Below are 285,178 nucleotides of genomic sequence, written 5' to 3'. Positions count from 1 at the left end.
GCAGCGCCACCCCCAGGAGTGCAGAGCATTCATGGCCCTGCCCCAGGCACCCAGCGCATGCACGTCCCCACCTCCGCCTGGTCCGACAGCCCCACGTGGTGCCCCCTACAATGGGGCGCCCTGGGCGGTAGCCCAGTCAGCCCGTAGCTTGTGCCGGCTTTGGCCTACCATATTTGCTTTTCTTACTGCGCATTGGGATGGTTTGTTCCTGTGCCTTTAATAAGGCTTCTTTAAAATGCAGCCAGCTCTCCTGGACTCCTTTCCCCTTCATGTTAGCATCCCAAGGGATCCCTGAGGGAGTCAAAGGCTGCTTTTCTGAAGACCAGGCTGTGGATTTTGCTGCTTTCCCAGAGCTGGCCTTACCATGAGGCAAACTGAGGCAGCCGCCTCAGGTGCCAGACAGTGGGGGGAGGGGGGGCACTAGGACCCAGAGTGTAGAAAATTGTGTCTGCTGCTGGTGCCTAAGTAGGTAGCAGAGAAGTCCTATGAGAGGAGGAGAACAGGAAGAAGGCAGATTTGAGACTTTTCAAAGTTTTGGCCCAAGCGAGGGGGCGTCATTTGAGCTCCCCGCCTCAGGTGCCAAAATTTTGTGGGCAGGCCCTGTGCTCTCCTTGCTTCTCTCCCTCCCTCCCCCCAACTAATGGCCTCCATCTAATTCCTAGTTCTCAGCCGAATGCATCATAAAAGCCACCCCCACCGCCTCATTGGCATCCTCTCTGCAGGTGCGTCCATATGTCCAGCTGGTAATGGAATTCCCAGCCCAAGGAGACGTTCCGGCACCAGGTAACTGAGAGTGTAGCCACGGTGGCACAAGGTGGTAAGATTTAGGGCAAGATTTAGGGGGTTTAAAAATGTTCGCTGAGGATAGGTTAGACCTCCCTCATCTGGCACCCTCGGGACCTAACTGGTCCTGGATGAGGGATTTTTCCAGGATCAGGGGGATGGGCATAAAAAGCTGTCCTATAGGCTGACCTTGGCTGGGCACTCTTTGGAAGACTAAGTGCCAAGAGCAAAACCAAATTAACGCACAAACAACCCCCTGCCGTAAGCCATGAAAATTCACCGGGAAGATTTCCCCTGGCGGGTAACTCAGCACAGCTGCTCGGGGCTGGCTAAGAATGTGGCCCAAACTCCTGTTGCAAAACATCCCCTTTTGAAAGGGGAGAGTGGGGGGAGCACACAAGACTGCCTGAAAGGCCAGGGATGTTGTTACACGCGGAGCTCCCAGCCAAAGCGTTGTGTCCCGGCAGCGGCCCTGGAAGCAGGCGCTGAGAAATGCGGGAACATAATAAAATGAGGAATGTCTGGCTCCAAAAAAAATGAATTAAATACAGCAGGGGGGGGGAAGGGTGTGGGGAAGTCTTTTGATGTGGAAATAGCAGGAACACGCCAGTGCTAGCAGAAGGATCGGAGCATTTAATTAAGAGCAGCGAAATAAAAAAGGAAGCCTGATGCGTTCCGTTTTTCACCAGGGCCTTTAACCCTCGGGCTGTATCTCCGTGGCTGGCTCAGTCCGGTGCTGAGCTGATGCCACATGAAGCCAATGGGAGACTTTCCATCCCCTTCTGTGGACACCCACTCAAGATCAGCTCTTCTGCGTTAACGAAGGGGGGAGGTCACAGGCATCAGAAGCCTGGATCAGTTCAGTAGAAGCACCCTATGGCCCGTCTCGACCTCGAGTCCAGCTTCACCCCAGTGTAATCCCGTTAGCTTCAGTTCAGTTCCTTCGAGGTCAACGTGGCGAGCGCTGTGATGGGGCCACGGGCCTACAAGATAAAGCTCAGGGTTCGGTTTCTCATGGAGGGATTTTGTTTTCCCCGGCTCTTAATCTGGCAGCTCTCCAGGGTTATTGGCATGGTGCCTCCCGTCCTGTTTCGGCGACCCCGTCTGTCTGCTGTTTCTTTCTTTCTCCTCCCAGGTTAAGGATTGGTCCTGGCAGTGGCGGATTTAGGGCAGGGCGAGCAGGGCGGCTGCCCCGGGCCCCACGCTTCCCGAGACCCCGCGCATGCGCTGTGTCAAAGGAAGGGCCCCACGAAATTTCGCTGCCCGGGGCCCTGCGGCACTCTCGTCCATCCCTGGGTCCTGGCACACAGTGCTCCCTCCAATTTTTCCATCCAAGTGCAGATTTTTTCCCATCCAGGGGCGGAATAATTTTTTTCAGTGTGCACCAAAGGCACATGTGAATGCGCCTCACCCCTGGAAACACAAAACCTAGCCGTGGGCGATCTGCTAATCAGCTGGGCGGCATTTGAATGTCTCCTGAGTGGCCCCACAAGGACACAGCTTACAGGGAACACGGGTCCTCAGATCTTTCCTTTCAGCTCACCAATTCCAGCCAATGAGCAAGCCATTGGGTGTGACCTGTTGGGGGTTTCCGCTCAGCATCCCCTTCCTAGATCCCATATTTTAAATTCCCTTCTCTCTCTCTCTCTTTTTGTACTTATCTGGCCCCCATTCCTCTAGTACTGAGCCTCTGCTACAGGGGCACTAAACGCCAGTAGCACCCCCTGCTGGCCATCCTGGGGAGTAGCTCTGCTAGGCTTGGTGCCCTCCCCGTGCTGGGCCTTTCCTGTCATCCTCCCAACTTGTACTCTCCTTACTTAAGAAACCACAATCGGTCCTTCATAACTAGGCGGGTGGGGAAGCACTGGGATGGGTTCCCTAGGGAGGGGGTGGAATCTCCATCCCTAGAGGTAAAATAAATAATAATGTAACCCCCAAGGAGATGACTTAGATTCCCGGGGCTCTGTCTGCTGGCAGCTCAGGGAGAGGCTCTGAGTTTGCCTTGGCTCCCCCTCCCTACCAGTCTGCCCAGCAACCCATAGGGAGTGAGATGCCCCTCCCAGGGGGAAGGAGAGACCATGGTTGGAGGAGTCTGGAGCCAGCCAGGGCAAGGGGAGGGCTGGCTGTGTGGGAGCGAGTAAGCCCCAGGCCTGCATGCAGGGTTCCCCCTGAGAACTAGCCTCTAGGGACCTGACGGGAGGATCCCTCCGCTGGGTTTTATGTCTCCACTGTTGATTCCCAGTTTGTGGAGTTTGCTGGGAGGCTTCCCCAGCCAAGCTGAGTTGACTCTCTGGCTCCCTGGGTGAGACCAGTCACCGCATGGTCAGCTCGGCTCTAGTGGCGAGTTCAGGGCTGCTGCCTGCTGTGTGGGTCTGAATGCTGGGCTAGGAGGTTATAGTTTGAATTTTGGTGCAGTTGTGTGGCCTGCACCTTGAGCCCTGCACCCCTTCACGGTGAGGGGAAATTCTGGGACCGAAACAGCCTGATTCCTGGCTGAAGAGGATCCCTGCGAGAAGAGAGTGATCAACGGCTCAAGGTAGTGATCAACGGCTCGATGTCAGGATGGCGGTCGGTTTCTAGCGGAGTGCCCCAAGGTTCGGTTCTGGGACCGGTTTTGTTCAATATCTTTATTAATGACCTGGATGAGGGGATGGATTGCACCCTCAGCACGTTTGTGGACAACACTAAGCTAGGGGGAGAAGTAGATATGCTGGAGGACAGAGATAGGGTACAGAATGACTTAGACAAATTGGAGGATTGGGCCACAAGAAATCTGATGAGGTTCAACAAGGACAAATGTAGAGTCCTGCACTTGGGACGGAAGAATCCCCAAGCGTTGTTACAAGCTGGGGACCAACCAGTTAAGTAGTAGTTCTGCAGAAAAGGACCTGGGGGTTACAGTGGATGAGAAGCTGGATATGAATCAACAGTGTGCCCTTGTATCCAAGAAGGCTAATGGCCTATTAGGTTGCATTAAGAGGAGCATTGCCAGCAGATCCAGAGATGTCATTATTCCCCTTTATTCGGCTCTGGTGAGGCCACATCTGGAGTATTGTGTCCAGTTCTGGGCCCCCCACTACAAAAAGGATGCGGATGCATTGGAGAAGGTCCAGCGGAGGGCAACCAAAATGATGAGGGGGCTGGAGCATATGACTTATGAGGAGAGGCTGAGGAACTTGGGTCTGTTTAGTCTGCAGAAGCGAAGAGTGAGGGGGGATTTGATAGCAGCCTTCAACTTCCTGAAGGGAGGTTCCAAAGAGGATGGAGAGAGGCTGTTCTCAGTAGTGACGGATGGCAGAACAAGGAACATTGGTCTCCAGTTGTGGTGGGAGAGGTCCAGGTTGGATATTAGGAAAAACTATTTCCCTAGGAGGGTGGTGAAGTACTGGAATGGGTTACCTAGGGAAGTAGTGGAGTCTCCATCCCTAGAGGTGTTTAAGTCTCGGCTTGACAAAGCCCTGGCTGGGTTGATTTAGTTGGAATTGGTCCTACCTAGAGCAGGGGGCTGGACTTGACGACCTTCTGAGATCTCTTCCAGTTCTATGATTCTATGATAAGGGGATGGGTTGATGAGATAATATGATCTTGGTAACTAATTGATCATTCATTTTCAGTGGGAAATATGTCAATGGAGGGATGATAGGAGTTACTATAGAGAATTTCTGGGTGTCTGGCTGGTGAGTCTTGCCCACATGCTCAGGGTTTAGCTGATCGCCATATTTGGGGTCGTGAAGGAATTTTCCTCCAGGGTAGATTGGCAGAGGCCCTGGAGGTTTTTCGCCTTCCTCTGTAGCATGGGGCACAGATCACAGCTGGAGGATTCTCTGCATCTTGGGACCTTCAAAGTATTTGAAGGCTTCAATATCGTAGATATAGGTGAGAGGATTATTCTAGGATGGGTGGGTGAGATTCTGTGGCCTGCACTGTGCAGGGGGTCAGACTAGATGATCATAATGGTCCCTTCTGACCTTAAAGTCTATGAGTCTATGAGAGCAGCCCCTCTGCAGTGACTGAGTCATCTCTGAACCTGAGGCTCATTCATGGAGTGTGTGAGTGCACCAATTTTTAGTTAGTAAGTCAGGGAATTTGTTTGGGGATTTTATTACCTGAAGCATATTAAACCTGTGGAGGGATTTACCATCTTCTCCCACTTGTGAGTCCTTTGGGCTGTACTGGACCTAGTCAGCCCCACTGCTAAACCACTGCAGAGAAGTATTTTGTGGTCAACAGTCATCAAGGGCCCCGCCAAAGTCCGTGTACCAACAGGACACTGATCTTACAGTTGCTGGGCACTGGTGACCCTAAAAATATCGTTTTACCCTGTTCTGTTCTATTTATCTCCTGTTTAATATAATTGTGTTTATTATAGTGTATGTGTTTGTGCTATTTTCTGGGAGTCTCCGACTATCTGGCAAATACGTGGGGATTCCCCTGGGCTAGAATTTTCCTCCCAAGCTGCCCTGGTGACCCTGCCAGGAAGGAGTGAGGGGGGTGGAGGCACCGCCAAATAAATCAATCAGAAAGAATAAAGTTTAGTGGGTGGCAGGATCCAGAAGAACCCAGACCTCTCCATCCAAACCTGTAAGGAGATTGGCTTTAAAGAAGGTACCCAGGTGGAAAGGGTGCACTACAATAACATATGGAGATATACCTATCTCATAAAGCTGGAAGGGACCTTGAGAGGTCATTGAGTCCAGTCCCCTGCCCTCACGGCAGGACCAAATACCATCCCTGACAGATTTGCCCCAGATTCCTAAACAGCCCTACCTAGGATTGAACTCACAATCCTCCATTTAGCAAGCCAGCACTGAAAGCACTGAGTTATCCTCACACACAGGTAAAGCTTTGGCTGGGATGATTGAGTTGGGCTTGGTCCTGTTTTGGGCCGGGGGCTGGACTTGATGACCCCCTTATGCCTCTTCCAGCCCCGGGGTTCTATGATTCTGCGACTCAGCTCCCCGGCCAGGACACGACATGGTCCCCTGCCCTGTGGTGGGAGGAGTGACAAAGTCTTTCCAAAACAAATTGTCCCAGGCAGTCCCGGTCTGTGCCCTGCTCCTCGTGGCTGGCAGGAGCTTGCCTTGGGCAGGGGGCTGGATGTGATGACAGCTCTAGGGCTCTATGAGAACCCAGGCCCACCATCGACTCGATGGTCCAGCTCAGGGCCCCTCCAGCCAACCGTCAAGCCTGGAGCACCTATTCCTTGCTCCTCTTCCCCTGAGCTTTCTCCTACTTTCTCCCCAGCGCTGCTTTGGGCTTGCCAGCCTCCCAGCTCCCTCCTCTCCGCGAGTACCTGTGGCTGCCCGCTGTATTTCCAACAGACCCAGGGAAGGACTGCCGCCTCCCTCCCAGCAGCCCCCTTGCTGCTCTGGGCTCCTGGGTTTTATACAAGCCCCTTCTCTTCCTTTTGCAGCTAAACCTGCTTCTTATTAATGGTGCTTTTACAGCCTAAATCTCTGCCCAGTTCATTGCTTACTTGGTTGAAAGGACCCGCCTGGCCTAACTCAACTCTTCCAGGTCCAGTATGGGGCACCCATCCCTCACAGCCCCTCACGATTTATCCTCATCCCTGGTAGAGGTCTATCCCCGAGATAGACCTCTACCAGGAATGATCTATCTGGTGCTTGGTCCTGCCGTGAGGGCAGGGGACTGCACTGGATGACCTCTCAAGATCCCCTCTAGTTTGAGTGTTCTGTGATTCTGAGTCTCACAACAGTCTTTTGAAGTCAGGCAGCGCTATTATCTCCTGAGGGGAAACTGAGGCACGCAACAATGTGGTGACTTGCCCAAGGTCTCGAAGGAAGCCAGGGAAGCAAAGCTGGGTTCCAGGCTAGTACCTCACCAGAGGACCAGCCTTCCTCCCCATCACCCTGCTCCTGTCCCTATTTTTTTTTCTTTGTCTTACAGAGTTTAGTTGATCCTTCTATTTTTGTGTGTGGCCTCTACCTTTTGATGAAGGGGACACCTTTTTTTGTCTTGTTGGGAGCCTTCCACACACAAGGATTAAGCAGGGCCCTCCTGGGAGCATGAAGTTGTTTGCTCTGTGCCCTGCCTGCCCCACGGTCTTCCCTATTTTTACTTTGGCTGCAGCTTTTGATTTTAGTTGTCCCCAGTCAGTTGTGAGAGGAGACGGTATTTTTTTCTTCTTGGGAGGTGAGGCCTTTTTTCTGGAGAGATGAGGGAGATCCGTCCTATTTCCTTCCTCTGAAATTAAATAGGTCGGCACCTTTGACCCACACCAAAAGAAAATCACGAGACTGTTCTTGGTAGGAAACCCCAATTTGTGGCTGGTATAACTTCATGGGTGTCCATGGACTCATGCCAGCAGAGAATTCATTTCCATGGAGAATTAAGGGTGGAAGGGTTTCTTAGCCATCTTTAGAGGACTCAAAATGGGAGGTAGCTTCCCCAAATTCCCCCTGCCATGCCAGGTTTGATGGCGATTGTCCGCCAGTTCTCAAGGATGTTGAATACTGATGATTAACTTCCCCCTGAAATGATCCAAGAAGACATGTCCTCCTTTGTTATAACCGAAGCACAAACAGTAGCGGGGTTTGGCGGGCGATGGATGTGCCCATCATTTCAGGCTGTTTACATCTAAATTTATAGGCAATTACACACCGGGACGCTGTGATTAGAGGGCTCACATTGACGCCTCTGTGGTCTCCTTGCAGATGGGGAACAGTTGCGTAAATAAAAGACGCGCCGCTGGTGTGTGGGATTTCGTGGGGGATTTCAAATCTTGAATGCGGCTTCTTGGCCAGCCACAATGCAGCTCAGGAAAGGGCGTTATTAAAGACGATTGCTGGCAGCTGTGGTCTTAGTAATGAAGGATTCTTTACAAGGCTCCCCGCTAGGTTGGAGAGAAAGGACTGGGTTTGATTTCTAGGGGAGGCCTGGATTTTGGCAGCATCAAGTCAGCAAAATAGGCCTTGTCAGCAAACCAGACCAGATTATTCACAGAAGAGCCAGGGAACCAATTTGAAGGGGGCAAGGTCTGGTTCAGATGGGGTTTCCAAAGATCTTAAGGGAGATGAGTGTCCGGGTCCCCATGAAAAACAATGGACAGAGGGTGGTTGATTCCTGTAGCCTCATATAAAAAAGCACTGACCCAAAAACATACAGGGTATGGCTACATTGTGTGTGTGTGTGGGGGGGGGGCGTGTTTCCAAAGAAGGTATGCAAATTGTGCTCACATTTGCATATCTTCTTCCGGAAGACGATTTTCCAATATTTGGCTCATCTCTACACAGCCAAATGTCGGGAAAAAAATCCTCTTTCGGAAGCCCCCTTATTTCTCATAAAACGAGGTGTACAGGAGGCTTCTGAAAGATGGGTTTTTTCTGACATTTGGCCCCGTGTAGACGGGCCAAATATCAGAAAATCCTCTTCTGGAAAAAAAATCTGAAGAATATATGCAAGTGCGAGTGCAATTTGCATACCTTCTTCAAACCCCCCCGCCTCCCCACAATGTATCCATACCGACATACATGGCTAAGATACCATCACAATAGCCAATTGTGATTGTGGTGATAGAGACTCTGGTAACACCAACACACATTTCAAGGAAAGGAGTGAAATTAGCACAAAGACCGTTCTGATCAGTAAAGTAATTGGTGCGGAGCAATTCGGGAAGTGGGGAGGGGGTGTGTATGGAGTGGGACATACCAAGTCCTGCAAAGAGGGGAAGGTGAACTTGCCTCCTGCCAGATAGTACGGGCCCAAATGTATGCAATGGATTACATATCGGCTGATGCTACATGAGCTAATGTATCAGCAATATACTCGTAGCCTAGTGTTTAGTTCAGTTAATAAGACCTTTGAATAACCTTTTCGGGAAGGAGTGGAAACACAGGTTACCTGGCTAACGAGCTATCATGATATTCGGTGTTTAGAATGTCCCTGAATGTCCCGGACTTGGGTACACGACAATGAAAACACAATCAGGCAAAACCGGGAAAGTTCAGGTCTTAGAGAAGATTAATCGTATTTTTTATTGCTGATGCGTAAAACATGTTGTATCCTCTAGTGTGCGATGCAGAAATCCATATTTGATCACAGGAGAGGGATCAAGACTTGAACAGGGTTCAAAAAAAGAGCTAGATAAATTCACGGAGGATCGGTCCGTCAATACTAATTAGCCAGGATGGGTAGGAATGGTGTCCCTAGGCTATGTTTGTCAGAGGCTGGAAACAGATGACAGAGGAGGGATCACGTGAGGATTCCCTGTTCTGTTCCCTCCCTCTGGGGCACCTGGTATTGGCTGCAGTCAGCAGACAGAACCCTGGGCTAGATGGACCTTTGGTCTGACCCGGTCTGGCCGCTCTGATGTTCTTCTGAATGTGAACTCCACGTTAGCATGCTTTGTCTGCTATAGCAAGCAGTCTGTCTGCTTTGCCAGCCTTGTCGGGTAAGCTGGGGCCTGGCTGATGATCCTAATGCATCCTAGCTCTTCTCCATCCCTAGCATCTGTGGTTTCATGGTTTAATAAAAAGGGGCGAACCAGGGAGACGACCGCTGTTCCACACTTCAAACCCTGATCAAATGCTTGCTGGTGCCAATGGAAATCTTTGCCTTGGCTTCTGGGGGTATTACATTTGGCCTAGAAAGCCCAGCTCCGCCTTTGGAATCCTATCCCGCCGCCCATGGAAGGAGAGGGTTGTCGATATTAGCGCTCAGCCAAACGGCTAGGGGGCAGCCCTGCGTCCAATGCTTCTAAACGGCGGTGAGGCCGGGACCACGCATCGCCGCTGCTCGAGGAAGCTTGATCGGCTCCATCTGTGGGTCCGTGCACAGGGCGGGACAAGTTTCCCAATCCTGGAATCGTTAATGGCAGTCAGATGTCTGGCATTCACACGGTGCTCATAAAAGCGCCACTGTGTTGGTCTGGGCACGTCGTTCAGGTGGCCAACTCGAGAACGCCCGAGGCCTTGTTTTATGATCAGCCAAAGCCAGCCCCTTCCATACCGTGTGCCTGGGGGCCAGGACAAACAGCACAAAGACACCCTGAAGTCAAACTTGAAAGCGTGTCAGGCTAACCCCAGAAAGGGGGAAGTCCCAGCCCAAAGCCGAACAATATGGCAGCAGACACCTCGTGTGTCCATGAATCATTTTGAAGCCAGACCCGTGAACACCTCATGCAAAAAATGTCAGCAAGGCAAAGTAAAGTTGCAGTGGTCCTAGGCCAGTCTTTCTTAAACTTTTTAAGACTGAGGAACACCAAACAATAATTTTTTTTGATGGGGAACACCAAGGATTTTTTGTTGAGCAAAAAAAAAAAGGTCACCTGCCCCTTTAAAGACAGCCATTTTGAATTTTGTTGTTCTCCATGGCACACCTCCGACTGCCTCATGGCACACCGGTGTGCCGCGGAACATAGTTTAAGAAACACTGTCCTAGATAATCTTCTCTGTCCACATGTGGCTGTATTTGCAATTCTCTTATTAATCCACTCTGGCCCCTATCGTGTTGACCCACAGAGTTTGCCGAATCCTGCTTCATCAATATTGACCTAAGATTCTATCAAACCCCAACCCAGCAAAGCACTTAAAGTCACTGGGTTACTCACAACAGAAGTCTTGATGTTTAAAGCCAAGTTTCCTCCTCTGTCCTCAGAAAGGAGCATTTCTCCAACATCTCCTTTCAACCTCTATGATGTTTTGTTTTTTTTAACACTAGAAAGGGTTCACTCTCCAGAGCCCAGCCAGACAGCTCTCAGGAGTCGAGGGAGCTGTTGCAGATGCCAGGAGATTCAAGAATCCAGCCAGTGAAAGACACCAAGTAGCATCGGACAGCCTTCGAGTGCAACCCATCATGCCGTACCATTTCAAGCTGTTTATGGTGAACATGAGAATACAGGGCCAGATAATTGGGCATCCCAGTTATGTACAAGATGCTCATTGCCATCTACAATCCATCAACAGCATTATTCTCATATAAAATTTGGACAGGAACGGACCCTGCTTTCTGAGATGCCTGATTTCAGAGGGTCCTACTTGGCCGGCCAGATCCTTACATACCATGCCTTAGGTGGATTCATGCTTCATTATGCCAGCTGAGGATTTGGTCCTCTCTGTATAATTTGTTCTTCAACTTCAGAAAGAGAAATCTGGTTAGTCCAATCCCACTACTGCCACCAGCCCTTCCAGCTCTCTCTCTCTCTCTCTCTCATTCTTTCCCACACATATACACACAGAGACGCCCCATGTTCAAGAATCAGACTTGATTCTCTTTTGTCTCTACTCTTTCACACACAGTAATAAATGTTTTTTTTTTAAGTTACCTCTTTTTTTGTTAAAAACATTAGGTCAAATTCAGTTCTAGTGTAAAAAGGTGCACCTCCACTGACAGAAATGGAATTACCCCCACTTATCCCAGATATGCACATGAACCATCATATGTAATTAATATGGACTATGGGTTGGAAACTAAAAGCTATAAGGACCATGAATTTATAAAGAGCTAGGGCCTGATGCGAATGAAATGCTTCCACTCTGAGGGCATGTCTACACGTCAAAGTTTTGTCGGAAAAACAGTTGTTTTTCCGACAAAACTTGAGGAACATCCACACTGCAGTTGTGTTCTTCTGCAAGAAAATCGAAAGAACAGAGGAGTTTTCCGGCATTAGTAATCTCATTCTACGAGGAAGAAGTATTTTTGTGAAAGAGCTCTTTCTCAAAAAGGTGCGTGTGGATGGGGAAGAGGGAGTTCTTTCGGAAGAAGAGGAAAGAGAAAAAGCACAGGTGCCCTGGTGGCCACTCCATCCATAGCAATCACAGAGGTGGAAACAAGGGCAACAAGTGACAATCCAATGCAAAAGTCAGGTGAAGGGTGTGTCCTGGGAACTGGGAATAAAAAGACCCCCAAGAGAGAACAAATGTAATGCGCCTTCTAATGTGGGCTATTCAATCTGGACGCTCTCTTTCAAAAAAGCAGATCCATTTTTCGATGCACTTTTGCAGCCTGGGCGCTCTGTTTCGGAAGAAGTTTTTTTCGGGAGATCTCTTCCGAAAAAAGCTTCCAAAAGAAGCCTGCAGTCTAGATGTAGCCTTAATTGTGGTGTTTTGTACTCACTTTGCACTCCAGTAAGTGTCTGGGGAAGTCCAAGGTGACAGAAAGAATTGGGCTCTTCTGGCCATTATACTAGAATGACTAAATTAAAGTGAATGTGGTGGACATAAACTATTTGGACGCTAGTAAAGCAAGTGAGAACATGTCTTTCGCAACATTAAAATCTGTCTAGCTAAGAGAGCCCTGTGCCCTGAACATTAACTGGAGCTCTGCGAACAAACAGAAGAGGGTGATGAATCATACACAGCATTACAAAACTGTGGAAAGGTGGCCAGTAGAGTTTAGTGTGGAGTTCAGCCTTATTTAATATCCTCATTAATGGACCGCAAGGGGAAATGAAAATCACATGAATAAACATTCCCGGATTGTACCAAGGCGAGAAGTGCTGCAAACATCAGTGAGGACAGAGGCCAAGCACAACGGGGTCTGGAGAGGTGGAAACAAGGGCAACAAGTGACAATCCAATGCAAAAGTCAGGGGAAGGGTGTGCCCTGGGAACTGGGAACAAAAAAGACCCCCGAGAAAGAACAAATGTAATGCGCCTTCTAATGTGGCATGGCTCACAGTGACGCTGTGAGTGGCATGTGCAGAAGCATAACTCAATAGAGAAGCACTAGCGTTTTGCCCAAACTGTGGTACATTGAAGAAGATGGAAGAAAGCACTTGGGTTTGTGGAAATATTGAGGTAGCTAAAGAAGGGAAGGGGGTACGGATGTTCACTGCCTCTGCTCTGCGGTTCAGTCTTTGGACAGCTGGAGCTGGGCTGTTGGGGGCTTCCCCAAATACCCCTAGCGAGGTCAAGGAGGGGACTGCCCAACGTAGATGGGAAACCTCAGGGGGTTGGCAGAGGAGGAGAATGGCCTGTTTGCCTACAGCAGCCTCCTGGAGAGGCTTCTGCAGGACGGGGAAAGAGGAAGAGTGAGCATGCGGCAAAGGTGGCATTCTCTTCTGCTGCAGGGGAAGGCTCCCACCTGCATACGAACGTGGGAGATTTGTAGAGTCCTCTGAGCTTCTATCTGGAATGTTGCCTTTTGGGTGGCCCTGCAAAGCTGTCGGCAAAGCAGAGGGAGTGTAAAGCAGAGCAACATGAACCTTTGAAGGAGGGGGAAGATTGACAGTGGAGACGTACATTTCTTAGGCTAAAGAGAGCGAAGAAGAGCTAGAAGTCCTCTTGGGACTTGGCTATTTCGGATCTGCGTGGACAGTGCTCCAGTGCTATCCTGATGGGCAGAAGCACAAACCCTGCGTCAACAGATCGATCGACAGACAGTGAAGAGGACAGACTGAGATAGGATCCTAGGGCTGGCAGAGACCTCAGAAGGTCATCGATTCCAACCCCCTGCCCAAAGCAGGACCAACCCAACTCAATCATCCCAGCCAGGGCTTGGTCAAGCCGGGACTTCAACACCTCTAGGGATGGAGATTCCACCCCCTCCCTGGGAACTGGGAACAAAAAGACCCCCAAGAGAGAACAAATGTAATGCGCCTTCTAATGTGGCATGGCTCACAGTGAAGCTGTGGGTTCCCTAGGGAACCCATCCCAGTGCTTCACCACCTGCCTAGGGAAATAGTTTTTCCTAATATCCAACCTAGATCTCCCCCACTGCAACCTGCCACCACTGAGAACAGCCTCTTTCCAGCCTCTTTAGAACCTCCTTTCAGGAAGTTGAAGGCTGCTCTCAAATCCCCCCTCGCTCTTCTCTTCTGCAGACTAAACAAACCCAAATCCCTCAGCCTCTCCTCATAGGTCATGTTCTCCAGCCCCCTCATCATTTTGGTCACCCTCTGCTGGACCCTCTCCAATGTGTCCACCACATTTCAAGTCATGGGGAGCCCAGAACTGGATGCAATACTCCAGATGTGGCTTCCCCAGAGGCAAATAAATGGGAATAATTGCTTCCCTAGATCTGCTGGCAATGCTCCTCTTAAGGCAATGTGCCTTCTTGGCTACAAGGGCACACTGTTGACTCCTATCCAGCTTCTCATCCACTGCCATCCCCAGGTCCGTATCCGACGAACTGCTGCTTAGTCACTTGGTCCCCAGCCTGTAACAATGCTTGGGATTCTTCTGTCCCAAGTGCAGGACTCTGCTCTCATCCTTGTTGAAACCTCATCAGATTTCTTTTGGCCCAATCCTAGATGGCTGAGAGTGAGTTGGAGAAGAAAGAAGACAAGAGAGTGGACGGAAAGAAGCAGGAAGACTGAGGAGAAGGGAAATCAGACCGAGAGTGACAGCAGAGGAAGCAAAGAGTTATTCCATCAGCGTCTTCTCAGACTCACTTTTGAATGCAACCATTTCAGCCAAGACCATAGGCAAGGACAATGAAATGTCAGCTGCTTTCATACGAGAGTAGCTGGAAAGCCCTTTGCTGCTGTCGCGGGGGCTTCAGAGGGGTCCCTCCTGATTCACACCGTTGTAACCGAGCTCAGAGTCAGGCCTGGCCCCTGAGCTAGTGAACTGCATTTCACAATTGCAAAAAACTCCACCCCAAAATCGGAACAAAAAACCAGCACATTTTCGGGCAAGATTTTCCAAACTGGCGAGTGATTTTTTTCTGTATGTGGAAAGGGGTGCAAGAGGCGTCAATTTTCAGGGCCCAATTGGAAATACCATAAAGGGACCTGCATTTTATACAGTGCTAAGCACCGGGTTCTCTGAAAATCAAAGGCCCCTTAACGTATCTGACAGTGGGCACTTAGACATTGAGACACACCAAGTCGTGACACACCAATGTTGCAAACTGCATCGGTTCACAAATCATAGGTCGACACTCCTTGGGGATCATGAGATTTGCTTAAGAATTGCAATATGTACTAAAATAAATACATTTGGGGTGGGGACGTTGTTTGACTTCTGTATTGGGAAGCTTTCGGCAGAAAATACAGATCCCCAAAAGCAGGGGCAGATGACCGTTTTGCGGGGCCCCGGGCAGCATAATTCCGCGGGGCCCCCCCCTTTGTCATGGTGCATGCGCAGTGACGCCATGCGCATGCGCAGTGGCGCCACGGCGCATGCACTGGACTTTCTGAAGCGCGGGGCCCAGGGCGACCGCCCCGTTCGCCCTGCCGTATATCTGCCCCTGCCCAAAAGCCTGGTTTATACTAGATCAGGCAGGTTGGCTTAAGGTACTCCATCTTGTGTAGCCGTATTTGGTTTACCTTAAACTGAGCCACCATGGTGTCCAAACTGCAGGAGGCCGATGGCAGCACACGCTCCCATCAGCTACCCTTACTCCTCGCAGAGCCAGGAGTACCAGACGCCGGCGGGGGCTGCCCTCAGCATTTGATTTATCAGGTCTACATTAGACCCACTAAATCAAACAGTAGAAGATCGACCTCTGGAGTGGTGATCTTCTCTGTAGTGTAGACATGCCCAAAGTGTGCAAGATTTTAAGAGGCAAAATCTGGCCATCAAATGTTCTGTGGAGGGATGTACAATAACAATTACAATGAGGTTGTGATCTTGGTTTAGGTATCTAGGCATGACAGCGATACAAATAATGTTGGTTATCTGTTGATCAAAAACCCCCTCGTTGAGAGCCATTAACCTTGTTCAGCATAACAACAATAGCACGGCTTATGACCTTTTCTCCTGTATCTTCTGCTTCTAGTTCTAGCCAGAAGGGTGGAAAAACAGCTCATAGAGAAGTAAAATTCACTTTTTTTCCTGCTTCATCAAAGGTCACATTTGGGGTGAAAATTCATGGGATCCCAATTCGATTTCAACAAGTCCTCACGGATAGTCAGCGTTTTTGTCAAAAAGTTTCCACAGGAATTTCTACTCCCCATTTTTTGACTGGCCCAAATCAAAACTCCTTTCAGTTAGGTGAAAAGGGTTGACTCAGTCTGTAGAGTCATATCCCCGAGTGAATCTTGCTTATTTCCTTGGCATGCTGTCACTTTTTTTTTTTTTTTTTTTTTAGTTTGCCTCCAAACCCGAGCCTCCTGTTCCAAATTCTCTCATTATAAAATTACAGGCTACACGCTGGTCTTGTTTGTCCAACCTGACTGAATGCTATTCCTTCCCCCCCAAACAGCCAAGTATACAACCCCTCTTTCCCACAGACACACATGGACACTCATTACTTTCCAGGACACTATTTTAAATGTTAATAAAAGTCCGTGGCTGATTTTGTTTGCCTTTCTGGTCAACCGGCTCCACAGCTCCACCTCCTCATCCCTTTTTCCAGGAAGACGATTTTATTTTACCCCACAATTAAATCCCAGACAGCCCGTCAGTTCATGCTCACAGCAGTGGGAGAGAGCTTCGAAGATTTAATCTCTTATGAAATGGACGAAAAATAACAACCCTGCTTCCTTCCAAGGTGAATAATCTAGATTTGACCACCCAAACACTTCTGTCCACAAAGCCATGTTCTTTCCAGTAATAGATGGGCGTTTCAGACAGTGTGGGAGCCTCTTTTTTTGGAAATCCAAAGAGACTTTGCAAACCAAAACCAGAGGGGTTCAACCCAATATATGAACACAGAAAGGGCGTGTATGGATTTGGGCTGTTCATACGCTCCCACCTGATCCCAACTGCCTTGTTTATATTTGAACTAAATATGGAGTGTAGAATCTCTCGCTGGAGATTAACTTGTAAATTTGGATGTCTATTTTGGGCAAACTAAACTTGGATTTGCTTGAGGTACAACTGTTCTACTGTCTCGTTTTTTTCAGGGCCTGCCTTACCCTCCTTCAGACTGGATTCTGAGCCCTGTTACTGCCCCTTTGCATTATTTTGGTGATGCCAAGGGTGCATAACACTGACATATTGCTGAGGATTCTCTCTGGGGCTGCGTCTAGACTGCAGGCTTCTTTCGGAAGAAGCTTTTCCAGAAGAGATCTTCCGAAAAAACTTCTTCCGAAAGAGAGCATCCACACTGCCCAAGTGCATTGAAAAAATAATCTGCTTTTTCGAAAGAGAGCGTCCACACTGAATGGACGCTATCTCGCATTTCGGCTGTGATTGCTATGGACGGAGTGGCCACCAGGGCACCTGTGCTTTTTCCTCTTTCCTCTTCCTTTGAAAGAACTCCCTCTTCCCCATCCACACACGCCTTTTTGTGAAAGAGCTCTTTTGGAAAAAGGCTTCTTCCTCGTAGAAAGAGGTTTACCAATGTTAGACCCCACCCCCATTCTTTTGATTTTTTTTTCAAAAGAACGTGATTGCAGTGTGGACATAAATGACGTTTTTTCAGAAAAACTCTGTAGTGTAGACATACCCTAGGTTAGAGGGGTAGTGTTGGTGTAGCTACTCCTACAACACATCCACTACTGGCCCATGGGCATCACTGGACGACAGCAGATATGACCAGGGTATCTTTTATATTCCAGCAATCCACAGAGGGCTGAATCAGTCTCTCTCTTACGCTATTTTAGGGGAAGTACAACTGCATTTTTGTCCTGAACTCTGGGAATCTCAGATAGTCATCATTTAGCCCAGTATAGGACAAGATTAAGAAAGCTTGCTAAAAGCTGATACACAAAGACGGCTATTTGCAATATGCCACAAGTTTTATCCGTCCTGACAAAATCTAGGATCGATGCTATCTATTTTTGAGTGCCATCTACTTAATTATCAATGACTGCATTTTGACATCAAAAGCGAAGAATAAAACACTTGCAGCCCACTTAATTGGCCTCGTTAGCACTGGTCCTAAAATTGACAGTTACTTTTCTTTTTTTTCTGTTAGAAATATCTTGGTTTCTGTTATTTCCACTCCAGCTCATCTGATGAAGTGAGTTTTACCCACAAAGGCTCATGATACTATCTATATTTATTAGTCTACACTAGGGAGCGATTTCAAAATAATCCCCCTTATTTCAAAATAATAAGCGGAGCGTCCACACAACTAATCCTGTTATTTGGAAATAACGAGCCAGTTATTTTGAAATCTGTACTCCTGCTTTCCGTGAGAAATAACAGTAATTTCAAAAGAGTTATTGAATATCTTACTGCCCCTGTATAAAACTATGGTACACCCACATCTTGAATACTGTGTACAGAAGTGGTCTCCTCACCTTAAAAAAGATATTTTGGCCTTGGAAAGGGTTCAGAAAAGGGCAACTAAAATGATTAGGGGGTTGGAACAGGTCCCATATGAGGAGAGTTTAAAGCGACTGGGACTTTTCAGTTTAGAAAAGAGGAGACTGAGGGGGGATATGATAGAGGTCTATAAAATCATGCGTGGTGTGGAGAGGGAGGATAAAGAAAAGTTATTTATTAGTTCCCATAATAGAAGAACTAGAGGACACCAAATGAAATTAATGGGTAGCAGGTTTAAAACTAATAAAAGAAAGTTCTTCTTCACACAGCATGTAGTCAACCTGTGGAACTCCTTGCTAGAGGAGGTTGTGAAGGCTAGGACTATAAAAGAGTTTAAAGAGAAGCTAGATAATTTCCTGGAGGTTAGGTCCAGAAAAGGCTATTATCCAGGGGATAGAATTGGTGTCCCTGGCCTCTGTTTGTCAGAGGCTGGAGAGGGATGGCAGGAGACAAATCGCTTGATCATTGTCTTCAGTCCACCCTATCTGGGGCACCTGGCGCTGGACTTTTGTCAACAAAATGATACCTGCGTATACACTACTGCCGCGTTCTGTCGACAGAAGTCGACAGAACGAGGCAGTTTTGTCGATGGCTGTAAACCTCATTCTACAAGGAATAACACCTTTTGTCGACAGAGTTCTGTCAAAAAAAGGTGCTATTGCATCCACACTGTGCTTTCAAAAGAGAGCGCCTACACTCGCTTTCGAAAAAGCAGCTTGCTTTTTCAACAGAACTGGTTGTAGTCTAAACACTCTTTTTCGACAGAGGCTTTGTTGACAGTATCTGTCGACAAAGTCTCTGTCGACAAAAGCCTGTAGTCTAGACGTACCCGTAGTATTAATTAACATAAGGCAAATATTCATTCAAATGATCAAGGCATTCCATTATGGCATAGATAATTTAAGCTAAAGGCAATGTAAGTCATATTATTTTCTTCGGTATCTTTCATCTTTGATCTGAAGGTTTACTGAAACTTCTGTATGCATAATATAATGTACTTAAGACATGTAAGGGAATTAGCATCCACAAGCAACTCTAGTTATATTAACATCTAACAAACACTGACAAATATAATTAGTGCTTAACTTTCATTCTCTAACAATGCAGAACTCTCATCCATTATCATGGCTCTGACAACTATCTATGAGGAATGGCCGTATTTATGACTTTAATAGGTCTTAAAGATTGATTTTGGGTTTCTTAGCCTACTGGTTGTTTAACCTTTTCTGGCTCAGAGTCACCGGAATATTTTAACTGCTTTGCCAACTCAAAGACAGATCTTTCAGCCATCTTTTTATAATTTTTGGATCTCAAATGCCCATCACTATTTGCTTATTGTATCTGTGAGTTTACCATAATTACATGTTTGGTTTAATACTTTCAGGTAAAGCATATCTGAACAATCAGTCTGAGAACATAAAGAATGGGAAGTGACTGTCTAGGAAGGAGCACTGCAGAAAGGAATCTAGGGGTCATAATAGACCACAAACTAAATATCAGTCAACAGTATGATATGGTTGCAAAAAAAAAGAAAAAAAAAGCAAGCATGATTCTTGGGCTGCATTGGCAAGGTAGTTAGCAAGACATGAGACGTCATTCTTCTGCTGTACTCTGCACTAATGAGGCCCCAGCTGATATATTGTGTCCAGTTCTGAGCACAACATTCTAGGAGTGATGCAGACAAATTGGAGAAGGTCCAGAGAAGAGCAACAAAAAGGATTCAAGGTCTAGAAAACATGAGCTATGAGGGAAGATTGAAAGAATTGGGTTTGTTTAGTCAAGAAAAGAGAAGACTGAGAGGGGACACGTTAACAACTTTCAAGTGCCAGGGTGTTATAAAGAGGAGGAAGATGAATTATTCTCCTTAACCTTGCATGATAAGTTACAAAGCCATGGGCTTAAATTGCAACAAGGGAGGTTTAGGTTGGACATTCGGAAAAACTTCCTACCTATCAGGGTGGTTAAACACTGGAATAAATTGCCTACAGGGAATCTGTGGAATCTCCATTGCTGGAGATATTTAAGAGCAGGTTGGCTAGACATCTATCAGGGATGATCAAGACGGTGCTTGGTCCCGCCCTGAGAGCAGAGGACTGGACTTAAAGACTTCCTGGGGTCCTTTCCAGTTCTAGTCTTCTATGATTCTATGATAAATCCTTCAAACGACTCCCCTTCTCTCTTTGGTCTCGTGGGCCATTTATATTTTTTTCAAAAGTGTCATCATGTGTCTGGGGTGTACAGGTAGCTTCTTGTGTGCTTGTTCTGCTAGACTTAAGTGCACAGTGTTATAAGCCTCTAATGCAGCTGACTATGCAATACTAAACAAGAATAGTCACCTGCCGCTTATTTTCTTTTTCAGCACAGCCACTCGCTTGCATGTACAGGATGGGTCTCTGTTGGATCTCTTCTGCTTATCTGCTGCCTTGCCAGATCATGTCAACCTCAGTAGAGGACAAGTGCACAGGCAGTTGGGTTAGTGCTGTGGTTCTCAACTGGTGGTCCATGGTGACTTTTTCGGTGGTTCACAGGAACATTGTCCAAAGTCACACGGTGTGGGCAGGCACCAAAAATCTGCTGGGAAGAAATAAATTTGAAACCAAAATGTTCGTTGTCTGCTCTTTTTGATCATGTCTCAAAAAGGAGGTGGTCCACGAAAATTTTTTGATTGGCCTAGTGGTCCGTGGACTGAAACGAGTTGAGAACCACTGGGTTAGTGGGTCCCTGTTCCCTGCGTAGGCTGACAGGGACAGCTGCCCAGCAACTAAGACAGGCGGGCACCTGAGACTCATTAAGAACTGACCTGCAGCAGCAGGACACCTGCAGGCAGGTAAAGCTGGCTGGGCCCCTATAACAGGCCTCCCCTCAGGTAAGGAGGGGGAAGGAGAAGAGGGACGGACGGAGGGGAGGAAGTGCAGAGTGGAGGTTACAAGCGGCAGAGACTTCTCCAAGATGCCAGGGAGGAGGGGCCGTGGGAGCAGTTGGGGGAGAGGCTGCATTTCTGTGGAGATAAGGACAAGAGCCCCACTAGTGGCTGCTACTTGGGGCCCTGGGCCAGAACTTGGAGTAAGTGGACAGAACCGGGTCCCCCACCAATTCTCCTCATGCCTATTGGGCCACCACCGGGCAAAAAGGGAGTCTAGGGCCACGGAAGTGTTTTCCCCCAAGCTAGTGATCAGCTTAAGTTGAAAATGGCTCATTAAGTGGGCACCCTCACCTCTGAGAGAGACAAGCGACGGCGGGAGGGTCACCGTGAGCCTCTGAGGGGCACTAAAAATCCAACAGGAAGGGCAGGACCAAGGGGGTGCAACCGGAGCTCCACCACAGTGTGTCTACACTGGAAGTGAAAGGGTAACTTCCAGTGCAGGTAGAGACGCCTGTATGAAAAACGACAGCGTAGACATGGCTCCGAAGACAACAGGACAGGTTAGCCTTCCTGAGTACATCCCTAGTGCCTCATAGAATCCTAGAGCTGGAAGATACCTCAGGAGGTCATCAAGTCCAGGCATCTGCTCTAGGCAGGACCAACCCCAACTAAATCAACCCGGCCAGGGCTTTGTCAAGCCGAGACTTAAACATCTCTAGGGATGGAGATTCCAACACCTCCCTAGGGAACCCATCCCAGTGCGTCACCACCCTCCTAGGGAAATAGTTTGTCGTAATGTCCAAGCTAGACCTCTCCCACTGTAACTTGAGACCATTGCTCCTCGTTCTGCCATCCGTCACTTCTGAGAACAGCCTCTCTCCATCCTCTTGGGAACCTCCCTTCAGGAAGTTGAAGGCTGCTCTCAAATCCCCCCTCACTCTTCTCTTCTGCAGACTAAACAAGCCCAAGTCTCGTAGTCACTCCTCAAAGGTCATGCACTCCAGCCTCTGAATCATTTTAGTCGCCCTCTGCTGGACCCTCTCCAATGTGTCCACATCCTTTCTCCAGTGGGACTGTCCTCAGGTTGGCTAGTTCATCCCGCCACTCCTGCGGATGGGAGCGCAATTCTATTTCAGCTGGATCAGATCTGGCATGGATACTTCTGAGTTGCAAATCGCCCTCTCCCCAGCTCCAGCGTCGACATACCGGCTGTGTCTAGACTGGCAAGTTTTACCGCAAAAGCAGCTGCTTTTGCGGAAAAACTTGCCAGCTGTCTACACTGGCCGCTTGAATTTCCGCGAGAACACTGACGATCTCATGTAAGAAATCAGTGCTTCTTGCGGAAATACTATGCTGCTCCCGTTCGAGCAAAAGTCCTTTTGTGCAAAAGCTTTTGCGCAAAAGGGCCAGTGTAGACAGCTCAGATTTGTTTTGCGCAAAAAAGCCCCGATGGCGAAAATGACGATCGGGGCTATTTTGCGCAAAAGCGCGTCTAGATTGGCACGGACACTTTTCCGCAAAAAGTGCTTTTGCGGAAAAGCATCCGTGCCAATCTAGACGCTCTTTTCCGCAAATGCTTTCAACGGAAAAGTTTTCCGTTAAAAGCATTTGCAGAAAATCATGCCAGTCTAGATGTAGCCATCCTGTGTTGGGGGCCATGTTTAAAATCACGTCTTCCCGACATGGAAGATGTCACAGCATAGAGGGTCCGGAGACGTCATGAACTCCAGCTGAGCTTTGACCCCCTGTCCCAGAGCAGGGTTGATGCCACAGAACATTTGCCGGTTTCTAAGCATCATCCAAGAAAGCTGACAAAACACAGTGGTTTTAAGGAAAAGGACATCCACGAGCCACAGCCAAAGGCTGACACAGACTTCTGTGGGCTTGAAACCCCTGAGATGTGTGCAGTTCTGGTTTGGCTTCTAGTTGTCCGGCGTAGAAGTCCTTAGAGAGAGGGGATTAGCCGGGGTCACCTGTCTGCTGGGTCAGAGGGGACCGAGGAAATGTATGCCTTCCTCCAGCTGGAAGGAGATGCCTGAGGTACTGCCAGGCTTGGATAAACTCATCCTTCCTTTGGTCTTCATTGTGGTCTTGAAAATGGGCTCCAAAAAGAACTAGACAAACAAAAATAAATCAAAATAAAACCTTGTCTGACCTCCACAACAAACATTGCCTTCAACCTAAGGGGAATTATTCTGAAATAAAGCCCTAGTGTAGACCAGAGCTTACGAGAGAGAATGAATTTCCTCTACAGCCTTTGCTGGCAGCCAGCTGGCTTTTAGCTAATAAAATAAAGGGAGATATACCATCATCTCATAGAGCTGGAAGGGACCTTGAGAAGTCATCAAGTCCACACCCCTGACCTAACAGCAGGACCAAGTATCATCCCTGACAGATTTGCCCCAGATGCTTAACTGGTCTTCTCAAGGATTGAACTCTCAGCTTTGTGATTAGCAGGTCCAGGGCTCAAATCTCTGAGGGTATGTCTACACTACCCCGCTAGTTTGAACTAGCGGGGTAATATAGGCATACCACACTTGCAAATGAAGCCCGGGATTTGAATTTCCCGGGCTTCATTTGCATAAACCGGGCGCCGCCATTTTTAAATCCCAGCTAGTTCGAACCCCGTGCCGCGCGGCTACACGTGGCACGGAGTAGCTAGTTCGGATTAGGCTTCCTAATCCGAACTAGCTGTACTCCTCATTCCACGAGGAGTACAGCTAGTTCGGATTAGAAGCCTAATCCAAACTAGCTACTCCTTGCCGCGTGTAGCCGCGCGGCACGGGGTTCGAACTAGCCGGGATTTAAAAATGGTGGCGCCCGGCTTATGCAAATGAAGCCCGGGAAATTCAAATCCCGGGCTTCATTTGCAAGTGCGGTATGCCTACATTACCCTCCTAGTTCGAATTAGGAGGGTAGTGTAGACATACCCTGAGCTCTCCTTCAGCTCAGGCTATAGAGACTGCTGCTCTAAGCGCCAGAGGTCCCCGGTTTGGCTTCCCCTGTCAGTGTTACACTGTGCTAATTTAGAATAATAAAATACTAGAACTGGAAGGCATCTCGAGAGGTCATCGAGTCCAGTCCCCCCATGGCAGGACCAAATACTGTCTAGACCATCCCTGATAGACATTTATCGAACCTACTCTTAACTATCTCCAGAGATGGGGATTCCACAACCTCCCTGGGCAATTTATTCCAGTGTCTGACCACCCTGACAGGCAGGAACTTTTTCCTAATGTCCAACCTAAACCTCCCTTGCTGCAGTTTAAGCCCATTGCTTCTAGTTCTATCCTCAGAGGCCAAGATGAACAAGTTTTCTCCCTCCTCCTTATGACACCCTTTTAGATACCGTAAAATCGCGAGTATAATGCGCACTTTTTTCCTGTTTTTTTAAGCGCCAAGGTTGGGGTGCGCATTATCCATAGGAGGGTTTTTTTTAAAAAAAGTTTTAAACTCACCCTCGGCAGGCAAAATCTGGGCGGGGGGAGGGAGGACAGGCATGAACTGCGTGGGAGGGGGGCCAGCAGGCACGAGCTCAGCGCGCCAGCAGTTGGGTGGGGAAGGCCCCCTGGCAGGTGCGAGCTCAGCGCGCAGGCATCTGAGCAGAGGAGGCCCCCCCGGCAGGCGTGAGCTCGGTGTGCGGGCAGCTGGGCGGGGGGCAGGTTTTCTTCCCGTTCCTTCCCTCCCGTTCTCCTGTATAATGGGTGCGCATTATACATAGGAGTTTGGTTTTTTCATGATTTTAAGAGTCTAAACTTGGGGTGCGCACTATACATAGGTGCTCATTATACTCGAGATCTTACAGTACCTGAAAACTGCTATCATGTCCCCCCTCAATCTTCTCTTTTCTAAACCAATTCTCTCAGCCTTCCCTCATAGCTCATGTTCTCTAGACCTTTCATCATTCTTGTTGCTCTTCTCTGGACCCTCTCCAGTTTCTCCACATCTTTCTTGAAATGTGGTGCCCAGAACTGGACACAATACGCCAACGGAGGTCTAACCAGCTGAGAGTAGAGCGGAAGAATGACTTCTCGTGTCTTGCTCTCAACACACCAAATTTACACTTTGTTCCACTGACATCAATGCATCCAGGACGTTAACGTCAGATGAGGATTCACCCTTGATCCAGGAAATAACCAGGATGACCGGGGTGAGAGATGACCTCAGGTGGAACAGTACCCTAAAGCAAGCAAGGAAGTGGCAAGCCCAGGAAAGCACTTAAGCATTTGCTTAACTTTAAGCACATGCTTAAATCTGATTGGCTTTAATGGGAGATAAACTAAGTTGAAGTTATTTTCCTCAGTAGGGATGCTTTCTGAATGAGGGTCCGGAAAGGACTGATCCTTAGAGCTTGGTGAAGGGGGCCTGGTTGGGATTTGGACAAGGCTAAGGATCAGATTTTGGGTTCAGATTCAGCATTGTGAATATCAGTGGGGAAATTTCCCCTTTCTGGGTTCCTGCAATCTAGGGGCTGTATCCTACTATTCTCATTTACTAATCTTATCTATCTAGGGGCACGGCTATACAACAGGGCTAACGCCGAAATAAGCGACGCTACTTCAGCTATGTCAATAGCTTATGTCGAAATAGTTTATTTTGGCTTTTGGCACTGTCTACATAGCAGAAAGTCTGAGGTAGAACACTCTTCCTCCAACTTTCCTTACTCCCTGTACAATGAAGGTTACAGGAGTCAGAATAAGAAGTCCTCCAACTCGACATTATTTTGACTTTGTGTCGAGATAACAGTTTGCTGTATAGACTCGCACTATGTAGTTTGTTATATCGTCAGCTATTCCGAAATCATAGACTTATAGAACACTAGAACTGGAAGGGGCCTTGAGAGTCATCAGATCCAATCCCCTCCCCTCCTGGCAGGACCAAGCACTGTCTAGCACCGAAATAATGCTGCTGTGTAGACATAGCCCAAGTATTTATATCACATCCACTATTCTAATATATGAACACAGTCAGATTCACCTGAACTTCATAGGGATTTGGAATTGACATTCCTGTTTTGACTTGCTTCTGCTTCTAAGCCAAGTGACATCAAAAGTATCATGAGATTTAAAATGCCTCTTCTTTCAGGTACTGCGTCTGTAAGTGACAGAACATTTTTTCCTTGGATTTATTATACGTTCCAGCAAAGTGGTTTTGATGCGCCGCTCCTGCCTCTCGCTTCAAAGGGGTGAGCAAGCAATCTGCAGTCACACCGATGAAAGCTGTGCTATGAAAAGTTTGAAAAAACTGAACACACAGAGACGCGGCTAATGAGAATCAGGAATCAGAATTTATTTTGCTCCGCTGTTATCATGGAAACACTTGGGGGAGAGAATGGAACATTTGAATGTGCCTTCATCAAATACACATTGTTGACAAATGCACAATATGAATATTTATACAGGCCTGATCCAAAGCCCACTGACGTCAGTGGAATGATTTTAACGGATTGTAATTCGGTTTGGATCAGGCCCAGGCCCAAATTATCTACTTATGTAAAAAGTCCATTAAAAAAAAACAGATCACTTTCTGGGTGTTGCAGACAAACAGGGTAATGATTGTGCATTTGTATAGCCCCTTTCACTCAAATTGCTCCCAAAGGGTGCGTCTACACTATACCATAATTCAAAATAAGCTACGCAATTTGAGCTACGCAAATTGCGCATCTTATTTCGATGCTATTTCGAACTAGCTTATTTCATCATTTGGTGCTGTTTACACGGCACTTATTTTGAAATAAAGTGCTACTCCGAAATGTCCCTTACTTCTCATAGAATGAGGTTTACAGGGATGTTAGAATAAACCCGAAATAACGGGCTTGCTGTGAAGTCATGGGATAACTATTTCGGGATACTCTGGTATCCTGAAATAGAGGCTATGTCTGCACTGCAGTTCTTTTTTGGAAAAAGGTATGCAAATTGCAAAATGCAGTTTGCATACCTTTTTCCGATTCTTTTTTCGGAAGAGGCTTTTCTGACATTTGGCCCACCTACACGGGGCCAAATGTGGGAAAAACCTCCTCTTTTGGAAGAGCCCTTATTCCTCATAAAATGAGGAATACAGGGCTTCTGAAAGAACACGCCCGCTTTTTCAAAAACTGATGCGAAAAAGCGGACGCATTCTGTAGCGTAGATACAGCCAGAGTTGCAGTACAGATGCACCCAAAGTTCTTGGGGAACTTTGTTAACTGTTCATACAGATTGTATACAAGTCTATAACTGAAAGGCAGCTACTGATGGGGGAAAATGCAGCAGCTGTTTAACTTACCTTCCTTGTCCTGTGACCGCAGAGGTGATAATCGCTCATTTCATTTCTTGTGGTCTCTGGCATCATATCCTAAATGATCTGTCCCATCTGGCCCAGCAGAACCTATTTTAGCCTTCGCCAGCTTCTCTGTATTAACCAAACAGTCAGGGCATGCACAGGACTTTGGGAAATGGCACCTCCGTGGCAACTCTTCCGTAACCAGTGAGTGTTTTCAGCCTCGCAATGACCTCGCGAGAATGTGTAGTAAGACCATTGGGCGCTAGAGAATATTAAAAACACCCAACAAAGGGAGAGTCGCTGGCAGGGTTCCCCCTAAGATTTTCCACCAATGAGTGGAGGGAGTTTTGTCTTGTGCACCAGTATTGAGGTCATGGACGCTTGTTCGGATGGGTGCCCCTGTGGCACCCACGTTATAAACCTCTCCCTTTTCCCTTCTACTGCCATGTCTCCCACCCTCCCCTCACCCCATTTGCTCCCCTGGTGCCTGCTTCTGCCCCCCACCCTCCTCTGCTGTCATGGCTCCTGCCCTTCCCACTTCCCTCAGACTTTTGGGGACCTGCCCTCCTCCCCATCCTCCTTGACCCCAGCACCTGCTCTTCTCTTCCCCCTGTTCCCACCCCTCCTCTAGCTCCCATCCCCTCTCCTAACACCTCTCCCTACCCACCTGCCCTGCCTCTCTCCTCTGGTGCCCGTTCCTCCCTTCCATGTGTCTGCCCTTCTGCTTCACCCCCACAATTCCCTGGCACCTGCACCTTCCTGGTGCCTCCCCTTCCCTCACTGCCCTGCCCTGCTTGCCCTCTTCCTCCCTGGTGCCCACCCCCTCACCACCCTCTGCCCCGGTTCTCCTCACGCCCCTCTGTGCCCTCACACATGACTTGCTCCATCCCCTGCCTTCCTCATGCTCATCCCTCCTTTCAACCCCTCTTCTCCCAGCACCCACTCCTCCCCTCTCCTCTTTCCCCATTGTCCGTCCCTTCTCCTCTCCCAGCATCGCCTTGTCATTGTCTCCTCTTGGTCTCCTGGCATTTGTATCTTCTCCACCCTGCCCCTTGGTGCCTTCCCCTTTCTTCTCCTGCCCTGTCCTCCCCCTCAGAACAAGCCCTTTTCTCTCCTCACCCCTATATTCCCCTTAGTTCTCCCCCTGTCACTTCCCTCACTTTCTACCTGGAAAGCAGTTTGCGGGGGCTGGAGCAGGGGCCACTGTGCTAATTTTAGTACTGCACTCCAGGTCCCAGAAGCCGCCATAGCCTCATCCCCAGCTGCTCCTGGAGCAGGACCAGGTGGAGAAGAGGCCACCTGTGGTGCTATTTTTAGTACCACAGTCCTGGTTACTGCAGGTGGCCCAGCTCCAGCTGGAGTCAAGCGGCAGCTGCACGAGGCCCATTCCAGCTGCAGCAGCCTTACCTGAACAGCCTCAGGTGTGTCCCGGCTCCAGGCAGAGCAAAAGGGAAGCCACTCACCGCCAGGAACCTTCCAGGCCACCAGCTACCGCTGCCACTCATAAGACCATAAGACCGGCCATGCTAGGTCAGACCAAAGGTCCATCTAGCCCAGTGTCCTGTCTGCCAACAGTGGCCAATACCAAATGCCCAAGAGGGAGGGAACACAACAGGTAACCCTCACGTGGTCCCTGTCCTGTCATCCTGGCATTCAATATTCAAGCAGTGGGCAGATCTTATTCGCCGTCCCTTTTTTAATGATTCCCCACTTTCTGTTGTAACTGCATCCATACTCTATGGGACTGGTTGTGGGCCTGCATAACTCTGACTGTCTAAGCATTACTTACTGGTTGGCTGGAGGGCTGGTCTATATAGAGAGTTACTGGGGTGTTTTCAAGTGGGCTGAGTTCAATGGTTGCAAACTTTTGCTTGCACACACTTCAATAATTTTCAACCTGTCTTGCTGACTTTGACTACAGGTTGAACCTTTCCAGTCTAGCACCCTCGGGATCAGACCAGTGCCCAAACAGAGAATTTGCCAGATCACGGGAGGTCAATATCATCTAGCAGCTTTACCAACATTTCCACTACTTACCAGGCTCTTAGAAGACATTTTGGGGTAAATTACAGCAACATCACAGCCAAGAACACAGAGCCAGGACTGGTGGCTGTAAACAAACTTTATGGGACTGTGGGAAACTTGGCCACACCCATGGAAAGTGGATACCCAACTATCTAAAATCATGCTGGATTACGGATGTTGCTGGACCATTGAGTGCCGGATAAGAGAGGTTTAACCTGTACTATCAAGCTAACGTCTCTGGTTTGGATAGAAAGAACCTATGCAAGGATGTTGCCCCTGTCTATCTTAATCCATTTAGAAACCAATGTGATCACCGTGGGGAAGAGTCTATTTCTAAGTAAGTCTAGTCTTGGAGAGAGGGAAAACAATGAGAAACTAGGTCCCGATCCTGCAAATGTAGCCCACTGCTGAGTAAGTGTCATAGAATGATAGAGCTGGAAGAGACCTCAGGAGGTCATCAAGTCCAGCCCCCTGCCCAAGGCAGGACCAATCCCAACTAAATTAACCCAGCCAGGGCTATGTCAAGCCGGGACTTAAAAACCTCTAGGGATGGAGATTCCACCCCCTCCCTAGGTAACCCATTCCAGTGCTTCACCACCCTCCTAGTGAAATAGTTTTTCCTAATATCCAACCTAGACCTCCCCCACTGCAACTTGAGACCATTGCTCCTTGTTCTGCCATCTGTCACCACTGAGAACAGCCTCTCTCCAGCCTCTTTGGAACCTCCCTTCAGGAAGTTGAAGGCTGCTCTCAAATCCCCCCTCACTCTTCTCTTCTGCAGACTAAACAAACCCAAATCTCTCAGTCTCTCCTCATAAGTCAAGCGCTCCAGCCCCCTCATCATTTTGGTTGCCGTCCACTGGACCTTCTCCAATGCGTCCGTATCCTTTCTATAGTGGGGAGGGGGGGCAGAACTGGACACAATAGTCCAGATGTGGCCTCACCAAAGCCGAATAAAGGGGAATAATCGCTACTCTGAATCTGTTGGCAACACTCCTCCTAATGCACCCAAATATGCCATTACCCTCTTGGCTTCCAAGGCACACTGTTGACTCCTATCCAGCTTCTCATCCACTGTCATCCCCAGGTCCTTTTCTACTGAACTGCTACTTAGCCAGTCGGTGCCCAGCCTGTAACAATGCTTGGGATTCTTCTGTTCCAAGACTCTACACTTGTCCTTGTTGAACCTCATCAGATTTCTTTTGGCCCAATCCTCTAATCTGTCCATGTCACTCTGGACCCTATCCCTGCCCTCCAGCGTATCTACCTCTCCCCCTACCTTAGTGTCATCTGCAAACTTGCTGAGGAGGCACCTCATCCAGCTCATTAATAAAGATGTTGAACAAAACTGGTCCTAGAATAGATCCTTGGGGTACTCCTGTGACGTAGTGGGGGTACTTGCTGGGCTGTGGTGACCCCTGCTGTCTGGAGCAAGACCCAGCAGGGAAAACCTCGCTAGGCAGAGGTAATGCCAAACTTGTTGAACCAGTGGCCAGACACCCCCCATGGAGAGGAACAAAGGAAGGTGGATGCTGCCCTGGCTGGGGGGCAGGGCTGCAAGGGAATTTAGTTAGTTACTGTGGGAGAGCAGGGAGGAGAGCCTAGGAGAAGGGGCTGGAGTTTAGGGGCCCAGTCTCCCCCATCTCAAGGGGGCCTGAGGCATCCTAGCCCAGCTCTGTGACCAGATTACATCTGTGCTGTGCTGTATCCTGGAGAGGCAATAAACTTCCTCTATTCCACCGGCTGGTGAAGTCTGTTTGTGCCATTTCGGGGTGCAGGAGACGGGGAACCCCCAACGCGCCGTCACAACTCCACTAGAAACCGACCGCCATCCTGACATCGAGCCATTGATCACTACCCGTTGGGCCTGACAGTCTAGCCAGCTTTCTATCCATTTATCCAATCCACATTCCCTTAACTTGTTGGCAAGAATATTGTGGGAGACCGTATCAAAACTTTGCTAAAGTCAAGGTATATCACATCCACTGACTTTCCCATGTCCACAGAGCCAGTTACCTCATCATAGAATCATAGAATCATAGGACAGGAAGGGACCTCGAGAGGTCATCGAGTCCAGCCCCCCGCCCTCAAGGCAGGACCAAGCTCCGTCTACACCATCCCTGACAGATGTCTATCTAACCTGTTCTTAAATATCTCCAGAGAGGGAGATTCCACCACCTCCCTTGGCAATTTATTCCAATATTTGACCACCCTGACAGTTAGGAATTTTTTCCTAATGTCCAATCTAAACCTCCCCTGCTGCACTTTAAGCCCATTACTCCTTGTCCTGTCCTCAGAAACCAAGAGGAACAAATTTTCTCCTTCCTCCTTGTGACACCCTTTTCGATATTTGAAAACCGCTATCATGTCCCCCCTTAATCTTCTTTTTTCCAAACTAAACAAGCCCAGTTCATGAAGCCTGGCTTCATAGGTCATGTTCTCTAGACCTTTAATCATTCTTGTCGCTCTTCTCTGCACCCTTTCCAATTTCTCCACATCTTTCTTGAAATGTGGCGCCCAGAACTGGACACAGTACTCCAGCTGAGGCCTAACTAGTGCAGAGTAGAGTGGCAGAATGACTTCACGAGTTTTGCTTACAACAAATCAGATTGGTCAGGCAAGTCGTGCCCTTCATGAATCCATGTTGACTATTCCTGATCACTTTCCCCTCTTCCAAGTGCTTCAAAATGGATTCCTTGAGGATCCCCTCCATGATTTTTCTGGGGACTGAGGTAAGGCTGACTGGTCTGTAGTTCCTTGAGAGGTCCTTGCCAAAGAATCCTCCACCGCAGTGCCTGTGGAGAGAGCCTGAAAGTGGTTACTTCCCTCTACATGAATGGGGGATACCTGAGTTAGCCTCCTTCTTCTAGAGGTTACCTGCTTCCAGTTTTCTTCTTTGTCCTGTACTGCCTTGACTGGCTTTTTTGCCTGCTGTGCCTGAAGGAGTAAACACTGCTTTCTATCGAGTAAGTCTTCATCCTCTCTGATGGAACGTAGGGTCGATACTTGGGCCTCATGTCCTCTAATTTTTTCTTCCAAAATGGCGACCAGCTTGCACTTAGTGCAGATGAAATCCTTTCTTTCGTCTGGGAGGAAGACAAACGTGGTACATGACGTGCAGGTAACCGCAGACCTATCACTATTCATACCTGTCACAGCTTCTGCCTTCTGCTTAATTCTCTGAGGCTATGAATCCGGTACAGCTCCAATTAGAGGGTTTGAGCTTAAGAAGGAGAAACTTGTGCTGTTACCCTGGAGGGCCCCTACCTCTGCGCGACAGCTACTACGCGAACACTTATGGACCAGCATAATGTGAAGCACGCAGGCCATGTTGCCCAAGTCACAGCTCGACCTTAATCTGCAAGCTTGCACATAACTGACAAGTGTAGCCTGCCCCGTGAATTCGTCTGGAAGGGCTCAATTAATGAATAGTGCTTGGAATCCATCATGTCACACTTCTTGAGCACAGCCTGCCTCGGGGGCAGTAGCTTTTGGCAATTATGTAAAGTAGGTCCATTAAAAAAACCCCACAATTGTTCAGCCTTGTGAAATATGCCAGTGGTGGGCGTGTAGTTCAATTTATTTTAGATCCAAGGAAAACCAGGACACTTCAAGGCTTCTTAACCACTTTCTGATTTATTGCAAGCTTTAAGCAGTTAATACAGTTGTTTAAGTTTACAAGCCTTAAAAACAATGACTATACAATTTATACCTTAAGTACTATACATTCTAAAGCAATTAATACAGTGCAAAAGCAATTATTAAAAGATCTACTATATACAATAATAAAACCTAATTCACTTGTGTGTCTAAGCTACATGGCTCCATCGATGGAGCCATGTAGATTAGGCTGATCGGCAAAGGGAAATGAAGCCGCGATTTAAATAATCGCGACTTCATTTAAATTTACATGGCTGCCGCGCTGAGCTGACAAACAGCTGATCAGCTGTTTGTCAGCTCAGCGCGCTAGTCCGGATGCTCCCACGCTGACCTGAAAGCCCTTTATCGACCTCCCTGTTATGCCTCCTAGGATGAGGTTTACCGGGGAGGTCGATAAAGGGCTTTCATGTCGGCGGGGGAGCGTCCAGACTAGCGCGCTGAGCCAACAAACAGCTGATCAGCTGTTTGTCAGCAGAGCGGGGCAGCCATTTAAATGTAAATGAAGCCACGATTATTTAAATCGCGTCCCATGCTTAATCTGCATTGTTATGCAAAACCATTCCTGACTCTTGGGCCTTGCCTGCGTGTTTTGTTGCACCAGACTTGAAAGAGGCCAGAAATCTGCACTTTGGACTAGGCAGACATCACCAGTTATAGCCAAGGCAGGGTAGTGCAGGCTCCCCCACGGTGGTGGACGTGAAAAGGGAAAACAATATTTATATAGTTGCATCTTGATTATCATAATAAGGAAACAACAATCTGGATAGAAAAATTAACTAGACAATCTAATGAGGTATAAGAATTTAGCAGCACAAAAATTGAATCGTTACTATAGTTGGGGCTCATGAGGGATAGATAAGATTAGGCAAAATATTGGAAGCCACTGGGCAAGCTTTTGGATGTCTTACCCGAAGATAAGAGGGGCCAGACTGGGTCAGACCAAAGGTCCATCTAGCCTAGCGTCCTGTCTTCTGAGAGTGGCCAATAGTAGGTGCACCGGGAGGGAATGAACAGAACAGGGAAACATCAAGTGATCCCACAATATACGAACTAGAGATCACCAAAGGAAATTAACAGGCAGCAGGTTTAAAAGAAACAAAAGGAAGTTTTTTCTTCACTCAGCGCTCAGTCAACCTGTGGAACTCCTTGCCAGGGGATGTTGTGAAGACCAGGACTTTAATAGGGTTCAAAAAAAGAACTACATAAATTCATGGAGGTTAGGTCCATCAATGACTATTAGCCATGATGAGTAGGGATGGTGTCCCTACACTCTGTTTGCCAGAGGGTGGAAATGGGTGACAGAAGAGGGATCACATGATGATTCCCTATTCTGTTCACTCCCTCCGGGGCACCTGACATGGCCACTGTCGGCAGACAGGACACTGGGTGAGGTGGACCTTTGGTCTGACCAGTCTGGCTGCTGTTTTGTTTCATTTCTTGTGAGACTGGTGTTAATACTTGCCTTCTCCACAGAGGTCAGGCTGACTCATTATAATTCTTGGCTTTTCCCCCCCTTTTGAAGAAGGGCATGATGTTGGCCCTTCTCCAATCTTGCAGGACCTCTCCTGCCATCCATGAGTTTACCAATACAATTGGCAGCTGCTCTGAGATTTCTTCAACCAATTCCTTCAGCACCCTAGTGTGAATAGCATCCAGCCCCACTGAATTAAAATCATTTCAATTCCTCAGAAGGTGCTGGACATCTTCTGGGACCACCGGCGCCTGCTCCATCCCCACCTGCTATGTTTTGATGTTCAGCTGGAAGTTGACCCCCTTTTGTGCAAGTTGAGCATGGGATGAGCACTTGCCGTAGATTCACAGGCTGCAGGGTGAGAGAACATTCCCAAAACAGATCCGTAATGCAACCTCAGGGCAGCCCCGGGCTTTTGGGTTTCATCCTGCTACTCATGCCAGCCGAACTTTTAGGTGTTCGTCAGCTTGTCATCTGCCTTAGCCAGTTCCAGAAAGGTGCTTTCCCTTTCCCATATCCGATGGTGAGTCACCGGAAGGCTTAGAAGAACTAGTCTTTACTCTCGGCTCCGCCACTTACTCCCTGGATAGCCTTGCACAAATCACTTAACCTCAGTCGCATCATTGCCTCTTTAAACGGAGGCGTTTCATCCGCTCCTTTAAAGTTGAGAAAAACAGATGAAAGGCATTAGAAAGGCCAATTTCTGTGAAGTCACCTGGGCTTCACGGAGTCTAAATTAAGTCAGAATGTGGTGCTATTAATAAAAAAATAATGTTCCCATTTAAGACCAGACCTGCACTAATTCATAAAGAGTCATTAAAATAATTAGAGCTGACTTCCTGCTACATGACTCTGAAACGACTGTTGGGCAAAGAACAGCCAAGTGGCACCCAAATGCACACATTGAAAGCAGGGTAATTTTCTAATTAAGCCTGAGTGTGAATAATGAGGACTAGGAAAGCTGGCAGCCGGGGCAGATCTCAGTTGGCATTCACAGGAAGGAGTGTTAAAAGCTTTTCAGCTGCAGCTGTGGAGAGAGGCCTGTCACACTCAGAGGCTTCGAAATGAAAATCAGCATCTAGGTCACAGCCTCCGAAGATTTTCAACGGACTCGGAGTATGCGGTCCCAATTGAAAACCTCCGACAGAGCGCAACAGACTCTTGGGCTGTGTCTAGACTGGCAAGTTTTTCCGCAAAAGCAGTTGCTTTTACGGAAAAACTTGCCAGCTGTCTACACTGGCCGCTTGAATTTCTGCAAGAACACTGACGATCTCATGTAAGAAATCAGTGCTTCTTGCGGAAATACTATGCTGCTCCTGTTTGGGCAAAAGTGCCTTTTGCGCAAAGCTTTTGCGCAAAAGGACCAGTGTAGACAGCTCAGATTTGTTCTGCGCAAAAAAGCCCCAATCGCGAAAATGGTGATCAGGGCTTTTTTGTGCAAAAGAGCATCTAGATTGGCATGGACGCTTTTCCGCAAAAAGTACTTTTGCGGAAAAGCATCCGTGCCAATCTAGATGTTCTTTTCCGCAAATGCTTTTAACGGAAAACTTTTCCATTAAAAGTATTTCCGGAAAATCATGCCAGTCTAGACGCTGCCTTGGTGTAAAGACTGAGGGTACTTCTACACGGCAGCATTATTTCGGAACAACTGACATTATTTCTCGCTAACCCAGAGCATGTCTACACAGCCCCATTATTTCAAAATACTGTTGAGCTAAAGGATTTCTTACTTGGACTTCTGTAACCCTCATTTCCCGAGGAGTAAGGAAAAGGAATAGGTTTCTCCCTTTGATGTCCTAGTGGAAAGATAAGGGATGTCCTGACAGTAATATACTGGGTGGATTCTGGAGGGTGGCTTAAGGATTCCCAAGGTTGTGGGTTTGAGTCCCACCCACCTAGGAACATCACTAGAAGCTATGTGGGTGTCAGCTATGCAGTTGACATAGAAGAAGCTGCTCATCTTATTTTGACTTTTGCCCTGCTGTGTAGATGTGCCTCGATAGAGCAAGATGGACATATAATATGTGAAGGGGTCTTTATTGAGCTGGTGTGTCAAGATTCTCAGGTATTTTACCTGAGTTGACAGGGTTAATTTAGACCCTGTAAAAATGACCAAGCAATTTTAAGTGTTTTCCTCCCATGTGCATTGCTGTGCATTCATCAGCCTGGAAAGTTATTTGTTGCCCATTCGCCCTAGCTCATTTTGACCTCTCTCCACGTCTTTACAGCTCTCACAAATGAAATTTTTCCCCATTTAAGTAATTCCAGAGAAAACAAAATTGTTCACTTAGGCTACGTCTAGACTGCATTGCTATGCTGGGATACCCGGAAAAGCAATGCCACATCCAAGGAACAAATCCGCTTTTCCCAAAAAAAATCGAAATAGCAGAGGTTCTCTTTCACCATCCCTGTAAACCTTGTTCTCTGAGGCATAAGGGATGTGTCAAAAGAACACTTTTTTCCAAAATTTGGTGCAAATTGCATATCTTTTTCTGATTTAACTCTGCAGTCTAGACATAGCCTTAGGGTATGTCTACACAGCAACAGTATTTGAAATATCTAGCGTTATTTCAAAATAACTTAGCCCGCATGCATCCACACAGCAGGCAGTTATTTCAAAATAATGTCGAAATCCTGTCAAGCTGGAGGACTTCTTACTCCAACTCTGGTAACCCTCATTGTACGAGGAGTAGGGGAAGCTGGAGGAAGACTACTCTATTTTGAAATAAGTGCGGTGTCAACTCTCCCAATTTCAAAATAAGCTATTTCGAAATAAGCTACGCAATTGATGTTGCTCAATTTGCGTAGCTTATTTCAAGGTATGCCCTGCTGCGTAGAAGCACCCTAGTTCTAATTGACATTTTCTGTTACACATTTTGAAAGCCCTAACACAAAACACATTTCAGTTCAACAGAAAAGAACAATTTTGGTTTTCTTCCATTTTTTTTTGTCTTCAAAAAAATATATCCCCTCACAAACATTGTGAATGAAATTAGTTTTGCTTTGTGAAAAGAAAGTTGGATTCTTCAACCAGTCATTTTGAAAAAAAAACAAACCAAGAAACAAAACCTCGGTTTCTAGTCTTATGTTGGCCTTTTTTTCCTCCCAGTTTGTTGGGATGTCGAGTTGATGAATGTAATAGGAAGACCGACAGAGGCGGATTTACCACATCGATACTCACAATCCCAACTGAAGACCACGAGTGTCTTTTTTGAAGAAGCCTGGCTCATTTGCTGTCTCTCCGTCTTCAACCTCGGTCTTGAAATAGCTCCATTCCAAGAAGCTGTCAAGGGATGTCATCCCAGATACACCGGAACGTTCTCCCTTTTGTTGGTAGCAGCCAGGGTAGAATAATAACGAGCTGTAATTGCACCACGCTCTGCCGTCCTTCACTTCGACATACGCCATTGTCTGAGGTTGTGATAACGACACCCTGTCTTCAAACTCTTGCCGAGTCATCCCGGTGATGTGCAGAGACTACACAAGCAATCGGCAGCCAAGGCTAGTGAGTGGCTGAGTGGCTCTCCTCTTCTCAGTGGCCCGCAGGATTGAAATCGGGCATGTGCACTAGCCATGGCCCCAAGGACGAGATTAAATACATTGCACGTGGTTCTCCTTCTGTGGCATCCCCTTTCCACACAAAGGGATCCGCCGGCAAAGGTAACACAAAGAAGGGGAGGGGGCACCCGGCTTTCCCAATGGGATGCGCCATCAGCATGCATCTGACGTGCCACTTCTCAGCCAGGGACTGCTTGACCCGCCCCTCTGCGGCAAGCCCCGCCCCCACGTCAACCCGCTAACTCCCACCCGGCATCTTCCCTGCCTCTGCCCCCGAGCATGCCCCGTCTCTTCTCCTTCCCCTCCCTCCCAGCATTTCCAGAGTGCTGTGCATCAGCTGATTCATGTCCCATCCCTGCCCCCTCCCTCCTTCCCAGAGGACAAACACCAGGAATCAGGTTATTTGTGCCCTGTCCCTCTTCCTCCCTCCCTCTCTCCTGGAGCTTGAAAGCTATGAATCAGCTGATTCCCACACTCAGGAAGTGCTGGGAGGGAGGGAGAGGGAGGTAACAGCAGGGGCCCCAGTGTGAGAGAGGTTCAGGGGGAGGGGATAGAGAAGGGTTGCAAGTAGAGCCCTGATGGGCTGCATATTAACCATGGGTGGCAAATTGCCCGCCCCGGACTAGACAGTAAATGAGGTGATCAGACTGAAATTCAAATGCATTCCCAGGGATCTGACTGGGTTATGTTCAATTGCTCCCGATCCGTTTTCCCCCCCTCTTATCTTAATGTGAAAGACGCGTTAGAACGTTCAGTGCTTGGGAGGAGAGGAGTTCAAATAACCCCCCTTTCAAACTCACAACTTTACTCATCCCTTTTGGCCATGTCTCCAGCTCCACAGACAGGAGGGATCCTCTCGGGATCACTATGGGACTGGGGACAAATGTGTGGATCGCACCGTGCCTCGGTTTCCCCAAAAGGAGCATAATCACGTTTCCTTTCTCCACTCCTTTTGTCTGTTTTGATGGTGAGCTCTTCAAAGCAAGGGCTGTCGCTTTCCATGTGTTTGTACAGCACCACGCACAATGGGGCCCTCCTGCCAGTCCCAAAGTCTCTAGGTGCTGCTGTAACACAAGCAACACATTATTATGTATTACCGTATTTTAGCGAATATATCCCACTCCCGAATATACTCCGCAGTTTTTCCAAGTTGAGTAAAAAAAAAATCTTGTATACCCCGTGCATGAGTATAACCCACAGGGTACACAAGACTGTTCTGTGCCGGGGAGTATATTCACTATTTTACGGTGCTGGGGGGGGGGCGAATTAGCCAGCCTAAGTCCCCCCGGTTCCTGCGGGCCCTCACTGCCCCAGTTCCTGCGCAACTGCCAGCCTCCAGGCTCCAGGCAGGCGAGCGCTCTTCCCCCTGGTTTAAATGCTTAGAAATGATGTTTGATAAGTGACGTCTGGCCTGGAGCACACAACAAACCTGGTTAATGGGAGTCCAGCAACAAAGTCATGAAAATGTGGAGTTGTAGTGAGTCAGCGTGCCCTCCAGCTGACCTGGATGAAAAAACTTTCCCCAAGGACCCGTTGGTGGGCGGTGCCAGAACCACCCAGCCCCACCCACAGGAAACAGGAAGTCAGGGCTGGGGATATAAGAAGAGGAGTTCCAAGCTCAGTTAGAGTTTGGATGGCGAGCAGGGCAGAGGCTCTTCCTCACCCCCAGCAGAGGAAGGCCCTGCCATGCTGCCCCCAGAGGGAGGATTGGGTTGGGCCGCCCGGGCTATTGTCGGGCCCTGAGCACAGGCCTAGCCTGCCACGGCCACCGCCGGACCCAGATAACTGGGCAAGGCTGCGGAAGTCGCTACCTGAACACACAGATTTACCTGGACCTGAGGCAGCCATGGCTGTCTGGGCCAGTGCTCAGGGTCCGGCAATGCCCCTTCGGCCCAACCCAATACTCCCTCTGAGGGAAGCGTGTCAGGGTCTTCCTCCACTGGGGTGGGGAAGAGCTACTGCCTGCTCAGAAGCTGAGCTTGAACTGAGTTTGGAGCTCCTCTTCTTATACCCCTAGCCCTGAGTCAGGCCTATTTCGAAATAAATTAGTCTGCATCTACACAGCAGGCAGTTATTTCGAAATACTGTCAAGCGGGAGGACTTCTTACTCCGACTCCTGTAACCCTCATTGTGTGAGGTGTAAGGGAAGTGGGAGGAAGAGTGCTCTGTTTTGAAATAAGTGCTGTGTCAACGCTCCCAATTTCGAATCAAGCTATGCAATGGATGTCACTCAATTTGCGTAGCTTATTTCGAGTTAAGTCCTGCTGTGTAGACACATCCTCAACGAAGGCAAGTGAGTGTGTAGTTTCCACGTGAGGTCCAGGAGGGACCATAAGGTATATCTCAGCCTCCACTCATACTAAAACTATGAGCTGGTTAGAAAATTAGAGCCACCTAGCTCCATTACTCAGGGATGTGAAAAATCCACAATCCAGAACAACATCAGTAAGCTGACATAAATTCCAGTGTAGATGGTGCTAGGTCAATGGAAGAATTTTTCTGCTCACTTAGCTATCGCCTCTCAGGAAGGTGGACTACCTCCCCGGATAGAACTTCTCCTGTTGGCGTAGAGCATTTTGTACTCTGGACCACCACAGATGCACAGCTGTGCCACTGTAATGTTTCAAGGGTAGACAAGATCTAAAACGGCCTTCCTCACTGGCCATCCTGATGAGCACACTCTCTGCTGTTATGTGGACCTGTCCAGCTGCCCATGCCGACGCCATGTGCTGGACGTACTCTGGGTTGGGCCAGACGAGAGATATTGAATCTCCTGGACCTATGGGACGAGGAGGCTGTGCGAACACAGTGGTGGAGCAGACATAGGAACATGGACATCTAGGAGCAGGTTGCACAGCGGATGAGGAGATGAAGGAGGACAGGGACCAGCAGCAGTGCCACGTGAAAACAAAGAAACACCAGCAAGTGTAACCCACACACCTAGGGTACGTCTAAACTACATGGCTCCGTCGACGGAGCCATGTAGATCTGTTTGTTTGGCAAAGGGAAATGAAGCCACGATTTAAATAATCGCGGCTTCATTTAAATTTACATGGCTGCCACGCTGAGCCGACAAACAGCTGATCAGCTGTTTGTCGGCTCAGCGCGCTAGTCTGGACGCTCCCCTGCCGACATGAAAGCCCTTTATCGACCTCCCCAGTAAACCTCATCCAACGAGGCATAACGGGGAGGTTGATAAAGAGCTTTCAGGTCGGCGTGGGAGCGTCCAGTCTAGCGCGCTGAGCCGACAAACAGCTGATCAGCTGTTTGTCGGCTCAGCGTGGCAGCCATGTAAATTTAAATGAAGCCGCGATTATTTAAATCATGGCTTCATTTCCCTTTGCCGATCAGCCTAATCTACATGGCTCCATTGATGGAGCCATGTAGTTTAGACACACCCGTAGTGTGGTTCACTGTCCCACATAGTGGCACTTACACCACTTACAGCGAGAGCTAAGAACACGGGAGCTCTACAGCTTCAGCTGAGATCCAGCTGGTTTTATAGCTCAAGCTGTAAAGGCTCCTATACCGAGAATATGTCTACACTACAGCGTTATTTCGAAATATCTAATTTCGAAATAGTTATTTCAAAATATCTTATTTTGAAATAACATGTCTACACACAAAATGCATTTCAAAATAGCTTTTCACTGTTTCGAAACAGCGCGTCTGCACTGATTGGACGCTGAATCACATTTAAGGCCAGCCGGAACTGGTTCAGACAGGGCATCAGGTCAGAAGTTACCTTGAGGCCAGGGCGGCCAGTAGGGCACCCTGCGAAGGGCTGGAGGCCCCCTATTTTGAAATAAGCATCGACACAGCGCTTATTTCGAAATAGCAATTTTGAAATTGGTGCTATTTTTCGTGGAATGAGATTTACCAATTTCGAAATAAGCCTTCTGCTATTTTGAATTAATTTCAAAATAGCAGTTGGCTTGTGTAGACGCTAGGAAAGTTATTTCGAAATAACGGCTGTTATTTGGAAATAGCTTTGCTGTGTAGACATACCCTGTGCTCTGGAGGTCCCAGGTTCAAATCTGCCCCTTGGTGGTTACATTAGCAAGGGTCCATTAATGTTTGGTTAGCGAAAGTGAGTGTGACTGCTCCTTCCCCTTCTTTAATTCTCTTCCAGACATTTGTTAAGGTCTTAATGCACTTCCTTTTAACGTGCACAGCATTTGTAAGTGTTTTCGTTACTCAGTAGAACTGGATGGTCTGAAAAATAATTCATCTTTATTTGTGTCCAAGATATATTGCAGAATGCCCAGCAGTAGAGAAAGCAGCCTCTGACTTTTTGCCATACCCTGTGACATAACTCGTAGGATCAGGGACAAACACATTGTAATGATCATAAATCTGCAGCAAGCATTACATAATTAATAGGGGCACCGGCCGCTTTATATTCATAAAGGTGCACCAGGCACCATGCCATTCCTAACAGGCCCCTGCATTGCAGGTCCTGGTAGAGAACTATTGTGGCACACTGTTCGAGGGCTCTTTCAACCATATAGCTCTGTATTGAGCTCTTCTGCTAGTCCTTGTGTCTGGCACTTTAAATTCAACAGTCCTATTCCAGCACATCCCATTGTCCTGGCACAACCAAACTCTGGCCTTGCTTTAAGTGATGATAAAGGGAAGCTGTGTACCAAATGTAGTGATCCGAGTTCTTACCGTTTAGGAGGAGTTCTTGAACAAACAGCTGGATAGACAGAAGACTCTCTCAAATATATAGTAGATAATACATATCACATACCCCTCCCCCCATATGTAATAAACCAGTAAATATATTAATGTACCCAGAAGCCTCCTGCTACGGGACAAGCCCAAGAAAGAAACCAACAGAACACCACTGGCCATCACCTACTGTCCCCAGCTAAAACCTCTCCAACGCATCATTAGTGATCTTCAACCCATCCTGGACAATGATCCCTCGCTTTCACAGGCCTTGGGAGGTAGGCCGGTCCTTGCCCACAGACAACCCGCCAACCTGAAGCATATTCTCACCAGCAACTACACACCGCACCATAATAACTCGAACTCAGGAACCAATCCTTGCAACAAACCTTGGTGCCAACTCTGCCCACATATATACACCAGCAACACCATCACAGGACCTAACCAGATCAGCCATACTGTCACTGGTACATTCTCCTGCACATCCACCAACGTAATATATGCCATCATGTGCCAACAATGCCCCACTGCTATATACATCAGCCAAACAGGACAGTCCCTACGTAAAAGAATCAATGGACACAAGTCTGATATTAGGAATGGCAACATACAAAAACCTGTAGGGGAACACTTCAATCTTCCTGGACACACAATTGCAGATCTAAAAGTAGCCATCCTGCAGCAAAAAAACTTCAGGACCAGACTTCAAAGAGAAACTGCTGAGCTACAGTTCATCTTTAAGTTTGACACAATCAACTCTGGATTAAACAAAGACTGTGAATGGCTTGCTAACTACAAAAGCAGCTTCTATTCTCTTGGAATTCACACCTCCAGATCAGCTGCTAGAAGTGGGCCTCATCCTCCTTGATTGGATCCACCTCGTCATCCCCAGCCTGATCCTGGCCTGCATATTTATTCCTGCCTCTGGAAATTTCCACTACATGCATCTGATGAAGTGGGTCTTTGCCCATGAAAGCTTATGCTCCTACACTTCAGTTAGTCTATAAGGTGCCACAGGACTCCTCGTCGCTTTTATATTAATGCTGTTATATAAATCCATGGTATGCCCACACCTTGGCTACTGCATGCAGTAGCAGCTGACTCATTTAAAGAAGGATATATTAGAAGTGGAAAAGATGCAGAGAAGGACAACAAACATAATTATGGGAACAACTTCCTTCTGAGTGGAGATTAAAATGACTGGGACCGTTCAGTCTGAAAATGAGACCACGAAGGGGGAGATATGGTTGAAATCTGTAAAATCAAGACCGGTGTGGAGAAAGGGTACGTCTACACAGCAAGCTTATTTCAAAATAAATAGCACATCTACATTACTGGGAAGCCTCAAAATGAGTCCGAGGCATGCTCCCCTAATGTGGATGTGCTACATTGATTTAGAGCCCCAGGAAGCAGCGGGAGTAATGACTTTGAATGGCCCTGGAGAGGCGCTATTTCAAAATAGCAGCAGTGGAGCGGCCACACTACAGCTATTTCGAAATAGTGCATCTATATGACCAGGAAGCCTCAAAATGAGTCCAAGGCAGGCTCCCCTAATGTGGATGCACTGGGGAGGACTTTTCATGCATGAACAAAATCATTGGCTAAATTCTTACTGCAGAATATTTGAGCATGGGAAGCACAAAATGATACAGCATGAGATTTGGATCCCATGTTAAAGTCTGAAGCTCTGGAAATTAGAGGAACAGAATACATTTCATCTTCTGAACCAGGTGGGTATGATCCCCAACACTACTGAGAGAAGAAGATACATCTCATTTATGCAGAGGATGTTTCTGGCGAATGCCTACGCTTTAAGGCAAAAGAGTTTTGTAATGTCAAGGTCTTCACCGTAATGTCAAGGTCCTTTCTCTGCATCTGTGAATGGCTGATGAAACTGGGAGGAAGGGTTTGGAAGCTAGAATTCATATGTCCTCCGTGAGCAGTGACATTTATGACTATTTTCCTCCTTTAAATGTTGCATGAGAACACTGTTGTTAAGGAGCAAAGGTGGCTTTTCCTAACGTCTGGCACGTCACTTACGTAAAGAGCAACTTTTGGAGAGTCTTGGAAGGGAATCTGCCCTATTGCTACATTCAAGGCTGGGAATTGAAAGTGAATCTCTGGCAATAATCTGGATTCTTTGTGCAGTTTTCTTAGGCTGTGTCCACACTGAGCCACTTATTCCGGAAAAGCAGCCGCTTTTCCGGAATAAGCTGTGAGCTGTCTACACTGGCCTCTTGCTTTTCCGGAAAAGCAATGACGATCTACTGTAAAATTGTCAGTGTTTTTCCAGAAAAACTATGCTGCTCCCGTTCGGGCAAAAGTCCTTTTCCGGAAAAACTGTTCCGGAAAAGGGCCAGTGTAGACAGCACAGTAGTCTTTTCTGCAAAAAAGCCCCGATCGCGAAAATGACGATCGGGGCTTTTTTCCGGAAAAGCGCGCGTCTACATTGGCCCCGGACGCTTTTCCGGAAAAAGTGCTTTTCCGGAAAAGCATCCTGCCAATGTAGACGCGCTTTTTCCGGAAATACTTATAACAGAAAACTGTTCCGTTTTAAGCATTTCCGGAAAAGGGTGCCAGTGTAGACGTAGCCTTAGTGTTTATAAGCTGCCTTATCTGCTTTACTTCACGTTCTTGGCAAAGCCGAATGACAGAAGGAAACAGCAGGTTTGAAGTCTATTGATTCCTGTTTCCGGCCCTGGTGGCAGCAGGGGATTAGGTGCAACACACCTGTCTTCTCTAAATCCAATGCTTCAGAAGCAAGCAAATCCTCAACGCTGCTACCAACGTGCTCTAGGGGAAGGTTCCTTCCTAAATATCCAATTTCTTTGCTCACTAGTAACAGCTGGGCTTTAAGCAGTCTGGCTACTGCCTCAGTTTCTCCGTCTTGCCCTGTTAACCAAACTCCTTTTCACAGGGTGGCACTGACCTCACATCTGGCTGAGTGTAGGTTCCTGCGTTGGTTAGCTGAACACGTCTTCGGCAACTCAGCCCTCTAGCTGAATCACTCTTCCATGGTACACCTCTAGCGGGTCCATCCCGGTGCTCTCTGTCTGCTGCCCCACCCTGGATGAGAGTGGTGCCTCCAGGCCTTCCCCTCCTCGAGACAACTCCTTTGCCCTTACCTCAGGGGCTTTACCTTCCGGTCCACAGTTTCTCTGCACCTCTCCCCTGGGAGCTGTCCATTGTGCTACTGCTGCCTCAGCCACCCAGTTTCCCTTGGTCTTCTCCCCTTCAGGACCCCACAGCAACTGACTGCTGCTGAGCTTTGCAGTGTCTTTTGTAGGCCTCCCTGACTCCTGATCGGCCAACTTCTTCTGTCACTCTAGATTCTTGGAGGACTTCTCTATGGCCCTTGCTGGGCTTTGTCCGTCTCTTCACACCTCCCCATCTGGGACTGTGGGTTATGAACATGACGTTCAAAAGGCCATGAGATTTTTCCAACCAAGCGTCCTACCTGGCTCACCGTCTTTGATGCAAGGATCCAGTCCCAAATGGGGCTTTGCATCCTTCTTGTCTAGCCAACCATAACTGGCTCCTGACTCCCTGTAATCCTCTTCCCCAGCCTTTTACCCTGGAGCTTTCGAAGGTTACTCGGTTTTACCTTCTCCGATAGCCTGATTGTTTGGCACACATGCCTGGGAAGCTAGCTGACCCCTGCCACGCAAACTCCCCTCTATCATCCTCTTCCAGTGCACTCAGCCAGGCCTCCTGACTATCCTTTCCCTGGCTTTTCTCCCAGCCCTTTAATGAAGCACTCACTCCTAGGCCTGCTGTCCCTGGTCAGCTTCCCTTATTTAACACAGGCAGCCCTTATATCTCTTAGTAAGACTGATTCCCAGGGTATGTTTTCACTGCCGAGTTAGCCTTGTGCTGTGGGAGGGGGTCAGCACACGAAGCCTCTTTCCTCTCCCCAGGGCTCACGACTGTTCAAACAGAATCCTTCGATGGCTGCTTACCTCAGATTCTGTCTAAGGCTCCCTGCTGCATCCGCAGGCTGGATCTGGCGGCTTGGCAGACTGGATCTGGCCCACGGAGGGTATTGTGCCCAGGCCTGGGTTAGCCACAGCCAGTCCTGTGTGTGGGCAGGGGTTACATTAGAGCAGTGTTTCCCAATTGGTGCCCCGCAGAACCTTGGGGTTCCGTGAAGCGAAAGTAAGGGTTCCGTGAGAACGCAGCACTTCCCCACCCCCTCTTAAAGAGACAGTCTATTTTGCATTTTTTTTACCACCAATTCTAGCAGGGCTTTTTTGGGTGGTGGGGGTGGGGCTTGAAAATTTTGGTGGGATTTTTTTTATTTTCTTACAAAATTTTACCCTGGGAGGTCCTTGAAAATCTTCTAAGCTGAAAAGGGTTCCATGGCCAAATAAAATTGGGAAACACTGCATTAGAGGACCCTTGTGGTGCTCCTAACCTTATGATTTTGTGATTCCCTTCAAAAGGGCCACCTAACCATGAGGCACTGGGGTGCAATCACGATTAGCCAGCGGCATCATCCGGCTTTGTTTTAATTCTTCAATTTGCCATTGAAGCTGAGCAAAATTCTCCCAATTACTTGTCAGTGAACACAATTTGCACATCCTCCCGGGAATCCATCTTCATCGGCAGATCATTTGTAAACAATTTGCTGCGAGGAGACATTGGCTAGTTACCTAAGCCATGGTATTGATTCTGATGGGGGCAACTTCTGTAACTAACCAGAACAACCCTGACAGCAAATATTTCAAGCAAGTGCACAGCTGCAAATTTGCTTTTGGACTTACAGCTCTCTTCCCACCAGCGCACTCGCTAAACTCAAGCATCTAGTTCTCTGGCTTATTTATTTGACACAGATAAAAGCCCAATTCTGTGGCTTCTTGACACACAGGACTCCTGTTGATTCGAGATGGACAAGAGGGTTGGAGGACAGGCCTTAATGATGCATGGATTTTCTGCTTTCCTAATAAAGGTTTTATTGGTCTGAGACTTTCCTGGAATTTCCTGAAGTTAGACAGATAAACATCATAATTAGGCACTACCAGGTCTCCAGAGAGGGAGACCTAGCAATCAGCTGATTAAATAGCATTAGAATGTAGGTACCTCATTCCATTGGTAAAGCAGAAAATCCAGTTCCCTGTTAACAGGCTGTCCTCCTGTGCAAACATAAACCAAAACCCTATTTAAGGTGGTTTTGCAGTACATTCCCTCCACTTCACCGGCTCAGAGAAAGTCTTATGAGATGTGTGGTCAGATCCTGAGCTGATGTACATCAGCATAGCTCCGTGAAACGATCATTTGTGTGAGCCAAAGTTCAACTCCCTGCAGCACTGCCGCTCTGTGCTGACCTTCACATATCAAGCGTAAGAAAAAATTCTCCTTATGGAATCTGCTCTATGGATAAGGAGGGGCTATTCACCAGGCTGGTGAATTTGGCATCTATGGCTACATCTAAACTACCTGCAGCTTCTGAAAGAAGATATGCAAATTAGGTCTTGTTCTTCTTCTGATCCCTTTTTGCATATCTTCTTCCGACCCCTTTTTTGAAAGAGTTTTTTTTTAAAAGCAGTTTAGATGGGGTTTTTCATGAAAAACCCCTCTTTTTCGAAAGAACCCGTCTTCCTAAAAAACCCGAGGTGTGCAGGGTTCTTTCGAAAAAGGGGGTTTGTGCACGAAAACCCCAATCTAGACTGCTTTTTTTTGAAAAAAAAAAAAACTCATCTGAAAAAGGGATCGGAAGAAGATATGCAAATTCACACCTAATTTGCATATCTTATTTTGGTAGTCTAGACGTAGCCAATATGGCTACCTGTTCATCCTAAGGCAAAAGCTTTCATCAAGGTATCTTGGTATCTAATTCCGGTTGAACCTCTCTAGTCCGGCACTCTCTGGTGTGGCAACCTCCGTGGTCCAGCATGATTTGAGTGAGCCCGATGTCCACTTATCATGGGTGATTCCAAGTTTCCCGCAGTCCCATATAGTTTGCTTACAGCCACCAGTCCTGGCTCTCGGTGTTCTGTGCCGTTATTTAGCTCGGATTTACCCCCAAATGTCCTCTCACAGCCCAATAAGCAGTGGAAGTGTTGGTAATGCTGCTAGACAATATTGACTTCCTATGGTTTGACAAATTTGGCACTTGTCAGGTCCTGAGGGTCCCAGACTAGAGAGGTTCAACTTGTACCGGTAATAAATGTATACATTAGGGCTACGGCTAGACTGGCATGATTTTCCGGAAATGCTTTTAACGGAAAAGTTTTCCGTTAAAAGCATTTGTGGAAAAGAGCGTCTAGATTGGCAGGACTCTTTTCCACAAAAGCACTTTTTGCAGAAAAGCATCCGTGCCAGTCTAGACACGGTTTTGCACAAGAAAGCCCCGATCGCCATTTTCGCAATCGGGGCTTTTTTGCACAAAACAAATCTGAGCTGTCTACGCTGGCCCTTTTGCCCAAACGGGAGCAGTATAGTATTTCCACAAGAAGCACTGATTTCTTACATGAGATTGTCAGTGTTCTTGGAGAAATTCAAGCGGCCAGTGTAGACAGCTGGCAAGTTTTTTCACAACTTGCCAGTCTAGACACAGCCATAGACTTTAAGGGCAGAAGGTACCATTATGATCATCTAGTCTGACCCCCTGCACAACACAGGCCACAGAATCTCACCCACCCACTCCTGGAATAATCCTTTCACCTATATCTCAGATATTGAAATCCTCAAATGATGGTTTGAAGACCCCAAGATGCAGAGAATCCTCCAGCAAGTGATCCATGCCCCATGCTACAGAGGAAGGCAAAAAACCTGATCGGTTGCGTGATGCTTTGTAGAGAAGCAAATAACAAACGCTGAAAGACTACTCGAGAATAGTGGATGGAAAGCACACATTGTTAATAGCGAGGGTGATTAAGCACAGACGCACACTACTCAGGAAAGTGGGGGATTCGCCCACCAGAAGCCATCAAATCAAAACTAGCCTCCTTTCTGGAAGACATGCTTTACTCACACACAAATTCTTGGGGTGCATACAGGAATAAGTGGGTGACTTTCACTGGACTGTGTTATGCTGGAAGCAAGAATAGACGATCTCATGGTGCCCCCTGGTGTTAATACCTATACATCTGGGAATTATGTTGAACACATGTTCTTGTGGGAGATTGCTGGGGGCGCCTACCCATGGTCAAGGGAGGAGTAGGACGCTTCGGGACCCTGCTAAGGCAGTCTGTGGTTGGGGGAACGTGCTGGGGGGAGTGGGAGGCGCTGGAGAGGGGGGCCAAGTGAGTGGTCTGGATGTGCAGTGGGGACCCCCTCTGGGGAGAGGATCCAGGGCCCTCAATTTCGTGTCTCACAGCCCTTTGAGATAGGCAAGGGAGATACACACACAAAATACATTTGTTCTTCCCCCCATCCCCAAACACTGGATTTTCAGCCCATTTCATGGGTTTTCAGGGGAGCTGAGTCCGGATTTTTGAATGCTGGGGACCAGAACCAGCCTTGAACAGATACCGGGTGAGGGGAAAGCAATTCAGCCAGGTACTACATGTGTGTCCGCAAAGGGAAACTGACTTCCAGGAAAGTGGAGAAAGGGATTTATGATTAGGCATGGGGTGGGGGGAGCTGCTGCCTAGACAAGTTTTCAGCCTCTAGGATCACCCCCAGAACCTGTTTCACTTTCCTTTCACAAGCGTCAACTAAACCAGCTGCCAGCTGTGTCTTGTCTACACTGGAGACTTTTCTGGGCCCGTAACTGCGACTTCTGAGTTTTGCACAGGATTTAATGCATCTGTTCCCACAAGCCTGCTGCCTGGCATGGCAGTGCTATTTCCCTGTTACAGGTGGGAAACTGAGGCACAGAAGTTAAGTGACTTGACCAAGGATCCATAAGAATCTCAATGTTGGTAATGTTGGTAAATTCATAGCAATGCAGATGGGAAAACATAATCCCAACTACAGACATTTGGGCTTCGTCTACACTGCGGCTTTTGCCACAAAAGCCTATGCAAATGAAATGCAAATTAGCATATCACCATGCATCATTTGCATAATTTATTCAAGCCATTTTTGCTCAAGGGGTTTTTGTGCAAAAACAAGCAGTGTGGACATTTCTTTGTTGCACAGAAACCCTATTTTGTGCAAAATCGGTGTACCTCCTTTTTTGAGGCATAAGGATCTTGCACAAAAGAGGTTTTTTGCACAAAAAGGAAACATCCACATTGCTTGTTTTTGTGCAAAAACCCCTTGCACAAAAACAGATCGGAAGAGATTATGCAAATAAAGTGTGAGAAAATGCTAATCCATGCTTCATTCGCATTGCCTCTTCCGGCAAAACTCATAGTGTAGACATAGAAAATGATGTGGATTAAATTAGCTATTAGCACTTAAGAGAGAGACCTTGGAGTCACTGTGGATTGTTCTCCGAAAACATCCACTCAATGTACAGCATCAGTCAAAAAAGAAAACAGAATGCAGATTTTGTTAGAAATCATTAACAAAGGGCTAGAGAATCAGACAGAGACTATTGTATTGCCTCTATATAAATTTATTATATGCCCACATCTTGAATACTGAATGCAGATGTGGTCACCTCATCTCAAAAAATTATTTCTTGGCATTGGAAAAAGTTCACAAAAGGGCAACAAAATGATTAGGGGTTTGGAACGGCTGCCATATGAAGAGAGATTAAAAAGACTCCGACTTTTCAGCTTGGAAAAGAGATGACTATGGGGGAATATGATAAAAGTCCATAAAATCATGACTAGTGTGGAGAAAGTGAATACGGAAGAGTCATTTACTCCTTCCCATATCACAAAAACTAGGAACTTCAGGGGGTAGCCGAGTTAATCTGTTACAGAAAAAAACAACAAATGGTCTGGTAGCACTTTATAGACTAACAAAACATGTAGATGGTATCATGTGATGTCTCTTATGTCTATCATAGAATCATAGAATCATAGGACTGGAAGGGACCTCGAGAGGTCATCGAGTCCAGCCCCCCGCCCTCAAGGCAGGACCAAGCTCCGTCTACACCATCCCTGACAGATGTCTATCTAACCTGTTCTTAAATATCTCCAGAGAGGGAGATTCCACCACCTCCCTTGGCAATTTATTCCAATATTTGACCACCCTGACAGTTAGGAATTTTTTCCTAATGTCCAATCTAAACCTCCCCTGTTGCACTTTAAGCCCATTACTCCTTGTCCTGTCCTCAGAAACCAGAAGCCAGAACTTGACCCCCTATTTTTGAAGTCCTAGGCTTAGCCCTTACCCATTGAACTACCCCCCTGGCAGAATGGTCTGCTACATTTTGAATTTCTGAGTTTGCAGCATGATCACAGTTTTGGGGCTTGTCTCTGTATCCAGAAGGGCACTGGTTGAATTTCTGATGTGATTTGAACACATGCAAAACATTGTATGGACTCTCATTTCAGGTTAGCTTAAAGCTGATCCTAATCGATGCAAAGAAAACCCAATGAAGAGTGTCTATGCAGCCTTTTGCATCTGGAACAAATGTATAACCTCCAGCTTTGTGAATGGGATGGCTTCTTGGGAGAAGAGAGAGAGTTTGTTGTGGGGGATTAGAATGGACTGACAGTTGGAGCGTGGGCAGTTGCACACATGAAAGCAGAATCTGCACAGGTTATGTATATTTTAGCAAACGCAGTTGCTGTCTCCTGTTTTTATTATGAATCTCAAGGTGTCCTCTTGTTTTTCTTAAAGCTACAGCGCTGAGAACTGACAATCTCATCTTTCACTTAAAAAAAGTTTCAAGCCTTCCTGGTTGAGAGGAAATGCCTGAAAACACAAAGCTCTCGGAAAGCTCAGAAAGCATAAAGTCAAAGATAACCCCATCCTCTCCAGCTTTCATGTGTTTATGATTTTTCGACTAATTGCATAGCTTTGGAGGATCTGCCTTGGGATTTTTAGACACAGAGGCCATGCCTACACTACAAAGCTTCTGCAGAAAAACAGCTTGTTTTCCGCAAACACTCGCAGAGCATCCACACCTCAAGCATGTTTTTGTGCAAAAAAAAATCAAAAGAGCAGAGGGATTTTTGTGCAATAGGGATTCCTCTTTCTACAAGGAATAACTCCTTTTTGCGCAAGAGCACTTGTGCAAAAAAGTGTGTGTGGACAGGGAACAGGGGGGTTTTGCACAAAAAGAGGCAATCGAAAAAAGCAGAGGTATCTTGGGTGGCCATTCTGTGAATAGCAATCAGAGTGTCCTTTCGAGAGAGCGTCCATGCAGTCTGGACACTCTCTTACCCAAAAGCGCATCGCTTTTTCAATGCGTTTTTGCAGTGTAGACGCGCTTTTGCGCAAGATGTTTTTGCGGAAGATCTCTCCTGCAAAAAGCTTCTTGCGCAAGAAGCCTAGACATAGCCAGAGTGTGCGGGCACGTCTGGTAACACGCATTCCTTTGCTGTGTGTGTGTTTGCTCACCTAGGTCTGAATCGGGCATCTGACTTACTGGGTTTTCCAAGCGCTCAAGGTGAACTCTGCATGGAACAAGCCCTTTCGCACCAGCATTCAAGTCTCTTTTGTGTTTACACAACAGCCCACAAATAATTTCCAACTGCTCTGTCTCAGTCAAACTGCCGCATGATCTATCAAACCCCGGAGAAAATTAGTGGCGAGCGTGAAACTGACTTAAAATGCAGCGGAGGCCACAGAACTAAATAAAATTGAGCTTATTTTGTTTTCAAATCTCCTTTAACCCCTCTGAGAGATTAATTGTGGTTTGTCCTTCCTATGCTCCCACGTGCTGGTCTCAAAGCACACAGAGATCAAGCGCCCTTTTAGTGGAATAAAACCAACAGTCGCTAGGGGTTTTCCAGGGCTAGGATGGGATGGGGAGGGTAAAGCAATACAATACAGCTTGGGGGATTTCTCTGACATGATACAGTGACTTGTTGGAAGGGTAAAAGTGTGTGAGTGGATGAGATATGATGTGGTGCTTCTGGCAGGGCTGGGTTTTGGGGTGTCCTATCCCTACACAAAATAGATTTTCGTGTATTTGATATAGTGACAAGCTTCTCCACTCTCTTTGGTCTGTAATGATGAGGCGCAGAACGGTTTTCAGTTATTCATTCTCCCTTAGCCCTCCGCACCCGTCACTTATGAACTTCTGTCTCAGTTTCTCAGAACCACAATGCCTAATGTTTAGGGGGGCAAAGGGTGGGGGTGATTCAAAGAGGCCCGTGGCTCCAGGACACCACTGCTGTGACTACGGTAGCAGCCGGAGTCCTGGCCCCTTTAAATCACCACTGAAGCTCTGTGTGACATGAGGGTAGGGGGCAGGCGGCGCCACCCTGTGGGCGGAGTTTAGGGCTGTCTGGCCTGGCCCCGCCCCTTCCATCTGAGGCCCCACCCCACCCTGCGGGCCAAAGGGCAGGGCTTCAGGTGGAAGGGGCGGGGCCAGGCCAGACAGCCCTAAGCTCCACCCAGAGGGTCGGTTCTGTTGGAGCTGCCAATCAGAGGGGTGCATGCTAAGCCCCACCCTCGTGTTCAGCAGCGATTGCTGACTGTGATCCCGGACTGGGGGAAGGTAGATATTCGGTTGCCTACATTGCATGCAGGATCCCAGCCTGTAGGCCGGGGAGGGGTTAGCAGCCTTTTCATCGCTTTTCGCCTAGTGGCTAGTGCACCCACACAAGAGGAGGAAGATCCCTCATTTGTCCTGTTGTGAACTGATGAGGAGACACAATGTGCTATCTCCCCACCAGAGCTCTAACCACTAGGCTGCAGAGTCATCCCAGCTCTTTCTCTGGCTTAATTAATATTTAAATTCGTGCAAATGGAACAACTCCAATAGGAGCAATGAATATCAGAATATTCCCTCACCTAGTGGGTAGCAGGGAGCTGGCAGCCCCCTCTACGGAGCCTTACTGGTGAATTTACCCTTCTCGGAGCCCCGCTGTTACCTAGCACCCAAGACTTAACTTTACTGAACCATTGACGTCCACAACCTTGTCTTATCCGGTGAGCTGTTAAGCCAGGAGACGTGTCGCAGTGAAGGGGCCAGATCTTCAACTAGTGTAAACTGGAATCTGGAGAGTTACTCTAGTTCACATCAGTTGAGGACCAGGCTGAGAGGTTTGGGAGTTGCCACATCACTTTACAGCGCTTAGGTTCAAGCTGCTCTCCGAGGGCCACATTGTGGCCCATTGGAGTTTGAGGTCCCCCCCCCCCGCCCTCTCTCACGCTTGGGGCCCTGAGCTTAATTTCTCCTCCCTATCCCTCTTAGAACTTCTGGAGCACGGGGACGGGATGTAAATCAGCTAACTCATCGCCCTCTGGAAATGCTGGGAGGGAGGGGAAGGAGAAGGGACGGGGCGCGCTCAGGGCGGAGGCAGGGAAGAGGCCGGGTGAGGGTTAGCGGGAAGGGTTGGCGTGAGGGCGGGGCTTGCGGCAGAGGGGAGGGTCAAGCAGACCCTGGTGGAGAAGTGGCACGTAAGACGCACGCTGATGGTGCACCCCATTGGGAGAGCCGGGTGCCCCCTCCCCTTCTTTGTGTTACCTTTGCCGGCAATTTCCTTTGCCCCTCGCAACGGATCCCTTTGTGTGGAAAGGGGATGCCACAGAAGGAGAACCACATGCAACCACGTGTCCTTGGGGGGCCATGGCTAGTACACATGCCCGATTTCAATCCTGCGGCCCACTGAGATGAAGGCAGGCCACTCCACCTTGGCTGCCCACCCTGCTCAGGACTCTGCAACATTCGCCGTGATCAAAGCCTCCAGCCCCTGAGAAACGTGACTGTATTGGGCTCCATAGCCCTGTGGTTTTGGATCCCAAGGGGTGATTTGGAAACATGGCCTCAAAGCCAAACGCCTGAACTTTGGCACCGCTGAAATCCAGCGACCTGCTTTGTCGAGGGGGCCTGTCTCTAGCGCTTTGGGCCGTTTGGCTAACGAGGTCTGATCTTCATTAGTGACAGCCTTCTCAGCCCACCAGCCATTTCCTTGAAATAAAGAGCTGCCAAGTGCTTGCTGCGGGCGTGGGTCACAGTGCATTCAGATTATCGATGTAATGAGTTTACTTTACCGGCCTGCAGATATTCCCTGACTGTGTTATCGCACGGCGGTGTGTCTTAGCAACAGCAGCGTTTCCACGAGGGCATTTTTTTTCTATCATTTTAAGCATCCCCGGAGGCTTTATTAGTGTTTCCTGTAAGAGGACGGGGAGTCTACTACGGTGAAACACGAGCTTAGAATTTCACATACACTGCTTGGCTTTATAGAGGAAACACACTCGCACCCCGCAGCCCATAAAACAGGCCCTGGGATAAATGGCCCATGTGTCCATAAACAGAGACGAATCGTTTCATTTCTATGGCTTTCTGTCCGATGAGTCAGAGCGCTGGGAAAGACAGGACCTCTGTGTAGGGCCCAACGCTCCTGGCGTGTGCAGCAACGGGAGGGGCCCCGGGGATAGCCCCATGGGAGATGCACTAAGGCCTGCTTGTGTTGTGGATTTCTGGTTATGACTAGACGGGCTGAACGCACATTTGGCCCTTTTCATTGTCGCTCGGAGCCGGCCGCGGGAAAGCTGGGGCTGGCGGGCCACCGTTACCGCGGCAACGGGCCTGTTGGAGCAAAGCCAGCCAGAGGCCGTATGGCCTGTTGGTGGTGTCAGCCTCGGGAAATGTCTCCTGGGGGAACCTGCCTCCTCCGCCCACAAGGAAACAAACTCATTCAGGGAGGGGAGGCCAACAAGCACACCCTGGAGACACACCTAAGGGAACAAGAAGCATCCTTGAATTTTAGGGGGAGGCCAGGAGGTAGCCTCCTAAGCCAATCTGTCTCCATCCCCAGCGTCTCCTGGGAGACCTGCCTCCGTCTCCATGACTACGGACCGATGGAGGAAGCAAGCAGTCTTGGAGCATCGGGTGCTGTCAGGAAGAACTGCCCACAGGGCTAGGCAAATGCCCGGAGAGGGATGGTCACCAGGGACTGACAGAGGCAGGAAAAGGGGAAAACATGCGACGGCTCCTAGATGCATGCGCCAGGCCAGAAGCACCCATGAAAAAAAAAAGTCGGTGCTGAGAACCCACCGGCAGGTCCCACCGATTAGCTCCTCCCCTCGGTTCCCTCGGAACCTCTGGCCTGCTGCTAATCAGCTGTTCTGTGGCAGGCAGAAGGCCACTAGAGGGGAGAGGGAGGCGCTTGGACGGGGAGAGGTGGAGCAAGGGCGGGGTATGCTCAGGGAGACGAAGCAGGACAGAAAGAGGAAGGACAGGGGTGGGAAAGGACTTGGGGGCCAGAACAGGGGCTGAGAACATGCAGGGAAATCATAAAGCCAGCACCTGTGCTACTGCTGCAAAGAAGGGAACTGCCTTGCGGTCACAGAGTCAGGCGGGAGTCTGGGACCAGTATCCTCCTCAAGAGGCATCGCCTACCGGTGCTCCTCATCCCCAGATCTGACAGCCACCGTTGCCCCCCAAAACATCAGGCTGGCTCCCTGGCCCCCACTCCACCAGGTGCCCCGGTGCAGGCCTTAAGAGCTCACCTGGGTTTCATCCTCCCGGCAGGTGACCAGGTACAACCGCTCCCAAGGGTAAAGATGTGGTTTCCACCATGGACCAGGATAGATTGGAGATGCAGGCTCAGGTCAGAGAACAGAAGCAGGGAGTGGAGGCCAACATGCACCCCCTGGAGAAACACCTGAGGGAACAAGGAGCAATCCTGAATTTTAGAGGGAGGCCAGGCGGTCGATTCCTAACCCAGTCTGTCCCCTGCCTCAGATGAGGGTGGAGGGCAGGAACTAGCCAGCTTTGGAGGAGAACAGGGGGAGCTTTAATAGACCCAAGGGAGACATTTCCCCCTTCACATTTGCTTATTTGAAACTAAAAGTGAGTTGCTCGATGCTGTTCCGAGTTAATCGCCACGTTCAGACTGTTTCTCTGCCATGGCTTACTCACGCGAGAGCTTAAAGAAGCACAGCCTGAGTCAAATTCCTCATGGTAAATCAGCTTCTGTGCTGCACTTCGGAAACTGTTTTTTAAAACAGCAAAGGGGAAATATTACCCGTCACTCCCACTGTTGAGTTGGGGGGGTTCCTAGGACCCACCCAAGGGAGGATCCAAAGACACCCCAGCACACACGACCAATCCGGGCCTCCTCTCGGCTGCAGCTTCCACAGGGAAACCGGCGCCAGACCAGACGGGGGAGAGAGTCTCCAATAAATCTCACAGCCGAGCTTTTTCTGCGCCGAAGAGCACCCAAGTGCTGGTTTCACAGTATTTACTGGGAAAGGGTAGGGAGATGGATTGGCTCACACAACTCTTTCCATCCCCCGAGGAGATCTAATGTGCAGAATGGTTGAATCGTGGCACCCTAGAACTGGAAGAGACCTCAAGAGGGCATCACGTCTAGCCCCCGTCGGCCTGAAAAACCCCTCGACAGTCTCCTCTTCCTCTCCAGCTCTGGCCCTGAGGTCTCCCACCAGGCTACAGGTGATGTCCTCTGTCAGGGTGCCCTTCTGGGGAAGCCAGTGTCTTCATTGGTGCACAAAAGCTTCATCCACACACCCCACGGAGAGATGGGTGCTCCTGGGGGTGTCTGGAGCCCCTCTGATGCCAGTAACGAAGAGGGTGGACTGTAGCCACCAGCAATGTCCTTCCACCATCCTCTCCATTGCAGAGCAGCGCCCTGCCCTCATAGAGGAGGGCAGAAACAACATGGCCCAGTCCGAAGACCTCCAGGCTATGTGAACAGAACTGAGGCTCTTGCCCACGGTCCCCAGGATGGTACTTTCTTCCCGTTGTCATGGCCCGGTTGCTGTGGTCCGTCTCCAGGAGGGAAACCAGCAGGGATTCCAGCCACTATGGCACCCAAGGTGTTTTGGAAGCAGAGTACACCTGTTCCCTGAGCGAAGGGAAGCCACGGGGCTTTTGAACTGGGCGGGGGGTTGTTGTGCTGGTGTCAACAACTCCATCTTCCTGATGGCTTGGAGATGGCCATTTCCTGGGAAAGCCTCCAGATTCTCTGTCTCTTAACTGCTGGAAGAGGGTCTGCACATGCCATAGAACTATATATCCCAGGGCGGGCAAAGACCTCAGGAGTCATTGAGTTCAACCCCCTGGCCAAAGCAGGACCAACCCCAACTCAATCATCCCAGCCAGGGCTTGCTCAAGCCGGGACTTAAACACCTCTAGAGATGGAGATTCCACCCCCACCCCAGGGAACCCATCTCAGGGCTTCCCCACCCACCTAGGGAAAAGTTTTTCCTAATATCCAATCTAGACCTCCCCCACCGCAACTTGAGACCATTGCTCCTCGTTCTGTCATCCGCCCCCACTGAGAACAGCCTCTCTCCACCCTCTTTGGAACCCCCCTTCAGGGAGTTGAAGGCTGCTCTCAAATCCCCCCTCACTCTTCGCTTCTGCAGACTAAACAAACTCAACTCCCTCAGCCTCTCCTCATAGGTCATGTGCTCCAGCCCCCTCATCATTTTGCATCCACCGGACCCTCTCCAATGCGTCCGCATCCTTTCTGTAATGAGCCACATCAGTTGCACTCCCCTGTCAACATGGGGTGAGAGAGCCTGAGCAAAATGGTGGGGAACCAGGCCCCATGCTCCCGGAAGGGCAGGGCCTCAGATGGAAGGGGCAGGGATGGGGCAGCAAGTGTGCAATGCCAGACCCCCCATCTTTAGCACCACCTGGTGGGCGGAGCCCCCTCCTCCCCCTGCCTTAGAGCCACCCCAGCAGGCACAGAACCATAGAGCTAGAAGAGAGCTCAGGAGGTCATCAAGTCCAGCCCCCTGCCCAAGGCAGGACCAATCAGAAGGGAATGACGTGGCGTATCGCTGCATCCTCCCTGCCAGCCATCTCGGTGGCCTCATCACAGTATTGATCCACGAAGGGCCAGTGGGAGGGTGACGACGGAGGCTGTGCGATGGCACTGCAGCTTTTTCCGGCGCCTCAATGAGGGAGCTCCACCCGGTCCCCTCTAGGCCTGGCAATGGGACAACAGCCCGCAGCTCTTGGGCATGGGATGTGCTGGACGGGACCGGCTCACCGAGCCACGGAGCCTCCTGGGTGTCGAGAACTCTTCTGCCTTCTGATGGTGAACCCAGCAGCAGCAAACTCAGCAAAGAGAGTGTGGGGCTTTCACTGTTCCTCCAGGACAGCCCATGCTGGGTCCAAAACATTCCCAGACTGACGCTTGTCAAGCTGTCCTGCTCATGACTCCGGACCTCAGGGCAGACTGTTAAGAACCAGGGTCCACACCCCAATGGGCGGTGAGATCTCTACTTAGATCGCACCGAGTTTCAACTCTCAGGCACTGGACAGGTATGTCTACACAGCGGCGTTATTTCAGAGTAACGGATGGTATTCTGAAATAACAGAGTGCACGTCTACACGGCAAGCCGTTATTTTGAAATACTATCGAGTGGGAGGACTTCTTCCTCCGACTCCTGAAACCATCATTTCACATGGAGTAAAGGAAGTCGACGGAAGAGTGTTCTCCCTTCCACTTCCTGCGGTGTAAACAGTGCCGAAAGCCGAGTTAAGAGATTTCGGCTTCAGCTACAGAATGGACATAGCTGAAGTTTCGTGTCTTAATTCGACTTTTCCCCTGCTGCGTAGACGTGCCCTTACAATTGAACCAGAATGTCACCCATAATCACATTAGCGGCAAGGAGTCCTGTGGCACCTTATTGACTAACTGAAGTGTAGGAGCATAAGCTTTTGTGGGCAAAGACCCACTTTGTCAGATGCATATGCTCCAAACCCTCAGACAGAGACCTACACCTACAAGATCTTCAACAAGCATTCTGTAAACTGCGATACCCACATGAGGAAGTGAGGAGACAGATTGACAGAGCCAGACGTGGACCCAGAAGCCTCCTGCTACGGGACAAGCCCAAGAAAGAAACCAACAGAACACCACTGGCCATCACTTACAGTCCTCAGCTAAAACCTCTCCAACGCATCATTAGTGATCTACAACCCATCCTGGACAATGATCCCTCACTTTCACAGGCCTTGGGAGGTAGGCCAGGCCTTGCCCACAGACAACCCACCAACCTGAAGCATATTCTCACCAGCAACTACACACCGCACCATAATAACTCGAACTCAGGAACCAATCCTTGCAACAAACCTCGGTGCCAACTCTGCCCACACATATACACCAGCAACACCATCACAGGACCTAACCAGATCAGCCATACTGTCACTGGTACGTTCTCCTGCACATCTACCAATGTAATATATGCCATCATGTGCCAACAATGCCCCACTGCTATATACATCGGCCAAACTGGACAGTCCCTACGTAAAAGAATCAATGGACACAAATCTGATATTAGGAATGGCAACATACAAAAACCTGTAGGGGAACACTTCAGTCTCCCTGGACACACAATTGCATATCTAAAAGTAGCCATCCTGCAGCAAAAAAACTTCAGGACCAGACTTCAAAGAGAAACTGCTGAGCTACAGTTCATCTTCAAGTTTGACACAATCAACTCAGGGTTAAACAAAGACTGTGAATGGCTTGCTAACTACAAAAGCAGCTTCTGCTCTCTTGGAATTCACACCTCCAGATCAGCTACTAGAAGTGGGCCTCATCCTCCCTGATTGGATCCACCTCGTCATCTCCAGCCTGATCCTGGCCTGCATATTTATACCTGCCTCTGGAAATTTCCACTACATGCATCTGACAAAGTGGGTCTTTGCCCACGAAAGCTTATGCTCCAACACTTCAGTTAGTCTATAAGGTGCCACAGGACTCCTCGCCGCTTTTGCAGATTCAGACTAACACGGCTACCCCTCTGATACTTGACATAATCACATTGTGTACTTGAATCTCTCTTGGGGAATGTCTAGACTACATGGCTCTGTCGCCAGAGCCATGTAGATTAGTTTACTAGACATACCCAAATGATTTAATTTAAATTAAAATGGCCACTGCGCTGAGCCGATCAGCTGTTTGTCGGCTCAGTGCGCTAGTCTGGATGCTCCGCGTTCGACATCAAAGCCATTTGTCGACCGGGGATGAGGTTTACCGGGGCAGTCGACAAATGCCTTTTATGTCAACCATGGAGTGTCCAGACTAGTGCGCTGAGCCGACAAACAGCTGATCAGCTCAGAGCAACAGCCATTTTTATTTAAATGAAGCGGCAATTATTTAAATCGCCGCTTCATTTGGGTATGTCTCGTAAACTAATCTACATGGCTCTGGCGACAGAGCCATGTAGTCTAGACATACCCTGGGCATCCAGGGGAGCGTTACGCCAAGTATCAGCTACGTTCAGGTTACTTCCAGTCCCGAAAGACCAGTCACTTACCCTAGGTCAGCAACACTCTAGTTCCACACCAAAGACAACACTTGTAGTTAGTCCTGTAAAAACGATCGAAAGATTTATTAACTAAGCCCTGGTCTACACTGGGGAGTTATTTCAAAATAACCCCCCTTATTTTAAAATAGCAAGAGGAGCGTTCACTCTTCCAAGCCTGTTATTTTGAAATAACAAGCTGGTTATTCTGAAATAATAACTCCTGCTGGTTGGGGTCTGTTTGCTTTTGAGACTGCCGCTGTACACTGAGTGGATGTTTTCAGAAAACTATCCACAGTGACTCCAAGATCTCTCTCTGAAGTGGTTATAGTTAAATTAGACCCCATCATTTTGTATGTCTAGCTGGGATTTTTTTTCCCCAATGTGCATTCATTTACATTTATCAGCATTAAATTTCATTTGCCCTTTTGTTGCGCCATCACTTAGTTTGGTGAGATCTTTTTGGAGCGCTTCCCTCTCTGCTTTGGTCTGCATGACCTTGAGCAGTTTGGTATCATCTGCAAATTTTGCCCCCTCACTGTTCACCCCTTTGGGAAGACAAGGCTAAATGTGTGTGGCTACGTCTACACTGGCATGATTTTCGGGAAATGCTTTTAACGGAAAAGTTTTCCGTTAAAAGCATTTTCGGAAAAGCGCGTCTAGCTTGGCAGGATGCTTTTCCGGAAAAGCACTTTTTGCAGAAAAGCGTCTGTGGCCAATCTAGATGCGCTTTTCCGCAAAAAAGCCCCGATCGCCATTTTCGCCATCGGGGCTTTTTTGCGGAAAACAAATCTCTGCTGTCTACACTGGCCCTTTTGCGCAAAAGTCTTTCAGAAAAAGACTTTTGCCCGAACGGGAGCAGCATAGTATTTCCTCAAGAACACTGATGATCTTACATGAGATTGTCAGTGCTTTTGCGGAAATTCAAGCGGCCAGTGTAGAAAGCTGGCAAGTTTTTCCGCAAAATCAGATGATTTCGCGGAAAAACTTGCCAGTCTAGACACAGCCTGTATGTGTGTGGTTGTGTGTACATGTTTGGAATACAAGGATAAATGTGCGTGTGTGTGTACATGCTGAGAAGCTATGTTAACTTCCCAACTCACGTGCTTCCCACAATCTTTTTCGGCCATGCAGGCGCCATCAAGCCTTCACCAAGCCGGCCCCAGACCAGAGGAAACAGGTCAAAGTGATGATGCAGGACTACTTTGCCCCTAGTTCATGTCGGGGGCACTTCCCTGCTTCATGTCCCCTCAGGAATGTAGTGCGCCACATGAGATTGGGGGAAGGGCAGGGAGAAACCCAGGAGAAAGCTGGCACAAACCGGCGGGTGAAACTCCAACTTGACGTGACAAAGAGGAAGCTCTTCACTGTAAAAACCCCAGAGTGTAACTAGAACGACAGTCCAGCCCCACACTCCAAAACTGGACTGCACCAAATGGCCAGAAGCTGAGAATCGGTGTTTACAGAGTCTCGAAAAGGGTTACGTAATTGATCCTGCTGTGAAGGGAAATCTTTCCCAATCAATAGGCATTTAGGCTACATCTACACGACAGGGTTTTTGCGCAAAAACCCGCAGAGCGTCCATACCTCAAGCACGTTTTTGCACAAGTAAATTTACAATGAATCAACAGAAGGGGTTTTGTGCAATAGGGATTCCTCTTTCTACGAGGAGTAACTCCTTTTTGTGCAAGAGCTCTTGCTCAAAAAGGTGTTTGTGGACGGGGAAGTGGGGCGGGGGGGGGGTTGCACAAAAACAGGAAAGAGGAAAAAGTAGAGGTGCCCTGGTGGCCATTCTGTGGTTAGCAATCAGCGCTTTCTTGCAAGAGAGCGCCCATGAAGTCTGGACGCTCTCTTGCACAAATGCGTATCGCTTTTCCAATGCGCTTTTGCAGCATGGACGCTTTCTTGAGCAAGAAGGTTTTACAGACGATCTCTTCCGCAAAAAGCTTCTTCCGCAAGAAGCCTGCAGTGTAGATGTAGCCTTAGTTCCACAAATGGAACTTGTGTGATTAGCTACAACCCCCCACCCCCAACGTTTTCAAGGAGGTAAGAACCATTCAGGATGTACTGCTGGCTTGTAGGCCGTGCATTGGGCTGAGTGTGGTGAGTGGGTCTCTTGAATGTTCTTAGCAGTGAGCCCAAAGGGAGACAGACAATTGGCTTCGCTTTGGAGTCGAGACTTGGAGACTTCTTCCCAAGCCAGAAGATAAACCGGGAAAGGAAACTGAGTCGCTACCTCGGCCTACCAGCAAGCAGCAGGCCCTGAAGTCCTCCGCACGAGGGCTGTTTTAGCTTGAGTCAATGTCCATGACAGTCAATGGGAGTCGTGCCTTGGGTCTGTCCCTTTAACATCCCTTTGAGCTTACTGCACCGTACCAGTAAGAGACCGGCTGGCTGGGGGCGGGGCTTGTCCTTGCATCTTGGGTGACACGGCTACAATGCACCCAGACACCAGCTCTAGGATCTGCTGGCTGAGCAGCATGGTTATCACAACCCTAGCCAGCCCTGGGGATCCACCGGCCAGGAAATGGGGTGTCCATGCTCCCAGCCCTGAACTTCCCTCCACCCTCCAATTCTCTCTCCTGAGGCCTCCTGCCTTGACTCCTGCACAACCCCCTGCCCTGTCTCCTGCACCCCCCACATGCACACCTCCTGCCCTGAACCCACCCTCCGCCCTGATTTCCCCCTCATCCACACTCTCTAACTCCCTGCCACAGGACACCTCCCGCCACGAGCACTCCATCCCACAATTAAATGTCTAACGGATACTGTCCTATCACCCCCCAACCCTTTGCCCCAGGCGCCCCCCCCCCATCATTGCAATAAGACGGGATCTGTAAGAAATTTAAGCTAGTTTCACCCCAGCTTATAAGACCCAGTGTGTTCAGCGGGTTAACCTTCCCTCCAGCAAATAGGACTGAGGAGGAACAAGAGACCCTCGAGTGGTCAACTGTGGAATAACATGCTTCCAAATTCCCATCAGTTAAGGAGGCTAGTGCAGTGTAGTGGTGTGTATACTCCTTTGAGGTTTATATTCAGCCCCATCCAATCAAGCCTTAGATGTTTCCATTATCTGCACAGGTGTCTGATCCTTTTGAGTTAAATCCTACTAAACTCTTGCCCTTTTCGGCTTAGAAAAGAGGAGATTAAGGGGGGGATAGGAGAGAGGTCCAAAAAAGCATGATGGATGTGGGAAAAGTGAATAAGGAAAATTATTTACTTGTCCCCTTAATATGAGAACTAGGGGTCACCAAATGAAATGAATAGGTAGCAGGTGTGAAACAAGCCAGAGGAAGTTTTACTTCAATCAATCTGTGGAACTCCTTGCCAGAGGATGTTGTGAAGGCCAGGATGTTAACAGGGTACAAAAAAGAACTAGATAAATTCATGGAGGATAGGTCTATAAATAGCCAGGATGGGTAGGAATGGTGTCCCTAGCCTCTGTTTGTCTGTAAATGGGTGACAGGAGAGGGATCACATAAGGATTCCCTGTTGTGTTCCCTCTGTCTGGAGTATCTGGCATTGGCTACTGTTGGAAGACAGGATACTGAGCTCGAAGGACCTTTGGTCTGACCCAGTATGGCCATTCTTATGCCCTTAGCATCTTGGAGGGAATTGATGTTTTAATTTTCATATAATTAAATGTCTATGATCATTTTTAATGTAATGGTCATTTTTGCAAAGCGGAGTTTTTGTGCATTTTTACATAATCTTGTGTTGATGGTCAGGGATGGATCTTGAATTGTTGTAAATGAGCAAAGTCATAGGCTGTGTCTAGACAGGCAAGTTTTTCCGCAAAAGCAGCTGCTTTTGCGGAAAAACTTGCCAGCTGTCTACGCTGGCCGCTTGAATTTCCACAAGAACACTGACTTCCTACAGTCTGAAATCAGTGCTTCTTGTGGAAATACTATGCTGCTCCCGTTCGGGCAAAAGTCCTTTTGCGCAAAGCTTTTGCGCAAAAGGGCCAGTGTAGACAGCTCAGATTTGATTTGTGCTAAAAAGCCCCGATGGCGAAAATGGCGATCGGGGCTTTTTTGCGGAAAAGCGCGTCTAGATTGGCCATGGACGCTTTTCTGCAAAAAGTGCTTTTGCAGAAAAGCGTCCGTGCCAATCTAGACGCTCTTTTCTGCAAATGCTTTTAAAGGAAAACTTTTCCGTTAAAAACATTTGCGGAAAATCACGCCAGTCTAGATGTAGCCACAGAGCAAGGCTATTTTGCTGTTTGAATTCTGTCCCTCCAGACCTAGGCAGTGGGCATGGTACAAATAAATGCGTGTTATGTCAGACAGACCGATGGAGTGCTATATAGTTAATGGACTCTACCTTTGATTTCGTGCCCCTTTCAGACTGATTTTAGAAACGAGTTTTTTAAAGTTAATGAAAAATTTCATGAGCAGCAGGCTTCATTCGGATCTGAGAACCTCTCTGCACCACACACATCAATCCACCCACACCTGCTCACTGGCACTAACAAGAGAGAGGCTGATGGAGGGAATGAAATGTTCTGGGATGCATCCCAGCTCCTGGTTCGGTCCTTTCCAAGGAGAGCCATCACTTTGAAATTAACATCACAGCTGATTGGTGTTGCGCTGGAGAGGAAACAAAATGAATGTGCTCTAACAAGTCTCGTCTGGAGTGTGTGTGCCTTCTATGCTTGTCCTAAATGAATGGCTACATATTTCAAAATCTTGGGAGTACGCCCAAGCCCCCGTAGTCCTTGGGATTTTTGGTTTTTTAAAAGAGGGTGTCAGGGCTGATCCCCACTCCAAGGCTGTGTCTAGCCTGGCAAGTTTTTCCGCAAAATCATCTGCTTTTGCAGAAAAACTTGCCAGCTGTCTACACTGGCCGCTTGAATTTCCGCAAAAGCACTGACGATCTCATGTAAGATCGTCAGTGCTTTTGCGGAAATACTATGCTGCTCCCATTCGGGCAAAAGTCTTTTTCCGGAAAACTTTTGCACAAAAGGGCCAGTGTAGACAGCAGAGATTTGTTTTCCGCAAAAAAGCCCCGATCACGAAAATGGCGATCGGGGCTTTTTTGCGGAAAAGCACGTCTAGATTGGCCACGGATGCATTTCCGGAAAATCATGCCAGTGTAGACATAGCCCAAGTGAAGAAGATGGGGGCCCACAAGAGACCTTAAAAATACCTTGCTTCTACAGGCTCTGCTTACAGAAACTCCCCAGAATCACAGATTTACTGACTTTTGTGTGGGTAGCTGCCACCCTCAAGTGATTTAGTCTAAAAACCAGGGGGGCACTTGAATCCCCTCAAAGGTACTGTAAGCTCTTTTACCACAAGAGATCTTGAAAAACAAGAGAAGAGAAAAACAAACTGCAATCTCTGGTAGCTGACTGCTCAGACTAGGCAAGCAGACACGCACACACACACACAGAGACCTCCTCTACTTTCCAGGACATAAGAATCAAATCATCACCTTCAAAAAGTGAGTTTGATTAACAAAACAAAGGAGCTACTTGATACTCAGACTTGAATGCAAGGGGCTACAGAGCAACTAAGTAAAACAAATTAAAACACAGAGAAAATCTCTGGGAACAAGTCTTAGAAGGTGAATGGGGGAGGAGAAGCAGAGATTCACACAGAGCAGTTCAAACGAAACCACAAAAAGAAAGAAAAATACTCTGATCATGACTAGATACATTTTTTTCCCTTTATTTACTCACGGTTCCTTCTGGGTTCAGTTCATTTCCATGCCATGAATTCCTTGGAGGCATGGTAATCCTGCCTGGGTTTGACTCATTGGCTATGTCTAGACTACAAGCCTCTTTCGAAAGAGGTGTTTTCAAAAGATACTTTCGAAAAAGCCTCTTTCGAAAAAGAGCGTCTAGACTGCAAGCAGTACTTTCGAAAAAGCAAGCCGCTTTTTCGAAAGAAAGCACCCAGGCAGTCTGGATGCTCTCTTTCGGAAAAGCCCTGTTTGCATTCAAGAATGCCTTTTTTCGAAAGAGCACTTTCGAAAAAAGGCGTTCTTCCTCGTGAAATGAGGAGTACCGCCGTCGAAAGAAAAGCCGCGTTCTTTTGATTTACTTTCGAAAGAACGCGGCTGTAGTCTAGACGCAGGTGACGTTTTTTCAAAAAAAGGCTACTTTTTTCGAAAAAACCCTGCAGTCTAGACGTGGCCATTCTGTGATTCTGTGTCTTAACTCTCCCACACAAAGAAAACAGGCAAGGCATCTTATATAATTCAAATTTCAGCATTGTAGTCCCATTGGTTTTTCTGGCTCCCTGCCAACCCCTTGCTAGCTACCTCAGTTTAACCCGTTAGTCACCGGGTGCTGGCCAGCAATCCTTCTATCCATCACAGAAGGAAATATATTCTGAGGGATGCTTCGTGATACCCACACTTCATCTTCATCTTCATCGCCTCAACCTCTGGGAAGAAGGCGCTTGAAGAATTCCACTAGGATTTCAACAATTTCCACCCCACCATCAATCTCAGCCTGAAACAATCCACAAAGGAGATCCACTTCCTGAACACTACAGTACAAATAACCGATAGCCACAGAAATACCACTCTAAACTGGAAATCTATTGACTGTGATACTTACATGCCTCCACTTAATCCAGAACACATTGCATGATCCATTGTCTACAGCCAAGCCTAAAGATACCACCACTTTTGCCCCATTCCCTTCGATAGGGTGTGTCTAGACAACAGGGTTTTTTCGTAAAAAGTGGCCTTTTTTCGAAAAAACTTCCCCTGCATCTAGACTGCTGCCGCGTTCTTTCGAAAGTCAATCGAAAGAACGTGGCAGTTTTTTCGACTGCAGAAAACCTTGTTTTACGAGGAAGACCGCCTTTTTTCGAAAGTGCTCTTTCGAAAAAAGGCGCTGTGTAATGCAAACTTTGCTTTTTCCAAAGAGAGCATCCAGACTGCCTGGGTACTCTCTTTCGAAAAAGCGGCTTGTTTTTTCGAAAGTACTTGTTGTAATATAGATGCTCTTTTTCAAAGGAGGCTTGCTGTCTAGAGTAGTCACAAAGAGGCACAGCTACAGGATCTCTGTCACGCATTCGACAACTACAAGAAGCAACGGGCTTAAATTTCAGGGTGGTTGAGGTTGGACATTAGGAAAAACTTTCTTACTGTCAGGGTGGTGAAAAACTGGAATAAATTGCCCAGGGAGGTTGTGGAATCTCCATCTCTGGAGATATTTAAGAGCAGGTTGGACAGACACCTGTCAGGGAAGGTCTAGACAGTGCGGGGTCCTGCCATGAGGGCAGGGGACTGGACTTGATGACCTCTCAAGGTCCCTTCCAGTTCTAATGTTCTATGTTTCCTCTCTGATTTAATTAGCACAGGTGTCACAGCCCCCTCTCTGAATCCTTTTTTTTTCTTTGCTTCCAAGCATCGGAAGAAATGTCTTGTAGTTGATGCCCTAATAAATCCATGGGGGTATGTCTACACTAGAGCGCTAATTCGAACTAACTTAATTCGAATTAGTTAATTTGAACTAAGCTAATTCGAACTAGTGCATCGAGAACTAAAAACTTGTTCGAATTAGCGTTTTGCTAATTCGAACTAGCATGTCCACATTGAGTGGACCCTGAACCAAGGTTAAGGCTGGCCGGAAGCAGTGCCGGCAGGGCATCAGAGTAGGACTTAGAGCGTGGAGATGCTGTCTCAGGCTAGCCGAGGGCTGTGCTTAAAGGGACCTGACCCCCATCCCGGACAGACAGGTCTCAGAGGTTCCCCGCTTGCAAAGCAGTCCTGGCTTGGAGTGCCCTGAGTGCCCACACTGGGCACATCACAGCACTCGGCCATCAGCCCGGCTGCACTTGCCGCAGGCTGCCATCCAGGGAGGGTCAATTGGGGGGCTGCAGGAGAGCTTCCACCCCAAAAAGCCCTCAGAGCCACCCCAGTCTTCCCCATTGGGGGCTCATACCCCATTCCTCCCTCATCTTCTTCCAGGGTATGTCTACACTACCCTCCTAATTCGAACTAGGAGGGTAATGTAGGCATACCACACTTGCAAATGAAGCCTGGGATTTGAATTTCCTGGGCTTCATTTGCATAAGCCGGGCGCCGCCATTTTTAAATCCCAGCTAGTTCGAACCCGCGCGGCACGGAGTAGCTAGTTCGGATTAGGCTTCTAATCTGAACTAGCTGTACTCCTCGTGGAATGAGGAGTACAGCTAGTTTGGATTAGGAAGCCTAATCCGAACTAGCTACTCCATGCCGCGTGTAGCCGCGCGGCACGGGGTTCGAACTAGCCGGGATTTAAAAATGGCAGCGCCCGGTTTATGCAAATGAAGCCCGGGAAATTCAAATCCCGGGCTTCATTTGCAAGTGCGGTATGCCTACATTACCCCACTAGTTCGAACTAGCGGGGTAATGTAGACATACCGCCATTTACCCCTCCCTAGCCCGCCTTCCTGATGTTCAAAATAAAGGACACGTGTGTTAAAAAATAGAAACTCTCTTTATTGAACAAAACTCGAGGAGACTGGGAAAAGGAGGTGGGAGAGGGGAATAGAGAGGGTGGGAGAGGGGAGGGCAACTAAAATGATCAGGGGTTTGGAACAGGTCCCATATGAAGAGAGGCTAAAGAGACTGGGGCTTTTCAGCTTAGAAAAGAGGAGACTGAGGGGGGATATGATAGAGGTCTATAAAAGCATGAGTGTTGTGGAGAGGGTGCATAAAGAAAAGTTCTTCATTAGTTCCCATAATAGAAGGACTAGAGGACACCAAATGAAATGAATGGGTAGCAAGCTTCAAACTAATAACAGAAAGTTCTTCTTCACAAAGCAAATAGTCAACCTGTGGAACTCCTTGCTGCAGGAGGCTGTGAAGGCTAGAACTATGAGGGTATGTCTACACTACCCCCCTAGTTCGAACGAGGGGGGGTAATGTAGTCATACGGAGTTGCAAATGAAGCCCAGGATTTGAATTTCCCGGGCTACATTTGCATAAAGCTGGCCGGTGCCATTTTTAAATCCCGGCTAGTTCGGACCCCATGCCGCGCGGCTACACGTGGCACGGGGTCTGAACTAGCCGGCATTTAAAAATGGTGCTGGCCAGCTTTATGCAAATGAAGCCCGGGAAATTCAAATCCCGGGCTTCATTTGCAACTCCATATGACTACATTACCCCCCCTAGTTCGAACTAGGGGGGTTGGGTAGACATACCCTAACAGAGTTTCAAGAGAAGTGAGATAAATTCATGGAGGTTGGGTCCATGGAGTGGTATTAGCCAGGGGGTAGAAATGGTGTCCCTGGCCTCTGTTTGTGGAAGGCTGGAGATGGATGGCACGAGACAAATGGCTTGGTCATTGTCTTCAGTCCATCCCCTCCAAGGTATCTAGTGTTGGCCGCTGTCGGCAGACAGGCTACGGGATAGATGGACCTTTGGTCTTAACCAGTATGGCCATTCTTATGTTTTTATGTTCTAAGCTCAGGGTCGGGGGTCTTACTGGACCACCCTGATTTTCATGCAAACTTTCTCCTGGGTGGCCAGGCTGGCAGCTATCCTGCCCTGGACGGCCACTTTCCTGTGCCTAGTGCGGAGGTCGTGGATGAGGTCCACGAACTCCACACTAGACCAGGCGGGCGCCCACCTCTTGCGGCCCCGGGCAGGCTCCTGGGAGCCGCCAGCCTGGTCCCGGGAAGAGGTGGAGGACTGGGTGGCAGCAGGTGGCTGGTTCGTGCCATGCCAGGTGCAGGGTCTGCTGGCTGGGTGCTGGCAGGCTTGCACCTGGCACAGGCACCGTAGCCAGACCGTGCCCCTTTAAGGGCTCCGGGACTGGGAGGGGGGCATACGAGTTTCCCTGGTGGTGCCCAGAGTGGCCACCGGAAAGCTGGGGAGGGCTAGCCTCCCACTAGTTTGAATTAAGTGGCTACACAGCCCTTAATTAGAACTACTTAATTCGAACTAGGCGTTAGTCCTTGTAGAATGAGGTTTACCTAGTTCGAATTAAGCGCTCCGCTAGTTCGAATTAAGTTCAAACTAGCGGTTTGCCTGTGTAGCGCCTAGAAAAGTTAATTCGAACTAACGTCTGTTACTTTGAATTAACTTTGTAGTGTAGACATACCCTTGGTCTTTAAAGTGCCACCAGGCCTTGCTGTGGTTGCTGAAGCAGACTAACACAGCTACCCCTCTGAAATATACTTTATAATTCGCTCACAGCCAGATCTTCAGCTGGCGTACACTGAAGAAAGCTTCCATTGACCAGTTTACACCAGAGGTATGTCTACTCTACAGAGTTTTGTCAGAAAAACGGCCTTTTTTCCGACAAAACTTGAGGAACAGCCACACTGCAATCGCATTCTTCCGTAAGAAAATCGAAAGAACAGAGGAGGTTTTCCGACATTGGTAATCCTCATTCTTCGAGGAAGAAGCCTTTTTACGAAAGAGCTCTTTCGCAAAAAGGCACGTGTGGATGGAGAAGAGGGAAGAGGAAAAAGGACAGGTGCCCTGGTGGCCACTCCATCCATAATAATCACAGCTAAAATGCAAGATAGTATCCATTCAGTGTGGACGCAATCTTTGAAAAAGCAGATTGTTTTGTCAATGCACTTTGGCAGTGTGGACGCTCTCTTTTGGAAGAAGTTTTTTTGGGAGATCTCTTCCGAAAAAGCTTCTTCCAAAAGAAGTCTGCAATCTAGATGTAGCCCAAGTTGCCCTGAATCGGTGACCAAACTGGGAGCACAGTTGAAATATAGAAACAAGCCACCTGCCGCTGCATGTACGCTGGAAGCGGGTGTGTGTGTGAAATTTACCACTCCTCTGCATATCACTTAAGCCCTCAAAATGCACCATGGGCTGGATACACAAACCAGATATTCATTGGTGTAAATTGGTGTAGAGCCAATGGCGCTACCTCCATTCAGACCAGCTGAGGGTCTAGGTCTATGGAAGGGAGGTATGAAGGATCAGTCTGTAAAACTTTCGCTCACCTTTTTAATTTTCTTGGTCCCACTCACGGAGAGTGTTGGGGGTAGACTCCAGCTGCTGCTTCTTTATATTCACAATCAGGACTTCCCTGGAAAATGAAATCATTTCCTCTGACAACTACAGGAGTTAGGAACTGGGGCACGCTTAACCAAATTTGCAGTTAGTTTTGTAATAATTTTGGCATTTCATACTGATTCTATTAAAATTCTTTGTCTGATTTGAACTGCTTTAACTTGTCACCGGAGCATGAACGCTGGGGTTTGAAGTAGTTTTTAAAATGATTTTCATCTATGAAAATGTTCCCAGTTGGGGAAAATTATAGGTGGGATTCCAGTAATTATGTAATGACAGTAGAGGTGGAGATTCGAAATGTTAAAGCTTTATCACCATTAAAACACGAAGGATCAATGTCACCTGTCAAATTAAAAACAGATCCTCTAGTCAGTCCCCGTTGTCTGTACATTTCTTTTATTATCGAGGGAATTTTTTTTTCTTGTGCGTACAGTGAAATCAATATTTACTGACATTTCCTGAGACAAGTCGAAGGCTTCCCGTTATAGATTGCTTCCTAAACCAAACTGCTTTCTTTGCTGATGGAAGATGAGATTAACCCTGAGCGCTTTTGTTTTTTCTTCCGGGGATGATCCTGCTGTCGAGCACGGTATATAGGTGGGGTCACAGGGCCACACTTTTTAAAGTGAGATGAAATTCACCACGGGTGGGAGGCGTAAAGGAAAAAGTTGGGGAGTGTCTTGGGGGGAAGAGAGGGCATGGAAGAGGGACCTTAGGGAAAGAGGCAGCATGGCGATGGGGCCTTGAGGGAAGGGAAATGGGAGGGACACAGTTTGGGCGCTAGTGACACGCCTCCTTCCCACATGTTTAGAATACTTCTCCCCCTGCTGATTCAAGGAGGAATTTTTTAGGGCTCGACTCCCAAGCCAAGCTCTGCCCACTGGAGCTACCAAAATGAGACATGGCTCCTGCAGATGTTCAAAATATGCCCAGACTGGCTCTGCTCGGCTCCTCGGTTTTGGCTGGTGCCTCACTGATATGCCTCCCGGAAGGCCCCTGAACGGCCGCTTCCTCCCAAAACTCCTCCCTCTCCGTCTTATTGCACATCCTCAGTGAAAAAGTGGAAGGGAACAGCTCTACCTCTGAAGTGTGGGGGGTGCTGGGTGCCCCTGGCCTCACTGCTCCAACACCCCATCTTGCCTCCTAAAGAGGGATCCTCATTACACATCACCGAGGAGAGGAGAAGATTCTGCCCAGGTAGTGGTTTTAATTTCTCTCTTTGCCTTTGCATTTCTCGCGTTTGCATTTATGCCACCGGACACGTGGGCAGAAAGAAACTCGCTGCTTCATTTGCCTAACTCTCTAAGGAGGAAAACGTAAAAAACAACGAATAGTCTAGCAGCACCTTAAAGACTAACAAACACGCAGATGGTGTCATGAGCTTCTTCAGATGACTGGAGTTTTAGAAGTCTAGATTTGAGAATAAATAAGGGAAGGTGTTATTGGATGGCAGAACGAGGAGAAAGGGTCTCAAGTTACAGTGGGGGAGGTCTAGGTTGGAAATTAAGAAAACTATTTCACTAGGAGGGTGGGGAAGCTCTGGAATGGTTCTCTCGGGAGGTGGTGGAATCTCCATCCCTAGAGGTTTTTAAGTCTTGGCTTGACAAAGCCCTGGCAGGGTTGATTTAGTTGGGATTGGTCCTGCTGGACTTGATGACCTCCTGAGGTCTCCTCCAGTTCTATGGCTGTGTCTAGACTGGCAAGTTTTTCTGCAAAATCATGTGATTTTGCGGAAAAACTTGCCAGTTGTCTACACTGGCCGTTTGAATTTCCGCAAGAACACTGACGATCTCATGTAAGATTGTCAGTGTTCTTGCGGAAATACTATGCTGCTCCCGTACGGGCAAAAGCCCTCTTGCGCAAATCATTTGCGCAAGAGGGCCAATGTAAACAGTACAGTACTGTTTTGAGCAAAAAAGCCCCAATGGCTAAAATGGCGATCGGGGCTTTTTTGCGGAAAACCGCATCTAGATCGGCCACGGACGCTTTTCCGCAAAAAGTGCTTTTGCGGAAAAGCATCCTGCCAATCTAGACACGCTTTTCCGAAAATGCTTTTAACGGAAAACTTTTCCGTTAAAAGCATTTTCGGAAAATCATGCCAGTGTAGACGTAGCCTATGATTCTATGATTCTAAGGGAGGGATGGGAGGAGGAAAAAAAGAGAAAAAATAGTGAATTGGATTGTTCAAGTTACAAGAGGCTGATAAAAAGAATGTGCACCTCTATAAGTACCCCTTGGTTGGTTGGTTGGTTAAGTCAGTAGGCCGTGGAAGGTGGTGTGCAAGAGATACAGCCATTTTCTGTGTGGTGTCTGTTGCGTCTCCCCATTGGGCAGCAGACAGCGTTTTGTTTCTTTGCAAGCTCTCGTCATTCTCAGCCTGTGTTCTCCTCCTCTTGGAAGTTACGTGTGAAGTGTTGTACTTTGATAGCTTGCTTACGCCCCAAGGAGATATTAGCCTTCAATAGCTAGTTCTGCTTGGATTTCTTGGGTCAGTGATGGGATGAGAGGAATCTACAGACTTAACCTCCCCTGCAGGGATTGCTGCAGTTAAGTTCCAACTCATCTCTGGGGAAAACAGAGGTCAAGACTGAGTTTAAACTCCTGAAAGAATCTCCCCAGGAAATGTGAGGGACCGATGTACGTCTGGGTGCGCCATCTCTCCATCTGTTGCTTCGCTTCGGTGGACTCCTTGGGGAAATATGAAACTCCCACCAGGATGGTTTTGCTCCCATGGGACTTTGCCGCTTAACGCCATGCAACTCCCACCAGAATGGTTTTGCTCCCATGGGACTTTGCCGCTTAACGCCATGCCTGGTGAATCCCAGGGTAGTTCATTCACTATTTGTGGTCACAGTCCACATTTCTTGGTTAAGGCATAGTCAATGTCCAGATTCTAGAGAAAATCATAGCATCAGAATGATAAGTAAATAAAACCAGTTTGGGGGTCTAGTCACAAGCATCTGGAGATGTAGATTTGACCCATACTCTGCCAATTGGCTACCCTGGTGTAACCCATCTACAGGGCACTTTGTCGCCCTCTAGTGGTGGGTGGCTGGATCACACAGGTTATGCACACCTGCTGCAGCCACACCCTAACACAGGTGTGTCTTTAAGCTCAGGCAGCCCTGGGAATTCATAGAATCATAGAATCATAGAATAATAGGACTGGAAGGGACCTCGAGAGGTCATCGAGTCCAGCCCCCCGCCCTCAAGGCAGGACCAAGCTCCGTCTACACCATCCCTGACAGATGTCTATCTAACCTGTTCTTAAATATCTCCAGAGAGGGAGATTCCACCACCTCCCTTGGCAATTTATTCCAATATTTGACCACCCTGACAGTTAGGAATTTTTTCCTAATGTCCAATCTAAACCTCCCCTGCTGCACTTTAAGCCCATTACTCCTTGTCCTGTCCTCAGAAACCAAGAGGAACAAATTTTTGCCTTCCTCCTTGTGACACCCTTTTAGATATTTGAAAACCGCTAGCATGTCCCCCCTTCATCTTCTTTTTTCCAAACTAAACAAGCCCAGTTCATGAAGCCTGGCTTCATAGGTCATGTTCTCTAAACCTTTAATCATTCTTGTCGCTCTTCTCTGTACCCTTTCCAATTTCTCCACATCTTTCTTGAAATGTGGCGCCCAGAACTGGACACAGTACTCCAGCTGAGGCCTAACTAGTGCAGAGTAGAGCGGCAGAATGACTTCACGAGTTTTGCTTACAACACACCTGTTGATACAACCTAGAATCATATTTGCTTTTTTTGCAACAGCATCACACTGTTGACTCATATTCAACTTGTGGTCCACTATGACCCCTAGATCCCTTTCCGCCATGCTCCTTCCTAGACAGTCGCTTCCCATCTTGTATGTATGGAACTGATTGTTCCTTCCTAAGTGGAGCACTTTGCATTTCTCTTTATTAAACCTCATCCTGTTTACCTCTGACCATTTCTCTAACTTGCTAAGGTCATTTTGAATTATGTCCCTATCCTCCAAAGAAGTCGCAACCCCATCCAGTTTGGTATCATCTGCAAACTTAATAAGCGTACTCTCTATCCCAATATCTACGTCATTGATGAAGATATTGAACAGTACGGGTCCCAAAACAGACCCTTGAGGAACTCCACTTGTTATCCCTTTCCAGCAGGATTTAGCACCATTAACAACAACTCTCTGACTACAGTTATCCAGCCAATTATGCACCCACCTTATCGTGGCCCTATCTAAGTTATATTTGCCTAGTTTATCAATAAGAATATCATGCGAGACCGTATCAAATGCCTTACTAAAGTCTAGGTATATGACATCCACCGCTTCTCCCTTATCCACAAGGCTCGTTATCTTATCAAAGAAAGCTATCAGATTAGTTTGGCATGACTTGTTCTTCACAAACCCATGCTGGCTATTCCCTATCACTTTATTACCTTCCAAGTGTTTGCATATGATTTCCTTAATTACCTGCTCCATTATCTTCCCTGGGACAGACGTTAAACTGACCGGTCTATAGTTTCCTGGGTTGTTCTTATTCCCCTTTTTATAGATGGGTACAATATTTGCCCTTTTCCAGTCTTCTGGAATCTCCCCATCTGCCATGATTTTTCAAAGATCATAGCTAAAGGCTCAGATACCTCCTCTATCAGCTCCTTGAGTATCCTGGGATGCATTTCATCAGGACCTGGTGAAATTGTGTGTTTAGATGCCGTTACTCAGATTTGATCCCACAGTTTACAACCCACCTGCAGGCTGCGTTCCACTCCGCACCTGCTGGGTCCTCAACTCAGAAAGGAAAGGTATTTGCCTTCAATTTAATCCTTGCTCTGAGGGAGAGGTGGGGAGAAGAGGTTCAGGCTGCTGCCCCAGGGGGAGAGAGAGGACAAGCACCTCTCCATTGCTGCTGCTGCTGCCACTCCAGCAGGGGGAAGGATGGATCTAGATCTGTTTCTTCTACCACCCTATGCAGCATGAGGAATGCAGCAAACAGGGCACTTTCCAGAACAGCCAGCAATGTGCCCCATACTAATGGGGTGGGGGAGCTGAAGGCCTCCTCCCTACCATTAGGGGGGTGGATTGCTTGAGCAATCTCCCCCACAAGACAGACAGAGATGGTATGCCCCCCACTAGCCCCTTTACCTGCCTGGTAACTCTGTCTCTTTTCTCAATGGTTTTTATGTAGAGAGATATATCATCTCATAGAGCTGGAAGGAACCTTGCAAGGTCATCAAGTCCAGTCCTCTCCCCTCACGGCAAGACCAAGTACCATCCCTGACAGATTTGCCACAGATCTCTAAATGGCCCCCTCAAGGATTGAACTCACAACCCTGGGTTTAGCAGGCCAAGACTCAAATCACTGAGCTATCCCTCCCACTTTGCTGAGGCACCATCCCATTCCAGGCACAGCCCATTGTCCTGGCCCAACCAAACCCTGCCCTCGCTTTAAGTGATGAGAAGGAGGGGCTGTGTACCCAATTTGGGGGTCCACGCTCTTACCGTGTAGGAGGAGTTCTTGAGCAAACCACGGGACAGACAGACACATGGCCAGACAGACAAGCTCTCCCAAATAGATAGAAGATGTAAGACAGAGGGGGCCTGGCCAGCTAACAAATGGCCCTGAAGGTCAGGTCACCGTTTTTCAAACGAAAAGAGCTTTAACGAGAAAAAGGCGTTGTTTTCAAGGCTGACGTTTCTCATGCAACATTTGTTTATCCTCTTCTCAGACCGGTTCCTCTCCAAATGTTTTCACATTTTTTGGCTGATGCAAATACTGTAAAAGTTAGCACATATATTACTTAAAAATTTTCCACCACACATCTCGTTTTTCATGACCACCAATCGCCGTTTGGATTCACTTCGATATAAATATTAGGGAAAAACCCAAGTCCTCTCTCTCCCAAAAAATGGATTCGTTTCACTCCCTTTTAAATAAAAATAACATCATTTACAAAATTGTTGTGACTCTCATTTGCCATTTGCAGCCAGCATTAACCACAGGGCACTCTTCTTAGAAGCAAGGATGTCGGTTTAGGTTAGCATGTTTTGAAGTCCCGGCTTGACAAAGCCCTGGCTGATTGCGTTGGGTTGGTCCTGCTTTGGGCAGGGGGTTGGACTCGATGACTCCTGAGGTCTCTTCCAGCCCTGGGATCCTATGGTTATATGTGTTTATAAATAACTGCCATGCAGAGGGATTTGCAGCATTTAAGACCTGCAAAAAGGACCATGAGAAGCTTTTAATGACCACAAATGAACTTAGAGACAGGTCCTCCAACAGCCCCTTTCCATTGCAGGACTCTTAGTTCCCGTTATTTGCTAAGCTGTGTGGTCTGTGTAGTAGAAAAAACCTTTAACAATCAGAAATAAAGAACCCTTGATCAAGACAGAACTGAACCAATCAGAGTCTCTGAGGGTATGTCCAGACTGCATCCCTCTGTCGGCAGAGGGATGCAGATGAGGCAGGTCGACATTGCAAATGAGGCAGGGATTTAAATATCCCGAGCCTAATTTGCATAAAAATGGCCACCGTGTTTTGCTGACTCAGCATTTTGTCGGCAAAAAGCAGCAGTCTAGAGGGGGATCTGTTGAGAAAGAAAGCCTTTTTCGACAGGTCACTCATGCCTCCTGCAAGGAGGTTTACAGGATCTGTCGGAAAGGGCTTTCTTTCTCGACAGATCCCCCGCTAGACTGCCACTTTTTGCCGACAAAGTGCTGAGCTGGCAAAACATGGTGGCCATGTTTATGCAAATTAGGTATATTTAAATCCCTGCCTCATTTGCAATGTTGACCTGCCTAATCTGCATCCCTCTGCCGGAAGAGGGATGCAGTCTAGACATACCCTGAGAGTTTACAGCCTATAAGATGAACATAAGAACGTAAGAATAGCTATACTGGGTCAGACCAAAGGTCCATCTAGCTTAGTATTTTTGTCTTCTGACAGTGGCCAATGCTCCAGAGCTAGGGACGCCATCCCCGACCATCAGGGCTAACAGCCATAAATGGATCTATCCACCATGAATTTATTTAGCTCTTTTTTGAACACCACTAAAGTCTTGGCCCTCACAACATCCTCTGGCAAGGAGTTCCACAGGTTTACTGTGCATTCTGTGAAGAAATACTGCCGTTTTTTTTGTTTTAGATGTGCTGCCCGTTAATTTCATTTGGTGACCCCTCGTTCTTGCATTATGGGAAGGAGTAAATCACTCTTCTTTATTCACTTTCTCCCCCCGAATTATGATTTTATAGACCTCTATCAATTCTCTCCTTAGTCCTCTCTTTTCCAAGTTACAACGTACCCATCTCTCCTCATATTTTAGCGGTTCCATATGCAGAATCATTTTTGCTGCCTTTTTCTGAACCTTTTCCAATTCAAACCTACCAAGCAATGTGGCTTGCACTCGACAGCAGTGGGGGGAGAAGTATAGGCCCTAACTCACTCTGCTCGGCCAGACTGGGTCAGACCAAAGGTCCATCTAGCCCCGTATCCTGTCTGCCGACAGTGGACAGATGCCCCAGAGGGAGGGAACACAACTGGTAATCATCACATCATCCCTCTCCTGTCATCCATTTCCAAACAAACAGAGGCTAGGGACACCACTCCTACCCATCCTGGCTAATAGCCATTGATGGACCTAACCTCCATGAATTTATTTAGCTCTTTTTTGAACCTTAAAAATCCTAGTTAAAATCCTAGTTTTCACAATCTCCTCTGGCAAGGAGTTCCACAGATTGGCTGTGATCTGCATGAAGAAAAACTTCCTTTTGTTTGTTTTAAACATGCTACTTATTAATTTCATTTGGTGACCCTAGTTCTTATATTGTGGGACTAAGTAAATAACTTTTCCTTATTCACATTTTCCATATCAGTCATGATTTTATAGACCTCTCTCCTATCCCCCCCTTAGTCTCCTCTTTTCTAAGATGAAAAGTCCCAGAATTTTTAATCTCTCTTCATAGGGGACCAGTTCCAAACCCCTAATCAATTATGTTGCCCTTTTCTGAACTTTTTCCGATGCCAAGATATCTTTTTTGAAAGCAGGCAAGCATATCTGTATGCAGTATTCAAGATGAGGACGTACCAATATTTTTATATGGAGGCAATAATATATTCTCTGTCTTATTCTCTATCCCTTTTTTAATTATTCCTAATGAGAACCCATATACAAGCTTAATAAGAGTGTAATCACAAAGTTACAACTGGGCAAAACATTGGCTGCATATTTGGAATAGGCGGTTGGGTTCCTGGCATCATTTTGTCTCTTTCACAGAGAGTGGGTGAGCATCAGAGATAGTATGAGCTGTAAGCCCTTTTTATCTCATGTTAAGTAAGTGCCAATGGACTAAAATTAGCTAATGGGTGTTTCAATGCTGAGCCAGAAGTTCCACAAATACTTGTTTCAGGAAATAAACCATTTGTGGAGCATCTAGACAGGTGTTTACAAATGTGTCTGCTAAGAGGCAGGAACTGGTAATCAAGTCACTCAAATTCAAGCTGGAACACAAAACCACTCAGTAAGACAGAGAGAGCAAGATTCTGCTTGTGACACACAGCCTGGTCCCCTTAGATGTTCATCCCCCACTGAAAAGCGCTGAATTTATCCTAACTCCCTTGGACTTCAATGGGAGTTGGGCACAATTGTCACCTCCAGGCATTATAGAACAGAGTCCGTTGTAATGCTGTTTGGAATGGCTCATGGTTGTGAGTGCCTACCTCAGGGCAAACAGTCAGAATACAGTCAAACAATGCAAACTAGGGCTGTGCCTTATAATTAAATTACATTGTGATGAATAGGAGCTGCTAAGGACAGTCTGATTTACCTGGAGAGTGAGGACAGAGTTAAGCAACTAGGAGATGCACCCGAGGGAGGGGTCTTCAGGCCCCAATGAAATTCAGATAGGAATTTCAAACCAAGAGAGAGTTTTCTTCTCTCTTCCTTTGTTTTTAGATCAGAGCAGTTTTTCCCCAGGTAGTGGGAGAGATGGGCTTTCCCAGGAATGGACTCCTTGAAATGTGTAAGTGGGGAAAAATTTAGATTGTCCATTAGGTTTTATTGTTTTCCTCATTTGGGCATTTGGAAATCACGTCTGAGCTGGTTAATTGTTTTTCTCTTTTGTAACTAAGGATTAGAACCCAGGGATTCTCCCTGAGTCTACTTCTCTCCACGGCTTTTAACACCCAGTCATTTACTATGCTTGCAACAATAGTCTTGTTTTGATAATAAAAGTGTTTTCTTTTTGTTTTGATTAACCAATATTTTTGTGTCCTTAAACCTATGTGCATACATTTCCTGGGAGAAGCAGAGCCCCATTTTCTCTGCGGATTACCTCTGTTTTCCCAACTCCAAGCAAAATAGAGGTTGAAGTGAGGCAGGGGGGAGAGATTTGCCTCAGGGAGGGGGGTCCAAGCAACCTCTTCCCTGGAAAAGGGCTTAGTTTATATTTTTTATTTACACTTGATGGTGGCAGCAAACTAATAGTTTTTCTTTTGGCTCTCAGGGAAACTGAGACCGGACAAGTTTGTCTCCGGAAGTTACAGAGACAGGTTCTTATAGCGTTTATTCTGCTAGCCGGCTCCCATATCTACACTCCAAGGGTATGTCTACACTACCCTCCTAGTTCGAACTAGGAGGGTAATGTATGCATACCGCACTTGCTAATGAAGCCCGGGATTTGAATTTCCCGGGCTTCATTAGCATAAGCGGGGAGCCGCCATTTTTAAATCCCCGCTGCTTCGAACCCCGTGTAGCGCGGCTACACGGGGCTCGAACTAGGTAGTTCGGACTAGGGTGCCTATTCCGAACTACCGGTACACCTCGTGAAACGAGGTGTACCGGTAGTTCGGAATAGGCACCCTAGTCCGAACTACCTAGTTCGAGCCCCGTGTAGCCGCGCTACACGGGGTTCGAAGCAGCGGGGATTTAAAAATGGCGGCTCCCCGCTTATGCTAATGAAGCCCGGGAAATTCAAATCCCGGGCTTCATTAGCAAGTGCGGTATGCATACATTACCCTCCTAGTTCGAACTAGGAGGGTAGTGTAGACATACCCCAAGTGAAAGGTTGGGGAATTGAGCTGTGACATACACCACACCTGGGACAAAAAGCAACTGCTGGGTCACTTTACCAGTCACAGTCCCTTTAGAGTCTCCAGACACCCAGACAAACTAGACTTGGGGACAAATGGCCACTGATACCAAAAATCACATCACTTTGAGGTGGCTTCCTGTTCCAAGAAACCAGTCACTTACCACCAGCTCATGTGGTATGATGGATCTCATACCAGAGACAATGCTGGTGGCCAATTCTATAATAAATTAACTGGAGGTTAATTAGCTAAGCAAAGGAAGTCAAGCTGCTGAGAGGTAAAAGCACATACATAAGATATGCCCAGGGGAGTCACAAATGGGAATTCCATATGCTGGAAGAGATTTAATCAGTGATGCAATCAGAGGACATCTGATTCCCTGGAAAAACTTTTGAGAATCACTGTTTTGCATCTGGCTCACTTCCCTCTAAGAAAAACAAGTAGTCCTGTGGCAGGATATGTCTACACTAGCCCCCTAGTTCTGAACTAGGGAGGCTAATGTAGGCATTCGAAGTTGCAAATGAAGCCCGGGATTTAAACATCCCGGGCTTTATTTGCATCTTCCTGTCCGGGCGCCATTTTTAAATCCCCTTAGTCCGAACTAGCTGCCCGCGGCTACACGCGGCAGTCAAACGTTAACTCGAACAAAGTCCTTAGTTTGAGTTAACTGTTACACCTTGTGATGGGGAAGCCGATGCCCGCACTCAACCCAGCTGGCCGGCGGGTGCTGGCAGCTGGAGAGGCCCGGATACGGCCGCAGCGGGTGACCGGCAGCCTGCGGGCGAGCCCTGACCCGGGGGACACGAGACACGGGCGGCAGGCGGGGAAGGGGAGGTCAAAGCCCCTGCGACTGCCGGCAGCCCGGCGGCACCTGCCGGTGGGGAAAATGCTGCTGCCGCCTCGGGCAGCACGGGGCTGACTGCCTACGCAGCCGCAGGCAAGCAGGACACCAGGAAGTAGGGCACTAGGACCCAGGAAGGGCTCCCTGGCACGGCGAGCGTAGGAGGCCGGGAGGCCACCCGGGATGCTCAAAAGGGAGAACGCGGGAGCCAAAAGGGGGGAGGAGAGCAGGGGCTGGCTGTGCTCTCAACCCCCACAGGTGGAGACGGCGCGATTGGAGGACGGGGGGAGCCACAAGCAACGATTCCCCAGGACACCGAAGCTGACAACGGCGGAAGGCACGCCGGGGACGAACGGAGCAATTCGACGGCAAGCACCCAATCAGGCCGGGCTAGGAGCTGGCCGGTAATGGGCCAAGCAGCCAAACAGAGGGTGGCAGCATGACCGGCGACCTGAGATGGTGAGAGTGAGCCGAAGATTTATGGGGAGAGACTAAAAAAAGGGGGGGCCATAAGGCAGGACTGCATGGACCTCACCACACACCTCATGAGGTGTAACATGTTACAAGTGGGTGTAACAATTAACTGTTACACCTAATTCCATGAGGTGTAACAGTTAATTCGAACTAAGGACTTAGTTCGAGTTAATGTTTGACTGCCGCGTGTAGCCACAGGCAGTTAGTTCGGATTAAGGGGATTTAAAAATGGCACCCGGATGAGAAGATGCAAATAAAGCCCGGGATATTTAAATCCCGGGCTTCATTTGCAACTTCGAATGCCTACATTAGCTTCCCTAGTTCGAACTAGGGGGCTAGTGTAAATACCCTGAGGGTATGTCTACACTACAAAGTTAATTCGAACTAACAGACGTTAGTTCGAATTAACTTTGATAGGAGCTACACTAGCAAACCACTAGTTCGAACTTAATTCGAACTAGCGGAGCGCTTAATTCGAACTAGGTAAACCTCATTCCATGAGGACTAACGCCTAGTACGAATTAAGTAGTTTGAATTAAGTTAGTTCGAATTAGTACTGTAGTGTAGACATACCCTCAGAGACTAAATATATATTGTATCATGAGCTTTTGTGGGCAAAAGCAAGCTCATCTCATCTGAAGAAGTGGGTTTGGTCCACAAAAACTCATAATACTATATATGTCATGACAGAAAACTGTAAGACTAGGGCTTGTTCATTTAGAAAAGAGAGGACTAAAAGGAGACACTCTAGCAGCTTTCAAGTACCTAAAAGGGTGTTACAAGGAGGAGAGAGAAAAATTGTTTTCCTTGGCCTCTGATGACAGGACAAGAAGCAATGGGCTTAAACTGCAGCAAGGGAGGTTTAGGTTGGACATTAAGAAAAACTTTCTCACTGTCAGGGCAGTTAAACACTGGAATAAATTGCCTAGGGGGGTTGTGGAATCTCTATCACTAGAGATATTTAAGAGCAGGTTAGACAGACACCTATCAGGGATGATCTAGATGGTGATTGGTCCTGCCGTGAGGGCAGGGGACTGGACTCGATGACATCTCAAGGTGCTTTCCAGTTCTAGTGTTCTATGATTCTATATATTTTTGTTAGTTTCTAGGGTGCCACAGGACTACTCCTTGTTTTTAAAGATCTAGACCAAGAGTGGCCAACCCATAGCTTGTGAGCCGCAGACAGTGCAGCTCACGAAGTGTTACTCCTGGCTCACGAAGCCACCCCTGCGCCCCCAGCCCTCGGTTTCCTGTGATCACAGGGTGCTCCCTCTGCTGAGCCGTCCAGTGTGGCAAAGCAAAATTGTGCTGGCAAGATGGCTGATGGCTGAAGGGAACCTGAAGTGGCTAAAAAGCCAAACCAGAGTTTTCATTTAAAGGGGCGGTGTCTTTTTTTTTTTTTTTTTGGCTTGGCACCTGTCCGCCACTATTTTGGCTCTTTGCCTGTAATCACCCCTGATATAGACTGACATGACTACCCCTCTGAGATGTCCCTCTAAGAGTCCAAACAGTCCAGAGATGTAGGATCTCTCCTCGAATCCACTTCTGCCAGGGCTATTATCACGATGGAGAGTGAGGGATCCATTTGGAGTCTTTGACCTCCAGGCATCACACAGGATGCCACTTGCCTGGAAATTAGCCCTTTTCCCCATGAGAGTTCTTCATTTGCATTCCACCAGGCTTCTTTCTCGTGTGATGGGTTATTCAGTCACAGGGCTAAACACACTGTAAATAAATTATCGGGGAAACGGATAAGGGAAAACAATGCCAGTAACACCCCACTAGTATTGCATGAAGTTTAAACATTGGATAAAGGCTGATATAGTTAACAATCACTTTTGTCCATACAGGTTGAATCTCTCTAGTCCAGCTCTCTCTAGTCTGGCAACCTCCATGGTCCGGAATGATTTTTGTTAGCCAGATGTCCGTTTCTCATGGGTGTGGCCAAGTTTCCCACGGTCCCATAAAGTTTGTGTAAAGCCACCAGTCCTGGGGCTCAGTGTTCCGGTCTGTGATTTAGTGCTAATTTACCACTGAATGTCCTCTAACAGCCCAGGAAGTAGTGGAAGTGATGGTACTGCTGCTAGGCAATATTGACCTCCCATGGTCCGGAAAATTGTCTCCTTTGGAAGTGGATGGGTCCCCAGGGTGCCAGACTAGAGTGGTTCCACCTGTACTAACACACAAGCGAATTGGCTTGGGGCTCTGGCAGAAACTAGCACCTGATCTGCCAGTGTCACACTGGCAATGAGTGTGACTTGAAGAACTGAAGACAGTGTCACCAGCATGTCAAGGAAGACTGTTCCTTTAGTTTATATTTGGCATCCAGCTTTCTTTATGACACCTTTTGTAAACCCACAAAGGATCAGGGGGTTGGAAAGCGCATGTCCAAAAAGTACTTCTCCAAGACCCCTAGGAACACCAAACGGTTATAAAGAAATTCATGGGGAAGAAGAGCCTTTTCCCAAGACATCTCCAATAGAGCCATGGGCTAGAGAGCATCCTCTGCGTGGTGCCCTCCAGCAGCTATTCGGTGCCCTCTCTGGAATGCCACACATCTTCAAAGACTAGCAGAAGGCCTAGCGATTGCTCGTCAAGCATTGATCTCAGGTAGAATGGGCATCTCTCCAGGGTACCTTGGAGAGGTTCTCTAGCATATACCTGAGCTAGCTTTGGTCCTAGCTTTGGTGTCTAGTTTGGGCACCAAAAGCAGCGATGCCACAGGGGTTTGGGCAGCCGTCCTGGTTGTATGGACGCTGTTTCTGCCTGTGCCACTTTAGTTTCCCTGCTCTTGGGTCTAGAGCAGGCTAAATCAAAGATAACTTGGGTACAACTCTACGTGCGGCTGTCACACCTCTGGTTGCCATGTAGACACGCTCCTCATGTCTACATGCTCTGTGTTCCATGAGTCCCTCTGTGCTCCTGTTTCTCGATCCAGCCTGCCTGCTGGCACCAGTTCCTGATCACACGATCCTCCCAGTTCACGGGTAACTATCTGGCCCCCCAATGCAGGTTTTCCTTCGGCGGCAACATCACCTCTGTAGAAAGGGTGATTTCCCTTTTACGGAAATTAATCCAGGGGCTCCAAGTGGCCTCAGACTTTGAAGGATGTCATCTCCTCCCTGTTCCCACTACGCTCCCCATGCCAGCTTCATGGTATCTGGGCGTGGATTGCTAGGTCAGGTCTTCAGCGTTGCGTGTGGGCAAGGGAACGGGGCAGTGCTGCTGTTGGCCGGATCACTTCTTCTGCTGGGCTTTCCTGGCTGTGGACTTGGCGTTCCCCCCGGCTTTGCCACTAGCCTTGGCGCTGCCTCCTGCCTTAGCTCTCTCCGGCTCTTTCTGGTCCTTCCTCCCACCTCCTTGCTTCTTTTCAGCTGCCCCTTTTCCTCCTTCCTTCTTTCTGGTCCCATCTTTTCCCTCTTTCTTGGACCCTTCTTTCTGCTCCTTTTTGCCTTCTTTCTTCTTGGATCCCTTGGAACTGTCCTTCTTGCCTTGGGCTTTGTCTACTTTCCCTGAGACTGTGGGCACCTCCTCTTTCTTCTCTTCTGCCACATGAGCTGTAGGGATGAAAGTGGGGGAGAAAACAGAAAGTTACCTGGGGGTAAGAACATAAAAACAGCCACACTGGCTCAGACCGAATGTCCATCTAGCCCAGTGTCCTATCTTCCAACAGTGGCCAATGCCGGGTGCTCCAGAGGGAGGGAACAGAACAGGAAATCATCAAATGATCCCTCCCCTGTCACCATTTCTAGCCTCTGACAAACAGAAGCTAGGGACACCATTCCTACCCATCCTAGCTAATAGCCATTAATGGACATCTGTCAGGGATGGTGTAGGTGGAGCTTGATCCTGCCTTGAGGGCGGGGGGCTGGACTCGATGACCTCTTGAGGTCCCTTCCAGTCCTATTATTCTATGATTCTATGATTCTATGACCTATCCTCCATGAATTTATCTAGCTCTTTCTTGAACCCTGTTAAAGTCTTGGTCTTCACAATCTCCTCTGGCAAGGAGTTCCACAGGTTGACTGTGCACTGCATGAAGAAAAACTTCCTTTTTTTTTTTGCTTTAAACCTGCTACCTCCTAATTTCATCTGTTGACCCCTTGTTGTTATGTTATGAAAATAACGTTTCCTTGTTCACTTTGTCCACACCCCTCATGATTTTATAACATATTACACCATATGGGATAGGAGTTCTGCAGCCCACACTAAATCTAGGAGATCAGAAATCACTTGAGTCCAGCATTCCAACATCTTGCATATTTCCCTTTCGGCTGCCTAATTTAATGCATTTAAACATCTGTTTATTAACTTATAGGTGTATTTGGAGGAATGGAACAAAACTAATCATAATCCTGGCTTTACTGAAATCAGTGGCCAAAAAATAAAGTCCTGGTTGTTTGTTTGTATGGGACCAGGGTTGGACTCAAGGGGTACATCTAGACTACAGGGTTTTGTCGACAGAAGTTTTGTCGACAGATACTGTCGACAAAGCTTCTGTCGACAAAGAGCATCTAGACTACATTCAGTTCTGTCGACAAAGCAAGCTGCTTTGTCAACATAACAGTGTGGACGCAAAGGACAGTTTAGATGCAATAATGCCTTCTGTTGACAGAACTCTGTCGACAAAAGGCGTTATTCCTCGTAAAATGAGGTTTACCAGCGTCGACAAAACTGCTGAGTTCTGTCGACGTTATGTCGACAGAACTCAGCAGTAGTGTAGACGCAGGATTAGTTTTGTCGACAAAAGTCCACTTTTGTTGACAAAACCCTGTAGTCTAGACACACCCAAGATGACAAACAAGGAGCATTCCTTAAGATTTTTGTCCAGTATGGGACAGAGTCCCCAGAGAAGCAGCGGAACGTCCAGTGTTTGATTTGTTTTAAAACTGGACGGGGCTTTTTTCATGGGGAGTCACGTCCCTTCCGGAGGAGAAGAGAGTATCCTTAGTTGCTGTGAATGCCAGAAGCACCTACACTATGCTGAGGAGACAGTCTCAAAAATATCTCAGCCTGGATCTGGCCATCCCAGACCAAGGAACAAGACTGGCCCAGCATGGATAAGAGCTCATTTTGAGTTCTTTAGAAAAATCATTTAAATCGGGACATTTCTTTTCACCCCATGCCCCAAACGAAGGGTTTCCAGACTGTCGACAATTTTGGAACAGATTCTTTTGATTTTTGTTTGTTTGTTTCAGAGCCATTTTTTTAAATGGAATTCCCTATTTTTTCACATGAAACTTTTTTAAAGTTAAAAAATCAAAATCAGAACCCAATGTTTCCAGTTGATGAAAACAAAACATTTCAAGTGACATGCAATGACCATTTCAGATACTTGTTTCACAGGAAAGGTCACTTTTGATTGGTTACCTCTTGGGATACAATCACTATTTAATAGTACAGATTGAACCTCTCTAATACAGAATGCTCTCGTCCAGAAACATCCGTGGTCCGGAATGATTTTTGTTAGCGGGATGTCCATTTCTCACGGGTGTGGCCAAATTTCCCACAGTCCCATAAAGTTTGTTTCCAGCCCCCAGTCCTGACTCAGTGTTCTGTGATGTTGTTTAGCTTGAATTTAGCCCTAAATGTCCTCTCACAGCCCAATAAGTGGAAGTGTTGGTGATGCTGCTAGACAATATTGACCGCCCGTGGTCTGGCAAATTCTCTGGTTCGGTACTGGTCAGGTCCCGAGGGTGCCGGACCAGAGAGGTTCAACCTGTAGTAATAGTAAGATTTAAATCACAGAATTTCCCATAATCAGGTTCCTGCCCAGCTACATTGCTGACTCATAGAATCATAAAATCCTCAGGAGTCATCAAGTCCAACCCCCTGCCCAAAACAGGACCAACCCCAACTCAATCATCCCAGCCAGGGCTTGGTCAAGTTGGGACTTCAAAACCTCTAGGGATGGAGATGCCACCCCCTCCCTAGGGAACCCATCCCAGTGCTTCACCCCCCTCCTCTGGAAATAATTTTTCCTAATATCCAATCTCGACCTCCCCCACTGCAACTTGAGACCATTGCGCCTCGTTCTGCCATCTGTCATCACTAAGAACAGCCTCTCTCCATCCTCTTGGGAACCCCCCTTCAGGAAGCTAAAGGCTGCTACCAAATCCCCCCTCACTCTCCTCTTCTGCAGACTAAACAAGCCCAAATCCCTCAGCCTCTCCTAATACATCATGTGCTCCAGCCCCCTCATCGTTTTGGTTGCCTTCCGCTGGACCCTCTCCAATGCATCCACATCCTTTCTGTAATGGGGGGGGCCCAGAACTGGACACAGTACTCCAGATGTGGCCTCCCCAGTGCCGAATAAAGTGGAATAATCACCTCTCTAGTAATGCTCCCCGGTATCCCTTCTGCCCTTCAAACTAACAGTAACACTGAAACGTTCTTATTACTTCCCTGTCTCCTTAGTCGTTCTAAGCAATCTAGACAGAGAGATGTGTTAACTACCATTGTACAGACACACGCTTAGTTTGTGCCAGGGTGACCCAGGCATCTCCCAACTTGGCTCTTCATAGCCCTGGCACCTCTGGGCTTGCTGCATCCAGGAAAAATGTAAAACCACTGCTTCCCAGCATCTCTGTTGTTACAAATTCAGCATTCCCCAGATCTTCGTAAAAAGCTACCTTGAGTCAGCACCTCGACGGGTATAAATCAGCACACGTTGACTTCAATGGGACTAATGAAATTGACAGGGGCTGAAGATTTGGTGGATGGAGATCCAGGGAGGTCTTTGGTTAACACTTTGTGGGTACTGCTGTTTCAGCGTGCCAACTACAGAACAGAGTAAGAGCAGGAACGGCAAACTTCTGTCTTACACTTCTTACTGATTTACGCTCAAATGCTGAGACTTATTCATGTCAGGTCCTCGCCGCTTTTGCAGATTCAGACTAACACGGCTACCCCTCTGATTCATGTCAGGTAGAACCTTTGTATAAACAGGGAGGCAGTGTGGTTTATTGGAAAAGGCACTCGACTGGGATTAAAGAGACCTACCTACTCTGCCACTGATATATTCTGTAACCTTGGGCAAGTTACTTTACATCTCTAGGTCTGTTTAGACTATAAGATCTTTGAGGTAGGGACTGTTTCATGCTATGTTATATGATGTTTTCTATGATTCTATGACTCTGCGTTTGTACAGCACCTCCCACAATGTGGTTCTGATCTTGCCTGAAGAACGGAAATGGTACTAGAATATAGTAGGCTACTGTTCAACAGGAATAAGATTAGCACAGTCTCGCCTTTAAGTATTAGATGTGCCAACCCTTTATTAATTCTGGTTCCAGATTTAATAATGCACAATTTTCTTTCAAAGAAAATGGGGCTTTTTTTCCCCTCCCTTGGATTTTTGAGTAAAAAGTTTGACATTTAGATTTTCTATTTTAAAATTATGAAGCAACATTCCATCAAGAAGCTGATTCCTAGGGAGGAAAGAAATACAGGACTTTGCCAAACAGCATCATTGTTCAAAATGGTGACGAAGATCTACCAGAAATTTTTGCCATGACCCATCACTGCATCAGATAATTGCATGTGCAATTAGACAGAGGCATGTGTGCCCAAAACGTTTCTTGTGAGGCTCTAGTCCTACCCACGAGCTTACTCAGCACCAGGCCATACAGCTGGTTCAGAGGAAGTAACCAGTTTCCTAGTAGGTTTACATTTCCATACCTCCTCCAAGGCATGTCTACACCATGGAGAAGATAGACCCTCCGGAGGTCAATCCTCTAGTGTTCGATTTAGCGGGTGTAGTGTAGCCCCCGCAAAACAAATGCTGACAGCAGCTCCTGCAGGCATCTGGTGCATCTCATTCTGCGAGGAATAAGGGAAGCTGACGGGACCATGTGCTTCCATTGGCCTCCCGCTGTGTAGACGCCACAGTGAATCAGCTTAAGGTAATCTGAATCCAGCTACGCATTTTGCATAGCTGGATGACGTACCTTAAGCTAGTGTTTCTCAGCCAGTGGTACGAGTATCCTTAGGGGTATTTGAGAGAAGTCTTGAGGGTACATCAGTACAATTGAAATTTGGAGAAAACTGAATTTTTGTTTTAATTTTCAAAGCGTTTTATTATTCTTTTTGTACTTTTTACACCCCAAAATTTCATCGTCCACCCAGCGACAATTAAGTTGTTTAAACAAATGTGTTGCAACGGTAGAAAAAAAATGTGTGTATCTGAAAACTGTAAGTACTGGGAGTACTTATTTTTTTTTTTTTGTGAAAGGGGTACTTTACTCAAAAAAAGGTGGAGAAACACTGCCTAAAGCCAACCAGCGCAAGCTAGTTATGTATGGAGCTACACCAATTTGTCCCAGCTCAGTATGGGTACATCTAGACCACAAAGCTATTTCAGGATCCTGGAGGTATTCTGAAATAGCTACCCTGCATCCAAGGAACGCATCCGCTATTTTGAAATAATTTTCGAAAGAACGGACTCACTAGTTCAGCTATTTCGACATCCCTGTAAATCTCATTCCACAAGGAATAAGGGGTGTCTTGAAATAGTGCTTTATTTCAAAATTTGGCACCTATTTTGAAATAAAATTGAAATACGATGCGCATTTTGCATAGAGCAAATTGCGTATCTTATTTCGATTTGAGTGTGCAGTCTAGACATACCCTTTGTGGTCTGTCCTTATTACATTGCCTCCCCAAAGTAGCCTCCCCACATGTACCCAGAAACATAACCTCCTCTGGCCGGTAAGAAGATTGTGAAGAATGCATCGCAGTGTTAATGTATCTATGAATGGTTCGAAGGGATCTGCAGAGGACAGTGAAAATAATGTAGCCTCTTTCTGTTCATTGGAGGGAAATTCTGAAGCCTTGCAGGAAAGCTTGGGAAAGGCAAATCACTTCCTCCTTTATGTTTTCCAGGCAGGCCTGCCGATGGAGAGGGAAGGGGGTAACTGCCCCAAAGCCTGGCAACACAGACGGGCCTGGATGGGCCCAAAGCGTGGCAACACAGATGGGCCGGAGCTCCTGGATGGGGCTTTTTAAATTGCTGCTGAAGCACCAAGCCATGTGTTCTGGACAGCACTGAGGGGGAAGCATGGTTCTCTCTGAGCAGCACTGACAGCAGCCTAGTGCCAGCCCCACCCCTTCCACCTGAGGCCCCACCCCTTCCACTTGAGGCCCCGCCCCTTCTGCCTGATGCCACACCCCTTCTGCCTGAGGCCACGCCCCTTCCATCTGAGGCCCCGCCTGTTACAGAACCCAGTCCAGTTCCCAACCAAGTCACTGGAGACTTGCTGAGGCCCTTAGAACATCCCCAAGCAAGGACCAAACCCTGCTTCCATTGTTCACATGACTCAAGGAAGATGACACATGTCAAGGAGATTTGTAGGCACAATCCAACACCACCCCTTGTGCACAGCCAGAAGAGACATCGTTCCATGCTGGGCAACGCAAAAGTCATCAAAAGCCATTAGTGGGGTCTTTCCATGACAGTACTAACAGTGGGATGGAGAGGCTCAAATAACAACAATCAATAACCGCTAATAGTATTTAATGATCAATATATGATTGGCACTTAGCACCTAAGTAGCGATTTCCCGCTTCAAAACACTTTGTGGATCATTCATTAATTTAAAATTCTATTTTTTCTCTTATGTATCCACAGGACTAAATGCACCATCAAACCATATGGCAGAAGCTCATTTGGGATAAACTGGCCTGGCTCTTTTGATGTCTGTAGGGCTGTGCTAATAGACACCATTGGAGGATTTGTTCCTATATATTTCCGGGCTAATATTTGCTCTTAAATCAGTTTGAATCCTGATTAACCCCATAAGGTTTGACTGGCTCATAAACCTTGTTCAGGACTTCTGCACACAGAGAAATATGCAGGAAACCCTGTTAGGACCAGGTCCCCAGGCGGCGTATGTAAATCAGCATTGATCTCTGGCAGTGAGTGGTACAAATCTCCTATCCTCCAATTTGGTAGCTAAAAGGACCCTCTCTTTGAGGTCAATGGAGCTGCAGCAGTTTACAAAGAGAAGGAGCTGGACCAGAAACTGAAACGGACCAGACCAGGTCCTCTGGTAATTTGTGTGAAATGCAAAGACAATATGCACGGCATAAAAAAGTGGAAAACCAACCGGAGGGTCTGATTTCTCCCCGCCCTTCTGCTTGTGACACTGATTGCACAAAGCAGGGACTTGTCTTTTGGCTGTGTGTTTGCATAGTTCCTACCCTTGATCTATGTTTGGGGGCTACAGCAAGGCAAAACAATGAGACATTATACGTAATGAACGAAGAAATCGTGTCTACACAGGCAGATGAGGTGTAAAACACTGCAGAAGGAGCCTGGGAGAATTTTACGCTCTCAGAGCATAGCTCTATTGACTTCGGTGGATTTGGGATCAGGCCTCATGCTTAAAGTTAAACATGATCTTAGTATTATAATGGTTTGGAGCTGGAATTCCTTCACTTTCTCTATGCTCCTCCATATCCCGGTCCTGGTCTGTGATATGATAAGACCAAGAGTCTGAGACATATTCAGGCACTGAGGCTGTGTCTAGACTGCATCCCTTTTCCGTAAAAGGGATGCAAATTAGACACATCGCAATTGCAAATGAAGCGGGGATTTAAATCCCCCCCGCTTCATTTGCATAAACATGGCTGCTGCTTTTTTCCGGCTCGGGGCTTTGCCGGAAAAAAGCGCCAGTCTAGACGGGGATCTTTTGGAAAATAAAGCCTTTTCCGAAATAAGGAATAAGGGATCTTTCGGAAAAGGCTTTATTTTCCGAAAGATCCCTGTCTAGACTGGCGCTTTTTTCCGGCAAAGCCCTGAGCCAGAAAAAAGCGGCAGCCATTTTTATGCAAATGAAGTGGGGGGGATTTAAATCCCCGCTTCATTTGCAATTGCGATGTGTCTAATTTGCATCCCTTTTACGGAAAAGGGATGCAGTCTAGACACAGCCCTAATGTCTAATGTCCAGTGAAGTCAATGGAAGTGAAGCAGTTTTAATACCATCACAGGTCTGGGGTTTGAGGCAAGGAAGCTCCCAGCTCCCAGAGTTCATGTAATACAATGGTTCTCCATGTGTGCTCTGTGGACCACTAGTGATCTGCAATAGTCTTGCAGGTGGGGCAGTGGGCTCAGTGCCCACCGGCTTCCCCCTGCAGGGGGTGGAGGGAGGTGAGCCTCGCAGGCTGGATGCAGCTCATAGGTGGGGAGGTGGTTCCACACATTACCATGCCTCTGCCCCCTGCTGGGGGAACAGCAGCACAGGAAGCCACTCATCTGAGGCTTTCCCTGCAGCTCCCATTGGCCAGAATTGCAGCCAATGGGAGCAGCACCTGGGAGTGGAAGGAGGCACTGACCCAGCTAAGCATTCCTCATGCCCAGGTCCCCACACTCTCATCCCCCTCCTACCAAGACTAGATGTAACCACAACCAGGTGGATTTGAACCTGGGACCTCGGGAGCTTAGTATAAGAGCCTCTGCCCTTTGAACTAAAAGCCTCCTAGTGCTCAACCCATGCTGTAGAGCAGGAGTGGCCAACCTGTGGCTTGCGAGCCGCAGGCAGCTCTTCACCCCTGAAAGTGCAGCTCAGAAAGCCTCCCCCAAGGCTCACGAAGCTGCCCCATGCACCTCTACAAACAGCCCCCAGTTCCCTGTGCTCAGCAGGTGAAGGGGAGCCACCGTCTGGTGTGGCAAAATGGTGGCAGCTGGCAGGATCCTGATGTGGCCAAAAGCTTGTTTTTAAAGGGGCAGCATCTTTTTTTTTTTTTTTTTTTGCTCAACAAGTCTGGTGGAGCTCTTTGTATTTTTTCCACCACTGTTTCAGCTCTCTGCTGTAGAGGTCTCTTGGGCTTATCTGTTGCTGTGGTCTAGGTGCCATGGCATGAGACAGTAAACCACACTAGGTGTGTGGGTTACACCTGCACCCCCACCCCACTCCTGCCCCCAACCTTCCACCCCGACCCCTCACCCTCATCCCGCTCCTGCACCCTACCTCCCAGCCAGACTTCCCCCTACCCAACTCCCACCCTCTACTGCATCCATTTTGTGATCACGGTTGGTTGGTGGTCCGGGGGGAAGTCTGCATGGAGCGGGATGGGCCATGGGCCACAAAGTGCGCGAACCACCGCTCTACAGCTGAGCGACCATCTGCCATGGGTGCAGAGCAATGTTGACAAGGAACCCCGGGAGAAGACGATCAAGTGAAGGCGAAAGACGGGGAAGGAAAGGAGAACAATGAGCGCCGAGTCTGCATCCAACTCTGCCAAGCCACAGGAAGGAGACGCCAAAGAGACAGACAGACAGACAGATGGACCGGCAGACGGGCAGACATTCCTGCTAGTTCCCTTGCAGGGCCATTTCATCTTCTTCCTTCACCACGGGCAGAGAGTGGAGAGGTCTGGGCGGGAGGTGAGCAGAGAGAGTCGAGAGGCTTTCAGTGGAGCCTAGCGGATAGAAGTAGGAGCTGGTGAGTGGCAGGAAAGGAAGCCGGGACAAGATTCCAGAGGCAGAGTAGCCCTTGGCCGTCTGGGCTGGCAGACTGTGTAAGGGACACCGGGAGCGTGAATCACACAGCGCGAATCATTGGTTTTCCAGTTCAGAGGCCGAACCCTCCCCCTCCCCCTTCCTATTCATGTGGGACCCAAAGAAATTGGGGGTTTCATTGACCCCCCAAAGGAACTTTGGTCCAGTTGTGCTTTCTGTTTTGTGTCTTTCTTCTATGCCCTTTCCCCCTCCCCATTGTCATAAATTAAAAAGCAACATTTCCAGACAAAGCGCGCAAGGAAACGTTGAAACCGTTGGTTTTGAAGGGGCAGGAGGAAAAAAAACGTTTGGACCTTTTTTCCAAAAACTGTCTTCGGCTTTTTTTTTTGTGGAAGGGGGGACATTTGCCAAATTGGTCCTAACTTCACAAATTGTTTCCGGGACCTGAAAAAATGCAAGATGGCCCCCAGCTCATTTGCTATTCGCCGAGATGGGTTTGGCCCCCCCTTGAGTTAGCGACGCATTTGCTCCCCTCTGGTACCCCCTGGAACCTGGCCTTTCGAATGGACACACAGCGAGGCTGGAGGCTCAGTGGGTCGGAAGGTTTCCTTTCAGCATTGCTCTGCTCATGGGCATCAGCGGAGGGAGAGCCAACTGCCATGAATGGAGCTATGTGGACTGACACCAGCTACGGATCTGACCCTTGAATCTTAACACTGGGGCTTTCTGCCACAAAGAGCGTGTGCAAAGCCAGGGGGGGCTTTGTCCAGAAAACTAAGGGTCCAGGTCTTTTGTTGGTGCAATTGGCCATTAAATGCCCTGGAGGATCATAGAATCATACGTATGAAAGAGATCTCAAGAGGTCACCAAGTCCAGCCCCCTGCCCAAGGCAGGACCAATCCCAACTCAATCAACCCAGCCAGGGCTTTGTCAAACCGAGACTTAAAAACCTCTAGGGATGGAGATTTCTCCCTGCCCCTCCCTAGGGAACCCAGCCCAGGGCTTCCCCACCCTCCTAGGGAAATAGTTTTTCCTAATATCCTAACTACACCTCCCGCACTGCAACTTGAGACCATTGCTCCTTGTTCTGCCATCTTCTACCACTGAGAACAGCCTCTCTCCAGCCTCTTTGGAACCCCCCTTCAGGGAGTTGAAGGCTGCTCTCAAATCCCCCCTCACTCTTCTCTTCTGCAGAATAAAAAAACCCAAATCTCTCAGTCTCTCCTCATAGGTCAAGTGCTCCAGCCCCCTCATCATTTTCATTTCCCTCTGCTGGACCCTCTCCAATGTGTCCACATCCTTTCTGCAGTTGGGGAGGGGGGGCAGATCTGGACACAATACTCCAGATGTGGCCTCACTAGAGCTGAATAAAAGGGAATAATCACTTCTCTAGATCTGCTGGCAATGCTCCTCTTAATGCACCCTAATATGCCATTAGCCTTCTTGGCTACAAGTTGACTCTTATCCAGCTTCTCATGCACTGTTATCCCCAGGTCCTTTTCTGCTGAATGGCTAGTTAGCCAGCTGGTCCCCAGCCTGTAACAATGCTTGGGATTCTTCCGTCCCAAGTGCAGGACTCTACACTTGTCCTTGTTGAACCTCATCAGATTTCTTTTGGCCCAATCCTATAATCTGTCTAGGTTACTCTGGACCCTATCTCTGCCCTCCAGCCTATCTACCTCTTCCCCTACCTTACTGTCACCTGCGAACCTGCTGAGGGTGAAACCCATCCCCTCATTCAGATCATTATTAAAGATATTGAACAAAACCGGTCCAAGAACCGATCCTTGGGGCACTCTGCTTGAAACCAACCGCCAACCTGACATTGAGCCATCAGGATGGAGAGAGGCTGTTCTCAGTGGGGGCTGAATGAGGAGCAATGGGCTCAAGTTGTGGTGGGGGAGATCTAGGTTGGATGTCAGGAAAAAGTACATCCCTAGGAGGGTGGGGAAGCCCTGGGATGGGTTCCCTAGGGAGGGGGTGGAATCTGCATCCCTAGAGGTTTTGAAGTCCTGGCTTGACCAAGCCCTGGCTGGGATGATTGAGTTGGGGTTGGTCCTGCTTTGTGCAGGGGGTTGACTCAATGACTCCTGAGGTCTCTGCCAGCCGTAGGATTCTGTGTTTCCTTAAACACAGCTTTGTGCCTGTGGACAACCTAACGCTTCATGTCTGCCCCAAGAAACCCGGGAGAGGAAACAGGGAGGTGTGGACATACCTCCAGGGATCTCCGTCAGCTCGTTGAGCGGCGGCACCGTCTCCAGTTTGTCGGCATACGTCTTGGCTGCCTGCCGCTGTGCGTACCGGGCCTCGATCTCTTTCTTCGTCCGGGGAATCCGGCACTTGAAAATACAGCACAGGGTTATAACTGAGAGAGGGGAGAGAGTCGGCGTGAGTTAAAGTTTGCTAGAACAAGTCAAGGGTTCACCAAATCATAGCCAGCAGAGACAAGTGGGGGAAGGAGGATTTCAAGGGGAACCTGGCAGTTTTGACTTCATTAGGAAGGTCCCTCTAGGTTCCTTGTCTCCTCTTCATCATCCCAGAATCCAAGCTGGTCACAATGCTCCGCTCATCTTACCCTCCCAAGCTCCTGTGAATTAGGCTAGGAGCATCTCCATTCCACCACCAGGGACCACAGTAGATTAAGAGACTTGCCCAAAAACCAACAGAACAGCATCAGAACGGCCAAATTGGGTGCAACCAAAGCCCCATCTGTGACGTAGTGGGGGTACTTGGCTGGTTTCTATGCTGCTGGCTCTGGGGTAACCCCCACTGGCTGCAGTTGGTACCACGGCCCAGCAAAACAGGATGAGTCACTATGCAAAGGGATCTCTCAACCAGTATGGCCAGACACCCCCCATGGAGAGGAACAAAGGAAGGGGGAATGCTGACCTGGCTGGGGGGCAGGGCTGGAAGAGTGTGGGTTAGTTGCTGTCTGGGAGCATGGAGGAGACAGCCTAGGGACAGGGGCTGGAGTTTAGGGGCCCAGTCTCCCCCATCTCAAGGGGGCCTGAGGCATCCTAGCCCAGCTCTGTGACCAGATTACATCTGTGCTGTGCTGTATCCTGGAGAGGCAATAAACTTCCTCTATTCCACCGGCTGGTGCAGTCTATTTGTGCCATTTCGGGGTGCAGGAGACAGGGGACCCCCAACGCGCCGTCACACCATCTAGCCCAGTGTCCTGTCTGCCAACAGTGGCCAATGCCCGGTGCCCCAGAGGGAGTGAACTTGTAACCACCACCAGGTAGATTTGAACCTCCTCTGAGCTAAAAGCCAGCTGGCTCTTAGCCCATGCTGTCGGGGTCTCTTGGTCTTATCTGTTGCTGTGGTCTGAGTGACACTGTATGGGACAGTGAACCACACTTGGGGTGTGTCTAGACTACCGGTTTTTTTAATGGCCGTTTTTCAAAAAAACTTCCCCTGCATCTAAACTGCTACCGTGTTCTTTCAAAAGTAAATTGAAAGAACGCGGCAGGTTTTTCGACTGTGGAAAACCTCGTTTTACGAGGAATAATGCTTTTTTTCAAAAGTGCTCTTTCGAAAAAAGGTGCTATGTAATGCTAGCTGTGCTTTTTCGAAAGAGAGCATCCAGACGGCCTAGGTGCTCTCTTTCGAAAATGCGGCTTGCTTTTTCGAAAGTACTGGTTGTAGTCTAGACGCTCTGTTTCATTCATAACTCGGGGACCGCCTTTTACGACTGCGTAATGGGAGGTTTGGTCGTAAATGCGAACGGTCGTAAATCGACCATTTGCAACTCGGGGACTGGCCGTATCTAAAATGGTGTTACAAGGAGGAGGGAAAAAAATGGTTCTCCTTGGCCTAACATGACAGGACAAGAAGCAGTGGGCTTAAACTGCAGCAAGGGAGGTTGAGGTTGGACATTAGGAAAAACTTCAGGGTGGTTAAACACTGGAATAAATTGCCTCGGGAGGTTGTGGAATCTCCATCTCTGGAGATATTTAAGAGCAGGTTGGACAGACACCTGTCAGGGAGGGTCTAGATGGTGGTTGGTCCTGCCGTGAGGGCAGGGGACTGGACTTGATGACCTCTCGAGGTCCCTTCCCGTTCTAGGATACTATGAGTCTAAGAGGATTCTATATTTCTTCCTTGCCAATGGGAAGTCATAACATCTCCTGCGCGCCTCCTTTCACTTGAGACTCTTGTAATCAGTTTTCTGTTCTTAATAAGAGTGGGAGACGAGGCTGCTTCTTCAGAGGAGAATGGGGGCATTTCAGGGCAATTTCTGCTCTCGCTGGCATTTCTTTTATGGCTTCCCCACCTCAAGTACGTCTGAGGTAACTGCATTTCCTGCGTATGTGGCTGTTCCACGCTCCTACAAGGAATCCAAGCAAAGCCTCCTGGAATCCTCTAAATGCCAAAGTTAATGTCAGCTCGGGACTGAACGTTTCCAGCCTTTTGCATTGAGATGATTACCTGGAAATGTCAGTGTTCGTTAATGGGCCGCACAGAATTCTGCCTGGCTAGGAGACTGTATCATTCACCTCGGGGTGGGGAACTTAAGGCCTGGGGGATGGATTCAGCCCCCAAGGATAGTGGCTCCTGCTAACCGCACCAGCATCATCCAGACCCCAACCCTCAGTCTGCTCCTGCACCCCTCTCCCGCCCAGACCCCCACCCCCCACTTTGCTCCTACCTCCCACCCTGACTGTGCACCCCCACATGGCCCCTGCACTCCTGTCAGGCTCGTACCCCTCACCTCAAGCCCATCTCCCAGCCGACGTGGGTGTTTTAGATGCGGCTTGTAATGATTAGAACTGGGAGCACTGGTAGGGTTGCCAGGTAGACCCCGCCAAAAAACAGACACACTTGATCGTGGGCGGGGGGGGAGGGGAGAGAACCGGCCGGGAGCAGGATGGGGCTGGCCGGGGGGGGAGCAGGGCAGGAAGCAGAATTGGCGGGAGGCGGGGCAGGGGCCGTGGGGTTAGATGGGAGGAGGGGAGGCAGGAAGCAGAGTTGGCAGGGGGGGTCTCGGGGCTGGCTGGGAGGAGGGAGGGTGGGAAAAAGAGCTGGTGGGAGGAGGGGGCGCGGGAAGCAGAGCTGGCGGGTGGGGGGGTGTCCAGGGGCTGCAGGGCTGCCCGGGAGGAATAGGGGGTGGGAAGAAGAGCTGGCAGGTGGGGGGGGGAGTGTCCGGGGGCTGCAGGGATAGCCAGGAGGAAGGAGGGGCGGGAAGCAGAGCTGGCGGGAGGAGGACGGGTGGGAAGCAGAGCTGCTGAGAGGAGGGGAGCGGGAAGCAGAGCTGGTGGGTGGGGGAGGGAGTGTCCAGGGGCTGCAGGGCTGCCCAGGAGGAATGTGGGGGTGGGAAGCAGAGCTGACAGGCGGGGGTGGGGGTGTCCAGGGGCTGCAGGGATAGCCAGGAGGAAGGGGGGCGGGAAGCAGAGCTGGCGGGAGGAGGGGGGGTGGGAAGGAGAGCTTCTGAGAGGAGGGGGGCAGGAAGAAGAGCTGGTGGGTGGGGGAGGGGGTGTCCAGGGGCCGCAGGGCTGCCCAGGAGGAATGGGGGGAAGCAGAGCTGGCAGGCGGGGGTGGGGGTGTCCGGGGGCTGCAGGGATAGCCAGGAGGAAGGGGGGGCGGGAAGCTGAGCTGGCGGGAGGAGGGGGGGTGGGAAGCAGAGCTGGAGCGGTCTACTGGACAGAGGGCACAAATACTGGACTGTCTGGTAGACAACCGGACACCTGGCAACCCTAAGCACTGGCTGTTGGGAATCTGGAAGCATAGGAGCCAGGAAGGAGGGGGAGGAGATGGGCCAGGCCTGAGGGAGAGCTACAGAGGGGAGCAGCAGCAGCTTTGGAAAGAGGTTTCCCCTTTGGGAAATAAAGGCCTGTTGCCGTTTGTTACTACCTTGCTTTCATGATACAACACAGACCTCGCCCACACACTGGCCCCCTCATTTTCGGCCCCACACCAGAGCCAGGGGAGGGGCTCACACAATTAACTATCCCAGGGTATGTCTACACTACCCCGCTAGTTCGAACTAGCGGGGTAGTGTAGACATACCCCCCCTCCCCCAGGTTCTGGTGTGCAGCCTCCAACTGATTTACTGTGGGCGCGTGGCCCCCGAGCCAAAAAAGGTTCCCCAGCCCATATGCCTGATAAGCCTCTTTCTGTGCAAGGTTTTAGGCTCATTCCTCTTCTCACGTTTTGTGACTTTTGTTGTGTCTGTTCCCCGCACTGGGTAGGACTGACATGGGGCCACTTCACAGGGCCTTAGGGGCAGCGTTCCCTGTAAGCTTTTATAGCATGAAAAAGGTTGTGAATCCTCGGTTTGTCAGGTGTCGCAAACAGTGTCTGGCCGGCCGGGATCTGCTCAAAGCGCTTGTCTCAGGCTCCATGCAAACGTCGGCAGGCAAATGTTCACGGGTTGAAGATTTTCCTTCCCGTTCATAGGAGGGATGGACTGACTTAAAGAAAAGACAGCTGAAATTCTAGGGAATCAGATGGGCGTGTGAGTGAGGAAACCGTACAGCCCGCTGCTCTGTAAGTCAGTAAAGAACCACTATCAATGCTCCCTCTAAGTTGGTATGCGCATGTGCGGAATGAATATTATGTGCACCACTATGGAGCGGGCGTGTGATGTGGTGTGACATGGCACAGCACAGCACAAAACAACACAGCACAGCACAGGACCACAGTATTGGGGATGAGGGATAGCTCAATGGTTTGTGCACTGGTCTGTTAAATCCAGGGTTATGTGTTCAATCCTTCAGAAGGCCATTTAAAGATCTGGGGCAAATCTGTCAAGGACACTACTTGGTCCTGCTGTGAATACTGAGTACAGATGTGGTCTCTTTACCTCAAAAAACATATTTTGGCCTCAGAAGAGGGCAACTAAAATGATTAGGGGTTTGGAACAGGTCCCATAAGAAGAGAGGCTAAAGCGACTGGGACTTTTCAGTTTAGAAAAGAGGAGACTGAGGGGGATATGACAGAGGTCTATAAAATCATGAGTGGTGTGGAGAGGGTGAACAAAGAAAAGTTATTTATTAGTTTCCATAATAGAAGAACTAGAGGACACCAAATGAAGTTAATGGGTAGCAGGTTTAAAACTAATCAAAGAAAGTTCTTCACACATCGCATAGTCAACCTGTGGAACTCCTTGCCAGAGGAGGCTGTGAAGGCTAGGACTATAACAGAGTTTAAAGAGAAGCTAGACAATTTCATGGAGGTTAGATCCAGAAAAGGTTATTAGCCAGAGGGGTAGGAATGGTGTCGCTGGCCTTTGTTTGTCAGAAGCTGGAAATAGATGGCACGAGACAAATTGCTTGATCATTGTCTTCAGTCTACCTCCTCTGAGAGACCTGGTGTTGGCCACTGTCGGCAGACAGGCTACTGGGCTAGATGGACCTTTGGTCTGACCTAGTACTGCCATTCTTATGTGCTTATGTTCTTATGACTCACTGACTTTTCAAGGTCCATTCCAGTTCCAGGAGATAGGTATATCTCCATTATTTTTTCTTTTTTTTTTTCCTTATCACCTCCATAGTGGTGCACGTAATAACATTAATACGGCACCTGGACAATCTGGGTCATGGGTGGGGCCGAGGGATTCAGAGAGTGGGAGGGATGAAGGTTGGGGGTGCAGGCTCAGGGGTGGAGCTGGGGATGAGACATTTGGGGTGCAGGAGGGGACTCCAGGTTGAGGCCAAGGAGTCTGGAGGGCGGGAGTGGGCTTAGGGCAGGAGATTGGGGTTGGGGGGGGATCTGAGCAGGTGTTAGGGTGCTTAGAGATGGGTTGTGGGGTCTAGGAGGGAGCAAGGTGGTGGACTGGAGCTCTGGTTGGGAAACACGGTTGTAAATTACACGCCTTCTCCTCTCTTTGTGCAGGATACATCTCGGCTTTGTCTCTACCACGCCATGCAGCGGTCTGTGCACTCTTTGGCTTCGGAAAGCTGCCCTTGCCAGTCTCTTTTAAACCGAACATCAGCGCCGATGCCGCTTTTGATGTTTCTCTCTCTTCGTTCAGCTCTCAAACCATCCAAGTATTCAATCACTTCTCACAGCTGGAAGCCGGGGAATGCGGAGTGGAATTTTGTACGAGAAGGAAGCCAGATACTTTTTGGTCCTTTATTAGAGATGGATTTCAATGTAGACCCCCCAAATGCACACATTACAACAAAGGCACTGACATGGCTGGTGTTGCTTTCCTTTCCTTATCACATCCTTGGCGCCTGGGGCGTGGGAATTGATGGGATGTGCACGTACCTTTGTGCCTTCCTGAATCTTCACTTCTTGTGTTATTTCTAAAGGGGCAAAGACTTCAAAGGGGGAAGAATTGCTCAAAGCATGAGATGACTACTCATGGCAGGACCTGAGACCTGGCTCCACACCCAATGAAATAGTGCAACCTGATTTTTAAATTAAGGTTGGATTTCCCCCCTCCCTCCCTCCCCCCCAGAATCTGTGCCCTATTTCAAACAGGATTTATTTCAGGGACGAGATGGTCACAGTGGCCATAAGAACAGCCAGACTGGGTCAGAACAAAGGTCCATCTAGCCCAGGCTATGTCTACACTATAGAGTTTTGTCAGAAAAATGGCCGTTTTTCCAACAAAACTTGAGAAATATCCACACTACAATCGCGTTCTTCCGCAAGAAAATCGAAAGAACAGACGGTTTTTTTCCAGAATTGGTAATCCTCTTTCTGCCAGGAAGAAGCCTCTTTGCGGAAGAGATCTTTCGCAAAAAGGCGTGTGTGTACGGGGAAGAGGGAGTTCTTCTGGAAGAAGAGGAAAGAGGAAAAAGCACAGGTGCCGTCGGTGGCCACTGCATCCATAGTAATCATAGCTGAAATGCAAGAGAGAGTCCATTCAGTGTGGTGTCAAGTATCAAACGGGTAGCTGTGTTAGTCCGAATCAGTAAAAGCGGCGAGGAGTCCTGTGGCACCTTATAGACTATCCGAAGTGTTGGAGCACAAGCTTTCGTGGGCAAAGACCCACTTCGTCAGATGCATCTGACGAAGTGGGTCTTTGCCCACAAAAGCTTATGCTCCTACACTTCAGTTAGTCTATAAGGTGCCCCAAGACTCCTCACCGCTCAATCAGTGTGGACACTCTTTCAAAAAAGCAGATCATTTTTTTGGATATGCTTTTGCTGTGCAGACGCTCTCTTTTGGAAGAAGTTTTTTCGGAAGATCTCTTCCGAAAAAAGCTTCTTTCGAAAGAAGCCTGGAGTCTAAATGTAGCCCCTGTGTCCTGTCTTCCAACAGGAAGCAGCCAATGCGAGGTGCTCCAGAGGGAGTGAACAGAACAGGGAATCCTCAAATAATCCATCCCGTCACCCATTCCCAACTTCCAGCAAACAGAGGCTCTGGACAAAAGTTCCAGAGGGGGAGCCGGGTTAGTCTGTACCCGGAAAAACATCAAAAACAACCAATAGTCCTGCAGCACCTTAGAGACTAACAAAACATGTAGAAGGCATCATGAGCTTTCATGGGCACAACCCACTTCTTCAGCTGAATGGCGTTTAGCGGATCTAGTTTTCAAAAAACACAGAGATGGGGAGGGGGAGACAAGGAAAAAGGTTCATTGTGGGATCTTTTTTTCAGCCTTGTGGGTCGGAAGAACTAAAGTGGGGGGAGGGCAGATTCTGCTTGGTGGCGGATCTCCTGGGTGCCTAGGGGTGGGTGGGGCTGGGTCGCAGGGCTCGAGTGGCCTGGTGCACAGGAGGTCTTATGTTTAGAGGAAACAAGTCATATGGGGGGGGGGGGGTCACATGGGGAAGTCACTTGGTGGTTTTCATCCCCCGCTTCCTACTGGTGCCCCTCCCACTAGTTGCCCCCTGCTCCTGCCTGAGGAGCTAATGGGGCAGGGAAGCTTGGTGGGATGAGGGGCCAGGTGCTAGTAGGCATGGTGTCTCCCTCCCTTCGCTTTGGCCCCCTGGCTGCACACAGTCGAGCTCGGTGGGTTGGAAAGTGCTGTGGGGCAGGCAGGGGCAGGTGTGAGCTGCGGTGGGGCAGGCCAGGGTGGGGGCAGTAGCAGGGAAGGAGCAAACAGGTCCTGCCTGATTCTGTAGCTCTCAGCAAGAAAGCACCATCCACCCAGCATCTATCGGTCCAGCCTGCTAGTGGAGAACTGGTTTCTAGCGCCCCCTGCTGGAGTGAGAGAACTCTCCTAGGCCCACCACTCAGGAATCGCGCCGCATTTATCCCTGCAGTAACTGGTGAAGCCAGGGGGATTACCACCAATGATGAATTTGGCCCACGCCGTGTCTGTCCCAGTCTGACGGGGAAAGGGGGGAGGCTTTGTGTGCTGCCCTGCTCCATTTCTCAACTCTGATTGGCTGGAAAACGGCCCCTAGGAGCTGAGAAATTGTGCTGGGGGCTGGGACAGTGCCCAAAGTCTGTCCCTTCCTGCGCCCGGAGCAGAGAACCACAGGGAGCAGCCAGCCATTTTGTGCAGTCTGGGACTCTAGCAGGCATGGAGCCTGCCTCAGGGTCCTATAGGGCTGCTGGCCAGGAGCCACCTAGGTAAGCACCTCCCGGCCTTTGGCACTCAAATTCCTTCCTGAACCCCAATTCCCTGCCTCAGGTCATGACCCAAAGCCCTCTGCACCCCCAGACCCCAACTCCCTCTCAGACCCTGCAACCCCTCCAATACCCCTGACTACATTCCTCTCCTGCCCCCGTATCTCCTCGAGGATCCTGCACCCCAATCTCCTGGCCCAAATCACATTCCCTTCCTTCGCTCAAATTCCTCTCAGATCCCACATCCTCTCCTGTACCCCAGCCCCCTCCCCCGAGCTCCCTTCTGCACCCAACCTCCATTCTCTCCCCTCCATAGAAACGTGCAGCTCTTGACCACTTACCAAAACCTTGGAGTGCCCTGCCCCGCTCAGAAATGATGGCCCACCCCTGTATGACAGGGTGAAACCCTAGCAGAGACATGTCTGCCTACCTGCCTTCACACGGGAGCTACGGCTCACGAGGGCCTCCCCCCGCTTTCGGAATACCCAGGCTGAGATTTTCAGAACCACGTCACGATTTTTGTTGCCGCCGTTGGAGGCGCCCGGCTTCAGACACACGGAAATGTCTCACGTCCAAGAGCCAAGCACTAGCCACTTCTGAAGAGAGTGGCGTGCGGGTGTGTGCTCGCTGAGAGATTACGTTCGGGGGTCAGTCCGTGGCTGCTACTGAAGTGAATGGGGGTTTTGCCACAGTGGGACCGGGCTGTCCCAACGGGCGTAAACCAATCAACTTGTAATTTTCTCAGGGGTTGACAGGGTGAGGGCTTGAACCAGATCTGTGCTACAATGATAAATCTGACTCTGGTTGTTGTCGGTTCCCCCTGGCAGAAAGGTAACATTGGAAAGCTGGTCTCTCTCATAAGAACAGCCAGACTGGGTCAAACCAATGGTCCGTCCAGCCCAATGTCCTGTCTGCCGACAGTGGCCAAGGCCAGATGCCCCAGAGGGAGGGATCACAACATAATCCTCACATGATCCCTCCCCTGTCACCCACCTCCAGAGAAACAGAGGCTAGGGATACCATTCCTACCCATCCTGCGTAAAAGCCCTTGTTGGACCTAACCTCAGTGAATCTATCTAGATCTCTTAAAGCCCTGGCCTTCACCACATCCTCCGGCAAGGAGTTCCACAGTTTGACTGTGCGCTGAGTGAAGACAATCTTCCTTTTGTTTGTTTTAAACCTGCTGCCACTTCATTTCATTTGGTGACCCCCTAGATTTCACTTGGCTCTCCCCAAGATATTGCCTCACCCCCTTGTGTTTCTAATATCCTGGGACCTGTATAGTTACATCAACACTGCATCTCCCATTAGCACTCAGCTTGCTGTGGAGTAGTTAGAACTTGACAGAAACATTTAGGAGTTCTCCCAACATTTTATTATGAAGGAGCCTGACTCTCGATAGCCTTAGGTCAATAGGAAATAGGTTAATAGCCTTAGGAAATAGGTCAATGGAGGGATGATAGGAGTTACTATAACGAACTTTCTGGGTGTCTAGCTGATGAGTCTTGCCCACATGCTCAGGGTTTAGCTGATCGCCATATTTGAGGTCGGGAAGGAATTTTCCTCCAGGGTAGATTGGCAGAGACCCTGGAGGTTTTTCGCCTTCCTCTGTAGCATGGGGCACAGATCACAGCTGGAGGATTCTCTGCATCTTGGGGTCTTCAAAGTATTTGAAGGCTTCAATATCTGAGATATAGGTGAGAGGATTATTCTAGGAGGGGTGGGTGAGATTCTGTGGCCTGCACTGTGCAGGGGGTCAGACTAGATGATCATAATGGTCCCTTCTGACCTTAAAGTCTATGAGTCTATGAGCCTTGATGTCCATAGAAATTGATGGCTTGGGTGGGCCTGAGAGACAGGGAAGTGAAATGTTCTTCATTACCCATGGGAATTTAACACAGCTGTGTTGTTGGAATCCGTCTCCTCACTTTCCTCCTCTGAAATACATTTGTAATATACGTCTGCCACCTCCTGGTCACTGTGAAGAACACAGGCTAGAAACCAACACAGAGAATCAGAGAATCCTAGAGCTGGAGGAGACCTCAGGAGGTCATCAAGTCCTGCCCCCTTCCCAAAGCAGGACCAACCCAACTCAAGCATCCCAGCCGGGGCTTGGTCAAGCCGAAACTTAAAAAATTCTAGGGATGGAGATTCCTCCCCTTCCATAGGGAACCCATCCCAGTGCTTCCACACCCTCCTACTGAAAGAGAATTTCCCAATATCCAATCTAGACGTCCCCCACTGCAACTTGAGACCATTGCTCCTTGTTCTGTTATCTATCACCACTGAGAACAGCCTCTCTCCATCCTCTTTGGAACCTCCCTTCAGGACGTTGGAGGCTGCTCTCAAATCCCCCTCACTCTTCTCTCCGGCAAACTAAAGAAGCCCAAAATCTCTCAGCCTCGCCTGATAAGTCATGTGCTCCAGCCCCCTCATCATTTCCATTGTCCTCTGCTGGACTCTCTCCAATGCGTCCACATCCTTTTTATAGAGGGGGCCCCAGATCGGGACGCAGTACTCTAGATGCGGCCTCCCCAGTGCCGAATAAAGAGGAATAATCACTTCCCTAGATCTACTGGCAACACTCTTCCTAATGCAAATTGGACAAAAGGCAGAGCAAGAACAACTAAGGCTCCCCAATGTGCCATTAGCCTTCCTGGCTACAAGGTCACCCTGTTGGCTCATATCCAGCTTCTAGTCCATGCAATCCCCAGGTGCTTTTCTGCACAATTCCAGGAAGGACTAGCCCGGAAAACAGGGGCTTTAGGGGCTGCAGCCTTATTGCCCCTTTGTGAATCAGACCCTGTCCATGAGACAGATCAAAGCAAAACAGGGGCTGGATCCTGGCTGGCCCAAGAACCATAGTTCCTCACCCCTGAGCTAAGGAATCAGAAACATTCCCTGAATTGTCTTCTTGGATGAAAACAGTGAGCCCTCTGGAGCAAAACCAAGACCCAAAGAGCATGGGGTAGCCCTCAGACCCTACCAAAGCTTCCACACTAGATGGGACAGCACACCACCCCCAGTAGGTGCATAGCTTACACTAACAGCATGGGTGCAAGAGAGAATGGGACCCATGTACCTTTATGCCAGGGTCCAAATGCAAGGAGAAGATAAAATAGACACTGCCCGCCCTGCTGTAAATGAACCAGGCACAGTCCCTTTGCACCCATAGCTCCCTCGTCCCTCAAAACCCTGGATTTAGTAAAAGACGTAAATAAATACAATGAGAAATAACTTCTAGGCTACATCTACACAACGAGTTTTCGTGGCAAAAAAGATACTAAGGAGGGACTCATTTAGACTCATAGACTCATAGACTTTAAGGTCAGTAGGGACCATTATGATCATCTAGTCTGACCCCCTGCACAGTGCAAGCCACAAAATCTCACCCACCCCTCCTAGAATAATCCTCTCACCTATATCTCCGATATTGAAGCCTTCAAATACTTTGAAGACCCCAAGATGCAGAGAGTCCTCCAGCTGTGATCTGTACCCCATGCTACAGAGGAAGGCGAAAAACCTCCAGGGCCTCATTTGCATGAGTCATGATCTCATTTGCATATTTTCTGCAGATCTGTTTTCGCGCTGGGGTTTTTGAACAAAAACAAGCAGTGTGGATGTTTCCTTTTTGCGCAACAATCCCTTTTCCCGCAAGATCGGTACACCTCCTTTTTTGAGGCACAAGGATCGTGCAGAAAAAGGGGGTTTTGCACAAAAAGAAAACGTCCACACTGCTTGTTTTTGTACGAAAATCCCAGCGCAAAAACCCCAGCCCCAATAATCGATTTCTATTTTAAAGAGGGCAATGCTTTTTCCTCTGAAGAACTGAAAGCCTCCTTAGATAGGTTAACAAATGCTGGTAAGAGGATGAATATTTTTTGCGCACAAACCCCAGCGCAAAAACGGATCTGCAGAAAATATGCAAATGAAATGGCAACTCATGCAAAGGAGTCCCTCATTAGCATATTTTTTGCTGAGAAAACCCATCGTGTAGCCATAGCCCTCGTGTTATTCACTACACTTCTTCCTGAAAAAATAGAAGGGGGTTCCTAAAGAAATACCAAGATATGGCTTTAAAACAAATAATTGTCCTAGGTACCCCTGTTCATCCTCCCCCTGCATCTTCTCTTTTCTTTTTGACAGGGTTAGTCCTATAGAAAACTGGACCAAGTAGTCAAAGGAATATTGCTCTCTTGCTTTTATGTAAGACTTCGGCCTCCATAGAGAGCAACAAAATGGCTGCGTCTAGACTGGCATGATGTTCCGCAAATGCTTTTAACGGAAAAGTTTTTCCATTAAAAGCATTTGTGGAACAGAGCGTCTAGATTGGCACGGACGCTTTTGCGCAAAAGCACTTTTTGAGGAAAAGCGTCCGTGCCAATCTAGACGCGGTTTTGCACAAGAAAGCCCTGATCGCCATTTTCACCATCGGGGCTTTTTTGCACAAAACGGTTCTCAGTGCTCTACACTGGCCCTCTTGTGCAAAAGCATTTGCGCAAGAGGGCTTTTTCCCGAACGGGAGAGTCATTGTCTTTGCGGAGGAACACTTACAATCTTACATGAGATCGTCAGTGTTCTTGCGCAAATTCAAAGCGACCAGTGTAGACAGCTGGCAAGTTTTTCCGCAAAAGCATTTGCTTTTGCGGAAAAACTTGCCAGTCTAGACGCAGCCAAAGAGTATTTTGTGTGCGTCACTATGGTTTTATGCCTGTGGGGTGTGGAGAAGATAAAATATCCGATTTTTATTTTAAAGAGGGCAAAGCCTTTTCCTCTGAAGAACCAGAAGCCTTCTTATATGGGTTAACAAATGCCAGTAAGAGGTTGAATATTTTATAGCAGTCATTCCCAACTACCAGTCTGAAGCAGCGCTGAAGCTGGCTGCTGCGTGGTGGCCGAGAGGGCTGGGTACATAATTTGGTGGACAGGTAACATTTTATTTGCAAATACGCAAATACAATGTTACCAGGCCACTAGAAGTTTGCGACTGGGTTTGCCGGGCCGCAGAACAGTTGGGAACCGCTGTTTTATAGCGTTCCTAGAAGATTGATCTGAAGTTGCTCAGGTCCGTAATTCAATTCATTTTGGCTACGTCTACACTGGCCCCTTTTCTGGAAGGGGCATGTTAATTTCAGAGATCGCAATAGGGAAATCCGCGGGGGATTTAAATATCCCCCGCGGCATTTAAATAAAAATGTCCGCCGCTTTTTTCCGGCTTTTAGAAAAGCCGGAAAAGAGCGTCTACACTGGCCCCGATCCTCCAGAAAAAGCGCCCTTTTCCGGAGGATCTTATTCCTACTTTGATCGGCAGAGCGGGGCAGCCATTTAAATTTAAATGAAGCCGCGATTATTTAAATCGCGGCTTCATTTCCCTTTGCTGAACAAATCTACATGGCTCCATCGACGGAACCATGTAGTCTAGACGTACCCTTAGACTGGATGTATAGTACTGTAGTAAGTGAAACAATGAGTTCATACTACTATGGCTCTTTTGAGGATCCCTGATCTCTAATCTGCCTCCTGAACCACTGACATCTGCCTGTCGCTGATCTGTATCCAGCAGCTTAGCTCCCTGTTCACTCTTCCTCACAGAAGACAAGTTATGCTGCGTGTGAAGAACCGGGCACTCAGAAGTGACATTCCCAAAGCCGCCGGAAGAAGGGAAGTGCCCAGATCCCACTGAAATTCATGTGTTCCACCTCCCAATGACTAAAAGGACAAACACCAGGCACGCACGAGCACTTTGAACGCTCTCTGCCAACTGAAGAAGTGGGTGGTGCCCAAGCAAGCGCACGACCCCATCGACATGCTTGGTTAGTCTCTACGGTGCTGCAGGACTATTCGTTGTTTTTTAAAGCTTTTTTCCAAGGTACAGTACAGTCACCCGACTACCCCTCTGAAATTCATAGATCCATAAGGCCAGAGGGACCGTGGTTCTCCGGCCGGCTGACGACTGGCATGGCACACAGTGAACACCTAATGCCTTGTGAAATAGCGCCTGTGAAATATACAGCCCAAGCACCTGTTGCGAGCTGACACTGCAAAGTCCCAAGAAGAAGGGGACCCCCTGCAGCGCTGCTCTTGGCTGTGCAGGGAGCGGGAGGGGTCCCAGGTACAGGGGTGGAGGGCAGAGAACGGTGACTTACTGACTCCAAGGACAAAGATGGCAAAGATTCCAATCACCTGCCAGAGGCGTAGCCCCCAGAACACCACGGTCTCTGACGTGACAGGGTCCGGTTTCTTTTTCGGGGGTTCGGTGGTGGCCTGGAGGAGGGAAGAGAGCGGTTAATGCCAGGCAAATGTAACCCATACACCTAGGGTGTGTCTAAACTACATGGCTCCGTCGATGGAGCCATGTAGATTAGGGTGATCGGCAAAGGGAAATGAAGCCGCGATTTAAATAGTCGCGGCTTCATTTAAATTTAAATGGCTGCCACGCTGAGCCGACAAACAGCTGATCAGCTGTTTGTCGGCTCAGCGCGCTAGTCTGGACGCTCCCACGCCGACCTGAAAGCCCTTTATCGACCTCCCCGTTATGCCTCGTAGGATGAGGTACACCTGGGAGGTCGATAAAGGGCTTTCATGTCGGCAGGGAAGTGTCCAGACTAGTGCGCTGAGCCGACAAACAGCTGATCAGCTGTTTGTCGGCTCAGCGCAGCAGCCATTTAAATTTAAATGAAGCCGCGATTATTTAAATCGCGGCTTCATTTCTCTTTGCCGAACAAACAAATCTACATGGCTCCGTCAACAGAGCCATGTAGTTTAGACGTACCCTTAGTGTGGTTCACTGTCCCATGCAGTGGCACTTAGAGCACAGCAACAGATAACAAGAGACCTTTCAGCTCAGAGGGTAGCGGCTCCTATGCTAAGAGATCTCAGGTTTAAATCCATCCAGTGGCGATTACAAGTGGGGAGATCTTAACTGGGTCTTCAAAGCTCAGGGCGTGCTCCCTCTCTTAGGGGAAGCATGTAACCCACACACCTAGGCTAAGTGCATCAAAAAACAATCTGCTTTTTCGAAAGAGAGCGTCCAGACTGAATGGACGCTCTCTCGCATTTCAGTTGTGATTGCAATGGACAGAATGGCCACCAGGGCCCCTGTGCTTTTTCCTCTTTCCTCTTCTTCCGAAAGAACTCCCTCTTCCCCATCCACACACGCCTTTTGTGTGGCTTCTCGCAAAAAGGCTTCTTCCTCGTAGAATGAGGATTACCAATGCCAGAAAAACCCCTCTGTTCTTTTGATTTTCTTGCGGAAGAACGCAATTGCAGTGTGAATGTTCCTCAAGTTTTGTCGGAAAAACGGCTGTTTTTCCGACAAAACTCTGTAGTGTAGACATGTCCCTAGTGGGGTTCACTGTCCCATGGCATGGCACTTAGACCACAGCAAGAGATAAGACCAAGAGACCTCTACAGGGTGGGCTGAGAATTAGCAGGCTTTTAGCTCAGCGGGTAGAAGCTTCTATACTTAGCTCCCAAGGTCCCAGGTTCAAATCTGCTTGGTGGCGGTTACACAAACATCACCCTCAGGCAGCGCAAAGCTTTCTGGGTGGGTCTCCCTCGTGAGGCTGTGCAGCCCAGCGATGGAGGCCATCTTACAGCAATGAACTGAGGCCCAGTGCTATGGCTTCATTGAGCATGCTGCTGCCCGCTTGAACCATTTTACAGCCAGTCTCAGCATAGCATGTGGAGGGGGCATGTCTGAAAGCCCCGGCTCCTGGAGGCATGTGGTGATATGCTGAGGTTGGAGGCGTGTGGTGATACGTGCCCCCCAGAGCTGCTTTAAAATGCCAGTGAGGACTCCTTGGGGCAAAGCCCATGACTCTGATAAGGGAGTATGCAGGGGGCAAGAAGAGTTGCAGCCTCTGCCCCCAATCAGTAGGGACATAGGACTCCTCTGGGGCTGTGGAGAGGAGGCCAAGTTTCCTGGCCTCAGGCTGAGGGGAGAGACCACAGCTCCTCCAGCTGCTGGGGGTGGGCGAGCGGCCGCCATCTTTGTGGCCACAGCGGGAGAGAGGGACAGCCAGCTCTGCCCCACCTCGGGGCTGTGGGGGAGAGAGGCGTTTCCTCCCACCACAGGGGGAAGGGGAGAGGCACCTGTGTTGGTTGCAGAGGAGTGGGGAAGATTGCTCGTCCAACAGGAGCGGCGGGTCTCATAGGCAGGGGAAGGCATTGCCTCTCCAAACTGCCAGGGGTGGCCCTGCCCGCAGAGCACCTACTGCAGCACTCAACCCCCAGCACCCGCCCTCCTCATACTCCAGGGCCAGGAGACTGGGGCTGCGTGCCGCCTCCCTCCTCTTGGTGCTGGAGGGGCGGGGCCTGTGCAGAAGGGGCGGGGTTGGAGGCGGGGCTGAGGGCTTGCTTCCTTTCACTCCTCTCCCACGTCATGGTGGGCATAGATAGCCCGTCTCCAAAAGCTGCTGATTTTTTATTCCTGGCCATTCCCCTGTCATGCTTGTTGGGTACTTGACTATCCAGACCACTGAGCAAGTTGATGAGCAAGTCGGCATGGGATGGGTTTAGCACATGCCGAATTCCCAACATGCCTTCAGAGAAGAAACTGCCCTAGGCATGAAACAAGGGGCGAGGTCTCTGACAGCGGAGGGAAGTCTCTCCACTGGTTATTCCATAGTTTTGATCTGGAATCCAGCGGGAACAGACCCATCACATGACATCCACCTGCCCAAATTCCCATCGAAACTCTGCACCAGGACTGCAAGATCATGCAAACCGGATCAAGATGGGCATGCACCAAAAAAGAATCGAGGCAGCCCCCTCACATTAGACAGAACATTTTAATCAATGGCATGAAGTGCTGCCTCTAAGTTTCTTCCACATTTCTTCCATCAGGGATTTAGATAACGGCATAGCCAGAACCCTGCTGCAGTTTGCTCATGATGCCAAGCTGGGAGGGGTTGCAAGTGCCTTGAAGGAGAGGATGCAATTCAAACCGATCTGGGCAAACTGGAGCAACGGTCTGAAACAAATAGGATGAAATTCAATAAGGACAAATGCAGAGAACTCCATTTAGCAGCTATCAGTTGCATGTGTACCAAATTTGAAGAGGCCGTCTAGGAAGGAGAACTGCAGAAAGGGATCTAGGGGTCATAAGAACATAAGAACGGCCGTACTGGGTCAGACCAAAGGTCCATCTAGCCCAGTATTCTATCTGCCGACAGTGGCCAGCACCAGATGCCCCAGAGAGGGTGGACTGAAGACAATGATCAAGCGATTTGTCTCCTGCCATCCTTCTCCAGCCTCTGACAAACAGAGGCCAAGGACACCATTTTATCCCCTAAACCTAGTGAACCACAAGCTAAATATGTGTCATATTCATGTTTCATAGTGAACCACAAGCTAAATATGTGTCATATTCATGTTTCACAGTGAACCACAAACTAAATATGTGTCAACAGTGTGACACTGCTTCAAAAAAAGCCAACATCATTTTGGGTTGTATTAACAGGAGTGTTGTGAGCAAGACACGAGAAGTCATTCTTCCGCTCTACTCTGCACTGATTAGGCCTCAGTTGGAGTGCTGTGTTCTGGGCACCGCATTTCAAGAAAGATGTGGAGAAACTGGGGAAGGTCCAGAGAAGAGCCACAAAGATGATTCAAGGCCTAGAAAACATGAGCGATGAGGAAAGGCTGAAAGAACTGGGCTTGTTTCATTTGGAAGAGAGAAGACCAAGAAGGGACATGATAATCATTGAAAGGAGGAAGGAGAAAAATTGTTCTTCTTAACCTCTGAGGCTAGGACAAGAAGCAATGGGCTTAAACTGCAGCAAGGGAGGTTTAGGTATAGGAAAAACTTCCTACCTGTCAGGGTGGTTAAACACTGGAATAAATTGCCTACAGGGGTTGTGGCGTCTCCATCTTTGGAGATATTTAAGAGCAGGTTAGACTGACACCTGTCAGGGATGATCTAGAAGGTGCTCAGTTCTGTCTCGTGAGGGCACTGCCCAGACTTTGCCTAGCGTGGCTTACCGGTGGAATCTTAGCCCTGTAATTCACAACCTCCCTGGCACGGAGAGGCTAAATGTAATTCGGCCTCTAGCTGCAGGTCATGCTTAGAGGGTCACATGGCTCCGTTACAGATCACACTGCTACAGCCAGGGTGGTAACAGAAGGGAGCAGCAGATCATCAATAATTTGTGCTCAGAGATAACTGTGAGGATGCTTTTCAGCAGGAAGTTTCAAGATCTGACAGTGACTTACCCAGGGAGCATGGGGGCTGGGTGGTATAACTGCCTATTTGCCCCGGCCACCAGGGCGGGTCGGGGCCAGGCTGCAACATGTAAGCTTCAGCCCTCTAGGGCTACATCTAGACTGCAGGCTTCTTTGGAAGAAGCTTTTCCAGAAGAGATCTTTAGGAAAAAAAAATTCGAAAGAGAGTGTCTACACAGCCAAAGTGCGATGAAAAAGTGATCTGCTTTTTTGAAAAATAGCATCCACATTGGACATTATCTCGCATTTCACTTGCGATTCCTGTGGACGGAGTGGCCACCAGGGCACCTGACCTTTTTCCGGGAGGCCTCTTCTTTCAAAAAAGCACCCTCTGCTGCGTCCACACACACCTTTTTCCGAAAAAGCTTTTTCAGAAAAAGATTTCTTCCTCGTAGAAAAAGGTTTACCACTGTCAGAAAAACCCCTCTGGTCTTTCGACTTCCTGCTGAAAGAACGCAATAGCAATGTGGATGTAAGTGTCGTTTTTTCTGGAAAAATGGCCGTTTTCCTGAAAAAATTCTGCAGTGTAGACATAACCTGGATGGCCAGGAAGGATTGGGCTGGGGTGGGTGGGGCTTGATTCCAGGGGTGGGGCTTTGGTCAGAAGGGGCGGGGCTGGGGCTTGCCTTCCCCAGCTTGGCCTTCACCCACCACCCATGCCAGGGAGTCAAAAAGCCTATCAATTCTCTCCTCAGTGGCTTCTTACCGGAAACTGTGGGGAAGACTATACTATATTATACTACAGTGTGCAGTAGCCAGACACCTCACAGTGCTTACCCGGTGGGGTATCGTTACCCCCTTTTCACAGGCATGTGGGCAGGCTGACAGATCAGTGGAGCCACGCTGATTTACACCAGCTGCGGATCCAGGCCCTTGAGCCAGGATCAGGGCAGGAAATAGGAACCAGGTCTCTTAGTTCTTGCTCCAGCAAGATACGTCACTCGTGTCCACTGCTATATGCATGGGCCTGTTGCGTTTAAAGGTTGCTCACATACCTGAGATTAGGCCTGTGCTGAAGAAAGGCAGGGACCTAGACACTAGATGGCACTGTCTGTGCCCCTTAACGTAGACTGTACGTGTTCACAATCCTGCAAAGCTTCACTTAGAAAGATACAAGGGCTCCTAGAAGGTGCCGTTAAACCACTGACCAACAAAGGGCAAAACCAACTCCCTCCGGATACTCTTCACCATTAACAACCTCCTTCTAAACACCATCCTTGCCCCCACAGATGTCACCTCCCTATACAACAGCGTCCCCCCCGCCCTCCCTGCCCCAGCGATATCATATCTGCAACTAGAAGATTTGCCCAGATCTCTTCTGTTGGTGCAGTTAATCCACCTGCCTGAGAGACAGCAGCTAAGTCTGTGGGAGAAACTCTTCTGACAACGTGCTTTTTACATGGTGGGATTGGTTGGCACAACCATGGGTATGTCTACACTAGCCCTCTAGTTCGATCTAGGGGAGGCTAATGAGGGCGACCGAAATTGAAAATGAAGCCCGGGATTTAAATATCCCGCGCTTCGTTAGCATGTTCCTGGCCAGTCACCATTTTAGAAATTGACTAGCCCGAAGTAACTGCCCACAGCTACACGCGGCAGTGAAACGGGATTCCGAAATGAAGCCCTAAATCGAATTAGCTTTTAAACCTCATTCCAGAGGAGTTACTTCGGGTTCGTCAATTTCTGATACAGGTCTGTAGTGTAGACAAGCCCTGAGAGAATCATAGAACACTAGAACTGGAAGGGACCTTGAGAATCATCAAGTCCAGTCCCATGCCCTCATGGCAGAACCAAGCACCAGCTAGATCATCCTTGTTAGATGTCTGTCCAGGCTGCTCTTAAATATCTCCAGTGATGGAGACCCCACAACCGACCTAGGACAATTTATTCCAGTGTTTAACCTCCCTGACAGGTAGGAAGTTTTTCCTAATGTCCAACCTCAATCTCCCTTGCTGCAATTAAAGCCCATTCCTTCTCATCCTGTCCTCAGAGGTCAAGGAAAACAATGTTTCTCCTTCCTCCTTGTAACGCCCTTTTTAGATACTTGAAAACTGCTACCACAGCCCCTCTCCGTCTCCTCTTCTCTAAACTAAACAGCCTAGATGGCAGCTAGGCCAACAGAAGAATTTTTCTATTGACCTAATGCTGTCAACGCAAGGGGGTTAGCTCGGCCTAGCTGTATCTCACAGGGGGCTACGTCTACACTGGCACCTTTTTCCGGAAATGCTTAAAACGGAACAGTTTTCCGTTATAAGTATTTCCGGAAAAAGGCGTCTACATTGGCAGGATGCTTTTCCGGAAAAGCCCTTTTTCTGGAAAAGCGTCCGTGGCCAATGTAGATGCGTTTCTCCGGAAAAAAGCCCCAATTGTCATTTTCGCGATCGGGGCTTTTTTGCGGAAAAGACTACTGTGCTGTCTACACTGGCCCTTTTCTGGAACAGTTTTCCAGAAAATGGACTTTTGCCCGAGTGGGAGCAGCATAGTTTTTCCGGAAAAGCAGCTGATTTCTTACAGTAGATCGTCAGTGCTTTTCCGGAAATTCAAGGGGCCAGTGTAGACAGCTCGCAGTTTATTCTGGAAAAGCGGCTGCTTTTCCGGAATAAGTGGCCCATTGTAGACACAGCCAGGGGGTGTGCCTTTTTCACACTCCCCAGTGATGTAACTAAGCTGAGGTAAATTTTCACTGTAGCTCAGCCCTCAGGTCCATTAACCCTGCTCTGTCATGGGACAAATCGTAGCTTCAAAACTGTCTGGGAACTTTGGGGTGGCAGTAAAAGAAACACTTGTATTGCTGGACATTTCAAGTTGGGGCCAGTTTTGAATTGGCTGCGTTCTTTAAATGCACGCCGGAACGGCTTGGGCACTTGGAAGCGCGCAGTGTTTGATGCTGCAGAGGGCTTCTTCCTTCTCCGCACATGAAGCTACAGTTCTGCACAGCTGCAACGGACACAGAAGGGAGCGCTTAGGTTGGAGCCGCTCTCAAATTACGCCTCTCCTTGGGCAACAAAAACTGTATCTCAGCCCTTTCCTAATGAAGATGGCCAATTCAGAGCAATTCCCATCGCACTAGGGCTGCTACCTCTCAGGATAGGTAGTATTTCTTTTGGCTTCCGTCTCCTCAGAACCACATTCGGTGCTCACACTGAGCACAATAGAATCATAGAAACGCAGAGCTGGAAGAGACCTCAGGAGGTCATTGAGTCCAGCCCCCTGCTCAAACTGAGATGTAGGAGCCTAAATTCCTTTGTGGATCTGGCTGGGAGTGGACATTAGAACTTGCAAGAGTTCACTCCAAGAATGCCAGGGCACATCTCAAAACCACGCCACATAGACACTTTAGGGGGGTTGAAGGGACTTACCCAAACACTGAATACCAAACACTTGGGCTGTGTCTACACTGGCCACCTATTCCGGAAAATCAGCCACTTTTCCGGAATAACTTGCCAGCTGTCTGCACTGGCCCCTTGAATTTCCGGAAAAGCACTCACAATCTACTATAAAATTGTCAGTGTTTTTCCGGAAAAACTATGCTGCTCCCGTTCGGGCAAAAGTCCTTTTCCAGAAAACTGTTCCAGAAAAGGGCCAGTGTAGACAGCACAGATTTCTTTTCCGCAATAAAGCCCCAATCGTGAAAATGACGATCGGGGCTTTTTTGCGGAAAAGCGTGTCTACATTGGCATGGACACTTTTCCGGAAAAAGTGCTTTTCCGGAAAAGCATCCTGCCAATGTAGACGTGCTTTTTCCGGAAATACTTATAACGGAAAACTGTTCCGTTTTAAGCATTTCCGGAAAAGGGTGCCAGTGTAGACGTAGCCTTGGTGAACTGTCTAACTCTTTGCTGAGATGCAACACCTTCACCCAAGCCAGAGTGTTTCAGGAGGCCTTTCTTGATGCTTCTCTCCATTAGGCTTGAGTTAAACCCACTGTCCAACACTTCAAGCCAGCAATTGGTTTGATGACTCCAAATGTAACACCGACAGGCAGAACCCAAGCTGGGACCTCTGGAGCTTCGTGCATGAGCCTCTACAGGTTGAGCTAAAAGCCAGCTGCCTCTCAGTTAAGGATGCAGAGGAAACTCAATCCAGCTTTCTGTAAGTGGTCTAAGAACATAAGAAGAGTCATATTGGGTCAGACCAAAGGTCCATCTAGCCCAGTATCCTGTCTGCTAATAGTGGTCAATACCAGATGCCCCAGAGGGAGTGAACAAAACAGGGAATCATTGTGTAATCCCTTCCCTGTCACCCATTCCCAGCCTCTGACAAACAGAGGCTAGGGACACCTTTCCTACCCATCCTGGCTAACAGCCATTGCTGGACCTAACCTCCATGAATTTATCTAGTTCTTTTTTAACCCTGTTAAAGTCCTGGTCTTCACAACATCCTCTGGCAGGGAGTTCCACAGGTTGACTGTGCGCTGCATGAAGAAAACACGCCACTACGTGGGACAGCACACCACACTCAGCAGGTGCATGAGTTACATACTTTCCCTAGTTGAGAAAACACATTCAGAGCTTCAGAGACACCCTATTTGGAACCCCAGAAGAAAAAGGTCCAGGTCAGAAGCACAAAGGGAGGGACAAAGCCCTGGGCTGGGAGTGGTAAGGCAAATGTGCAAATTAGTGATGCACCCGCAGGCAAAACAGGCGTGATCAGGGAGACACAGGCAGACACAATCGGCTTTTGAGTAGGTGCAGTTGGTCCCAATAAGAGGGTCAGGTAGGGCCAGAGCTTTCTCCAGGCTTATCTGAAGCAAGGCCGTATGGGTTTTCTGTCCCCGTAATAGCTAGAATCTTTTCAAAGTTTACCTGTGGGTGGTCCGAAACCCCCCTGGGCATGGCCACCGTCCTGGTATAAATGTGGGCTGACTCCACTGATGTCTGAGAAGTGCCTCTGAAACTTTCACGTGGTTACATGATAGCGACAGTCGTTGAGGCTGGTGTAAATGAAGCTAATCAAGTCAGGGGAGATGTGTTTCATTCACAGCGGTTAATGTGGAGATGTGAATATCCAGAGAGGGGAAATTGCCTTTGTAGTGCATTAACTGGTCACACCTCCTCACAAAATGCTGTGACTTGATTAGTTTCATTTACACAAGCAAGGTCCTCCTTATAGATACCCCGGCTTCTGTAACATCCCCTCCGATACATCTGATGAAGTGGGTCTTATCCCCGAAAGCGTATGCCCTAATGGAGCTGTTCATCTCTAAGGGTGCCTCTACACAGCTGCGTTATTTCGTAATAACGTCCCTTATTCCAAAATAACTATGTGAGCATTTACACAGCTAGCCCGTTATTTCGAAATAATTTCAAAATAGCGGGCAGCTTATTTTGGCATTCGTTTGTAAACCTCATTCCACGAGGAATAACAACTCTTCCAAAATTGCTATTTCAGATTAGCATTAGTGTGGACGTGCCACTGCTGCTATTTTGAAATCGCTCCTCCCCCAGGCCATTCAAAGTAATTACTCCCCTGTGCTTCCTGGGGCTCTAAATCGAGGTAGTGCATCCACATTAGGGGTGTGTCTAAACTACATGCCTCCATCGACGGAGGCATGTAGATTAGATAGATCGGCAGAGGGAAATGAAGCCGCGATTAAAATAATCGCGGCTTCATTTAAATTTAAATGGCTGCCCCGCTCTGCCGATCAGCTGTTTGTCGGCAGATCGGGGCAGTCTGGACGCGCCGCGCCGACAAAGAAGCCTTTCTTGATTGGCACAGGTATGCCTCATGAAACCAGGTTTACCTGTGCCGATCAAGAAAGGCTTCTTTGTCGGCGCGTCGCGTCCAGACTGCCCCGATCTGCCGACAAACAGCTGATCGGCAGAACGGGGCAGCCATTTAAATTTAAATGAAGCCGCGATTATTTTAATCGCGGCTTCATTTCCCTCTGCCGATCTATCTAATCTACATGCCTCCGTCGACGGAGGCATGTAGTTTAGACACACCCTAGGAGAGCCGGCCTTGGACTCATTTCCAGACTTCCCTGTAGTGTAGATGTGCTACTTTGAAATAAGATGTTTTGAAGCATTTCCAAAGTAATCATGCCATGTAGATGTAGCCTAGAATCTTCGTTGTTTTTCCAGACACAGACTAACACGACCTCCCCGCTGAGGTTTTCCACTGGTCAATGAGCCTCTCTGCCCTGGTCTACACTGGGGATGTTAAAGGACTAGTTGACAAGTCGACTATCAGATAAACAAATGCTTATCAGATAGTTAGTCAACTAGTCAATTCCTCCCACCCTCCTACCCCCCACCCCCCCACTTGCTGCCTCTGAAATGCCGCACGGAGCCCGGGATCAGCTGGGGAATCCCCAGCTGACCCCGGCTCCATATGGCATTCCAAAGCGGCAGTGATGCATGGAGCCCGGGGTCAGTGGGGGACTCAGAGTCCCCCGCTGACCCCAGGCTCCATGCTGCACTGCCGCTTTGAAATGCACAAGACCCCCCCACTGGGGATTCTTGTACATTTCAAAGCTGACACCTGCATGCAGCCCAGAGTCAGCAGGACTTCCCCCTGGCCCTGGGCTGCACGCAGAGTTCCTACTGGGGCTCTTGTACATTTCAAAGGAGGAATGCAGACGTGCCTATCAACTAGTCGAGTAGTTGATGGAAATTCCATCGACTACTCAACTAGTCAATTAACCGTTACTTAACATCCTTAGTCTACACTAGGGCTTTATTTTGAAATAACCTCCCGTCGGTCGAATTTCTAAGTGGAACGTCCACTACCCAGCCTGGTTATTTTGAAATCTGTACTCCTGCTTTCCTCGGGGAATCACACTAATAGTTATTTCGAAATAGCGTTAGCGCGGGCTCTTAGATGCCAATGCTTCTAAGTCTGAGGTAGCGCGTTCACATGAACAGAGCCAGCCTTGGACTTATTTCGAGGCGCCCCCATAGTGGGGACACACGAGTTCCATTTTGTTATTTCAGGAGTTATTATTACAAATGTAGGTATTTCGAAATAGTTTCCTAGTGTGGACATGCCCTCTGTGACCACACCACAGAGCCAGCATTACAGCCTCCCCAGTGTGGACCTTAGCTCTTGTAGGTCACTCAGAGGTTCCTCGTTCAGACTCTGGTGGAGCGGGTGGCATATCCACCAGAGAAACAGGCTTGTTTTGCCCACCAGGGACTCTTAAGATTGGGAGGCTGTTGGCACAGACTAGCCAGCGGTGACTGAGAACGGCTAGGCTGGCGGCAGTTATTTTAAGGTTGTCCATTAGGGCAGGACACGCTGTTCCCAACCAACGGTCAGTGATCTCCACGGCTTCCCCGTTGGTAGGCGTGAGCAGTGACTTTTCCTCGGCGTGTTCTCCTCCCCCTCCAGCTGTGTTTGGGGTGGCCTACAGCAGTGGTACGAGTACCCTGAGGGGAGCTCGAGAGAAGTCTAGGAGGTGCGTCAACACAACTGAAATTTGGAGAAAATGGAATTTTTGTTTTAAGTTTTACAGCGTTTTATTACGTTTGTACCTTTTACACCCAAAAATGCCATTGCCTGCCCGGTTACGATTAAGTTGTTTAAACAAATGTGTTGCAATGGTAGAAAAAAATTCTGTGTGTCTGAAAACTGTAGGTACTGGGTGTACTTATAATATTTTTAAAGGGGGTAGTTATCATATGTTTTTAAAGGGGGTACTTTATAAAAAAAAAAAAGGTTGAGAAACACTGGCCGAGAGGATGAGGAGTTGCCCACAGGGAGCTCTCAGGGCTGTCTGCCCAGGTGAACACCTGGCCAGCAGGAGGCGCTGTGAGCAACCTGAGCTGGATGCAAGGGGAGGCCAGGCTGCAGGGCCTATCAGAGAGCCATGGGGCGGCTGCCAGAGCCTCAGAGGCTCTGGAGTGGGGGATTATCCCCTGCCCCTGGGGTGGAAAGAAGCAAATAAGCTGGGGGGTGAATAGTGAAGGGCTCAGAGGGGGGCGACTCAGCTGGCTCCAGAGAAGAGCAAGTGGCCATTCTTAGGGAAAGGGGGAGAGGAAGGCTTGGCTGGGGCCAGTGGGGAGAGAGAGGGTGAAATTGTGTGGGGCGCTGAAGGAAAAGAGGAGAGGATGCCGTGGAGGGAGAGAGAAGGATGGATACAGAAAGATGCTCTTAGCTGCGTCCCTTTGGATGCCCGAGAGGGACTCAGGCAAATCAGGGGTGACCAAGACAGTCAGTTGTAACCTTTCACCACTGGCAAGAGGCTGGTAACTCTTCGTTGACTGTTGGCCACCTTAAATGTACAGCCGTGCCTCTAGCACAGGCCTGCGCCTCAGCCAAGCCCGCCTCGAACTCCTCAGCGCTACCTTAAATCCTCCACGCTGGTCCTCCCTGGGTAACATGTAAGGAGAGCCAGAAACCTGCCACCTGCACCGTCGGACACCCCCCACCCCATCCCCGAGGAGAGGGGCCCCTCTCGTACCTCGATTAACTGGCTCATGGCAGCTCGGGAGTAAGACAGCAGGAAGGCAGAGCCCCTGCGCCAGCAGAGGGGATGCAGCGCCCACGCCATCTTATTTCCTCCGCCTGTCTCTCCCCGGCCTGCTCTGTGGACTGGAGGGGTGATTGATAGCCAGCAGCGCCTCTGGAAGAAGTGGCTATGCGCAGTTCTATTCCGCCCGGGGCTGCCTTGCTTTCCAGGCCAGCAGACGCAGAGCCGGCCCGGGGGAGTCATGAATTAATTAGATCGGTGTCACTTACAGGATGCTTTGGGCGGTGGTGCTTGGAGCTCCAAATTGGCCAGCAAGGTGGCGACCGGCGGCCAGCCCCCACTGCCTGAAGAGGATAGCTATTTGTAGATTTTTGCCCCTGCTTCCGAACAGCTGACGGCTGATTCCAGCGCCCCTGCCTTGTTTTCTCCCGCCTGCTTGTTAGAATGTCTTTTTGCTGAAGCAGACGGGCAGCACGCCAAGCTGTGTGTAAGCCGGACTGTCGCTAGCTAATTCAGGCAGCATCTTTCATTCCCAAAGGCGTTGCCGCTGTACGTTGGCAGGTCACATCTGATCTCAAGCCCACGCTTGGCTGAAAGTGGTTTGAACTAAGCTGGGAAAAGATCCGTATTCTGGACTCAGGCTGCGTCTACACTGCAGAGCGAAAAGCGATGCTGGGTCCATGGAACGCGTCCGCATTTTCAGACCGTTTCCAAAAAAACGGACTTGTTATTTCGGCATTCCTGTATTCCTCTTTGTGGCTTCATCTACACTGCAGGGTTTCGGCACAAGAAGCCTTTTGCAGAAGAGATCTTCCACAAAAATGCCTTGCGCAAAAGCGCATCCACATCTCAAAGCACATGGCAAAAGCAATGTGCTTTTGTGCAAGAGAGCATTCACATTGCATGGAGGCTGTTGCGCAAGAAAGCTCTGATTTCCTGTGCTTTTGCTGATAGGGGTTTCTTGTGCAAAACCCCTCCGGAGCATCCACCCCTGCCTTTTTGAGCAAGAGCTGTAGCACAAAAAGAAGTTATTCCTTGTGGGGAGAGGAATAACTCTACTGGCAAAAGGCCTCTGTTCTGATGATTTACTTGCACAAAAACACACTTAAGGTGTGGATGATTCGTGGGATGATCCTGGTCAGCTCTCAGCCAGCCTGGTTCTCACATCCAGCTGAAGGGGTTGTTTGTGTTTTTCATGTTCACGTTTCCTTCATGGTTTGAAGTGTCTTTCGGGGTGGGGCAGGATTTCTCTTTCATGATTTATTTTGGGGGAGACATTCCAGTTGGAGGGGTACGATTTTCCCCCTGTGGATTTTCTTAAATCTTTACTTCTCTCCTTTTTTCTTTCCCCACCTCTCCTTCCTGGCCAATCAGCTTCCAAGAGGGGGCAGTGGAAAGACGGACGGGGGTGGGGGGAGAAATTGTGCTTCCAAAGAAAAGACAGGGAAGGGAATCAGTAATCGAAGAAAGAGCCGTTTCCAACACGATCTCGATAAAGTTTTCTCTCCCGGACCAAGGCAGAAGAAAGGCGGCTTTTCTGCTACCAGATGGATCGTTTGGAAAATCGTTTCCTGCCCATGTCCGGCCACTTAGGACAGTTGGAGGGACCGGGCCCCATGGGGGATGAAGAGGAGTAGGGGGCGTGGCCTCATGGTGAGGGGCAGGGCTAAAGCCCAGCTCATAGAGACCCACAGGAAGGGGTTGCCCCACCCTGAGCCTGGGTGGAAAAGGCACAGAGTGGTGCCACAAGGAGGCCAGGGCATGAACTCCTCCAATCTGGTTCTTGCCACCTCACAGCACTTGGTGTGGCTCAGTTTCCCCCGTTGTGCAATACGGTTAACAGCTCTGCCCTGCCTCACGGAGGAGGAGGGTGGCTAATTCCAGTCAGAGCCCCTCGCAGTCTGTGTACTGCAGCAGTGCAGTTGAATAACTCATATAGAGGTGACCACGGGGTGGCTTTGTAAAGGGCCCAAGGGATTTAGACACCAACCCCCCACTGACTTTTGCTCTGAGCCTCTTTTTTAGACCCAGTTGCTTTGGGGCTGCTCTAAAGCCCATGTATAGCACAGGTGATGGGGCTGGACAGGCATTGAACCTGGCCGTGGGTCTCCACAGGGCTCTGCCGGTTCTCCCACCTAACAATTCCCCGTTACACGGACCAGTCCCCTCGCTCCCACTCCCACGCTGCTTTGCACTTTCCCACTTGGCATCCGAGAAGGGTCAGACCCTGGCAGCCCCTGAGAGCAGCGGAGCCGGGAACAGAGATACAGCAACACCCCCAGGAGGGGAGACTCCAGGGTCACAAAATTCAGAACCTGCCTTGTGCATTTCATATCCCAATGGTACAACCCGGCCCGGCCCAGCAGGTAACCCCAGCTCGGGTGTGTCTGCTCCGTGATCCCCCCCCTCACCCCCCCCCCCCCCCGTGCACTAGGGGGAACCCAGCTGCTGGGCCAAGCAGAGGGGATCCTGCAGGGCAGGGACACGCTGCCCCCTGCTGGCTGCCCCCATCTAGTCCCATTCAATGGCAGGCCATTGACCCTAGCGGCAGCATGCAGATGGGTTTTAAAAGACTCTAAAATGGGGATGGCCACAAGCTGGCAGAGCTGGGAAAGATCCCAGCAGAGAGAACCCCCCTGCCCACCCCTGGTTCTCCATCACCTTCCCCATCCCCTCTCCCTCACTCTGTCCATTTACACTAGATCCCCACCACCCTGGCAGCAGAAACGGGCTCTAAAGGAGATGGCCAGGCCACCCCCCCGCCCCCAATTCCCTCTGAGCTCAGACACTCCTGGCCAGTGTGGAGCTGGGGGGGGGAAGGCGCATCAGCCCTGCTCCCCCAGCCCCTGAATAATGGGATGTATCTAGAGGGCAGTGCACCGTGGCCTTCTCTGCTGCCCAGGGCCAACATGGGAACCTGGCATAAGGCAGAGCAGCCCTGAGGCTGCTCTACTGGTAGCAGGAGCCAGGCAAAACCCAGCCTAGCCCCAGATTTCAGGGAGCAGAGCCTTAATGGTGGGGGAGTTAGTGGCCGGGGAGGGTTAATGGCTGAGGTGGGAGGGTTAGTGGCTGGGGAGGGTTAATGGCTGAGATGGGGGTGTTAGTGGCTGGGGCAGAGGTGGGAGGGTTAGTGGCCAGGGAGGGTTAATGGCTGAGGTGGGAGGGTTAGTGGCCGGGGAGGGTTAATGGCTGAGGTGGGGGGGATTAGTGGCTGGGGAGGGTTAATGGCTGAGGTGGGAGGGTTAGTGGCCGGAGCGGGTTAATGGTTGAGGTGGGGGGTTAGTGGCCGGGAGGGGTTAATGGTTGAGGTGGGGGGTTAGTGGCCGGGGAGGGTTAATGGCTGAGGTGGGGAGGTTAGTGGCTGGGGAGGGTTAATGGCTGAGGTGGGGAGGTTAGTGGCTGGGGAGGGTTAATGGCTGAGGTGGGGAGGTTAGTGCCCGGGGGGGTTAATGGCTGAGGTGGGGGGGTTAGTGGCTGGGGAGGGTTAATGGCTGAGGCGGGGGGGTTAGTGCCCGGGGAGGTTAATGCCTGAGGTGGGGAGGTTAGTGGCTGGGGAGGGTTAATGGCTGAGGCGGGGGGGTTAGTGGCTGGGGAGGGTTAATGGCTGAGGTGGGGAGGTTAGTGGCTGGGGAGGGTTAATGGCTGAGATGGGGGGGTTAGTGCCCGGGGGGGTTAATGGCTGAGGTGGGGGGGTTAGTGGCCGGGGGGCGTTAATGGCTGAGGTGGGAGGGTTAGTGGCTGGGGAGGGTTAATGGCTGAGGTGGGAGGGTTAGTGGCTGGGGAGGGTTAATGGCTGAGGTGGGAGGGTTAGTGGCTGGGGAGGGTTAATGGCTGAGGTGGGGGGGTTAGTGGCTGGGGAGGGTTAATGGCTGAGGTGGGGAGGTTAGTGGCTGGGGAGGGTTAATGGCTGAGGTGGGAGGGTTAGTGGCTGGGGAGGGTTAATGGCTGAGGTGGGGGGGTTAGTGGCTGGGGAGGGTTAATGGCTGAGGTGGGGAGGTTAGTGGCTGGGGAGGGTTAATGGCTGAGGTGGGGGGTTAGTGGCTGGGGAGGGTTAATGGCTGAGGTTGGGGGGGAAGGGTTAGTGGCCGGGGAGGGTTAATGGCTGAGGTGGGGAGGTTAGTGGCTGGGGAGGGTTAATGGCTGAGGTGGGGAGGTTAGTGGCTGGGGAGGGTTAATGGCTGAGGTGGGGGGGTTAGTGGCCAGGGAGGGTTAATGGCTGAGGCGGGGGGGTTAGTGCCCGGGGAGGTTAATGGCTGAGGTGGGGAGGTTAGTGGCTGGGGAGGGTTAATGGCTGAGGTGGGGAGGTTAGTGGCTGGGGAGGGTTAATGGCTGAGGCGGGGGGGGTTAGTGGCTGGGGAGGGTTAATGGCTGAGATGGGGGTGTTAGTGGCTGGGGCTGAGGTGGGAGGGTTAGTGGCCAGGGAGGGTTAATGGCTGAGGTGGGGAGGTTAGTGCCCGGGGAGGTTAATGGCTGAGGTGGGGAGGTTAGTGGCTGGGGAGGGTTAATGGCTGAGGTGGGGAGGTTAGTGCCCGGGGGGGTTAATGGCTGAGGTGGGAGGGTTAGTGGCCGGGGGCGTTAATGGCTGAGGTGGGGAGGTTAGTGGCTGGGGAGGGTTAATGGCTGAGGTGGGGGGGTTAGTGGCTGGGGAGGGTTAATGGCTGAGGTGGGGAGGTTAGTGGCTGGGGAGGGTTAATGGTTGAGGTGGGGGGGTTAGTGGCTGGGGAGGGTTAATGGCTGAGATGGGGGTGTTAGTGGCTGGGGCTGAGGTGGGAGGGTTAGTCGCCGGGGAGGGTTAATGGTTGAGGTGGGGGGGTTAGTGGCTGGGGAGGGTTAATGGCTGAGATGGGGGTGTTAGTGGCTGGGGCTGAGGTGGGAGGGTTAGTGGCTGGGGAGGGTTAATGGCTGAGGCGGGGGGGGGGGTAGTGCCCGGGGGGCGTTAATGGCTGAGGTGGGGAGGTTAGTGACTGGGGAGGGTTAATGGCTGAGGTGGGGGTGTTAGTGGCTGGAGCTGAGGTGGGAGGGTTAGTCGCCGGGGAAGGTTAATGGCTGAAGTGGGAGGGTTAGTGGCCGGGGAGGGTTAATGGTTGAGGTGGGGGGGTTAGTGGCTGGGGAGGGTTAATGGCTGAGATGGGGGTGTTAGTGGCTGGGGCTGAGGTGGGAGGGTTAGTGGCCAGGGAGGGTTAATGGCTGAGGTGGGGGGGTTAGTGCCCGGGGGGGGTAATGGCTGAGGTGGGGGGGTTAGTGGCCAGGGAGGGTTAATGGCTGAGGTGGGGGGGTTAGTGCCCGGGGGGGGTAATGGCTGAGGTGGGGGGGTTAGTGGCCAGGGAGGGTTAATGGCTGAGGCGGGGGGGTTAGTGCCCGGGGAGGTTAATGGCTGAGATGGGGGGGTTAGTGGCTGGGGAGGGTTAATGGCTGAGGTGGGGGGGTTAGTGCCCGGGGGGGGTAATGGCTGAGGTGGGGGCGTTAGTGGCCGGGGGGGTTAATGGCTGAGGTGGGGGGGTTAGTGCCCGGGGGGGGTAATGGCTGAGGTGGGGGCGTTAGTGGCCGGGGGGGTTAATGGCTGAGGTGGGGGGGTTAGTGGCCAGGGGGGGTAATGGCTGAGGTGGGGGCGTTAGTGGCCAGGGGGGGTTAATGGCTGAGGTGGGGGTGTTAGTGGCCAGGTGTCATTTCTCATAGCTGCCGCACTCACGTCTCCGTGGGTTCTAGCCAAGTGGGTGACGGCGCAGTTGCATTACAGAGGTCCCTGATTCTAGATCAAGCACAACAGGAAATATTTCCATATATTCGGGTGTGTTTTAAAAAAAATCTAGACACACTGGTCTGCCCGTGTCTGCGCTAGTGATTGATCGATGGCGCTGGGAGCAGTGGAGGAAGGAAATCGTTAAGTGGGGGGGCAGCTTCCGTGGCCCCCCAGGCAAGGTGTGTGTTTGGGGGGTGGCTCTATGTCTGGGGAGGTGCCTCAGGTGGAAGGGGTTTGGCCGTCCAGAGCAAGGGGCTGCCCTCAAACCTCCCCTCAGCCCTCACAGCCATGCGGAGCAAGAAGAGCGGCACTCCGGCAGCCACTTAAAAGGCCAGGGGCTCTGGCTGGCACCACAGTAGCAACAGCAGGGAGCCTTCTGAATCATTGGACCCTGAGGCAACTACCGTCTTTGAGCCTCTTCCTCCCCCGTCCGCGGGCCTGCACTGAATGTAATATGAGAGAAAGCCAGAAATACCCACTCCCTTGCTGCCAGCCACATTGGTGCTTAGGATGTGCCCAGTGCAGCAGACAGCAGTGTGGTTAGCATCCGAGGAAGTGCATGCTGGGAGTGTTGGAGTCAAGCCCTGGGCTGGGAAGGGGGGTGGGAAATTTTCTGGAGCGGCGTTTCCTGCCTTACCAGGAGGAGACACGAGGTGGCAGTGACGAGGCAGGAAATAAAACAGCAAAAGTGCAGTCGCGGCCCAAGGTGGCTCACTTCCCCCGCTCCCCCCTGGATTTTAGGAACCCTTAAGGTGTAAGAACTTTATTATTCCTAACAGTCTCCGCTAGACTCCAATCTGTTGGAATAAAATGGTCCTGCTGTATCTTTGTCAAACGTAACATACTCTACTTCAAGAGACAAACGTCTCAGACACTTCGCCAAAGGATCAATGCCCACAAAACAGATATCAGACAGGATCAAAAAGAAAAAACAGTTTCTTGCCATTTCAACCAGAAAGGACATTGTCTCAACGACTTGATTACCTGCATCCTGCTTCAAAGGCTTTTTAAGACTTCACTTGAAAGAGAATCCTCTGAACTGCCATTCATGCTTAAATTCGACACTTTACACTCAAGTCTGAATAAAGACGCTAATTATCTTACCCATTACAAAGATAGCTTCCCTAATTATCACCTCTAATATCATTTGCTCACAGACATTTACCTCCCTCCCCAACCCCCTTCTGTTCTGAAATTTGAATTGTCCTTTTCATATGTGTTCATTTTTTTAATTGTATCCTTTGGTATATATGGTTGTGACAATTTTCTTCCACAATTTGATCTGAGGAAGTGGGTCTAGCCCACGAAAGCTCATCACCTAATAAACCATCTTGTTAGTCTTTAAAGTGCTACATAGTCCTGTTTTTTGTTTCCGCTATACCAGACTAACACGGCTACATTTCTATCACTATTCTACTTCACCCAGGTATAGCTGGCATAGAACACTAGAACTGGAAGGGACCTCGAGAGGTCATCGAGTCCAGCCCCCTGCCCTCACGGCAGGACCGAGCACCGTCTAGATCATCCCTGACAGGTGTCTGTCCAACCTGCTCTTAAATATCTCCAGTGACGGAGATTCCACAACCCCCCTAGGCAATTTATTCCAGGGTTCCACTACCCTGATAGGTAGGAAGTTTTTCCTAATATCCAACCGTAATCCTACCTTGCTGCAGTTTAAGCCCATTGCTTCTTGTCCTAAACCAGTGACTGCGCCTAGAACATAATCCAGGTTTTTCACATCCCAGGGCTGTGCTTTAGCCACTAGGCCTCAGTGCTAGTGTCTTGGTTGCTACACAGAAGAGTGGTTATTTTCACTCATTTCTTTCCCCCCTCTCCCTCAGCAATGGACTCGTGAGACTGATGTTCACCAAAGTAATTTCCAAACATAACAAACTCGGGGGTTGATTTGCAGGGGTCTCATGGGCTCCACTCTTCCTCGGTACTGCTCAATTAGCTCTGCTGAAGAACATATCCTTAAGAGTCTTAAAAATATTGCTGGGAAAGTGACGGTGGGCATGCAAGGTGCTGTACAAAATTTGTATGAGAGGGACTACTCCTGCAAAATCCACATCCGGACTACTTTCACTTTCGAAAAACCCACTTTCGAAGAAGTGATCGGAAGACGATATGCAAATTCGTGCTGAATTTGCATATCCCCTTTCGAAAAAAAAAAACCCCTGTAGTCTAGACGTACCCTCAGAGACCCATGGGTCCGCTATGAGGAGCACCTATTAGTGTGGGCAGAATGTTCTGAGTGAAGCCACAGAGAGTACTCAAACTTGCTGTCATCTCTTGAATCTGGTGTAACCCCTTGGTGAAAAACCAAAGGGAATGCCCTTCGTCTCGCCGGGCAGGGAAACGGAATTCTCTTTTCTCAGAGCACCAAAAATCCTGCCTCCACGGGGGGGGGGGGGGGGGGGAGGCTGAGAGCTTGGCAGTCCATGAGGTGAGCAACATGGGACCCCTGTCTTCTTCCTAGGTGGGAAGCCCACGAGCTAGGATAACACTGACAGGAAGAACTGAACCTGGGACCTCTGGAGCTTAGCGCATGCACCCCTATAGCTTGAGCCAAAAGCCAGCAGGTGCTCAGCTAAGGCTGTGGAGCAGTCACGTTCTTGCTCTCTCTGTGAGTGGTCTTGGTGTCACTCCATAGGACAGGGCACCCCACCCAGTAGAGTAGGTGTGTGGGTTACACTAACAGAGCCTTACATGGGGTTCCACTGCAACAGAATAGTCTGTGCCAGCAAGAGGCAACCTAAGCTAGTGCATGGGCCCTACAAGCAGCCCTCCTTCATCTCAGTGGGCTGCAAGATCACCCTAACCAAGCTAATCTTCCAGGATAGGGTAGCACTGTTCACTACACTCACATACCTAGAATTTGCAGATGGATTCATAGCAGCACTCTGCTGTGTGCAATCTGCACATGTAACTTCCACCAGGCAGATTTGAACCTAGAACCTCAGGATCTTAGTGTAGGAGCTTTCACTACCTGAGCCATAAAGCCAGCTGGCTCTCAGTTTAAGCTGTCGAGTTCCCTTGCTCTCACCTCTTGTTGTACGTGGTCTAAGTGCCACTGCACGGGACAGTGAACCACACTAGACGTGTGGGTTACTCACAAGGCGCACGTCATGTGCCCTTGCTTTACATACGTGTCCCTTTAGTAATATCGATGGGGAAAAACCGACACGGACAGAAACCGGCGGAATCTGTCAGCCCTGTGCACGGACAGCAGTAAACAAAATATCTGGAGGACCACACATGGAACCCCAGTGGGATGCAGGTGTCCCTCGGGCCACAGGTTGCTCACCTCTGTTCTATGCACAATGTTTCGGTTTTTGACGCTTTTGTTCTCTGCTGTTTGTTCCGTTGGCGATCTTCCAACCAGCTCCGCCAGGTACCGGATAATATCTCACAGCTGAGCACATAAGGATTAAGCAACGATTTAAATGCCATCAGGGGAAAATGAGGAAGTTGGGACCAGAGCCAAGTCCCTCCTTTGCTGCAGATAGCCTTGGAACGATCTGATTGTTACCGGCAAATGTCGGTTTCACCGTACCCACCTTGAGAAAACATCGCCATTGAGGAGGGCAATTTAATGACAGACAACGTAATAGAAATGCTGCTGGGAACTGATTATTTTGGCTATTCAATTTGTGTGTTTTGACATGCAATGTTGACATTGGCCGGGTCTACACTACAAGGGAAGGTCGAATCAAGATACACAACACTAGCTACATTAATTATGTAGTTGGAGTCAACGTACCTTGTTTCTAGTCTGCCCACCATCCCCACAATGGGAAACTGATGGGAGCAAATGTTCTCTTCAGCTTCTCTTATTCCTCACAGGAGCAGGAGTACCAAATATCATTGAGGACTCCCTCTGAGTTTGATTTAGCGAGTCTTAACTAGACTCGTTAAATCAAACTCCGGAATATCGATCGTGACAGCATCATTCTTCCGTTTTGTGAAGAGATGGACATTATGTTTTAATGGGTATAAAGCTTTAACTTTGTGACCATCACAATCTTCTGTCAGGAGTTATTGTCTGACCCCATAAAACACAGGAAAATCTCACATTGCTTGCCGGTTGATTGGGGTATAAATAGCAGAATTGGCAGCTGTGTCCATACAGTTGTATGTTACCTGCCTCCCTTACTTCTGCCCGCTGCTGGCAGAAGTATTATCTTCAGAGCTGGGTGCCAGCTGCTGCCTCATTCTTGCCCTTCCCAGTGCTGAAAACTGTAGAGGAGTCAGAGTGGCAATACTGTGACCCCTCACCTGCAATAGGCCCTTATGGGTCAGGACCCCTAGTCTGAGAAATGCTATGAGCTGATGGGGTAAAAGTACACAGAAAGATCAGATGACATAGTCTACTACTCTTTTTTTCAAGGCTGCAAATCTGGTAGTCCCCTACTTATCTTATCTTGCAACCGTGAAGTGTGAAATTGGTAGACTTTTTTCAAACGTTGATATTCATTGAAATAATAAACAAATTCTGCCCAGCCTGGCTGCATGTGTGAGGGCAAGTCATTTATCCCAGTGTTTCTCAACCTTTTTTTATAAATTATCCCCCTTTAAAAAAATCGGAAGTACCCCTAATTCCTACAGTTTTCACATACACAAAATTTGTTTCTACCATTGCAACACATTTGTTTAAACAACTTAATCGTAGCCAGGTGGATGATGACATTTTTGGGTGTAAAAAATAAAAAATAATAAAGTGCTGTAAAACGTACAACCAAAATTCAGTTTTTTTCCAAATTTCGATTGTGTCGATGTACCCCCCAGTCTTCTCTGGAGTACTTTTAAGGGTATTTGTACCACTGGTTGAGAAACACTGATTTTGCCTGTTTGTGCTTTGGTGGTAGTGGGGATAAGTGCTTTGCTTTCTCTCCCGGATGCTGTGAGAAGGAAGGCGGAAGAACTCATGTACTGGAAGCAGGGGGAGATAAAGATGCTACCTGGACCAGTGTCGGCCCACTTTGAGAAGGCTGCTAACGAGCCGCTCTGGCTTGTTTATCTAAAGCAAGGATGGGAAAGATGCAGCCCAGGGGCCGGATCCGGCCACCTAACACTTTGATCTGGCCCGCGGACGGCATCTGGCTGCTTTCTATTTATATCCTGCTGCCTGTGCCACTGAATTTCCAGGCCGTGGCTCATGCACCAAGATTCTTTTAAAATGTCTCACGGTCGTGGTGCGACCCTGGCTGGGGCCGGAACCATGAGCCCTTGAAATATCCACAGCCACCCTGAGCGGCTGCCAGGCAAGATGGTAGCAGCGGGGCCAGGAGCCGGGAGCCCTTGGCTGTGTTTTTAATTCAAAGCCTCCAACCCAGCGGTTCCCAACCTTTTCCAGATGGGGATCCATTCTGACAATTCAGGAAGACTTGATGACCCAAGGCAATTCAAAAACGGGGGGAAGAAGGGGGTAGAGTCACCTGGGGAGACACTTGGCGACCTTTTTGAAATGTAATGGCGACCCATATTTGGGTCCTGACCCATAGGTTGGGAAACCCTGCTCCAGCCCCAGATAAATCTGGGGGGAAGCTAGTGCCCAGCCCCACCCCTCTGGCCCCTTCTAGGGGTGGAGCCAGCCTGTGACCAGGTACCAAAATCCATTAAGTGCCCCCCCCCAGGAAAATTATTGCCCACCCCCTGACTTACAGGCTCAGGAGCCACGGAGCCACACTGGCTCCCATTGGCTGCAAACGGCAAACCGCAGCCAATAGGAGCCGCGAGGCACACTGACCGAGACAGGCAGAAATAAATGGCAATCCCCAAATTAAAATGCAAGAGAGGCGCGTTGACAAACAAAGGCAGGATGTGCCCCAGCGTCGGATTCACCCTAGAATGCGCCCACGGAAGGAGAAGGTGCGAGGTCGCTGCTCGTCTTCGTCAGGCAAATTCTGACCCCGCCAGGCTGTCGATACACCGCAGAGACCGTTTCCTTCCCTAACGATCCCCAGAGGCATGATATGATCTCTGCCGGAACCGTGTGGGTTCAGAATCACTTCCCTGTCGAATGATCCAGAGCCCCCGAACGCCGCGTCCTGCAGCGACGCTTCCCTTTGAAATCCCCTCGAAGCAGAGTTGCTTGGCTAAGCAGTGAGGTGGCGCCCAGCCGAGCTCTGGCGGCCTGCCAGCGGTTTCCATGTTAGCCAGGAATGTTGTGCTGTGCTCTCTGGGAGAGGCCGGGGACGGCCGGGGGGAGCCAATAAAGCAGCTGAAACAGCCGGCGCTGTGCAGGGCAGCTTCTGTCAACAACTTCTTTCTCCGCCCACGTGGAGCCCCGGCTGACAGCCCGTGGCTGGGTGAGGGACGCGTCTCGCTCCCTTGCAGCCAGCAGGACTCGCACGGAGGAGAAAACCGAGCTGGGCCGCCGTGGGAGGCAGATTTTGGGAAGCGGTGTGGATTGTCCCGGGAGGGAGCTACCGTTCTGGGTCGCTTCCGTGGCCCACGGTTTCCTCCCAGCGCTGTGAGTGAGTAGATAGTTACTCTAAGTCGGCGTGGGGAACCTAAGGCCTCGGGGCTGCCCCTGGCTTGCCAGGATCCGGCCCCCCAGGCGTGGGGCTCTCCCTCAGCATCGAGGAGCCTGGGCCGGTGCACCAACCCCTCCCTGTCACCCCCACCCCCCACCTCAGGGTGGGAGCACACAAAATCGACAGGCTCTGGTGCGAATGTGGGGAGGGTCTTTCTCCTTTTCCATCGGGGGCCTCCTCCGTAAGGGCTGGTTTGGTTTTGTGGGGGGGGGGGGGTTTCTTCCTTACTTGTGTGCGACCCCCCAACTGATTTTTCTGTGGGTCAGCGGCTCACGACCCAAAAATGGTTCCCCACTCCTGCTCTAAGAAACAGCACAAGACGGGGCATTGGGCACAGACCCTGCTCTGTCAGCCTGGCTGAAGCCTCGAGGAAATTCGTCTCTGTTAGAGGCTTTTTTTTGCCCAGTTACAAAACGGGGGCGCTACTGGGTGGAGGTGAAACCCAGCCATGTGGCAAACACCCTTCAATATCCTCACAGGGCAGCAGGAGTGTAGTACTTCATAACAATCTTCTCAAGTGCCACCTTCTTGGCCTTGCAGGGTATATCTGGTGACGTCTATGACCCCGCCATAAATAATGCAGCGCCTCACAGTCCCTCATGGCTTCTGTCTTCCAGACTCCCTGGACAGTAAGGAACTGCTACGCCCATTTTGCAGAAGGGGGCGTTGGAGGGGAAACTGAGGCATGATGGTCAACATCTCACAGGAAGTTGGCGGCGTTGCCAAGAACACACCACTTGTCTTCTAAGTCCCAGGTTAGTGTCTTACCCACTAGTCCATCTATCACACCTTCATTCACAAAATCCTAAAATGGAAGAGACCTCAGGAGTCATCGAGTCCAACCCCCTGCTCAAAACAGGACCAGCCCCAACTCAATCATCCCAGCCAGGGCTTTATCAAGGCGGGACTTCAAAACCTCTAGGGATGGAGATTCCACCCCCTCCCTAGGTAACCCATCCCAGGGCTTCCCCACCCGCCTAGTGAAAGAGTTTTTCCTAATATCCAACCTAGACCTCCCCCACTGTAACTTGAGACCATTGCTCCTCGTTCTGCCTTCTGCCCCCACTGAGAACAGCCTCTCTCCATCTTCTTTGGTACCCCCCTTCAGGTAGTTGCAGGCTGCTCTCAAATCCCCCCTCACTCTGTTCTTCTGCAGACTAAACAAGCCCAAATCCCTCAGCCTCTCCTCGTAGGTCATGTGCTCCAGCCCCCTCATCATTTTGGTTGCCCTCCGTTGGACCCTCTCCAATATGTCCACATCCTTTCCGTGGGGAGAGAGGAGGCAGAACTGGATGCAGATGTGGAGAGGAGGCAGAACTGGATGCAGTACTCCAGATGTGGCCTCCCCAGTGCCAAATAAATACCAGTAACTAACCCTCCGCTCATTGCCTTACTGAATTCTGCCTGACACAAGGCAGGGGAACCAGCAGGAGGAGGGGAGCAGGGAGGGGCATGCAACATCGACTCGTGCTGAGGCAGACATGGACCAAGCTTTGTTGCTCCTGTGAGTCCCGGTCCACCTCCCTTGTGCCTCTGCCGCCCGCTAGTTAGCTAGTCGCCTAGTCCCTTGTATTTCCTGCTTTCTCCCAGGCGGCCAGTGTGCACAGGGGCACCAACACTGCAAATGGCCCCTCGGTACCTCTAATCGCCTTAAACTCTCACCTCTGCTGAGATGCAAACCTGGCTCACTCCCCAGGTGATGCACTGAGACGTCTGCTCACTGTCCAAAAAAACTTGAGGGCCTCACTTATCTCACCCCGATCCGTTTGCTTCAGACACCTAAATTGGAATCTCGTTGGGGCAGGGTCCTTCTTAGGAGCCACTAGGTGGCCCTGAAGATTCTGTCCTCGCTTGCTACAGCACCCCCTGGTGGCAGCCACAGGGACTCCTGGGAACCTGCAAAGAGTTCATGTTCATTCCAGTTCGAAAAGCTGACCTTGGAGGAATGGGCTCAGGGGGTGGAAGCAAGTTGCTATACTTTCCACTATCTTAAGGGCTGGTATACAGGGCCCTGGTCAGGTCTTCTCTGTGGCTTCTGGAGGTCGGACAGGAAGCGGTGGCCTTAGTCTGCCGCGTGGGAGATATTGTTGAAATATGAGGAAACGTTCTAACTCCAAGGCTGCGTCTAGACTGGCACGATTTTGCACAAATACTTTTAACGGAAAAGTTTTTTCATTAAAAGCATCCGTGCCAGTGTAGATGGCGTCTTGCGCAAGAAAGCTCCAATGGCCATTTTAGCCATCGGGCTTTCTTGTGCAAGAAATTAACTTGGCTGTCTACACTGGCCCTCTTGTGCAAGAATACTTGCACAAGAGGGCTTATCCCTGAGTGGGAGCGTCGGAGTATTTGTGCAAGAACCACTGATTTTGTACAGTACAAAATCAGTGTTCTTGAACAAATACTCACGGCCAGTGTAGACAGGCAGCAAGATCTTGCCAGTCTAGACGCAGCCCAAGGGTGTTTCCACTCTGGAGTGGGCTTCCTGGCAGGCGGTGAAATCCCCATCTTTGGAAATTTCTCAGAATAGGTTTTATACCGGTCCGGGTGGTCTCGGTGTACTTGGTCCTACCGCACTGTGGGAAGACCGGATTTGCTGACTTCGCAATGTCCCATCCCCAGATGCTTCTGGTTCCATGATGACTCCCTTGCATGGGAGGTGGGGTGGGGAATAAACAGCCTTTACCCCAAAGCCAGAATTTGCAGCTGCTAAGGGAAAACAGGGAATGTCTCTGGATTCCTGAATGTAGTCCTAGTTTGCCAATACCCGGGACAACCACAAAAAACATCATTAGGATGCTTTGCATCCCTCATGCCTGTAGGGTCTGGTCCACTAGCGGATGAATACTGCTATTTATTAGAGATGCTCCTTTAATTAGCATAGTCCTGGCCTGAAGAGCTAATAATCCAATGAAGTAGCATCTAGAGGCCCTAAATGAGATCAGAGACCCACTGTGCATGAGACAATCTCATAGTAAGGTGGTCACCAAGCGGCTTGGAGAAGGGCCCTGAGATGAAATGGCTTACCCACTCGCATAACTGGTTGGTGGTAGAGTCGGGAATAGAACCGACATCTCCAGGGTGAGCTCCATGACCTCTTTCTCCATGACCTCTTTCGCCCAGAGATGGAGAACCGTTTTTTGGACGGTAGGAGCTGGTGACCCATAGAGGTGGCCCCGGACTGAGGAGAAAGACACTCCCCACATTTCCCTTGCATACTAGAGCCTGAGGGGCCCCGGGCGAATAGATTTTGTGCACTCCAGCCCCATGGTGGGGTGGCAGGGAGCTTGATCTGCCACAAGGGATATCTTGTGGGGTTGGATCCAGGCAAGCCAGGGATCTCATCTGGCCTCCAGGCCTGAGCTTCCCCATCCCTGGTCTAGTCCAACGATGGACAACCTTGCCTGGTGAGTGGGCCACATGAGTGCCCCTCCTCCATCTCGTGGGCTGCCAGCTTGTGCTCAACAAGATGGCCTCCCATGACAGGGTAGTTTTTCTAACTGCTTTCGCCCACCTAGAATTTGTGGGGGGTGGGGCTGACTGAACCATAGCCACGCTTTGATTGGATGCAGAGGGAGTGTGTGCCTTTCACCGTCAGTGTTGTGTGCAATCCGCGCGCACCACATTCTCACGTGGCCTCGTGTTACGAGCGTGTCACCGTAGTCGTACTGGTAAGGAAAAAACTCTACATGGCTGAAAACCGGCGGAATCTGGCCACGCTGGCCGTGGGCAACAGGAAACAAAATGTCGCCTGGGCCATGTATAGAACCTGGATGGGCTGCCTGCGGCCCACAGGATTTGTGTTGCTCACCGCTGCTCTGGTCCATGCTGATTGCCAATGTTTAGGCTTTGAACCATGTAGACAACGTGTGCAAAATGTCACCCACCATCACTTGACAGTGAAGAGTGAGGGGGGATTTGAGAGCAGCCTTCAACTTCCTAAAGGGGGGTTCCAAAGAGGATGGAGAGAGGCTGTTCCCATGAGTGGCAGATGGCAGAACGAGGAGCAATGGACTCATGTTGCAGAGGGGAAGGTCTAGGTGGGATATTAGGAAAAACTATTTCCCTAGGCAGGTGGGGAAGCCCTGGAATGGGTTCCCTAGGGAGGGGATGGAATCTGCAACCCTAGAATAGTGATAGAAATGTAGCCGTGTTAGTCTGGTGTAGCTGGAACAAAAAACAGGACAATGTAGCACTTTAAGACTAACAAGATGGTTTATTAGATGATGAGCTTTCGTGGGCCAGACCCACTTCCTCAGATCAAGTAGTGGAAGAAAACTGTCACAACCATATATACCAAAGGATACAATTAAAAAAATGAACACATATGAAAAGGACAAATCACATTTCAGAACAGAAGGGGGATGGGGGAGCGGGGAAGGTAAGCATGAATGACAGTTCAGAGGATTCTCTTTCAAGTGTGGTCTGAAAAGGTCTTTGAAGCAAGATGCAGGTAATCAAGTCATTGAGACATGCTTAAATTCGACACTTTACACTTAGGTTTAAACAAAGACATTAATTATCTTACCCATTACAAAGATGGCTTCCCCAATTATCACCTCTAATATCATTAGCTCACAGACATTTACCTCCCCCCCATTCCCCTTCTGTTCTGAAATTTGATTTGTCCTTTTCTTATGTGTTCATTTTTTTAATTGTATCCTTTGGTATATATAGTTGTGACAATTTTCTTCCACTATTTGATCTGAGGAAGTGGGTCTGGCCCACGAAAGCTCATCACCTAATAAACCATCTTGTTAGTCTTTAAAGTGCTACATAGTCCTGTATTTTGCATCCCTAGAGGTTTTGAAGTCCCAGTTTGACAAAGCCCTGGCTGGGATGATTGAGTTGGGGTTGGTCCTGCTTTGGGCAGGGGGCTGGACTTGATGATTCCTAAGTTCTCTTCCAGCCCTGGGATTCTAGGAGTCTATGACAGTTCCAAAACCCTGATCTCCAGAGCTGGGCGGGGAAACTGTTTTCCTTACATGAGAACTCTTGAGCTGACAAACAAATCAATAAATCTCGATCCAAATGGGGATGGACGATCAATTTCAAACTCCCCATGAACTGAAAAAAACCCAAACTTTTGGCTCAAGGCAACTGAAACCTTCTGTTCAGATGCTGACCTTTTCAACTTCACTAGAAACGGCTTTAAATATCAGGGTGGAAGTGGGTCGTATCCAGGATATGGAGCTTCTAGTTTTGAAATTGTTGGTGGGAAGTGTGGATGATTAATCAGAACCAGCCCTTTCTGGAAACAGCCTTGGCTTTGATCAACTGACATCTTTGGATGGAAAATGTCTTGTCAAAAAAATCTCTTGGTGAGTTCCCCTGAATCTCTACCCCTGTTATTCAGTCTGGCCAAAGGTCACAAGAAAAGTCTCTTGACAGCAATATAAGTATCATTACGTAGAGCAGATCCTCAGAGAACTTCAGGCAACTGTCCAGAACTCAAAGGCCTCGTCTTTGCTTGCTGCACCGGAAATTGATCTTCTGGTGTTTGATTTAGCGGGTCTAGTTAAGACCCGCTAAATCGAACACAGAGGGTGGATCCGGTTGGTGTCAGTACTCCTAACAGTTGTGAGGAGTATGGGAAGCCAACAGGAGCATTTTGCTCCCCTTGGCTTCTCTTTGTGAAGATGGCACCAAGCTCGGCCTAAGTAAAGAAGACTCCAGCTATGTATTTTTCCCACCTTCACTTCTGAAGTCTCCACGTGGTCACCATGCCCTGGGAGCAGTGAACTCGCGCCCCCGAGCTCAATCTCCTCCTGTTCCTGTTTGATTTCTGACACAGGTTGAACTTCTCTAGTCCAGAACTCTCTCATCCAGAAACATCCATGGTCCGGCATGATGTGAGTTGGGCAGATGTCCACTTCCCATGGGTGTGACCAAATTTCCCGCGGTCCCATAAAGTTTGTTTACAGCTCCCAGTCCTGGCTCTCAGCGTTCTGGGCTGTTATTTAGTGCTAATTTACCCCTAAATGTCCTCTCACAGCCCAGTAAGCAGTGGAAGGGTTGGTCACACTGCTAGACAATATTGACCTCCTGTGGTCTGAAAATTGTCTCGTTCAGAACCGGGCAGGTCCCAAGGGTGCCAGACTAGAGAGGATCCACCTAGAGCACTTTTCAAGCTCTTTCTTCCAAAGGGGCTTTCAGAACAACCACAGCTGGGCCTTTCTATATAGCCAGCCCTCAGCTTTGGGTTCCTTCACTTGAATCCCTCTGGTCAAGAGAGGGTCTGTCTAAAAGAGACAAAATGGTACTCAGCCAGGCACGATGGACTTGGATGAAGCAGGAATTATGAGGCGAGGCTCTCGGGTCTCTGTTCTGATCAGACTCGGTGATTCTAATGGTTCCATCCGGCCTTTGGTAAGTACAAGACCATGTAGATTTTAGCCTTGTGTTCACAGAATCATAGAGCTGGAAGAGACCTCAGGAGTCATCAAGTCCAGCCCCCTGCCCAAGGCAGGACCAACCCCAACTCAATCATCCCAGCCAGGGCTTGGTCAAGGCGGGACTTCAAAACCTCTAGGGATGGAGATTCCACCCCCTCCCTAGGGAACCCATCCCAGTGCTTCCCCACCCACCTAGGGAAATAGTTTTTCCTAATATCCAACCTAGACCTCCCCCACTGCAACTTGAGACCATTGCTCCTCATTCTGCCACTTCCCACAACTCAGAACAGCCTCTTTCCATCCTCTTTGGAACCTCCCTTCAAGAAGTTGAAGGCTGCTCTCAAATCCCCCCTCACTCTTCTCTTCTGCAGACTAAATAAGCCCAAATCCCTCAGCCTCTCCTCGTAGGTCATGTGCTCCAGCCCCCTCATCATTTTGGTTGCCCTCTGCCGGACCCTCTCCAATGCATCCACGTCACTTCTGTAGGTCCATGGCAAGGGCTCGCAATCTTTTTGTTTGAGCTACCCTAACAGTGTTACGAAAATGTGTCAGCTTGCGCTTCCACCCTCCCTCAGCTAGTTCCCAGCCATAGCTCTATGGCCGTGGTCACCAACCAGTAGATCGCGATCTACCGGTAGATCTCAGAGGCTCTAAGAGTAGCTCTTGAGCCCTCTCTGAACTGTGCGCCTGCACAGTACATTTACATTAGATTTCCTCATTTGAGGAGCAGCCACTCACTGAGCAACAGCACAGGTGAGTAGCTGTGAGGAATGGTGGGAATTTTTTTTTAAAGTAGCAGTATAAGGAGTGGGGATAGCAAGTGATGGAGAGGAGAATAGAGAGGGCGGGGCTTCAAGGAAGGGGCGGGGTGGTAGATCTTGGCTTGGTCTGTCATTTAAAAAGTGATCTTGGGTGTAAAAAGGTTGGAGACCACTGCTCTATGGTGTTCCTGGGTCTCCTGGCTCCCACGATTGAGCCCCGGCAGGTATGGGTTACACCGACCAGGCAGGGTTCATAATCTGACACAGCAATGACCTTGCTCCTTCCTCTTCCCCAAATACATGGATGTCAGTGACTCACACCATCCCCGCACCCGCCCCTTTCTTCAGAAGCATTCTGGCAGGAAGAGTGGCTGATGCAGTGCTACCGGTATTGAGGAGGGAGGAGGGTTTGGAGGAAGCTGGGGGAGAAGGCGTCTCAGTTTCGTGACCTGAGCTGCCACTTTGTGAATGAGCCAAATTAATCCTGTGCACTATGTGTGTGTCAGGGAGGGGTTGGGGGTGCTGGTTCTGCACAGCTCCAAACCTCGGCCTTTCCCTGACGCACCGATTTACGGCTTAAGGGAGTGGTTCTCCAACTGTGGTCCCTGGACCACGAGTGGTCCATAAGAATTCAGGCTGTCTACAGATAGTTCCCTCTAAGGCATGTACCTGGGTGGTGGCACATGAGAAAACGAAGGGCTGCCCACCTAATTAGTAGCTGGCAGATGTGGCTCCACTAATCAGGTACCTGGACCCTCATATGCCAAGTGAGATGACGGCCTTAGGGGGAGTAAGTGGGAGGCGGAAGTGGGGTGAGAAGGTGGAAATAGGAGGCAGGTGGGGAGGCATTGGGGTGAAACCAGTGTTCCCATAGCACAAGGACTAGGGGCCACCAAACGAAATGAATAGGCAGCAGGTTTCAAACAAACAAAAGGAAGGTTTTCTGTTCACAGTCAACCTGTGGAACTCCTTGCCAGAGGAAGTTGTGAAAACCAGGACTTTAACAGGGTTCAAAAAGAACTAGATAATTTCATGGGGGTTAGGCCTATCAATTCTTATTAGTCAGGATGGGTAAGAATGGTGTCCCTAGCCTCTGTTTGTCAGAGGCTGGAAATGGGTGACAGGAAAGGGATCACTTGATGATTCCCTGTTCTGTTCACTCCCTCTGGGGCATCTGGCATTGGCCACTGTTGGAAGAGGATACTGACCTAGACGGACCTTGGGTCTGACCCAGTCTGGCCATTCATAGGTTTTTATGAGAAGAGACGGGTGGAGGAATTTGAAAGTGCAGGGCTGCGGTGGCCAGAGAAAGAGGTGACTTTCTCCAGTTGTGGTGGGGAGCAGACCCTACTGATAGTAAAATATGAGTTGCAGAACAAAAAAAGCATGAAGTCCTATCATGGTTTTTCCACATAGCGCTTCCGTACAAGCACTTTCCGATCATTAGCTAATGAGCAAACGGCATTTGGAAAGCTCATTAAGTGTTCCTCAGCAATTTTCCAGTGATTTGTTAAAAAAAAAAAAAAAAGTTTGAGAACCACTGCCTTCAGGCCTTCTTGGAAATCAATACATCACCCGTCAACCCAAACTCAAACAACAGATTATTCCTGTTAAGGGAGCTGGTCTGCCGCTGTCCCTGGATTGTCTGCAAATTGCTCTGTCCGGTGCTGACTCAGCACAGCCCCTTCCAGTCACCCTGACCTCTCCCCTGGGGCAGGAAAGAACAGGTCCCTACCGAAGAGAGGAACTTCAACTGTAAACAACTTCCTTAACAAAGCACCAACTAGGTGGAGGGGGGGAGGATTAACTCCATCATTACCGAAAACGTTCTTCAGGAAAGTAGGGCCATATCCAGAGCTGCTGGGGTAACGTCGAGAGGTGGAATTGAACCGGCGACCTCCGGAGCTTAGTGCAAGCAGTAAAAAGCAGACTCATTCTTTGCTCTGTAAGGGGTCTCCATGTCACTAGATGGAACAGTGACCCACACCGCTCAGGTGTGTGGGTTACACAGGCTTGGACTATGGGGCTGTTTAATTGTGGTGTGGACACTTGGACCCCAGCTGGAATTTGGGCTCTAGTGTCATAGAATCACAAGGTTGGCAGAGACCTCAGGAGTCATCGTGTCCAGCCCCCTGTCCAAAGCAGGACCAACCCCAACGCAATCATCCCAGCCAGGGCTTGGTCAAGTCGGGACTTCAACACCTCTAAGGATGGAGATTCCACCCCCTCCCTAGGGAACCCATCCCAGATCTTGCCAGGTGAGAAGGTCACAGAGCTCCTGTTTCAGCCCCATCCTCATGTCTTTTGCCTACACTGCAAGGAACCGGCCCTTCGCCTGGCCCTGCCCAGACGCTGGGCTGTAAGTGCAGCCCAGACAAACCCAGAGCATCACAGCCAAATGCAAATGGACAGGTGCTTTAGCATCCCTGGTTAACACATTTCCAGAGGCCGTTCACAGTGAAGTGGCCCATTATCACCATCCAAGGGAGAAGGGAGCAAAAGGGATGGGGGGAAGGGCTCTTCATGGGCTATTCGGGGTTGTACTAAGCCATACATCAGCGTGTCTGTTCAATCCATGCTTTAGTGTCTTGCAGAGTTAGGAATTTAAGCTCCCATCTTCGGAAGGGGTTGTGCCGTGTTCCTTGGAAATTGAGAACGGAGAAGTCCTTGCTTCCTTGCTAGGACTGTGTTAGATCCTGCCGGAGGGCAGGGAACTGGCTTTGATGTCCTCAAAAGGTCCCTTCGAGTTCTAGTGTTCTATCATTCTAAGTCGGTGTTCTATGATTCTAAGGCGTGATTGCTATGCGAAGTCTGGTCGGGTACTTGGTCTTCTTTGTCTCTGAGTTCCAACAATAGCAGATAGTGTTTGGTTGCACACAGGAGTTTGTTTTGGGTACCTAGAGCACTGGATAGATGCAAATTGGCATTGGAAAAGGTTCAGAAAAGGGCAACAAAAATGATAAGGGGTTTGGAACGGGTCCCATATGAAGAGAGATTTAAAAGACTGGGACTTTTCAGCCTAGAAAAGAGGAGACTAAGGGGAGATATGAGAGAGGTCTATAAAATCATGCCTGGTGTGAAAAAAGTGAATAAGGAAAAGTGATGTGCTTATTCCCACAAGATAAGAACTAGGGTCACCAAATGAAATGAATAGGCAGCAGGTTTAAAACAAACAAAAGGAAGTTGTTCTTCACTCAGCGCTCACCCAACCTGTGGAACTCCTTGCCAGAGGATGCGATGAAGGCTAGAACTTTAACAGGGCTAAAAAGATCTAGAAAGATTCATGGAGGTTAGGTCCATCAATGGCTATTAGCCAGGATGGGTAGGAATGGTGTCCCTAGCCTCTGTTTGTCTGGAGGTAGATGACAGGTGATGGATCACGCGAGGATTACCTGTTGTATTCCCTCCCTCTGGGGCATCTGGTATTGTCCCCTGCCGGCAGACAGGACACTGGACTAGATGGACTGTTGGTCAGACTCAGTCTGGCCATTCTTATGTTCAAATTTCACTGAGCTCTAGGGACACTAACTTCTGCTTTTAAAGTAGTGAAGAATGGGTCTGCTATCGCACAAGAGTGCAGCAGGACGTGCTAATATAATGAGTTTTGAGCTTCTCTGATTAAAAGGCGGCCTTGCTGTTGGAAACTCAGACCTGCCTGAGAAAGGGAGCATGCATACAATACACCGAAACGTGGCACGCAAACACAGCAGTAAACAAGGCAATCCCTTGCACCAGAAAGAAGACTTCTGCTTGGTGGTGTACCACAGGGAAAGTGACTTCTCATTAAGCCAAACCGAGAGCGTCAATTGGACAATGTTTCCAAAGCAGCTTTGAAGAGCTGGTCCAAGGCAAACTTTGCTCCTTAAGCTCCATCCGCAAACTTCCGGAGCAGGCACAAAGAGGAAGCACATTCGCCTCTAAAAAGAAGGGGGGTGAGTTGTAGGTTGGATAGCTGAAAAAATGATTTCCCTAGGAGGGTGGGGAAGCACTGGGATGGGTTCCCTAGGGAGGAGGTGGAATCTCCATCCCTAGAGGTTTTGAAGTCCCAGCTTGACAAAGCCCTGGCTGGGATGTTTTAGTTGGGCTTGGCCCTGCTTTGTTCTAGTGTCCTATGATTCTAAGTCGGTGTTCTATGATTCTAAGTCGGTATTCTATGATTCTAAGTCGGTGTTCTAAGATTCTAAGGCGTGATGACTCCTGAGGTCTCCAACCAACCCTAGGATTCTAGGATCCTAAGAACCAGGCTACTTAAGATGCCTTTCTGTCCCATTGCCCCTTGGAGTCAAATCTTTCTGCACACCTTTTAGTTAGGACCATTCTCCCCATTTTATAGATGGGGAAACTGAGGCACCGCTGTAACTATGGTCAAGTCACTTGGCAGGAAATGCATGGCAGAATTAAGAATAAGACCTAGCTCTCTTGACTCGGAGCACTGCATTTCACTGCAAACCCCTGTCATACTTTTATGGATCGCATCAGAGGCTGTTATCAAGACCGTAGTAGGATGGGAAGGAAAAGGGGCCTATTTTGCCCTGTACGACTGTTCCCTGCTGTGTGTATTCACACCCATGCCTTATATGGACGGGCTTTCTGCAGAAGTGGACAGTGAATGATGGTGCATGTGCTGAAAAGAGCCAGGGAATTCCCGGGGAGAAGGGAGGAAGCCAAGCCGGTAAAACAATCATTCTCCACAAAGGCTCCCCCAGCCTGGATCCTTCTCTGCTCTCTCCTTTATGCAGTAGCATCCTCGGAGTGATGGATCGATCAGCCCTAAATCTCCTGCATTAGTAAGTACTAGGAGCCTTGCAATTGTCCAGCCGGGGAAGAAAGCCAGTGAATCGGAGCGGCCGGGCGATCAGAAACTGGAGTTTTCGTTCCTCCTCTCTAGCACGCCTTGAAGCAGGCTGGGACAGTACGGGCTTTGTTCAGCAGCACTCATGTGGCCAGCTGGCTGTCTGGTAAAGGATTTTATAATTCAGGATTGATTAGAAAGGTGGAAGGGCTTTTGGGCAGCGGGCTCTGGTGGGTTATTTCCAGCTGGAGGTGGGTGGGTCGGGGGCGAGGCGGTGTGGTTAAAAAACCCCATCTCCGATTGCTGGTGACTGTGACAAGCTCATGGGCTGCCGGGTGGAATATACAGTGCCAATGTATCACACAGCTCATTGCACACCGAGCACACTCTGTGCATTGTGTAGCAAAGGCCTTGCGCCCGGTGCTTTGATCTGGTGCGTGTGCTGTTCTTACGAAGCCAGGCCAGAGCAGAAACAGCTGAGGAACTCACATGAGGCCCAGAGTCAAGCCAGTAAAAGAGCGGGGGGCCACAGCTATACCTGGGGGACATTAGAGGTGGCGAGCCAGGAGGGTGTCGCTACGTGAAACTCGCTCTGTGACTTTCACGTCTATTTGACACGTCTCGAACAGACCTCTAACAGGAAGGCACACATTGTGCTCGGGAGACAGGGTGTTGGTTTCCAAGCGCCTGGAAAACGAAGGGAAAGAGGCCACACTCCCCTTTATTAAATAAAGGCCATGCTCCCCTTTATTAGGGCTTTGTAAGTCTCTCTCTCGGGGCCCTGTGCCTCTCGCCCCGTGCACAGGCCTGGGACTGTGCAACTCGCACGGGGAGGGAGGGAGCGAGCCGTGGGTGTGGTGAGCAGTGACTCTGTGTAGTTAGTAGTTCAGTGCGCCAGCCCAGGGGAAACTGGAGCGGCAGCAGCCCGAGGAAAACATGACTGTTCGTCTGGTCTGCAGTAAGTCCTTTCCCCCCTCGGTGTGTGATTAAAGCTGGCGTAAACGGGGCCTCGGAGGACCCAGTTGCACGAGGGGACTCTGCGTGGGAGACACAGGCAAGGTAAAAGGCAGGCGAAATCCTTTTTGGACGTGGAGAGAGCCCTTGAGCTGTGCCAGTGGGGGGGGGGGGGGGGATACAGGGCATTTCCTGGCCATGTCTGCCACAGGCAGGGTGTGCTGGCATTTTGATCTATGGCAGCGATTTTCAAACGTTTCTCCTCATGACCCGGTTGAAGAGAATTATTGGCGCCCACGACCCAACATCATTTGACTGGGGTGGGGCTGAGGAGGGGAGCTTTGGAGTGCAGGAGGGGGCTCCGGCTTTGGGGGGGCAGGAGGGGTTTACCTCAAGCAGCCCCTTGGCAGAAGTGCAGTGAGGGAGCTAAGGCAGCTTCCTGCCTCTCCTGGCCCTGCAGAAACAGCCAGCAGCAGGTTCCCAGCCAGTGGGAGAGCGGAGCTAGTGCTCAGAATCAGGGTCCCGCCTTTGGGTGGGATAGAGGAAGGAGAGGGCACCAGCCTCTCCCCCTTGAGCCAGGCCTGCTCCCCCCACTGCTCACCTGCTCCCCCTGCAGCCACGACGGGGCACCAGCCAGCACTAGGGGATGGAGGGGTGAGGGGTCTGAGTCGGAGGGGCTATTGGTACAGAAGCACTTGGAGAGACTTGAGAGTCGCTTTGGGCAGGTCCTTGCGCCTGTGTCCAATGAGGCAGACCCGGAGGAAGCAGGAGCCTCCCACTTTACTTAGGCTTGTGAGCGTGGGGAAGCCGGATTCCCAACGCTGCCTGCAGCTCAGGCCCAGAGCCTCCCTGGCTGAGCAAAAACAAATACCAGGCGAATTAGTCACTGGGAAGCGGCTGTTGGGAGGGAGCCGGCTCTCCTTCTCCAACACGGTGCACCGTCGGGCCTGCTGGGACTGGAAGCCTGCTGGAGAATTTCAGAAGGCTCCCGTTAGGGACCGACGGAAGCTAAAAAGCCGCTCGAAACGCCGAGTGCGTGTAAACGCTGGTCGATTGCGAGAGGCGGCGCTGGTTTAATTGTAGCTCGGTAGCTCTCTGAGGTCTCCTCAAAACCCACAACCAGTGGTGCAAGGCGCTGTACGCACACTAGGGATGTAAATGGTTAACCAGCTAACTGGTGCAAGGTGCTATACGGACACTAGGGATGTAAATGGTTAACTGGCTAACTGGTGCAAGGTGCTGTAAGGACACTAGGGATGTAAATGGTTAACTGGCTAACTGGTGCAAGGCGCTGTACGGACACTAGGGATGTAAATGGTTAACCAGCTAACTGGTGCAAGGTGCTATACGGACACTAGGGATGTAAATGGTTAACTGGCTAACTGGTGCAAGGTGCTGTACGGACACTAGGGATGTAAATGGTTAACCAGCTAACTTGTGCAAGGTGCTGTACGGACACTAGGGATATAAATGGTTAACTGGCTAACTGGTGCAAGGCGCTGTACGGACACTAGGGATGTAAATGGTTAACCGGCTAACTGGTGCAAGGTGCTGTACGGACACTAGGAATGTAAACGGTTAACTGGCTAACTGGTGCAAGGCGCTGTACGGACACTAGGACTGTAAACGGTTAACTGGCTAGCTGGTGCAAGGTGCTGTATGGACACTAGGGATGTAAACGGTTAACTGGCTAACTGGTGCAAGGCGCTGTATGGACACTAGGGGTGTAAACGGTTAACTGGCTAACTGGTGCAAGGTGCTGTACGGACACTAGGAATGTAAATGGTTAAGTGGCTAAGCGGTGCAAGGCGCTGTAAGGACACTAGGGATGTAAATGGTTAACCGACTAACTGGTGCAAGGTGCTGTACAGACAGTAGAGATGTAAATGGTTAACTGGCTAACTGGTGCAAGGCGCTGTACGGACACTAGGGATGTAAACGGTTAACTGGCTAACTGGTGCAAGGTGCTGTACGGACACTAGGAATGTAAACGGTTAACTGGCTAACTGGTGCAAGGCGCTGTACGGACACTAGGGATGTAAACGGTTAACTGGCTAACTGGTGCAAGGCGCTGTACGGACACTAGGACTGTAAACGGTTAACTGGCTAGCTGGTGCAAGGTGCTGTATGGACACTAGGGATGTAAACGGTTAACTGGCTAGCTGGTGCAAGGCGCTGTACGGACACTAGGAATGTAAACGGTTAACTGGCTAATTGGTGCAAGGGGCTGTATGGACACTAGGGATGTAAATGGTTAACCGGCTAACTGGTGCAAGGTGCTGTACGGACACTAGGAATGTAAACGGTTAACTGGCTAGCTGGTGCAAGATGCTGTATGGACACTAGGGATGTAAACGGTTAACTGGCTAACTGGTGCAAGGCGCTGTACGGACACTAGGAATGTAAATGGTTAAGTGGCTAAGCGGTGCAAGGCGCTGTAAGGACACTAGGGATGTAAATGGTTAACCGGCTAACTGGTGCAAGGTGCTGTACAGACAGTAGAGATGTAAACGGTTAACTGGCTAACTGGTGCAAGGTGCTGTACGGACACTAGGACTGTAAACGGTTAACTGGCTAGCTGGTGCAAGGTGCTGTATGGACACTAGGGATGTAAACGGTTAACTGGCTAGCTGGTGCAAGGCGCTGTACGGACACTAGGAATGTAAACGGTTAACTGGATAACTGGTGCAAGGTGCTGTACGGACACTAGGGATGTAAATGGTTAACTGGATAACTGGTGCAAGGTGCTGTACAGACAGTAGAGATGTAAACGGTTAACTGGCTAACTGGTGCAAGGCGCTGTACGGATACTAGGGATGTAAATGGTTAACTGGCTAACTGGTGCAAGGCGCTGTACGGACACTAGGGATGTAAATGGTTAACTGGCTAACCGGTGGCCCGGCCGGGCTGCTGTGTCCTCCCCGCCCGTCTGTGTTTAAGCCGTGAATCGGTTAAACATAACGTTTAAGCAGTTAACTGATTGAACAGGATCCCTAAGGCAGATGCCCGGGGAGGTCTCGTCTGAATGGAGGGTCACAAATTCCTCCTCTGGACGAGAAGGGGGTGAGCGCTGATAGTCCTGTACTGAGCCCCCGGTTTCGATGCGGAGTGGAGCGCGCCGAGCCGCCGCAGAGAACAGATCGCCCCGTGCTTGAGATGCTAGCTTGGGACTTGCGGCTGCAAACGAGCCGTTTCTCTCTCTCTGGGCAACTGGGTAGGTCTCACGGAATTCAATTCTCCAAGGGGTGTCCTGTTATAATAATATGTCTCACGCCTCCGACCCGGGTGCCCTACCCTGGAGGTCGTGGTCCCTGATTCTCACTAATGCACGGGTGTTGTCCTCTGGAGAAAAGTCATGTTGGGCCCGATCCATGGAAGAACATGGACCAGCTAAGGATGTAAAGGGTTAACCGGTTACCCACTAAGCATCACCTTTACTGGCTGGGCTGGAACAGCCCGTCTGCCCACGGCTGGCCGGGCTGGAGGGCCCACTGTGGGTTATCCAGACCCTGGTTAACTGGTCAAAGGATTAACATTATATCATTTAACCGGTTAACATTTTTAAGGGGTATTTCCATCCCTGGGACCATCCTCTAGCTTGGGCCCAGTCACTCGGCCTCGCTCACCTTTCAGAGCAGGCGTTGCTTTCAAAGCTGCCCCGAGACACTAGTTCCCTCCGCAAGAGCAGTGCAGGCGAGCGTCGTGTAGGGGAAGCTGAGTCCTGAGGGCCGAAGGTGGCCCCCAGTTTGCCTGGCTCCGGACCCTGAGGCTGAGGGCTCCCCCTCAGCATTGGGGAGCCCGTGCTGGGTGCTCCAGGACCCCCCCCCCCCACTGCCCTTCCATGGGGCCGAAGCACAGAAAATCTACCCCCACAGGTTCTGGTGTGTGAGGGGGATGTGGGGAGCATCTTTCTCCTTCTCAGTCAGTGGCCCCGACCCCACTCCTCTGGGGAGCAGGCCTGGCTGGAGGAGGAGAGGCTGGTGCCCTGTCTTTCCACTATCCCACCCAAAGGCGGGACCCCCAAACCCGGGCAGTGAGCTGCCAGCAGTCCCATGTTGCAATGGGTGTCCCTCGTGTCCATGGCAGATTGCCTGAGCCCCGACTAAATTGGTGCAGGGGGCCCTTGTACCCCGAGTTTCAACGTTGTCCTCAGGGAAAGCCAGTTGATCACCCGGCCTTCCCCGGCTGGCAGGGGGAACCCGCAGAATGGGTCTCACAAATGGAGCCGATGTCCCTGCAGGGCGGAGGCTCCCAAACTATGGGGCCTGGGAAGTGGGGCGGGCAGGTTATCAGGGGGAGGGGGCAGGCAGCAAGACTGGAGTCGGGGTGGGGGGCTCTGTCCACGACCAGGCTCTCTGCCTTCCTCCTCCCCCACCCCACTGCTGCAACAGCCCCCACCCAGCCGTCCGGCTGCCGGTGCTGATGTGGAGTCGGTGGGGGAGGGGGGGAAGATGTCACCCCAGATGCACTGCCCCCCTGCTGGAAAGATCCCCCGACTGAGCGGCCCTAGGGCAGCAGCTGTCAGACTTTTTTTCTCATGACCCAGCTGGAGAAAGTTGTGGGTGCCGCAACCCGATGTCATTTGACCGGAGTGGGGACTCCGGAGTGGGGCCGAGGAGGGGAGCTTTTGGGGTGTAGAGGGCGCTCCGGTTTTGTGGGGGGCAGGGCTGATGTAGGAAGGACTTACCTTGAGCAGTTCCCAGTCAGCAGTGCAGCGGGGGGGCTAAGGCAGCTTCCTGCCTCTCATGGCCCCTCAGACCAGGCTGCACCCCAGAAGCAGCCGGCAGCAGGTTCCTAGCCAATGGGAGGGCGGAACTAATGCCCGGGGCAGGGGCAGTGTGGGGAGCCCTGTGCGCTTTCCCCACCTAGGAGCCGGGCTGGTGCCGGCCGCTTCTGGGGTGCAATGGAGTCTGTGGTGGCAGGCTACTCTGACCCCCCCCCCCCCGGCCCCTCTTCCCCTCCTCTCAGCAGGCCTGCTTCTCAGCTCCTGGAGAGCATCAGGGTTTCATGGCCCCTGCAGTGAATCCACACAAGATGTGTCTTGAGGTTAGAGGCAGCCTGGGAGGATTTCACCCGGGAACTCCATAGCTAGACCCTTCGGGCTTCCTTCACTGTGCAAAGCGAGAGGCCGTTGTGCTCCCTCCACGCCCTCGGTGCGCTGTCAGCCATGGACTAAGCACCAGAGAGACATGCTGGCCTATTGCTCTGGGCCGTCGTCCCCCTGCTCCGAGAGCTGTAACTTCCTCATTAAACCCGGCGCCCCAGGTTCCACCCCTCTGAAGAGCACTGGAGTTTTGTCAATGGGCCTAGGCTAGGGTTTCATTCATGTATGAAGGGGGATACCAATTGCCTGGTGAGTGATCAACACTTTGCCTCCCAAGGCTACTTTTAAGGAATAGGGTTGCCAGGTGTCCGGTTTTTTCCCAGACAGTTCGGTATTTTGGCCATCCATCCGGTAAAAAAAAAACATTTTACATGTCCGGTATTTTCTGTTTTCCTCAGATGGAAGGCCAACTGCATTTGCGAGGGTGAGGGGAGTGAGGAGCACAGTAATTTAAAGCTGCAGCAACTTTTTTTTTTTTTGCTTAACAACGTTGGTCTCCCCCCTTTTTTTCTCCACAGAATTTTTCTTTGGGGTGGGAGGAGCAAGGTGTTCAGTATTTTTTGTTAAACCATCTGGCAACCCTATTAAGGAAGACCGTTCCATTCATACAAACGCTGCCACGGAAAACATCTGGGTCTTTCAAAAACATCTGGGTCAGATAAAGAAAACCAAACCAACCACAACGTCCTTTGGCTTGCCCCTTGTCCCCCCACGGCTGACGGTGTGGGGAGGCGGGAGACATTTGAAAACCCACCATCTCTCCACGCATCCAAGGTCAAATGAAACTGCTTTGGTCACAGCAGAAAGTAGGGCCCACTCGTGGGACCACCACTAGGCAGCACTACCCACACTGGCCTCCAGAACTTAGATTTACCCAACTAGATAGGTGAAGATCGTGAAAACTGTTGGCAAGGAGGGATGCGAATGGTTAACCAGTAAGCGCTACTTTTCCCGGGTGATGCTTACTGGTTACGGTTAATCAGTGGGGTCATGGGCAGGGAGCTGCTGTGGATGGGGAGGAGGGGCAGGCCCAGCCTGGGCTCACTGGGAACAGCCCCCATCCACAGCACACCAGGGCCGGACCTGCTGTGGACAGGAGCTGCTCTGGCCAGGCTGTGTTGGCCATTCCAGCCTGGACACAGCATGGGTGGGGTAGGGGAGTGCTCAAACCTAGTTGTGGTAGAGAGACAGGGGTCCACATCAGCCCAGCTGTGGTGTCCCCACTACCTGTCTCCAAAAAGTTCCTAACTGTCAGGGTGGTCAAACACTGGAATAAATTGCCCAGGGAAGTTGTGGAATCTCCATCACTGGAGATATTTAAGAGTAGGTTAGATCAATGTCTATCAGATTGGTCTAGACAGAATTTGGTCCTGCCATGAGGGCAGGGGACTGGACTCAATGACCTCTCGAGGTCCCTTCCAGTCCTAGTGTTCTATGATTTTATGATTTCATTGGTTAACCAGTTAAACATTGTATTTAACCAATTAACTAATTAAATGGGGCTTTACATCCCTAGTGGCAACCTGCTTTTTAACTCTCCTTAACTAACATTAGGCCCGTAACAGTCCTTATCTACTTCTCCCTGAGTTCATATGAGTTCAGCATTTTCCCACCTCTCTTAATATGGATCGCCCTCGGAGCCTTATCCCCTGGAGCAGCATCCCCCGGTGCTAGGTGCTGTACAAGCACAGATCCAAAAGACAGTCCCTTTCCCAGAGTTTATAATCCAAGAGAAGACACGACAGGTGGATATGGACAAATGCGGGAGCACCAGGAACATTGAGGCCAGATTGGCGGATGGTGCTCTTGGCCGCTGTCAAGGGTGTTTGTTTTCGGCAGGCCTTTTTATCCCTGCAACTTCCCCTCCAATATTGGAACAAACTCTAAGAGCAGACGCTTCCATTCCTTCCACTGGCTCTCAATCTCCTATTGGAGACTCTTTTTCTAACTCCAGTGAAAACTTTTGGGGCAGTCCTTAGTTCAAATTAACTGTTACTCTTCATGGAATGAGGAATGCCTACATTAGCATCCCTAGTTCGAACTAGGGGGCTAGTGTAGACATACCCTAACTTCTTAGAAGAGGAATCCAAATGAGTCAAGTGTGAGGCTACGTCTACACTGGCATGATTTTCCGGACATGCTTTTAACGGAAAAGGTTTTCCGTTAAAAGTATTTCCAGAAAAGAGCATCTAGATTGGCAGGATGCTTTTCCGGAAAAGCACTTTTTCTGGAAAAGCGTCCGTGGCCAATCTAGACACGCTTTTCCACAAAAAAGCCCCGATCGTCATTTTCGCGATCGAGACTTTTTTGCGGAAAACAAATCTGAGCTGTCTACACTGGCCCTTTTCCGGAACAGTTTTCTGGAAAAAGACTTTTGCCCGAACGGGAGCAGCACAGTTTTTCCGGAAAAGCACTTATGATTTTACATGAGATCGTCAGTCCTTTTCCGGAAATTCAGTAGACAGCTGGCAAGTTTTTCCGGAAAAGCAGCTGATTTTCCGGAATAACTTGCCAGTGCAGGTACAGCCAGTGTGCAACTCCAAAACCAAGTAATTTTCATGAGCTATTTTAACTGTGTGTGTGTGGGGGGCGGGGGGAATGAAACAATGAAGTTCTAATCTAGAAAATGCAGGAATGGCCTGGTGAGACCATCAACAAAGCAGACTGCCTCCTACATCAGGCCCTTCTTGCTGGAATATTTGACTGTGGTCACCCAGACGTTTGATTTGACCCGACAACTGGCTAGTTTGACAAACCTAATTCCCACTTCTGACTCTGCCCCTGGACAGTTCACCTAACCTCCCTCTCTGTGTCTAGACTACAGGGTTTTGTCCACAAAAGTTGCCTTTTGTCGACAAAGCTATACCTGTATCTACACTACCACCGTTTTCTGTTGACAGTAAGTCGACATAACGCGGTAGTTTTGTCTATGGCGGTAAACCTCATTTTACGAGGAAGAATGCCTTTTTTCGAAAGTACTCTTTTGAAAAAAGGCATTATTGCATGCAAACTGTGCTTTTTCGAAAGAGAGCATCTACACTCTTTTGAAAAAGCGGTTTGCTTTTTCGACAGAACTGGTTGTAGTCTAGATGCTCTTTTTCGACAGAGGCTTTGTCGACAGTATCTGTTGACAAAGCCTCTGTTGAAAAAGGCGTGCAGTCTAGACATAGCCCCAGTGTTGACAAAACGTCTGTCGACAAAAGCCTGTAGTCTAGACATACCCCTGTGTGTGTTCCCTTCTCCAAAGGGTGTGATACTGTCTCATCCCTTAGAGGCCAACGGTCATGCCGCTGGTGAGGTAATTATTTGGCAGCTCTGTTATGCCTTACACGGGCTTTGTTACCTCAGATTATCCATCCCCTTTCCTGGGATTAAAGGTAGCTCCCAGCTAATGGGCGTTTGGTGTTTGTGAGATGAGTTCCAGGGGAGGACTTGGGTCTGGCATCTATGTCCCACCTATCACTGAGTTTTGAGCTACTTGGTGGAGGTTCATGGAGACCAAAATTCTCTGTTACACTAGAGCAGCGTTCCTCAGCCTTTTTGATACCTGCTTGCTGCTTTCCTAAGCTCTGACAGGGAGCGCTCAGGGACTGGCACTGATCCCTGGGCTAGTTGTTGAGAAACGCTCCCCTAGAGGATGTTTTCCCGGGGCTGGACTCTGAAACTGGCCTTGACGCATGTGGACAGGAGCGTGTGTGGGACGCTTGACCTATTGCTGTCCTCCAGATCAGCAGAAGGCCCTATTTCCTAAGGAAGCCAGTATGGCTCCTTGTGCCACAGGGCCGGCCCACAACATTTTGGCACCTGAGGCGGGGAGCTCAAATGACGCCCCCTCGCTTGGGCCAAAATGTTGAAAGGTCTCAATTCTGCCTCCTTCCTATTCTATGCCTCTCATGGCACTCCACCATCTCTGTGCATCTAGAGCAGAGAGGATACATCTGCACCGGCAGCAGACACAATTTTCTACACTCTGGGTTGCAGGGGGGCTCCCCCACAGTCTGGCACCTGAGGCGGCCGCCTCAGTTCGCCTCATGGTCAGGCCGGCCCTGTTGTGCCAGTGCTAAATCCACACGGCTTCTAATGGCAGAGCTTATGGTTTATGTAAATGAGCATGTTAACATGCCCAGGAGGGATGTAAAAGTGTAACAGGTAAATAATGAACCCATAAGCATGAACGTATCCGTTTCCATAACTGCTCCATGCCAATTCCTAGCCCTGCTCCGGGGGAGCCGGCAGCCACCCCATGGTGTGGGTTCTGTATCAGAGCCCGCAGCCTGGGGCAGCAGTTGGCTCCCCGGGAGCAGGCCAGGAGCATTCCATGCCAGGAGCCAGTGTGCTGCTGCCTTTGTATGAGAATGGGGCTGCAAGCCAGGCCTGGTGCCAGTACCTGCTGGGAGCCAGTGTGCTGCCTCTGTATCAGAGGCAGCAGCGCAGGGCAGCAGCCGGCTCCCCAGGAGAAGGGCGATAGGCAGAAGCCAGTGTGTGCACCAGGAGCCATTTTATAAGCCAGCTGCCAGTGCACACAGGTGCCTGAGGAGCTGACTGCTGCCCCGCACTGCTAGTGCTGTATCAGAGTCTATGGTACAGGGCCACAGCCGGCTCCCCAGGAATGGGGTCCGCAGGTAGGAAGCTGGCTCCCGGCACACACTGGCCCCCGCTGCCGGCTCCACTCCCAGGGAGCCACCTGCGCTGGGTGCTCTGGAGTATAAGCTTCACACTGGGGGAGCCCACAGTGTGTAATTGCTAAGAATTACATAGCGCACAGTCAACCTGTGGAACTCCTTGCCTGAGGAGGCTGTGAAGACTAGTGTCATGATTATGAGGGTTAGCCAGCAGCCTGGGGATTAAGGGGTTAACTACACCTAGCCAGGTGGGGTGGCCAATAGGAATATAGGTAGGACTTTCAAACTGGGACAAAGGAATTTGGGCTTTTGCCCTCCTTTGTCTCTCTGGGTGAGTCCTCTGCAGCTACACGGAGGGACGAGCATGTCTCTCTTTCTCCAAGAAACAATTCTTCACTTTCTGTACGTAGGGTAAAGTTTAGGTAGTTTCGTTAGGCTTTATTGTTTTAAGGGTTGGGTATGGCATCTGATATCTGGCACTGCTTAAGAGATGTTTGGCTTTTCTTTTTAGCTAAATTCTAGCCCAGGGTGTAATTCCTCCATGAGTATATTTTGTTACCTTTCCATCTGATCCTTATGCTTGCAACAGGAATATTGTTGCAATAATAAAAGTCTTCTCTTTTCTTTTTATTAACCTGGCATTGGTTACTTGTGTGTCCTGATTTTTATAATAGGGGCGAGATTTCCCAAATGATCTTTCCCCTAATCTCGTTATTAATATTTGGGTGGTGGCAGTGGAAGTTTTATTCCCAAAATCTAGGTTTTTACGATTTGGGGGGAAGTTTTATACCCAAGTCTGGTAGATAAGGCTTTGGGGTACACTTGCTGGCCCTCACTTCTGCATTTATCATTCCAGAGTGGAGAAGGAGCCATGACAGCTAGGACTATAACAGAATTTTAAAAAGAGCTACATAAATTCATGGAAGTTAGGTCCATAAAAGGCTATTAGCCAGGGGATAAAATGGTGTCCTTGGCCTCTGTTTGTCAGAGGCTGGAGAAGGATGGCAGGAGACAAATCGCCTGATCATTGTCTTTGGTCCATCCCCTCTGGGGCACCTGGTGCTGGCCACTGTGGGCAGACAGGATACTGGGCTAGATGGACCTTTGGTCTGACCCAGTATGGCCGTTCTTATGTTCTTATAATAATTGTAACGGTTCCACGGTTACATTATGAACCCCCTTTTAACAACCCTAGTGCACAGAAAGTCGGATGCACAGATTTTAAAGTGCCTTGATCTGCAGGTGACCCAGCTCCGTGCGCGCTTAGCGGGAGCAGATTTCTACAGTGTGGGCACATTGGGTGTGTCTAGACTACAGGGTTTTGTTGACAAAGGTGGACTTTTGTCGACAAAACTATACCTGCGTCCACACTGCCTTTGAGTTAGGTCGACATAACGTCGACAAAACTCAGCAGCTTTGTCGACGTATGTAAACCTCATTCTACGAGGAATAACGCCTTTTGTTGACAGAGTTCTGTCGACAGAAGGCATTATTGCATCTACACTGTCCTTTGCGTCCACACAGTTATGTCGACAAAGCAACTTGCTTTGTCAATAGAACTGGATGTAGTCTAGACGCTCCTTGTTGACAGAAGCTTTGTCAACAGTATCTGTTGACAAAACTTCTGTCGACAAAACAGATGTACCCATTGTGTCCGTGGTATCTCCATGGATGCAGCAAATGGACAAGGGAAAAACAAGGGAGTCTTGTGATTCTGCTAACCAACGGGACCCCTGGAGCTCTCTGGGGAAGTTCAGTCCTCCTCCGTTACTGCCAGGCTGCAGTTTTCATTCGGCTTTCGCATGAGAGCACCCACACAGGGACCTGTGTTTGCCCTCACCCATGGATGGTTATCCCCTATCTCCCGCTCTGACTCAGCGTCAGCCTTGTTCAACAGGAAACAGAGTTTGACCTCTCTTCAGCATCCCCAGTCTCTAGCCAAACAACCGAGGCAGTAACATTTGCGGATGATGCTAAACTGCTCGAGAGAGTTAAGACTAAAGCAGCCTGTGAAGAGTTTTAAAGGATCTCAGGAAAGTAGGAGAGTGGGCAACAAAATAGCAAACGAATGTGAGTGTAGATGAGTGCACAGTAAGGCACGTTGGAAAACAGAATCCCAGCTATCCATACAAAATGATGGGGTCTAAATCAGCTGTTAGCACGCCTGAGAGGGATCTTGGAGTCCCTGTGGACAGTTCTCTGAAAACATCCATTCCATGTGCAGCAGCAGTAAAAAAAGCAAAGTTAGGCATCATTAAAAAGGGATCGAGAATAAGACAGAGGATATCTTAATGCCTCTGTATAAAACCATGGGACGCCCACAGCTTGAATGCTGCTTATAAATGTGGTTGCCTCATCTTTAAAAAGGTATCACGGCATTGGAAAAGGTTCAGAAAAGGGCAACAAAAATGATTAGGAGTTTGGAACAGCTGCAATATGAAGAAAGATTAAAAACTGGGGCTTTTCAGCTTAGCAAAGAGGAGACTAAGGGGGGATATGATAGAGGTCTATAAAATCATGACAAATGTGGAGAAAGTGAATAAGGAAAAGTGATGTACTTCTTTTTTTAATGTAAGAACATGGGGTCACCAAATGCAATGAACAGGTAGAAGGTTTAAAACAGACAAAAAGAAGTTTTTTTTCACTCAGTGCACAGTCAACCTGTGGAACTCCTCGCCAGGAGATATTGTGAAGGCCACGTTTATAAGAGGGTTCAAAAAAGAGCCAGATAAATCATGAAGGCTAGGTCCATCAATGGCTATTAGCCAGGATGGGTAGGAATGGCATCTCTAGCCTCTGTTTGTCAGAGGCTGGGAATGGGTGACAGGGGAGTGATCATGTGATAATTCCCTGTTCTGTTCATTCCCTCTGGGGAATTTGGCATTGTCCACTGTTGGAAGACAGGATACTGGGCTAGAGGGACCTTTGGACTGACCCAGGCTATGTCTGAACTGCACGCCTTTTTCGACAGAGGCTTTGTGGACAGATACTAAAGCCTCTGTTGAAAAAGAGTGTCTAGACTACGATCAGTATTGTCGAAAAAGCAAGCTGCTTTTTTGAGAGGGAGTCTAGACGCTCTCTTTCGAAAAAGCACAGTTTGCATGCAATAGCGCCTTAGTTTTGAAAGAGTACTTTCGAAAAAAGGTGTTATTCCTCGTTTACCGCTATCGACAAAACGAGGTTTACCACTATTGACAAAACTTCCGCATTCTGTTGACTTACTGTCGACAGAACATGGCGGTAGTGTAGACACAGGTATAGTTTTGTCGACAAAAGGCCACTTTTGTCGACAAAACCCTGTAGTCTAGACACAACGCCAGTCTGGCCATTCTCATGTTCTTATGTTTGGAACGGGTCCCATATGAAGAGAGATTAAAAAGCCTGGGGCTTTTCAACTTAGAGAAGAGGAGACTAAGGGGGGATATGATAGAGGTCTATAAAATCATGTCTGGTGTGGAAAAAGTGAATAAGGAAAAGTTATTTACTTTTTCCCCCAATATAAGAACTAGGGGTCACCAAATGAAATGAAGAAGCAGCAGGTTTAAGACAAATAAAAGGATGTTTTTCTTCACTCAGGACACAGTCAACCTGTGGAACTCCTTGCCTGAGGATATGGTGAAGGCTAGGTCTTTAACAGGGTTCAAAAAGAGCTAGATAGATTCATGGAAGTTAGGTCCATCCATGGCTATTAGCCAGAATGAGTAGGAATGGTGTCTCTAGACTCTGTTTCTCTGGAGGTGGGTGACAGGGGAGGGGTTATGTGAGGATTCCCTGTTGTGTTCCCTCCCTCTGGGGCAGTGTTTCCCAATTTTATTTGGCCACGGAACCCTTTTCAACTTAAAAGAATTTCAAGGAACCCCTAGGGTTGCCAGGGAAAAACGGGGGAAAAAAAAAAAGACCCACCAGAATCGGTCAAGCAATAAATAAATAAATAAAAAGCTGCAAAATAGACTCTGTCTCTTTAAAAGGGGGGGAGTGCCTCATTCTCGCAGAACCCTTACTTTCACTTTGCAGAACCCCAGGGTTTCGCGGAGCACCAATTGGGAAACACTGCTCTAGGGCATCTGTCATTGGCCACTGTTGGAAGAGAGGATGATGGGCTAAGTGGACCTTTGGTCTGACCCAGTCTGGCCGTTCTTATCTTCTTATGTCTGGGCTTGAGCCAACAGAACAGGGAAATCAAGTGGAAATTCTGCCTTTACTTCATGATGCGTCAGTAGATCATGCGGCAAAGCAAGCTCACATATCCTGTATGTTGCATCAAATGCTGCTTGAAATGTCTACTGAATGCTGGATTACTTAATAAGTGACATCAACCCATGGCTGTGAATCTGAGAACTGAAATTAGTAGGTAGCCTTCCAATGAAACACTTGGACTTTCTTGTTTGATGACTAAGGGGGGATATGAGAGAAGTCTGTACAATCATGACTGGTGTGGAGAAAATAAGAAAGAGGAGCTATTTATTCCTTTCCTATAACACAAGAACTAGGCGTCACCAAATGAAATTACTAGGTAGCAAACAAGAGGGCGGTGCCCACGAATGCTCATGATACCATCGACATGTGTTGTCAGTCTTTAAAGTGCTACCAGACTATTTGTTGTTTTCTAAAGTTTATCCTGTACAGACTAACTCGGCTACCCCCTGAAGAAACAAAAGGAAGTTCTTCATGAAGAGCACAGTCAACCTGTGGAACTCCTCGCCAGAGGATGTTGAGAAGGCCAAGACTATAACAGGGTTCAAAAAAGAGCTAAATAAATTCATGGAGGACAGGTCCATCAATGTCTATTAGCTAGGATGGGCAGGAATGTAACCCCTAGGCCTTTTTTTTTTTGGTCAGAAGCTGAGAATGGGCTAAAGGGGATGGATCATTGATGGTAACTGTTCTGTTCATTCCCTCTGGGGCACCTGGCACTGAGCACTGTCAGCAGACAAGATACTGGGCTGCATGGACCTTTGGTCTGAGCCAGTGCGGCTTTTCTTATGCTCTTTGGAAACAAAAATGCTAGCGGCGTGGATCAGAAATGTGCCTGGGATTAGGAATGTGGGAGGGAGTCCGGGGTGAGAGATGGTGGAGAACAAAGCATGCAGAGCAGAGCTGGTTTGAAAAGTGCCTTTTCCTCAAAAATCGGAAATTTCTGTCCCTTTCAAAAGGTCAGATTTCAGCCTTTGTGTTCTCTGTGGATCTAGCAGACTGCTTGCCACAGCCATACCAAATTACAAGGAAAAGTAAACAGGCATACACCAGCTATTTCGCAAGCTAATCCGGATTAAGTAAAGCACTTCTTCCGAAAGTTACAAAGCACTCAAGGGCTTTGATGCAGCGATTAGCTTGGGATTTTGGAGCGCTGGGTTCAATTCCATGCTCTGCCAAAGCTGACTGTGATCTTAGCCGAGCAGTTGAGACGAGATTGTCACAAGACCTAAAGAAAATGATGGATGTCTAATTGATGTTCAGTGGCGCTTAGCTGGGAATGAACCTGTTTGAGCACTTAGGGAAATTTTCAACTGCACCTACACACCTTTAGATGGCTGGCTCTTAGTTTCTTTGCCACTCTGTAAAATGGGAATGATAATATTTTCCAAGTTCATGGAGATACTAGGAGGATGGTGAAGCACTGGGGTGGGTTCCCTCAGGAGGGGGTGGAATCTCCATCCCTAGAGTTTTTGAAGTCCGGACTTGACAAAGCCCTGGCTGGGATGATTGAGTTGGGATTGGTCCTGCTTTGGGCAGGGTGCTGGACTCAATGACTCCTGAGGTCTCCTCCAACCCTGTGAGACTAAGATGTTGAATTTATCATCACATGGTGGTCATATTGTGATAATAGGGGCCATGTAGGAGATCTATATGAGTAGGATGTTCATCTTCACAGACAGAGGCAGTGGAATAAATGTACATAAAACCAAAAATGTTTAAACTACAGTCTCCTTGCTGTCCTTGTGACATTTTTCACGGCCAAATTGAGGTTCATTAGTCCCCAACGCGTGTGCAGTCTGGAATAGGGATGTTAAAAAGTGGTTAATTGACTAGTCGAATAGTTGATGGAATTTCCAGCAACTACTCGACTAGTCGATAAGCACTTTCGCATTCCTCCTTTGAAATGGAGCCCCTCTGGGGCTCTTGTACATTTCAAAGGAGGAATGCGGAACTCCGCATACCACCCGGGGCCAGAAAGAAGTCCAGCTGACTTTGCGCTTCACGAAGTTGCCTGCTTTGAAATATACAAGAGTCTGCAGCGGGGCCCTTTGTGCATTTCAAAACCATGGAACCTAGGGTCCTGACCCAGGTTCTGGGGAAATGCCGTGCGGCACCCGGAAACAGATGCGGAGTCCTCAGTTGATCCCAGGCTCCATGGCTGCCCCTTTGAAGTGGAGGGATCAACCCTCCAATGGAGGGATCGACCCCCCACATGCTTGTGTGAGCCAGCTTTTTCAGGCATTCACACTGGGTGCATGACCTCCAATGCTACCCAGTTTCCTAACCCTGTAATTTAGGGAAGTGAAGTGACCTCAGCTGTCACAGAGAACCTCAGAAAACAATCTTGTTTTGTAATCTTGCTTACAGTGGCATGTTGATATGAGCAGTGGCTCCAAACCACATGCACCATGCTTTTCATTTTCTTCACTGCTTGGGTTCTTTGCACTGCGGTTCTTTCTGACAGCAGCTAGCAGCACATGGGTTCGCAGATTTTCCCCCCTTTCTGTTTAAAGAGGAAGCAATCGGGATTCAAGGGCTGGCCTGTTCACGTGAACGTCAGCACAATGACACAAGCGTTTCCGTGATGCTTTGCATTTGTACAGCAATGGGGACGGATGGAACCGGACTGTCCAAACACTGCCAGGGCAATCAGATTGCTCACTTGGATGTGGTCTGAACAGCTTGTGTGGTGGACGGCTGGGTGGCCGCGTACAAAGTATTTTACTGGCAGAGGTGGTGAATTGAAGCTCAGTGGCCTGAAGCTATTGGTGGCAGAAGTTTAAACCGACCATTTCTTTGCTGCATTTTCTTTGGGCATACATGGACTTCCTTCTGGAAAGCTAATCTGCACTTGGAGAATGAATTCAGTGTTAGAAAAGCTCAAAGCCTTCTGAAAGCTCCGATGCTGGTTGAGGTCGTGGAAAGAGGCAGCATGGTCCGTTGACAAAGGCAGGGGTCTGAGGATCCACGTTTGGAGGCGGGAAACTGGGCTGTGCATCAAGCTCTGCCACTGATCTTGCCGTGTGGCCTTGGTCAAGTCACCTCACCTCCTTTGTGCCTCCAGTTCCTCCCCTCCCTTTACCTATTTACATTGCTCGTTTGGGCAGGGAGCGTCTCTCGCGGCGTGCGCAGCGCCAAGCACAAGTAGCGTTCTCGACCGTGCAACTTTGTTTGCCCCTAGGACATGTGGGCCACCGAAGCGGCAGAATCGCTCCTACGGACAGAAGAAACCTTCTTAGCATGTCTGGCCCGGATCGACACCATCGTTCTCAAGCCCCTGCTCCAGGCGGGTAAGCCCACAGAATCTCTACTTCCTGGCATCTGATGGGTGGGGCCCTTAGGCCTTCGCGGTTACAGGTGTCTACGGCACAGAACGGACTGAGGCAGGCGTATTGGAAGGCGTTCTTGACTGGGGAAATGAGGGGAAGAGGGCACCAGCTGAGGAGGAAGGGCACCAGCCGCTGGGGGATGGTAGAACACGACTAAAATAGCCGTGTAGATGGGAATGCAACGGGGGGTGAGGAGAGAGTCGTGTGTAGGGTATCTACTCAGGGTAATACTCACACCCTTCAGCTGTGTCCACACCCTACTTGCCTTGCTCTCTCCACTGCTATTTAATCCCACGCGAGAGGTGCTCCCCTAGGCCATGCTGCCGAGGGTTGAGTGTGGTCATAGAATCATAGAACCATAGAGCTGGAAGAGATCTCAGAAGGCCATCAAGTCCAGCCCCCTACCCTAGGCAGGACCAATCCCAACTAAATCAACCCAGCCAGGGCTTTGTCAAGCCAGGACTTATGTCTCTCCTCTAGACATAAGATCGCACCCCCGAGGGCAGTTTCCTTGCTTCTACCACAGATAATCCAGGTTCTAACCGGTGTGAGAACCGAGGCAGGTCCAGAGTAGATTGCAAGCGGGGAGCCTTTCCTGTTGGATCCCCGGTGTTGAAAACCAAACCCTTCCATCTTGCGAGTTGTTGTTTTTTTTCTGGCCTAGACGAGTGGCGTTCTAACCCTTCTTCCCCCTCCTGTGTTTAACTCATTCAATTGCTGTGTCCCCTCTGCGTTAGGCCCTTGATAAGGACGGCTACCCCGCTGCGAGAAGTGGTAGCACCCGATCCTTAGGCGGGGGAAAGGGGTGTATCAGTGCTGCTCCATAGAAGTCAGTGACGCTGAGGAGATAACAAAAAGGGCTTAGGCAAGCTAACCACCCGCCCTGCTCTCTGTGGGATATCGCAGAGGCACTGTCCATGGGTCTATTGAGGAAATGCAACCCATTTAAATATCTAAAAGGGTGTCACAAGGAGGAAGGAAATTTGTTCCTCTTGGTTTCTGAGGACAGGACAAGGAGTAATGGGCTTAAAGTGCAGCAGGTTTAGATTGGACATTAGGAAAAAATTCCTAACTGTCAGGGTGGTCAAATATTGGAATAAATTGCCAAGGGAGGTGGTGGAATCTCCCTCTCTGGAGATATTTAAGAACAGGTTAGATAGACATCTGTCAGGGATGGTGTAGACGGAGCTTGATCCTGCCTTGAGGGCGGGGGGCTGGACTCGATGACCTCTCGAGGTCCCTTCCAGTCCTATTATTCTATGATTCTATGATTATATATTTGAGGCAGTCTGCCTGACTGCCTGTCTGTCTGTCCAAGAACTCCTCCGAAGCGGTACGGACTAGGACCTCCAATTTTGGTAGGCAGCTTCCTCTCCTCATAACTTACAGCAGGGCTACTAAACACACAGCTTGTGGCCTGCGGCCCGTTTGTTTGCGGCCCACGGTGCGGTTTAGGTTTACGCGGGGATCAACACGCGACCCGCGGGTGGGAGCCAAAACAAAAAAGAAGGCAATATAATGGTCTTTTGTTGCTATGCATTTTAGTAGTTAATTTCCTGGACTGTCATTGCTCATTAAAAGTGCTGTCATATGGGTGGAAATCGGGTCAATATTGCGTTTTATTAATATCAGCCGAAATGACACAAACGAGGCCTGCCTTAATTGTCGTATTCATGCCCGTTAGCGGGAACGACGCTATTTGCATATATTTGCATACATATTTGCATGTCTATGCAACCACACTTAAGCTGTGGCCCTCGGCATGTGCTGTGAGTATCCTTGTAGCCCCCGGGACTTCCAAACTTGAGTAGCCCTGACATAAAGCAAGGTTGGTTGTGCCAGGCCAATGGGCTGGGCCTGGAATGGGATTGCTTCCCAGAAAACCAGACAGCAAAGAGACTGAATCACCAGGCAGGTGAAAGGGGCAAATGAAAGGAGCTGGCGCAGGGCACCCCTCTCCCCAGTCTGGGATTGCCCCAGCCCTGAGCCCCCCACCGCCCAGGGGGTGTTTAGAGAGGGCAGCGGGAGCTGACGCTCCCCTAGCCGGATTGCTTGCTGTGTCCCTCAGTCAGGGAGCGAGGGGAAAGTGCCCAGTTTGCTGCATTCGTCACTCTGGCTGGGGACAGCAGGGGGCAGATGAACCAGGACCAGCCTCCCCACAGGGCATACACCCCTCCCCATGGCCGCAGTAACCATGGAGAGGTGCTTCTCATCCGGCCCCAACCTGTTGCAGTGAGAGAGGGCTGAGGTTGTCCCCTGTCCCTGGCAGCCTCCATATTGAACCCCTCCTCCCCGGCCCCGCCCCAGAGCAAGGATTCAAATGCAGCCGGTCGATTTTTATTGCGTTTTCCAAAAAAAAAATCTCCAAAAATGAATTGGGTTAAGGACCCGAGCTACATCGGGTACCCCTTCTAGTACCAAACCATGCCCTGCAACATGTGTCTCCCAGAGACTCCTTGGGCACCATCATCAGATCCTGCCTCAGGGAGGGGGACTGGGCTGGAAGACTTCTCGAGGCCTGCATGTCTGTCCTACTCTGACCCTGGGCTGTCATCTCTTCTTCGCCTCTTTCACAGAGCGCAGTGAGCAGAAAGGAAAGGGTCACTCGAAATTGTTGCTGCTATTGAACGACCATTTCCACACGCTCTGGGACCTGACAGAAGAAAACTACCGGGCCCTGAAACAGAAGGTCAGCATCTCCGTGTCCCTCTGCCTCCAAGACCTCTACATCCTGTGGAAGGAAGACCTCTTCCTCAGCAGCTACATCCAGTAAGTACAAAAACTCTGCGGCGCAGGCAACTGGCGTACACCTAGGATCGTGAGTTGTTCTTTCTCTTGCTGTGCCCTGTGATTTCTTCTGAGAGGTTTAAGAGTGACACTTGTCTTCTGATGCACACCGATATTTGGATTTTGAAAGGGATGGAGGGTGGGGGATCAATGTTCCCCCTCATTTTTCCGTCCACCATCAGATTTTTTCCATCCATGTGTTAAAATCAGGAATAAGGGATCTTCTGGAAAAGGCTTTATTTTCCGAATGATCCCTGTCTAGACTGACGCTTTTTTCCGGCAAAGCCCCGAGCCAGAAAAAAGTGGCAGCCATGCTCATGCAAATGCAGCGGGGAAAATTTAAATCCCCACTGCATTTGCAATTCCGACTTGGCTAATCTGCATCCTTTTCCAGAAAAGGGTGCCAGTGTAGAGACAGCCAGGTTGTTTAGGATCAGGATGGGAGGACTTAAGTACAGATTCTGTGTTGGCAGAGGAGGGGGAGAACAGCGAAGAGGTGAAGCAAGCAGACCTCACTGGGGCCTGAGTAGAAAAAGTTACATGTGACAGCCATTTGAATGCAACAAGAGTCAAAGCGATTACTCCTATGCAGGAGTGTTTTCAGGATTGGGCTCTGGTGTGTGATAAACACTGTTAAAATCTGGGAACCGTTACTCCGGCAAGGAGTTCCACAGGTTCACTGTATGCTGTGTGAAAAAAAAACTTCCTTTTGATTGTTTTAAACCTGCTGCCCCATTCATTTAATTTGATAACCCCTAGTTTTTGTCATGGGAATAAACAAATAACCTTTCCTTATTCACTTTCTCCATGCCTGTCATGACTGTATAGACCTCCACTTAGTCCCCCTTTTTCTAAGCTGAAAACTCCCAGTCTTTTTAATCTCTCTTCATAGAGCAGCCATTCCAAACCCCTCATCGTTTGTGTTGCCCTTTTCTGAACCATACCAAAGCAGAGACCCGTAGGTTTAGATCACAGATCTTGGGTTCAATCCCAGCAGACAAATCTTCCAGGGCTGTCATTGCCTGAGTAAAGTGGGTCTGAAAGTACTTTCTTGGTAAGCAACCTGGTGGGGGATGTTCTCCACTAATAATCTCCCAAAGGAATTTAGACAAGGCATAATATAGGGCAGGGTTTCTCAACCAGTGGTACGAGTAACCTTAGGGGTACTCAAGAGAAGTCTGGGGAGGGTACATCGACACAGCTGAAATTTGGAGAAAACTGAATTTTTGTTGTAAGTTTTACTGTGCTTTATTATTTTTGTACTTTTCATACCCAAATATTTCATCATCCGCCCGGCTACGATTAAGTTGTTTAAATAAATGTGTTGCAATGGTAGGAAAAAATTGTTTGTGTTTGAAAACTGTAGATATGAGGGATACTTCTAATTTTTAAAAAGGGGGGTACTTTATAAAAAGAAAAGCTTGAGAAACACTGATGTAGGGAACATGGGGGGGAGGAGATAGTCTCAGGGCTTAGTTTCCATCTCTGACGCCCGGAGAAAAAAGGTGACAGACACAAGAGGCTTTTCAAATGAGCCGCAAGATTCTCCCTGGGCCTTTTGAACCTGCAAGCTACACATTGACCCAAACTCGGCCTCTCTTTCTCCTGACTGACAGGTACTTCGACACCTTTGCAAACTGCGTTGCAGCCCAGGGCTTTGACCAGGCGGCCAAGCACAAAAGGTGAGTGGCTTCGGGCCCTCCAGTCTGCTGAAAGGCTGAGGAAACAACCCTGTTTGCAGGAGGGAAAGGGGACAGGCGTAAAGCAGAACCGGGAGCGCCCTGGCTGAGGAGAGCGGGCAGCGCTAGCTAGGAAGACAGCACCTCGTCGCTCTAGTTGCCCAGCCAGAGTGCGAACGGGCCAGCGCTGTGGCGGTCTGCAGTGATCTCTGTTGCATGGCTCTGTGGCGACCTGGCAACCATAGAATCATAGAATCATAGAACTGGAAGGGACCTCGAGAGGACGAGTCCAGCCCCCCGCCCACAAGGCAGGACCAAGCTCCGTCTACACCATCCCTGACAGATGTCTATCTAACCTGTTCTTAAATATCTCAGAGAGGGAGATTCCACCACCTCCCTTGGCAATTTATTCCAATATTTGACCACCCTGACAGTTAGGAATTTTTTCCTAATGTCCAATCTAAACCTCCCCTGCTGCACTTTAAGCCTCCTTGTCCTGTCCTCAGAAACAAGAGGAACAAATTTTCTCCTTCCTCCTTGTGACACCCTTTTACATATTTGAAAACCGCTATCATGTCCCCCCTTAATCTTCTTTTTTCCAAACTAAACAAGCCCAGTTCATGAAGCCTGGCTTCATAGGTCATGTTCTCTAGACCTTTAATCATTCTTGTCGCTCTTCTCTGCACCCTTTCCAATTTCTCCACATCTTTCTTGAAATGTGGCGCCCAGAACTGGACACAGTACTCCAGCTGAGGCCTAACTAGTGCAGAGTAGAGCGGCAGAATGACTTCACGAGTTTTGCTTACAACACACCTGTTGATACAACCTAGAATCAAATTTGCTTTTTTTGCAACAGCATCACACTGTTGACTCATATTCAACTTGTGGTCCACTATGACCCCTAGATCCCTTTCTGCCATGCTCCTTCCTAGACAGTCGCTTCCCATCTTGTATGTATGGAACTGATTGTTCCTTCCTAAGTGGAGCACTTTGCATTTCTCTTTATTAAACCTCATCCTGTTTACCTCTGACCATTTCTCTAACTTGCTACGGTCATTTTGAATTATGTCCCTATCCTCCAAAGAAGTTGCAACCCCACCCAGTTTGGTATCATCTGCAAACTTAATAAGCGTACTCTCTATCCCAATATCTACATCATTGATGAAGATATTGAACAGTATGGGTCCCAAAACAGACCCTTGAGGAACTCCACTTGTTATCCCTTTCCAGCAGGATTTAGAACCGTTAACAACAACTCTCTGACTACGGTTATCCAGCCAATTATGCACCCACCTTATCGTGGCCCTATCTAAATTATATTTGCCTAGTTTATCAATAAGAATATCATGTGAGACCGTATCAAATGCCTTACTAAAGTCTAGGTATATGACATCCACCGCTTCTCCCTTATCCACAAGGCTCGTTATCTTATCAAAGAAAGCTATCAGATTAGTTTGGCATGACTTGTTCTTCACAAACCCATGCTGGCTATTCCCTATCACTTTATTACCTTCCAAGTGTTTGCATATGATTTCCTTAATTACCTGCTCCATTAGCTTCCCTGGGACAGACGTTAAACTGACTGGTCTATAGTTTCCTGGGTTGTTCTTATTCCCCTTTTTATAGATGGGCACAATATTTGCCCTTTTCCAGTCTTCTGGAATCTCCCCTGTCTGCCATGATTTTTCAAAGATCATAGCTAAAGGCTCAGATACCTCCTCTATCACCTCCTTGAGTATCCTGGGATGCATTTCATCAGGACCTGGTGACTTGCTGACATCTAACTTTCCTAAGTGATTTTTAACTTGTTCTTTGTGTATCCTATCTTCTAAACTTACCCTCTCTCTGCTTGTATTCACTGCGTTAGGCACACCTCCAGACTTCTCGGTGAAGACCGAAACAAAGAAGTCATTGAGCATCTCCGCCATTTCCAAGTTTCCTGTTACTGCTTCTCCCTCCTCACTAAGCAGTGGGCCTACCCTGTCCTTTGTCTTCCTCTTGCTTTTAATGTATTTATAAAAGGTCTTCTTGTTTCCCTTTATGCCTGTAGCTAGTTTGATCTCATTTTGTGCCTTTGCCTTTCTAATCTTGTCCCTGCATTCCCGTGTTGCTTGCCTATATTCATCCTTTGTTAGTTGTCCTAGTTTCCATTTTTTATACGACTCCTTTTTTATTTTGAGATCGTGCAAGATCTCCTTGTTAAGCCAAGCTGGTCTTTTGCCATATTTTCTATCTTTCCTACACAGCGGAATTGTTTGCTTTTGGGCCCTTAACAACGTCCCTTTGAAATACTTCCAACTCTCCTCAGTTGTTTTTCCCTTCAGTCTTGCTTCCCATGGGACCTTACCTACAAGTTCTCTGAGCTTATCAAAATCTGCCTTCCTGAAATCCATTACCTCAATTGTGCTGGTCTCCCTTCTACCTTTCCTTAAGATCATGAACTCTATTATTTCGTGATCACTGTCCCCTATACTGTCTTCCACTTTCAAGTTCTCAACTAGTTCCTCCCTATTTGTTAAAATCAAATCCAGAACAGCTTCTCCTCTGGTAGCTTTTTCAACCTTCTGAAACAGAAAGTTGTCTCCAATGCAGTCCAGAAACTTATTGGATAGCCTGTGCCTCGCTGTGTTAGTTTCCCAACATATGTCTGGATAGTTGAAGTCCCCCATCACCACCAAATCTTGGGCTTTGGATAGTTTTGTTAATTGTTTAAAAAAGGCCTCATCCACCTCTTCCACCTGGCTAGGTGGCCTGTAGTAGACTCCTAGCATGATATCACCCTCGTTTTTTACCCCTTTTAGCTTAACCCAGAGACTCTCTACACAGCTATCTCCTACATTCATCTCCACTTCAGTCCAAGTGTGTACATTTTTAATATACAAGGCAACCCCTCCTCCCTTTTTTCCCTGTCTGTCCTTCCTGAGCAAGCCGTACCCTTCAATACCAACATTCCAATCATGCGTCCCATCCCACCAGGTTTCTGTAATACCAATGATATCATAGTTGTATTTATTGGTTAGCAATTCCAGTTCTTCCTGCTTATTACCCATACTTCTCGCATTTGTATATAGGCATCTAAGATACTGATTTGATCTTGCCTCCCTGTTGTGCCCTGACCCTCCTTTCTCCTTGCCATTATAGGCCGTAGTCCCCCCCATTTCCAACCCATCTCCCAGTCCCGCACATGCAGCACTTACCTGTGGGCTTTGCTCACCTGCCCCCGACAAACCTAGTTTAAAGCCCTCCTCACAAGGTTAGCCAGTCTGTGTCCAAACAAGGCCTTCCCGCTCCTGGTGTCAGTTAAGGCCACAATGCCGGGTGGCTACTCCTGGTGTCAGTTAAGGCCACAATGCCGGGTGATGCCTTATCCAGGGGCGGGGATCCTTTTTCCAGTCACTGACCCACAGAAAAATCAGTCGAGGAGGGGGGGCAACACAGAGGCAAAATCAAAAAAAAAACCGTAACGTGACCCCCACACACACACTCATGCTTAACTCAGCATGCAGGCCAGGAGGGCAGCACTGAGGCTAAGATGGGCACGTCGGCCCTCACACCCCAACACCATGCAGGGAGGCACTGAAGTTCAGGGCTTCCCTCGGCAGCAGGGCAAGCCGGCCCTTGCATTCCAGCCCCATGAGGGGGGCGGGCGTAGCACTGAGGCTCAGGGCTTCTGGCCCCTGGTGTGGAGACTTGCCACAGGGGGCCGGATCCGGCCTGTAGGCCCTTGGCTTGCCACCCCTGCCCTACCCACCAAGCTAAAAGTTATACTGAGAGGTACCACATCCTCCTCCCCTGGCCTGGAGTCTGGCCCTTTAAAAATGCCTGAAGACAAACACTTTGCACCACTTAGTCGGACCCAACACAGACTCTTGGGCTATGTCTACACTGGCGGGTTGTTGCGCCAGAAGTATGCAAATGAGGCGAAGTGTGGAATATCCCCGAGCCTCATTTGCATACCTAATGAGCCGCCATCTTTGCAAAAGAGGCTCTTGCGCTAGGAGCTGTCTACGCTCCCCCTTCTTGCGCAAGAAAAACCCTCTTGCGCAGTGCCATTATTCCTGAAAATAATCAGCGTAGCGGCATTGTGCAAGAGGGTTTTTCTTGCGCAAGAAGGGTCAGTGTAAACAGCTCCTTCTAGCGCAAGAGCCTCTTCCGCAAATGAAGCTCGGCGATATTCCACACTTACCCTCATTTGCATATCTCTGGCGCACCATTGCGCCAGTGTAGACATAGCCTTGATTTGCTGAAATGTGTAGACATACGTACAGACCAGGCCTCAGGTGGAGAGGCAAGCAATGAAAAGGCCAAAGACCTAGGTGTTGGCTGGACGCTCCATTTCAGCTGAAGTGAATCGTATCTTGTGCAATTTTTTGGACGCATACTAGAGACAGCACATGCAAATGGCCGCTTACATAGACCCTTGATAAGCCTGCTCGTAACTGAGCATGAGTAACTGCTGCAGAACAGCAACACAGCTCAGGTAGAGAGCGGATCAGATCAGAACAGAGGGAGACTTTGCCGGTTAGACCTGCCAAAGAAGTATTTCACTCCCAGGCAACAGTAGCAGGCCTGGAAATTTGCACAAGGATTTCTCTATTGGAAAGTTTGCTGTAGACTTGCCAAGGACAATGGCAGAGGTGCGAGCGGGGCTGGCAGCTTGCTCTTTCTAGATCTCCCAGTTCACTAGGCTACGTTGGTTAGGATTATGACACCCCTATTCAGGCATTACGTGGGCTCTGTTAGCAGAGTTGGTGCATAGCACGGGTGTGATGGGTTTGGATACTTGCTGGGACCTTGGGCCAGGTGGAAGGGGCCTGGCTTCATGCTCCCGGAAGGGGTGGGGCCTCAGGTGGAAAGGGCGGGGCTGGGGACAGCTAGCTCTCAGCACTGTCTGGAGCATGCAATGTTTCACTCCCCCCACCCCCAACAGGCAGCCCTCATTGCTGCCCAGAGCACGCTGTAGGGCAATTTTTAAAGGCCCTGGGCTCCTGTGGCATCCGGGGCCACCGGGCCTCAGAGCGACCAACCCCTTTGTCCTGGTGGTGGGCCAGGGTGTGACTGCACATTCAACTGAGCGGGTGGGCGGGGGTGTACAGCTGCCTCATTCAGGGCAGCAGGCGAGAGACTCCAGAGCGTGGGGACACAGGACGGGGAACAAACTGGTGTCTTGTGCCTTGCAGTGAATTCTGGAAGACGCACAAGACGGCGCTGAAGCAATTCCTCGCCGACTTCACCTCGGAGACGTCCATCCCCGTGGCCCTGCATACAGTCCTCCATAAAGCTCTCCGGGATCATGTGCGGCAGTATTCCCACATCCTTGTCAGGCTCAGGGAGGCCATTGGAGAGGTACTAGACCAGTGTTTCTTAAACTTGTTAAGACCGAGGAACACCAAACAATAATTTTTGTAATGGGGAACACCAAGGATTTTTTTTATTGAGGAAAAAAAAGCCCCCAGGAAAAAGTTGTTGAGCAAAAAAAAAAAAAAAAGAAGCTTGTCCCTTTAAGGGTGGCCATTTTGAATTCTGTTCTCTCCGTGGTACACCTCCGACTGCTGCAGAACACACTTTAAGAAACTCTGTACAGACGATCTCTACTGCATTCAGCAGACAGTCTCAGGATCCCATACACAGAGCTCTGGCGGATTGTGATAACATTCACCACCACATGCTCTCAGGAAAACGAATGCAAGAGGCAGACACAGTGGCAAGGGGCTGTGCTTGTGCAGAGTCCTTAATCTATTGGTCCTAAAATTCTTTACTCTCTGATCTTAGGCGCTGCCAAAAGTTTCTCTCAGCGCTAGGAGCAAAGAGTCTAGTAGCAAAGGTCCCCTGAAAGGGTTGAGTTTGTCAAACAGTTTCAACCGAAGCAGGAAAACCCCCCAAAGCCAGTTGGGAATCTCCAATGAAACATGGCTCTTTTGACCTGACTCGAAGTGATGCTGGCGTTCCAATGCCCCCAAATGTCTCCATTTCATTGTTGGTTTGGCCTGATGTCAAACTGGGTTTTGGTTTGGAATTGCCAATGACTAGAAAAATCCACCCTTTGCCCACCTGGACTGGTAACCATAACACAAGCCACCCGGAATACACGCAGGTGTAGAGAGGGGAACGGAGTGGCCCCGGTTCACCCTGGAAGCAGAGAAGGCAGAAGGGTGGGGGAGGCTAGACTTGAGGCATGTGGCAGTCATTTGCTCTAACCATTCAACCATACTGCCTCCCCATAGAATGGCACCTTCCCAGGTATGGCCCTGATCATCTAGGCTGGCTGCCTGTGTAACACCCCCAGAATGACTCTAGAGCATTCATTAAATGAACAATAATCATTAATACATCAGCACTTCACAAGCTAGTGCAGTGGTAGGCAATTTGTGGTCCGCAGGCTGCAGGTGGCTCTTTGGGGTTCCATGTGTGCCCCCCCCATGCTCCCTTCCCCCACGCCTATCACTCTCATGTGCCAGAGCCCCTCACTTACTTAGTCCCCCCTCTCTCTCCCTGAATTTCTGGAGCCTCCTCCTCACCCCCCGCCCGCCCACAGCCAGAAAGCTGCAAATCAGCTGATTCTCGGTGCTACAGGGGTGGGGGGGAGGAGCAGGGAGGGAACATGCCTGGGAGAGGAGGCGGGGAAGAGGCCGGGCACAGATTTGCTCTTGCAAAGGAAGTGCAAATGTGTCTTTTGAAGCTGCGGGCAGTTCTATCACGGTATGAATGATTCGAGCATTTCCCCTGGGTTTGGAATGTTCCGCGAGCCCTGCCTGCATGCCTGTGTTTAATCTTCCCCGTGGGGGCGGCGGTTCGGGCCCATGACAGATTTCAACCGCGTGGCCCACCGAGCCGAAGGCTGCCCATCGCTGAGCTCGTGAGATAGGTTAGCCCAAAGACCTCAGCGCTGCTTGGTCTGTCCTAGAGCCGTGGTGTAGGAAGAGATGGAGATCACGTTGCAGTGGGGGAGGTCGAGGTTGGATCTTAGGAAAAACTATTTCCCTAGGAGGGTGGGGAAGCCCTGGGATGGGTTCCCTAGGGAGGGGGTGGAATCTCCATCCCTAGAGGTTTTGAAGTCCCAGCTTGACCAAGCCCTGGCTGGGATGATTGAGTTGGGGTTGGTCCTGCTTTGGGCAGGGGGCTGGACTCTGTGACTCCTGAGGTCTCTGCCAGCCCTGGAACGTCCCCAGCTGAAATGTTCCTAAAGCTGCATCCCCCTGTTGCCAGAGCCCGGAGACGGAACTCGTCACCAATGCTGCCAAGCAGTACTCCAAGCTGCAGTCTTTCATCAGCCAAGTCCTGGATGAAGCCTGCCTGACCAAAGCCCTGTGGAAGTCTTTGGGACACAAACTCACGGTGAGTCAGACGCAGGCTCTCGGTGGCCCGCCCGTTGGTGGTCCCGCCTGGTCATGCTCACGGCCCAGGCAAGAGTTTCTGGAGCATGCCTGGCACTGGGAATGAGACAGGGCCCCGTGAAGTGAGTCCTGTATTGCACCCCCTTCTCCAAAGGGATGGCCTTCCCCGTGCACCCCAGGTCTTGTGTTCTCAGGTTTGCTTCCATAACGGGTTCATTCATAGAGGCTGTCCAACAGCTCCTTCACCGAAGAATGGTGACCCTCAGAACGGGCAGGGGTCAGGTTGGCTTTGATCGGCCAGCTCTCGAAATGCCCCTGAAATGATACAACACTCCCCGTCCTACCAACCCCCTCCTCAGTTGCCCCGCTCAGACCCCAAAATGCCCCTTTTCCATTTGGAACTCAAATGCTCCTGGAGACAAAGCCCAATGTAGACTCAGAGTGAAGACTTGTCTAGGTCTCCTACTTCTAGGGTATGGCCTTGCAGGTATCCAAGGGGTCTCCGTCTCTGGAAACCTCATGTGGCTGAAACGTTAGTTTAGGGAAACTCTTCCGTTTGGCTGCTTCTGAGCCCCATAGCTGTCTAACACTGGCAGTCAGCTCATCTCTCTGAGGGTCAACGATTAGACTGTGGCGCCCTGTATTTAATCCTACTGATGCTTCTTTGTGGGAGTCCATGAGCTCTTTATTACATACTTCCTTGGTTCCCTCGGCAGGACTCGCTCTGTATCCCTGAGCGCAGGGTGCTAGAAGACAGCAAAAACCTTCCAGTCTTGGCCAGCGTGGGTCGAACCGACCGGGTTCTGCTCTTTAACGACATCCTAGTGCTGATTCAGGTGAGTTGGTGCTGGGGGAAGAATCACCAGCTAGCAGAGTCACCATGCTAGGCTCAATGGTGTTAAAAGTAACAAAGGTGTGTTGTGAGCAAGACACGAGAAGTCATTCTTCTGCTCTACTCTGCGCTGATTAGGCCTCAGTTGGAGTCTTGTGTCCAGTTCTGGGCACCGCATTTCAAGAAAGATGTGGAGAAATTGGAGAGGGTCCAGAGAAGAGCAACAAGAATGATGAAAGGTCTAGAGAACATGACCTATGAGGGAAGACTGAAAGAATTGGGCTTGTTTAGTTTAGAAAAGAGACAATTGAGGGGAGACATGATAGCAATTTTCAGGTATATAAAAGGGTGTCTTAAGGAGGAGGAAGAAAACTTGTTTATCTTGGCCTCTGAGGATAGGATAAGAAGCAATGGGCTTAAACTGCAGCAAGGGAGGTTTAGGTTGGATATTAGGAAAAAATTCCTAACTCTCAGGATGGTCAAACACTGGAATAAATTGCCCAGGGAGGTTGTGGAATCCCCATCTCTGGAGATATTTAAGAGTAGGTTAGATAAACGTCTATCAGGGATGGTCTAGACAGTATTTGGTTCTGCCATGGGGGCAGGGGACTGGACTCGATGACCTCTTGAGGTCCCTTCCAGTCATAGTATTCTATGATCATCCAGACACCATAGCTTCATGTATGCTTTGGTTCCCAATATAGATCAAGAGAAGAAAGCTGGGTGGGAAAAGAAGAACTCTAGCATAATATTTTTTTCTCCTGGTTCACATGTGCCATCATACCAAGCCTATGCTACTTAATGTCTATGGTTAGAAATAGACTTGGCTTTCTTTTTTGCCTGGAGGAGAAAGGGCTTCGAACCGAAGAGATTAGTCTAAAGCAGTGATTCTCAAGTGTGGTCCAAGGACCACTAGTGGTCTACAACCATCTTGCAGGTGGGCTGCGGGCTTGCTCCTCCCTTCCCGCACCCCTGGTGATCCAGCCCAACCCCCCATGAGGTTGGAGCACAGGCGCCAGTTTCTTTCTGCGAGGAGCATGGGGGGAAGGCAAGCCTCATGGTCTTGATCCTGCTCATGAGGGCAGGAAGTGATATTAATGGAGGAGGTGCAGGGGCTGGGATGGGAAGTTGGGTGCAGAAGTTCTCCCAGTGTTGGCGTCACCAGATCTGCTGTGATTTTTTAGGCGAGGGCGGGGGGGAGAATCAGCCAAATTATTTCATCCAGCTCTTGTCATGAAACTCTGTTCCCTAGATCACCAGACCAGGCGTACTATCTGGGGATGTAATAGTAGCTCATCTCAAACTGATCATCTCTTGGTTTGCTTCTGTAGGGGAACAACTTTCAAAGTTTTAATCTGAAGCTTGTGTGGGTAGATGGAACCTGCAGTGACAAGCCAGCTCCAGAGAAGTAAGTCTAATACTTACGTATTTCCTGTCATTCACTTTGAGAGCCGTCTCCTGGCCCTTATCGGTGGCTGCATGAGTGGGAACTGGCTGTGGGCTATGCATGAGCCTAGTCATCTCTCAGACCTGCTTGCAGGCAACTGAGCTGTGGCATGCTGGGTTGAGTGATATTTTCAGAATAATCAATGCTAAAATGTGGTGCAGTGAGAGACTGGAGGAGCTTACTGGTGTTAGCTGCTCAGAAGCAGGCAGGGGTTTAGGAACCTTCCTGAGGAGAAAATACCAGGCACAAAAGGGCTTTTCAGTGCAGTAGCGAGGTGGAGTAGGAAGTTTTGAATGGAAGCTAAAGCTAGAGAAATTGACATTGAGAGTAAGGAGCAAATTTCTAACCATTAGGACATGCTCCCAAGGGAAGTGATGGGTTCTCTATCTCTTGGAGTCTTTGGACCAAGAGGGTTTTTTGGAAGATCTACTTGAACCAAACCTGAGGCTATGTGTAGATTACAGGATTCTTTTGGAAGAAGCTTTTTTCGGAAGCGATCTTCCGAAAAAACTTCTTCTGAAAGAGAGCGTCCACACGGCAAAAGTGCATCAAAAAAGAACATAAGAATGGCCAAACTGGGTCAGACCAAAGGTCTATCCAGCCCAGTATCCTGTCTGCCGATAGTGGCCAATGCCAGGTGCCCTAGAGGGAGTGAACTGAACAGGTAATGATCAAGCAATCTCTCTCCTGCCATCCATCTCCACCCTCTGACAAAGAGAGGCTGGGGACACCATTCCTTAGCAATCCTGGCTAATAACCATTAATGGACTTAACCTCCATGAATTTATCTAGCCCTTTTTTAAACCTTGTTATAGTCCTAGCCTTCACAACCTCCTCAGGCAAGGAGTTCCACAGGTTGACTGTGCGTGGTGTGAAGAAGAACTTCCTTTTGTTTGTTTTAAACCTGCTGTCCATTAATTTCATTTGGTGGCCCCCAGGTCTTATCTTATAGGAACAAGTAAATAACTTTTCCTTATTCACTTTCTCCACACCACTCATGATTTTATAGACCTCTATCATATCCCCCCTCAGTCTCCTCTTTTCTAAGCTGAAAAGTCCCAGTCTCTTTAATTTCTCCTCATATGGAACCCGTTCCAAACCCCTAATCATTTTTGTTGCCCTTTTCTGAACTTTTTTACAAAAAGGCTTCTTCCTCGTAGAATGAGGATGCCGGAACCCACTCCCCCCATTCTTCGATCTTCTTGCAGAAGAACACAATTGCAGTGTAGACGTTCCTCAAGTTTTGTCAGAAAAACGAGCGTTACAGGGACATTGGAACAGCGAGCCTGTTATTGCAAAATCTATTTCACAATAACGGGCTGGTTGAAAAGACGTGGAATAGCTATTTTGAGACATCCCAAAATAGCACCACAGTCTAAACGTACCCATAGCGACCACTAACTCCCTGAGGAGAACCAGCCAGCCAAATGCCAGAGAAAGAATGCTTGGGGACATGCCAAAGCCCCGCCCCACCCTACCCTATCCCACGTCCCATGTCCAGCTGTGGCCCTCTCTGTCACCTTAGAGACAGGAGATAAACCTCCCAGAATACACTGGAGTGGGCAGACTAGGAAATCCCTTCCTGAACCCTGCACCTGGCCGGAGGAGACCCTGAAGCATGAGGATTTTTAGGCACATAAAACAAACCAGAAGTGGAGTGGGAAGTTGGCACAAGAGAGAAGTACGTCTTTCGGTGGACAGCCCATAGAGAGAGCACTCGCCTTTCCGCCCCTCCTAACATTCCCTTTTTGCTCCACAGACAAACCCTCCGTATCGTCACACCAGAAGAAGAATTCGTCCTCTCTGCCAAAGAGCCTCAGATGAGGGTGAGGAGCCGTGTTTGGTAGAATCATTGGCTACGTCTAGACTGGCATGAATTTCCGAAAATGCTTTTAACGGAAAAGTTTTCCGTTAAAAGCATTTTCGGAAAAGCACGTCTAGATTGGCAGGATGCTTTTTGCGGAAAAGCGTCCGTGGCCAATCTAGATGCGGTTTTCCGCAAAAAAGCCCTGAGCGCCATTTTCGCAATCGGGGCTTTTTTGCAGAAAACAGTACTGTGCTGTCTACACTGGCCCTTTTGGGCAAAAGTCTTTCGGAAAAAGACTTTTGCCCAAATGGGAGCAGCATAGTTTTTCCGGAAAAGCACTGACGATCTTGCATGAGATCGTCAGTGCTTTTCCGGAAATTCTAACAGCCAGTGTAGACAGCTGGCAAGTTTTTCCGCAAAATCATTTGATTTTGCGGAAAAACTTGCCAGTCTAGACACAGCCATTGTGTGTAACTGCAGGGCCATCCTATCTCTGGGAATAAGGAGAAGAAACTGAAGGAATAAATACCCCAAAGGGCATCCAAAACCAAGAGCAAAACACTCCGATGTTTTGCTCATAGGCGGATTCTTGGGACAGCCGGTCCTTGCAGAAGCACAAGGCATCCATGTGTCTGCCTCAATGCAGGTTGGGATGCTCCTGTGGTTATTGGACATTATTCTCAGAGGCCTTCCACTTGAAAACTCATCTCCCAGAGGAGTAACGGGCAGGAGCAGCGACCCAAGATGATTGCATGGTGGTGGTTGGTCAAGGGGATACAGGCCGACCTGCCGGTTTCCCTGGGACACGGGCTTGTTCTGTTCTTCTCTCATTCCCGCCTCCAGTCTCAACTCCCTGGTCCCTTTGTGCCCCCAGGCCGTCTGGCATTGGAAGCTGAACCAGGCCGTGTGCCAGGCGCTGAACGGGAAGAGAGATTTCCCCTTGTGGGGCAAGGCTAGAGAGGGAAGCGAACCTTCCGTCTATCGCTTCTTCAAGTACACCTTCCGAGCAGAGGGCAGGCTCAAGAACGCAGTGTACGAAGGTGAATGGTCCTGGGGCAAACCACATGGCAAGTAAGGACGTCAGCTTGTTCTGTGCATGTGTGTGACCGCCCCGGGGGATGTGAACCTGGGACCTCAGCAGAGGAGCCTCTACCGCATGAGCGATAAAGCCAGCTGGCTCTCAAGGGTTTTGTGGGTCTGTTAAGGGTTTTGTGGGTCTGTTAAGGAACAGGGTTGTTAGCCAGACACCTAAGTCTTGGAAACCGTTTATAAGGGAAAGACACCTGCATGGGAGCCATGAAAAAATCTGGCTCCATGCCCAGTGTTTACAGCTGGTTGAAATGCTTTTGACTTGTTCAAATTTCGATGCAAAAGTTTTTGCTTTTTCACTGTTTTGCAGAGTTGGGTGGGTTTTTGATCAAATGAGAATGACTTTTCAGACACGTGCCCAGTTTAGAAACAGGCTGCCAAAAATGTTCTTTTCTGCCCAGTGCTAGCAATCTCTTGGGAACAAAAGGTTGAAATCTCAGCTTTGCTGCAACTGCTCCAGGTCAGCTTTGCAGCATCCTGAAGACACAATTCCTGAATTGTATTTGACCATCTTTGTTGCCTGGGTATCTCGGCTTGGAATAAAACTGTAAGAATGGCCAAAGCAGAAAGAACCAAGGGCTGTGCAAAATGCCTCAGTTAGAACTGGAAGGGACCTGAGAGGTCATCGAATCCAGTCCCCTGCACCGTCTAGAATCTAGATCATCCCTAACAGGTGTCTGTCTAACTCGCTCTTAAATATCTCCAGGGATGGAGATTCCACAACCTCCCTGGGCAATTTACTCCCATGTTTAGCCACCCTGACAATTAGCAAGTTTTTCCTAATGTCCAACCTAAACCTCCCTTGCTACAATTTAATCCCGTTGCTTCTTGTCCTGTCCTCAAAGGTTAAGGAGAACAATTCTTCTCCTTCCTCTTTGTAACACCCTTTTAGGTACAGGTCAAACCTCTCTAATCTGGCACCATCGGGACCTGACCAGTTCTGAACGAGAGAATTTTCCAGACCATGGGAGGCCAATATTGTCTAGCAGCATTACCGACACTTCCATTGCTTACTGGGCTATTAGAGGACATTTAGGGTGTGTCTAAACTACATGCCTCCGTCGATGGAGCCATGTAGATTAGGCTGATCGGCAGAGGGAAATGAAGCCACGATTTAAATAATCGCGGCTTCATTTAAATTTACATGGCTGCCACGCTGAGCCGACAAACAGCTGATCAACTGTTTGTCGGCTCAGTGCGCTAGTCTGAACGCTCCCAGGCCGACCTGAAAGCCCTTTATCGACCTCCCCATTATGCCTCGTAGGATGAGGTTTACTGGGGAGGTCGATAAAGGGCTTTCATGTCGACAGGGGAGTGTCCAGACTGCCCCGATCTGCTAACAAACAGCTGATCGGCAGAGCAGGGCAGCCATTTAAATTTAAATGAAGCCGCGATTATTTAAATCGCGGCTTCATCTCCCTTTGCCGAACAAACAAATCTACATGGCTCCGTCAACGGATCCATGTAGTCTAGATGTACCCTTAGGGGCAAATTCGAGCTAAATAACTGCCCAGAACACTTAGAGCCAGGACTGGTGACTATAAACAAAGTTTACGGGATGGCGGGAAACTTGGCCTCACCCATGAAAAGTGCACCTCCGACTAACTCAGATAATTCCAAATGACGGATGCTTCTGGACCAGAGAGCTCTGGACTAGAAAGGATCCACCTGTACTTGAAAACTGCTATCATGTCCTCTCTCTGTGTTTTCTTTTCCAAGCTAAACACACCCTATTCTTTCAATCATCCCTCATTAATTCCCCATCTCTGCTCCTGTGTGCTTCACCTCCTCCCACTCCCAGCGTGTGCTCTTAACGTGGGTTAAAATAGCAGTGAAAACACGGCAACTTGGCTTGTAACTGGGGTTAGCAGCTCAAGTTAATCAATGGTGCATCCGGGGTCTGACAGTGCAGCTAACCAGAGTGAATAGGCCTCTTTTGTGCCGTGAAGACCTGCTGTGTGTCCGTATCTATGCTCCTGAGCACAGTTGCTCACCTCTGGGGTCTAGGACTCTCCTGCTGTGCTGTTACACTATGGGGAAGGGGCTTCCTGATCTTAGCTGAGGTGTGGACTCGGCCGAGAAGCGTGGGTATTGAAAGCGCTTAATGTTCCAGCATTGTTAGAGAAACAGCAGCTGTTCTGGAGCCGTTTCTTATGGCGATGCTCGCTCTGAATTGCAGGGGGACGTTGAAGTGGCCTGATGGCCGGAACCACGTTGGGGATTTCCAAGAGGGCCTGGAACACGGGTAAGTCATAGAACGCTGGGCCCCCCTAGCTTAGAAACACGCGTCTGGGGAGCTGGCTGTTAAAGGGACAGCGACACAGGAACCCTAAAGCAGGAGGTGGGTTTTGCCTAGCGTCACGTGGCAAGCACACCTCGTCCCAAGGCAGTGCAGCCCAGTGGCCACAGTCTATAACACATCCCTAGGATTCAGGGCAGCACAGCCTAAGGGCTAGAGTCAATAAGGCTAGCCCACAGTTCAGGGCAGCACAGCCTAATGGTTAGAGTCAATTGTTTGTTTGGGGCAACTGACCAAGTAGGGGGGCCCAGGCCCATCCTACTCCACCGGGCCCTGAGGCAGAGGGCTCCACCACTCACGCAGTGGGGAATCCGGCGGCAACACACTGAGCTCACTGGGGTGGGAGATACCACTTGTGCACAGGGTCACTTCCTATCTGATCTAGTACAGGGACGTTCCACATGTTCTCTGGGTCCTCCGGTCCCACAGCAACAGCCTCTCCCTGGGGCTGGCAGTTCGAGGCAGTCTCCTGCGTTTCTGGCTCCCAACATCTGGTTCTCTGGCTGGGGTATTGCTGGAGCTCTCACATAAGGTCCTTCTCCCCCGGTGTCCAGCCCAGACTGAGCTGAGCGGCTCCTTTTTATATTGCTCCAGCCCTTGGAGCATGCCCAGTGAGGTTGGGGACGGGACTTCCTCCACCCACAGGGTATTAAGCCCTCCTGGCCCAGTGTGAGGTATGCACACCCTGTCACACACAGGCCTAGGTAGAGAAACATGGAGCCATGGCCACAGTCCACAGGGCAAGGGGAACAATGGTCACGCCTTGAATCCAACTCCCTGCGCAGGTGTTTGAATCCCTAGTTCTAGCCCGTCATGGCTGAACGGCAGGATACGAGAAAAGCCCTTCCCTCCAGTCCCTTTGGGCTCCTGAGCGCTGCCACGTTTCAGCTGCTCAGTGCTCTCCAGGTACAGCAAAGGCTGTGATGATAGCCCAGAACTGCATGTGAGGTGGCTGGTGGCAAAAGAATAAGAGTTAGGGTGGCCATCAAGGTACCTCAGGAATAGAGGACAGGTGCATTTAGGACATGGGGGGGGGGGGTCCAGAGCAGGGCAATGTGGGTGGATCAGGAGTCAGGGCTGGGGGTGGAGGGGTCCAGGGCAGGAGGATAGGGGATTCAGGAGTCGGGGTGGAGGGGCCCAGGGCAGGAGGATAGGGGGTACAGGAGTCAGGGTGGAGGGGCCCAGGGCAGGGGGATATGGGATACAGGTGGCAGGGTGGAGGGACCCAGGGCAGGGGGATAGGGGGTACAGGAGTCAGGGTGGAGGGGCCCAGGGCAGGAGGATAGGGGATTCAGGAGTCGGGGTGGAGGGGCCCAGGGCAGGAGGATAGGGGGGCACAGGAGTCAGGGTGGAGGGGCCCAGGGCAGGGGGTAGGGGGTACAGGAGTCAGGGTGGAGGGGCCCAGGGCAGGGGGATAGGGGGGCACAGGAGTCAGGGTGGAGGGGCCCAGGGCAGGGGGTAGGGGGTACAGGAGTCAGGGTGGAGAGGCCCAGGGCAAAAACCAGGGTAGCAAAAACCAGGCCCGTCCTCTGTGAAAGAGGACAGACGGCCCCCCGCCACAGCAACTGGCTGGCAGGAGCTAGCCCTTTGGCTCAGGCAGCAGTGAGTCCTTTGGAGCGCAGAGTGCCCCAGCTTAGAGCACCCCTCTGGGGCAGGCTGAGGTGGTCCCTGGGCAATGTCATCCCCAAACTGGTCGGGACAAGCACACTCCCCTAGCGACAGCCCTGCAGTTATGGTGTGAGGCTGAGCCAGTGGATTCTGTTGCTGGGCATGTGTTGCCTCTTGGACCAGATAATACCACAGACTACAGCTTCGTGACTACGTGTGGGGGGGCATTCGCCTTCCCCTTGCACACCCGAGGTGAAGCGAGGGGGAGATGCCTGGTGCCGCGGCAGCCGACCGGAAGCCGGCTCGTCCCTGGTGTCAGTCGGTTGGCACGGCCACTGCGTGCGTGTAGATTAGGGGTGACGAACGGGGCCACCGGTATAAAAGTCTCCTGAGACCTTTGTTCCCGCTTACGCGTTGACGTCTCCCTGTCTGCCCCCCAGCTTTGGCATCTGCCTCATCCCGCTCGCCTCCGAGGACAAGTACGACTGCTACAAATGCCACTGGTGGGAAGGCCGGAGGCGAGGCTATGGCATCTGTGAGTAAGTAACGCTCCGAGCCCGGCCTCTGGGCAGCGCCAACTCCCAGCTGCATGGCGGGTGGCGGCTCCTTTCTTGGTTACGGAAGAGCCAACCACCGTGGACCCGTTGGGCAGGGCAGGCCTCAGAACACGAGGGCACTAAGTGGCCTGTGGGCAGGACGCAGTTGGCTGGGGTTGGGCTGGAGGGGCCGCTGGATGCTTTATTTACCACAGACATGGGCCGCTTGCCGCTCCGTAGGCTGCGGTTCACCGTCGCCAACCAGTGAAAGCTGAGGGAAATGGGGCCCAGCCCTCAATGCTTCCCGCAGCAAGCGGCGTGGATCTGCAGGTAAATAAAGTGTCCGGCAGCCTGCCAGGGCTAAAGCCCACTCCTGAAAAGTAATTTACTGTTCCTATAGCCCTGAAACACAGCTCCATGCTCATAACAATCGTGGCATCTTGCCCTCCATCTCTCCTACGCCATGTCGCCTCACCGAAGCTGTGTGCGGGCCTCATTCCTCCATGAGAATGATGCCCCAGGAGTCTTCTGTCCTTGTTTGGTCTGGTGCGCTCCGGGGGATCAAGGTGTACCTGCACCTTGGGAAAGAAGGGCTAGTTTGTTCTGCTAAAGGCAATTCCAGTCCTTCCCTCCCGAGAGGCAAAGGAACATTTACTCTGCCCACAACACCAGGCCCCAGAACGTAAAGAGTGAAAGTCAACAGAGCCGTTGTCAGAGCAGCCTGCTCTTGGATCTGGTTTCCAGTCTGCCTGAGACCTATCATGTGACTGTGCAGAGTGTCCTGTAAAGACTTCTAATACTTCCCACAGACAGAGTGGGAAGCGACTGTCTAGGAAGTAGTACGGCAGAAAGGGATCTAGGGGGTCAAAGTGGACCACAAGTTGAATATGAGTCAACAGTGTGACTGTTGCAAAAAAAGCAAACATGATTCTGGGATGCATTCACAGGAATGTTGTGAACAAGACACGAGAAGTCGTTCTTCCGCTCTACTCTGCACTGTTTAGGCCTCAGTTGGAGTCTTGTGTCCAGTTCTGGGCACCACATTTCAAGAAAGATGTGGAGAAATTGGAGAAGGTCAACAAAAATGATTCAAGGTCTAGAATACATGAGTTATGAGGGAAGACCAAAGGAACTGGGCTTGTTTCGTTTAGAAAAGACAAGACTGAGAGGGGACATGGGAGCGGTTTTCAAGTATCTCAAAGGGTGTTACAGGGAGAGGAGAGAAAAATTGTTCTTGACCTCTGAGGACAGAACAAGAAGCAATGGGCTTAAACTGCAGCAAGGGAGGTTGAGGCTGGACATTAGGGAAAAGTTCCTACCTGTCAGGGTCGTGGAACACGGGAATAAATTGCCCAGGAAGGTTATGGAATCTCCATCTCAGGAGATATTTAAGAGCAGGTTAGATAAATGTCTATCAGGGATGGTCTAGACAGAATTGGGTTCTGCCGTGAGGGCAGGGGACTGGACTCGATGACCTCTCAAGGTCCCTTCCAGTTTTAGGATTTTATGATTCTATCATTCTGTGACTCTACTCCTGTTACGGAGGCTAAACGGGGCAATCAAATCAGTCTTTAGTGTGCCAAAGGTTTCCAGGAGTCAACAAGGAGCTTCTCCATAGAGCACACTGCTCAGCTGGCCGAATACATCAGAAGCAGCAAAGTGCTTGCTGCTTCTGGAGAAAGGGTAGTTGATAATCTGATGAAGTGAGCCAGGCTGGCCCACACACAAGATCTTAGGATGCGCTTTGAATGCTGGCTGTTATTACCATCTGCCTAGTTGGTGAGAGCCGGTGTGACACAAGGTGGGTTTCAATCCCCGTTCCAGGTCAATATAACAAAAGTGGGTACCCTTGTTGGCCATCTCCAAGGAGCGGTCAAGGACTGCTTAGAAGAGTTGATTCAGCCTGCAGAAGCCCTGCCACTCCCCTGCCCCCAGGCTAATTAGTGTCTGGGGGTAGGGGGGAAGCACATGAAATTTCCTCTGCCCTGCCAGGAGCATAGGGCACTTAGAAGCTCCTGGCAGGGTGGGAGGAGATTTTGCGCACTCCCCCGCCTCCAAACCCTGATTGGCCTGGGGGCAGGGGGAGCGAGCAAAGTCTCCTCCACCCTGCCCCCATCCTGCAAGGCATGCAAGGTGCTTAGAAACAGCCCTGATTGTCCTGGGAGTAGCAGGGGGAGTGCACAAAGTCTCCTCCCACCTCCAGGGGCATGGGCGCGTAGGGGTATCCTCTGGGGAGGGAGCAAAGACTTCATGCGCTCCCCCACCTCCAGATCAATAAGTATCCTGGCCCCGCCCCTTCTTCTTGAGGCCCCACCCCTTCCGGAGCGGCCCAGGGCCACTTCAAAAATTTCTGCAGTAGCCCCTGGCAAAGGATTGCCCACCCAGGCTTAGAGGAAGGTCCAAGTTCAAGGCTCAGATCTGGGGTAATGGTTGTCTAGCCCCATGTACTCGTGTCTCATAGGACAGGGTAGAAGCATGATATGGGGGGACGCTTGCACCAAAGTTGCCCTCACTTAGTGTCAGAAGACTGCAGTGTCCTGGCAGATGAGCCACAGCAAAAGGAATGGGTGGTAGTTCCCATTGGACTGTCTTAAAAATGGCGCTATCCAATCTCTCTCTAGGTATGGCAATGAGATGGTTTACAAAGGATACTTCAGTGATAATCTGCGTCAGGGTTTTGGCATCCTGGAAAACCCTTCCTCGGAGCAGCCGTTTAAGTATACCGGGCAGTGGGACGGTGACAAGAAGAGCGGGTACGGCGTCTGGGACGACAAGGACAGGTAACGTTACAGGAGGGTGCTCAGCCAACGTTCACGCCAAGTGGGTTCTCAGCTGTCCTCACCCGGACGCATTTTCGACTTGACTTTGAGAGGGGCTGTCAAGGCTAATCCCCACTCTGGCACGATGAATGCAGAAGTGGGGAGCTGGCAAAAGTACCCCAAAACCGGACCTCTACAGGCTTTGGTACAAAAACTCCCCCCCAAATCCTAATACCCAGATTTTGGGGAATCTGCTGCCACCATCAAGTGCTTTTGAACCCACAAATGGGCAGACACTTGAAACCAACCCCAGGGTACCCCAAGGTCTTTTCTCCAAAGAGCTTGAAAAGAAAAGAGAAAATACAAGTTGCAGTCTGTGATTGCTGTCCCCTCGTCAGAGGCATGCGGATCCCACAGACAGAGTTTCCTGGACACAGAAATGAACCAATACCAGGTTAATTAAAAAAAAGAAAAAGAACTTTTATTATTAGAACAATACCCTGTTTACAAGAGTAGTTGGAACAGCTAGATGGTAAGAGCCACAAATTAATATACTCATGGAGGATTCCCCCAGAGCCAAATCTTAGTTGCAAAAGAGAGGAAAACCCATTTCTAACAGCACAGACATCAGATCCAAAATCCCAAACCAGAAAACAATAAAACCTGACAGATTTATCTAGACTTTACCCTGCTTACACATTATGAAGAGTCTTTTTCTTGGAGGGAGACATGTCTTCTGTCTCCCTCAGTATCTAGAGAGCAAACTGGTCCAGAGACAAAGGAGGAAAAAATTCAAAAATTCCTTTGTCTCAGTTTGAAATCCCTATCTGCATTTCTAATGGCTGAGGAGATACCTGGCTAGGTATAGGGACATAGTTAACCCCTTAACCCCCAGGCTGCTAGCCATCCCTCATGGTTATGACAGGGGCCAACGTTGATGAAAAGTTTGTGACCATCTTGAGCGGGGCAGAGGATTGGAAATAGTTTCCCAAAGGATTTTAAAACTGGGTTCATTACAATTTGGAACAATCCCCCAGCACTTTGGAATTCTCCAGGCCGGAAAAAAATAAACCCGTCATTTTGGATCGATCGTCATGCTCCATTTTTAGTTGGACCTTATTTTTATTGGAAAACTAATTTTCCAAACACATTTTTTTCAAAGCCAAAAATTGGCAACACTTCCTTTGAAAATGCCGAAGTGGAACCTAGCGTGCCAGCTGTCTCCTTGTGGGTTTTTTTCCCGAAATGAAAATTGACATAAGCTAGCAGCAAGGGGATTCGATTTTAATGGAACTGCGCTTGCAGTTCAATGATTCCATCAAAGTGCAGCCTTGAATTGTAACACTTGAGGTGGCCTGATATTGATGTAGGTCTGATGACCACACGATTGTCTTGGAACATTGTAATGAGGCCAGAATATCTTATAAGGGGAATACTGATGAGTCACTCCTGTAGCAAATTCTCTTGCAGTGCATGGCAATAGCAGCATCTAAGTTGCAATGACTTCGGGGCCAGCAAACGTTCTGCCAGGTGTGCACATAGGATGGGTGTAGAAAGAGTTGGATGGATGAGGTCTCCTTGCATTGATGACTTTTCCAGCAAAAGGAACTGTATCTATATACATAGCAATTTTATGTGTATCTCTATCCAACAGCTAGCTGACTGTTAAGTACGTTGGCTCTGGTCTACCCTAGGGAGTTATTTCAAAATAACCTCCTCCCCTTATTTTGAACGAAGAAGTGGAGTATCCACACACCCTAGCCCGATATTTCGAAATAACCGGCTAGTTATTTTGAAATCTGTACTCCCGCTTTCCTCCGGGAATAACGCTTATTTCAAAATGGATATTTTGAAATAGCAGTTGTGTAGACGCTCCGCTGCTGCTATTTCAAAATAACGACTCCTCAGAGTCATTCAAAGTAATTAGTCCCCAGTGCTTCTGGGGCTCTAAGTTGAGGTAGCACGTTCACAATAACAGAGCCTGCCTCGGACTCATTTCAAACTCCCCCATAGTGGGGACACGCTATTTCAATTTTGTTATTTTGGGAGTTATTATTTCAAATTTAGCTATTTCAAAATAATTTCCTAGTGTAGACATGCCTTTATTGATGTAGTGTCAAAGAGCATTGGAAAGCCACATTGGTAAATCAACAGTAAATAGACTGAACTTCAAACTTGGATCACTGGAAAATCTCTCTGGTTTTGCAAACGTTTCCTGTAAAAGTGACACGTGTTGAAGTAGGAAATCTTCAGCATGTCGCCAGAACTGGAGGACTTGCCGTGAGTGGACAGCTTGAGCTTGCTGGACTAGGTCCGGTCCCTCAGTCAACCACAGACTCGCAAGCAGGCATCCTCTCGTTCCGCTTGCAAATGGGACTCTTAGGCCTAGTCTCTAGGAGAGTCGTTCAGAGGGCATTGTCTAAGCCGCGTTCACTATCCAATCAACACTTCCTCCAAGTTAAGGATGGTCCCTGCTGCCTTCCTACCAAAGCACAAGTCTTAGAGCCGCCTCATTCAGAGCAGATCATCCTCTTTGGGTTGCAGAGCTTGCTAGAAGTTCCTACGTTGGCTCCAGGCTGGGTGTGGTTAACCTGGTGGGGATATCAAGATAATGACCTTGACCCATAAATAACCCTTCCTTTTGCCTTGCTCTCCACTGAACCATGGGACAGCTGGGGAGAAGCCTGGAAGACAGACAACCCCATTGGCTGCATCGCCTTAGCTGTGCTATAATTTTAGCCTTCCTTTGCTGCCGGGGAGGCTTGATAGAGGGGAAAACACCACCACTGTAAATAATGGCTTCCGTGGTGTAGGCTGCAGGTTGGAGACTTTCACCCGTGGAGTTAGTTCAGGCATCAGCCATCAGTGTAACAGCAAGGGTACGTCTAAACTACATGCCTCTGTCGGCAGAGGCATGTAGATTTGTTTGTTCAGCAAAGGTAAATGAAGCCGCGATTTAAATGCTCGCGGCTTCATTTACATTTACATGGCTGCTGCGCTGAGCCGACAAACAGCTAATCAGCTGTTTGTCGGCTCGCTGCTAGTCTGGACGTTCCACCTGTCGACATCAAAGCCCTTTGTCGGCAGCCCCGGTAAACCTCATTCCACGAGGAATAACGGGGCTGCCGACAAAGGGCTTTGATGTCGACAGGTGAAACGTCCAGACTAGCGGCGAGCCGACAAACAGCTGATTAGCTGTTTGTTGGCTCAGCGCGGCAGCCATGTAAATGTAAATGAAGCCGCGATCATTTAAATCGCGGCTTCATTTACCTTTGCTGATCTGTCTAATCTACATGCCTCTGCTGACAGAGGCATGTAGTCTAGACACAGCCCAAGTGTAGAAAGACCAAGGAGGCCAGTGGCCTCTTAACAGACTTTGCATTGTTCCCCAACGCGGTGCCCGCGGGCACCATGGTGCCCACTGGGCCATTTCTGTGCGCTCCCCGAGTGATTGGGGCCGGCCCCGGGCGCACGGCAAATGGGCGGCCCTGCCCCCAGGTGTGCAGTGCATGGGCTGTGCCAGCCCTGGGCACGCGGTGTATGAGCGTCCCTGCCCCTGGGCACGCAGCACAGGAGCAGTGCCGACCCCGGGCATGTGGCGCATGGGCACTGCCGGCTCCTGGGCACACGGCATATGGTCATCCCCACCCCTGGGCATGCGGCAGAGGAGAAGCGCCGGCCCCAGGCATGTGGCTCATGGTCACTGCTGGCTCCTGGGCACATGGCGTTGGCCCCGGGCATGCGGTGCATAGGCTGTTCTGGCCCCGGGCACGCAGCGTATGAGCAGCCCGACCCCTGGGTGTGCGGCTCAGGAGAAGCGCCTGCCCCGGGAGTGGGGCATATGGGTGGCTCCGCCCCTGGGCCTGTGCACAGCTCCGTCCCCGGGTGCACAGCGTGTGAGTGGCCCCGCCCCTGGGCGCCCGGAAGCCCCAAAAGGTTTGGGACCACTGGACGAGGGGACCACTCGGAAACCTGTCATTAAATGTAGAAAAGGTCTGATCTCCTTGGCCGTGTGAGTTGCAGAGACCTGGTTGGTGGGTGACCTGAACTACCTGGCCTGCCTTTCCCATCTGGCTCCATTTATCTCTCATTCAGACACTTCCACAGGGCTGTGTGCACACCTGCCCAGTGTCTTTCCGAAGCTGCCGACAGTAGAAGGAGCAAACTCTCACATGGGGCATAAGCAAGTGTAACGCCGAGGGGCGGAACCGAACCTGGGACCTCTGTGCATGAGCCTCTCCAGCTGGAGCTAAAAGCCAGCTGGCTCCCCGCTCAGGCATAGAACAGACTCATGCTCTCTCTCTCTCTGTGAGTGGTCTCACGGCCACTTCACAGGACAGAGCACCCCATCCGGCAGGTGTGTGGGTTACACTAGCCCCTTCTATTACCCGCTGTCAAGTTCGCTCATTAGTTCTCAATGGTCGTGTGCCAAGTTCTCCAGGAGTGGTGTTTGAGCGCCTCCTATCTTCTGTTCCAGAGGGGAGAGGTACATTGGGATGTGGCAAGATGACCACAGACATGGACAAGGCATTGTGGTCACCCAGTCTGGCATGTGCTACCAAAGAACATTTCATGCAGATAAAATGGTGGTGAGTAAATAACTCTCCGTGGATACTTTCTTTGCCAGTAGAACATGGACTCTCTTGTCTAGGGGTTGAGGGAACAGTGAGAACACGCTGGGATGTGTCAGTGTACCCATGTGTTGGATAAAGTGCAATCCTTCATAGGAGCCAATGTGTCTCATTCTCCACTCTCTGTTCTTAAATCACTAGGGTTCTGGGATTCTCCTCTTAGAAGATGACTCTGTTTACGAAGGCAGCTTCACGAGGGATCTAACGTTTGTCGGCAAGGTGAGGCGCCTGCCTATCTCAACACCGCTGTGGTCCTTCTAACTTTTTCAAGAAGGCAGTCCCTCAAAGTTCAGGCCATTGTCCTACTGAATAGTTACAGTTCCTTTGGGATTTTTTTTTAAACACAAATCACACTGGAAAAGCTGTAACTGTAGTGCCGACAGGTAGAACCGAACCTGGGACCTCTAGTGCTTTGTATAGGAGCCTCTATCACTTGGGCTATAAGTCAGCTAGCTCCCACCTAAAGCTGTAGATCAGGGCTACTCAACTTTAGAAGCCCTGGGGGCCACAATGATGCTCTCTGCACATACCGAGGGCTGCAATTTAAGTGTGGTTGCATATACATGCATATATATATGCAAATACAATAGACACAGCAAGTGGAGGGGAAATAATTAGTCAGCTAGTGTGTTGACCATCAGAGAAGCATTTACTTATCGGATAGTCAACTACTTGACAAGTTGTTCACATCCCTAGTTCCTAGTTGGCCTCGGTTTGACTCAAGCACTGAGACACCTCTACCTCCAGGGCTGAGAAGAGACTTTGCCAGGTTCTGGGAGAGCCAGCTCCAAGCACCTCAGAAGGGGCGGGGCCTTAGGTGGAAGGGGTGGGACTTTGGTGGAAGGGCGGGGCCTCAGGTAGAAGAGGTGTGGCCTCAGGTGGAAGGGCGGGACCTCAGGTGGCAGAGGCGTGGCCTCAAGTGGAAGGGGTGTGGCCTCAGGTGGAAGGGGTGGGGCTGGTAGTTAGCCTCCCCCTGCTGACTCTTCAGCGCCACTGGGGCTGCAGGGTTCATGGCATTGGGGGTTCCAGTGAGGATTTAAAGGGCCCAGCGCGCCAGCTGCTGAGGTGGCGGCAGGGGTGATGGGGGTCCTGGGCCCTTTAAAATTGTCGGGCTCCAGAGCAGCTACCTCCTCCCCCCATCCGCAGCCCTATGCACCACTCACATTAATGCTGGGTTTGAAAAGGTCGGTGCTGGGTTTTCAACAGGGCGTAGGCCCAAGCAGGGCTGGCGACGTTGAACGACTTAGCTTCTGAGCTCGTTCAACCTCCCAGCTCGTCGAGTAGGCGTCTCCTTCCACTCACCTCACTGCACCAATGAGGCCAAGCCTGCTGGCATGACATGGGGGATGCTAGACAGGGATTAGATGCCCAGACTGTGCATTCACCCCAGCTTGGAGACGGAGTCTTCTCCTGAGGCTGAGGACTTCATGGCACAGAAACAAGGACTCACCCTGGCCCTCCTTGTCGTATGAGACCCTTACCGTGCATTTGTAGCTGGAGTCCCACATCTCAAACCCTATCCGTGTGGGCAGTGTCACAGGACTCAAGTGGACGTCTGCCTCTTGGGTCCCGAGATCTCCTGTCCTCGAAGTTCTCCCGCATTGAGACCGCTTCTCACATATGGCCCGTGTGGTGGAAAGAACCTTCTTCGGCAGGCTTTCTGCTTGTGAGCTTCTTGAACGTGGGATTGGACCCTTCTCCGTCCTCCTGCCAACTGAGGACTTGGTAGATGAAGCCCTTCTTCTGTGTTTCAGGGAAAGCTGACCTTTTCCAATGGCTTCACCCTGGAGGGCACCTTCAGTAACAAATCCGGCCAAGGACTTCAGACCCAGGGAACCCTGAACACATCCAGTGACAAGCAGGAGGACTCGATAACCAAAGTGTGAGTGGCAGTAAATCGCTCAGAGGGCCATGGTTTGTAGTCCACTAGAACAGGGGTGGGCCATAATTTCTGCAGGGTGGGCCACTTCATGAATTGTGGGTAACTGTCATAGACTGGCTCTGCCCCAGAAAGGGAGGGGTCTCAGGTGGAAGGGGCGGGGTCTCAGGTGGAAGGGGCGGGGTCTCAGGTGGAAGCGGTGGTTCCCAGGCCAGTTGAGACCCGGGAGCGGGGAAAGGGGTGTGCACAAAGTCATTTGCCGTTCAAAATGGCTGGTGGTTCCTTCTAGATGCCACGTGCTCCTGGCAGAGGGAGGGAGCCACCAGCCACTTTCAACAGCAAATGACTTGGCGCACTCCCCTGAGGGCGTGGCAGGGCGGCCGCGGGCTAAATCAAATGACTTGGCAAGCCGGCTCCGGCTCACGGGCCGAATCTTGCCCTCCCCTGTACTAGCACCTAGTGCGTTCCCACAGTGCAAGGCGCTGTACATCGAAGTAACAAGACAGCTCCTGCCCCATAAAGAGGGGTCTAAAGAAGCATGGGTGGCCCAGGGAGAAAGCCAGATCTCCCCCGTTTTTACAGATGAGGCTCTGATGGGCAGATTCATTGAGCCGCTATGGAGTCTGAGGAAGAGCCACGACTTCTGAGTCCAGTTCAGAGCCATACGCACAAGAGCATCCTTTCCACGAGGCTTTTTCGGAGGTGCAGTTTCTCACTTAGGAAAAGGGGCTACCTAGAAGAATTCATAGAATCACAGAACACTAGAATGGAAAGGGACTTCAATAGGTCATTAAGTCCAGTCCCCTGCCCTCATGGCAGGACTCAGGACTGTCTAAACCACTGTTTCTCAACCTTTTTTTTTTTTTTTGCTCATGGCCCCCTTCTGAGCCTCGTTTACCTCTGTGGCCCCCCTCATAGCCGCTGTTAGTTGGAAAAAAAGGTACATAATTTACCTAATAATCCCCCTTGAGGTAGGGCATGGCCCCTGGAGAGCCATATGGCCCATGGTTGAGAACCACTGGACTAGACCATCCTGATAAACATTTATCTAACCTACTCTTGAATATCTCCAGGGATGGGGATTCCACAACCTCCCTGGGCAATTTATTCCAGTGTTTAACATCCCTGACAGGTAGGAAGTTTTTCCTAATGTCCAACCTCAACCTCCCTTGCTGCAGTTTAAGCCCATTGCTTCTTGTCCTATCCTCAGAAGCCAGGAAGAACAATTTTTCTCCCTCCTCCTTGTGACACCTTTTTAGATGCCTGAAAACCATTAAGCACGCTCACTGAAGGCCTCTAAGAACATGTGAAACACCTGGCAGAGATGACCTAGATATACTTAGTCTTGCTGCTGAGTGGGAAGATGGGGTCGCTGAGATCTCGAGGTCCCTCCCACCCCTACATCTCTATGATTTACAAAAAAAGAGAGAAGGGGGTTAAATATTTGACCCATCACCAGCCCATTCTTGATTGTCATGCTTGCAGTGTACTGACAGATGTGTGTAGGTGGGATCTCATTGGGTGGTACAAACTCTATTTTCCTATGCAGGAAGCAGGCAACATTGGGGGAGGTCTAGGTAGGAAATTAAGAAAATCTATTTCCCGAGGAGGGTGGAGAAGCACTGGGATGGGTTCCCTAGGGAGGGGGTGGAATCTCCATTCCTAGAGGTTTTGATGCCCCAGCTTGACCAAGCCCTGTCTGGGATGATTGAGTTGGGGTTGGTCCTGTTTTGAGCAGGAGGCTGGAGTCTATGACTCCTGAGGTCTCTTCCAGCCCTGGGATTCTAGGATTCTATGAATAATAATTCTGACGTGAACCCAATGGTTAGATGTCTCCAGCACCAAATCTGTTGCAAGGTTGCCAGGCGCCAAGCTCTCTGAGGAGGGGTGTGAAATGTCCACAACCTTCCCTCTCCTCTGGGGATGCCCGTCCGTAGCCACTGTAACCCAGTGGAGAGGAGCCAAGGTAGCTGTGTGAGGCACACTGCAGCAGAGAAGTCCTGGGTCCGTCTCAGCCCTGTGGCTCCCAAGCTGACCTCTCTTGAAACACCCCATGAATTAAGGCAGAAGTTGCATGCCGCCAAATTTGTCCTGAGATGAATTCCTGGCTCTGTAGCCTGGCTACATCACTTCCTTCTCCCCGGGATGCTTCCTTTCCCCTTGTGGCTGGCGCCTTCACTCCAAGAGAGTTGTTCCTCTTTCCTCTGCTAATGCAGTAGCTGCTACCAGCAGAGCTAGCTGCCTTGGTTCTGGTACCGGCTGCTTCCTGACTCTTAAGTAAAGAGCTTCTCTATAGGCAGAAGAAGCACGTTGCAGGAAGGAGAGCCAACCACGCATGACTAGTCCACCCTGGGCTGCGAATAATCCACGGGTTGCTCTTTGGGGCTCCTTGGTCAAATCTCATTTCCAGCAGAATAAATCGAAGTTGACCACTGCCGAACTTCATCCTGGTGTTCCTTGTTACATCCCCTCGGATGTGCCTAAATTGCCTATCTCCTGTGCTCACGGCTAGGGAAAATGTGCTGGTGAGAGGGCTCGAAGGGGCTGTTTGTGGGACGGGAGAAAAGTGTAGGCGTCAGACCTAACTTCATGTTTTTGGAGCAGTCAGTTGGGTCTTGATGACTTCCCGGTGGAGAAGAGATGGCCGGGGATCTACGACCAGTTCCTGGAATTCATCCATTTGGGTTGCAAAGAAGAAACGGAGGAGTCCTTCACGGGGTTCCACATACAGACCAGCAAGGAGCTGCGGAAGTCGCAGGAGTACCTCTTCTGCGAAAGGTGAAAACGGGCGTGTTCCGCAGCAGCAGGGAGCAGCTGTGCCAAGGGCTAGTGGCCTCGGGTTGTCCGATCACTCCCGGACTCTGTCCGGGAGCGGCATTGCCTGGATGAGGCAAGTGTGTTCCAGGAAACTAGAACCTGAGAATTCCTCAGGATTACCAGGCAGCTGATATAGTGCAATGCTAGTGCCTTCCTCTCCAAACAATGGGTATTTAAGAACAATTTGCAACTTCTCTATCACCTTCATGTAGCATGGAGACTCAAAATGCCTATTGCTTTCCCTTCTCTTCCCGCTCCATTCCCTATTTATTTCAAAACCATACCTTTAATAATGCCAGTCATCTGAAGAAGTGGGTTGTGCCCACGAAACCTCATGACACCCTCTACATGTTTGGTTAGTCTCCAAGGGTATGTCTAGACTGCATCCCTCTGTCGGCAGAGGGATGCAGATTAGGCAGGTCGACATTGCAAATGAGGCAGGGATTTAAATATCCCACGCCTAATTTGCATAAAAAAGGCCGCCGTGTTTTGTGGACTCAGCACTTTGTCGGCAAAAAGCGGCAGTCTGGAGGGGCATCTGTTGAGAAAGAAAGCCTTTTTTGACAGATCCTGTAAACCTCCTTGCAGGAGGCATAAGGAACCTGTCGAAAAAAGACTCTTTCTCGACAGATCCCCCTCTAGACTGCCCTTTTTGCCAACAAAGTGCTGAGTCCACAAAACGCGGTGGCCATTTTTATGCAAATTAGGCACAGGATATTTAAATCCCTGCCTCATTTACAATGTCGACCTGCCTAATCTGCATCCCTCTGCCGACAGAGAGATGCAGTCTAGACATACCCTTAGAGACTAACCCTCTGCCGACAGAGAGATGCAGTCTAGACATACCCTAAGGTGCTGCAAGACTATTTGTTGTTTTTTAAGTTTTTCAATGCCAGTGTTCACCAAATGCAATGGTGATTATGGGGGGGAAGAGAACTTGAGGGATTCAGCTAGTCAAGTGTTGTATAGCTTGCTTGATATGCAATTGGGAGGGATCCCACTACCTCATTGGCTGGTTTAAGCCCCTCCCTAAGAATGGCTTAGCCAATAAACTATACTTCAGGCTTCAGGAAAGGGGGAAAATAGCTTCATGTACATGAAGGAATCTGGGGAGAGAGTCAATGAGATAGGCCAGCAAGGGAAAGGTTGGCTCTTCTCTGCCTTAGGAACTTGGTCCTACTCTGGAAAGAGTTTCCGGCTCAGAAGAGTAACAAACAATTATACAATGCGGAAGGGATGGCTGTTAGGCCCAAGAGGTGGAGAAAACAACTCCTCCTTCACCTTTGCCTTTGTTTTCCTTCCTCTCAGGGGGCCCGAGGACATCTCTGGGAAGATAGGCGATGTCCTCAAAGAACTAGTTCAGCACCAGGGTCTGGAATCGCTCCAGCATTATTTACAAAAGGTACCACTCCCAACGCCAGGGCCTGGAACCAGACATGTGCCGGGCGCCTCCCCAAACAAACACATGGCACCCACCCTGGGGAACACCCAAATCAGGGCAGCAGCCCAGCAAACGGCTCCACAATGTGGGCCTCAGCTAGTGCCACGTAAGTCAGGGCCCGAATCAGAATGGATGCGGATGGAAGGACGAAGTGACAGTTGGGTCCTGTGGTGGCTGCTCTGTCAGGTCCCGACACGGTCAAGTGGCTCACGATCACTCGGTGGCTTTTCCTCCTCTTCGGGTGGCATTCAGCCAGCTGGCGGCTCAGTCCCTGCAAACTGAGAGCTGAGGGGGAGGCTGTAAACCCAGCCCTGACTGGAGTAGTATCTAGAGACTCCTGACCAGGAAGTCCCTCTCACTACGTAGCTCCACCTACAGGGGTTTTTTTTGTGTGCAAAAGATGCACAGGTGCCCTGGTGGCCATGCAGACTGGTCACTCTCTTGTGCAAAAACAATTCGCTTTTCCGACGCGCTTTTGCCGCGTGGACACGCTCTGGCGCAAGAAGCCTGCAGTCTAAACTCTGAGCTGGGTGGTTCTTCATCCACAAGGAGGCCACGTCCCTCTGGGATTCCCCTGGCTCTGGACCACGTGCCACCAGCTCATTGTCTGCAGGCTGGACTGTCACTAGCTAATCTGTGGCTTGGTTTTGCAGGTCCTCTCCTGCCCATCCGGCGGGAGCACTCCCCCTTGCCATCCAGCCCTGACCTCATGCGGAACTTTCCTCGCTGTCTTGCAGGCTTTTGAGTCTTCCCTGCACCCGCTAGGGAAGCTGCTGAAGGCCCTGACGTTAGCTTTCCAGGCGACCTACTCTGGGATTGGGGCAAACAAGCACCTGCTGAACATGGCCCAAGAGGAGGTCAAGTACTACGCCAAGAAAATATGGGAGTTTTACCAGTAAGTCCAGCGTGCACTTGGCTTCTATGCAATGAAATTTAATGTGGATAAGTGTAAAGTAATGTACATCGAGAAAAATAACCCCGAATATACGTACAATATGATGGGGGCTAATTTGGCTACGACGAATCAGGAAAGAGATCTTAGAGTTATTGTGGACAGTTCTCTGAAAACTTCCACACAGTGTGCAGCGGCGGTCAAAAAGGCAAATAGGATGCTAGGAATTATTAAGAAAGGGATAGAAAATAAGACCCAGAATATCTTACTGCCCCTGTATAAAACTATGGTACGTCCACATCTTGAATACTGTGTACAGATGTGGTCTCCTCACCTCAAAAAAGATATTTTGGCCTTGGAAAGGGTTCAGAAAAGGGCAACTAAAATGATTAGGGGTTTGAAACGGGTCCCATATGAGGAGAGGTTAAAGCGACTGGGACTTTTCAGTTTAGAAAAGAGGAGACTGAGGGGGGATATGATAGAGGTCTATAAAATCATGAGTAGTGTGGAGAGGGTGAATAAAGAAAAGTTATGTATTAGTTCCCTAAATAGAAGAACTAGAGGACACCAAATGAAATTAATGGGTAGCAGGTTTAAAACTAATAAAAGAAAGTTCTTCTTCACACAGCGTGTAGTCAACCTGTGGAACTCCTTGCTAGAAGAGGCTGTGAAGGCTAGGACTATAATAGAGTTTAAAGAGAAGCTAGATAATTTCATGGAGGTTAGATCCATAAAAGGCTATTAGCCAGGGGATAAAATGGTGTCCTTGGCCTCTATCAGAGGCTGGAGAGGGATGGCAGGAGACAAATCGCTTGATCATTGTCTTCGGTCCACCCTCTCCGGGGCACCTGGTGCTGGCCACTGTCAGCAGACAGGATACTGGGCTAGATGGACCTTTGGTCTGACCCAGTATGGCCGTTCTTATGTTCTTATGTTAACCGCCTGCTACAGAGCAATTAATTCCTTGCAGGGCTGGGCCCCGGATTATTGCTTCTAGTCCTTTGGTCCAAACCAGCCTCTTTCCCCTGGAGCTAACTTCATATGAATCACTCTTTAGGCGGTCAGTGTACGACCTAGGTAAGTCCGTATCCAGCCCTAGGAAGATAGCATGTGCCAGCCTGGATTGGATGCATGGTCCAGCTAGACAATTTCTTACCTCTGGCAGTGGCCAGCTGCAGTCACTTCAGAGGAAAGGGTGAGAAATGCTTTAGCAGACAGATGGGGGTGTTGGGGGGTAATTTGCTCCCAAGAAATCTCATGAACTATAGTTGAAGGAAGAGCTGCAAGGTCCTGGAGTGGCCCCGAATAAGGGAATTTGCCAGACTGGGGAGGTCAGACATCAGGGCTTTTCCAGGGTTCCAGGAAAATCCAGAGGCCTGACCTCCTTTGGCCCACCTGCCTGGCTCTGCTGCCTCCAGCCACTCCCAGGTCTCTGCTCCCTGATCTGACCCCTCGCGGGACGGCAGCTGAACCTGGGGTTCCATGCCCCGAGGTTACTGCCCCTGCAAGCTGCCACCTGCCACCTCCGCTCCCAGCCTCTCTCGACCTCTGTGGCTGGGCTCTCGGGCCTAGCAACATCTGTGGTCCTGCCGAACCGCGGATGTTGCCGGATCAGAGAGTCCTGGACGAGAGAGGTTCAACCTGTACTTTGGAAAGTGGTGATGGAAAAAAATCTGTCTTAGTCAACAGACATGTTTCCTGTATTCAAGGGTGCATCTATATACACTCAGGCCTTCAAAAAGGCATTACTTTTACTCCCGTGCAATGGGTAAGAGCCAACACAATTTGCAGAACAGGCGGGATTCTGTTCCTTCTTTGGCATCATCAGACTGGCTTGCTAAGATCCAGTTGGTTAGTCCTGGTCTACACTACAGTGAAAAGTCGAATTAAGATGCACAACTCCAGCTATGTTAATGGCGTAGCCGGAGCTGGCATATCTTTAATTGCATCCACAGAGCTGGAGGCTCTTTTCATCTTCCCTTACTCCTCACAAAAAGAGGAGGACTGAATGCCTACGGGGGCTGCCCTCAGCATTTGATTTAGCGGGTCTATACTAGATCCGCTAAATCGAACGCCGAATCTCGATCTCAGCAGCGTCGATCTTCCATATGGTGTAGACGCTGAACCCACTGAACAGAAAATGGCGGTGTGGCCTGTTTCTCTTCAGAACCTTTCTTACTGGTGGTGTGAGAGAGGAAGAACCCAGCTTGACTGGCTCCCGTTTAATTGGCAGCCAACCAACTAACTAACCCCTCTAACAGGAACTGGAATGGGGGGTCACCAAATGAAAAGAATTGGTAGCAGGTTTAAAAGAAACAAAAGGAAGTTTTTCTTCATGCAGCGCACTGTCAACCTGTGGAACTCCTTGCCAGAGGATGTTGTGAAGACCAGGACTTTAACAGGGTTCAAAAAGAAACTAGATAAAAGCATGATGGATAGGTGTGGAGAAAGTGAATGAGGAAAAGTTATGTACTTGTTCCCATAACATGAGAACTAGGGGTCACCAAATGAAATGAATAGGTAGCAGGTTTAAAACAAACAAAAGGAAGTTTTTCTTCATGCAGCACACAGTCAACCTGTGGAACTCCTTGTCAGAGGATGTTGTGAAGACCAGAACTTTAACAGGGTTCAAAAAAGAACTAGATAGATTCATGGAGGTTAGGTCCATCAACGACTATTAGCCTGGATGGGTAGGGATGGTGTCTCTTGCTTCTGTTTGTCAGAGGCTGGGAATGGCTGACAGGGGAGGGATCGTGTGATTATTCCGTTCTGTTAACTCCCTCTGGGGAACCTGGCACTGGCCACTGTCAGCAGACAGGACACTGGGCTAGATGGACCTTTAGTCTGACTCAGTCTGGCCGTTCTTATAGGCTAGGAAATATTGAGGCTTCCTTATGGATGCTTGCAATGCAAGTCATCTGTTGTGAGTTGACACTAGGCCTACAAAGTGTCTTCAAGTATTAAACCCCTTCCCACCAGAGGTTTCTGGCAAAGCATGGAGCCTCCCATCCAGAGCTCTAAATTAATCCTCCAGAACAAGTCATTCCACCTTCAACAAAGTATCCACTGATTCTAGTGCACTAAGTAAGCTGTTTGCATCCCCAGTACTGTCACTGTTAAACCTGCCCATTTGGGGGAAAGGAAAGAGGAGAGGATGTGGCTAATGCTTATTAATAAACGACTGAGTGACCTTTGAAAATGAGTCGCTAAATCTGCATTCCTACTTGCTTTGCAGAGGTTTACTTCATCTGGCGTTGGAGCAGAAAGGCCAACCACCAGTGGAGACAGAAGACAGAGAGAAAAGGTGGCTGAGACGAATGGTCATTTGGTTTTAAATCTATCAAGGATGTTTCACCTCTTTCACAGAAACAGCAGGCCTGGAGACCTGTTTCCTAGCTTTCAGTTGCTACGATACAGCCAAATCGCTGGTGCAGATGAGCTGAGGGAAATTGTTCTAACAAATTTTCACCTCGGTTCCCACCGTAGGGTACATCTACACTGCACGGGTATTTCGGGATCCCAAAATAGCTACCCTGCGTCTACATAAGCCACCCATTATTTCAAAATATTGTTGGAAATAACGGGCATGCTGTTTTGCCGTCCTGGTAAACCTTGTTGCACAAGGATAAGGCACAGCGAAATGGCATCTTATTTCGAAATTTGGCACTATGTAGACGTGCGAAATTTCAAATTAAACTCTTTAGGAATAGATGCGAAATAAGATACGCAATTTGCATAGCGCAAATTGCGTATCCTATTTTGAGTTTACGGTGGTGTGTAGATGCACCCTCAGAGACTAGATGCCCTGTTAGTGCTGACGTGGGATGTGAGTTCAGGAGACACAACTGTGACGCATAAAGGAAAGAAAGCCTCTCCCAGGATCACAATGAGTCACCAGGTTGAGTATTGCTGTATGCGGGGGTTAAAGCAATGAACGATTCCTTCCTGAGTAGTCCATGTTCTGCAGACATGTCATGACCCTGATCTTAAATACCGCGAATGTTTTATTGTGTACTGACCACAAACTTATCCCATCACAGAACTAGACTCCAGGAAGGTGGGAGTGGAGGGGAGAGATGGACACGTCCTTAAGATTCCATACGTAGATCCTTACCCTTGTGTCCTGTATGGACATGGCCTTTAACAGACGGATGCCTACCATCAGTAGGGCTTTGCTTTCCTGAGTACTGTGAACAGATGTGGTCTCCTCACCTCAAAAAAGATATTTTGGCCTTGGAAAGAGTTTAGAAAAGAGCAACTAAAATGTTCAGGGGTTTGGAACAGGTCCCATATGAAGAGAGGTTAAAGCGACTGGGACTTTTCAGTTTGGAAAAGAGGAGATTGAGGGGGGATATGATAGAGGTATATAAAATCATTAGTAGTGTGGAGAGGGTGAATAAAGAAATTATTCATTAGTTCCCATAATATAAGGACTAGAGGACACCAAATGAAATTAATGGGTAGCAGGTTTAAAACTAATAAGCGGAAGTTCTTTTTCACACAGCGCATAGTCAACCTGTGGAACTCCTTGCCAGAGGAGGCTGTGAAGACTAGAACTATAACAGAGTTTAAAGAGAAGCTAGATAAATTAATGGAGGTTAGGTCCATAAAAGGCTATTGGCCAGGGAGTAGGAATGGTGACCCTGGCCTCTGTTTGTCAGAGGCTGGAGTCGGATGGCATGAGACAAATCACTTGATCATTGTCTTCGGTCCACCCCCTCTGGGGCACCTGGTGCTGGCCACCGTTGGCAGACAGGATACTGGGCTAGATGGGCCTTTGGTCTGACCCAGTATGGCCATTCTTATGTTCTTATGTTCCTCTCCTCCTCAGTGACCTGAATGCATACAGAGTGATTCTGCCTCTCATCCTGCCCTGTTTCTACCCGGAGCTCTTCATGTTGTACATGCTCTACCATGAGAAGGAAGACGACCTCTACTGCCAGGGGATTGTGGACCTGAGTTTATTTCCTGATGTCAAGCTGCTGGAGTTTCTAGACGTACAGAAGTGAGTAACGCAGTACTGAACGAATCCCCTGAAACAGCTGGAGAAAGTTCTGATGGGTGTAGGAAGCAAGTGGATCCATGATTAGTGCCAATACAGGTTGAACCTCTCTAGTCCGGCATCCTCGGGACCTGGCCGGTGCTGGACCAGAGAATTTGCCAAACCATGGAAGTTCAATATTGTCTAGCAGCTTTGCCAGCACTTCCACTGATTACTGGGCTCTTAGAAGACATTTTTGGCATAAATGAGAGCTAAAAAACACACCGAATACTGAGAGCCAGGACTGGTGGCTGTAAACAAACTGTATTGGAGTGTGGAAAACTTGGCCACATCCATGATAAGTGGACATCTTGCTAACTAAAATCATGCCAGACTACGGAGGTTTCTGGTCCAGAGAGTGCCGGATTAAAGAGGTCCAACCTTCTTTCTGGATGTGTCTCTTTTTAGCAACAGTCTTCCAGTTGCTTTCCCAAGTGAATGGTTGATTTCAAGTCAGAAGGATTCCACAAGGACATGAGGGCTGTGTCTAAACTGGCCACTTATTCCGGAAAAGCAGCCGCTTTTCCGGAATAACTTGCCAGCTGTCCACTAGCCGCTTGCTTTTCCGGAAAATCAATGATGATCTAATGTAAAATCGTCATTGTTTTTCCGGAAAAACTATGCTGCTCCCGTTTGGGCAAAAGTCCTTTTCCGGAAAAACTGTTCCGGAAAAGGGCCAGTGTAGACAGCACAATAGCCTTTTCCGCAAAAAAGCCCCGACCGTGAAAATGACGATCCGGGCTTTTTTGTGGAAAAGCGCGTCTACATTGGCCACAGATGCTTTTCCGCAAAAAGTGCTTTTCCGGAAAAGCATCCTGCCAATGTAGACGTGCTTTTTCCAAAAATGCTCATAACGGAAAACTGTTCCATTTTAAGCATTTCCAGAAAAGGGTGCCAGTGTAGACGTAGCCACCGAGAATGGTGACTTAGAATTGAAAGGACCAACACACTTTGACATAAGCCTGATTCTCCACTCTCTTACCACGAGTTATTAAGCTGGGGTCACATCTTTTGGTTCAGTTAACCCAGCCATTTCTGGTTCTAAATCAGTGCTAGAGTAGAGAATGAGAACTCATGAGTTGATGCCTGTGGTCCCACAAACTCTTGCTCTTGCTCAGGGCGAGTGGGTGAGAGAGAATCTAGGATCTAACATGAGGATGTATTAGAAAATCTGCCATCACAACTGCTCTGTCTTTGATCTCATTTCAGGCACCTATGGCCCCTCAAAGATCTCATCCTAACGACCAATCAGGTAAGTATCAATACTAGGATAGAACCCCAGGCCAGGTCTACACTAGTCCCGGCAGCTTGGGCTTAAGGTACGCAATGCCAGCTATGTAGAATATGTAACTGGAGTTGGCTTACTTTGAGCCGAGCTTGGATGCATCTGCACAGTGGAAGGTTGACTGGAGCAAATGCTCTTATCAGCTTTACTTACTCCTTGCTCTCTGAGTTTGATTTAGCAAGTCTTCACTAGACTCGCTAAATCAAACTCCAGAAGATAGATCACAGCAGCAGCGATCTTCCATTTAGTGTGGACAAGGCCTCCGAGCAAACTGGGGTAGCTCAGCTAACGGTAGTGAAACCGCTTAAATTAACGAGGCCATGCAGAATTACAGCAGCTGAAGAACTGGGCCTTTGTATTTAGGTTTGTTTCAAACAACTCTCATATCAAGAGCAGATCGTGGATACAGAAAGGCTATGAACAATGGACTTCCCGTATTCTCAGTAAAAACTCTAGCTTAAAAGTACAAGTCACTTCCGTGCTATTGCAGGGATTCACTAGCTGGTGTTATGGTGGCTACTGGAGCCCCCATTTTCTTCCTGTCCTAAATAGGTGCATGGGGTTGCTGCATGATACAAAACATCTGTATTCCAATCTAGAGGCCAAATTTGAAAATTCGGCTTGAGCGCAAGCCCGAGCGAAGCACAGCCACCCTGAGAGTTGTCTGTGGGACTTGCCTGACCCAGCCTTATCAATGACACCATCTCCTCTTTGGGACTTGGCCTAGTGGGAGCTCCCGGGCCCATGGTCATTCTCCAGCTGCCTCCTTGCCATGGGAGTCAGGCTGGCGACTGACCGGCTCCTGCCATTTATGGCCATCTTTCACCGTGTGCCACAGAGACAAGACGCACCACTTTCTCGGTGAACACAGCGCAGCAGGGGGGCAGTGCCTGTTGGGAGTGGGGATCTCCGCCGTCACCAGCCTCAGAGGCAGGAGGGGGTGATCAGCTGCCCCTAGCCTGAGAAGGTCGGGCAGGGCTGGGCTCAGGTTAGGTTGCAATGCTCTGCTCCATGGGCGGCTGCATTTCATCAGTGAACAAACTGGTGCTGATGATGTCCGCAAGGAGGAAAAACAATCCATAGAAATTGCTGAATAAAGGGGTTTCAAAGACACTCTAAGCTGCCCAAATGACAGCACCAGCACAGAACAAGTGGGTAAGCGACTATCTTTAGCCAACATCCTAAATCGGGGTTGGGAATAAACCAGCGGTGGTTAGCCCCTGGTGGGCTGCCCTTATATTTACCTGCACTTGTGCAGGTATGGGTGATTGCCACTCCCATTGGCTGTGGACCGCTGTTCCTACCCAATGGGAGCCGCGGGAAGTGGCTATATAAAGCCGAGTATCTCTTGCACGCGCTTCATTAGAATTAGGACTAGCCAAAGTGTTTTAACAGAAATTTGGGAGTTTGATTAACTATTTTGTGAAGTCTCTTTTCTTCACTGAGGAGGAGGGGAATGGAGGGAAATCAACATTGTCCATGGAAAAAGAAGTATTATGGCCAAAGCCCTGAAGTGGACACCACTTTCCGTGGCTCCCATTGGCTGGGAACGGCAATCCGCAGCCAACAGGAGCTGCAATTGCCTATCCCTGCAATGGTACAGGGAAATATAGCAGCAGCGGCCTGCCAGGGGCTAACCCTGGGAAACCGGATCTGGCCCGCGGGCTGGTATTTGCCCACCTCTGTCCTAAACGATGGTAGCGACAAAAAGAGGGTGAGCTAATATCTGTTTGGAGCCTAACATCTGTGGCTCGATAGCTTGTTTTTCTCACCAGCAGACGTTGAAGCGAGAAGTAATTGTTGGCCGCCATGTTTCAATATGGCCGCCAACATAGCACTGAACCAAAAATGGGGGAGCAGGGGTGGCGCACCTGTCAAAAGAACATGGTGATGAAAGCTATTGAGCCATTTACTACGAAAGCGATGACTCCCCCACCTTGTGTGTCTCGTACTCGGGGATCCATTCCACGAGAGCGACCCGCGCACTAACGCAAACGTTCGTCTTCCTTTCAGAGACGTTCTCTTGTCAAAGACAAATGCTTCCTGTCGGCTACAGAATGTCTGCAAAAGTTGATGTAAGTAGCCCTCTGTGACTTCCTACTGATGACTAAGGAGGGCTGGCTGACGTGGTGGTTCGGATATCAGAGGTCAATCTGTGTTAGCCCCAGGAAGAGCTTTACAAAAAAAACATTGCTGTGGGCTCTAGGTGAGGGATTAATGCTGCGAGCTAGAAAGGCACGATCTATTTGTGGGCAGCCACAGTGAGGAGGGATCTCCTTTCCCTCATCTTGAAGCTTGGAAGCCCTCCTACATCTGGTCTGAGGTAGCGCAACTGGTCTTCTGCCTTCCAAGACGGAGACGCTCTCACTCTGCTTTTGAGGACTGACATTTCTCGCCTCTTAGATGGGCAGCACTAGAGCATGTCTCTTTATCTTGGCAGCACGACTGTGGACCCCCGGGAGAAGTTGGAGATCCTACAGAAGACCTATGAGGAGATAGAGGGCACCGTGTCACGAGTCACGGAGAGGGACTACAAACTCCCCATGGATGACCTGTTGCCGCTGTTGATGTATGTTGTATCGCGGGCGAGGTAAGAGAGAGCTTCACGTTGACTGCTGCTAATATAAAGCTGAGTGTCTCTTGCGTGCGCTTCATTAGAACGAGGACTGACCAAAAGTGTTTTAATGGAAATTTGGGAGTTTGATTAAATATTTTGTGAAGTCTCTTTTTTTCACTGGGGAGGAGGGGGAGTGGAGGGAAATCAACATTGTCTGTGGAAAATGAAGTATTATGGCCAAACCCTTGAAACTTAGATTTGGAGGTGCAGTGCCTGATGGGAGCTGTAGTTCAGTTGCCTCATGTCCTTACCCTCCATGGGCAAGGCTTCCTGGCTGGAATACATTTTTCATGGGGAACAGCCAAGAGGTAATGCCATGGTGCATCATGGGAGATGTAGTCTGCCAGGGAGCCTGACGTATAGAAGAGAACGGAGGCAGGAAGCAGCTGAACTACAACTCCCATGAGGCACTGGCAATCTGCTCAAACTGTTCCCTTGTGGGTGGAAACTTGTGACAAAAGAAAGGCTTTGGCCAGCTGGAATCATGAAGTCTCTGTCGGCCCCTGAAAACTCCCACTCTGCATCGCAAATGGAAAAGGCCCGCTGCTCAACCTTGCGGCCCATGGCCTCAGTAGCGGCAGGGATACGAAAGCTGCTGTAGTTAATAGAGATGTGAACGGTTACCCGATAAGCATCACCCTGGACAGGTGACGCTTACGGGGAAACATTTGACCATTACCTGGGAACAGCCCCTTGCCTGCAGTCTGCCGTGGACAGAGAACTGCTCTGGTTCCATGGAACCAGAAGCAGCTGGGTGGGAGTAGCCCCTCCTGTGGTGTGAGGGTCGCTCTAGCCCATCCTCCCCATTCAATCAGTTAACTGGTTAAACTTAACATATAACCAGTTAACTAATTAAACAGGATTTTACATCCCTAGTAATTAAGGCTCCCCACTAGGGAGGGGAAGAACTAAGCTGTGTTGCTGTGTGACTTTGGCCACTCAGACACTTTCTGGGCCTCTGTTCTAGTCTGTAAAATGGACCCAGCTTCCTTCCTTGCTGGGGTGTTGGGTCTCATTCATGGCCATAAGGAATTTGGAGTGTGGGTGTCACTCAGATGCCTAGAAATGAAGCTTTCCTGGCATAGAAGTCAGTCGTAAATGCCCAATTTTACAGGAGACACCATCAGACTGTGCTGTCCCCATCAGCACTGAATGAGCCTTCAGATTCACGAAGGAAGGCGCTGCCCTTTTCGGTGTGGTTTATATGGCGCGCTCTCTCCACGCCTCTGTGCTTCCTGGTTTCGCTGCGGGCCCCTAATGTGCTGCCCAAGAAAAACCAAGATGCTTTGAGGGTCTCAGATTCTGGTCCTTTGGCCTAGGATGGGAAACAAGGGGTCGTACATTTCACAAGCCCGCCCTCCCCAACCGAAATGGGAACAATGAGCATTGTCCGTCAAATACAGATGGGGAAGTGGAGGCGTTCAGTGTTCAAAGGTGATGAACATCCGAATGATTAGGTATTTTGCAAATCCAAAAATCTCACCTCACTAGCTCAAGGTCACAGACGGAGTTGGCTCTAAGAATTAGACATGGGTTCTTGTCCCAGTTCTTGCACCCAGCCCTGTTTATTGGCTCATCACTGGCCGGCAGGGAAGGTGCATACTCATTCCAAGGAATTGGTGTCTGATTAGAGGGCTGGAGCATATGACCTATGAGGAGATGCTGAAGGAGTTGGGTCTGTTGAGTCTGCAGAAGTGAAGAGTGAGGGTATGTCTACACTACAAAGTTAGTTCGAACTAACGGACGTTAGTTCAAACTAACTTTCATAGGCGCTACACTAGCGCTCCGTTAGTTCGAACTTAATTCGAACTAACGGAGCGCTTAATTCGAACTAGGTAATCCTCATTCCACAAGGATTAAGCCTAGTTCGAACTTACTAGTTCGAATTAAGGGGTGTGTAGACCCTTAATTCGAACTAGTGGGAGGCTAGCCCTCCCCAGGTTTCCCTGGTGGCCACTCTGGCCAACACCAGGGAAACTCGTCTGCCCCCCTCCTGGCCCCGGACCCCTTAAAGGGGCACGGGCTGGCTACGGTGCCCGTGCCAGGTGCAAGCCTGCCAGCACCCAGCCAGCAGACCGTGCATCTGGCACGGATCGAGCCACCCACCCGATGCCCCCCAGCCCTCCCCCTCTTCCCGGGACCAGGCTGGCGGCTCCCGGGAGCTTGCCCGGGACCGCAAGAGGCAGGCACCCGCCTGGGCTAGTGCGGACATCATGGACCTCGTCCACGATCTCCGCACTAGGCACAGGAACGTGGCCGGCTTGGGCAGGATAGCTGCCAGCCTGACCACCCAAGAGCAGGTGTGCATGAAAATCAAGGGGGTCCTCTGAGACCCCCGACCCTGAGCCCTGAGCTTACAATGGCCATGCTGGGTCAGACCAAAGGTCCATCTAGCCCAGTAACCTGTCTGCTGACAGCAGCCAGCCCTAGGGACCCTGGAGGGGATGGACCGAAGACAGTGACCAAGCCATTTGTCTCGTGCCATCCCTCTCCAGCCTTCCACAAACCTTGGGCAGGGACACCACTCCAACCCCCTGGCTAATAGCACTCCATGGACCCAACCTCCATGATTTGATCTCACTTCCCTTTAAACTCTGTTCAAGTTCTAGCCTTTACAGCCTCCTGCAGCAAGGAGTTCCACAGGTTGACTCTTTGCTTTGTGAAGAAGAACTTTCTGTTACTAGTTTGAAGCCTGCTACCCATTCCTTTCCTTTGGTGTCCTCTAGACCTTCTTTATGGGAACTAATGAAGAACTTTTCTGTATGCACCCTCTCCACCCAACTCCTGCTTTTAGAGACCTCTATCCTGTCCCCCCTCCGTCTCCTCTTTTCTAAGCTGAAAAGTCCCAGTCTCTTTAGCCTCTCTTCATATGGGACCTGTTCCCAACCCCTGATCATTGTAGTTGCCCTCCCCTCTCCCAGCCTCTCTCTTCCCCTCTCCCACCTCCTTTTCCCAGTCTCCCCCAGTTTTGTTCAATAAAGACAGATTCCATTTTTGAACACAATTGTCCTTTATTTTGTACATCAAGAAAAGGGGCTAGGGAAGGATAAGTGGAAGGAGATGAGGGAGGAATGGGGTACGAGCCTCCGATGGGGAGGACTGGACTGGCTTTGCGGGCTTCTGGGGATGGAAGCTCTCCTGCAGCCCCCCGATTGACCCCTCCCCCCAGATGGCAGCCTGCGGCAAGTGCAGCCGGGCTGATGGCCGAGTTCTGTGATGTGCCCAGTGTGGGTACTCCGGGCACTCCAAGCCAGGACTGCTTTGCAAGTGGGGAACCCCTGAGAACTGTCTGTCCGGGGTGGGGGTCGGGTCCCTTTAAGCGCAGCCCTCGGCTAGCCTGAGATAGCATCTCCACGCTCTAAGTCCTCCTCTGATGCCCTGCCGGCACTGCTTCCGGCCATCCTTAAGCCTGGTTCAGGGTCCACTTAATGTGGTAAAGCACTGGAATGGGTTCCCTAGGGAAATAGTGGAGTCTCCATCCCTAGAGGTGTTTAAGTCTCGGCTTGCCAAAGCCCTGGCTGGGTTGATTTAGTTGGGATTGGTCCTGCCTAGAGCAGGGGGCTGGACTTCATAGAATCATAGAATAATAGGACTGGAAGGGACCTCAAGAGGTCATCGAGTCCAGCCCCCCGCCCTCAAGGCAGGACCACGCTCCATCTACACCATCCCTGACAGATGTCTATCTAACCTGTTCTTAAATATCTCCAGAGAGGGAGATTCTACCACCTCCCTTGGCAATTTATTCCAATATTTGACCACCCTGACAGTTAGGAATTTTTTCCTAATGTCCAATCTAAACCTCCCCTGCTGCACTTTAAGCCCATTACTCCTTGTCCTGTCCTCAGAAACCAAGAGGAACAAATGATGACCTTCTGAGGTCTCTTCCAGCTCTATGGTTCTCTGATTCTGAGAGGAGTCATTGGAAGGATGGCCACTATTTTTGTTTTCTAGAATACAGCACCTAGGAGCTGAGATACATCTGATCAGAGATCTGATGGACCCTACCAATGAAGGAGGGATGTACGACTTTCTGCTAACAGCACTGGAGGTAAGGCAGAACATAAGAACAGCCAGACTGGGACAGACCAAAGGTCCATCTAGCCCACTGTCCTGTCTTCTGACACTAGCCAAACCAGGTGCCCCAGAGGGAATGAACAGAACAGGTAACTAAGTATCAAGTGATCCATCCCGTTACCCGTTCCCAACTTCTGGCAAACAGAAGCTAGGGAAATCATTCCTAACCATCCTGGTTAACATCCATTGAAGGACCTATCCTCCATGAATCAATCTAGTTCTTTTTTGAAGCCTGTTATATTCTTGGCCTTCACAACATCCTCTGGCAAGGAGTTCCACAGGATGACTGGGAGCTGTGGGAAGAAATACTTCCTTTTGTTTATTTTAAACCTGCTGCTTGTGAATTTAATTCTTGTTATGAGGAGTCAACAGTACTTCCTTATTCAATTTCTCCACATCAGTCATGATTGTATAGACCTCGATCATATTCCCCCTTAGTCATCTCTTTTGTTCTGAGCTGTTTCAAGAATTTGTAACGAAATTAGATTGTAACAGGCAAGTCTCGCTTAAAGAGGAAGAAACTTTAAGGGAGCTGTTGATGGAAGGAGTTGCGGGACAGCTGACTAGCAACTATTTTATCAGATTCTAAGGTGGTTCCTGTTCACATGAATGGTCTTAAATGACTTTTTTTTTTCTTCAAAATTGGGATCTGAAAGAACTTCCTTCCTTCTTGGCAGGAATCCAGGGGTGGGGGTGGGGAAGTGCTGCTCTTAGATCAGGGCTACTCACCTTTGGAAGCCCCAGGGGCCACAGTGATACACAGTTGAGGGCTGCAACTTAAGTGTGGTTGCATAGACATGCAAATAGATATGCAAATATATGCAAATAGCTGCTGTCACACTGACGGGCATGAATACAAAGATGAAGGCAAGACGAAACCACACGCAGGCCCTATTCAAGTCAGTTCTGCTGATATGAACAAAATCCAATAGTCACCTGGTTTCCACCCATAAGACAGCACTTTTAATGAGCAACGACAGTCCAGGAATTGAACTACTAAAATACATATCGACAGAAGACCATTACATTGACTCACCACTGTGGAGCGTGTTCCCAGTGGAGGCCACATTCAAAGGTTCCCACCTGCGGGCCGCATGTTGAGCCCCCCGTAAACCCAAACCGCCCCGCGGGCCGCAAACAAATGGGCTGCGTGTTGAGTAGCCCTATCCTACAGCATTGACTGGTCAGCCTGTTGACTAGAACAGAGGAGTCACTGGCTGTAGTTGCAGCCAGGGAGATATTGGTGGATCACACACAGTCTGCTCATGAATGTGGTGTGTAGCTGTTGGTTGTTAAACAAGTCTCTCTCCTTACCCCGTTAACCAGCTCCGGAGCGAATATGTTTAATGTGCCGCTTTATAGCACTCAGCTCCCCTCTGTTTTCCATCAAGAGGTGTTCTGGCCTCAGTAGGCACACAAAAGACCAGAATTTTGTCCAAATTTTGTCTCCTCCTGACGGGTTCTACCCTTTCTTCCCCAGTCATGTTACGAGCACATTCAGAAAGATATGAGACTGCATCCAAGGGAGAACTGGCATGTGGCACGTGATCTTTGACTTTCCCAATCCAGAGGAGATCGTCACGCACTTTGACGACCGAACACTTTTAGGAGATGAAGAAGCCAACGGAGAGCCCGCCTTCGAGTTCACTTTCCAATGGGAAGAATGTTGCTTGAGTCTCAAGGCAGTGTTTCTTTCTTTCTTTGACGTACACAACAGCTAGCGCCTGGGCTTGCGGGGTGCGTCTACACAGCAGGGCTTCACTCGAAATAAGCGACGCTCATTGAGCGACGTCAATTGTGTAGCTTATTTCAAAAGAGCTTATTTCAAAATTGGGAGAGTCTACATAGCACTTAGTGATAGAAATGTAGCCGTGTTAGTCTGGGGTAGCTGAAGCAAAATGCAGGACAATGTAGCACTTTAAAGACTAACAAGATGGTTTATTAGATGATGAGCTTTCGTGGGCCAGACCCACTTCCTCAGATCAAATAGTGGAAGGAAATAGTCACAACCGTACATACCAAAGGATACAATTAAAAAAATGAACACATATGAAAAGGACAAATCACATTGCAGAACAGGAGGGGGATACAAGGGGGGGAAGGAAGGAAGGTAAGTGTCTGTGAATTGATGATATTAGAGGTGGGGAGAGTGGGATGTTTGTGAGCTAATGGTATTAGAGGTGATAATTGGGGAAGCTATCTTGGTAATGGGTAAGATAGTTCGAGTGTTTGTTCATTCCTTTTTGGAGGGTGTCGAATTTTAACATGAATGACAGTTCAGAGGATTCCCTTTCAAGTGCAGATGTAAAAGGTCTTTGTAGCAGAATGCAGGTGGTTAAGTCATTGAGAGAGTGTCCTTTCTGGTTGAAATGGCAAGAAACTGTTTTTTCTTTGTGATCTTGTCTGATATCTGTTTTGTGGGCATTAATCCTTTGGCGAAGTGTCTGAGATGTTTGTCCAATGTACATAGCAGACGGACACTTTCGGCACATGATAGCATAGATTATATTTCTGGATGCGCAGGAATATGTGTTATTTCGACATAGAGCCCTCTTCCTCCGACTTCCCTTACTCCTCGTACAACAAGGGTTATGGGAGTCGGAGTAAGAAGTCCTCCAGCTTGACAGTATTTTGACACTATTTCGTAATACAGGAGGCCCCCGAGATGCGACCCCTCGAGTTCTGACCCCCCTCACTTACAACCATTTTTGTAAGTGCGGAAGGGGCCAACCCCCCCCAGCTTATGTCCTCGGCCTGCATTTACGACAGCGCATGGCGCCTATTGTAAATGCAGGTTTGAGTTACGATGCCCCCAACTTGCGATGCTTCCCCGGGAATGGATCGTGTCGCAAGTGGAGCCTCCTGTAACTACCTGCTGTGGAGACGTGGGCTAAGTTATTTTAAAACAACACTAGTTATTTCAAAATAATGTTGCTGTGTAGACATACCTGTAGACCGCAAGCATCGTCACAAGGAGCAATATTTATCGTCAGCCTCCGCCTTCTGCCTTTGACGAACCTTGGACCAGCGCTTCTCTGACACACAGTTAAAGCAAAATTTGGTTTTCATTCTACCACCCACACCATTACAACCCACCTATAATCCACACTGTTGGATAGCGGCCTTAAATCTTCCATTTTCAGCTTGCGTTCTGGGCAAAACCCTGGCTGTCCACCTTTCAGAATCAACCATTTTGAGGCCTTTGCCAAAAAACTTCGCACCTTGCAGATCAATCCTGGTTTTCTTCATTTTACAAGCCTGCCTCTGTCCCGGGACCTCATTCCTCTTGCTCCTGTTTTGTGGCTTGCATTGATTTTGCAAGGTCAAAAATTTCTGGGGGAGGAAATTGTACAAAAAAAACCTCAATCCAAAAGGTAACGAATCTGCTTTGCATGCACAGTCCTGTCTGATGGACTCAGCTGCATAGACAGGAGATCCTTTTTCATTTTCCCCCAGGACCTCTTCCCACAGAAGTGACAGCGATATGCTTACACAGCAGAGCGAAGGATCTTGCCACGGCAAATCCGCTCCGTGCGCTTACTGTTGCATTTTAAAGCTGCTATTAACTAACTTTGATGTTTATAGTATTTCAGCTGTAAATGATACATATTGGAACACCCTGCTGAATCATTGAACCTCAGGGATGATCTTACTCCAATTTCCCTGCCTTGTGCAGATCGGTGCCTGACTCAGTTTACCTGGCATACATGGCACAAGGGGAAACAGACCTCTGTCATGCTGCAGGGCAATTCATTAAAACTAACGGGGGTCTTGCACGAAAGGTCCCGAGGAAAAACAGTGATCTACTTTTAAAGACAGCAGTTCATGCTGACATGGCACCTTACTGACTCATAGGGGTACACATCTGACCTATTATTCCTGTGGTGATTTTTTTAAATTATAAAGGCAAACTGTATATACAGACACACACTGAAATACACTAAATATGAATTTCTGAGTTGCACTTGAGAATGAAATCTATATGTTTTAGAATTATTAAATGGTGGATTTTAACCTGAATATTTCCAAGATGGTCAACTGTCTGATATTGCAATGACATAAAACTATTGACTGAATCTACAGACTGCTTCTAATTATCATTATTATTGTGTTTTGAACTGTACAGGGGATGCAATTGTTAATATATTGATTTGGGGCTGTGTTTTCTTACAGGAACTTTGTATTTAAATAAACTTGTGAGATTTTTTAAAAGGAAAGTCTCCAGCAATGATTTCAAGGATTTTGTGGCCTTTTTGTGTTCTGTTTCATTACTGCTCAAGGGATGTTGCTGCTCAGAATCCGGCTTTTAATTTGAAAAACCAACAGATCCTCTGACTTCATTCTCAGGCTGGAGCAAAAATATGGAGGTTTGCAGATGAAAGGTTTCCAGAGTGTAATTTAAAACCGGTTTTCCTGGCAGCCCATCAACATCTCTGCATTACTGAGAGATGAGGAGAAAATTATATTGACACAGCAACATTTTGACATAACTAGCGTTATGTAAAAATAACTTAGTCCGCAGCTACACCGCTGGGAGTTATTTCGAAATAATGTCGAAATACTGTCAAGCTGGAGGATTTCTTACTCTGACTCCTGTAACCCTCATTGTACGAGGAGGAAGGGAAGTCAGGGGAAGAGGGCTTTATTTCGAAATAAATGCTGTGCAGATGATCCCAATTTCGAAAAAGTTATTTCAAAATAAGTAACACAGCTCAATTAGCGTCGCCGATTTCGAGTTAAGCCCTGAAGTGCAGACGCTCCCTGAGTTGGCTCATTCAGCCTAAGGCAGTAGAAATGCTAACTCAATCACCCCACGATATCACTGTGCTACATAAAGCCGTAAGGATTAGCCAGGTGTTTAAAGCTAGCAGCGGGGGGATCGCCAATACACAGGCTGCTCCGGCAGAAGACAGGCTGAAGGGTGCTCTGAAGGTGAGGTGGTAGGGCAGGTTCCAGTGTGGGATAGGGTACTTTGCCTGGGGAAGGTGGCAAGTTCAAGACAGTGTGGCTGGTCACAGGGAGCCAGTACCCCATTTCCACCCCCCCCCCACTGAGTCCAAGGCTCCAACCACTAGACAACACAGCCTTCATTTTCCTCTGCATCCCTCCAAGAAAAGACAGGTACAGGCGAATTAGAGGGGTCCCCATTTGGTTCACAGCCCACAAATGGGGCATGTTCCAGGGGGAAAAACTTACTTGTCGTAATGTGTGGGCACCCCATTCGCCTCAAAGGGGGAAAGCCTCCATTTTGTGTAGTAGTGAACCCTGTGCACCACCGGCCAGTTGGCCAGGTCAGTCGGGGGACGTCTCCACTGCAGAGTTTTTTGGAAAAACGGGAGGGCAGGGGGGCACAGGGAGGGGGCAGAGGCATCGCTCGGGGGGCAGGCGGAGGGGGAATGGGCATGGCAGGGGGAGCAGGAGAGCGGTAGGCAGGAGGATCAGCAGCAGGCGGGTGTGCCAGCCTTTCTCTCGTGACGGCACATGTTATAGCACCACTGCATGAGCTGGCCCCACGCGCGGTTCCGCCACGCTGTGTCCTCGCGGATCTTCTGCGCCAGGGTCTGCTGCACGTCAGGCGGGACGCTGACCTGCTGCCGCATCAGGTCTTCATGGACCCTGGCGCGTCTGAGGGTCCCCCGGGCTCTGGCGGCGATGCTCACGCCTCAGTCCCGACGGTCAGTCATCCCTACAGACGCTGTCCCTGAGGCCGTGCCCGCCTCTGTGAGCGGCGACCAACAGTCCTCGGGGAAGAGGAGGGGGATGTCCTGGGAGCAAGGCCACGTGTGGGCGGCACAGCAGGTCCTGCCTCACGGGGGCCCCGAGGTGCCATGGGGACCTGTCCCCACACTCCAGCCCACGGACAAGCAGGCAAGGGAAGTGTCCAGCCACAGTGGAATCCCCCATGGGCGGCAGAGGAGCCAGGAGCAGCCTGGCCCTCCCTGGGGTCCTCTCCCTGGGGTCCACACACACCTGGACACACGGCCTGGCCCTCCCTGGGGTCCGCACACACACCTGGGCACACGCCTGGCCCTCCCTGGGGTCCACACACACACCTGGACACACGGCCTGGCCCTCCCTGGGGTCCGCACACACACCTGGACACACGGCCTGGCCCTCCCTGGGGTCCGCACACACACCTGGGCACACGCCTGGCCCTCCCTGGGGTCCACACACACACCTGGACACACGGCCTGGCCCTCCCTGGGGCCCGCACACACACCTGGACACACGGCCTGGCCCTCCCTGGGGTCCGCACACACACCTGGACACACGGCCTGGCCCTCCCTGGGGTCCACACACACACCTGGGCACACGGCCTGGCCCTCCCTGGGGTCCGCGCACACACCTGGGCACACGGCCTGGCCCTCCCTGGGGTCCGCACACACCTGGGCACACGGCCTGGCTCTCCCTGGGGTCCACACACACCTGGGCACACGGCCTGGCCCTCCCTGGGGTCCGCGCACACACCTGGGCACACGGCCTGGCCCTCCCTGGGGTCCGCACACACCTGGGCACACGGCCTGGCCCTCCCTGGGGTCCACACACACCTGGGCACACGGCCTGGCCCTCCCTGGGGTCCACACACACCTGGGCACACGGCCTGGCCCTCCCTGGGGTCCACACACACCTGGGCACACGGCCTGGCCCTCCCTGGGGTCCACACACACCTGGGCACACGGCCTGGCCCTCCCTGGGGTCCACACACACCTGGGCACACAGCCTGGCCCTCCCTGGGGTCCACACACACACCTGGGCACACGGCCTGGCCCTCCCTGGGGCCCGCACACACACCTGTACACACGGCCTGGCCCTCCCTGGGGTCCGTATACACACCTGGGCACATGGCCTGGCTCTCCCTGGGGTCCACACACACACCTGGGCACACGGCCTGGCCCTCCCTGGGGTCCGTATACACACCTGGGCACATGGCCTGGCTCTCCCTGGGGTCCACACACACACCTGGGCACACAGCCTGGCCCTCCCTGGGGTCCACACACACATCTGGGCACACGGCCTGGCCCTCCCTGGGGTCCACACACACATCTGGGCACACGGCCTGGCCCTCCCTGGGGTCCACACACACATCTGGGCACACGGCCTGGCCCTCCCTGGGGTCCGCACATGCACCTGGGCACACAGCCTGGCCCTCCCTGCGGTCCACACACACACCTGGGCACACGGCCTGGCCCTCCCTGGGGCCCGCACACACACCTGTACACACGGCCTGGCCCTCCCTGGGGTCCACACACACATCTGGGCACACGGCCTGGCCCTCCCTGGGGTCTGCACATGCACCTGGGCACACAGCCTGGCCCTCCCTGGGGTCCGCACACACACCTGGGCACACGGCCTGGCCCTCCCTGGGGTCCACACACACATCTGGGCACACGGCCTGGCCCTCCCTGGGGTCTGCACATGCACCTGGGCACACGGCCTGGCCCTCCCTGGGGCCCGCACACACACCTGGGCACACAGCCTGGCCCTCCCTGGGGTCTGCACACACCTGGGCACACGGCCTGGCCCTCCCTGGGGTCTGCACACACACCTGGACACACGGCCTGGCCCTCCCTGGGGTCCGCACACACACCTGGGCACACGCCTGGCCCTCCCTGGGGTCCAGACACACACCTGCACACATGGCCTGGCCCTCCCTGGGGTCCACACACACACCTGGGCACACGGCCTGGCCCTACCTGGGGCCCGCACACACACCTGGGCACACAGCCTGGCCCTCCCTGGGGTCCGCACACACACCTGGGCACACAGCCTGGCCCTCCCTGGGGTCTGCACACACCTGGACACACGGCCTGGCCCTCCCTGGGGTCTGCACACACACCTGGGCACACAGCCTGGCCCTCCCTGGGGTCCGCACACACACCTGGGCACACGCCTGGCCCTCCCTGGGGTCCAGACACACACCTGCACACATGGCCTGGCCCTCCCTGGGGTCCACACACACACCTGGGCACACGGCCTGGCCCTACCTGGGGCCCGCACACACACCTGGGCACACAGCCTGGCCCTCCCTGGGGTCCGCACACACACCTGGGCACACGCCTGGCCCTTCCTGGGGTCCGCACACACACCTGCGCACACGGCTTGGCCCTCCCTGGGGTCCACGCACACACCTGGGCACACGGCCTGGCCCTCCCTGGGGTCCAGACACACACCTGCACACATGGCCTGGCCCTCCCTGGGGTCCACACACACACCTGGGCACACGGCCTGGCCCTACCTGGGGCCCGCACACACACCTGGGCACACAGCCTGGCCCTCCCTGGAGTCCGCACACACACCTGGGCACACGCCTGGCCCTTCCTGGGGTCCGCTCACACACCTGCGCACATGGCTTGGCCCTCCCTGGGGTCCGCGCACACACCTGGGCACACGGCCTGGCCCTTCCTGGGGCCTGCACACACCTGCGCACACATGGCCTGGCCCTCCCTGGGGTCCACACACACACCTGCGGCTTGCAGTGCTGCCTGTGGGACCAGTAGTCCCCCTGAGCTGCATTTGTTGGTGTGGAGCAGGGGGAGAGAAAGGCGGGGCATGGGGGAGAGGGGGGTTGTTCTGGCCCTTCCCCAGGCTGGGTTAGGGGGCCAGGAACTCGGCATGCAGCAGCTGGGCTGCCCAGTCGGACCAGGAGCCCAGCACATCCTAGTGTGGCTGCCTGGCTTAGCAGGGAAGGGTGGGGAGGGAGGGTAGGGGGAGACGGTGGCCAGTCCAGGGCTGGAGGGGGCAGTAGCAGGGGGGCCAGATATGACCTCCCCTGATCCCGCAAAATCCCTCATCTGAGACTGGTCAGGCCCTAAGGGTGCCAGGCCAAGGAGATCCAACCTGTAGATTGGGGTGGGCAATAATTTTTAATGGGGGGGCCACTCCAAAATTTTGGTAAGTGGTCAAGGGCTGCACGTCTGTGGAGAGGGTGTGGGGTCTGGGACAATAGGTGGGGTGTAGAAGGGAGCTTGCAATAGAGGACTGGGGTGCAGGAGGGAGTGGGGGTCTGAGAGGGAGTTTGGGGGAAGGAGGGGGTTGTGATCTGGGGTAGGGGCTTGGGCTGCAGGGTCCAGGAGGGGTTATGGGTGCAGGAGAGGAGTCTGGTCTGGGGTGGAGGAAGGGCTGGAGAGTCTGGCACACAGTTGTGATCTGGAGAAGGTGGGGAGAGGGGATACAGAGGGTTTGGGTGGTGGCCTGGGGCAGGGGAGAGAGTGTGGTGCCAGAGGCAGGCTCTGGCTGGGAGGCGCTTACCTAGGTGGCTCCCAGCCAGCAGCCCTGCAGGAACCTGAGACAGGCCCCCTGCCTGTGTGCTGGGTGGGCTGCTCCATGTGGCTCTGCTCCAGCACAGGGAGGGGGGAAAGGAGTGGGGGGGAGGGAGGAGGTTTCATTCGCTGCCCCTGCCTTCAGCAAAATTTCTCAGCACCTGGAAAGTGGCCAATGGGAGCGGAGGGATTTTGTTAGGGGGCGGGGACAGAACGCAAAGCTTTCTCCTCCCTGCTCAGACTGCATAGCCATTAGCAGCCTGCTGTTTAAAGCGGCTGCAGCTGCTCTGTAGCAAGGGCAGTGGCGAGGCGGCTGCGGGCCGGATCCGGCAGCTTGGTGGGCTGCCTCCGGCCCGCTAGCCACCTCTCGCCAGCCCCTGCTGTAGATTATTTTTAGCCAGACGGTTAACCAGCAGGGTTTCTAGAAAGCCTGTATTGATTTAGTTTAGTAACCCAAGTCCAGTATCTTTACAATCCGCTCTTGGCCTTTGATAAATCTGCATTCACTGCAGATATCTCAGTGTGGTGGTATTTACACAGCAGCTGCCCCTCAGTAGCCTCCAACAACCTCGTGCACACGCAGTCTCCTTGGGTACAGCTGATCCAGTATTTCTGTGAGTAGCTGGTGACAGGGCAGGTTTCAGTGGGGCTTGGGGTACATCTGTGATGTAGCAAAGCAAAGTGAGGGCTGGTACAGTCCTCGAGGGAATGTTTCGGTGGCTCACGGCCCTAAAAGCCCACTTAATACCACCAAAGCTCGCTTCCTGTCTGGCAAGCCCAGGGTAGCCTGGATACGCTCAGGAAGTGCCACTGTGGCAACAGACAGTAGAGATCTGAGGGCAAATTTGTGGTTAGATTAACGAAGGTCCATGGTGCTCATGTGACAAGTCAAATAACGAGCAGTTGTGTGGATTGTGTTGTGAATACAGCCTCTTCCCGACTTACGAACCGATTACAGACCAAGCAATTGGTCGTAACTTGGTTTGTTTGTATGTCAGACCCCGTAGAGTTACACGCGACCGTGCTGTTCTTAAGCGTGGATTGCATTCGTAACTCGGGGTCCGCCCTTTATGACAGCTTTGGTCATAAACGCGAACGGTCGTCAGTCGACTGTTCGCAACTCGGGGACCGACTGTAGTCGTTCCTGGACTGCTTCATCCTAAGCATGAGAGGAAAATCCACGTTATAGTTTGTTACACACACTCAATGGGAGCTGGAAATGCTCAGTACCAATTGGAACATTTCAGGACTGGGTGCTTACTGGACCCAAATTTGCTTTCGCACTAGTGAAAAATCAGGCACAACTTCACTGAAGTCAATGGGATTCCAGCCCTGTGACTGAGATCCTATTCAAGCCTCATGAATCCGCTGCCCATTCAAGGAGATAATGAAGGACACAAATAGTTGCCTTTGGCCGTATGACAAAGCAAAGCTTGTTCGGTGCAAGGTGCGAACTTTTCCTAGCTTGATCATTGCTCAAACATGGCAACTTTCCAGTCCTAAGAAAGGCTCTCAGAACCTCTTCTTGAGCTTGTGCAATTTCCAGACAAAAGTCAGCTGAAAGGAATGACAGGACTATGCAGCACTTTAAAGGCTAACAAGATGGTTTATTAGGTGATGAGCTTTTGCTCATCACCTAATAAACCATCTTGCTAGTCTTTAAAGTGCTGCATAGTCCTGTCCTTTGTTTCAGCTACACCAGACTAACACGGCTGCATCTCTATCACTAGTCAGACAAAAGTCAGATTCTCCTACAAATGTTAGAGTTTCACATGAAAGATGGTGTGAGGATGGTTCCCATGGATTGTCCAAAATATCTATTACTAAATAGCATATAGCAAGTTAAACAGAAAGTTTAATATACTAATTCGGAAGGTCTTAACCTTTGAAAGAATGAGATGCCAGCTGTTACTTCTAAATATTTTAATGTGCAATATTAAAACCAGCAACATTTCAAGTCAGTGCTTAAAAACCTATCGCTTCAAAATTACAACTGTAATCTCAATGGGAGCCCGACTGGCTAGAATTAAATGTTTAACGCCCAGGCCTGGTCTATATTACATCGGAAGGTCAAAGTAAGATATGCAACTTCATCTCTGTAAATTACAGAGCTGGAGTTGCCGTATCTTACGTCGCGTTTCTGTGCCGTCCACACAGTGGCAAATGCTTCCGCTGGCTTCCCTTACTCTTCGGGAGGAGCAAGAGTACCAATGCTGATGGGGTTCCCTTCTGAGTTTGACTTAGGGGGTCTATACTAGACCCACTAAATCGAACCCCAGAATATCAATTGTGGCAGTGGCGATCTTCCATGTAGTGTAGACAAGCCCCCACTGTTGATAAGGAGATTTAGTGCAACCTCCTAGCGGCAATGGAAGTGCTTTTTACAGTTTTACTAAAAATACTGGTGAGGCCACTTCTCTGGCAATCATTTTCGATGTGTATTATCCTTAAGCTCGCAGGTTGTGTTCTATTACTACACACAGCACTGATCTTAGTGTGTTAATACTCTGCCTTTCATTAGCACACCATCCCCGGCTACGTACAGACTTCAATATTTTTGCCTTTCTTAAACTACGCGCTCCAAGTGAGCTCAGCACCGAGAGGTGAACTTGTTGTAATAAACATACTTTGGTGTGCAGGACCGAGAGGCTACATCTCAAAAGTTCATCCTTTTGGTTTTAGACAACTCAAATGGCTAAATGTCCTATGTGACTGAGTCTCAGAACCATCACTTCTTCCTGCTGTGGTCAGTTTAGCGGCTTGCGTTCTACTACACGGAATGAATGTAATCTCGGATTCCGCGGAAGCCTTCTTCCCTTTTTAGAGTGGTTTCGGTATAACAGGAAATGTAATGTTTTGCATTTAGTTTCCTAACATGCTTTTTCTCTTGAGTCTGTGTCCCCTCCCTTCCTCATCCATATTAAGGCTCATTGTGCTTAAACTCTAAACGGGGGGGGGGGGGGGGGAAGGTATGTGGTGACTTTATGGGATCTGTCAACATGCAGCCAGGTTGCAATAGGTACATTTCACAAATACTTGCATAAATATGGGATTATAACAGTGCCGTGTCTATTGCTGCTTTCAAGCGGTGCAACAATGCCTCTGGGGGTGGGGACAGGGATTTAGGGTTCAGTTTCTTGAAATCCTCGTTAGCATTTAAGGATGTTAACACCTGCACAGCCCTCTTTAAATCAAACACAGCGTGCAGCATGCCCAGGGCGGAGGCAGCAGCCCGGTGAGTGTTCTTGGCTGAAGCTTCTTCGTCTAGAACGTGGTGTAAGACCGAAATCCTGTTTTCTGCGATCACCTTAAGGAAGTTGTAGAACTCCTTATAGTCTATGCCGGTGCACGATTTCATGATTACCTGAAGGGAGAAAAAAAAAAAACAGAACCCACATTGATCTTTGACTCCTTATTAATTACATGAGTAAGGATAGGTCTACACTGCCACCCTAATTCGAAATAGGGTGGCTAATGTAGGCGTTCGAAGTTGCAACTGAAGCCCGGGATTTAAATATCCCAGGCTTCATTTGCATCTTGCCGGGTGCCGCCATTTTTAAATCCCCCTTAGTGTGGACTCCGTGCCCGTGGCTACACGCGGCACGGAGTAGGCAGTTCGAATTAGGCTCTCTAATTAGGCACTAATTAGGCTCTCTAATTCGAACTACCGTTACTCCTCATGAAACGAGGTGTACCAGTAGTTCGAATTAGAGAGCCTAATTCGAACTACCTACTCCGTGCCGCGTGTAGCCGCGGGCATGGAGTCCGCACTAAGGGGGATTTAAAAACGGTGGTGCCCGGCAAGATGCAAATGAAGCCCGAGATATTTAAATCCCGGGCTTCATTTGCAACTTTGAATGCCTACTTTAGCCACCCTATTTCAAACTAGGGAGGCAGTGTAGACATACCCTGAGAGAGCTAAAAGGAAGGTGCCTGACCACGCCAATAAGCAGCTGAAAACACTTCTTGGTGTGTGAATCCTGTTTGTTATTTCCTGATGCCTAATAAAAGTAAAATACATTCACACGAAATCTCAATAGTCCCCATAAAACATTTCCAAAGGAGGGGGGCGCAAGCCATTCTGCCGCTCTACTCTGCACTAGTTAGGCCTCAGCTGGAGTACTGTGTCCAGTTCTGGGCGCCACATTTCAAGAAAGATGTGGAGAAATTGGAAAGGGTACAGAGAAGAGCGACAAGAATGATTAAAGGTCTAGAGAACATGACCTATGAAGCCAGGCTTCATGAACTGGGCCTGTTTAGTTTGGAAAAAAGAAGATTAAGGGGGGACATGATAGCGGTTTTCAAATATCTAAAAGGGTGTCACAAGGAAGAAGGAGAAAATTTGTTCCTCTTGGTTTCTGAGGACAGGACAAGGAGTAATGGGCTTAAAGTGCAGCAGGGGAGGTTTAGATTGGACATTAGGAAAAAATTCCTAACTGTCAGGGTGGTCAAATATTGGAATAAATTGCCAAGGGAGGTGGTGGAATCTCCCTCTCTGGAGATATTTAAGAACAGGTTAGCTAGACATCTGTCAGGGATGGTGTAGACGGAGCTTGGTCCTGCCTTTAGGGCGGGGGGCTGGACTCGATGACCTCTCGAGGTCCCTTCCAGTCCTATTATTCTATGATTCTAAGCCAGAGGGCGGGACACCGGCAGACACCAGTATGCTAGTGTGACGTGGCATCGTGACGTCATGGCCGGTGACTGCTGGATTCAAAAAGGCTCCGGCAGCCCCGCAAACTGGAAGGCAGAAGCCAGGTAGGGGAGGGGAAGGGGCTTGTGCTGAGGGGAGGGGGACAGGTCAGGAGAAAGGGGAAGGCACCAAGGGACAGGGTGCAGGAGAGACAAATGCCAGGGGGCCAAGTGGAGACACGCGTGGTATTTTTTGCTTGACAAAAATTTTTAGCCCCTGTGTTCGGTATTTTTTTGGGAGAGCATCCCTATTGGCGGCCCGCAGCTGTTTTCTTTGGAGTAATAGGGCCCTCGCCGCTTTCCGAGTTGTGCAGGCCTGCGGTAAACTCTTATAAGGCCAGTTCTACTGGCTGAGGTTTCTCTAGCTCAATGAGACAGATTTTATGATTTCCAGTAGAGAGCAATCTCGTGCAAGGATATACAATACCCAGCGTCTCCTATGAAACAAATAGCAAACCTACGTGGTATCGAAAGGTCTAGAAATGGAATTAGTGGGTGCAGATTAACACACCAACTTTCTTGAGTCATAGATTCTACACTTGCCTGGGGAAGCAAATAGGTGCATGCAGGAGCATATACACTAGGGATGTGAATGGGTAACTGGTTAGCAGGTGGTACTTACTGGGTAATGGTTAACAGGTGCCCAGGAGCAGCAGGTGGGTCTGGGAGTTTCTCCAGCAGGCTGGAGCGCACCCCAGCCCGAAATCCTCCTCAACCGGTTAACTGATTAAATGGGATTTTACATCCCTAACATACACTGAATGTTGCAGTGAGATAGATTACCCCTTAAATCTCTCTCACCTAAACTGGACTGGTCATTTTCCAGCTCATAATAAAGCCTGACTTCTTAATACAGAAACTTCAGGGGGTAGCCGAGTTAGTCTGTACAGGACAAACTTAAAAAACAACAAATGGTCTGGTAGCCCTTTATAGACTAAGAAAGCACGAAGATGATACAGAGCAGTGTGGAGTCTAATATCACTGAAATACACTGCATACAGGAGTTATCATAGAGCTCCGAGGAAATCTATACTCTGGGTGCAAGGAAAGGGGGCTCACCCCACTTAACTGATGGGGTGCTATACCTGGCATTGTAGGTGCCAGTCCTCCATAGTGTCTCTCCATTCGCTGATCTCCCGTTGCACGGCTGCTAATTCATCCTGCAGGAAGCTCCACATGATAGCGACGTTGCAACCATTCACCCAGTTGTGGTTGATGGAAATGGTGTCCTCCTGGAAGAACCCACAGAGTCTAGGTGGTTATTCATCTTAGCCTAGGAGCAGGCGGCGTGTGATGTCTCTGACCCCCTCACTGATTTCCACAAAGCTGGTGCCAGCCAGAGGAAATCCCTCACCTTGGAAAGGCATCTCTTGGCCTCAATTATCTTCGGTGACTACCTCTTTTAGAGCCCTTGCTGATCAAACTCTGCTTTCCCTATGCTCAGTCCTTCTCTCTGACACTTGGCAGTTACATCCACACCAGTGCCGGGCCCTACTGCAACCACATTTTTAATGTCCAGGCCTTTGACACTGAAGGACGCACTGTCTTTGGCAGCGTACGTTGGATGCTTGAGATCCCCCTGTGCCATTCACTCCGTTTCCTCCCAATGCAGGATACAGACGAGAATTCTGTATTTGACTTTATGTTCTAAATGATCAAGTGGCCAGGAGCGCCCTTTGCTAGGCATGAAAATGGGACCGGGTTAGTCCCTGCTGTAACTTCCAGATAGTTGTATCGTGCTCATTGCAAACATGAAAACAATGCATACGGCACAGAAATGATTCAACAGACTCTAGTCCCTATCACATGCCTATAGGAGAGCTTGAATCTCTAGTGACTCCAGAGACCAGGATGTGCACCAACGTCCAGCTAAACCCAAACATCACACAGATCTCTGTTACTCCCCCCCCGCCCTCCCCTCTAATCAGAAACTCCCAGTTTATTTTAAAAACTCTTATTCAAAACGCTCTTCCTGGTCTCTCTCATGCACTGGATCTCTATGGACACAAAAGTACTGAGTGTAGTGAGGTCCTGGCTTCTTAAAGTCCAATATAAACTTGTCCTTATGAGCTTTGATCCAGATCCTCTAAGGTATTTTGGCTCCTAACTTTCATTGAAACCAATACCTAAGTACCTTTGACTATATGAGTCTGTCTCTTTCCACTGCCTGCCTTTCCCTCATCACTCCTTATATTTTGCATGGTTTGCTGCAGCTGTGATTTCTAAATATGGGCCAAAACTAGAATTACATGTTTAGCAGAACTGCTGACATTTTGGTGGATTAAACAGAAGAGGGATTGAATAGACTTCCTACACTTTGATTTTGCAAAATCTAGAGGCCAATGCTTTGTGAAACCCAAACTAAACCTCCTGGGTCCAGCTTTAGAGTTTCTTCCCGGCAGTGACCAGGCTGAGAAATGCAACCTGTAACAGGACAGATTGGGAAACCAGTGAGAAACTGTAAATTGGTTTCCTTCCTGTTTTAGGATTTGCTAATGACTCAGCAGAACTTTGGTGCTTATTCAAAACCTTTTGATGTGCTAATAAATCATAGAAATGTGTCAGTCGAACACATTTAATCCTTCCGGTGAAAACTGAAACTAAAGTGATAGGAATGTAGCCGTGTTAGTCTGGTGTAGCTGAATCAAAAAACAGGACTATGTAGCACTTTAAAGACTAACAAGATGGTTTATTAGGTGATGAGCTTTTGTGGGCCAGACCCACTTCCTCAGATCAAGTAGTGGAAGAAAATTGTCACAACCATTTATACCAAAGGATACAATTAAATAAAATGAACACATATGAAAAGGACAAATCAAATTTCAGAACAGAAGGGAGATGGGGGAGGGGGGAGGTAAATAGGTAAATGTCTGTGAGCTAATGGTATTAGAGGTGATAATTGGGGAAGCTATCTTTGTAATGGGTAAGGTAATTAGATTCCTTGTTCAAACTCAGGCGTAAAGTGTCGAATTTAAGCATGAATGACAGTTCAGAGGATTCTCTTTCAAATGCAGTCTTAAAAGGTCTTTGAAGCAGGATGCAGGTAATTAAGTCGTTGAGACAATGTCCTATCTGGTTGAAATGGCAAGAAACTGTTTTTTCTTTGTGATCCTGTCTAATATCTGTTTTGTGGGCATTGATCTTTTGGCAAAGTGTCTGAGACTTTTGTCCAATGTACATAGCAGACGGACACTTTCAGGACACGGTAGCATAAATTATATTTCTGGATGGGCAGGAATATGTGTTCTTGATCTTATAACTTACTTGGTTAGGTCCAATAATGGTATCAGCAGAGTGAATATGTGGACAAAGCTGGCAACGGGGTTTGTTGCAAGGGAAGGTACCAGGGTTGGTATTAGTGTGGTATGTCCTGTGGTTGTTGGTAAGAATCATCTTGAGGTTTGGTGGTTGTCTATAGGAGACTATGGGTCTGTCTCCCAGAGCCTCTTGGAGTTTAGTATCCTATTCCAGTATAGGTTGTAGTTTATTGATAATGTGTTGGACAGGTTTAAGTTGGGGGCTGTAGGTGATGACAGGTGGTGTTCTATTGTTAGTTTTCTTGGGTCTGTCTTGAAGTAGTTGGTTTCTAGGTATTCGTCTGGCTCTTTCAATTTGCTTTTTTATTTCTCCGGGTGGGTAGCTGAGGTTTATAAATGCTTGGTAGAGATCCTGAAGTTTCTGGTCTCTGTCAGTGGGATTAGAGCAGATGCGGTTGTATTTTCATGTGTGTTCATTTTTTTAATTGTATCCTTTGGTATATATGGTTGTGACAATTTTCTTCCACTACTTGATCTGAGGAAGTGGGTCTGGCCCACGAAAGCTCATCCCCTAATAAACCATCTTGTTAGTCTTTAAAGTGCTACATAGTCCTGTTTTTTGAAACCAAAGTGGCACACTTTGGCCAAGGCTGCATTTTCTATTGCCTTGCCTCTTGCTTCTAATGTGTAAATATACTGATGATTCTGTGGCTGCATCTAGAAACTGAATCCTTTGCCATTGGTGTTACACAAGTCACTATTCAGTGCTTCAGGTACAACACTGGCCTGGTAACACTTGGGTTCACGCACTAACATTGTTCTGAGAGCGTATTTTCCATGGATTTTGACTGTCCCCTTCCTAGAAGCAGCTATGACTAGTTAGGGTAACTCTTCGGAAAGTTTTCAGGAAGCTAATTGACATAAACCCAAGCTGTCAATTATCTTACCAGGTTGTACACCTGATGGTGCCATCCACTAGGGATGAAGACTATCTCCCCTGCTTCCTGGATGATTTCAATAGGGGGGCAGCTTTGGGCATAGCGTGGGTAAACACGGCTGTCCTGAAGGGAAGGCGTAGTGATGTCGAAGGGCAAGTGACCATGCCGATCTCTAAGATTCTCCTCCTGCCTCGGGGGGAAAAGCAGCCATTTCTTTTTCCCGCAGATATTGGCAGACCAGCTGTAGGAGCGGAAGACGTCGGCGTGAAAAGGAGTCCTGTGGGCCAAGTCAAAGACTGAAGTATGTTTGGCACAAAAGGTGAACACATTGCAAACCAGGATAAAAGAAGAAAGACTGTGGGTATTTTTGGCTTCAGATGAGGGATGTAAGCGACTAGTCGACTCCCTGATGAGCATATGCTTATCCGATAGCCAACGAGCAACTTGACTAGTCGCTTCTAGGCATGTTAAATTTCGATGCATTCATTGAATAGTTGATGGGATTCCCACTGACTATTCGATTAGTCGATGAGGGCTAGCGTGGCGTTCCGCCTCTGAAATGTACAAGAGCCGCAGTGGGGACTCTTGTGCATTTCAAAGATTGAAACGCCACGTGAAACCCAGGGCCAATGGGGGACGCCTTGCTGGCCCCAGGCTCCATGCCGCACTTCTTCTTTGAAACAGACAAGAGCTCCTTTTCGCGGAGCTGGAGGGAAGTGGATTTTAAGCTCGCTCCCCGCAGCGTCCTGTCTTCTTCCCCCGCCTTACTGCCTGTTTCTGATAGAGGCAGCAAGGGAGGGAGGGTGCCACTAGTTGACTAGCATGTTGACTATCCGATAAGCTTGTTTATCAGATAGTCGACTAGTTGCTTACATCCCTAGTCGCTTCCCCCCTACACTGCCTTGCTGCTTGTATCGGGGGGAGCAGGAGCAGGTGCCGGGGGGAGCCGGCTTAAAAGCAGGTTCCCCGGAGCACCGTCTCCGTTGGGGGTGGGGGACAGGAGCACAGCAGGGAAATGGCGATGTTTCCACCTTTGACATGTAGCAAGAGTGGGGCTCTCACGACATTTCAAAAGCGGAACCATTATGGGGAGCATGGAGCAAGCAGAAGCCTCAAGCAGTCCCCTGCTCAGCCCATTCTCACAGCAGCATTTCCGCCTTTGAAATGTAGCAAGAGCCGGCAAGCGGAGGCACCCATATCAATCGATTAGTTGGTGGAAATTCCATCAACTATTCAATTAGCAAATGTAACACCCCTGCTTCCAATATACTGTCACAAATCAATCTGAACTGACGCAAGACTGTTGCTCTGTTTGCAATTGTCTTGCATAAAGAGCTAAGAAAGCACCCTGTTAATAGACTGGAGTGGTGAGAGTGGGGAAAATCAGTAATATCTCCTTGTCCAACACCCCATTTGTCTCTTTCAGTCTGAACCTCACGCTTCAAAGACAGCCGATTCTGCAGTTTGGCTGACGCTCAGACTGCAAGGGATGGTTTGTCACCAACAAACAGAAACATTTTAGATTCAGGCCCAGGCTCAGAATGGTATTTAGACTCCTTCTGCCATCAATGGAAGGTCTGAATTGAAACACTTTTGAGGCTCTGGGCCTTAGTGATTTCCATGTGAGAAGTGCTTACTTAACTCGTCAGCCCCCGGTGAGGATGTAGCTGGCACTGCAGGTTTGAAGAATTCCAACAGTGCTTCGGGGAGGCAAAGACAATGTGCTTTCACTGGAATGACTGGGAGTTCAATGACTGTGCTACCTAGACTCCCAGTCATGTAACAGCACCCCGCTGTGCTAGGTCCAATACAAACACACTTACTATCTCCGTAACACACCCAAGTTCTCTCTGGTTTTTTGCCCTCTGGACACACTGAGCTGGAGAACCGAATATGAATGACTAGATCTAAGTAGGGATGTGAACGACTAGTCGACTATCCGATAAGCAAAGAGCTGGGTTTTTAAAGGCTGCTTAAATACATTTAAAAGGCAGAGCCGCAGTGGGATTCGCTTCCAGGGCCGGGAGCTAACCCGACTGCAGCTCTCCTGCTTTTCGACTAGGGATGTTAAAAACAGATTCATCAACTAATCGAATAGTCGATGGAATTTCCATCAACTATTCGATCAGTCGATAAGGGCACTTCTGCTTTGAAATGTAGCAAGAGCCCGCCCGGCTGTTGCTACATTTCAAAGGCAAGAGAGCGGGGCAGCGTTCTGCCTTTGAAAGTACAAGAGCTTCTGCTGGGCTCTTGCTGATCAAGACAGCAAGAGGGGGGAAGCAACTAGTCAACTAGTGTGTCAATTGTCCGATAAACTTCTGCTTATCAGACAGTCGACTAATTACTTACATCCCTATTATCTACTAGTCGACTAAACTAAACTAAATGTAACATCCCTAGTTCTAACCTCTGTGCCCCCCCTTACCAGCTATGGTTGCAACCTTTAGTTCAGAGTTTGCCGCCCACACTCAGGCAAACCTACTCACTCCTTCTTCCTGTTGAGGACACAGGGTGGGGTCCTGCCGCAGCCAGGCTGCTCCCTTTTCCCAGCTCACTGTGTTTTCCACGGTTCTAGTCGTGAAACGAGACGTGGGACACACCAGGGCCGGCAGGCAGCATCCCACGGCCACATTTACTAGACATTTAACTTTGGGGTGGGAACCTTTTCAGGGTCGGGGGCCACTGACCCAAAGAAAAATCAGTTGAGGGCCGCACAAATGTGAATAGCAAAAAGAAAAAAAAAAAGAAAAAGAAAAACCCACCTCACTGATGTGGTCCCCGACTGAGAAGAACAGAGACACACCCTAGAGCCTAGCGGGGCCTGGGCGAGTAGATTTTGTGGGCCCCCTAGGTGCTGGGGTGGGGCCAAAAGTGAGGAGTTCAATGTGTGGGAGGGAGGCTGCCGGGAAACGGGCTTAAGGTCTGGGGAGGAGGGAGGGTGCAAGAGTGAGTCGGGGGTGGGAGGGTGCAGGAGTGGGCTGGGGTGGGAGGAAAGGTGCTCAGGGGGCTGAGTCGGAGACCGGGTGCAGGAGTGAAGTTGAAGTGTGAGATCTGGGCGGGAGGGGGGTGCAGGAGTAAGCTCCAGGTGGGGATCTGGGCGGGAGGGGGTGAAGGAGCCACTTCCTGCCCCCACCCACAAGTTGGATCCAGATCCGACTTACCCAGCTCTGGCCCGTGAGGCTTGGGGCTTCCTTCCTGCAGCTGGAAGCCGGTGCTGGTGCTCCAGCCCCGCGGTGGGGACTGTGGGGGGCCCGCAGTGCTGGAGCACCAGCTGCGGGGGAGGGATGCTTCTCAAGTCTCGGGGCTGGATCCAAGCAAGCCAGGGGCTGCATTCGACCCCCAGGCCTTAGGCTCCCCACCCGACTTAACTCATTTGTGCAACCTCAGCATCCCCATTCCCGTCTTCTCCTTCCCATCCCCTGCTGTGTTCAATTCCTCTCAGTCACATCGGGTCCCTCTTTAGGGCCACGTTCCCTGAGGGGAACAGGGCTGCCTTCTGTTTTACTGGTGTGGCCCTCAGCCCAGCAGGGACCCGACCCTGTAGCTTGGGTACTACAGTAATAATCGCTTACAACCGTGCACCAGAATGAAGAGAAAAAAAAAGTCACTTTACCATGAACCCTTAGGTCCCATGTAGACAAATCGATAATCATCCACGCCTCTGGCGTCCCAGTATTCATTGAGCCAGTCCGACGTGAAATAGATGGGGGTTGTATAAACATCTTCCGCCGGGAAAGCCCTTCGAAAGACAGAGCGTCGCGGTTAGGGTTCAGGGGAAAGAAACAATCGATTCATCCCAAACTCTGGCCAGGCGACTGCAGCGCTGTCTCATCCAGGCCATTGCCGCCTTGCTACGTCCCCTGCTACGAGTCACGTGACCCTCTTGGGGCGAGACTGAGAAGGCTTTGCAACACCTAACTTCTGGGGGGGCTGTTGCCTGACGGAATTCACAGCCCGATAGCAGGTGGTTAGGTGCTCTGTGCAATGCCTGGGAGGTCGGGCACCCCAAACACGGGATCAGCAGATGCCAGCTGCTGAGCAGGGAGCCACTTAAGCAAGCCAGGAGGAAATACTGAGTAGAGTGGGACCTACAGGAACCTACGTGCCTAGGGACTTTAGGCACTCACAGGGTCAGGTTTTACTGACCAGCAGGGATTTTGCGAGTGCCAATAACATCTCAATGTTGGATTGAGACATCTAAAAGAGCAGTGAGACTTAACCCCCCCTTGTCAAGATCGCCCTCAGCGCTGCACTTGGGCGCAAGCATTTTTCTGTCTCACAGGAGAGCTGTGAGGGGCAACTAAATTCCTCTCAGGAAACAAGGGGATGTCTAGACTACATGCCCCTGTCGTCAAAGGCATGTAAATTAGACTCCCCGACACAGTCAATGAAGCAGGGATTGAAATATCCCCGGCTTCACTAAAATAAAAACGGCTGCCGCGCTGTACCAGTTCAGCTGGTCGTCAGCACAGCGCGGCAGTCAAGACGCAGATCAGTCAACAGGGAACACCTTCATCGACCGCTCCCTTATGCCATGTGAAACGAGGTTTACAGGAGCGGTCGACAAAAGCTTCCCCTGTTGACCGATCCGCGTCTTGACTGCCGTGCTGTGCTGGCGATCAGCTGAGCCAGTACAACGCGGCGGCCATTTTTATTTTAATGAAGCCGGGGATATTTAAATCCCAGCTTCACTGACTATGTCGGGGAGTCTAATTTACATGCCTTTGGCGACAGAGGCGTGTAGTCTAGACATACCCCAAATATCCTCTCCGGTAAGAAATCAGCCCGACTAGTCAGTCATCTCACTTGGTTCACAGATTTGCCAAAGCCAAAGCTGGATTCATCGGAGGCTATTCAAAGGTGTTTGGCAGTGCTTCTCCAACTGTGGCCCACAGCACTTTGGCCAATATTAAGGTGCCGCCTCATTTCCAGCTGCTGCCACTTGTGAGAAATCACTGCCACATAGCTGGAGAATCAGTCCCGAACTTGCTCACAGAAAACTCGAATCACTCACAGAGCTCCTAGCTATGAGCAGAAGCCATTGAAGGCGCATGGAAGGCAAGAGCAGAGGGAGAGATGCACGATGGCTGGGTTGGGAAAGGAGAGGAGGGTGCATTTAGGCAGCATAGATGGGTCAGAGGAGGAACAGGGAAACTTGTGCATGGGGAGATAGGAACAGAGCAGATCAGAAGGGAAATTTAAATGAAGAGCAAAAAAATCCTCTTTTTTTATTTTAAAAAGGAAAGAGTGCTTATTGCTTTAAGAACCCATTAAAAAAGGTAAGGGTTTTACCTGACTAACCAAAGGCCAAAGTAAAAGCCAACAGACGATCACAAGAAGTATCGTGATGGGAAAGGAGGTGTCCAGGAGAAAGTCTCCCTATTAAGATGCAGTGCACACGACAAACACGTGTGAGAACTCTTTGGTGTGTGGCAGAGTTAGGTCAGGACAGTGCAAGAAAAGTATTTCAGTGGACAGCTGCCTTCAATCACACAACCGGGTGGCGAAAGATCAGTGTCACGGCAGTTTGCCGCTGTCTTATGGCATGCTGAGGATTCCAAAGGGCTCTCTTACCTGCACAAGTGCCAATCTTTGAGGTAAAGACACCCCCGGGGTGACTGGTAGTTTTTTTTAATGTATTCTTTCCAATAACTTATGTACTCCTTGAGAGGGATCTGTTCCTTTGGATTAGAATTGTATTCCTTGACATCACAGTTGGCAACTGGTACTACAGCCTTCCCTGAAATATAAACTTTTTGAGCCCATTGGGGAGCAGAATAATTGGTGCCAAAACTGTAATCTTACATATTTATCTTATGTCAGCATCTAGTATACAGGCCCTATCGTGCTAGGTGCTGTAGAAACATATAAAGGCAAGTCTCACTTTCCTGACACCTCCACTAAATCTTAGGTAAGTGTTATTCATGACATGATTTATGGAAGTGTTCACTGAATGAGGCATGTAGCAGTGACATTGCCACAAACGGCAGCAAAGCAAACTGCACTGGGAATGGGATATGGGTGATAGCCAAAACTCTGCTCTCACAGCATACAGAGAGATTTAGATATTCCAGAATAGTCAAAACGTGTTCCTTGCCTATCCACCCAACTTGGAGCGCACACGCCTGGGATCACTCACCTGTGTAAAGTTAAGGATTTTAAGTTTACGTGATAGGACTCTAAACAATTTCAGGTTTATTTTTAGACTAAATTAAAGCTTGGACTAGGGTGAAGGGGAAAAGTACAAACAAGGGTAGAAAATTGTGAATAGGGAAGTATTATTTACCCCTTCACATAGCAAAAGAACCAGGGGTCAGCCAATGAAATCAACAGGTAACAAGTTTGAAGGAAACGTAAGGAAGTATTTCCTCACATAATGCAACCAACCAGTGGAACTCACTGCCAGGGGATGTTGTGAAAGCCAACAGTATAACTGGGTTAGGAAAATAAAAATAGATACGTTCATAGAGGAAAGGTCCATCAGCGTATGTTAGCCAAGATGGTCTGGGATGAAGGTCTATACTCTAAGGCTGTGTCTACACTGGGCCACTTATTCCGGAAAAACTGTCACTTTTCCGGAATAAGCTGCGAGCTGTCTACACTGGCCCTTGAACTTCTGGAAAAGCAACGATGCTCTACTGTACAAAATCAGCTGGGCCGCGCGTTCCGCCGCTCTGCTGTCCTCCGCTCTGCTCCCCCTCCCCCTGATCTGCAGACCTGGGGGACGGGGAGCAGAGCAGAGCAAAGCCGTGGAGCCCAAGGGCAGCAGGATAGCCACGGCGGGTCTGGGCTGTCCCGCTGCCCCCCTGCTCCGCGGCTTTGCTCCGGAAGCCTGTGGTACAGCAGCTGGGGCGCTGCCGGTTGGTCCCGTAGCGCCGCTCTGGGCGCCACTGGACCAACCCAGCAGGATCCCAGCTGCCCTGCCCCAGGTGACCCCAAGTCAGCAGCTGCTGAAAATGACCAGTGGATGACTACAGGAAGCCCCTGCCCCGGGCTTCCTGGAATCACCCCGCTGATCAGTTTCAGCAGCAGCTGACTTGGGGATGCCTGGAGTTCTTAAGTTGACTCTGTATGTAAGGCAGAACTGGCGTCCAGCTCCAGCCACTGTTGAAACTGATCAGTTGCAGCAGCGCCTGAATCTGGGTTCCAGTTCCGACTTACATACAGATTCAACTTAAGAACAAACTACAGTCCCTAACTTGTATGTAACCCGGGGACTGCCTGTACTCGACTAGCAAATTAAATTAATTGCTACTTAACACCCCTCAAACTGGGTGGCTGGACCATTTTTATATCTTCTTATAACTGAATGTATCAACTGAAAGGCTCATCCTTTTAAGGCTCAGAGTGTATTTGTCATTTGCCAGAGGCCATATTGTTAGAAATTCTTTCACTTTTATCATTGATAGAATCATAGAACATTAGCACCGGAAGGGCCCTCGAGAGGTCATCGAGTCCAGTCCCCTGCCCTCCCGGCAGGACCAAGCACCGTCTAAATCAGGGGCGGGCAAAAGCCTCTCAGTGAGCCAGATGCAGCCCACCTAGGGCTTTGATCTGGCCAGTGAGGCAGTTTCAGGCCTCACCCCCTAGATCTTTGCCTCTGAGCAGGAGAGGGGAAGGAGCCCTTTAAATAGAAACAGTTGAAAGGGCTCGTCTCTGGCTCCCTAGCAACTCGCTAGAGGCATGGGGAGCTGCCAGCCCTTTCAGCTGTTCCTATGTAAAGGGTAGGCACCTTCCCTGCACCTGTCAGGCAATGTTTTGCCTAGCACTGCAGGGAACAGGAGAGCCCTTTAAACAGAAACAGCTGAGAGGGCTTGCAGCTCCCAGCTCCTCTAGCACACTGGGGGAGACGCAAGGGCTATGTCGACACTCACGGCTTCTTGCGCAAGTACGGCCATTCTTGCGCAAGAATCTGCAGTGTCTCCACACTGCCCGCCTGCTCTTGCACAAGGAAATTTACAGTACGGCGTGGTAAGAGGGGGCTCCTTGCGCAAGAGCTACGCTCTTTTTTGACAGGTCTGAGCCCTCTTGTGCAGGAGCTCTTGCGCAAGAGGGCAGTGTGGACGCTCAGCAGGGATTTCTTGCGCAAGGAAGCCCTATGGCTAAAATGGTCCATCAGAGCTTTCTTGCGCAAAAGCACAGCTCGCACATGGCAGTGTGGACGTTTTCTTGCGCAAGAGTTCTTGCACAAGAAGCCGCGAGTGTAGACATAGCCACGCTGTTTTTATTTACAGGACTCTCCTGTTCCTGGGGCTGCAAGGCAAGCATTGCCTGACAGGTGCAGGGAAGGCACAAGCCCTTTCAATAGAAGCATTTAAAAGGGCTGGCAGCTCCCCCAGCTTCTAACATGTTGCTAGGGAGCCAGAGACGCGAGCTCTTTCAACTGCTTCTATTTAAAGGGCTTGTTTGCTGGGTGGCTGCATTGCCTCGCAGCCACCCGACAGGCACAAGCCTGTTAAACAGAAGCAACTGAAAAGAGCTCACAGCTCTGTCCCACTGATCGAGCTGCCCAAAGGCGCGAGCCCTTTCAACTGCTTCTATTCAAAGGGCTTGTGCATGCCGGGCAGCTGCCAGGCAACAGGTTAGAAGTGGGGGGCAGGAGCTGTAAGAAATCTAAGCCTCCACCCCAGACAACTCTGGGAGGAGGCTAACCCCTGGCACCCTCCCCTCTGCTCCAGGTCCCGTCCATTGGCCAGAAGTTAGGGGGGTAGGAACCCCAGGGCAAGCAAAGTTCCCAGTAGGGTAGCTCTCAATACCACCTCTTCCGCCCCAGGTCCCACAGCATCATCTTGCCCAGGAGCACAGCAGAAAAAATATGGTTTGGGCTGGTTAATGGTTTTAGTTAATGAGTGTCTTTTAACGAATTAAAAAAGCACATACACATACCATTCATTTCACTAAATAAATATTCTAATTGAAAAAAAAAGATCATTTGTGTCCTGAAGTGCTCCTATGTTTCAAGGCGTTTCAAAAACATAGTTAATCACTGAAAATTGTAGCTGCTTCCTTCAAGAAGTAGCTTTAAATGCCCAATAACCTATCTCATTACAACTGGTTTTGATAAAAATATCTAGATGCCATTTTTATAGTCAAGTGTGGGAATCTTTTTGTAACTCATGAAACTGAATATCCTTAATGTGGGTGGGAGGAAAAACAGGGACACTGATACTATTTCATGGAATCATAGGTCTGGAAAGGGCCTCAAAGTCCTTTAGTTTAGTTCCCTGCACTCATGACAGGACTAAGTATTAATTTTCAGTGCCCTATGTTTAGTATTAGTGTTGTTATTATAAATGTTACAAGTTTTCTCAAAATGTTAAGAGTTATTATTACAAATTTTACAAGTGTTGCCTTCTATGATAATCTTTGGATAATGTTGTATGCAGTTAAGTATTATTAAAATTGAATTACTTTGTTGTGTAAAAACCATAGTGGCATTTTTTTACAGCACATGGCCCGCCCCTTCTGCCCGAGGCCCCGCCCCTTCCAGGTTGGCTCATGGACACTTCTGAAATTTGTGACGTGGCCTCCCTTAAAAAATTATTGCCCACCCATGATCTAGATCATCGCTGATAGATATCTATCTAGCCTGCTTTTTAAAATCTCCAATGATAGAGATTCGACAACCTCCATAGGCAATTTATTCCAGTGTTTCACCACCCTGACAATTAGGCAGATTTTCATATTAAATGGCATATTAAAAACTTAATTCACTTACCAAAATGCTGCAGTAGGTAATCAAAGTTAGGTTTCCCATCCTGAGTCACCCAATTCCTCCTGCTGCCCCAGCCCTCAGTGAATTTAGCTGAGAAAACACAGGGGTGGTTGGGAATCAGATAGTCCCTGAAAAAATCGGAGTAACTGAACGATTCTACCTTTTCAATATAGTCAACATGTCCTTGGGGCAGGCTGACTGCTACATGAGATGCACTGCTGTAGTCATGAAAGAACGCAGTGGAACAGGCAAATGCTGCTCTGTCCATTCAGATTATATAACTTTCCTGGTACTTGGTCGAGAAGATGTGATCAGACAATATATTAAGTTAGGTTAAAATAAATAGCTGTACATTAATCTGAGTGGATCTTTCAAATGTATAAAAATTAACTCACAGTTAAAAAAAATCCAATTCCAAAATACAGATAAAATCTTGCAGGAAAAGCTTTGTTCTTTTGTGTTTCAACATGCAGGGTTAGAAATGTCCTTTAATGTTGCTTCAATTGTTTATGGCCACCTTGATCGAATGGCTACATTACAAACAAATCACAGTAACCAAAGACTATATTCCTTGTAGATCTCTTTCATGTCAGTGGCAGATAGTCTAGTTACGTGTCCATATTAAATTATTTCCATGCTTTCGCTTAGCATTCTCCGTGGGTCGCAGAAGAGAACAGCCACTTGCCTGTTTCTAGAAATAAACAGCAGACATGTTCATTTCAGTGGGGTCTCTCTCCAGCTCGGGGAACAAAAAGAAAAGCTTCTATTGCAAGCAAAAAATAAAACGTGTCCTGTTCTAAGATTGCCAGATGCGACAGAAAACATTAAGCAGGATAGTTTGAAAAGGTCAGGTCCTTCAGGGATCGAGCTGAGCTCCTGCATTCATGTCATATACTCTGCACTGCTTGGGATGCTGCATACAGACAGGCAGCTCCCAATCATTAAAAAATAATGAGGTGGTTGAGTGGTAACAAGGACTGATAGCAGCCATGCCTGGGGGAGGAGAGGAAAGTGAAGGAAGAGACGTTCCTGGAACCCCAAACTCCTCTTAACCCCAGCAGAGGGAAACCCAAGAGCCTGAAATGTATCCCTGGAGTCCTCCACGAGACTCCAGCTGACAAGAAGGGAGGGTCCCCAGGAAAGGAGGGGGACCCAGAGTCCCGTCTCAGGAGCGTGGGAGGGGGCCGGGCTCCCCACTATGGGCATGGGATGGGGGGGGCTCCCGCCATGGGGGGATGAGGAGACCCGAGAGGGGGAGGGTCTGGGATCGCAGGGAGGCAGAGTGAGGGGCCCCATGGGGGGCAGGATTCCTGCTGGGGGGTGAAGGTTCTGGGGGGGCAGGGTTCCTGCTGGGGGTGTGTGAAGGCTCTGGGGTTGGGGGGCAGGGTTCCTGCTGGGGGTGTGTGAAGGTTCTGGGGTGGGGGGGCAGGGTTCCCGCTGGGGGGGGTGAAGGTTCTGGGGTGGGGGGCAGGGTTCCCGCTGGGGGGGGTGAAGGCTCGGGGCGGGGGGGCAGGGGTTCCCGCTGGGGGGGGGGGTGAAGGCTCTGGGGTGGGGGGGCAGGGTTCCCGCTGGGGGGGGGGTGAAGGCTCTGGGGCGGGGGGGCAGGGTTCCCGCTGGGGGGGGTGAAGGCTCTGGGGTGGGGGGGCAGGGCTCCCGCTGGGGGGGGGAAGGTTCTGGGGGGGGCAGGGTTCCGGCTGGGGGGGAAGGTTCTGGGGGGGGCAGGGTTCCGGCTGAGGGGGGGGAAGGTTTTGGGGGGGGGGCAGGGTTCCGGCTGGGGGGGGTGAAGGCTCTGGGGTGGGGGGGCAGGGCTCCCGCTGGGGGGGGGAAGGTTCTGGGGGGGGGCAGGGTTCCGGCTGGGGGGGGTGAAGGCTCTGGGGTGGGGGGGCAGGGCTCCCGCTGGGGGGGGGTGAAGGTTCTGGGGTGGAGGGCAGGGTTCCCGCTGGGGGGGGTGAAGGCTCTGGGGTGGGGGGGCAGGGTTCCCGCTGGGGGGGGTGAAGGTTCTGGGGTGGGGGGGCAGGGTTCCCGCTGGGGGGGTGAAGGCTCTGGGGTGGGGGGGGCAGGGTTCCCGCTGGGGGGGTGAAGGCTCTGGGGTGGGGGGGCAGGGTTCCCGCTGGGGGGAAGGTTCTGGGGGGGGGGCAGGGTTCCCGCTGGGGGGGGTGAAGGTTCTGGGGGGGGGGCAGGGTTCCCACTGGGGGGGGTGAAGGCTCTGGGGTGGGGGGGCAGGGTTCCCGCTGGGGGGGGTGAAGGCTCTGGGGTGGGGGGCAGGGTTCCCACGGGGGGGTGAAGGCTCTGGGGTGGGGGGGCAGGGTTCCCGCTGGGGGGTGAAGGCTCTGGGGTGGGGGGGCAGGGTTCCCGCTGGGGGGGGTGAAGGCTCTGGGGTGGGGGGGGCAGGGTTCCCGCTGGGGGGGGGGGTGAAGGCTCTGGGGTGGGGGGGGCAGGGTTCCCGCTGGGGGGGGTGAAGGCTCTGGGGTGGGGGGGCAGGGTTCCCGCTGGGGGGTGAAGGCTCTGGGGTGGGGGGGCAGGGTTCCCGCTGGGGGGGGTGAAGGCTCTGGGGTGGGGGGGCAGGGTTCCCACTGGGGGGGGGGTGAAGGCTCTGGGGTGGGGGGCAGGGTTCCCGCTGGGGGGGGGGTGAAGGCTCTGGGGTGGGGGGGCAGGGTTCCCGCTGGGGGGTGAAGGCTCTGGGGTGGGGGGGCAGGGTTCCCGCTGGGGGGTGAAGGCTCTGGGGTGGGTGGGCAGGGTTCCCGCTGGGGGGGTGAAGGCTCTGGGGTGGGGGGGCAGGGTTCCCGCTGGGGGTGAAGGCTCTGGGGTGGGGGGCAGGGTTCCCGCTGGGGGGTGAAGGCTCTGGGGTGGGGGGGCAGGGTTCCCGCTGGGGGGTGAAGGCTCTGGGGTGGGGGGGCAGGGTTCCCGCTGGGGGGGGGTGAAGGCTCTGGGGTGGGGGGGCATGGTTCCCGCTGGGGGGTGGGGGTGAAGGCTCTGGGGTGGGGGGGCAGGGTTCCCGCTGGGGGGGGTGAAGGCTCTGGGGTGGGGGGGCAGGGTTCCCGCTGGGGGGGTGAAGGCTCTGGGGTGGGGGGGCAGGGTTCCCGCTGGGGGGGGGTGAAGGCTCTGGGGTGGGGGGGCATGGTTCCCGCTGGGGGGTGGGGGTGAAGGCTCTGGGGTGGGGGGGGCAGGGTTCCCGCTGGGGGGGTGAAGGCTCTGGGGTGGGGGGGGGGGGCAGGGTTCCCGCTGGGGGGGGTGAAGGCTCTGGGGTGGGGGGGCAGGGTTCCGGCTGGGGGGGGTGAAGGCTCTGGGGTGGGGGGGCATGGTTCCCGCTGGGGGGGTGGGGGTGAAGGCTCTGGGGTGGGGGGGGGCAGGGTTCCCGCTGGGGGGGGGTGAAGGCTCTGGGGTGGGGGGGGCAGGGTTCCCGCTGGGGGGGGTGAAGGCTCTGGGGTGGGGGGGCAGGGTTCCGGCTGGGGGGGGTGAAGGCTCTGGGGTGGGGGGGGCAGGGTTCCCGCTGGGGGGGGTGAAGGCTCTGGGGTGGGGGGGCAGGGTTCCCGCTGGGGGGGTGAAGGCTCTGGGGTGGGGGGGCAGGGTTCCCGCTGGGGGGGGGGTGAAGGCTCTGGGGTGGGGGGGCAGGGTTCCCGCTGGGGGGGTGAAGGCTCTGGGGTGGGGGGGCAGGGTTCCGGCTGGGGGGGGTGAAGGCTCTGGGGTGGGGGGGGCAGGGTTCCCGCTGGGGGGTGAAGGCTCTGGGGTGGGGGGGCAGGGTTCCCGCTGGGGGGTCCGGTCTCCCCGCTAAGGGGGGGGCGGGGATGTGACGCTCCAGCTCGGGGGGGGGGGAGGGGCCCCAGGACGGGACGGGGTCCCCACGCCAACCGGTCACGCACCCTGGGCTCGCCGCCACCCGGACGCATTACGGCGCCGCACCCGGCGCGTGACCCTGGCTCGCGGGGAAAGCGACCGGAAGTGTGTGGGGGATGGGGCAGAGGCGGGCGCGGGGCACCTGCTCTGCGCCTGCGCCGGGCGAACTGTCTCGGGGAGGCCGGAACCCTGAGCGCGGCGTCGCACGTTCCCGGGGGGAGAGACGTTGGGGGAGAACAAAGGGAGGGCGGCTCCGCCAATGGGAGAGCGCGGCGGGCGCAGGCGCGGAAGGCCCAAGCGGGGTAGCTGGCGCCGAGCGTCCCAGCACCTTCCCCTGGGGGAGGTGAGTCATTCCCGGCCGGTGGGGGGAGGGGCGAGCGCCCCCGTCCTCGCTGGGGCCACGGGGGAGGGGCCCTTCGTGTGTGGGGGGACCCCAGGGCGGGGGGAGGGGCACAGTGTGGGGGGGGGGGCGAATTAGGAGGGGTGGCGAGGTGTGGGGTTCCCTAGGCGGGGGGGGGCGAGGTGGGGGTACCCCTGGGTGGGGGGGAGGGGTGGCGGAGTGTGGGGTTCCCTAGGCGGGGGGGGCGAGGTGGGGGTACCCCTGGGTGGGGGGGAGGGGTGGCGGAGTGTGGGGTTCCCTAGGCGGGGGGGGGGCGAGGTGGGGGTACCCCTGGGTGGGGGGGAGGGGTGGCGGAGTGTGGGGTTCCCTAGGCGGGGGGGGCGAGGTGGGGGTACCCCTGGGTGGGGGGAGGGGTGGCGGAGTGTGGGGTTCCCTAGGCGGGGGGAGGGGTGGCGGTGTGTGGGGTTCCCTAGGCGGGGGGGTGAGGGGTGGGGCACCCCTGGGTGGGGGGAGGGGTGGAGGTGTGTGGGGGTTCCCTAGGTGGGGTTCGAGGTGTGGGGCAGCCCTAGGTGGGGGGAGGGGTGGCGGAGTGTGGGGTTCCCTAGGCGGGGGGGGGGGCAAGGTGTGGGGCACTCCTTGGCCGGGGGAGGGGTGGCGGAGTGTGGGGTTCCCTAGGTGGGGTTCGAGGGGTGGGGGGAGGGGTTGCGGAGTGTGGGGTTCCCTAGGTGGGGGGGGCAAGGTGTGGGACATCCTAGGTGGTGGGGTGTGGTCGAGTGTGGGGGGACCCCTGGGTGGGCGGCGGGGGCTGCTGCAGAGGCAGGACGCTGCCGTGAAGGCCCCCTGGGGTACTGCTGACTTGAGGTGTCGGTGTCAAGCATTTCAGACTAGCTCATCCATCCGTGATACAAACTTGGGCAGAAATATCAAACCTCAGTGAAGCCAGAAACAAATTTGCGGTTCCAAGAATGGGCTAAAATAGGAGCCAGTGACTAAAGATCAGTCATCTTTGGAAATGCTGATACGTTTGTTTCCAGGGGTGAGGGGGATAATTCCCCAGAAAGGAGAAGAGTGGGATGCTGTCGTGGTGGAGATGGGATGGGGAAGGCACACTGAAAGAGGATGATAAACTATTCAGGCATTAACAGTGTGATGTAACCGCATGTGTAGAAGCATGATGTCACAGATGGGAAAATTAGTCACACTTGTTATTTACATAATGCTTTTCAGGCAGTGATCTCAGTGCATTTTACAAATGAGGGCAAAAGCTCTGTCACCTCAGCAGAAACTGAATCAGAGAAAGATTAAGGCAGTGGTCACCAACCAGTAGATCTTGGAGCCTGACAGGTGATCCTGACTGGTCTGGCCAAGAGGCTATCAAGTGCTGGCACTTCAGTTGCCTCTCCCCCTATTGCTGTACACCTCCTGCCCTTTGCCTTAGACCTGCTTCCCTCTTCCCCCCCCCCCACCCCCCAGTCTCCTGCTTGCAGTACAGAGCAGGAGAGGGAGGGGAGAGGGTGCTGTCAGGGTGCCTCCCTCCCACCCTGTAGTCTGTCTCCACAGAACGGAGGTTGGGGTGGGGGGGAGACAACAGGGCTTAGGGTGGAGGGAGTTTGCTGGGGGGTGAGCCTGCCTTAGCCCCATTGCACCACCACCCAGGAACCACCTGAGGTAAACAGTGTCCAACTGGAGCCAGCTCTGAATCCCTGCCCCAGTCGTGAACTCCCTCTGCCCCAGCCCTGAGCCCCCCAAATCCTAACTCCCTCCCAAAACCTGCACCCCAACTCCCTGCCCCAAGCTCAGTTCAGAGCCCCTTTCACACTCCAAATCCATTAGCTCAAGACCAGAACCTGTGCCCCAACCTTCTGCCCCTGCTTGGTGAAAGGGAGGGAAGATGGGGAAGGGAGGGAGGACAGAGCAGTGGCGGGGTCTCAGAGAAGGGACATGAAGGAGGTGCGGTACGGGTATTTTAGTCTGAGGTAGCTCTTATATTGCACTTAAATTAAAAAAATTGTGCTTAAAAAGGTTGGAGACCAGTGGCTTAAGGCATATGCCTAATAAGGATATTAAGTATTGGGTAATTGACTAATTGAATAGTTGATGCGTTTTTGCTTATCGGATAGTGGACTAGTCCTTCACATCCCTAATACCGAAGTCTATATAGTGATGCTGGTGGCAAAGCTAGAAATACCTTCCAGGTATCTTGACTCCCAGATCCTATCCCTGGGATCACACAGACTCCTTTGCAACTGGATATTGTGGAATATCACTTTTGGTTCTGGATGCTACACTGCTAGAAAAATATAAATACATTGGTAGGCGTACAGAAAAGAACAGTAAAACTAATTGGGAGGCCAGGAAAGATTGAAAGGGGGAAATGTGACTTGGTTAAGCGATGATTAAAAGATTGGGGAGAGACCTGATGATGCACAGATATTTAAAGGATTAAAACAGGAGAATGGAGTGGAAGCTAGTGTGATACCTGGCAATATAACTAGGAGTAATAGAATGAAGGTAAAAAAGGGGGGGAACTTACTCTGAATCCAAGCAACAATGGGATGTGTTAGACTGTGGAATATTGTCCTTGAGTAAAAGTTAGATGTGCCATTGCTTGGGATATTTAAAACTAGACTTACAAGACACTAGCAAATACAGCATCACAGGATCCCTCTCCTGTCATCTGCCTCCAGACAAACAGAGGCTAGGGACACCATTCCTACCTATCCTGGCTAATATACATGGATTGACCTAACATCCATGAATTTATGTAGCTCTTTTTGGGACCCTGTTAAAGTCCTAGTATTCACAACATCCTCTGGCAAGGAGTTCCACAGGTAGACTGTGTGCTGTATGAAGAAAAACATCCTTTTGTTTGTTTTAAACCAGCTACCTATTAATCCCCAATCTTGAACTGGAACCCCACCTTGCAGGGTGCTGTACAAACAGAGCAAAAAGGAGGTCTTTGCCCCAAGAGCTTACAGTTCAAGTATTAGACAAAAGACAACAGATTGATATAGATAGATGGAGTAGTACAAGGAAACAGTGGGACAGTAGTGTCTAGATGGACTACAGAGAGAGGATGAGGAAAGGGGGATGAACACACCATGTATGTTCCATATTTTTGGGAGGTGGAGTGGGTTTAATTAGGAGGGGATGGGTTATGGAAAGAAAAGGGAAAGGCACCAGGGAGAAGTGGGTAGGAAAGGCAGGAATGGAATGAAGCTGAGTGAAGAGATGGGTGTTTACCTACACTAGAAATGCTGCCGCAGCACAGTATAGCGATGGAAGGACTGTAATGAATCCACCTCTCAGAAAGATGGTAGCTAAGTTAATGGAAGAATTCTTCTGTTGTCCTAGCGGTGGCTACAGGGCCTTAGGTTGGCATAACTACATTACACAGGCTTTGACATTTTTCACAGGCCTGAATGATGTAGTTAAGCTGACTCAGCTGTAGTGTAGACCAGGCCTCTGAGGGAAGAGGGTGAAGTAAACAGCCCCTCTGCACAGGTCAGTGGTTTTGACAGGAATGCTTTGACTGCCTCTCCTTGCACTATGTGAAATCTCTGGCTAGCTTGGGAATCTTCTCTGCAAATCACATTTTTCGGGGAGGGCAAGCACTGCTTAGGGGTTATGTGGGGGGGAGGGGGTGTTTTGTCTCTGCTGCGGAGTTCTGGGCCAGGGGAATCGGGGGAAAGAGTGTCCAAAGTCTCTGTAATCACAACTCACCACTGGCATAGCCACTGCAAGCAATAGTTTATATATGTAAACGTTCTGCTCCACCTATGTTTAATTCCTTCCCTTCAGCATTCCATCCTCTGCTTTTTTTTGGGGAGGGAGGGGGCTATAAGGGCGAGGGAGGCAGGATTGGGAAGAGGACAGGTCTCACCCCCTGTGCTAATCAAGCTTCTTGAAGTCTTGATTTCAACTATGTGTGATATTAAATAGTTGCCACATGTTGTGCCTTTCATGGTTTTGTTGTTGAATAAAGTGGTTCCCGACTGACTAGTTTATATACCATTTACATTTCTAAAGTACTTGGGGATCCCCGAAACAAAAAAGTTAAGATGATTATGAAGCATATGCAATAGCTTTGGAAAATTAGTTGCTGAAGTCACAGTTAGTAATAGATTCTTGCTTGTGTACTCTGTCCTCAAACACAAAGTGAACTGACGAGCAAGGTGAAGAATGTTTAGCCTTCAGGTGAGTCAAGTCATGTGACCCAAGCGTATGTGGCCTTTGTAAATCCCCAGTAGTTGATGGTTTTCTTCTGCTGGTGAGAGAGAAGTTTCATCAGGTGTCTGCTTTATGTCAGAAGTTTATTCTTTTTTATTAGTGTCTTTATTCCTAATCTTTAGGCTTTTTCTTTTTTGGTGTCAGGTGTAGTAGGCTTTTGCTCTTTTCTGCAGTTCATTTATATTTTGCTTGGGCATTAAGAAAGAGCAAACAAACAAAAAACCAAACTGCTATCTTGAATGCAAAGGACAGACTTACAAGGATGCTACCTGAGGCTACCTGAGAATCCTGAACCTGTGGACGGAGGTAGAGAACTTGATATATTCTATTTATTATTCCAATTATGGTGACATGGTTGCAACGCTATAGTTTAAATTGCATCCGAGATTTCAGTTTAATCCTGTATAGGGGTGTAACATCCTGGTTAAGAAGTTAACTGTTTAAACGGATTATTCACTGGTTAACAATGATCCCCGTAGCATGGGGCTGCTCCAGTCCAGCTGGGCCTGCTGCACCATGGGCTGCTCCAGCCAGGTCGGGCCAAGCCTGCCGCACCATCAGTGGCAGGAAGCTTCCAGCCCTGGGGCCCTGCTGCTGGATCTCAGCCCCGCTGGGGCAGCCTTCCACTTACAGGTGCTCCCGGGCACCAGTTAACTGGTACCCAGTAAGCATCACCTGGGTTCACAACTGTAGTCAATGCAAGAGGTGTGTATGAATGCATGTGCTTAGATATACAAGGTCTGGTGACAAGATGTAACGTGGAAAGGAGAAAGACAGAGACCATAAAGCAAGAAGATGGTTAATTTTTTGTCTTGTGGGAATTTTCAGGAATTCTAATACAAGAGGAAGCAGATCACAGTTGAAGTCAAACTAGTCATTCGTATCACAGCATAAATTGCTGTCTATATTAATCTCCTTTTGGAGGCTACACAGTGTAAATAATCTAATCTTCCATTACTTACAGCAAATAGAGCACCAGAGCACCTTACGACTGTGTTGCAACACTGAGGATCTGTGATTTTTATGATGATTCATCAAAGACTTCATAAGATAATTAATGCAGGAGCATTTGAATCATTGTTATTCAGTGCCTGCTCACAGAGTAATACAGTAAGGAACACGATGTGGCTGTTATGTAACTTGTGGAATGTATAAACTCTTACCATGTGAGCATTGACATTCTGGGGAGTGTAAACAAATTAGAGGAACAATATAGGTCACAGGGCAAAAGGAGGAGGAGATGGTCCAAGTGATTTTGGAAACTTTGTCTCCTGCTCTCTTTTTCCACCAGGCACACATGCACTAAAGTTATGATTCCATCTTTGGGTTTTAGACATAAGCAAGCCACCCTTCCAGGATATGATTGAATTGGAGTCCCTTGCTGGACTTACAGATAGCACCATAGCATTGTTGATTATTCATAGTATGGAATCATCAAGTGACATCAAAAATTGCCAGTTGAGTTTGGGCAGTCGCTGGATGCAGAGGAGGTGTGACGTTTCCAACATTCAGCAGCTGAAATGTTTTTTTTTCACTCCACACAGATTGGAACATTGTTGGGTCTCTCAGTGTCTCCTCCACAAAGCTTCTTCCCACACTTCTGCCCCTTATTGCCTGGCTTGAGGCCATATGTGTGTTCAGAAAGCTACAGCAACAAAGAAAATGCAACAAAATGTAAACAGCTTCCCTCGTCCCTAGTCTAGAGCTCTTTGAAGGCCTGAGTAACATCCATCCCATTTTGTTGTGTGCCTTATACTCCAGCAGGACATATTTGTGATTGATTTATTTTTGGGGGCATAGAATAAATTGTAAGCATCATAATGAAAGCTGTATTATGCTCGTGGTCTTCTCTGGTTTTATGGAAAACATAAAATCTTTGAAATGATTCAGTGTCTGCCAGTTATTTACTGAGCAGTCTGGGAGGGAAAAACTGGACAGATGTGATCAAGGACAAGTAAATCCTTTTGTAGTCATGACAAGCATGTGTGTTGTGTAGTGGGAGTCAGGCTCCAGGATCTTGTATATAGATGCTGAGCTGCTTAGGTGACTCATCCTGACAGTCAGACCAGGTGGATTCTGTTCACCCTAGCTCAGATTATAAAGGGTTTAGATTAAATGTCCTTCCAAGGCCAACTAGGAGCTAGGGATGTGAACGACTTGTCAAGTAGTTGACTATCCGGTAAGTAAATGCTTCTTGGATGGTCAACACACTAGTTAACTAGTCATTTCTCTCCCCTCCTCCCCCCACACTTGCTGTCTCTATCAGAAAGAGACTCCCACGCTGACCCCAGGCTCCGTGCGGTGCTGCTGCCTTGAAACACAGCGGGAAGCATGGGGACCAGTTGGGGACTATCCCGCTGGCCCCGTGCTCTCTGCAGCGCTTTCGCCTTTGAAGTGTCGCAACAGCCCTGGGGGACTGTTTCTACACTTCAGAGGCGAAGGTGCCCTTATCGACTAATCGAAATTTAACATCCCTGCTAGGAACTAGCGACAGAGACGTTGCCCTACGAACAGTTGAGCTTGGGTTGTTTAAGTCCCCTGATAAAGGACACTCCAGGCACGGCGGGAGTTTGGACCCTAGCCTGCACACGTGTATTCTGGTAGGAGCAGGCTGATAGGGCCACTTGCTTTTGCTTGCCCAGGGAGTTTTTTAAAGAGCTATACAATGTTCATGCTAAACAGTGAAGAGTTCTACCCTTCTTATGGGGCTGCATTGGAATCTTTTGGTAAGTCAAACAAGCTGCGTCTTGTGCTTAGAGTATTAGAAATCTTTTCTGCTTCTCTTAACTTCGGAAAGCCTCAGGGCAGCAGTTTGAGAGGCGGTGAATGGGCAGCTAATGTGGTATTTACAACCATGTATTCGCTGATGTGTATAGAAAGGGACATACACGAAAGTCTGGACTGCTTTTTACAAAGGTGGCATTTTTCGCTAACTATACTCTATTTAGGTTTTTTTAAATCTATGTTGAATAAGGCTTCATATAAAGGTGTTTTATTTATACAAAACCTTCATCAGCACCCCAACCAAGGTGCCCAGAGTACAGTACTAGATCATTGGTTCCCAATCTGTGGTCCGGGGACCCCTGGAGGTCTGCATCGGTATGGTGGGGGGGCTGCAGAAAGTTAAGGAAAGGAAAATAAATGTAAGGCTCGGCCGCACTGCGGGACTGGGACTTTCCATCAGGCGATTCTCGCCTGGGGCTGGCCACGCACACGTTGTCTCCCTTCCCCGGGATGGGATCTTGCTACTCCAGGAGGCACCATCCATCCTCCTGTCACTGCCTGCGCTGCCGTTTATGCTCCAGCCCTCTCCCCCTCCCAGTCCTGCGGTGGGCCTGATCCTTACATTCCTTTTTTTTTTTTTGTTTGTCCCCCGGGTCTCTGCGCCTGGCCCAGGGCGGAGTGCTGGGGCAGGAGCTGCTTTCAGCCACAAGAGCCCCCTCACCATATCCTCCGTGGATGGGCAGGAGACCGGGGGGCTGGAGCTAAGGAAGTAGCACAGGCCATGGGACGTGCTGGCCGCTGCTTCCAGCCGCTCCCCTTGGGGTTTGTAAAATTTTAACATTGATAAGGGGTCCGCATGCTTGAACAAGTTGGGAACCACTGCACTAGATTGTCAAAGTATAATCATACACAGAGTCAATGTTATATTGGGTGTTTATGACATTTACTTCAGTGTAGCAGGTGATCTAGTGCACAGGAACAGGAAGGAGAGGCCGGGGGAGGCTGGACTTGTTTTCAGAGAAAATAATACAATATTTTTAAAATTGGAGGTGGATGAGAAGTGGCAGATTCCACCCCCCAAGACCGCAGCAGCCCCACCTTTGTGCCGTGCGTACTGGAGATGATCTAGTGGCAATATTAAAAACTGGCTGGAGCTTGAGACCAGTTACCCACCCGAAAGGTGCCCATGGGGATGTCTGCACACCCTGGCTTACAATCCTCTCACTTGTTTACTTCTTCCCACTTTGAAGGTAACCGCTCTGGTGTCACTGTAGAAGAGGACCCTGACAGCAAGCTGATGAATGAGGACATATGTATCCATGCGTGGCCCTGTTCCTATTACTTAGACCCTGAGAAACGATGGGTCTACGGCAGACTCTCACTGACTCCTCTAGCGGTCCGATTTACAGCTGACAAGACGGGCGAGCTGCTGGTCCACTTCCATCTCTCCAGCATCTGTGAGATCAAGAAGGAGTCCTCCAGTTTCATCTTCAGTTCCCTCACAATTCTGGAGAAGGAGAACACCAAGCACTGGTTCAGCTCCCTCCAGCCCAATAGAAATGTGGTCTTCAACATCCTGGAGCACTTCTGGAGGGAGCAGTTGCTGGCGCGCCCAGGGGCTGGAGCTCCGCAGACGACAAAAGGGAAAGAACTGACGGGCTTACTCTCTGCGTCTCAGAAACGTCTGGAGGATACAGCAAAAGTGCTCCACTATCAGGGTGAACAGTTTGGGAACATCATGTCAGGGCTGACCAAGATTGACTCTGACCTGGATGTAGCAGACAGGTACAGTAGTGTAACTGGTGCTCAACAGTAATTGATGCTTCATATGGAATATGTCTGAAGCCTCACTGTCAGATTTTCACATTCAGTAATTGTGAGACTCCCTTCCATCCACCTTTTATTAAGTTTCAGTGCTGTATGCCTCCAGTTTTGGGTTAATTAGGGCAGTGCTGCATGTGTCAGATGGCATGGTGAGTTTGTGATGTGGAAAATCATCTCCTAGAACAGCAGTGGGCAATAAACAGCCTGGACACGGTTCACCAGGGTTAAGTTCTGGTGGGCCACCAGCACTTGATTTATCTGTGCCTCCGCAGGTGTGGCCTCTTGCACCTCCCTTTGGCTGCGGATAGCTGCTGTGGGAAGCAGCGTCAACCAGGGCAACGCTTCCCGCAGCTCCCATTGGCCAGGAACCGCAATCTGCCATCAACAGGCATTTCAAGCAGCCATGCCTGCGGAGGTGCAGGTCAATAAAGCACCGGTTGGTAGCCATGGCAATCCATGTCTGCTCACCCCTCGGCTAGGAAGAGGACCAACCGATCTAACTTGCGCTGTGGCAAATGTGACCCCCTCCTCAATGCATGCTAAGACCTTGCTGTGGTCCCCCTCTATAAGGGTGCGTCTGCACTGCACCTGTAGCTCGAAATAAGCTATGCAAATTGCGTAGCTTATTTCGAGTTCATTTTGTAATCGCTTATTTCCAAAATTTAACACTGCCTACACAGCCCTCGTTTTGAAATAAATCGCTGTTCCAAAACCTCCCTTGCTCCTCGTGGAATGAGGTTTACAGGGACATCAGAATAGCGAGCCCGTTCTATTTCGAAATAACGGGCATGCTCAAAAGAGGTGGAATAGCGCTGCAATGTAGATGTAGCCTAAGAGAGGAGCTTAGCTGTTCCGGAGCTCATCTCTCCTCCCTTGCTCTACTGTGCAAAGGGCAGAGCTTGAAAATCTGCTCCTAGATGGGCCTGTCCGTTGCAGAAGGGGCATGAGACCTCTGCGACTAAAGGAGAGAGGTGTCCTTTCCGCTCCCTGCGCAGGTATTGAGTAGGGAAGTAACATTTCGATTATTTGTCTAATCAAAAAGTCGATAAGCGCGCCCTGTCTTTGAAGTGTAGCAACAGCCCTCGGGCTGTTGCTACACTTCAAAGGCAAAAGCGCTGCGGGGATGACAGGGCCAGTGGGGGACTGCTTCCCTCAAGCAGTGCCCTGCTGGCCCCGTGCTGCCTGCAGCATTTCAAAGTGGCAGTGCTGCATGGAGCCTGGGGCCAGTGGGGGAGTCCCCCACTCACCCAGGCTCCATGTGGTGCTGCTGCTTTGAAATGCTGCATGCAACCCGGGCTAGCTGGGGACTCCCCCACTGGCCCCAGGCTGCATGCGGCGTTTCAAAGTGGCAGCGCCGCGTGGAGCCCGGGGTCTGGCCTGCGGTCTACCCTTGTCGACTATCAATAAGCAATTGCTTATTGGATAGTCGACTAGTCGTTCATAACCCTGGGATTTTGGATGGGGGAGATTTTGGCTTTAGTGCAGCAATACTTGGGGAAACGGCTGTAGAAATAGCATCTCCATGTTTTACATGTGTTTTTGAACAGCCACTTGTTTTTCCTTACAAATGCTCATATCCGTTCAACGCTAGCAGAATCAATATAGCTGTGGAAGAAAGCTGCTGGGGTCTGTTTTTGTCTTGTGCCACATTGATCAAAGTATCTGCAGAAAGTACTTTCCTTACAAGGAACAGAAAGCCTGGCCTATAGGTTTTTTTTCCAAATGGCCCATTGCCCTGAATAGAATAGGGATGTTCAAATGCATGTAATTAAGTAACTGTGGAACCGCTGATATTTTCAGTGGTTACACGTGGGGCAGCAGTTGACTCCCTGGGAGCACACAGGGAGATGGCTTTTAAACTGGCTGCTTCCCCATGCTGCTGCCTCTGTATCAAAGGCAGGAGCAGGACAGTCAGCAACTTGGGAGCAAGTGTAACTGCCCCCCTTTTCCTCACAATGCTGCCTCTGACTCAGAGGTAGCAGTGCAGGGCTGCGGGTGGTTCCCCGGGAGACTTCACTGCAGGTTCTGCAGTATAAAGACTGTTTCTACTTTATACTGCGGAGCCTGCAGCATGTAACTGTTGAGGCTTTCAGCAATTACACAGATACCTATTTAACCGACTTAACATTCCTACTATGCAGGGAGGGGAATTTCATCTCAGTGAGTTCATTGCATTAAAAAAGAGAGAGAGAGCAGCTGACTCTCCATTAAACGCTACAGTAATAGATGCTTGATTAAAACCTGAAATTGATAGAATGTCAACAGAATAAATTACTCACATGTAGAAGACAATTCCTTTTGACTGTGCATATGAAATATTTGGCTTCCAGCAATATAATACTATCTCCGGTATATTTTTATACTGGATGTTTTTTGGCGCCCTTGCATTGCATAGCTGGTTGATATTTGTATAGTATGATTTCGTCTCTCTAATCTAAAGGCTTTGGAAGCATGGCTTTGTAAAACCTTGTTAATTACATGTCAAAAGCTATTTTGTATATTTTTGTCATGATCCTACAATTATCTATCTCGGAGCACCACAAGGCATTATAAGCTTTTACTTGGAGTCTGGTGTGAATGAGTCTTTAAAGATAAAAATAGGTGTATCCAGTTTTAGAAATTAGTTATCTCATTGGTGTGAAACACGCTTTAGATACCCATGACACAAGTTCCCTGCCCTTTGGACTTTACAACCAAAGACCTGGTCCTGCAGCCTGTGAGCTCTGTGGAAGCCTAGGATAGTTGGCAGATTGACTCGGGGTGGGGGTCCCTACAATTTCAAAATCTTGTCATCCATCCGACTGATAACACAACCAAAATATCAGTGTCTCATGGTGGGTAAAGAAGAGGATGAGAGAAGGATAAACCTCAGTAAAAACTCAAGGGTAGAATACCATTATACATGTTTCCTATAGAAACCAAACCATGTAAATTGTTTCCCATGTTTCTAGTCAGTTACTTTTAACACTTTGAAAGATTTTTAAAATTCCTATGGTCCGCTGACTCCAGGGTTTTGATGCCCAAATGATACTGTGGCGTGGGAAGACAATGCATACTCACAAGGTCTGGTTTTCATAGTTCCCCTATGCATAAAGCTGCCATTGAACTTCACAGCTACAGAACGGGGTCCTGAAACAGCAAGAGGTGACATATTAGAATTCTGTTTTAAACATTTCTTCTCCGTCCCTCTTAACCTATCATTCTTAGGCATAGTACAGGATCTCAATAGTTAGCTCTAAGTCCAGAGCCATTATTTGTGTTGCTTGATGTCAACAAATATCTGGAGTTCATATTGTAGTTGGGAGCAGGCTCTCAAAACACTTCATTCTGCTTTCCTCTTTTATTATACATTCAGAGACTTGTTCCCAATTTGTGTTTTGTTTTTTTTTGGCATTTTATAATTTTATCTTTCAAAGTAGATGGATTTCTTCTAACAGGCCTGTTGGAACCTTGTACAGCACTTTGACAGCTAGGGAACAAAGTGTATTTGGTTATAGCTTCCTTTTGAGATTAAATTCTACATTTGCTGCCAAACGAAACACGATCGTGAAGTATTAAAATTGTGTATAGAACTGCTTTCATACTTGTACAATTACTTTTGGGCAAGACAGTGGCAACATGATGCATCATTGAGTTGGATAGTATCTTTCTAGAGCATGGAAAATGCAGATATGATTAAGCCAAACACATTTCTGACAAATGCCTATACATCAGTAAAACTTACAGTGCCAAGATTTCTAAATGAACTTAACAGAAATAGATGCACTCCACCCTGGCATTTTGTGTGTTTTAAGTTGTCTTCTCTTTATCAGCAAAAGTAATTTCTAATGACTCTAGAGAATGAAATTCATGTTAATAACTAAGCATCTACTACAACATCATATCCAAAGTAAAACTCTTTGAATGTAAAGATGCCAATTCTGGTTTTGGTTGATCTCTAGACTTTTCAGTTTGGCCTGAAGGATGGACGGGTGATAGGGGAGGGCGGACAATGGGTGCACCGGGGCCCCCATTAGAGAGGCTGCCCATCCAGCTGGCATCACAGCCTGGTTCACATGGTTGCAAAGCCACTCAGGTTTGGCCTGATAACCCCATCTGTCATAGGGTCACCAGACCAAATTCAAGTGATTCTGTGACCATGTGAGCCAGGTCGCAATACTCAGCAGAGTGAATGTGGGATTAGCTCGCTCTCCCGCCTCGCCTTTGGACCTCTCCTTAGTGGTAATTTTCTGGGGGGGAAGGGTGGGAGAGCCTCACTTTTTAATATTTTTGCTGCGGGCTCCCCAAATCCTCTGTGTCGTGGTATGGGCTCTGACACTGACAAAACACACCCAAGGGACACCAGCCCTCATTTTCCTCCCACCAGTAAATTCCAGGTTTATGCACACGGAACAGTATGTCCTCTGTTCCCAGATAACTCAGAAGACGGAGAGGGGACACGATAGCGGTTTTCTAGTACTTAAAAAGGTGTTACAAGGACGAGGGAGAAAACTTGTTCTCCTTGGCCTCTGAGGACAGGACAAGAAGCAATGGGCTTAAATTGCAGCAAGGGAGGTTGAGGTTGGACATTAGGAAAAACTTCCTAACTGTCAGGGTGGTTAAACACTGGAATAAATTGCCCAGGGAGGTTGTGGTATCTCCATCCCTGGAGATACTTAATAACAGACTGGATAAACATCTATCAGGGATGATCTAGATCAGTGTTTCTCAACCAGTGGTACGAGTCCCCTCAGGGGTACTCAAGAGATGTCGGGGGGAGTGGGAGGGGGGTTTCATCAACACAACTGAAATTTGGAGAAAACTGAATTTTGGTTTTAAGTTTTACAGCGCTTTACTATTTTTGTACTTTTTACACCCAAAAATTTCATCACCCACCCGGCTGCGATTAAGTTGTTTAAACAAATGTGTTGCAATGGTAGAATTTTTTTTGTGTGTTTCTGAAAACTGTAGGTCCTGGGGGTACCTATTTTTTTTATTTTTTTTATTATTATTTTTTTTGGAAAAAGGGGTACTTTATAAAAAAAAAAAGGTTGAGAAACACTGGTCTAGATGTTGCTTTGTCGTGTTTTGAGGGCAGGGGACTGGACTCGATGACCTCTCAAGGTCCCTTCCAGTTCTAGGATTCTATAATAACCAGGGCTCGCTGAACCTTGGCAAGCCCCGCTCGCCAGCCACACTGTCCAGCGATATGCACATGCGCAGATCGTTCTGCGCACGTGCAGGTCACCCGAACCTGGCTCTTCCCGGTTACAGTCTACTCGCCGGTATTATTTGTCGAGCCCTGAAATAACAAATAATAAACTTGAACATCTAGCTCATGTTCACGATGAAAATAGTGGACTTAAGTCCCAGTTTTGGTTCCCAGCTCCGACCTAGACTTGCTTCAACGAGTCACTTATTTCCCTTGCTTTAACAGCCTGGTGCTGGGGTTCTCCGTAAGATTTCTAAAGCACTTTGAGGTCTCTGTTTGTTTGCAATATGCTTCAGAAGTGCCAAGTATGTTTTTTTTTTTTACACATAGGAATGAAGAGTTCAGTTTCAAATGTTTATTTCTTAATCCAGAGAGAGAGTTGTTGTTGTTGTGGGTTTTTTTTTTTATTTATTTATTTATTTAAACAGATAGGAAGATAGTGGAGACTTTGTGCTGATGTTCATTATTTTTATATCATCTCTTTCCTATTAGGTTGTTGACAGAACTTGAATCTCCTCCTTGGTGGCCTTTCAGCGGCAAAGTCTGGAAAGGGCCATTGGAAGCAAAGCCAAAGGAGGCAGCCATGATTTCAGGGTCAAAGAACCAGGAAGGAGTAATCATCAGAATTCCAGTTATCATCACCCACAGGACAAACTCTAGTGTCACACCAGGAAAACTCACGCTTCTGGTTACTGGCCTGGAAATCAGTGACTCTAATTCTCAGGTCATTCACTGGTTTGAATTGAAAGATATTGATGATATCAAAGTTCATACGCCGTATGAGATCAGTGTCCGTCAGAGGTTTATTGGGAAGCCAGACACCTCTTATCGGCTCTTGTCAGCAAAGATGCCAGAAGCAATCCCGATCTTGGAGATGCAGTTTAGCAAGAAAATACAGTTTTTGGAAGACGCTTTGGGCTTTGTCGGTGCAAGGAAGTCTCCGCAGACAGATCTGGGCAATTCCATTTGGCAAGCAGGTAAATGACAGAAACGAAATGATCAGTCACAAAGCTGGTTCGTTAGTAAGAACTGTTCTTCAACAGTTCAGTAGTTTTGGAAGAAAACTGCAGATTTTACAGTGTAAATCCTCTTCCCTGTCTTAGAAATCTAATGGTGATGAGGTTAGGGATGTTAAATATCGGTTAATTGAATAGTCGATTAACTTCCTGAATTCTTGTCGGTTACTTGACTATTCTCTGGGTGTGGGACCGGCAGCCAATGTGCTCCAGCTCCATCCTCAAGGAACCCCCTGCCACTCTGTGCTGCTGCTTCTGTATCAGAGGCAGCAGCGCAGGGTGCCAGGCAGGAGCTGGTCCATGAAGGGAGCCAGTTTAAAATCAGCTCCCCTTGTGGACCGGCTGATACAGAGGCAGCAGCTCCTGCCAGGGCAAGGTCGGGAGGGGGCAGTCTTGATCCCCATTGCCACCCTTCCCTGCAGCCCACCTTGAAAGTCTGGCCTCTTTCGGATCTCGGGAGTGCTGAATACTGGATCAAGTTGTGCAGTCAGAAGTTGAGTTATCCAGACATACTAATTGTTTTGGAAAATGATTAGTATGATACATGTCTATCAGGGATGGTCTAGACTGTATTTGGTCCTGCCATGAGGGCAGGGGACTGGACTCGATGACCTCTTGAGGTCCCTTCCAGTCCTAGTATTCTATGATTAGTTTTGATTTGTTTCCTTCAGATTCTTGTCTCCATCTTAAGTACCTCTTTGCTCTCTTGCTCCTATTGGACTTTGTACCTGTCTTTTTGACAGCGGTCTTTTGAGATCCACTTCCCCATCTCCCCACCCCCACACACACACTTGTGTCTCAGCTGTTTTCCTTTTGGCTCATGACAGCTGGAAATAGCTCAAACGGCTAACTTCTGGCCCAGCGTGATGTAAAATGACCAAGGTGTTAAATGTAACAATGGGGAGACCTGTGGCACCTTAAAGACTAACCGATTTATTTGGGTGTCAGCTTTCAGGGGTCAAAATCACTTCTGATGCCCTACAAAGCCACTTTTGACCCATGAAATCTTACATCCAAATAAATCTGTTTGTCTCTAAGGCATCACAGGATTCCTCGGGTTTTTGCAGATGCGGGCTAACATTGGCAACTTCAAGAGACATGATTAGAATAATAATTAAAATTACAACAGACCAAAAACCAACAGAATCTTATTACTCCTAGGACTTACTCCTGTTACTCTTTCATAACAGATCATTTGTTTTTAAAATCCTATTCTTTGTGCACGAGAACTTACTGATTCTGCAGGAGAGTAGATGAAGCCATAGTATAGCCATCTTAAGGGTTTTCTGCAAGGTCAACAATATTTCCCATCACAACCAGAATTAAATTCCCTATTACTATTCCCCACCCCCAGAAAATCTGCAAGCACAGTTTTCTAGAACCCCAAATGGGAGAAGAGCTTGTGTTTCCTTGAAGTCCATTTGGGATTTCACTAATGCCGTTCTAACCTGGAAGGTCTCCGATACCGTGGTGAGGGGTGGCAAGACCAAACTGGTACTGAGATATGGATTGATTCTTTTTTCACGGGTTGTTAGTGTTTACTGAGGAACAAACCCGTTAAAAGGATACATCCCCTGTGCATTTACAAATTGAAGTTCAATAAAAAGCTGACATGGCAAAAGACTAGATGAAACCAACGTACTTTCTGTTCACCAAACTAAAATTGGATTTCAGCAGGGACAAAATGTTCTGTTGTTGACCAGTCTTCAAGGACCAGGGTTTGGAAAAGATTGTTAATTTTAAGGAAATAACTCTTAGGTACTTGGCACTAAAACGTAAGCACAACAACATAGAGAAAAAAAACCCCTGCTGATTTCCAAGCACTGAGTTATCCAGGCAAATTGCTGTTCAGTTCCTGATAGACTTAATGCTTGTTACATAAAATAATTGGTTATAAAGCCTTGTTTTGTGTCATTTCTCACTGCTTCACTCTGTTTGCATCTGAGTCAGTGAGTTGAGGATGTTGCTGTCCTATCCCCACCTGCATTTTTACTGTTTAAGTTGGAAATGCCAATAGAGGAAACTGGAAGTGGTGGAAATCATGACGTCTGCGATTCCACCAACATTTTCCCCTTGTTTGTTCGTTCTGTAGATCCAGTACCACTGACATATTGTTGCCACAAGATGGCAGTCACTGCCTGCATTTTAACCACTGTTGTTCTCCACCTCTCTTCCTCCCTCCCCCCAAATCTCTCTGGTGGAAACATGGAATTTTTCTCTAGGGAAAAAAATGGCTGCTGAATTTTTATTGTAGAACTAAAGTACCCTGCTAATCTTTTGTACAGGTGTCTTCACAATTGAGACTTTCTGTAACAGCAGAGGCTGACTCATGAAATTCCCATGGTTTTGACAGTTCTACAGATGTGCAGTTTGGGGTACAGAATACTGCCACTGTGGTGGGAAAGTTATAAAGTATGCATGTTTCACGTTCATTCATATATACATATTTATCAAGAATATATATTTTTCTCATAGTTTCGACATGGTTTCAGGTAAAACCCTGGTGAAGCATTGTATATCTACTAATGTACCGGGAACCAGTTGTCTGATTATCTTGGATTTGCTTACTTAGCTATAGCCTGTTAGATAAACCCATACAGGGTGTTCAACAGCTTACAATCATTTGCTTCCTGTGCCTTAGTCAGACTGGATGAGATCACTAGACCACCTCGCCAACTACTTCAGAGGAAGATGCAAAAAATCCTACAATGCTGAGTTAAGGGATAGCCTGCCCCCAGGAAAAATGTCCTTCCCTAATAGTTAGAAATGGATTTATGTCTTGCAACAGGAGAGTTAAACATCCCTCCAAAAACTCCTGAATTTGTAATTCTTACTATTACAATTAGTTTTTCTTGTTCTCCATAAAAATGGTCAGGACTTTTTGAGTCCTTCTAAGCTCTTGACGTCAATGATCCTTTGAGTGAAGAAATCATCTTTCCATTTATCAGCTTTAAATGTTGCTGTCTTTCAATTTAATTGAATCTCAGTCTCCCTACTGTATCCCTTTCATTTTTTTGAGTGCCTTTATCACGTCCTCTCCTGTTTCTCCTTTCACCAAGCTGAACATGGCAGAGTATATTCCTCAGGGAAATAACTGGTGAATGGCTATTGAATCTGAATATGCTAATGAATTAACTAGTTCTCAATTGGGAGGAGAGCCAAAGAAATTTTGTCTAAACATAGGCAGACTCTTTTTTCCTCACGTTCCTTAAGACAAGATTGCAGTAGTAGTTTACTATGAGTAGTACTTTTTTTTTTTTTTTTTTTTTTAAGTAGGATACTTAGTGGCTCAAAGAATACGAGAGGAAGTTGGACAGAGTAGAGCTGGCACAGTGAATGACTAGCTTGTATTAAAGCTTGACTGTCTGATAACCAAATAATTCCAGGGGATTATGAGTTTGCAGTAATTACTTGTGAGGGATTTAGGTTTTTTGTATTTTTAGTTTAGCTTTTGTCTCCTTTTTCATTAAGAAGTAACGCTATCCAAAGTAGTAGCGTATGTGTTGTCAGGCGGCCAGCCAGCTTGGCACCAGTGCGTTGGATCCAGCTTCCGACTTATTTACTTTCTGCCCTGATGTCTCCAGCAGCTGTTGTCGTTGTGCCGTGTGAGGTCAGGCTGTATGATAGCGAGCGGTGGCCGCCGCTTCCCTCGCTGGGCAGTGCCCCTTTAAGTGGGACCACTTCTGGGATGTTTGGAGTGTCTCCATATGTAAATATGGTTGGTGCTAAACATCGGGGACAATCTGCCTTACAAAGAATGGCCTTTAATCGCAGCACTTCTCTGGAACAAGAGGTATCAGATATTGCAAGAGGAGCCAGTGCTTTAAATAAAGGACAGGTGGCACGCTGCTTCAGAAGTCAAATCCGTGCTGCTGCACTGATTAGCTGTGCGTGCGCTGTTACCGTCAGAATTGCCCTTTTGTGCTGAGGCTAGCTGACATGATTCACAGGTGTTCTCCGGGGCGATCTGTGTTCTGCAAATTGAATTGACTTATCGGGTAAAGGGGAAGCTGGAAGAGCCTACGTCTTTCTTAATGTCCTGCCTCAGAAATGTTCTCTGGTTCAGATGGCTGCTTGGGCTCCAAAAGGAACCTTTTCACAATTGGCCCTTTGGTACTAAGTCCCCTGTCTGGGACATGGCAGCCCTTCCAGTTGCTACAGACAAGGGAGTCAAATATCTGTTAACTGACTGGTCGATTAACCTCATGAATTCTTCTCAGTTATTCGACTAGTCTATAGACCCCAGGGGTGGGGGCAGCAGCCAGTACGCTCTGGCGCCACTCCTGAGGAACCTCCTGCAACTCCGCGCTGCTGCCTCGGTATCAGAGGCAGCAGCATGGGGTGCCAGGCAGGAGCTGGTCCGCGAGGGGAACCAGTTTAAAAACTAGCTCCCTCGTGGACTGCCTGCCTGTTGCCCCATGCTGCTGCCTCTGATACAGAGGCAGCAGTGTTCAGCGGCAGCAGCCCCTATCTAGGGGTGGGTCTGAGTTCCCGGACCAGGTGCAAGCCGGAACTGAGCTGGGCTACCTGCCCGTCCAGCTCCTAATACACTTGAAATGAAAAGCTGCAGCAAGGGTAGGTCCCAGAGCCAGGGCAAGCCGGAATTGAGCCGGGCTGTTGGCCAGCCTGCTAAAAAATCTGTAGCCTGTAAGCTTATCGGTTAATTGACTGCATTATTACATCTCTACTTTAGACTGGTCCTAACTACACAACTAACTTCTCAGACTAATGTCACATGCTCCCTGATGTGTTCCGTAGATCAGGGGGGTTGTTTTGGAGGAAGCGTGTGTAATTCAATGTGATGCTTGTTTAATTCCCTCTTGCATCCTGACAGAAGCCTCCACTGTGCAAAACATAAAGCACTTAACTTGGTCTTACTGCCTGCTTTCTCCACCTGTTCCAGCAGATGTCACCGAATGACCGCCTGAATTTCTCTTTACAGCCACAGGTCTTGTAGTAAGTACGGAAAAACCTGGATCCTCATCTGGAGGAGGCAACGGTAGCCAGTTGCAGCTGCAAAAGCAGGAACAAATCGTGTCTGAGTCAGAAACACAAGAACTTAAACAGGTATTGTCAAGAAGAGCCCAGATTAAAGCTGCGTAGACCAAAGTACTTTCATTGTACCCTTCCTCGAAATGTACATGCTGTGAAGAGGTGTAGGGTTCATCCCTAGGTCTCCTACAAAGATCTCTTCATTTACTATAGTCCAGGTCATCTTATCCTTCATTTTTCTGGAACACAAGATGCATATTTAAAAAGCAAACAAACAATGAGAAGCCTTGGTGTGTTTACCTACCACTTTTGTTATTTTGGGTGGATTTTTGTTGTTGTTTTTTGCCTGGTTTTGCAAAAGTAGGGATGTGAATGACTAGTCGACAAGCCGCTTCCTCCTGCCTCACTGCCTCTATCAGAAAGAGGCAGCAGGGTGGGGGAGGAGGGGATTCTTCAAAGTGGCAGTGCTGCGTGGAGCTTGGGTCCAGACTCCGAGCTCCACACGGTACTGCCACTTTGAAACTCCATGTGCAGCCCGGGATCAGGGGAGGTGTCCCCAGGCTGCATGTGATGTTTCAAAGTGGCCGTGCTGCGTGGAGCCAGAGATCAGCGGGGGACTCCCCCGCTGATCTCGGGCTCCACAAGGCACTGCTGCTTTGAAACACCACGAGGAGCCCGGCATCAGGCTCCTCCTGGTGTTTCAAAGCAGCAGCGCCGCATGGAGCCCGGAGTCAGCAGGGGAGTCCCCACCTGATCCCAGGCTCCATGCAACTCTGCTGTTTTAAAACGCCGTGGGCAGCATGGGGCCAGCGGGGGACTGACTCTGAGCTCCCTGCAGCGCTTTCACCTTTGAAGTGTAGCAACAGCCCTAGAGCTGTTGCTGTGCTTCAAAGACTGAGGCGCCCTATCGACTAATAGAATGGTTGATGCAGATTGCATCGAGTATTTGATTACTCAGTTACTCGAGATTTAACATCCCTAATTTGTCATCAGGGTGAAAATAGCTCTGGGATTTTGACACTAGGGATGTGAAATCCTGTTTAAAATGTTAACCTAAACAAAATGTTTAACTAGTTAATTGCCTGTGGCAGGCCAGGCTGGGCAGGGCCTGCCACTCTGAGATGTGGGCGGAGGGGCCGCTCCGACCGGGCCCGGCCCACCTCACCACAGGCTGGGGGGTCTGTTCCAGCCCGGCTGACTGGAGAGCCCCCTTCCCACAGCAAGGTGTGACAGGCCCAGGCAGTCTGGATCAGCCCCCCACCCACAGCTGCTCCAGCTGGACCGGACGCCCGTTACCCATTTACATCCCTATTTCACACATCAAAAAGTTGCAAACTCGTGCTCCCTTTGCTCTTTACTGACAATTCAATGTTTTAATACTGCCTTTCCAGGTCACATTCTTCCCATTTGTGCTTCCGCTTTCCCTGTTGTATGGTTCTTTAGACAGACCTCATCCACGTGAATTTTTTGAATGATCTTTTTTTTTATTGCTTCCGGGGGTGCTATTGTGCTGGGGTCGGTACAGACACATAGTAGAAAGAGGCTGTACCATTGAGAGTTTGCTATCTGGTTTAGATGCAAGAGCCGATAGATGAATGAGAGAGCTGGGAAGGCGTTGCAGTAAAAAGACTTTTTTAATAATTCCAGTCTAGCTTCCTTAAAATATTATGGCCCGACTTTGTTTTAAATTCCTTTACAAAGTGTTTCCTCCTGTCATGGTTGTTGAAGCCTTTTAGCAGGGAAGTGACTGACCCATGTGCGGTCAAGTGTGCAAAGTAAACAACCTGGAAAAACAAAGGAATATGTTTTGACTAATTATTAGATCTGTAATGAGCTCAATATTTTTTGACAAATGTGACTTTCAAATGATTGTGCCCCTTTAAAATATTTCTTGAAGAATATATTGTGAGGAAGGGGGTTTTCCTGGCACTTTCCTTTTCCCGTCTCTTTAATGATGCTTTTATAGTTCAACTATAGCGTGGTGCAAAATAGCCACGTGTCCTGCTGCAGCTAGTTTGGCCTGTAGTTATCCATTCTCTTCCTCTCCTGTAATTCCAGACACACAACCCCTTTTTAATTCAATTGGACCTGAGTTTCCAAGCGCACAGCAGTGGTTTTAAGGAAGGCTAAAAATGAAAACCTTGCGAAACCATTGTTCTAAAGAATCACTGCTAGCAACTCGGGTGTTTAGAAGTAAGATTAAACTTAACAGAAACCCAAACATTTGAAAGGTTGTCTTCGTGGGGAAACGTAGGGTCGAAAGGTCTTTTTAAACACGAAATACAAACCTAAGACCCACTAAGCACTTCAAAGTTCACCAGTGCCCTGTTGGCTCCAAGTAGCAATTCTGATATTCCTAATACACCCAGCCAAGATGTTTCCAAAATGACTGATTTTAGAGGCCTCTGTTTTGCAGTACCCAAACTGAGAGGCCTGGAAAAAGGTCTGTTTTTTCAGAAAATACTGAGCACCTGCTTTTTTTAAAATCCTGTCCCTTTACTTGCCCCTGGTTGGGCTCCCAATAATTGAGATACTCCTAGGGTTGCCAATTCGAAAAGCTGCAGATGGCCTCTAGTCCATCTGGTCTGTCCAAGTTGGCAATTCTAGGTACCCAAAATAACACTAGAAAAGTCTTAGCATCCCAGTCCCTTTTGTCACCCGAGGATAAATTCCATAACCCATCTTTTTGGACAAGAAATGGGTCTTTTGAACTAAATTTCACAGTGACCTTATACATTAGACTCAGCTGAAGTCTCTAGATCTGTCTGCTTTCCAGAGAAGAAGAGAGAAAAGGGGGAAACGTAAGTTATGACTCATGATTTTCACCAACTGTAGCGTTGTCAGTGGTTAACCGGTAAGCATTACCTTTATCGGGTGTTGTTCACACTAGCCCACCAAGATCTGGATTAGGCCAGATGCGCCCAATCAGTGAATTAGCCTGCGAGCAAAGGAGCTTGATGTTGGAAACAGCTACTTAGAAATAAGATCACCTGTGCAGGAATAGATGGGGCCTGTATAAAGCCAGGTAGCTGGCTGCATTGAGGGGCTGCTGCTGGAGCACATGTATGCATCTTACCTGTGTTGAGGGGCTCCCCTTCAATGCTGCTGCTCCCACAAATTCTCCGTGCCTCCTCTGTACTCCAGTGCTTTGGTCAGAATCAGATAGCTCCATGGAAAATCCACACAGACCTCCCCTTTTTCCCCTGATGAGAAGGAATGTGGTGGGCTAGATTAGAAAGAAAGATGTGGGTGTGGAAGGAGAGAACCTAGAAGTGTGTTAAAGTTGCAGATGCTAATATGGAGCGCTGAGATACACGGTATATTGGTTTCAGTGGGGTGCACTGGATACGATGGTCCAGGAGCAGCAAATTAATAGTGCTCCTCTATAAATCCATCCACCTATTGTGGATGGAAGTTGGTGTTTCAACATGCTGCTCCTCCTGGGACTTGTGGTCATGGAGCAGGTGAGCAGGCCTCTAGCAAACTTCTCAGTGCCCTGAATATCTCCAGGTTTTCCCCCATTCTCTAGTTTATTCCTGGTATGCAGCATTGGTTAGCAAAATGTTACTGAGCATAGGGCAGGAGAGTTACGGTGGCATCCACCATTTTGAAAATTACTTGATGGTCTTCTGACCCTTGGGGCTGAGTAACAGGCTTTCTGAAGCCTTTCCCTCTTGAAAGCTGAGTGTGCTCTTTGTTTGGAATGTCTTTAGTCCTAGACCTGCAGGTTTTCAAGACCAGTAGCAGGCCTTGTAGAGCCTTTGTGGAACAGGTAAGACCAGCAGAACCTCTTAGGGTCAGAAAGATGTGAGGAGAATGGATAATGAGAATATCTGAGCTACTGGATAGACCCAGAGAGAAACATTTGTACTTAACGTTTGTTCCCCAAACTACTCAGAGTTGTAGCAGCAACTCAAAGAACTGAATATTAAGTCCCTTTCATTAGAGTCGGAAGCCCTCAATAGTCTGGAATTGTGATTGGGTGCTTAAGCCAAAGAACTTGCCAGGACTTTGCCATGAGGTGGTCATGTTAGAAGCACAGCATTTTGTGGCTGTGTGGGCAGTGTTCCATTCGCTGGGCAATAGATTTCCAGAAAGAAGTCTCCCAAGTTCCTGTGGTTTGTGGCTGAGTCCCTGTCTACCGGCTGACATAATGTCATCGGGTGTGGGAAAGGATATGATAATATTAGCTTAAGGATTGTGGCTCAGGAGGGGGAGGGGGATTTTGTTCACCCGATTTGGTTTGGCAGCATAAATTCTGTGCTTTCTAATTTCCGTTCCATTAAAACCTTTCCTGCCAAGGAGCTATTACCCTTGTGTTTACTACATCTGCAGTTTGCTCATACCATCCAGCAGATGATACTGGATTAATTTCCATGCATGGATTTCATTGTGTATCTTTCCAGTGGTTTCTCAGTGCCTCTTTGGCCATGTGATAGTCTATTTTAGTATGGTCACTTCGTTCTGATATTTTTCTCTTCATTTTATCTACCTTTTTGTCTTGCATTCACACGGCATCTTGGAAGAACATAACTGTTATGAGGTCAAAGACACAGGGCTTTGTTGTGGGATCATTCAGGCCATCATTAAAATTATTTTGAAATAACTAAAATCGATTTAATAACTCACAAAATTACAAAATTGAACTAGTCTGTCCTCACTATTGAGAAGTCTCAAAATTAGTCCGAGGCAGGCTCCATTCTTGTAGAGGTGCTACCTTAGTCTAGACGTACCCAGAGTCAATGAAGTGGGGATTTAAATATCCCTGGCTTCATTAAAATAAAAATGGCCGCCGTGCTGTGCCAGCTCAGCTGATCGTTGGCACAGTGCGGAAGTCAAGGCGCGGATTGGTTGACAGGGAACGCCTTTGTCAACTGCTCCCTTATGCTTTGTGAAATGAGGTTTACAGGGGCGGTCGACAGAGGCTTCCCTTATTGACTGATCCACTTCTTGACTCGCGCGCTGTGCTGACGATCAGCTGAGCCGGCACAGTGTGGCGGCCATTTTTATTTTAATGAAGCCGAAGATATTTAAATCCCCGCTTCATTGACTCTGGGTACATACTGTCAACAAAGCTTCTGTCGACAAGGAGCGTCTAGACTACATCCAGTTCTGTCGACAAAGCAAGCCGCTTTGTCGACTTGACAGTGTAGACGCAAAGGACAGTGTAGATTCAATAACACCTTCTGTCGACAGAACTCTGTTAACAAAAGGCATTATTCCTCACAGAATGAAGTTTACAGCCGTCGACAAAACTGCTGAATTCTGTCGACGTTATATCGACAGAACTCTGCGGCAGTGTAGACGGAGGCATAGTTCTGTCTACCAAAAATCCACTTTCGTTGACAAAATCCTGTAGTCTAGACACACCCTCTGTCAGGTAGCCTATTTTACATGCCTCTGTCGACAGAGTCATGTAATCTAGACGTACCCTTAGACACAAAGCCACCCTTCCTCGGACTGCGGGAGTTGGAAAGGCAGGTGGTTACTTGCGAGGCTGCTGATGTTATTGATCAGTTGTGAATGCAAGTGGCCAGGAAAGATGTGTCATAACTTTAGTCCTTAGTATTGCAGCTGATCTATGTTGTAAATAGAAAGGAGGGATTTCGCCTCTTGATTCAGAGCCCAGATTAGGTTTTGGCACAGAAGGCATCAAATCTCTTAATGGTTGGCAGAATTTGTGCATTGATGACTAGACATCTTGTCATCGTTTTGCTCCACAAAAATAGCAACCATTCTTAAGCCTTGGCCAGACTACTGACTCTAGTAATCTTTCCAACCGTCTTTTTGTGGGCAGCATTAGAGGCAACGTTTTTAACCGTGTCGGACCATCTTTCAAAGAAAACTACCCTCCCCCCCACCACTTAAATTCGAAATGCGGCAAGCAGCCCAAGGGTTAAGCAAATTGTTACCAGACTCTCAGTATGCAGACAAAGGAAATGAGGGGATAAAAATGAGCCACTTGTAGGGGGTTTTTGGTGGGTTTTGTTTGATTTTGGGTGGGTGGGTGGGTGGGTGGTTGGTTGGTTGGTTGGTTGGTTTCATCGCTTTATCTTCAAGTCAGACCCTAATGGGGAGGTAAAACGTAGCTGTAAATGAGCACTGTAGCTGACTGAATTTCCGTTTTAGCAGCGTTCCTATTTTGAAGAGCCTTCTGTTCTAAACTAGTGTTCTTTCTGGGGTAGCTTAGCTGTTATGCACATTTAGATTAATGTTGATGGGCTTTAGATTAATTAAGTCTAAAACGAATAACAGGTCAGATGTTGTTATCGTCCCTGTTTACTTTTGTGCACTTCTTGTAAATTATACTGGCTTCTCTGAGGGGTGCAAAGTGCCTCTCTTTCCTTCATGGCTCCTCGTAGGCCACATTCTGTTAATCTGTGTGAGCCTCGACTTGGCATACCGGCAGCCCAGCTGCCTTTGTGCTGTGATCTCGACGGGCTTCCCCAGCTGAATTGGGTCAGGCCTGACCAAGCCGTGAGCTTGCTGATGCTTCACAAATAAATAAGAATCCTAGAATGCACGATGGCTGTAGAAAGCCGTCAGGGAGGTGATTCAATGGAGGAATTCCTCCATGTGATTTTGCATTCTACTTCTGCCCTTGCATGGAGTACGGATGTTAAATATCGGTTAATTAAATACATCGATTAACCTCATGAATTCTGATTGGCTATTCGACTAGTCTCTCATCCCCGGGGGACGGGCCGGCAGCCAATGTGCTCCAGTCCCACTCCCGAGGAACCCCCTGCCGCTCTGCGCTGTTACTGCTGTATCAGAGGCAGCAGTGTGGAGTACCAGGCGGGAGCTGGCCCATGAGGGGGGCCAGTTTAAAAACCAGCTCCCCTCGCGGACCGACTGCCTGTTGCCCTGTGCTGCTGCCTCTGATACAGAGGCAGCAGCGTGGGGGGGCAGCAGCCCCTATTTGGGGGAGGTCTGAGCACCCAGATCTGGCACAAGCCGGACCTGAGCTGGGTTGGCTGCCTGCCCGGCTCCTAATACACTTAAAATGCAGAGCCTCAGCAGGGGTAGGTCCCAGACCTGGCACAAACCAGGACTGAGCCAGGCTGCTGAACAGCCTGCTAAAAAATATACTGTCGGGCAGGGGGGAAGGCATGTAGTCTATAGCATTAACCTACAAGCTTTTGCTTATGGTTAATCAACTATACTGTTACATCCCTAGCATGGAGTTGAGGGTACTGTGCCGCTAGAGAGGCCATCTTTCCGGTCAAATGTAAAACTAAGTTTCTGACCACTTGTGAATTACAGTGTGGAAGCTTTACTCTATAAAACCTCAGGGCCCTAGCTGATAGCCAACATGAGTAGTCAAATTTTGTCTCTGTAGGTTTCTCTTCCAGTTTAAATTGGGTCTGGTAATCCTCATCTTCTGTCCCAAACGAATGTGTTGTGTAGCTGCATACTGTAGACAGCTGTGCATTCGATCCCAGATGTGACTGAAGTGACCTCCGTGTCCCTTACCTACGGTGCCTCCCCGGAGACATTGAGGGGATTAATCAGTTAATATTTGCAAAGAGCTTTGAGATCCCTAGATAAAAAAGGTGCTAGGTATTCGAAGAGAAAACAGAACAACTCCCCTCTTCACTATTCTTGTTACTATAGAAACCATACAGGTGGGGGTAATCATTTAGGGTGCGTCTACACACCACCCAAAACTAAAAATAAGGTACACAGTATGCGCTACGCAAATTGCATATCTGATTTCAAATCTATTTCGAAATAGCTTATTTTGAAATTTGGCACATCTACACAGCGCCAGATTTTGAAAGAACACGCTATTTCGAGTCCTCCCTTATCCCTTGTGCAACGAGATTTACTAGGACGGTGAAATAGCACACCGTTATTTTGAAAATATTTCGAAATAACGGGTGGCTTGCGTAGCTGCAGGGTTGCTCTTTTGGCCTATCTCCGAAATAGCCGTGCAGTGTAGACATACCCTTATTGCTTAGCACTAGCAGACTCATCAACAGGACTGGCTCACCTCGGGACACAGATACAATGGTGAGGAACAGAGCGAAAAATGACCTAACTAGAAGAGAATGATCTTTTCACAGCCGTTGCTACGATTGAATGAATAAACACCCCTTGTACCCAAGGAGCATAGCGACGTTCTTGTGACACGCAGTATCAAAGGCAGCAGAAGGAACCCCGGTCTAGTAGAGGGGAATTGAGACATGCAGTTTTCATCCCTGTGATAGGAGGCAGGTTTTCCATATACCCTATTTATACCTCTGTCAGGAAAGATAGCAAAGTCTTGTCAGAAAACCAGCCCGTCTCTACAGATGTTTTGAATCCGCTCGTTAGTGTGAACCAGGGAGACTTATAAAAGCAGCAGCCATGGGAGCACAGAAAGAAGACTTAATTCTCGTCTGAGCATCCTGCGACAGAAGGAACAGGAGAGCTTTGCAATTCCTTGCCTTAAAGTTTACTTTTCTCTTTCACTGTTTGGCTCTCCTGTAGGTGATCTCTCTAGGTGTTTGCTTAGGGTTTCGTGTGGTAGTAATTTGCGAGGTGTAGTGTGAACTATGGTTTATTTGTAATATAATTCTTGTGGGGGCCTCTTGTTTATAGGCTGGAATAGTATAGTAGTTGCTTATCCTTTATTTACCATATTGGTTTCTGCAAATTAAGTCCTTCTGGTATCCCTGATCTCTCCTCCGCCCCCCTCTACTGCGATCTTCCTGCTCCACGGATTCTGACCATGTTTCTCTCCTTCCCTTTCAAATCTCTGCACATCACCCTTCATCTGGGATGCATTCACAGGAGTGTTGTGAGACGTCATTCTTCTGCTTTACTCTGCGCTGATTTGGCCTCAGTTGGAGTTGTGTGTCTAGTTCTGGGCACCACATTTCAGGAAAGATGTGGAACATTGGAGAAGGGAACAAAAATGATGAAAGAGCTAGAAAACATGAGCTATGAGGGAAGACTGAAGGACTGGACTTTAGTTTGTAAAAGAGAAGACGGAGAGGGAACACGATAGCAGTTTTCATGTAGGTTCCCGCTACATGCCCGTGCCCCTGACGGTGGGAGGAGACTTCCCACGCTCTCGCTTCTGCCCCCAGGCCTATCAGGGTTTGGGCGGCAGGGAGTGCATGAAGTCTCCTCTCACCCTGCCAAGAACACGTACATGGCACTTCTAAGCGCTGCACACTCCCCATGCGCTTCCCTCTGCCCCCAGGCCAATTAAGGCCTGGAGGCAGGGGGGAGCGGCAGGGCCTCCAGGCCGGATCAATCCATTTGGCGGTCTGGATCTGGCCTGTGGAGGCCCTTTTGCCCACCCCTGATCTACACGGTGCTTGGTCCTGCCATGAGGGCAGGGGACTGGATTCGATTACCTCTCGAGGTCCCTTCCGGTTGTAGGATTCTATAATTAAACAGTTGTTCACCTCTATCCATGTCTGAATATTCAATACAGTCTTTCACTGTATTGAATATTTGCTCCTCTATTTCCTTGTGTGTCCTCTTTATCTGCTTTTCCTGCGGCCCCATAGGGCCTCTGGCACAAGGGGAATGTCTTCTCAGTTCTGACCTGCCAAGCTGCTCCCTATTTTCATTCAGATTGTTCGTGAAGACGCTCTGCTTCTGTAGCACTCACCGACTCCATTATAACTGGGGCAGCTAGATGCACAAATGCCTGAACTAAGAAACTGTAACTTTATTGCTCCAACCCTCCTGCTTGCTCACTCCATCCTTTCTACTGATCTAGCCTCCCCTGTGTCATGTCTAAAATTAGGCTATCAGAACCGGTTCTCTCCGCTTGTCCCAAAAAGGGATTACCCTGCGTTGGGGGCCCTGTAATATTAAATGGTGGAAATCTTAGCCCTGTCGTTTTTCTGGATGTGCAGAGGTAGGAGCCAATTATTTACAACTTGCATATTCGAGTTACTCTTTACATTCACGGAAAGCTCTTGATCTCTGTCTTCTGATAGATACTGAGGAAGCTCAAGAGCCTCGCCTTAGAAACAGACGCGGAACTGGAGAGACAGGATGAAGTTCTCGACGTCCTTACCACCTCTGTAGATCGGGCGACTTTGAATATCGACAAGCACAACCGCAGAATGAAGAAGCTAACGTAGCACCCGTGTGTGAGCCAGTGGGTTTAATAACCAGAGGGATTGTGCAATGGTATATTTGTCAGACTATGTATAGAAGTTTTGATTGTACAGGAGCCATCTATCATATTATCTTGAATGCTGCTGTGGAACTTTGGGGAGCGGGGAGGAGCAGGATGGGGAGGGAAAGGAATGTGGAAACATTTCCGTGCTGGGATAATTTTTAAAGGCATTTTAAACTTAAAAAGGCCTAAACCGTTGATCGTCTGGAAACAATGACTGTGAAATCCCTGCTACAGAAGATCCTTAAATGTAAAATATTGGGACCACCTCTGAATTGATGTTCATGCCACATGCTAAGTTACTGCTTTTGAAAAGTAACTTTTCTGTAATAAGAGCGAAGATGAGTAGGCAGTGTGGCTCTACCAGATAATTACAGTCCAAAATTCTTGCAAGTTCTCTCCAAAAACAGAGGCAAAGTAGAAGTTGACCAATCCCCACTTAGCACCAGGAGTCCCGTTTCAAGTTGTTGAATTTCACAAATTAGTGACTGAGTGAAGACGCCGAATGGCTAACGATAAAATAACTTTGTTCACTTATTGTACGAATGTAACCGAGCGTTAGTGAAGGTTTTAAAGGAATGAAGTCTTGGTAATACAAGAGCTTGCCGCAGCTCTGAGCTGTGAAGTCTTTGGCAAGCAAGTGAAGCCAGACGACGTGTGTGTGAGTTAGTGAGGAGTTCAGTTGAATGTTGCCAAAGGATAAGTGTGTTGCTCCTTAAGTAGTTTGCTGTAAATAAGTGTCGAAGCAAAGTGGAGACTTTAATTTTCCAAAAGGAAATTCTTGATCTTGTACACTGGCAATTGCTTTGTCTCTTATCCTGAATGACAGTGCTTAGAAATAATAGTACAGGAGAGGGTAAGTTCACTGCACTATAATGGAGATGTTTTGGTAGGAGTGCTTGAAGCACACAAGTCTGTTCTGAAGGAACTTGGAGTACTTTGTGCCTATAAAGACCCTCACTTCTATACAAAGAGCTTTTCTGAATGATTTTGGTGGGCTGACACCCTTACAAATCCATCTCTAGAAATCCGATGATGGCTTAGCACAGATTCTCCAGGGCCCGACACATCATTTCATGACCTCTCTTGGATGCTATGAGGTTCAGGTTCATAAATTGTTTAGCATGCCTTCGTTTTCCAAGAAACACACTCGTCGTCCCTTCATGCTACATGGGGCCATAGGGAGCCTGGTGGTTCTACTCCAGACCTATGGGTTGAGTGTCTCCTGATCAGCGCTGTACATATTCTCGTTGCCTCGTGGTATTTATGAAAACGCGATGGACTGCCTTCCTCCTGTCATGATTTTCCTTTGAAATAACTGGGATGTGTGAAGACAAGACTTCTTGTCAAACCAGTCTTGCATCATGACTGCATTGCCTTTCCGAAATAAAAGGGAGTACCTGTAAATAATGTATCTAAATGGTTATTGGTTTTATTATCGTGGATGTTAGAGTTCACAATCTAGATGTAATTGATTTTAGTTCCACACAATGTAGTATACATTTGTGTCTCCTACCAGAAAAGCCGTTGCCTAGAATAGGTTCTAAATTGTCCGCTGCCCTGCACACAGGCTGACTTTTCTGGGCCCTGGGTAAGGGGCGGGGCTTTCCAGGCCCCCGAAAGGGGCAGGCCCTCAGGCAGAAGGGGTGGGGCTAGGAGCTAGTCAGCCCATCAGCACCACCTGGCAGACGCCATCCTGGACTCTGGCGATAATTTAAAGGGCCCGAGGCTTTGGCCGCTGCCATTTCTTCTGTAGCAGTGGCCAGAGGTCCTGTACCCTTTTAAATTGCTGGGCCCCAGGAGAGCTGTTCCCCCTCCCCAGTTGATGAGCCTGCCTGTAGCAGAGAACTGGGAGGGGGTTCATTTCTTCTCACTGCTACCCACGTCATTTTCTCCACTATAGCCTTCCAGTTCCTTTGCTTTAAAGAATACTGGTGTAACCTTGGTCACTTCAAATTGTTCTATGATAAGCTGATGGTGAATTATCACCATGTAACTTTACCGATTAAAATCTTTGTAAATGCCAAAGTTTTGAACTGGGGAACCCACTGATAAGTCATGGGATTGCTTCATTTCAAAGCAACATGGATGACAGTAGGAGTAGATGGGAAATGACCTAGAGAAATAACAGTCTTGAAAACAATATAGTGTAGATCTGTCCAATGTAATAGCTGACTACAAGTCCCGTATTCGCTCTGAGTTGTTATGGGCATGCATTAATTAATGTCTTGTTCTGTGTTCCTGAATGTAGTCATTTTGAAGCATATGAAATACAAAGTGTGACGTAACAATAAATGATACTGTCTAGCACATCTGTTTCCTAGTTTTAAATACCCCAAATAACTGTTGTCTTCATGTGATGAGAAAACATGTTTACAAGATAACTTATTGTATGAAACTTGTTTAGAAATTCACTTTGCACAAAAGCACGTTTTGGTGTGAAGAAATTTGGACCTGGTGCTGATTTAGGATTGATTCTTACATTAATTAATCCACTAAGATTGCCAAAAACAGATAGCATTTGTACTTAACTAGACTAAGTGTGCTGTTCTTTTTGTCATGACTGGTTTAGTTTGGTCTAACATGTTTGTATCTAAACCTGTAGGAGTTAAAAGTTTTCTGTGCATTTCTGTCCAGATGAATTTCATCTATACGGAATTCACTTGGATTCTGTAACTTGCTCTTTACTCTTAATAAAATATCTTGAAATATAGGGGGGAAAGTCACTCTCTTCATTTCCTTATACCAAAATTTCTCGTGTGTGTGTGTGTGTGTGTGTGTGGAGATTTTTTGTTTGTTTTTTGGTTTTAGTGTGGGCCACTAAAGTGTATGTTTGAAGGAGGCCTGACCAACTCGTTACAGCCATCTTCCATCTCATTTGCAATCATGTAACATCTCTGTGGCAACTACAGACGTTGCTTACGTGGAAAAGTAACTGTGCTATATCTAGTTCTCTTTAGTGTGATAAATGTGTTTGTCTCATTTGGGAAAAGGTCAGTCGCACTCTTTACTTATACATTTCAGTCCCATCCTTCCGTCCGGGCTGTAGCTCTCCGTCGGCCACCTGCACACGCTCACAGCTATTTTTACACTACCGTTTGGAAATCTTTAGTTCCTACCTTTTTTATAGTACCTAATGCAACACGTTGGCTTGTTCAGATACCCTCAGGATTTTACTTGAATGCAGGTCCCTTCCTTCCTACCCAAGGAACATCAGAAACCTCTGACAATGAACCAGAATTCATATGGCGTTCATGTGTCGTCACTTTCTGACCATTCAAAGGATTTGTAAGGGGAAATCTGCACTCCATATATTCTAACCAATATTGTGTCCCAGAAGCAGGCTCTACTATTGTGCAAAACCCAGAGTCTCCTTGAATTCTTTAGACTATGGGAAAATTGCCTCAGTACTCAAATTTTCAATTACTTTCACAGTTACTTGGCCCATGTGTTTATTGGTCGGGTCCTGCTACCCGAGCAATAAGAGCCCCCTTGAGCTTCAGTCATGGCCAGTGGCGAGAGAGGACTTGTATGCTGGGCATTGTTAGAGAAGAAACAGGTGAAAAACGCTGCTGTTTTTGTGTGGTGGTGGGGTTTTTTTCCAAAAAATGTTAACTGTGAAGAATAAAGTCACATTAGAGAACGTACAGCAGCCAGTGGATCCAAAAAATGAAGTACAGTAAAACTCCAATAGTTCGGCATCCGATAGTCCGGCACTCCTGATAGTCCAGCATCAAAATGGCAAGAGCCTAGTGAGTGAGCTTCAGCAAAAAATGAGTCACAAGGTAACAGCAGCAGCAGCTGAACTGAGAAAAAAAGGCTTACTAAAACATTACAGTATACTGTATACAGTATGTACAATAAAAAGGGTTAAGAACACTTTATATACAGCATATAATGAATACTCGCTCTCTATAGATATATATATATATATTATAACCAGCTTATAGTACCTCCTGATAGTCCGGCATATCTGATAATCCGGCACCACCTAGGTCCCATAGGTTCCGGATTATCGGAAGTCTACTGTATTTTGACTCTTCAGTGAAATGCATTTTAGACTGCGTAAAAAAGTTATTTCTAAAATGTGCCTTAATCGGTATAGATTGTAAGCTGTTTGAGCCAGGCACTTTTGTATTAAGTGTGTATGATGCCCAGCACCATACAACCTAAATCCATAATAAAAATAGAAAACAGTAATCTAGTCTTTTAAAAATATATCATTTCAGCAGGGTGTTTTATTGAACACTACACAATTGCACAATGCATAAATAGTCTGCTTTCAAGTTCCTGGGCGTAGAGTGATTTCTGGATATAGCCCCAGTTCTGTGGCTTTCCTGTCGAAACTAATTTTGCTTCTGTGGAATCAATGAAATGTTCCAGTAATAAGCACGGCACTTTACGCTTCTCATCTGAGAATCGCGAGGTGCTTTGCAAGCAGTTAATTAATTAAAGCCTCACAACAGTTCGCTGTGTCTCCAAAGCTGCATGCCCCGAGAACGCCAAGTTGTTCTCCGTCGAAGGAAATGTAGTAAGCCTGCCCGCAGCTGTTAAGGCTGCATAGGGTCACATTGGCTGTCAGAGAAACTGGCTGCAATCTCTGCCCTGATTCATTTTTAATAGAGCCAAACATGGCAGCAGCATCGCTTTGCTTTCCACCGTGTGCGGATTATGTCAAACCTCGGCGTGGTGGAGAAAAATAATTGTGTAACTGGGCCTAGTCATGAGTTCAGCTGCTAGCATTGGTTAAAGTAAAAGTTCCTGGCTGTCTGAGCTCCCTAGGCCTGAGTGTTGTGGTATTGGATCTGATGCTTGGTTTCTCTCTTCTCAGGCTTTGTCAACACTGCACGCTTGTTTCAAAGTAACAGTGTGTGTCTTCCTACCAAGCCTGTTACTTCAAAATAATTTCAAAATAATGGGATTCTTACTCCGACATCTGTAAGCCTCATTTCATGAGGAGTAAGGGAAGTTGAAGGAAGACTGTTCTTCCTTCGACTTCCTGCTGTGTAGACAGCATCAAAAGCCAAGTTAAGCTATTTCGACTTCAGTTAAGCAATTCATGTAGTTGAAGGTACGTATCTTAACTTGACTTTAGCCCACAGTGTAGACGTGCCCTAATGGAGCAGCTTCAACATCCCCTTACCAATGTGGACAGAAGGGAGAAGCTATCAGTTTCACGCCCATCATCTGCTGGGTTTCATCCATCAGACGAATCTCTTGACAGCAGTAACCTTACTCCTAAGTATGAGCAAGGCTGGTAGATGCTTTTCTTAGAGCCCAGCTAACTTTGAGGTCACTGGAGCAGGAGTCCAGCTGCGTGAGGTTCAGGGTGCTGAAAATGCAATGAGCTGCTGGATTCAGACAGTGGCGAACCTGCCGCCTGTTTTACATCATCAAGCAAATGCTCTGCCACTGAAAAGTCAAATCGGGTTTCTGTTGGATGGTTTAATTTTAAGCCTTGAATAATGTGTACAGATGTGGTCGCTTCATCTCAAAAAAAGATAAATTGGCATTGGAAAAGGTTCAGAAAAGGGCAACGAAAATTGAGGGGTTTGGAAATGGGTTCCCTCTGAAGAGAGATTAAAAAGACTTGGACTTTTCAGCTTAGGAAAGAGGAGGCTAAGGGGGGATATGATAGAGGTCTATAAAACAATGACTGGTGTGGAAAAGGGAATAAGGAAAAGTTATTTACTTATTCCCACAGTATAAGAACTAGGGATAATGAAATGAATAGGCAGCAGGTTTAAAACAGACAAAAGGAATTTTTTCTTCGTGCAGTGCACAGTCCACCTGTGGAACTCCTCGCCAGAGGATGTGGTGAAGACTAGAATTTTAACAGCTGTCAAAGGAGAGTTAGATGAATTTGTGGAGGTTATGTCCATCAATGCTTATTTGTCAGGTTGGGTAGGAATGATGTCCCTAGTCTCTCTTTGTCTGGAAATGGATAACAGGAGAGGGATCGCGTGATGATTACCTGATGTGTTTCCTCCCTCTGGGGCATCTGGTATTGGCCACTGTTGGCAGACAGTATACTGGGCTAGCTGGACCTTTTGCTCTGACCCAGTATGACCACTCTTATGCTGGCTGGCATCCAGTGGCTGTGACATGTCAATACGAGCCACGTGTCCTCTCCTGGTTAGGTGACTGC

General features: G+C 49.4%; 4 protein-coding genes across 16 annotated transcripts; 2 read left to right on the top strand and 2 right to left on the bottom strand.

Annotated features, from left to right (window-relative positions):
* Positions 1–85,699: 85,699 nt before the first annotated feature.
* TMIE (transmembrane inner ear) lies at positions 85,700–126,115 on the bottom strand. Of its 2 annotated transcripts, XM_014576869.4 has the most exons (4): positions 125,596–126,115; positions 113,114–113,231; positions 98,710–98,859; positions 85,700–87,591 (listed from the first exon to the last, which is right to left on the bottom strand). In XM_014576869.4, exons 1-4 carry the CDS (start codon positions 125,845–125,847, stop codon positions 87,272–87,274), a joined length of 840 nt encoding a protein of 279 aa, XP_014432355.3. In that variant the 5' UTR covers positions 125,848–126,115; the 3' UTR covers positions 85,700–87,271. The 2 variants fall into 2 exon arrangements, 1 of the variants encoding a protein (XP_014432355.3); XR_012902146.2 differs by lacking the exons at positions 85,700–87,591; positions 98,710–98,859; positions 113,114–113,231 and adding an exon at positions 115,746–115,941.
* An 11,189-nt stretch (positions 126,116–137,304) lies between these two features.
* Positions 137,305–221,128, top strand: ALS2CL (ALS2 C-terminal like). Of its 8 annotated transcripts, none has more exons than XM_075922969.2 (27): positions 137,305–137,819; positions 138,501–138,638; positions 167,887–167,995; positions 170,611–170,803; positions 172,438–172,503; positions 177,681–177,846; positions 179,707–179,835; positions 180,551–180,670; positions 181,998–182,074; positions 183,873–183,939; positions 184,795–184,991; positions 187,189–187,254; positions 189,357–189,455; positions 192,074–192,232; positions 196,689–196,800; positions 196,984–197,061; positions 198,597–198,724; positions 201,326–201,499; positions 202,847–202,940; positions 203,717–203,874; positions 207,107–207,175; positions 208,703–208,876; positions 210,122–210,164; positions 212,211–212,272; positions 212,638–212,787; positions 216,766–216,862; positions 218,369–221,128. In XM_075922969.2, exons 3-27 carry the CDS (start codon positions 167,890–167,892, stop codon positions 218,441–218,443), a joined length of 2,859 nt encoding a protein of 952 aa, XP_075779084.2. In that variant the 5' UTR covers positions 137,305–137,819; positions 138,501–138,638; positions 167,887–167,889; the 3' UTR covers positions 218,444–221,128. The 8 variants fall into 8 exon arrangements, with proteins under 8 accessions (XP_075779084.2, XP_075779086.2, XP_075779085.2 ...); XM_075922971.2 differs by having other exon boundaries at positions 138,424–138,638; XM_075922970.2 differs by having other exon boundaries at positions 137,305–137,823.
* A 7,975-nt stretch (positions 221,129–229,103) lies between these two features.
* On the bottom strand, positions 229,104–248,721 carry JMJD4 (jumonji domain containing 4). 2 transcript variants are annotated; one of them, XM_075922963.2, is made up of 7 exons: positions 248,611–248,721; positions 244,754–245,441; positions 240,610–240,775; positions 238,649–238,774; positions 235,045–235,312; positions 231,926–232,072; positions 229,104–229,512 (listed from the first exon to the last, which is right to left on the bottom strand). In XM_075922963.2, the coding sequence occupies exons 2-7, from the start codon at positions 245,016–245,018 to the stop codon at positions 229,201–229,203; spliced, it is 1,284 nt and encodes a 427-aa protein (XP_075779078.2). In that variant the 5' UTR covers positions 245,019–245,441; positions 248,611–248,721; the 3' UTR covers positions 229,104–229,200. The 2 variants fall into 2 exon arrangements, with proteins under 2 accessions (XP_075779078.2, XP_075779079.2); XM_075922964.2 differs by having other exon boundaries at positions 244,754–245,743; positions 248,611–248,682.
* Positions 248,722–248,780: 59 nt separating this feature from the next.
* Positions 248,781–281,743, top strand: SNAP47 (synaptosome associated protein 47). Of its 4 annotated transcripts, none has more exons than XM_075922965.2 (5): positions 248,781–248,927; positions 257,129–257,663; positions 263,386–263,870; positions 268,852–268,976; positions 278,846–281,743. In XM_075922965.2, exons 2-5 carry the CDS (start codon positions 257,176–257,178, stop codon positions 278,990–278,992), a joined length of 1,245 nt encoding a protein of 414 aa, XP_075779080.2. In that variant the 5' UTR covers positions 248,781–248,927; positions 257,129–257,175; the 3' UTR covers positions 278,993–281,743. The 4 variants fall into 4 exon arrangements, with proteins under 4 accessions (XP_075779080.2, XP_025043866.3, XP_089632968.1 ...); XM_025188081.3 differs by lacking the exon at positions 248,781–248,927 and adding an exon at positions 249,742–250,268; XM_075922966.2 differs by lacking the exon at positions 248,781–248,927 and adding an exon at positions 253,552–254,264.
* Positions 281,744–285,178: the final 3,435 nt, after the last annotated feature.

Source organism: Pelodiscus sinensis, chromosome 2, assembly GCF_052426305.1.
Source record: "Pelodiscus sinensis isolate ZL-2025 chromosome 2, ASM5242630v1, whole genome shotgun sequence".
NCBI lineage: Eukaryota > Metazoa > Chordata > Testudines > Trionychidae > Pelodiscus > Pelodiscus sinensis.
Note: the sequence above shows the minus strand (reverse complement) of the source record. Positions and strands in the feature narration are given on the sequence as shown.

Bases quoted from the DNA above. Each gene is read 5' to 3' on its own strand.
- TMIE (XM_014576869.4), bottom strand. From the start codon at position 125,847: ATGACTCCCCCGGGCCGGCTCTGCGTCTGCTGGCCTGGAAAGCAAGGC. The intron at 113,232-125,595 runs GTACGAGAGGGG...TCCCTCCTCCAG, and splicing joins CCATGAGCCAGTTAATCGAG to GCCACCACCGAACCCCCGAA. The intron at 87,592-98,709 runs GTATGTCCACAC...TCATCCCTACAG, and splicing joins GCTGACGGAGATCCCTGGAG to CTCATGTGGCAGAAGAGAAG.
- ALS2CL (XM_075922967.2), top strand. From the start codon at position 149,974: ATGTGGCCAGCTGGCTGTCTG. The intron at 183,940-184,794 runs GTGAGGAGCCGT...TTGTGCCCCCAG, and splicing joins CCAAAGAGCCTCAGATGAGG to GCCGTCTGGCATTGGAAGCT. The intron at 196,801-196,983 runs GTGAGTAAATAA...TTAAATCACTAG, and splicing joins TTCATGCAGATAAAATGGTG to GGTTCTGGGATTCTCCTCTT.
- JMJD4 (XM_075922963.2), bottom strand. From the start codon at position 245,018: ATGGACAGAGCAGCATTTGCCTGTTCCACTGCGTTCTTTCATGACTAC. The intron at 240,776-244,753 runs GTAAGTGAATTA...TTTATATTTCAG, and splicing joins TTACCTACTGCAGCATTTTG to GGAAGGCTGTAGTACCAGTT. The intron at 238,775-240,609 runs GTAAGAGAGCCC...TGTCTTTCGAAG, and splicing joins AAAGATTGGCACTTGTGCAG to GGCTTTCCCGGCGGAAGATG.
- SNAP47 (XM_075922965.2), top strand. From the start codon at position 257,176: ATGAATGAGGACATATGTATCCATGCGTGGCCCTGTTCCTATTACTTA. The intron at 257,664-263,385 runs GTACAGTAGTGT...CTTTCCTATTAG, and splicing joins GACCTGGATGTAGCAGACAG to GTTGTTGACAGAACTTGAAT. The intron at 268,977-278,845 runs GTATTGTCAAGA...GTCTTCTGATAG, and splicing joins AAACACAAGAACTTAAACAG to ATACTGAGGAAGCTCAAGAG.